Source organism: Neodiprion virginianus, chromosome 5 (genome assembly GCF_021901495.1).
Source record: "Neodiprion virginianus isolate iyNeoVirg1 chromosome 5, iyNeoVirg1.1, whole genome shotgun sequence".
Lineage (NCBI taxonomy): Eukaryota > Metazoa > Arthropoda > Insecta > Hymenoptera > Diprionidae > Neodiprion > Neodiprion virginianus.
Genome location: NC_060881.1, coordinates 27,395,203 through 27,638,423, shown reverse-complemented (window position 1 = coordinate 27,638,423; position 243,221 = coordinate 27,395,203). Strand labels below are relative to the sequence as shown.

At 38.2% G+C, this 243,221-nt stretch overlaps 30 protein-coding genes, 3 long non-coding RNA genes and 1 other non-coding gene across 93 annotated transcripts; 19 read left to right on the top strand and 15 right to left on the bottom strand.

Moving 5' to 3' along the window:
- Window positions 1-3,414: 3,414 nt before the first annotated feature.
- On the top strand, window positions 3,415-24,862 carry LOC124305641 (antichymotrypsin-2-like). 17 transcript variants are annotated; one of them, XM_046765232.1, is made up of 9 exons: window positions 6,640-6,743; window positions 7,846-7,958; window positions 8,106-8,288; window positions 8,591-8,801; window positions 8,874-9,088; window positions 9,390-9,575; window positions 9,718-9,853; window positions 15,498-15,609; window positions 16,304-16,423. In XM_046765232.1, the coding sequence occupies exons 1-9, from the start codon at window positions 6,671-6,673 to the stop codon at window positions 16,335-16,337; spliced, it is 1,263 nt and encodes a 420-aa protein (XP_046621188.1). In that variant the 5' UTR covers window positions 6,640-6,670; the 3' UTR covers window positions 16,338-16,423. The 17 variants fall into 17 exon arrangements, with proteins under 17 accessions (XP_046621195.1, XP_046621188.1, XP_046621194.1 ...); XM_046765235.1 differs by lacking the exons at window positions 15,498-15,609; window positions 16,304-16,423 and adding exons at window positions 22,798-22,939; window positions 23,279-23,539 and having other exon boundaries at window positions 6,643-6,743; XM_046765239.1 differs by lacking the exons at window positions 6,640-6,743; window positions 15,498-15,609; window positions 16,304-16,423 and adding exons at window positions 3,415-3,528; window positions 24,373-24,862.
- An 825-nt stretch (window positions 24,863-25,687) lies between these two features.
- On the top strand, window positions 25,688-31,382 carry LOC124305644 (antichymotrypsin-2-like). Of its 3 annotated transcripts, XM_046765244.1 has the most exons (9): window positions 27,289-27,445; window positions 27,693-27,815; window positions 28,043-28,225; window positions 28,366-28,576; window positions 28,700-28,914; window positions 29,033-29,218; window positions 29,436-29,571; window positions 30,241-30,377; window positions 30,989-31,231. In XM_046765244.1, the coding sequence occupies exons 2-9, from the start codon at window positions 27,747-27,749 to the stop codon at window positions 30,992-30,994; spliced, it is 1,143 nt and encodes a 380-aa protein (XP_046621200.1). In that variant the 5' UTR covers window positions 27,289-27,445; window positions 27,693-27,746; the 3' UTR covers window positions 30,995-31,231. The 3 variants fall into 3 exon arrangements, with proteins under 3 accessions (XP_046621199.1, XP_046621200.1, XP_046621198.1); XM_046765243.1 differs by lacking the exons at window positions 27,289-27,445; window positions 30,241-30,377 and adding an exon at window positions 25,688-25,908 and having other exon boundaries at window positions 30,989-31,382; XM_046765242.1 differs by lacking the exon at window positions 30,241-30,377 and having other exon boundaries at window positions 27,290-27,445; window positions 30,989-31,382.
- A 129-nt stretch (window positions 31,383-31,511) lies between these two features.
- Window positions 31,512-35,714, top strand: LOC124305645 (serpin B6-like). 2 transcript variants are annotated; one of them, XM_046765246.1, is made up of 8 exons: window positions 31,512-32,393; window positions 32,660-32,741; window positions 32,961-33,143; window positions 33,362-33,572; window positions 33,702-33,916; window positions 34,035-34,223; window positions 34,494-34,629; window positions 34,899-35,714. In XM_046765246.1, the coding sequence occupies exons 2-8, from the start codon at window positions 32,661-32,663 to the stop codon at window positions 35,021-35,023; spliced, it is 1,140 nt and encodes a 379-aa protein (XP_046621202.1). In that variant the 5' UTR covers window positions 31,512-32,393; window position 32,660; the 3' UTR covers window positions 35,024-35,714. The 2 variants fall into 2 exon arrangements, with proteins under 2 accessions (XP_046621202.1, XP_046621201.1); XM_046765245.1 differs by having other exon boundaries at window positions 33,350-33,572.
- On the bottom strand, window positions 35,540-41,117 carry LOC124305649 (uncharacterized). The gene is made up of 4 exons (XM_046765249.1): window positions 40,597-41,117; window positions 39,904-40,038; window positions 38,685-39,721; window positions 35,540-38,544 (listed from the first exon to the last, which is right to left on the bottom strand). The coding sequence occupies exons 1-4, from the start codon at window positions 40,931-40,933 to the stop codon at window positions 36,700-36,702; spliced, it is 3,354 nt and encodes a 1,117-aa protein (XP_046621205.1). The 5' UTR covers window positions 40,934-41,117; the 3' UTR covers window positions 35,540-36,699.
- Window positions 41,118-42,012: 895 nt separating this feature from the next.
- On the top strand, window positions 42,013-50,335 carry LOC124304677 (uncharacterized). The gene is made up of 22 exons (XM_046763196.1): window positions 42,013-42,128; window positions 42,512-42,674; window positions 42,754-42,866; window positions 42,991-44,122; window positions 44,359-44,586; window positions 44,699-44,740; window positions 45,814-46,310; window positions 46,746-46,831; window positions 46,965-47,118; window positions 47,317-47,348; window positions 47,443-47,568; window positions 47,682-47,756; window positions 47,843-47,914; window positions 48,082-48,250; window positions 48,330-48,379; window positions 48,721-48,792; window positions 48,981-49,092; window positions 49,172-49,203; window positions 49,315-49,441; window positions 49,582-49,610; window positions 49,739-49,801; window positions 49,903-50,335. Exons 7-22 carry the CDS (start codon window positions 45,823-45,825, stop codon window positions 50,148-50,150), a joined length of 1,935 nt encoding a protein of 644 aa, XP_046619152.1. The 5' UTR covers window positions 42,013-42,128; window positions 42,512-42,674; window positions 42,754-42,866; window positions 42,991-44,122; window positions 44,359-44,586; window positions 44,699-44,740; window positions 45,814-45,822; the 3' UTR covers window positions 50,151-50,335.
- Window positions 50,324-58,807, bottom strand: LOC124304676 (WD repeat-containing protein 81). 2 transcript variants are annotated; one of them, XM_046763195.1, is made up of 15 exons: window positions 58,327-58,807; window positions 57,933-58,092; window positions 57,472-57,727; window positions 57,178-57,340; window positions 56,557-56,970; window positions 55,970-56,170; window positions 55,752-55,897; window positions 55,437-55,624; window positions 54,344-55,361; window positions 53,899-54,195; window positions 52,541-53,806; window positions 51,424-52,459; window positions 50,990-51,139; window positions 50,764-50,870; window positions 50,324-50,690 (listed from the first exon to the last, which is right to left on the bottom strand). In XM_046763195.1, the coding sequence occupies exons 1-15, from the start codon at window positions 58,540-58,542 to the stop codon at window positions 50,459-50,461; spliced, it is 5,850 nt and encodes a 1,949-aa protein (XP_046619151.1). In that variant the 5' UTR covers window positions 58,543-58,807; the 3' UTR covers window positions 50,324-50,458. The 2 variants fall into 2 exon arrangements, with proteins under 2 accessions (XP_046619151.1, XP_046619150.1); XM_046763194.1 differs by having other exon boundaries at window positions 51,424-53,806.
- A 4,058-nt stretch (window positions 58,808-62,865) lies between these two features.
- Window positions 62,866-83,333, bottom strand: LOC124305619 (cubilin-like). The gene is made up of 53 exons (XM_046765199.1): window positions 83,171-83,333; window positions 82,816-82,945; window positions 82,521-82,709; window positions 82,180-82,239; window positions 81,905-82,045; window positions 81,715-81,818; window positions 81,349-81,496; window positions 81,032-81,274; window positions 80,630-80,948; window positions 80,152-80,477; window positions 79,719-80,072; window positions 79,469-79,631; window positions 79,162-79,352; window positions 78,455-78,974; window positions 78,140-78,365; window positions 77,695-78,012; window positions 77,371-77,531; window positions 76,930-77,268; window positions 76,491-76,841; window positions 75,848-76,377; window positions 75,433-75,703; window positions 74,884-75,141; window positions 74,270-74,784; window positions 72,686-72,887; window positions 72,241-72,594; window positions 71,945-72,144; window positions 71,720-71,874; window positions 71,420-71,608; window positions 71,130-71,308; window positions 70,819-71,040; window positions 70,482-70,637; window positions 70,290-70,368; window positions 70,090-70,207; window positions 69,261-69,423; window positions 68,954-69,175; window positions 68,473-68,555; window positions 67,989-68,233; window positions 67,692-67,898; window positions 67,444-67,579; window positions 66,761-67,094; window positions 66,487-66,675; window positions 66,209-66,371; window positions 65,858-66,032; window positions 65,511-65,753; window positions 65,261-65,423; window positions 64,941-65,164; window positions 64,775-64,855; window positions 64,626-64,690; window positions 64,248-64,497; window positions 63,967-64,129; window positions 63,632-63,876; window positions 63,402-63,513; window positions 62,866-63,317 (listed from the first exon to the last, which is right to left on the bottom strand). The coding sequence occupies exons 1-53, from the start codon at window positions 83,263-83,265 to the stop codon at window positions 63,313-63,315; spliced, it is 11,274 nt and encodes a 3,757-aa protein (XP_046621155.1). The 5' UTR covers window positions 83,266-83,333; the 3' UTR covers window positions 62,866-63,312.
- A 1,432-nt stretch (window positions 83,334-84,765) lies between these two features.
- On the top strand, window positions 84,766-90,056 carry LOC124306334 (1,4-alpha-glucan-branching enzyme). The gene is made up of 10 exons (XM_046766910.1): window positions 84,766-85,010; window positions 86,069-86,238; window positions 86,323-86,570; window positions 86,742-86,951; window positions 87,029-87,336; window positions 87,520-87,720; window positions 87,813-88,165; window positions 88,278-88,462; window positions 88,658-88,946; window positions 89,043-90,056. The coding sequence occupies exons 1-10, from the start codon at window positions 84,898-84,900 to the stop codon at window positions 89,048-89,050; spliced, it is 2,085 nt and encodes a 694-aa protein (XP_046622866.1). The 5' UTR covers window positions 84,766-84,897; the 3' UTR covers window positions 89,051-90,056.
- Window positions 89,733-100,381, bottom strand: LOC124306331 (protein MON2 homolog). 3 transcript variants are annotated; one of them, XM_046766903.1, is made up of 25 exons: window positions 99,936-100,381; window positions 99,403-99,534; window positions 98,828-99,010; window positions 98,324-98,560; window positions 98,105-98,230; window positions 97,705-97,902; window positions 97,307-97,559; window positions 97,060-97,213; window positions 96,653-96,895; window positions 96,273-96,565; window positions 95,682-96,052; window positions 95,191-95,403; window positions 94,880-95,055; window positions 94,595-94,757; window positions 94,326-94,473; window positions 93,920-94,173; window positions 93,640-93,774; window positions 93,286-93,536; window positions 93,040-93,202; window positions 92,734-92,877; window positions 92,310-92,623; window positions 92,009-92,193; window positions 91,681-91,924; window positions 91,475-91,557; window positions 89,733-91,343 (listed from the first exon to the last, which is right to left on the bottom strand). In XM_046766903.1, the coding sequence occupies exons 1-25, from the start codon at window positions 100,056-100,058 to the stop codon at window positions 91,174-91,176; spliced, it is 4,956 nt and encodes a 1,651-aa protein (XP_046622859.1). In that variant the 5' UTR covers window positions 100,059-100,381; the 3' UTR covers window positions 89,733-91,173. The 3 variants fall into 3 exon arrangements, with proteins under 3 accessions (XP_046622859.1, XP_046622861.1, XP_046622860.1); XM_046766905.1 differs by having other exon boundaries at window positions 91,475-91,551; XM_046766904.1 differs by having other exon boundaries at window positions 96,273-96,562.
- Window positions 100,382-100,467: 86 nt separating this feature from the next.
- On the top strand, window positions 100,468-105,340 carry LOC124306335 (CCR4-NOT transcription complex subunit 11). The gene has a single exon (XM_046766911.1). The coding sequence runs from the start codon at window positions 101,448-101,450 to the stop codon at window positions 102,813-102,815; it is 1,368 nt and encodes a 455-aa protein (XP_046622867.1). The 5' UTR covers window positions 100,468-101,447; the 3' UTR covers window positions 102,816-105,340.
- An 823-nt stretch (window positions 105,341-106,163) lies between these two features.
- LOC124306332 (transcription initiation factor TFIID subunit 3) lies at window positions 106,164-114,863 on the bottom strand. Of its 7 annotated transcripts, XR_006908580.1 has the most exons (12): window positions 114,553-114,863; window positions 113,904-114,114; window positions 113,544-113,786; window positions 112,237-113,399; window positions 111,586-112,143; window positions 111,272-111,451; window positions 111,002-111,099; window positions 110,700-110,812; window positions 108,022-108,116; window positions 106,996-107,180; window positions 106,607-106,707; window positions 106,446-106,466 (listed from the first exon to the last, which is right to left on the bottom strand). XR_006908580.1 is itself a non-coding variant. In XM_046766908.1 (11 exons), exons 2-11 carry the CDS (start codon window positions 114,067-114,069, stop codon window positions 106,331-106,333), a joined length of 2,853 nt encoding a protein of 950 aa, XP_046622864.1. In that variant the 5' UTR covers window positions 114,070-114,114; window positions 114,553-114,861; the 3' UTR covers window positions 106,164-106,330. The 7 variants fall into 7 exon arrangements, 4 of the variants coding, with proteins under 4 accessions (XP_046622864.1, XP_046622865.1, XP_046622863.1 ...); XM_046766908.1 differs by lacking the exon at window positions 106,996-107,180 and having other exon boundaries at window positions 106,164-106,466; window positions 114,553-114,861; XR_006908581.1 differs by lacking the exon at window positions 108,022-108,116.
- A 419-nt stretch (window positions 114,864-115,282) lies between these two features.
- LOC124304477 (girdin) lies at window positions 115,283-123,179 on the top strand. The gene is made up of 23 exons (XM_046762770.1): window positions 115,283-115,961; window positions 116,088-116,176; window positions 116,280-116,589; window positions 116,810-116,923; window positions 116,997-117,184; window positions 117,270-117,351; window positions 117,601-117,779; window positions 117,886-118,012; window positions 118,095-118,221; window positions 118,326-118,660; window positions 118,736-119,017; window positions 119,096-119,202; window positions 119,291-119,482; window positions 119,600-119,762; window positions 119,970-120,152; window positions 120,261-120,548; window positions 120,636-120,836; window positions 120,917-121,062; window positions 121,221-121,313; window positions 121,401-121,464; window positions 121,564-121,688; window positions 121,812-121,932; window positions 122,026-123,179. The coding sequence occupies exons 1-23, from the start codon at window positions 115,911-115,913 to the stop codon at window positions 122,299-122,301; spliced, it is 3,843 nt and encodes a 1,280-aa protein (XP_046618726.1). The 5' UTR covers window positions 115,283-115,910; the 3' UTR covers window positions 122,302-123,179.
- On the bottom strand, window positions 121,824-135,562 carry LOC124304497 (uncharacterized). Its single transcript, XR_006908201.1, has 3 exons — window positions 135,076-135,562; window positions 134,781-134,934; window positions 121,824-121,951 (listed from the first exon to the last, which is right to left on the bottom strand). It is a non-coding gene; the product is annotated as an uncharacterized LOC124304497 (long non-coding RNA).
- LOC124304480 (phenylalanine--tRNA ligase alpha subunit) lies at window positions 123,351-127,148 on the top strand. Of its 2 annotated transcripts, none has more exons than XM_046762790.1 (8): window positions 123,351-123,668; window positions 123,906-124,246; window positions 124,322-124,543; window positions 124,660-124,775; window positions 124,889-125,073; window positions 125,258-125,619; window positions 125,906-126,007; window positions 126,343-127,148. In XM_046762790.1, exons 1-8 carry the CDS (start codon window positions 123,525-123,527, stop codon window positions 127,001-127,003), a joined length of 2,133 nt encoding a protein of 710 aa, XP_046618746.1. In that variant the 5' UTR covers window positions 123,351-123,524; the 3' UTR covers window positions 127,004-127,148. The 2 variants fall into 2 exon arrangements, with proteins under 2 accessions (XP_046618746.1, XP_046618747.1); XM_046762791.1 differs by having other exon boundaries at window positions 123,560-123,668; window positions 123,916-124,246.
- Window positions 135,563-135,910: 348 nt separating the features above from the next.
- LOC124304476 (E3 ubiquitin-protein ligase HUWE1) lies at window positions 135,911-158,520 on the top strand. Of its 6 annotated transcripts, none has more exons than XM_046762766.1 (50): window positions 135,911-136,129; window positions 136,799-137,030; window positions 138,383-138,461; window positions 138,605-138,823; window positions 139,235-139,474; window positions 139,671-139,733; window positions 139,914-140,210; window positions 140,336-140,607; window positions 140,702-140,978; window positions 141,096-141,776; window positions 141,858-142,127; window positions 142,231-142,740; window positions 142,821-143,264; window positions 143,365-143,514; window positions 143,716-143,850; window positions 143,969-144,255; window positions 144,342-144,579; window positions 144,698-144,820; window positions 144,934-145,197; window positions 145,314-145,634; window positions 145,719-145,850; window positions 145,979-146,233; window positions 146,329-146,696; window positions 146,766-147,006; window positions 147,101-147,254; window positions 147,405-148,644; window positions 148,875-149,010; window positions 149,093-149,198; window positions 149,325-149,603; window positions 149,750-149,903; window positions 150,017-150,158; window positions 150,280-150,406; window positions 150,517-150,666; window positions 150,783-150,917; window positions 151,040-151,252; window positions 151,379-151,568; window positions 151,684-151,860; window positions 151,960-152,188; window positions 152,438-152,618; window positions 152,705-153,074; window positions 153,165-153,341; window positions 153,461-154,775; window positions 154,887-155,127; window positions 155,227-155,502; window positions 155,616-155,804; window positions 155,905-156,092; window positions 156,225-156,358; window positions 156,459-156,624; window positions 156,700-156,890; window positions 157,098-158,520. In XM_046762766.1, exons 3-50 carry the CDS (start codon window positions 138,417-138,419, stop codon window positions 157,198-157,200), a joined length of 12,795 nt encoding a protein of 4,264 aa, XP_046618722.1. In that variant the 5' UTR covers window positions 135,911-136,129; window positions 136,799-137,030; window positions 138,383-138,416; the 3' UTR covers window positions 157,201-158,520. The 6 variants fall into 6 exon arrangements, with proteins under 6 accessions (XP_046618722.1, XP_046618721.1, XP_046618725.1 ...); XM_046762765.1 differs by having other exon boundaries at window positions 135,911-136,231; XM_046762769.1 differs by having other exon boundaries at window positions 135,911-136,247; window positions 143,365-143,481.
- Window positions 158,521-159,057: 537 nt separating this feature from the next.
- On the bottom strand, window positions 159,058-161,425 carry LOC124304496 (uncharacterized). Its single transcript, XR_006908200.1, has 3 exons — window positions 161,292-161,425; window positions 161,084-161,145; window positions 159,058-159,209 (listed from the first exon to the last, which is right to left on the bottom strand). It is a non-coding gene; the product is annotated as an uncharacterized LOC124304496 (long non-coding RNA).
- LOC124304483 (UNC93-like protein) lies at window positions 161,326-164,592 on the top strand. 4 transcript variants are annotated; one of them, XM_046762797.1, is made up of 8 exons: window positions 161,653-161,816; window positions 161,899-162,293; window positions 162,398-162,684; window positions 162,744-162,966; window positions 163,091-163,250; window positions 163,352-163,619; window positions 163,741-163,812; window positions 163,894-164,592. In XM_046762797.1, the coding sequence occupies exons 2-8, from the start codon at window positions 162,031-162,033 to the stop codon at window positions 163,998-164,000; spliced, it is 1,380 nt and encodes a 459-aa protein (XP_046618753.1). In that variant the 5' UTR covers window positions 161,653-161,816; window positions 161,899-162,030; the 3' UTR covers window positions 164,001-164,592. The 4 variants fall into 4 exon arrangements, with proteins under 4 accessions (XP_046618752.1, XP_046618753.1, XP_046618751.1 ...); XM_046762796.1 differs by lacking the exon at window positions 161,653-161,816 and adding an exon at window positions 161,326-161,578 and having other exon boundaries at window positions 163,741-164,592; XM_046762795.1 differs by having other exon boundaries at window positions 163,741-164,592.
- A 334-nt stretch (window positions 164,593-164,926) lies between these two features.
- On the top strand, window positions 164,927-166,304 carry LOC124304494 (protein dj-1beta-like). The gene is made up of 4 exons (XM_046762817.1): window positions 164,927-165,224; window positions 165,485-165,646; window positions 165,792-165,981; window positions 166,077-166,304. The coding sequence occupies exons 1-4, from the start codon at window positions 165,138-165,140 to the stop codon at window positions 166,202-166,204; spliced, it is 567 nt and encodes a 188-aa protein (XP_046618773.1). The 5' UTR covers window positions 164,927-165,137; the 3' UTR covers window positions 166,205-166,304.
- A 138-nt stretch (window positions 166,305-166,442) lies between these two features.
- Window positions 166,443-167,102, bottom strand: LOC124304495 (uncharacterized). The gene is made up of 2 exons (XR_006908199.1): window positions 166,893-167,102; window positions 166,443-166,619 (listed from the first exon to the last, which is right to left on the bottom strand). It is a non-coding gene; the product is annotated as an uncharacterized LOC124304495 (long non-coding RNA).
- Window positions 167,103-167,163: 61 nt separating this feature from the next.
- On the top strand, window positions 167,164-171,700 carry LOC124304484 (proton-coupled folate transporter-like). Of its 3 annotated transcripts, XM_046762800.1 has the most exons (7): window positions 167,164-168,005; window positions 168,852-169,112; window positions 169,284-169,633; window positions 169,716-169,995; window positions 170,351-170,533; window positions 171,304-171,451; window positions 171,528-171,700. In XM_046762800.1, exons 1-7 carry the CDS (start codon window positions 167,909-167,911, stop codon window positions 171,547-171,549), a joined length of 1,341 nt encoding a protein of 446 aa, XP_046618756.1. In that variant the 5' UTR covers window positions 167,164-167,908; the 3' UTR covers window positions 171,550-171,700. The 3 variants fall into 3 exon arrangements, with proteins under 3 accessions (XP_046618756.1, XP_046618757.1, XP_046618755.1); XM_046762801.1 differs by lacking the exon at window positions 171,528-171,700 and having other exon boundaries at window positions 167,164-167,944; window positions 170,634-171,434; XM_046762799.1 differs by lacking the exon at window positions 171,528-171,700 and having other exon boundaries at window positions 170,634-171,434.
- Window positions 167,416-167,488, bottom strand: Trnav-aac (transfer RNA valine (anticodon AAC)). The gene has a single exon. It is a non-coding gene; the product is annotated as a tRNA-Val (tRNA).
- A 321-nt stretch (window positions 171,701-172,021) lies between the features above and the next one.
- LOC124305618 (uncharacterized) lies at window positions 172,022-174,124 on the bottom strand. Its single transcript, XM_046765198.1, has 7 exons — window positions 173,995-174,124; window positions 173,754-173,876; window positions 173,499-173,668; window positions 173,149-173,414; window positions 172,667-172,926; window positions 172,390-172,596; window positions 172,022-172,322 (listed from the first exon to the last, which is right to left on the bottom strand). Exons 1-7 carry the CDS (start codon window positions 174,069-174,071, stop codon window positions 172,160-172,162), a joined length of 1,266 nt encoding a protein of 421 aa, XP_046621154.1. The 5' UTR covers window positions 174,072-174,124; the 3' UTR covers window positions 172,022-172,159.
- A 2,893-nt stretch (window positions 174,125-177,017) lies between these two features.
- LOC124304485 (uncharacterized) lies at window positions 177,018-178,783 on the top strand. Its single transcript, XM_046762803.1, has 3 exons — window positions 177,018-177,046; window positions 177,293-177,400; window positions 177,484-178,783. The coding sequence occupies exons 2-3, from the start codon at window positions 177,302-177,304 to the stop codon at window positions 178,651-178,653; spliced, it is 1,269 nt and encodes a 422-aa protein (XP_046618759.1). The 5' UTR covers window positions 177,018-177,046; window positions 177,293-177,301; the 3' UTR covers window positions 178,654-178,783.
- A 1,185-nt stretch (window positions 178,784-179,968) lies between these two features.
- On the top strand, window positions 179,969-181,773 carry LOC124304493 (ADP-ribosylation factor-related protein 1). Its single transcript, XM_046762816.1, has 5 exons — window positions 179,969-180,159; window positions 180,252-180,422; window positions 180,844-180,925; window positions 181,263-181,434; window positions 181,525-181,773. The coding sequence occupies exons 1-5, from the start codon at window positions 180,067-180,069 to the stop codon at window positions 181,622-181,624; spliced, it is 618 nt and encodes a 205-aa protein (XP_046618772.1). The 5' UTR covers window positions 179,969-180,066; the 3' UTR covers window positions 181,625-181,773.
- Window positions 181,774-182,213: 440 nt separating this feature from the next.
- On the top strand, window positions 182,214-193,108 carry LOC124304478 (AP-1 complex subunit gamma-1). 14 transcript variants are annotated; one of them, XM_046762774.1, is made up of 15 exons: window positions 182,214-182,342; window positions 186,845-186,906; window positions 187,687-187,870; window positions 187,951-188,097; window positions 188,413-188,728; window positions 188,996-189,013; window positions 189,672-190,082; window positions 190,162-190,392; window positions 190,522-190,743; window positions 190,856-190,983; window positions 191,260-191,512; window positions 191,603-191,864; window positions 191,949-192,109; window positions 192,181-192,273; window positions 192,561-193,108. In XM_046762774.1, exons 1-15 carry the CDS (start codon window positions 182,284-182,286, stop codon window positions 192,660-192,662), a joined length of 2,649 nt encoding a protein of 882 aa, XP_046618730.1. In that variant the 5' UTR covers window positions 182,214-182,283; the 3' UTR covers window positions 192,663-193,108. The 14 variants fall into 14 exon arrangements, with proteins under 14 accessions (XP_046618730.1, XP_046618727.1, XP_046618740.1 ...); XM_046762771.1 differs by having other exon boundaries at window positions 191,239-191,512; XM_046762781.1 differs by lacking the exon at window positions 182,214-182,342 and adding an exon at window positions 183,308-183,476 and having other exon boundaries at window positions 187,678-187,870; window positions 191,239-191,512.
- Window positions 193,109-194,812: 1,704 nt separating this feature from the next.
- LOC124304488 (COP9 signalosome complex subunit 5) lies at window positions 194,813-197,472 on the bottom strand. 2 transcript variants are annotated; one of them, XM_046762808.1, is made up of 5 exons: window positions 197,338-197,472; window positions 196,862-197,033; window positions 196,457-196,691; window positions 196,128-196,322; window positions 194,813-196,035 (listed from the first exon to the last, which is right to left on the bottom strand). In XM_046762808.1, exons 2-5 carry the CDS (start codon window positions 197,011-197,013, stop codon window positions 195,589-195,591), a joined length of 1,029 nt encoding a protein of 342 aa, XP_046618764.1. In that variant the 5' UTR covers window positions 197,014-197,033; window positions 197,338-197,472; the 3' UTR covers window positions 194,813-195,588. The 2 variants fall into 2 exon arrangements, with proteins under 2 accessions (XP_046618764.1, XP_046618765.1); XM_046762809.1 differs by having other exon boundaries at window positions 197,400-197,437.
- Window positions 197,473-198,269: 797 nt separating this feature from the next.
- On the top strand, window positions 198,270-208,315 carry LOC124304487 (transmembrane protein 65). Of its 3 annotated transcripts, none has more exons than XM_046762807.1 (7): window positions 198,270-198,403; window positions 198,710-199,005; window positions 203,252-203,377; window positions 206,553-206,594; window positions 207,388-207,455; window positions 207,541-207,744; window positions 207,826-208,315. In XM_046762807.1, the coding sequence occupies exons 2-7, from the start codon at window positions 198,744-198,746 to the stop codon at window positions 207,955-207,957; spliced, it is 834 nt and encodes a 277-aa protein (XP_046618763.1). In that variant the 5' UTR covers window positions 198,270-198,403; window positions 198,710-198,743; the 3' UTR covers window positions 207,958-208,315. The 3 variants fall into 3 exon arrangements, with proteins under 3 accessions (XP_046618763.1, XP_046618762.1, XP_046618761.1); XM_046762806.1 differs by having other exon boundaries at window positions 198,302-198,403; window positions 198,582-199,005; window positions 206,562-206,594; XM_046762805.1 differs by having other exon boundaries at window positions 198,302-198,403; window positions 198,582-199,005.
- Window positions 208,316-208,367: 52 nt separating this feature from the next.
- LOC124304486 (protein CNPPD1) lies at window positions 208,368-210,549 on the bottom strand. The gene is made up of 5 exons (XM_046762804.1): window positions 210,323-210,549; window positions 210,084-210,180; window positions 209,754-209,959; window positions 209,415-209,543; window positions 208,368-209,326 (listed from the first exon to the last, which is right to left on the bottom strand). The coding sequence occupies exons 1-5, from the start codon at window positions 210,365-210,367 to the stop codon at window positions 208,574-208,576; spliced, it is 1,230 nt and encodes a 409-aa protein (XP_046618760.1). The 5' UTR covers window positions 210,368-210,549; the 3' UTR covers window positions 208,368-208,573.
- Window positions 210,550-210,954: 405 nt separating this feature from the next.
- Window positions 210,955-212,841, top strand: LOC124304489 (eukaryotic translation initiation factor 6). The gene is made up of 6 exons (XM_046762810.1): window positions 210,955-211,314; window positions 211,410-211,495; window positions 211,687-211,862; window positions 211,933-212,109; window positions 212,231-212,412; window positions 212,551-212,841. The coding sequence occupies exons 1-6, from the start codon at window positions 211,208-211,210 to the stop codon at window positions 212,558-212,560; spliced, it is 738 nt and encodes a 245-aa protein (XP_046618766.1). The 5' UTR covers window positions 210,955-211,207; the 3' UTR covers window positions 212,561-212,841.
- On the bottom strand, window positions 212,831-218,328 carry LOC124304479 (uncharacterized). Of its 3 annotated transcripts, XM_046762789.1 has the most exons (10): window positions 217,078-218,324; window positions 216,533-216,834; window positions 216,203-216,457; window positions 215,811-216,087; window positions 215,311-215,597; window positions 215,042-215,185; window positions 214,713-214,956; window positions 214,447-214,589; window positions 214,147-214,282; window positions 212,831-214,040 (listed from the first exon to the last, which is right to left on the bottom strand). In XM_046762789.1, the coding sequence occupies exons 1-10, from the start codon at window positions 217,250-217,252 to the stop codon at window positions 213,859-213,861; spliced, it is 2,145 nt and encodes a 714-aa protein (XP_046618745.1). In that variant the 5' UTR covers window positions 217,253-218,324; the 3' UTR covers window positions 212,831-213,858. The 3 variants fall into 3 exon arrangements, with proteins under 3 accessions (XP_046618745.1, XP_046618744.1, XP_046618743.1); XM_046762788.1 differs by having other exon boundaries at window positions 215,407-215,597; window positions 216,533-218,328; XM_046762787.1 differs by having other exon boundaries at window positions 216,533-218,327.
- A 247-nt stretch (window positions 218,329-218,575) lies between these two features.
- LOC124304491 (TM2 domain-containing protein almondex) lies at window positions 218,576-220,238 on the top strand. 2 transcript variants are annotated; one of them, XM_046762812.1, is made up of 5 exons: window positions 218,576-218,949; window positions 219,090-219,283; window positions 219,450-219,571; window positions 219,760-219,858; window positions 219,939-220,238. In XM_046762812.1, the coding sequence occupies exons 1-5, from the start codon at window positions 218,865-218,867 to the stop codon at window positions 220,072-220,074; spliced, it is 636 nt and encodes a 211-aa protein (XP_046618768.1). In that variant the 5' UTR covers window positions 218,576-218,864; the 3' UTR covers window positions 220,075-220,238. The 2 variants fall into 2 exon arrangements, with proteins under 2 accessions (XP_046618768.1, XP_046618767.1); XM_046762811.1 differs by having other exon boundaries at window positions 218,580-218,949; window positions 219,715-219,858.
- On the bottom strand, window positions 220,153-222,292 carry LOC124304481 (uncharacterized). Its single transcript, XM_046762792.1, has 4 exons — window positions 221,045-222,292; window positions 220,587-220,891; window positions 220,405-220,522; window positions 220,153-220,326 (listed from the first exon to the last, which is right to left on the bottom strand). Exons 1-4 carry the CDS (start codon window positions 222,290-222,292, stop codon window positions 220,246-220,248), a joined length of 1,752 nt encoding a protein of 583 aa, XP_046618748.1. The 3' UTR covers window positions 220,153-220,245.
- Window positions 222,293-222,967: 675 nt separating this feature from the next.
- Window positions 222,968-225,099, top strand: LOC124304482 (integrator complex subunit 14). The gene is made up of 6 exons (XM_046762794.1): window positions 222,968-223,144; window positions 223,215-223,539; window positions 223,662-223,873; window positions 223,988-224,242; window positions 224,338-224,673; window positions 224,738-225,099. Exons 1-6 carry the CDS (start codon window positions 222,968-222,970, stop codon window positions 224,957-224,959), a joined length of 1,527 nt encoding a protein of 508 aa, XP_046618750.1. The 3' UTR covers window positions 224,960-225,099.
- Window positions 225,100-225,176: 77 nt separating this feature from the next.
- On the bottom strand, window positions 225,177-227,155 carry LOC124304492 (pyroglutamyl-peptidase 1). 2 transcript variants are annotated; one of them, XM_046762814.1, is made up of 3 exons: window positions 227,092-227,155; window positions 225,915-226,162; window positions 225,177-225,677 (listed from the first exon to the last, which is right to left on the bottom strand). In XM_046762814.1, exons 2-3 carry the CDS (start codon window positions 226,137-226,139, stop codon window positions 225,255-225,257), a joined length of 648 nt encoding a protein of 215 aa, XP_046618770.1. In that variant the 5' UTR covers window positions 226,140-226,162; window positions 227,092-227,155; the 3' UTR covers window positions 225,177-225,254. The 2 variants fall into 2 exon arrangements, with proteins under 2 accessions (XP_046618770.1, XP_046618769.1); XM_046762813.1 differs by lacking the exon at window positions 227,092-227,155 and adding an exon at window positions 226,769-227,085.
- Between the last annotated feature and the right edge of the window lie 16,066 nt (window positions 227,156-243,221).

The window sequence follows — 243,221 nt, the reverse complement described above, 5'->3', positions numbered from 1 at the left end:
CTTGAATGTTTTTCATATTTTGTTCGGACCGGGCACCTCATAAATTCTTACATTACAAATAATTTCGAATCATCTTCTGCAGGAAGGATTTGAGTACTTCAAAGAAAATCCGGGCTGTGATTGCAGTCCCTGTCGGATCAGACGCATCCTCGAAGGTCCGTTGACCAAGGAAAAAGAAACAGCCGAGGGTGCTAAGCACGAGAAAAATAATTCCCACTTGAGGATATGTGATTGTGGACCTTGTCGAGTGCGTCGCACCTTGGAGAAGCCAATTTGTTGATCGGTTTTTACTAATCAATAATAGTTCTATATCGAGTCCCGAGTTGATGCAACGTGTTGCAACTGTTTGTCATTCCTTGGCGGTGATACTTTCCTGATGGAAATTGCGTATATTAGAGCTTAGCATTGCGAAAATTGCCAAGTTTTTTTTTGTGCAGGAGTATGAGAACTTGAGAGAAAAATTTGGAAAATGAATTTGCCGTGTCTTCTGTGGCGCACTGATGAAATAAAGCAATTTTGAGATTAAGGATGTTTATGTGAGATAAAAGTTTTGGTTAAATCGGAGAAAGACGAGTTGCAAGTTGCTAAATTTTTTCACATTGCAGTATAAAAATCAGGTTCTCCAGGCTCTTGGATCTTTGATAGGTTCGATAAACACGTAAGAGAGTTTGAACTTGTGACCGGCAAACATCCAACGGACCTGATGTTATCTATAATGATTAGACTCGGTTTCAAAGTTGAATCACATTTCGCCCGACTAAATAATGTATACCCACCCATCACTGGGGGCCAGGAACTTTGATAATGACGACTCGAAGAGACAACAACAAGCTTATCTTGAAATAAAATTGTCTTATTACATCAGCGAGAAGTTATTTATCTGCAATTGAATATTTCAGGTTATCCACATTCGTTTTAAATCATTCACATTACGCTTTTCCAGAAATCTGAAGTGATTAAACTATGTACTATGTAAAATAATACGATAATTCGCTCCAGCAAATAAAGAGACACTCTATGTACGGTAAACATATTTATTTAAAGGTCATATTTGACGAGCATTCGATGAATCGATGGTAATGCCGTTTCGTTACTATATAAAATATATACTCGTACCTGGAATAATGAAAAATATTGATATTACTGTATTCACAGGAAATGATGTAGTTACGATAAATAAGAAAAGTGGAATAATTGGAAATGATGCTGCAATGATGTTGACGGGTCTTTAGACATTGTTGTACATGTATTTAATATATATTTTTACAAAAAGACAAAAAAATTCATGGCATCACTTTGAATTTTCAACTATTTCGACCTTTTTTAAAGTTCCATCCCTTTCAATAATCTATAAAAATTCCTAGAAATGTTATTTTTTGTTGCGATCATTCCAAGAATGGTTTCATGATGAGGCGTTTTGTTTTCCATTTTTTTAAATATTTCAACATTTTTATTTGACAAGTATTGATATTTAATGTTTTGGAAATATTAAGAAAATTCTAAATCACTTATTTCTCTATAGAAAACACTCAAAAATCTTGTAGGAGGTGAAATTAACGTTTTATAACTGATTCATAATTTTGTAGAGCCATAAATCGCTAAACTTGATTTTAATCGATGAAAATAATCAAGATGCTTCAAACGATAGATTAATGAGTAAAGTAATTTATTACAAGGTTCGTTTTATTTCAAATGAATTTTTTCACATGTTGAATATTGTTTATGCTCGATGGAAATTTTTTATGTTATTCAATTTTTCAAACAGACAAAAACCATTCCATTATGACACCAATCATAAAGTAATTAAAATAAAAAAATTAAATTTTGGAGAACTTTTCAAGCGTTCTAAAAAATTTAGAACTCTGAGACGGTTTAAATATATATTACTTATAGAATTACGAATGCTGTTATCATCCAAAAAGTGTCAACTGTTTAAAAAAATGTTTTTTCAAGATTGTTTAATTTGTCATGAAATTTTATTTTCGATTCAACTGTTTAGGCCTACGAACGGACGATAATTTGCGAAACTCAAAATGTATGTTCCGGGAGCTTTAACCTGCGATTATCTAATTCACACACAACTTAGAGTTATTTTTACGATTGTTATCACACGCAAAGATATCAATGGACCTTTTGACGTCAGGTTATATTAAGATACAACAAAGATACATTCGAAATTCATAGCTGAGAATTTTCGCGGATGCGTCTAGGAATCAATTAGTCGTTGCTCCTAAACAATTCAACTCGCTAAATTTTTTTTTTTTTTTTTTTGAGACCAAGACCAGCTCAAAAAAGGTTTAGGAACATTTCTTAGCCCCAAACATGTCGTTACATTTCTGTCGAATCGGCAATTTGGAATACATTCAGAAGCCCATTATGTACGCGTCGTAAATGCCTTATCGGCTTGTTCTTATCACCCCCAAAGTTTCGGTTCACGATTTTTCGAGGAGTCCGAGGGGGCTGGAGTCGTGGTTATCACTCTTTCACCATCCACAACATGCCATCCGGTGTCTTGTAGTTGCTGATTATTGTCCAACACTTCTCGTCCGTTGACTTGGAGCATGTTACCACAGCTTCCATGATCATTTGCATTTTAATTTTCAGCCTTGCGGTTATAATTATACCAACTGTAACGATGTACGATTGTTATTCAAAAACTTGGGGTCGGCCGTTGTCGTAAAAATGTCAACACCGCATTTTTATCACTCGAAATATCACTGACAGACCATTGACCGAGTTGCATTTAAAGTGGCTCATGTTTGCAGTTGCAAAATTGTAACATCTAATCGCCTGCTGATGGAACACATATTATTACGTATTTCAGTGTCCTTGGAGAAAATGGTCTATTGGTTTTGTGAATAAAACGAGTCATCGTAGAGCGAACTCGAACGAATCTACTAGATTCTTAACAATATTTAAGGCGATATGAAACGAAGTTTCGAGATCCAAGCTTTTTTTTATAATTCTAGTATTTTCTACTATTGAATTTTTAAAGAGAAGTTTGCGGCTTAGGATCATTATAAACATTTGATTCAAATTCTCGATGTACGACTAACTTGTAATGCAATTCAAAAAAAGTATATCGAGTTTTGGCTAACTAGCTACGTGAATTGTAAACTGGCCTATGGAATAAAAACGATCGAATTTCCCTTTCACGCGGCTTGTCAAGCCTGATGTCATTTGACCGGTACAGCCAGTTACACTTCCATGCTCGCATGTTCGAGCGCAAATAAAACGAATAATGGAAGGAGCATTTGGTCACCTTCGTCGAGGGGATTTTCCAAGTGCGTCAAACATGTACAATTTCTTTATTTGAAAAGGAGGAGAGGAAGGCAGAACTTTTCATGGTTACAAAAATGAGACGGGAGGCAAGACAGACGTTGAGGGACGCGGTCGGAACGGCCGGGACTTTGATACTCGTACCGGCGGTAGGAGAGGATGTATAATGAGGCGCATTCACTTTCTGGTGAGCTTCAGTTTACATCTTGTTGCTGAACTGAACCTCAACTCAATTCAAGATGCGGACCCGTAAGTAACATCACGTTATATCTCGCTACGTGTCATTACTTTGCTGTAGGAACACGTGACTGGGTGTGAAGTTTTGTCACATTCGTCCCGATTCGTTGGTTATGGATAATGGTTAATGATCTGTCCGTACACTTGTATATACGTGCGCTCATAACGTCTGCTGCAACGGTGTCAACCATGCGAAGTTGATGATGGGAATGATTTCAAATTGATTTGTATTTTCGTTAACCGAGTTGATAAGACTTGACTCGAAAACATATCCCAATCAATGGTTTGCACTGGTTAAGAGCTTTGAGTTTAAAACTTGTCGATAAACCATCGGAGGCGAATCTGTGATAATTTTAACCATTTTAATTGCATTAGTTGTCACAGGTCTTGTAGGGAAAATTTTACCCTTTTGTTTCTTAAATACGTGTACCACAAATATTGATTCTATTCTTGATCAAAATATGTGATTTGTTCACCTTCATATTACTACGGCAAAAAAGTCTAATTATTATTAATACCACCAGCTGTACGTTTTAAATTTGTGTACGATAATTTCAGGTGTAAAATAATGGAGTATCTTGTTTTATGTAATTGATCTTACTATCGGTGAGGTCTCTCAAAGTTGCGTGTAATATCTGATTTCTCAGTAGAAGATGAATTCACGGAATCCCATCGTTCAATTGCCCCAGGCTGCGACTCTAATCTATACACGATACAAGAAAAAGAATATTCTCTGAAAATCGTCGACTTATCGCGCTCGTCACGTCTATGGTTTGAGATAACATCGTGACCATTCTTGCTTACAATTATTATTACCAGTTTATCATCTGACTTGGTGAATGAATCCATTTCCAAACAACAGTCGATTACTGATGGTACTGGAGTGAAAATTTCCACTGTTTGGTTCGCGGAAAAAATGGACTCTATGAGTTTGACAGATGTCTAATTAGGACATATATGTAACCACCATTTCTTCATCGTTCAACTTGTAGCAAGTTTGTACGATGCCAATCCCTTATCACCATGCATCCCAAATCGATCCGGCAACCTCTGACGTAACTTGTATTGTTTCACTGGGATGTTTTAACTACCATAACGACCTTGTTGACTCGTGTATTGTGCAATCTTTGAACTATTATCAACTGTCGCCTGTTGCTTTGCATGTAGACACATCGTATCGAACCACGTTTACTTGCCTGCGTATAAACAACTAATTCACCGAACAGCCAATGGTTGTGTGGCCTTATTTTTCACTCAGCATTATCAAAGAATCAATATCTTCGCTAAACAGCTGCTTCTTTTCGCGAATACACTTCAACCCTCAAACTTTCTTTCGTCAGTAATGTCGCGATGACTTCACTGCTTTCAGATATGTATGAAATACTGTCTGAAAGCAGTCATACTTTCCACACTGTCTATTGCCCGGTTGACAGTGAGTTCACCTAATAATTTCATTTTTCTACCGATGAACACGCCGCGATGTATAGATGAGTGTTTTCATGATATTCAAGGAGTAAATGCACGTCACGTAATAACCTCGTTAACACGAAATCTTTATTGGTATTCTTCCCAGAATGCAGGCAATATAAACATCACGAAATCGGAGATTTTTTCCTCTCGGTTTTATTAACGATGAGGTGAGACTTTTGCTTGCGTGCGCGGATTAAGCAGAACTCCGTTGACTTTCCGTCGAAAGCCTTGAACGATGTTGCTCCGGTCTGTGAAAATATTCATGGTCGAAGACTTATGAGACTTTTTCGTTGAATATATCGCTTTGAATCCCATCGCGCTGGATCGCCGTAAGTCTTATGATAATTCGATGTCGGTACATATGTGAATCTCAATCATCGGTGATTTCGATCCTACCACACCTCTCGGCTACCACAGTATTCGATGAACTAGTTGAGAAAAAGTTGTTGGATAAAAACGGGTTGGAAGTAAAATCCTGTTTGTAATCCTATTGCAATCTTCCTTCCCAGGCAAGATCGGACCCAATGTACAAGCCATAAAACGTCTTAATATCCTCTTTATGATAGGTAGTGATCAGCACATTTCAAGTGTGCAAAGTGAGATCATTCGTCGTTTTATAAACAACGGGATATTTTTTTCCTCATCTTCATTTTTAATCGAATTCGAATATCGTGACTACTTTCGATTATACTAAAAATGACGAACAACGTCTCTCGGTAACATTTCCGTACATGGCCGTGTTTCGTGGTAAAGTATTAGGTGATTCGCGTCTTCGTCCATCGATGCACGACGGTTACAAACGTATCTCAGGAAATCTAGAAATTTAGAAATAGTAATTTCACGACTAACTCGTTGTGCATTCCTCTCTCCGAGTAATAACATAACGATTACCGGTTAATACAGCCGTTAAAGATGTTTATCAATTAACTTCACAAATTGGCTGTCACCTGAAATAGACGAGTATATAATGGGTGTTTCCATTACTGATTTACATAACGCACGACTGACGTATAATGCTTGGAAGAAGACACGTTGTAACCTCCTAGGAGCGATGAATTAAAAAAAAAACCTGGTTAATAAGAAACCCGTTTAGACTCTCTATGTATGCGTATACATACATGTTCAAGGAAGACAATTTTATTTCGTGACGGTTATAGTCAAGGTTAACTCGTATTGTCCGAACTTGTAGAAGCTCATCGTATAGTATGTACGAAGAGCAACCAATTTCCATACAATCCTTCGGACTCTGGTTGCACGTTCGATAAATGCACCTTCCTTTTCACTTGGCGCATTACAAGATCGCTCTACAGTAACTCGCTGTTGCCGTCATCGATTAACATGCCACAGCTCTGATTTATGAAGAGTGGCGAATGGCTGCGAAACCCGATCATCATTATATCGCGTGCAAACTGATAATGCTGTACAACTTTCATGCACAAACGATGATGAGCTTGTTGTTCTGGTCGTACGGGCTGTGAGTAATCGTCATCGGTTTATCGACATAGATTGCTAGTCGCGTTATCTACGACGACTAATTTCTGAACTACCTGCTGTAGATGCAACCAAGAGTGTTATTTTCAGCCATTAGGTTTACCTCCCATGAAATCACCGCATATACAGCTCGTATAAGTCGATGTGAAAGTGTATTCTCTGTCAGTCAGTTCAGCTTTGCTTCAGTCGCCACATGTTCGAGCGGTTGATATTTACCGGCCGGTTTGTCAAAGGTGTTTCCTCGTTCACACGTCATTCTCGCAAAGGTTAGACTATAAAGCATGTTGTTTAACCAATTTTCATCCAGACTTAATTAAGTTAGCTTTGTAAATCCTTGGACGTCAACACTATAGGTATGTTCCATATTTCTATCACGAACTTGTAACGATATTTTTTCCTCGTTATCGAGGAGCGGCAATGTCACGGTGAAATTTGCACACTATATATTGATTCCCAAGTCCAATGGGTGGGTGAATGCTCCGTATTTATTCTCCTTCACGTCCATTGTAAGGATGAATTTTCGATGCTCTATGCCGCTAGGCGCTGTCTGATCCAGGCATGCGCGATCGCGTAGAGCCACCATCGCATAGACTAAAAGTCTCTAAGTTGTCCGATGTCATTCGGTGTCTAGTGGTCGTAGCCAGGCATAATTCTGAGATCCACACCCAGTTGTGTTGTTGAAAGGTCAGTAAAAGTTCGGTCGGCAACCGGTGTAGTTGAATTTGTAGAGAAAAATTCATTTCACGTTAATCTTTGAAGATATTTCGAAATATTTTGTTATTTCAGTCGTCTTTTCATCTATCAAGGAAGTTGGACCATTCGATAAAACCTTTGACAACTTTGATGTAACGAACTTGATTTGAATTGTTTACATCGTGCTGCGTACCAATGAGATGATATTGAATCCCGCGTGTTTACATACGAAATTTGAAAGTAACTGTGATCAGTTATCCGACATTTTACTTCTGAACAAGTTTGAAGGGAAAAAGAATGAAATAGTCCAATTCTTTTGCGTTTTTTTACTATCCAAAATGAATTTCAAATTTCATGTGCATATTTGAAACTGAGTGATTCAATATTAACACAACAAGTTTTAATGGCTTATACAGAAACAGTTGAGTACTTTGACTCGACAGCCCTTGTCGAAGGGGATTGAAGGGAAACGTCAAAACAGTTTCTTCATCTTTAAGCTGAACCCGATTGACTGCACAAGCCATGTGTTATGCATTGCACTACCCGAAACACGTGATCATCGACAAATTAGTTTTGTGTAATTTAGAAAGTTTCAGAAACTTTTGATGCCGTCGATGAAATCGTGTGAACATTTCTTTACAATATATTTTCTTCACAAATATTCGTATGTTTCAGTACTGTTGTTTTCCGCAGCGGCATTCGCTGTTTGCGCCATGGCTGACCCAAGTAACGATCCACTCCGGATCATTGCCCGGAGTACTGGTGGATTCTCCAACAGATTTTTGAAGGTAAGAGTAAAAAAATTCTAGTATAAAGTGTAAAGGTTTCGTAGTACAAAATAGAAAATCAATGTTTCGCCATGTATTCTTTTCTACGCTCGAATTCAATCTTCTTCATGTCTCATACATTCAGCAAGGTGTATTTTCAAATTGCAGACTGTCGTGGAATCGAATCCGGGCAACTTGATCTCTTCCCCGTTGAGTGCTCAGGTTGTTCTTGCCATGGCTGCCTATGGCGCTGGTGGTTCAACTGCCACTCAAATGCGAACATCTCTCGGCATTCCAGCCAACAACGCATTAGGTCAATCTGGTTACAAATCGCTGATTGAAACGTTGAACGTAAGCTGAGCTGGGGATTCATGTCAATATTTGAGCAAGTTGATGATTATAGGAAGAACTTGCTGTATAATATTCCACGAAAGAAGTATAAAGTGGTAGAATGACGATGCGGTCACTACTCGTAAAGAATATTGTTAGCAGCATTTAGTAAGCGTTAATTGTATATCGATGAGTTTTGAAAAATGTTTTGACCCTCGGTGTATTTAAGTGAAACTGCAACTCACCGCTGCTTGAACTAATCTGTTTTCTTTCAAGTATTGTGTTGGACTCTTTCGGTTAATGAAGGACACTAATCGTTTCAGGCTGTGAAAGGAGTTCAACTAAAGATGGCCAATAAAATCTACACTTCAGACATGGTTCCTATAAAGGCTTCGTACAAGGAAATAACTGCTGTAAAATTCTTGGCGGAAACCGAAAGTCTTGACTTTGGTCGTTCGGCAACTGCCGCCGCTAGCATAAACGCTTGGTGTGACGAGCAGACTAACCATCGTATCAAGGATGTAGTTACTCCAGGTATGTTTGATTACGAGATAAAATCAACTCGTGTTAGATGTTCGCTACTGTTTCTCAATTCTTCCTACACAGACAGCCTCACTCCTGATACCGCGTTGGTTCTCGTAAACGCCGTTTACTTCAAGGGTAACTGGGCCACGAAGTTTGACTCAACCCAGACTGAAGATAGACCTTTCCACGTTGACGCAAAAACTACCATTAACGTCCCTACCATGTACATAAAGAGAAATTACCGATTCGGAAATATTCCGGAAGTCGATGCGAAATTCATCGAAATACCATATGAGGTACGTTCTGCAAACAGCAAAGACAATGATAATGGCAACATTTTTACGAGACAGTTATCTCGTAACCAAAAGTGTCTCGTTTTTCTTTCATTCTTGATTCCGAAATTTTTCAACATGATAGCAGTACGAAGTATTTTTCACAACCGTCGAGAGGATCGTTTAGATTTTCTCTAATCTATTTCTGTAATCGAACTGGATCTGCACAAGTTTGAATTGTGCGCTAATGCGTAAAGCTAGGGAAGATGAAAAATTTTATACATTCTTAAGGCGTGACACTGCAGCATTTCTCTCTCATCTTCAGGGTAAAGAACTCAGCATGATCATCATTCGACCGAATCAAATCGACGGACTGAAGCGAATACAGGATAATCTCCATACTGTAAATTTAACCGACCACTTGAAACGCGCGTATTCAAATGAAGTTATGTTGTACCTTCCGAAATTCAAGATCGAAACAACATTGGACCTTAAGCCATCTTTGGAAAAGGTATGTCTTTAATATATCAACAATTTTTTTTCATATAACAAGGTTGATTGATTTTTTTTTTTGTGGCGTTTCTTACTCATTTCTTTTTCTGTTCTTTATTCACGGTTACACGAGTGCTTTTATATACTGAGTTTCGTTTCAGATGGGTATGTCTGAAATGTTCCAAAACGGCGCCGACTTCTCTGGCATGGCTAACGCACCGCTCAAAATCAGCAAAGTTATTCAGAAGGCGTTCATCGAAGTTAACGAGGAAGGTAGCGAGGCAGCCGCTGTTACTGGTGAGTCAATTGAACCTTTTTTAAAAGTGTGGAGAATCTTGGTCGAGCTGATTACCGTTCGGAAATTTTTAAACTTTTGTTGTTTCCTTTCTTCGTTTTATCGCATGCAACAACATGGGGAGCTTTGATTTTCATTACAAATCCATCATCTCTGGATACACATTTTATAACTATTGGAATTATTTGAAGCTATTTTTGTCTTGCCACGTATACCAGAAATAGACATGTGGTGGAAATGTTATTCCTCTGTTCAACTTGTTGGTAACGAGTTTACCGATTTTCACACGTTTAGGAAATACCTTGTTAAAAAAAAAAAAATATTGGAGGTCGAACCTTTTTCCACTAAATGTAACCAATGATGCATACTTTTAGCAAATTACTCGGGAGAAATTCGTCGTACGAACGGGTTGAACTTGCATCCTTCACAATTTCAGGATTAGATCGCATGTTTCTGTGCATAGTAATCTATTGTTGGAAAGAATTGGCAACAGAAAATCTTATCTATTCATTTTTCATTTCATCAAAAACATCTGATTATTATTATCTGCTTGCTCAACTAAACTCTGTAATTATTGCGATGAAATACTGCAAGTATCTCATGCTACTTACTGAAGGTATTTTACTTGCAAATTTGACGTGTCAATTATTGATGTGGAAGTGTAAATTAAAATTTAATTAACACAACGTCGTGCGAGCAGCATCTTGATCATTTTCTTCCATTTCTATGTGAGTGAATAATATCTATATCACGTATATTGTGACAGAAGATAATGAAGAATTTGCAAAGTAAGTTATACAATTTTCTGATCTTTACCTGCTTATCATAGTTACAAAACGATTCTTTGCTGATAATTTTCCTAGAATTTATACTATATAACTTTCCAGCGCTTCATCAATCCAAGTATCTGCTTATTAATGAGCGAAATAATAATCTCTACTCTGCTATCCGAAAGAAAACTCATTTTGCTATCGGTAACAATTCATAGCTCGATTGTTACGAATAGAGAATAATGACATCGTTTGATGCAGATTCATTCTTCAGACAGAAGACACGCTATTGGGTTTATCGTATTATTTATTTAACCCTCGATCTTATAATCATTAAATGTTATTCATACCAGTAATTTTTTTTGGTATTTCATCGTTTTTGAAACAAAGTAAAAAATCTGCACAATGTTAGGGCGTTGCGTAAACTAAATTTTCAATTATTCAGTATTCAATTTTTAAATCCGTCAGACCCTGTTCGCTTGACATATTTTTTATACCACTATTCCTCACACCGACAAACAAATCTTCCACGAAGCGCTCTCCGTATCTTTTTTATACAGCCATCTAATATCGACAATTTTTTTTATTCCTACTGAAATCGCGCTCGACAATTCTCATTGTCGGTTTTAAGACTGCGTCTAAATATGCATGCTTAATAAAATTGTAAATTACACTGAATTGACACGTTCATATTTTACAGTAGCCATCTCATCAGAACTGACCAATTATTATGTCTTGTATGACATTTCTAACAAGATGTTGGTGTAAATACTTGTATGCCCATATGAATGACTGTTTATGAAATACGATTCGGATTCGTGCAGCGTTCACGTCCGCAGATATATGCAATCAAAGTGGTTCAACCACTCATTTAATTGATCATTCATGTTTCATTGGCAAAGTTTTTAGCCCTACGGTACTGTCATTCGTAGTTTTCAGATATCGCTAATTTTGTTTCGTCATCCAAGACGTGCTCTCAATATCATAGCACATGCGACACACAATACGTGTGTATAATTTTCGTGCAACTGTCGTCAGCTCTGGTTAATTTCCAAAGCATCTGTGAAGTCACACGAAAAACTATACTTGAAAAGACTTATTGATACTATCCAATAACACGGCTGTGGATATATTAAGTCAACAGTGTGAAGGTAGTGCGAGTTTGTTTCTGTTGTAACATGTCTGTAGACGTATGCAGAGTCCATGTTTAGTTTTTTGTTCAGTGTTGGTGATGTTGATCGTTTTGGAATTTATTGCAAGTATTTGGTGTCGAGTAATTGTTTATGTGGCAGAGATCAAAATTACGGGGAGAATCCTTATGCCAATTATGTATACCTTCCTCATCGACTGTAATTAGAGTGTATCGATCATTTCTTTACTCTATCGTACACCGCGTAGTAGGATCTGCGTTGTTGAACGGCCAAATTGTCAGTTCAACTATAGTGTGATTTGTATTCTTGAGACGACAATAATTTTGTGTATTTGTTGAATGGAAACAATATAGCACATCGATATCTGGACCTACCACGCGCATGAATTTCACTGTGCCAAAAAAATCAAGGTGTCGATACTATATTAACTCGTTTAATATATGTTGTGAAAGATAGAAAATGCTAGCCGTTTTAAGAGGTTTCATTGAAATCGGTTCGTATTTAGGGATCGCGGAATTTAGAAGCGTGTGTTTTTGTATGATTTATGTCATTTTCAGACGTAAAAATTTACCGTTTCAATATACACACATTACTACACTTGTTTTCATGGCTACGCAGTAATGACGTTGCTGAAATTCTCACAGAATAGTTCAATTCATCAATTTGCAATTATGGAAATCAAAAACAATATTTGCTGAAAGTAGTTCGAAAACGTTTCCCTGAGACTTCTGTCTACACTAATCCATGAATCGTGGTCCATCTAATTACTAAATAATTAGCAAACTACACAGTTATATCTGAAGTACTTGTGAAGTTACGGGCAGTCTGATACGTCATGATGCTTCTGCATCTTCGGATCACATCGCCAGTATTGATTCAGTAATGATCATGTTGTGCCTTTAAACATCGTAGTTTGAGGTTTAGCGTAGCCGATTTAACAGTCCTATGATCGCGTGATTTCCTCGCGCCCATGTCTGGGACCTGGTACTTTTTTACAAAATTTAGTCAGAATTTTTCTCGCATGCCGTTGCAAACGACCCTTTTTGTCGCAATTCTGAAAAGGAGATTGATTAGCGCACCTCTATGACCGCAGAAATTCAATATAGACTGACCGTGATTTTGCATGGTTGTGAATACGGCACTGGAATCTCCGTTATTCAACAGGGATATCTTCTGTCTTATGATCGCATCGTTTCTTCTCGCCCGTGTCCCGGACCACATTCATGTTGACTTAATGTTCGAGATTCCCTCATCAGAATATCTATAAGAGTTCTGGACAGATCCCTATTACCGACACTTACCGACATCACGACAAATCTTTTTCCAGAACATAGTAAGTCAAGTTCTAGAAAAACGGTTGTGTTGGAGTGATGTCGGTAAATGTCGGTAATAGGGATCTATGCCCAGAACTCTCATAGCTATTCTATTTTCCTTCTACCATTTTATCACATCAGCAGTACGACAAATTTCCCTATATTTTTCATCGATTTCACTAATTTTTATAGTATTGCATCTGTACTGACTCGCGTAACTATGAAACTTTGAGTAACAGTAGCACCGTCATTTTGACACATAAATGAAATTCGTATGTAGCTTACCATTCAATATGGTACCCTGATTATCATATTGTGATTTCGACATGCGTTTCAAGCTGTGATAGAGAAAATCTGCTTCCATTATACGTGTACCATTTCAAATATTGTTTTTTCAATTTTCTCATGTTCTTGCAGAGATGGAGTATGTACTGTTGAGTGCACTTCATTGGCAAACCACAGTAAAAGTGGACCGACCGTATTTCTGTTTGATATTCCATCACGAATTGGAGGCTACATTGTTCGCCGGTCAGGTCCTGAATCCCACCACAGTATAAATGATTTTTTTTTCTTTTTTTTGTATACCTGCATTTTTGTATCATATAAGAAGATTACTTTTGTCATACCCAATGAAATTTATAGTGTATATTGCAATAAAGAAACTGCTTGAACGTGAAAAATCAAATTTCAGTAGTATTCGTGCAAATCTTCTTATGTTTGTTTTGCAAAATTTTCGATACGATCAATCGAGTAGAAAAAACACCCACTGGTTCTCCATTTTTATCCTTTCGACGACATAAAACATGTGGATAATCTGCTCTGGTCATAGTTTGGTATTTGCATGAGTTACGCAGGGAGTTTTCGCTAACTAATTTTTAGAGTCCAGGGAATAAATAAAATCACGATGGACTGTTCATTCCAGTTATCGATAATCCCTCGGAAATCGAATCGCCCACGGTTTATTATAAGACCTCCACATTGGTTCGCGCATGAGCTGATTCTCGTTTTACTGATAGTTTCGCATTTAATTATGTTTGCGGTAGAAATTGATGTCACCCCTCCATTGGCGTCGTGGTCAGAAGAGATCAAAGTGGATCGACCGTTCCTCCACTTGATTCTGCACCGTGAATTGGCTTCTCCGATATTCCATGGAAAACTCTCGACTCCAACGACGACATAATTTATCCAACGTTTCCGTCCGAGACGATGTCAAATTTCAATAATATTGTTATAATGTATACTCTCTGAATGGTTTAAGGTCGTAAGGAATAAAAAGAATTTCTGAACGCATTGCCGATAGAGTAATTCGTTATTATCGATTTCCAATTTCTCTAGGCATTCAAATGCAATGGTTTCCCTGGAATGCAAAAGTGGGAAATATTTGCGAATTAAAAATATGTGTTGGGACGCTTGCTAGTTTCATATCTCGTTCATCATGACATCCGTCACACCGGTGATGTCAGTCGTGTCTGAGAATTTCAATATTTCTGTGACAGAATTGACAATCATGCTCGAGTCTCTATCACCCGAAGAAGAAATGAAAGTGGATCGACCGTTCCTGTTATCGATCGTCCATCGCGAATTGGATTCTCCGTTATTTATTGGCCACATTTCAAGCCCAGCAATACCGTGAATTACTTGTTATCCGTAACTGTTACGTGTTACAAAGTTATCAACACGTGTTTACATGATGTACGTATATAGCCTGTAAATTAATTGCATCAAGCAACCAGTGAGAAATAAACATACAGCTCTCTAAACTCAATTTGTTGTCAGTGAATTTCGACTTTCTTACTTTCTGACTAAAGGCCTGTGGAATGTAAAACCAACGTTTGACTAGCTACGGTATTATATTAAAATACGTTACTACCATTTTTTTCAAAAGTTCAAAATTGAGTGACTGATTTTTTACAGCCATATTCACAATTTCTTACCCACCTTTTCATTACAAGGTTTAACGCGTTGGATACAGAACAACTCTGGCGAGAAACATCTTCATTTCGTCAACAACAGGTTAACAATTTTTTTTTCTCAACATATTGACTATTGGGTCTAATTTTTTCAGTGATTTTACATAAATTGACGATGTCTTATTTTATGGAATAATTAACATTGAACAATTATGCGGTATCCTTTTTGTTTTTCTGTTATATTAATGTAATTAGATGTACATACATAAATTATCTAACCATTTCTATTAGCAAAATCGTGAACATTTCAAGTTCTTTGAATCAAAGCTTATCGGTAATATTTCATAAGGGATGCATTTTTTACGATATTATTGAGCGGTTTCTTTTTTGGGGGGGAAATTTGGGATTTACTTACGGAATCCACACTTTAGGTAATGTTGCAATTCTTAAGATTATTATCTGATGAACCACATACATATATTCTCACGTTTATGTAATACAGGATTGAGCGGACGGCGTTCTTTCGATATCTCAAAAAAGACAACGGTCTTGAACGTGAACCGGCCCTTTATACTTTTCCTTCGTCAGGCAGAGACAGTGCCGATAATCGCAGGGCAAGTACGAGACCCAAGAAATGATTCGCATAAGAATTAAGCCTCGGTGAGATGAATCTGACGAACGTTTTTTGTTTACCAGCTGACGTTTTATCTCTTCTAACAAATTGTTTTTATTCTTTTTTATTTTCAAAACGAAACTTGTCGTTTCTGCGACATTTTTTTAATCCGATATCATATTTCATATTTTTAATTTGGGGGCTTCACGAATTTGTCGTCATTTGTTACCGTAAATTTTAACAGACGAGGAATGCTCCATACACTAAAAAATCACTATAAATCCGACAAAATATTTTTAATCAGCAGTTTTTTGGTTTTCGGATATTGGTTTGAAATGCACGGCTAAAACATGCGTAAACTTTTTAGAATAAGATAATAACATAATATCGTTAAATATATTCGAAGGGGGCCAAAATTTTCCACCAAATTCGTTTTAGGTCCAATTTATTACCCCGATTTTATTCCTAAGGTGTTGAATATACACATTTGTATTCATGAGTGTACGAATATTGCGCTTCTGTTTTCAAATGTCCGCTTGACCTGCGCTTGGATTTGCGATTATCTTTGCCAAATTTTTTCCCGATGTTCATTGAAAATTATTGCAAAATCGACTTTCGCTACAGGGGTATTTCAAAAAATTCAACGTTATGTGCGATGAAACAAAACAGTGTGATATGATGGGTGATTTTTCCAGAGCTCCAAGTTCTTCCTGGCATGGCGTTGCCTAACCCTCAGCAAGTATTCCTCGTCGACAAGCCAGCTTGTTACATGATATACCATCGGAATTTTAACGCAGTCTTATTTATCGGAAATCTGTATCAACCTGTGTCTCAAACCGCATGAATATTTCCACGGTTTAGTTTACGATAAATTTATGTCAAAATTATACATACCTATATTCTAGCAAATACTCAGAGTACGGGGTAATGCAAGATTTTTTTTTTTAATCTCTTGCATATATTCATTCGTAAATCATTGTACTAATAAACCTATCTCACTATTCATTTTCTCTATGCCTTATACATATACGCTTTTCTACGCAATTGTAATCCGAGCATTTATGCTCGTCCAAAGTCTCATCCCGTCCGTGCTTTCGGTCGAATTTCTAGGTACGTTGGATCAATCTTTATCCCAGATATCGAATAGGAATTTAAGATTTTACCATGCCGCTGTTCTCATTCAGAGCGTATAAATTTCATGTCAAAAATCTCTTGACCAATGTTCAGAAACGTATCAAGTCAGTCGAATCGTTCAAAAGCTTTACCCTAGCATCAAACTATTTAGGATTAGTCCAGAATTCTATTACTCACCGTTTATTATTGTACATGTACATATTTGAAAAAAAAAACCTTGATAGCCATGCATTGCATCGTGTAATGAATGAACGCAGCGCTGGGTTATGTATCTTACATAATACATTATTTTTCTTCCAGGATTTATACTCCTGCCAGTAAGCGCCAATTACCAACCCCCACCACCAGAAAGATTTATGGTTGATAGGCCAATCTATTATGCGATACATCATCGCGACTTGGACCTACCCTTGTTCAAAGGCGTTCTTCACTTTCCCATCTCTGCATAAAGCGTTCATTTTCAACGATCACTCCAAAACTAAATCGCCCTACAGATAGTGTGAAATTTTCAGAAACTAGATGCTAATAATTATCTATATAATTTACTGCGTTTTTTCGTGTATACATTCAATAATAACGTTTATTTGTATGCATTTCCATAACACCGAATACTTGGAATAACTTTTAGATTCTTCCATTATCGTTTTCCTTGTCAAACCTTGTAAGCAATCCTTCAGACATCTCTTTTGTATTGTGTAGTATATACAATACTCTGCAAAAGCTCGACCCAGTCTTTCGTACAGCGATGATTTTTTCCCAGCATTTAATCGAAACGCTATTTCTCACAGGACAAGATGCATGAATGTTCCGAGATTTACTTGACAAATTTTTTGTTATATCTGTAATGTGCTTGCTCTTAGTGGAGGGCGTCTTTGAAATCCCCTTCTAATTTATTCTATGTTCGTACGCTTTCGCTCTTTTATATCGATAACCTTCGTATCGCGCAATTAGCTGCGATTCATTCTATGCTTAATTTCAATTTTTTTTTTCTCAAATTTGTAGCAACTTCTACGGGAAGAATTAACCGTCCGCCACAAATATTCGCGGTCAACCGACCGGTGTATTGTGCGATACATCATCGTAAGCTGGACCTGCCACTATTTGTCAGCGTTATTAAAGAAATATCACGAAACGTGGTTTTATTGAAAACGTGAATTGGTTAAAAAAATTCGATCGTCAATTATTTGTTCTATTGAATTAAACAAAATTATTCTTATTTGGAAAGATTTTAAGCCGTCAAATTAAATCGGGTTTCAGAACTGTTTAGCTAAAATTTTGGCATTTATTCTGCGGTGACACGATTTATATTGCGATGAAAGAACTTCTATATATTCCTAATCCATTTTCTCGTTACAAAATTTTAACGACGTCTTTTTCATTACAGCGTAAAAAAGAACTCGAAACTCTTTTCAACTTTGCGTAATACCTCGCATTTAAAGCAATTTCTATTTTGATCAATTCGAATGCTTTAACGTTGCTGAAAACTAATTTACGCTTTTGCTTAGCCATCTAACTAACGAAATTGAAGTCAGTAACGTTAACGCAATGAAATATTGCGGAAGAAACTTCAAACTCATTTTAATTAGCGTTTTACGCATGCACTAATCCACATTATCGCCTATTGTATCGCCGCTTAATTCGCTACAGCGTAATCGCAAATAAATCGCAAATCACTTATAATCATTGGACATCAATTATTTGAAACCTTCCCTAAGCCGTAAAAATGAAAAGAAAAAGAGAAAGGAAAAAAAAATCAGTATATATCTAGGTATATAGAGTCTAGGCACCCGCACTGCGCGCTGAAGAATTAAGACTCGTTTTTCGGATGAGCTTTTCAGAACACAGACTTTCTTTTTCGAATTTACTTTGTGCAGTGATTATTATACTCTCAGTAGCTGCTTGCACCGTCCAAGGTGATGGACAGTATTTTCATACACCGCTCGTGAATATTAATATGTACATACATATTTCTTATTCTAGTGGTGGGCAACAGCGGGCCAGCAAGTGCCGTTTGGCCACCCCCGGAACCACAAAGATTTATCGTCGATCGGTCAGCGCACTTTGCGATTTATCACCGTAGCTTGGACTTTCCCTTATTCACTGTCGCTGTTCACCAGCCCGCCATTGCTTAAGCCGTAATATGCAATCGCGTATACCAATTGTTGCACTCTGTTCGATTCTGCATTCAGATGCATGTACACTTGGTAGCAGTGATTCTGAGACGGATAATTTTCCAAGCGAATCGGTAAGTCGGTTACGTTGGTAATGCCGTATCAGACCGCAGCGCTACCGTCGGCCGGTCTAGAAACAGGCTCGATCTTTGTAAACGTAACATAATCCATGACTGTCGAATTTAACAAAAAAATATAAACAAGTGACAGTTGCGTTGTGTTTACTAAGATTGAGCCTCTTGTGGCCGCCGGTGGCGCTGCGGGTTGATTCAGCATTGCCAACCTAACCCATTTATCGGGAAAATTAACCGTCTTAGAATCACTGCGACCAAGTGTCCGTTACAATTTTGATACATCAGTCGTGAATGTTAATGTGTACATACATGTTTCTTATTCTAGTGGGCTTCGCCGTGCCAGCAAGTGCCGTTTGGCCACCCCCGAAACCACAAAGATTTATCGTCGATCGGCCAGCGCACTTTGCGATTTATTATCGTAACTTGGACGTTCCCTTATTCACTGTCGCTGTTCATCAGCCCGTCATTGCTTAAGCCGTGATATCGAATCGCATATACCAATTATTGCACTTTGTTCGAATCTCGATTCAGATGTATGTACACTTGGTAACAATGATTCTGATATGTATAATTGTGTAAATGAGTCGTTAAGTCGGTTACATTGGTAATGCAGTATCAGATCGCAGCGCTATAGCCGGCTGGCCTAGAAACAAGTTCAATCTTGTCAAACGTAACATAACCAATGACTGTCGAATCTAACACAAAAATACAGACAGGTGACAGTAACGTTATGTTTAAAAAAAAAAATTGAGTCTCTTGTGGCCGGTGGTGGCGCTGCGGACTGATTCAGCATTGCCAACGTAACCGACTCTTCGGAAAAATTAACCGTCTTAGAATTATTGTGACCAAGTATATATCAGATGAAAAATATATGCGTCTCACGGACTTGAGGAGATTTTTCGAAATCGCCTCCCAGCCCATAATACTCCATTATGCTTTGATTAAAATTATGACAACAGCAAATTGTCAATTCTCACGACAAAATGTATGCTTTTTAAAGCAAGAAAAAAGGTCCAAGAATAAAGATCCTAACTTTCTATAACACAACGATGTTGGTTTTTTCACTTGTTAAAACCGTTATTTCGCTATTTTAGAAATGTCTGAAATTCAGTATAAACCGTATAATTAAGCAAAACACACTGCAGCGAGGTTTTGTAAACTCCGCATTATTAAAACAATACTTTTAAAGTTCCAGAAAGGTGATACCATAAAAATTCATTCTATTCACACTAGTGCGTTTCTTCTACGACCCTGCATATTATTTCTTCTCGTTATTGTTAAGTTTTATTTTCTCTCTTTCTCTTACTTCAGCGGTCGTCGTACCTCAAGTGCTGAGCATAAGTTACCCGCCCCGGAAACCAGACAGATTCGTGGTTGATCACCCGGCTTATTACGCAATACAACATAGCGATTTGGGCGCAACCTTGTTCACTGGCGTCATTCATCGGCCCGTCATCGCTTAGGACGCGACATCTCTTCGTGGATCATGCCTTTGAAATTGCCTGGTTAACAATTTTCACCGGTGTCCTCTTACGAACAATTAATACGCAATAATCTGACGATGCTTCCATGCTTACAATGCTTCGCGCAAATATTTCGCTAATCGTTCTACTACATTACATTACACACACATCTATATGACTCCGGATAAGATGCTCCATCAAAGCTTGTCTAGTTATATTCGTTGCACGGAGTGAATTCTTAACGACTGCACGCTTCGTTGTTTATTAAAGGTTAGTGCGCACGCGCTACAATACGAGAGTATTGTATACGAGCTCTTTACCAGGGCGACCAACTGTCGCTAACCTAAAAAATTTTGACAGTTTTCGCTGGCAGTTGTGCTCAATTCACAGTTGTAAAAAACTTTGAGTTGTCACACATTGCGGCGAGCTGTTGTCTAAATTTATGACGGTTGGTCGCCCTGGCAAACAGCCGCTATCGGACTGTACCCCGTGCGCATTGAATTTTAGCAGACGACGGAACGTGCATCGTTAGGAATTCACTCTGTATACCGCACATACTGTTATGCAAGCCATGGAATATTGACTGTGAGGTCTTATGCTTCTCCTTATTGTAAGTGTAACAATTTTTTACTACTACTATTGATATTATTATTATTGTTGTTGTTATTGTTATTGTTATTACAATTAGTTTCATTGTAACGTACCAGGATGATTTTGTTATGATTTGATTTTTTTCCAGTTATGAAAGTTCTTGCATTAAGCGCAATTAGGCATCCTGACCAGGTGGATATATTTACGGTCGACCGACCTTATTATTATGCGATATATCATCGGCCATACAAAACCGACTTGTTCAGTGGCATCGTTCAACTACCGAGCTTAATATAAGTTTCCTATTATTATTATTATTAATACTGCTATTATTATTACATCGATTTTATGCATCGTAGAACGAAGCATGAATTGATTTATTATCAAACCGGTGATGTGAGATAAATTTTTGTACGACCTGTGAAATTTTTGTATATCAATCTTTTTATGATTATCTAATAAATAGCTTTTCTATCAAATTTTACCGACGCACATTTTTATAACTAAAAAACCCTTTTACCATATTGGTATAAAATATCGTAAAATAATACGCGTACAACGAGTAGCGGGTTTTATTTACCCCTTTAATTGTATTATCAATGAAATGATACACCTGTTGAGTGAGTTCGTGCTATAAATTTTGCAGGTATCACTCAATTCCCATTTTGAAACGAGGCGATATCTTATCTCAGAGAAAGAAAACAAAAGAACCGACAACCTGAGTACTTTCTTCCGGAGTGATTATTTGATTTTTTTTTTCTCATCTGATTATAACACAACACATTTGCTTATCATTTCCACGGCTAATTGATGAAATATTTTTTTTCGGTCCGTTTGTGTTTTCGTGTGTTTTTAAAATTATTCTGTGAATTGGAACACGTTCAGATCTATCATTTTTTGTCCTTTACAGCAGCTTTCATCCGACCCATGTCGTTGGTTGCACTTGACTCAAATGCCTTCTCAGTGGACAGGCCATTTATAGTATTCGTAACTCACCTGCGAACAAGAATTGTACTCTTTGAGGCTTCGGTCGCTCGGCCCAATTAATCCGAAGCGGAAACTTCTCGACATCACTCATCACTTTAGAAGTTTTAGAAATTAACGTATTTAAAAATTCATTACTCATTATTGCTAATTCTATACATACTTCACCAGACCAACAATAATTACGCGACGACTTTATTATAACATAATGTTTTATGTGCCTGTTGACATGAAACATAGCTGCATATAGTTATTATTATTATTAGTTTTTTTTTACGTAATAGGTACATCTGTACGTGTGTTATACCTTTAGTTTCATTATGCATAAACGATATCAGCATGAAATATATATAGACGTAATAAATGAATTATAGCATTGTTTGTTTGTTTATTTATGTTTAAACTACCGCTTCGTGTAACTTGCATAAAAATCCCAGATTGGAAAAAATATTTTCTAAAATTGCTTAGGAATTCTTTGCACGAAAATCGCTCGGTACGAATTTCCGCGAGTTTTTTTTCTTCATGAAGCGTTGATTTTTGATTATCAAAAATGCTATGCTTCTCGTGATTTTTTTTTTTTTTTGGTGATATTGAATAGTTTATACTCGCATGTTTCATAGTTTCTACAGAGATGCTGAGTTTAGAAGAATGGAAATAAGAATTCACCAAATCAAAACTCCTCATTGATTGCCCTTTTTATCCTTGTGAGTCTTATCGTCTTCTTCTCCCATATTAATAAATTACAGTAATTTTTTTATCTGCTACTTTGCAGCTGGTTTTGCAGTGGCCTACAGTTCACCCGTACCGTCCGAACCTCCAGAATTCAAGGTCGATCGTCCCTTCTATTACGAAATCAAATCTGTAACCCACAATGTACCAATTTTCGCAGGAGTCCACAAGGGGCTGTAATTAAGGTACGACAATGCGATAATTAGATAAGTTAATATTTATCACTTACTTGAAATGCGTTGCCTCGTCTAAAACCGCGGGTAAATTTTTTCCAATTGTAAGACAATTGGCCTCTTATTATAGTTTTGCTTCAGGAGGAACAATTTTTTGCAATTTCATGGTTCTTATTTTACGAATTTTTATACGTCCATCGGCTTTATTTTCGGTCTACTCAACAATGTCAGCATTCCTTATTCCCTTTTGGAAAAAGTAATTTATACCAAACTCAGTCTATTAATGCGCCGATTGAGCATTGATCGATAAGCTCCTAAGACTGTGATAAACGTGTACTGTATTTGTTTTAGGGGAAACATTGAGCTACAGATCGTTATTCGACGAAAATACTCAACGCCTGAAGATAAATCGTCCATTTTTAACGATCATCACGTGGAGAGGGATTCTGATATTCTTTTCTCACGTCGTCACATTTCCTTTGCGACATCATGGACGCTGAACTGATAAATAAATAATCGTGCCTCTACTCTTAAATTTATACAAATCGATTTTATGTACTACCTCCGGAGAAGCTTATAATTATTCAAATAATAAACTCCTCGAAATAACAAGCTTACGTGATTCAATCATCAACGTTTTCACTCATACGACAAACCTAAAGCTGATTTAGGCTATCGCAAATTATTACATGCCGTCCGGGTGTTAAAAAATGCTTCGAAAATGGGTCTTTGTTATTAATTTTTTTTTCTTATACTTGCAGGTATCACTGCTACCTTCAAGATGGCACGAGTTACAGAAAATCAGCCAGAATCTTTTCATGTTGATCGTTCGGCACTGTTCGCTATTAGGCATACTTCAAGCGGAACAATCATTGTCACTGGCCTGCTCACCAGACCCTAATCACTCGACAAAAGTGCTAAAAGTGTCGTAAACACTTTCAATAGAAATTTTTATACGACATATTTATACACATTTGTTTTCAAGTACATCATTTTTAACAAAATAAGTCAGCCACTGTGATGTATGCTACGCTTTGTGGTATATACATCGTTGAACATACGAATAAAATTCAACCGCATGACTAACTATCGTGTGTGTTAAATCACCTCAATTCCCAGCAAACACGCAATTCGCTATTAAACAATTTTTACATCGAGATATCGCAATTCCAAAAACTGCGAGATCGAACGAAAATTCACGCCATTGGGATTTCTCTACTAATCATCATCATGAATCACGAATGAATGGAAGAAAATAAACACCCGGCTTCCATTATGGTACAGAAAAAAATATATTTCTTGTTCACAAGCATGCATTAATCGTAAGTGGGATAAATCTTTTACTATCAAAAATATTTCCGTTGAGAGAAAAAAAATAATAATAATTATAAAAACAATGATTCACCCATATACTAATTAGACGAATAACGATATTTTTGTTTCAGCAATGTTCATAGAAGATCGGTGTTTGATAATGCCACATGAAATATCAGTTGACCGCCCATTCCTTTATGCGATCGTACTATTGCACAAAACTACCGAGGGCAAGCTAGAAAATATTGTGCCATTGTTCATCGGCCGTGTGACGAATCCAGTGCCATAATTTTCATCGAATATTTACGTAGATTATTAACGCCAAATCAAGTTTGTAGAAATGCAGTAGCTTTATCTTGCAAACCTGAATCGGCAGCTCAACCGTGCCAAACGATAAAACTCTAGAGAATAAATAATCGATACATGCCAAATTGTGTCTCGACTGTAATAGTTGCGAATAAAAGCAACAATTTATGTAGTGTAAAGGGATTTGAAATCCCGAGATACTTATAAGAACAGTCCTAAATTTTACCAGTAAATAGTTGTGTCAATTTAAAGCTAATATTATTAGTATACTATGTGCCGTAAATGAAAAATATATAACTCGTAAGTGGATCGAAATTTTATGCAATTATTTGTGGTTAATAAAACTATAATATATGTATAATAAAAATGCAAACATGTAATTTTCACGAATCATTATACCCTGGAATAATGAATATTTTCATAGATGATCGACAGGTGGAAAAGAATTGAAGAACAGTTTGACTGCAAGTGTTGGAGAAATTGTCAAAATTTTAAATACCTTCTATCAATCTATCGATCAAACAATGCAATTTCGCTAAACTTGAGGAGAAAACCGCAAAGGCGTAGAATAGCAGGAATTTATATTCGGTAGTTTTTAACTCCAACGACATGAAAATCTTGGCACATTTCGCACTAGCATACAGCCAACAGGAAGAAGTGAACTTGAAAAGAGTCGTTCTTTGAAAGAAATATCTAAAAATTTCCATAACGATATCATCGTTACTCGCGAATACTAGCATTGATCGTGAAAAATGTTATTTGCATAGAAGTTAAAACTTCTTGTCCAAGTATTACACGGACGCTCAACGTCCACGCGTGACGGTTTAATTAAAAAGCGTAGTTAGCGCTGACCCGCATCTGATACATGAAATTATTGAGTGAGTTTTAAGCCGGTTAATCTATTGTGTACTGAAAAGAACAGTAACTGGTATAGGTATTTATATTCTCGTACGTAGGTGTTCTATATTACACTCTTACACCTCTACGAATTGTTCTAATCTTCAACTGCAGACGTGTAAGCAATTAATATATGGATCCACTCGGTGTCGTTGCCAAAGTATAGAAGTGTTTCAATGAGAGCGTTCAAGTGTTTTGATGCGTCATACGATCAGTTATCTTCGATCAAAGGTGTGGTAATCTGTAAACGTGTTTATCTTAAACGGTGAAATTGAAACTGACAGTTCTAAACCCGAAATCACCGATTACCTAACGGAGCAGTCCGTTATTTGCTCTCAGTTCAGTTTTGTATTCCGTGCGTTGCGGACGTAGGATTATTATTTGCCAAGCTGTTCTTGTTTCTGATATCTACCTTTCGCAAGTTTCTACACACCTCTGTTTCAACCGCAGAATATCATCTAACGGTAAGCCGTTATGTGTCATTATAACATCCGCTCTGTCAAAAAAAAAAAAAAAAAAAAAAAAAAAAAACGAACTTAAATGACAATTTTTCAATATCGTTATTCTTTTCGTAATCATTTGGCGAAGGAGGGACGGGGGGGGGGGGGGGCATTGGTAGTCTAAATCCAGCACAGAAAATCAGAATTTCAACCAGATTCTGCAGTGGCTTCAGCCGCTATCTTGAATTTACGGTTTGAGTCGGAAAACATCGATTGTAGGCAAAATCTTGTTCATACCAAAGTTGTAGACGATTAAGTTCCTTACAATTACATTTAACAAAAACAATACCTCCGTAATTTCAAGATGGCGGCTGAAGCTTCTACAAAATAAATCTGACCAAAATGCGGAATCTAGACTACCAATGCCCCCCCCCCCAACGAGTACAAAAAGGAAATAGTGGAATCGAAAAACTGCAATTTCAAATGTACATTCCAACTGGATTGTATACTGTAGATGATGAATGATGAATGTAGTGATACGTAATTTCTACGTTTTTGTGATCTAAATGTCGCGGATTGATTCAGAAATCGTTTGATGCTGTTTGCATGCACATGTAATAATAATGCGGGTGCATTAAAATTTTTTTACAATCGTTTGCTTCACTTTTATTTTTATTATTCGGTATAATAGCAACACAATTGGCATCGGCTTATTGCAATTCAGTGAGAATGCTATGCCGGTAAAAATAATTTTCCCAACTGTATAGACTACTGGCATACAGGTGAATTTCAGCACCATAATTTTTTCTTCTTCTATACCTAAATCAGCATTATAGAATACATGCTGTGATGAAACACGATACATTCCAGTACATTTGTGAAACTTTTGAATTTGCATTCCAAATAGCTTTCTTCCTTTCAAATTTGGAACAGATTGTTCTAAGGATAAAAATTTATTGGTTTCAATGACAGGACACAAATGATAAGCGACATTGTTATCTTTTTTAAGACTTGTTTAAGTTAATATTATTTGCGGAAAAATCTTAGTTAAATTATTTCTTCGATTTCAAGTAACGTTACTGCGCTTACGACTTGCGATACGCACGGAAAATACATGAAACGTTGAAAAATTTCACCGGTATGAAGTCAAAGAAGTTTTTTTTAGTGGCGATCATCAGTTGCTCTTATACCACGATCTGTCCGTCCAACGTATTTAGGAACTAGTCTATTTTTATCCTATAAACCCGTTTCGCTCTGATCTGATATCTTCGTCTGGTACGTAAAGAAAGTCCTTCCGCGGTAGAGCAACGAATATAGGTATAAGACAACTAGAATCCGAACGACGCCTTTTCCCCCTCCTATCTCCGTAGCCGTCTAGCCGAAGAGTCGCGTTTTTTCCGGATGACTCACAACCTACTGCGTACGCAGGAATTACAGCGCACAAACATTCCTAGTATGATTGTAGGATTCGTAGGCGTACACCGGTGTCCTATTTATCATCGATAAATGCGCCTATCTTGCACTCGGCCTGAGGCACCGTTCGATAATTAACGCTTGATAAGTGAGAAATGAAAATAATCTCCGTTTTAATCCCGCTTTCATGAATTGCTTAATCAGTCTAATTCGTAATTATGCTTGCCACCGCATGCAGAATCTTGTAACTGTATATATGAAATTTCGTTTTTATCACTCGTCGCAGTCATAACTTTTGGTCGATTTGCAATGCAGGATAAGAAGCGGAAATAATTCATATACAGAATTCGCTTGGCATTTATGTATTTACTGCAAAACTCTGATTCTTGTTTCAGTATTATTACCGCCTGTCGATATTGTTGCTGCGATAGCAGTTTGAGCCAACGATTATGGCTGGAAACGTTGGACTTCATGCCGTAGCTGAAACTACTGGCCAATTTGGTAACAATTTCTTAAAGGTATGTTTAAACGCAATTACTTTACTCAGATTCTTTAATGATCCAGTGAGAAATGATAGTTTATTTTCGGTGACAAAACTTCTCTGATACCCATTTATATGTTACGTGTGCATTACATTTTTTGTGCCTATTTGAACTGCAAAATTTGTAAATGATAGAATTTACAGGGATTTTAATTAGTTTTGTAAGCTTCTATGGACTGTTTCTTCAATATTTTGATATTTCAGACCGTCGGTAATGACAAACCTGGCAACTTGATCATGTCGCCGTTGAGCGCTCAGGTAGTGCTGGCGATGGCTGCCTACGGAGCAGGTGGCAGAACCGCAACTCAAATGCGCTCTTGTTTATTCATTCCCACTGAGAATGAAGTAGGCCAATCGGGTTATCAGTCTCTTATCGAAACATTGAACGTAAGTAATGCAAATAATTTATTCTGGTGTTGGTACTTTCTAAAAGCTGCACGACAGCAGTTCCGCTCTATTTATCCTTGCATGTGAGAATGTGTGCTCCGGATTTACTTTGAAAAAAATTTGACCAGAATTTTTTTCAGGCTGTGAAAGGAGTGGAATTACGTCTTGCTAATAAAATATACACAGCTTCTCAGTTTGAAGTAAAACCTGAGTACAAAGAGTTGACGTCTAAAAAATTTTACTCCTCGAGTGAGGAAGTTGACTTCAACGACCCGACACAAGCTTCTAAAACAATCAATACTTGGTGCGAGGAGAAAACTAACAAACGTATTAAGGATTTAATTACTGAAGGTAAATACTTATGTCTGCAACCGAATCTGGCAAGTTTTGTTGGAATTGTAATCTTCTTCGAGTTGGAAGAACTTGTGGAGTTATAGAACTTTTCAAGACATTTAACTGAGTCCCTGTTCATAGACTGCCTCAACTCAGACACAAAATTGGTACTTGTGAACGCAGTATATTTCAAAGGACAATGGGACAAAAAATTTAATCCCGCTTTGACGAAAGATAGACCTTTCCACATCGATGAACACACTACAAAATGTGTACCTACCATGTTCATAAAACACAAACTGCGATTTGGCGATCTTCCAGAGTTGAGTGCGAGATTCATCGAGATCCCGTACCAGGTATAGAGACTTGAGGATCAATTGGAGATGTGTCATGTACCCGGTCTAGTCATGTACTATCAGAGATTCATAGGATAATCTGCTTCACAAATATTTTAATTTTTTTTCTATTTCTCAGGGAGACGAGCTGAGTATGATAATCATTGTACCGTACGAAGTGGATGGCCTCCAAAAAATTCAGGATAATCTTCATCAAGTGAATCTGAAACAAAGTTTGCAAAAATCGTATCCCAGCGACGTCGAGCTTTTCTTGCCAAAATTCAAGATAGAAAGTACTTTAGATCTCCAAGAGACACTTGAAAAGGTAACATACGAAGTAAATTGCAACTTTTCATTATAAATAGCAACTGATCGAATTTCTCTAAACAACTTGTGTGTATTGCATAACTTCTGGAATTCTTTTGCTACCAAATTTCTGTCCAATTCATGTAATTTCAAAAAAAACCTGTCCTAGAATAACTAACTATAAGAAGTTTGAGTTGCTGATTATTTTTCTATCCACTGTACACGTCTACTTTTAGTTGGGAATGACTGACATGTTTGGAGAAGAGGCTGACTTCTCTGGTATATCTGATACTCCACTCAAAGTTAGCAAAGTCATCCAAAAAGCATTCATCGAAGTAAACGAGGAAGGTAGCGAAGCTGCTGCTGCTACTGGTAAGTCAAAGTTCTGCGAACATCACAGCAGTGCACTGACCCTAATTTAATCCTGTACTTTTGCCTCCATTGAATCGCATATCACCATTTCTCTCTGCCTTCGCGTCATTTAATTTTCTGCAATAGTTTTTGAACATTTTCTCAGACGTTATTTTAATGTCTTACAACAATATTGTATATACCAATCGAGTTTTACGATCCAGCAGTACATTTAGCCTCCTTTTTATTCACCACTGAGGCTGAATTCTAGAAGACAGAAAAGGGAATTTGCACAGTAAGCTATGCAACTTTCTCACCACTACTTTTTGGTTCCGTTCACAATTTCTTATCGCATATTCTTACAATATATTTTAGCGAATAATTTATGTACGTTTTCATACCACGCTAAGAGCTTTGGTAATTTTTACATTTTTTTTATTATACACATCACTATTTATTTTCAATGTATTAAACTTAATTTGCATGTGCCTTCAATTGATTTTCGTAGATATAATTATGTGCAAAAATATCATAATTCACCACTAATCTTCTGGATCTTCGTATTAACAAAATGAGTCATAAAATGTCTTTCAAACTCTAAATTGTACGTATACTGCTTATTTGATTTATAAATAATAATAGTTCCTGATTGAAATGTACTATTTCAAGACAATTTTTTTTTTTGTTTAGGTGTAGCCTTAGTTTTAATGTGCGCATATATCGAGGAACCTCCGCTGAGATTTGAAGTCGATCGACCATATCATTATGCAATATACCATCACAGCACTGGAATATCCTTATTCACCGGAATTATTCGAGAACCTAACGTAATGTGAATTAATCTTATTCCTCAATATTGTGATAGAAATTTAATTTCATTCCAGCTTGTTTCGGAAAAATGATCTTTTTTTCAGCTGCATCGCAAGCTATCACGCGCATTTTTGTGCATATATGCGATTTGAAACTTTTTCTACAGGCATAGTGTTTACTACGATATAAATGACTAGCTTTGGTACAAAATGTATTACAATAAAGTATTATCTGTTATTGAGTGAAATCTTGATATCTTGAGTAACTCACTTACAGATATTATCTACATGGCATTATGAAGTTATATGATAGACTAGAGATATTGTCTTCGTTTATGAGACTACCCGTAACTTCAGATACTGATTTTAATTTTTACTGACCCGTCATCGAAGTAATTATTAGCTACAGACAAAACTGGTTAATTATAGCCAAGTGAGAGGATTTAGAAAAAAAAAATTCGTTCTGTGATAGATAATGTTCAGAAACTATTGTAGTTACGATACATACAGAGTTTGCAAACTGAAATCAAATTATGCTACATTTTATTAATATTCATCAAAATCAATCTCACTATTAAAATTAATTATCCATTATTACAAACTATACGTAAATAACGTTCACGTTTCAGGAATAATGCTGCAGGCTCGGTGCATGATATTTTCAGCTGAACTAGCCGTCGACCACCCGTTCGTTTACATGATTGTATCTTTAACGCAAAGCAGCTCTGATGACGACGGGGACATCGTATCGTTGTTTAGCGGCCATGTGGTAGACCCATCATTGTAGTGTAAATAACCCCATAGATATTTGTACAGATGGCCAAATCACTTTGGTGTAAATAACGCAATACAGATGACCGTCTTCATTTCTATATGAGTGACGAACCGATATTTTTGCTAGAATGCCTCCCACGTGTCATCAAATATAATTTTTAATGTTTGTGCTCGTCGTCGTTAATTAATTTCTGCGAACCAGTGTTGAATTGAATACATTGCTTATAAATAAATTTTACATCTTTTAAATATTCGTTTTTTTTGAATTTAAAATCTGTGGTAATTTTTCGTTTTGTAATCCCCATGTTATTGATAGTCAAAAGCGTTGTCAATTGTCTTCATAGGATTCAACTGTTAGTCAAAAATGTTAAATGTATTTTTACAAAAATTGGTGAGTAGTGGCACTGAAATAATTGGAAAGGAATTGTAATTTTGAAACAAGTATATTTGAATGGATAGTTGTCCCGAGAATTATCACGTACCTAAATAAATTGACAAGGCGATTAATTAAGCTCAGTAAACATAATAAACAATGGTAAGTATAACATCCTTTAATTATATCAGTAAATAATACAATTAGACTTTCGGTGTTTTCACTTCACTTGGTGTTTATACCTATGTACACAAGGGGCAGTGATTCTGACAGTTAATTTTAACAGTTAACGCGCTATACTCGTAAAAAAAAATCCTGAAATATTCAACTCGCTAGCCTCTCAGAGTTTCGGATGCATGACCCTCGTCCTGGCGTTCTCTTTCTATTCCATTTGCATATGTTACCGCGATTTCCCTCATTTTCGGTTCCGTCTAGGATTCCGAGATCCTTCGTTTGTAACGCGCATTTAAAATACTAAGTTACAATTTATATATGGAATAAATAACAGTTGTTTCAGAAATAATACTGCGTGCTTGATGCGTGACATTTTCAGCTGAACTAGCAGTCGAATTGAGAACCAATTGTTTTCAAAAGATCTTATTTTAAGCACCGCACCGTGAATGAGCATGAATCTCGTCTCAGAATTTTATTGTATTCTCATATTCTGAAAATGAACGTCGTCCAGTATTCGCACACGAATCTATTTGTGGGCTGAATCGTTATGCATTACGTATAGTCGTACTTTTAGACCTCTAGCGCAATATTATATACTTCGATCTATCAGTTTCTATAAGTTCGCGAGAATTGTACGTTGAAAGTACAGTGAATTGGCTTTTAGCATTTCCTGAAAAAATCGGCACTTATACGAAGACAAACTTAATACACAGGTGACTGCTTTGTTGTTAATTACATATGATAGATAAAAATATCATCATTACGTACTTGTAAAATTTGGAACAGATCAATTATTGATACTGGTTGAGAAATGATCTTATTGTTAAAAAGTTATTGGAACTTTTCTTCTAAAAATAGCATTGTACTGTAATTTGATCAAAGTGAACGAACTATCTTGTATTTGTTATACAAGCATCGTTTAATATTGTTTCTTTAGGTATATTTCAGTAAAAGCATTTTCATTCGTTCTTTATTACAGTATGGGTGAAGAAATACATGAGAATAACGGCCTTCAGGCCATTACGGAGGCTGCCAATCACTTTGCTACTAGTTTTCTAAAGGTAGACGCATAAATGTAATTTGATTATTACATTCAACACAACTCGTTATTAATTAGAATTATCTATAAATAGACCTTGTTATTTATTGCAGCTGTCAAGAATAAATCAACTGATTATAACACCATGAACCGATCGTCCCACTGTTTGATCTCATTTGTGCATTTGTATAGATATAAATTCTTTTTTATAATTTTTCTCACTGTAATTTCACATTTTCAGGTACTGGTAGGTGATAAATCCAATAACTTGATCATGTCTCCATTGAGTGTTCAAGTGGTACTGGCCATGGCTGCTTATGGGGCCAACGGCAAGACTGCTACTCAAATGCGATCAGCTCTTCTTCTCCCCGATAACGACAGTCTTGGCCAATCGGGCTACCGTTCCCTCATTACACTTCTGAATGTGAGTTGCGAATCAAGACGCCGTACAATAATATCAATTTGTATGTATGAATTGGTACTTGATCTCTCTTCAAGCTCTACACTGGAGATACTGTTGCACCTAATATTTTTAATGTCATAATTACTTTACACAATATTATACTCCATGGTCATAGCTATTCGTTTTCGTTCCACAAACTTCATCCTAAGTTTGGAATATCAAAGAAGTTTATGTTTCAGACTGCAAAAGGAGTTGAACTGCGTCTGGCTAATAAAATATTTACAGCTTCTGGATTCGCAGTAAAATCTACGTACAAGGAATTGATGACTGCAAAATTCTTGTCCTCGAGTCAGGAAGTAGACTTTGGCGATGCATCGACTGCCGCTAAAACTATAAATACTTGGTGCGAAGAGCAAACAAACAATCGCATAAAAGACGTTATTACACCAAGTAATAATTATTGTAGTACCTAGTGTACTAAAGTAAATTATAAGTTGAATATGGATTCCGAAGAAGCCATGAGAAATTTATTTACAGCTACGACTTTACTTGCGTGTTTCTATCCTTGTGTAATTTCAGACAGTATTTGTGCAGACACAAAGTTGGTATTGGTGAACGCAGTGTACTTCAAAGGTCAATGGGAGAGAAAGTTTGATCCTTCTCGAACTCAGGACAGACCGTTCTATGTTGATGAAAAAACTACTAAACATGTTCCTACCATGTGTATCAAACATAAATTCAGAATGCAGGCTCTTCCAGAGCTTGACGCAAGCTTTATTGAATTACCGTACCAGGTATAAAAAGTGAATTTTTATGCAAATTAGCATGTACTGTCGTTGTACATTTCATGTCAGTTGTGGTGCAAAGGGTAAAAAGGTTCACAAGGTCAATATATTATTCCGTATTTCCTAGGGTGGAGAGCTCAGCATGATTATAATTTTACCAAACAAAATTGTAAATGGATTAAAAACGATCGAAGATAATCTTCATGAAGTGAATCTCAAAGAAAGATTGCAACAAATTTCTCTGAGAGATGTAGTTGTATACTTACCAAAATTTAAGATTGAATGCAGTTTAGACCTCCAGAATACTTTGATAAAGGTACAGTTTTAATTATTACAAAATATGCTATCATCCATTTCACTCGTCAAAAGTTGAATTTTAGTTGCATTCAGTATTCTACTCCTTTCAAATAAATTCGAAACTGTCATTTATAAAACAATGTGAATGAAATAAAACTAAAAAAAATTTGTAATGATCTGTTTTATATAGTTTTCAAATTTTTATGCATCTGTAGAATTTGTAGAATTTCTGTTTCTGAGTAAGCTCAAGCACCTGTCCCTTCAAATCTGTTACATATTTTTATTCTAGTTGGGAATGACTGAAATGTTTACAAATGGAGCTGATTTTTCTGGTATAGCTGAGTTTTCGCTCAAAGTTAGTAAAGTCGTTCAAAAGGCATTCATCGAGGTTAATGAAGAAGGTACTGAGGCAGCTGCTTTTACAAGTGAGTGAAGATTCATTGGAATAACTTTATTTTAATTACAAAGATATAAAAGATTTTCGTGCAGTTCAAGCCGTTGATTTTGCAACAGCAAATTAAGGTACATAATAATTCTGAACAATGCCCAGAAAATTATGAGCCATTAAATCCTACACAATCCAGCTTATGTCATACAATTTGGACAGATGTCCATGTACATCGTCGATTTTCTGCTTACCAAAGTTTGAAATAATGGAAGGGATATGGCTTCATTGTTCATGTATAATTTTCAGAAATGCAAATCACAAGGCGTTGTGGACCACGAGAATTCGAAGTTAATCAGCCTTATTACTATGCAATATATCATCGAAACACTGGAATTTCCCTCTTCAATGGCATTGTTCAACAGCCCAACTAGGTACAATATAATCATGAGCATTGTTCGAAAAATCGAACTGAAAATTAACTCTGTTATAGGATTTCACCAGAGTTTTTATGAGTTGGGTGAATTTTCATTAACTGTTCCTTTATACTTGTAAATATGACTAATCGTTTTACCGATTGTGAGTCAACAGCTTTAACTGTCTACATTTGAGACCCAGTATTTTCGCGATAGACACGGTAACTCATGCCAACTTTATCTAAAGTCAAAAAACCAAATATGTTCCGTTAGCAGGTGAGTATAGCTAGTGATTGGACGGAGGATTTTAAAAAAATTGAAATTTCTATTTTCTACAGAGTTTTATGCAAAAAAGTACAATTTTCGGTACAATTTACACCATGTATTTCATTGTCAAATAAGTTGTGATCGAAGAAAAAAAAATCCTTCGTCTAATCACTAGCTAAGTTTGCCTTAAGTTTGAATAAAAAAATTCTGTTATTATATAGAAAAAAAAATAAGAAAAATATGGTTTTTTTTTAACCTTTGAGATCCATGTAACCCCTGAAGCTATAGTCAATGGATGTCATCTATATTGAAAGTACTTATCAACCTTTCTATCCGTAAAAATACCTTTTTAACATACATCTATCATTATCTATTCTTATACAATAATATAATGGATAAATTAATGCCTTTTTGCAATAGATATAATTCCAATATATTTTATTTCAATAAAAATTTAAATGTAATTAACAATGTTGTTAAAATTATGATATATGTATTTCAATGTAATGAGTAATGTATCTCTGATTCAATGAAGTATTGCACTACTCATAATCAATCGAGACGTGGAAGCTTCATTATTATATTCTACTACTCTAAGACGTATTCGTCTTATTTCTATTTTTTTCGTATTCATACAATACTTTTATCGTAATTTAATATTGGAAACTTTTCACTTGAACTCGCATATGTCTGAAAACTCTTGAGATTGTTTGGGTTTCATGAAAATTGAACACCACTGGACAAAAGCGTTGATCACTACATCACGTGAGAATCATTACGTGAGAATCTTCACGAACGAATTAACAATTATTTTTCTCCATATTGTGATTATAACCATTAATACACGTTTTATTAGATGCGTCGATACAACGAAGTCTTGAATAATCATTTCAAAAATTGAAATGAGGACACAAGGCACTAAATGATATTAATAATTTCGATATCTAATTAGGGATATATTTTAACTGTCCAAAATTTAGATGAAAATTCTGAAAACTAAATGTTGCATATACTCTGTGGTAAAGTCTGATTGCGCAAAGCAACAATAAGTACTGCCTGGATTTTCCTAAAGTTTCAAAAATATTTTCTGTGTTTTGTTCTATCTTCAATGTTTACGTGAGATTTGTATTGCAGGTACAAGCATTGAGTCTTCTATTCAATCCTCGGCTTTGATTACCGAGAAAACGAGTAAATAAACATGTTACAATTCTATTAGCCTCAATAGCTGAATGCAAAAATTAACAGTGACCGTATTTCAGGTATCGTATCACGTATAATAATTGATGAATAACCTTCTTAAACTAACGCTATATGTGGAATAAAAACATTTATCATATCTATAAAAAGGAAGAACTGTAAAACCTGGGTTAAAATTGAACCAAGCTTAATTTAAAAAAAAAAAACAATGATTAATGTTATAGATATATCTAGCTAACTATGCAGTTAGCTCCGTCTGCTTTTCCAGACTTCGAAGATATCCCTGAGACCGCAGTTCCCATAGAGGTAAGCGAACTCCGACGAGAGGATGACGGTGGCATGCTCGCTGTGGTGTCAAGAAATACCTCATCATTATCCGAATCGGTATCCTTGTCATCTTTACCTTTCCTGCTATGAATATATTGGCGAATCATGTTTTCAGTTTGAGCCATGACCATATGTCCATTGCTAGTCATGTACGGAGGACCGCTCTGAGTGGTCCGTCTATTATCTGTGAAATTTTTGTTGTAGGCGTGTCGAAGTTGTTGTTGCTGCTGCTGCTGTTCATACACAAACTGATCTTTATCGACATCTGTAAAGAACCGTTTTGGCTGCTTGTAGTTCAATAGAGGATTAACAACAAAACCGACCTGATCACTGTACTGATTCATGGGTATGTTATCGCTATCATCGCTGGCCAATAGATCGGTGGTAAAACCCATCTGTGGTCGAGTTGTCATTACAGGTCCATTGTAAGATAGTCTAACGTTATTGTCCATCGCTTGTCTGACATGCGCAGGCTGACCTCCGTACGAATACCTATCTTTATTCGGTATCAATGGTTTACTGTCCCTGTTTATTGTGCCAGACCTGGATTGGAGATAAGCATTCAAGGTGTTTCCTGCTCCTTGTGCATTCATATTCGTACACGTTTGATTCTTATTGAATCTTGGTCCAACATTTGTTGCAATATTTTGAAAACCAGCGCTTGGAACATCGTTTTTGTCTTGTTGATGTTGATTTGCAGCATTGCGCCACCGCGCGCTATTCATTACAAGCTGAGCCAACTGTTGGATTGTTTGCTTAGTATTATCCTGTTGATTATCATCAAAGTTTACTCGTCGCTCTTGCTCCCTTCTCGTGGTGTATGCATTTCGTGGATTTCCATCATTTACCCTTGATTGAAGTACAGTTTTCGCCGGAGTCGAGCTTTGGATAGGATCATTTTCATACTGCCGCTTGCTATTCAATTGCCGCAGATATTCGTACCCTTCACCTTGTCCTGTGACCAGAATTTCTGCTCTGTCTTTCTGGTCGACATTCAGATTATTAACAGTGGCTGAGCAAGCTAGCGTTGCATTTTCTATCATTTCTTCAACTTGCTTTTCAGTTTCGATAAATGCAGCACTAAGAATCGATCCAGCATAATTTTCGATTTGGTTGGATAATTTTTTTCCCGATGTTGTATCCTGCTCTGTTTCAATTTGACGTCTTGCATTTTCTACCTTCTCATCCACTCTTCTTTCTGCATCAAGAAATGTAACAGTCTCAGAAATAAGCGTTTTGGAATCCATAAATAGACCGCCTTGTTTGGCAATACGTCTTTCAGCAGAAGACTGTGTTCTCACTTCTGTATTTGTAATCGGGTAAAATCCGAGTTGCATTTGTGCCCTTACGAAAGGAGACTGCGAAACTGGACCAAGTTTCGACCATATGGTTCCTGGCTTTCCACTTGGACTTGTAATCGGAGTTACTACCCCAGGTCTGGTCGACAAAGGATTTTGATTGACCAATTCTATTTTAGAATTAGGTAATGTACATGGCACACGACATGGTTTTGGCGGAACTAGATCCAGTTTCGGTGGAACAACTCCTGGTTTAGGCGGCGGGGCTAGACGACTTACCCTCGGCTCCGGAAGCGGAGGAGGTATTTCTGCGTCCTTTTCCGGACTTTGGTTCAAGACTGAGGCATGAACTACATTCAACAGATGATCCAACCGGTTTTCCAATCTGTTTTGACGATCTCTATCTATGTCTAAGAAACGAGTAACCATATCGCTCTGGGCTGCCAGAATCTGAAAACATAAGTCACATGTTATTAGCATAATTGAAATATTTGTAATTTCAGAATGTTCAGGCTACCGAAATAGGTCAATTGCTAAGGAGGACCAGTTTCATTAATAAGCCAAAGTGCAGATGATTTCAGTATGTTCACCTTATTAACAACTTCGTTCTGTGAACTTAGCGCGCTCATCATAAGTTGTTCCAGCTTCTGTGCTTTTTTTTTCCTAAACGGTGCATCAGGGGCTGATTCAGTGTTCACAGCAGAGTCTTTCGATTTACTGAGACCTTTTTCTGAAGGTGTCGGTGATTCTTGCAAGAACTCGATGGATAATGTGTCGTCATTGTAAGTAGCATTTGTTGTTAAAGATGTGGCGTCAAGACTTGGCAAAAAAAGCGGGTTGTACATTGGTAGCGCCTGGTTAAAGGTTTCGTTTAAATTTTGAGGCTTTTCATGTTTGGGAGTTTCACAGAATGCATCATTCAAATTTGGTCCGATATCGCCAAAAATGTTCGGAGACAATTGGCCAGCTGTTTGATTAACATTATGGTTGAAATTTTGAGCTGGGATTGCATCCTGATATTTTTTATATGTAGCCGCTAAGTTTTGTCTAAACGAAGCCTTTCTTGGTTCCTGTGGCATAGCCTGTTTATTCATAGCTGCTGAGCTTTGCTGGAATTGATTTTGCGTGCGTTGGATATTTTGCGGGATACGATTTTGGTTCAAAATAATATTCGGCTGTACTTCAGTTGGTATTCTTACCGAATTCGGCGGCATTTGACTTTGCAAAATTTGATTTGTATTATGTAACAAGTTTTGCTGCAGTGCAGGATTATTTTGCAGCATATTCTGCTGCATCAAGTGATTGTGAGCTGCCTGCAGTAAGTTTTGTTGAAGTAAGGCTTGATTTTGTTGCATATTTTCTTGGATTATATGATTTTGCACGTTTTGCACTGTATTTTGAAAGGGTATTTCGCTGTAGCAATTATTCGGCCCTGAAGCTTGACGAAATGTTTGTTGTATCGGTATTTCTTTAACCGGAACTGCATTTTGCCGCAGTGATTTTTTCATGTTTGGGGCCAAGTGTTGAATAGTATTTGTTGCTGCATCTCTAACTGGCGAAAAAGTACGATACGGTTGCGCTAAAACTGTTTCATTTGATTCTGGTGAATCTGGGTATTCCTCATCATCTGTAAATCATTCAAAAAACAAATATGTTTTATGCTTTTCTATTATCTATTCTATTTTTCACACATTTTGTTCAAATAACGAAACAAAGTTCTGATTAAGGATTATCTTAATGTAGCAAAATATGCATGTTGTAGCTTCTCCACTATCCTATGTTTGTTCAAAAACCTGAGAATCTACGTACGTGCAAGTTCCCACATTGGAGAAAGAGCCTCTGTACGGAGTAGAGTTTCAACAGGATCGCGATACTGATAACGCATTTGCAGGTTTTTATTAGTCTTGACATCCTTCGGCGGTGATTTTATATTAACTCCTACATCTGGCGTGGAAAAATTATTCACAGTTATATATCCATCCAATATAACGTAAAAATACATAAAGCTGAAATTAGTAAAACCAATGTAACGAAACATGAGGGATAAAAATCGTTATTGTGCAATTTTAGAATGACTTTCAAGGAATTGGTTTTTCAAAATATGAGCATATTTTATTTATCATAGTTTCCTAAATTTCAGACTTCCCTAAAGGTGCGAAATAACGATTATTCCTACACTTATTTCTAACTTCAGCCTCGTAAAAATTATCCGAATTAACGAGCAACAAATTAGCTTTTCTCAATCTTTACGAACGTTAGCATTTCTAATGGTAAGCATGCAACAAGTTGATGGTAAAGTACAAAGCGTTCCTACGATCGGGCAAAGAAATAACGAAGGGTCGGAGTGTAGAAAGTAAATAAAAGCAACAAAACATTTCGTGACCCAGCGTGTAACTTACGCCACGGCCCTTTCGAAGTTTAAACTTTCATCGGGAAGGGGTAGGCGTGTGTATATACGTTAGATAACGATAAATAGTGTTAGAGCGACTTGGTGAGGCTTACCAACGGTATCAACACTGTTGATGTTCGATTGAAGCAGTCGTTTGTCTTTCAGGACTTTGTCGATGGATTCGTAATACTGTTCAACGCCAGCGCGAGTCCCGGTTTTTTTTGCTTCCCGGTAGCAAACGAGGACCTGTTTCATTCTCGATCGGCATTGTTTGCCTGAGACGTTGTAGCCTTTCTTCTGCATGTAACGAGCGACGCTATCCCAAATCAATTGCGGCTTCGTCGCGTATTCAAGCTGCTTTTGCACCTGCTTGTCGGTCCAAACCGACACCAACAACGTCGTGCTGTCAGGTGTCCATTTGTACTTTAAAGTCTCACCCGAATCACTCATCTTTTTTATGTTATCGTACGCCAAATATCGACAAAAAAATACAAACACAAAGACGCCACTCTCACTCGCTCTCACTCTCGCGTCACACGCCGTTCGTTTCACGTTCAGCGTTTACTGAACCCAACCGTCGGAGATTTAAACAAGATGAGTCCAAGTTCGACCGTGGGGGAGAGCAACAGGTTGCCCCCTCCCACTGACGCTGGTGTCCCCATATACCCAGTATCTATCCATTGTGACTGTATACTCAGGAGCGAACGTACAATAGTCCGGGCACGCATTTACGCCTCGCGTATTTTTCTTTCCTTTGAACGAGCTCTCGTACCACGGAAATACAAACGAAAGGATACCGTAAACAGGGTTAACTTTGAACTAGGGGTGCAATCTTGGGACAGCGGGAAATTTTCGGATTTCGAATTTTCCGCGAAAATTCAAAAACTTTCGAAACTTGAATTTCCTGCTGAGATCCGGAAATTTCCCGCCAAAATTCAAAAACTTTCGGATCTTGAATTTCACGCTGAAATCCGAAAATTTCCCGCTGTTCCAAAGTTGCATCCGAAAATCTAAACTTACCCAGGCTTACGATAATAAACATTCACCTGATTTTCAATCAATGGAACTGTCGATTTTACTTTGGTACTACACTCGAACAGAATGAAATGACATCTGTACTGCTTTTTCGTAATGACTGAACTTGTCAATTTATAATTTATTTAAAAGTTGTGCAAAGCAAATATTGCTGAAAATTAAAACACACTTTACGTCATGCGGCATCAAAGAGCATACCGACCGCTTGTGATGGGTACAAAAAATTACAAGCTTTTCTTTCATTTTTGCCTGATTTCCACCATTTAAGAAAGTTTCGTACGCTTTGCTTCACCAAGATTAGCTGTTCCCCAATCTTAGTTATAATTCCATTCTAATATTATAAGTGATTTATGTATGAACAGTTGTAGTTGTTTAATGACAACGTTCTTAGCGTTCAAGGACATGCGAAGTGTTTTTCTTTCACGTTAAGTAATGTATGCGAATGAGCTGTGCCGACTCTAAATAATTATTACGTCAATACATGCGTGAATCTCATAATTCTAATGCACGGTATTGTGCTTTGGCTTAAGCTAATTTCGTAGTAAAGTTTTTAGCTTGTGATATAATTTTTCTTCCGACTGATGTAAATATAGATAATAATACTACATCGGTCTGTGATACGTACAAGAAATAAATCTATCACAGAATATTTAGACTCATTTTACGCTGGACTCCATTACATATTGGAAGTTTAAAAAAAAAATTTCTGAGTTCGACTATAAATTCTTTAACTAAAAGCTAAAGGTAGTATTCATTGCATATTTGATTTTATACTTGAAGTCATAGAAAAGAAAATGCGAGCAAAATGTTGTTGCACTGAATTCGCGCGTTTCTTTGTTTCCCGTGGAAACAACTTGAGAGGCTGCTCTCGTGGCCCGTGTTTCACAATGTCAAGAGTCATATGATTTTAAAATATTAAATGAATTTTTGAAAGTCCATTAAATCCTCTTTGTCCAAAAATGCACGCAGGAAATAACGGCTGTTCGTATGCAGGTTGCGATGACTACATCGAAGAGGATGAATTCGACAACAATGACGAATATATTGCTTTGAATTATAATGATTTTCACGATCACAGAAATAAATCTTGTCTCTCACCGCCTCTAGACGAATCTGAATCTGAAAACTATGACTTCGATGAACAACACTGCGAAGGGTCTGTTTTGTTTCATTTTTATAAAAAATTACATTTTATTAATTAGTGCAAAATGATCACTATCGAACTGATTTCCCAGTCAAGGCAATTACGAACAATACTTCATTCCCGATTCCAGTGGGAAATCAGTAGCTGCTGGTCAACATTCGTGTTTGAAATTGAAAGATAATTATTGCTATCTGGATCGGAATGGTATGTTAAATTTTGTCTCCCAAATTAAACTGCACTCCTTTACGTCTACTTTACGTTGATATCGGTATTCTAATTAATCTTCGATTACTCAAAATACCTAGGCTAATGCTTTGTTCACTTGCAGCATATGATACAAGAGTTATGAGGAATTTGGCATCGACGGAAGATTACGAACATCCTCGTGGAAGTTATTCCCCGAGGTTCATTCAGGCCGCTCTTGAAAGAACCAAATCGTCGAGTTTTTGGGGCGATGGTTTGTCCAAAAAAGTCGTCATAAATGTATTACCAGGGCAGACGTTCTTCTCTGGTAACATCTTCGAAACCACTTGGAACTGTTTCAAACTTTTCACTCTTCCTTACAATTAGACGATGAGTTTCATGATTTCGCGGGATATGACGATCAGGAAATAGAAAATATCAGTGTGTCATTAGACGATCAGAATTATTGCTCTGATTATCATTCGCAGCAAATGCAACCATCGAGACAAGTCCCCCAAGCATCGCGATACGGAGGTATATTAAAAAATCTTCATTATCACTCTAACATGAAAACCTTATACTGATTCATGATAGTCATTACGGCAGTGAATATTTTTGTCGCAAAATTCATGTAACATAAACTGCAATGGAAATTTAGAGATTTGGACGTCTTCAGAAAAGAACTCCATAATCTGATTCAATTTAGTGCACTCTGCTGCGGGCTTTTCCAGTGAAAAGTCTACCGTTTATTGTAATATGCATGAAAACCATTTACAGGGTAAACTTTGTGATTTAAGTAATTAAGTTGTTGCGAGAATGACAATGAGTAATGACTGTAAAAAGTGTTTTGAACGCAACACAAAAACCCAAAAGCAAACTGTCTGACATTTGCAACATAGGATTGAGGTCGATGGTGGAGAACTTGATCTACAATACACAGGTGATAATCTTCTCCAAGACTTACTGCCCGTACTGTGAGACTGCTAAAAATATTTTTGATGATCTCGACCAACCGTATACCGTTTTGGAATTGGATAAGCGAGCCGACGGTGAAGATATTCAGGAAATCATGGGGACCATAACCGGGGGAACATCTGTCCCGAGGGTTTTCGTCAATGGCGTGTTTATCGGTGGTGGCGATGATGTCAAGAGATTATACGAAAGTGGCGAACTTGAGGAAATGCTTGGCTGCGAATAAAATTCTATAACGAATTACTTGAAATTATTTCGCTGTGCCAAGGAAATTGTATCCTCTTGCAGAGTGTACAATTCTTTTGGTATTGAGCTCTCCTTAAATTAAAGAAAAAAAACCGACTGGTTCTTACTTGAAAAGTTTTTGATTTACCAACTTTTTCAAACTCTGCTGTAAATTTTTTGAAAGAATTTAAAAGCAATGTCGAAATAAATATTCAGAAGCAGAATCGCGAATTCTTGAACAAATTAAACAAAAATTTGGTCTTGCTGTAATTCACGCGTAGTCTCACACATATTTGTTGTAATTGTTGCGGACCAGGCTGTGGAGACTCACAATCAGATAGCAACGAGGATACTGCGGATTTGGTGAAACTTGGCAAAGTCATTTATCATATGTACGAACCAAACGATGCCTTCTCGGACGTTTCTGATGCAACTGTCATTTTAGAAGCTCTCGAGGAGACGTTTGCTTTTCAAAAGCTGTCGAAAGGGCATCTGTTGAAGTCAGTTACATCCTCTCCGAAACGTGGCTCTCCATTTCGCAAAGGTAAAATATAGCTTATCTATTAGGATTAACTTATCCGCTTGCATCGATAATAAACGTAAAGCAAAAAACAAAAAAAGAAAAAACACCTAAGTATCTGAAAATGCTGTTACAGCTATAAGGAAGGTCAAGACGACGTTGGACCTGTCCAAAAAAGGTATGAAGCTTTGTTTTAGGGGTAGGCAGAACATTTAAACTAATATTGTGACTCATCGTAGGACGTCATAGTTTTCGTTAATGATCGATGGACCTTACAAGTAGTAATTCGGTATTAGAGCCGAGAAGAAAAGAAGAGTCTTCCGCTTTAGTGTAATCTTGCACTCGTTTACAAAGCACTTTAATCAAAATTTCTACATATATGACACATTGTAAGCGTCTCGGTATTATAGCTTGGTATGAATAAATAATTATAAAAATATGATAAATACGTCTGTTAAATATCATGCGCGTACGAATCTTTTGACTGCACGATCGAGAGCGAACAAGGTAGAATATCAAAGCTGTTTTCTATTGTTAATTTTTCACCCGTCTGTTTCATTAACTTTTGCGCTTTATAACCATACAATATTTCATGGGAACTGTTTTTCAAAAGTAAACTATCGTGTGTAGAGGTATCCTCTTTTAAATTGAGCGTAGCAGATGGCCGTTGCACTGCACAGCAATAATTAGAGACATGGACGACTTTAATTTTTATTTAAAATTCGCCAAACCTTTGGTACTTAACCTGCCAGATGCAAAAGGTAAAATACAATTGCCACCTGACTTTTACAAAGTAAAATATTTTGAAAATACGTGTATGCAATACCCACGCGTGATAACTTGAAATTGCAAGTGGCGTTGGTTCTGTTCGATATTAGACCGAACCATCGCCGCGCTATGGGTGAAAAAACTTCGCGACATGGAATCTGACGGACCAGAAGCCAACATGCGGACCGAGTACCTTAAGCTTCTTCTCTTCGTCATGCAGCGCAACAAACTCGCTGGGATATTTGAAAAAGCTCCACCCGATGGACCGCTGCAGGCTTTTCCTCCAAATTACAAGGTCCCCAGGTCAATTGTAGTTAAATGCGATAATTTGTGAGGAATATCGAGATACTTCACTGAGTCCATTTAGCTCTTAGTTTTCGTTATTTAAAAATTAGCAATATCCATTAAAAAAATGCGAAATGAAAAAAGGAAAAATGCTTCGAGTTGAAATCAGTATATACATTTTATTGCCAACTTCGTCAGGCTACGGAAATGCTGTCTTTAGTCAAGCCGAGAAAAATAGCGGCGCTGGCTTATCCTCCGGTATTCACATCCGTCGGAGGTGATCTTTGTCAGTTTGTGGCTGTTCAGGAAATTCCAAATTTCGGGCTTCACGGCTACTACGCTATTTCAATCGAGCCACTGCCCAAGTGGTCACACGCCAGTACGAATTCGGCGAAGAAGGCGAAACTGAAGCCCAAGCATTTCGCTGATTGTTTTAAAGACACGTGCAAACTTGCCGAGGAGGCTTATCATTCAAAGAATAAGCCTGACAAACCGGCTTCTTCGTCGTTATCATCATCCCAACAACCGGCGTCCCAGCAGCAGCTACTGGAATCTGCTGATAAAAATTCCCAAGAACTTGTCGATCCTAAAAATGCGGAAGCTGGTTCTGGAAATAAGAAAAAACAACCGAATGACTGCGAGAGGATTTCAAGGCCAACACCTAAGTTTGTACCATTCCCGCCAATCCCATACCAGTAAGTAAATGTTCGATACAGTTTACAAGATTCTCTAGTAACGTTTGCTTTTGAAATAGGGTGCAGTCCTCTGTTCGTTTAATCTAGACCGCCGTATGTATAGAAATGCATTCAATTGTTATTTCAGAAGTATAAACACGTCTTTAGATCAGGGAATCATTAGTCTAATGTTTCACATATCACACAACTATAAGCAAATTAATAGTTTATTGAACGTAAAATGATGAAAAGTTTCGTTTAAATTACTTTTTCAACTTCCATTAACTAGTTGTGAATCTTTTAAACACGAAAATTGCAATGGAGTTCAGTATTCAAAGCCAATGATGTACAGGCTGCCTTCTATCTACGAACTATTGCATACTATTTCTTTATGTTTCGGTAGGCTGTAACGACGTGATATGAGTTGGAATTTTTATTTTCCATCAAATATTCTAGGTCATATCGGAAGGAGATCGCGGGTTTCGAGTCCCGACCAACATGGGGCAGAAGTCGCTACTTTGAAAGACTGATTGACGAGTCTCGTTAGTATTTCCAATTTATAAACATTTGAAAAGAGTTTCTTCGAAAGCTGAAAAGTTCATAAACACAGAGTATTTCGTATGATAAAGTGAGAATATCCTAAGACGCTGTACACACATGGACTCTGATTTTCAGCTCACCTGCCAACCGATCTTGACGTGTCTCAGGCAGATGCATTGCTACATGGGATAAGTGACAAGACTTTCAAGAAAGCCGAAAATCACGGACCATGCGCTATCTCGGAAACTAGACGGCGTGTTGAACGGATGATGGACCTTCCTCCTTGTGCGTAAGTACGTCTATAATATACCCTTACGTTCATAGAAAAAGTTTCAAATGCTCAAGACTGGTTTTATTTTCACGGTGAAAAACTATCGCAGATGTATGAATAGTTCATCTATCTACTGGTCTGGTAGGATGAATTTTGTGACAGATTTATTTCGCATTCAAATTACTGACAATAATCTTTCGATTTGTAAATTTTCAGACTCGATCCAGGGGAAGCAATGCCACCTCCAGGTACATCAATGACATCATGTCGCTGGCAAATAGTACTTCTAATATTTGATTCCCAAATTTCTTTAAATTTTCCTTACTTCTATTTTCTGTGAAGGTTCACCGTACACCTGTTGTCCAAAAAGGGAACCAGTCATAGACACACACTGTGTCGACATGTGTCTAAGCGAACAGGATTTTTATCCTTGTGAAGAAAGGTCAAGCGTGTCCCTACGAGGAGGTAGTAAGTAATATTTTTCTATAAACATTAACAATGTCCGTGAGTGTATTTAAATTGATGTACAAACAAAAACATAGTACCGCAAACGTCAGTTTCCTCATTTCGTGCTATTTCAGGTGACAGCGGAAGTTGTTGCAATTCTCAAAATCGGAGATCCAGATCGCGCACATCAAGCAATAGTAGGATCAATGGTAAGACAGACTACTAACCGTAGTCGACACTGTAGGCTTGACAAAACAAACCTTGACTTATGTGGTAAAATGTATTTTATTTTCAGACATTAACTCTCGTCAATATTATGCAGCGCAATTTCCACGACAGCAACGAAACGAACATACCACTCGTTATGGTAAATTTTTTTTGTAATAGACAAGAATCCGCTTATTTTTAATTCCGTAGTTAGTGATATGAGTACCAGCTTCTAATTGCCTACTTGTGTAAAATTAAATATTCGCGTGATTCAGGAATGATGCAAATGCTGATAGTCATGCATGAATGTGTCAGATTTTTTTTAAGGGTCCATCAACGATGACACCGATGGTACGTTGGACGTTGATACATCGATACAAAATATCACAACGACAAGCAGATACTTGGATCCAGAAAAATCTGGCAATTTCAAATGGCTTGAGGACATGGAACACGTTACTTTCTCTGATCCTACAGAAATGTCCTTCACAGGGTCGTAAGTCAAATTTTTGAACCAGCAATATTGTTTAGTGACCGCCAATCATAGCTTCTATAATTTTTTTTTACTTCAACAGTGATTCGAGAGCACGGATGAGGTCATTTTCTTCAAACACGACGATGAACGGTTGGTTGAAATTTGTGATTTCTAATATATTGACTATACCTTTGTCGGCCATGAATGAAACGAGTTACGCAAGAAACTATATTTAAAGGGTATCCTTGGTTAAGAGGGGCCAAATGCCTCCGTCTCGTGATTTTCAAACTATCCGTTTAGAAATGTTTCTTTCTCTCTCTCTACTCTCCCATATAACTACTACTAGGGGCCGCACTAGCTTCGCAATGGCGAGGAGTATGAATTGCTATTCCGGTCGTGTCACAATCCCAACAGCGAGATTATAATGCCACTCCGCTGTAAATTTTGTTTATCTCAGATTTGTATAATCTTGATAGTTCATTTATAAATAGGGGGAAGTCCAGATTTTGATGAAGAGCCACCGATAAACGAGGAACTACACCCTGAAGAACTGATGCCTCGAGGTAAGGAAAATTCTAAGTTACGATAGAATGAATCCCCCTGTGTGTAGACAGGTTTTATCCTGATAAATATACTAGTTGCCTATGTACAAGATGCATTTTTGAATCTTTCAGCATTTAAAATATGAAATTTTTTGATTAAAGATATTTTTTAAAGACTCGAATTGGTGTACTAATAAAATTCCCGATAGCTGCAGAGCGAATGCATTCCTCCAAATTACATCATTCGCAAAGATCCTCATCACCTCCGGGTCGATCCTCATCTTGTTACCCTAACAACAGATCCTACACTCACGATAGTTGGTAAATACAGAATATAAATTGCCATTGAAGAAGCAGTTATGATACCTCTTTATTATTGCATATTTCGTCTGTTGGACAGGGAACAGCAGACGGGGTTGAGCCACATTAATGGCAAGTGAATTTTAATGATGGTATTAGCTCAGTAGAGAATTTAAGAAGAATTTGGAGAACTGAGTACAGAACTTTCTGACCGTATTCTGACTTGCTAATATTTTCGAACAGAGGACATTGAACCGTCAATCGCAGTCGTGAGACGAAGATACGCCAAATCTCGAGAAGCGTCAAATCGCCGTCCCGAAATACACGAAAAGACGTACCGGTGGAAAGAAATAGTTGATGAAACTGAACCGTAATTATAAAGATTCCTGGAATAATGATGATTAATTCATCTGCCACGCAGATATTTTATTTCGAATTATATACCACGAAATATTAATAAGACTTTTCGTAAAAATTTGACGATTAGTATTAAGAATTTCTCATTTACAGAAGCAGAAATGAGTCTCTATGTTCAAAAGGTATTTATTAAGCGCTATTCGTTGCATGATATTTCAGATAATTGCGTATCATGGATTCGATTGTTTCTAAATGTTAATACATATAAGTTTACCAACATCCTATCCAACACCTAAATCGTATTTTCTAGATGTCAACAGAATGTCAAGCTTTGATCCCGAGTATTTGGATTACATAGAAGCTGTAAGATCAGGTCAGCCTTCAACTGGATCCTAGATGTAGTCTATAAAAAAATCGAACGTCTATTTGCTTGTTCTAAATGTTCGAAGAACTGTACCCAATCGCAAATTATAGATCACGACTATTGCTGCGAAGATGAAGATGAAGAAATAGAAAAACCACGTTATTCTAATCGTATTAGTGGACCAGCAATGGACAGGGATATGTTGCAATATTCAAAAAAATTAATGAGGCCGCCAAAACCACCACCGTCATCCGGAAGAGTGATCATGCCGCTCTCCAAACAGAGTCAACGGAAACAGAGGATCCTAGAAATGGAAGAGACTAATTCTCCTGATGTGAATGTTAACGAAGATGAATAAAAATTAACACCTAACTAATAATTTGCATGTTACAATTTTCCACATTAAATTTACCTGATACACGCATTCAAGTTTCCGTGAAAAGTTATTCATCACAAATCGTTGTGTGTATGGAACTATAAATGTTAAAATACTGAGAGTAATAGCGTGAACATACAAAGAAAATGTGTAAATAAGTCCGTACTTCTTTTTTATTTGCCAATTATCACATGAATATTGGATAGTATGAAAACTTCGTAGTAACGAATGACAATACTGATGAATGCCGATGGATAATAGTAGATTTATCTAATTGTTACTATCCTATTTTAACATAGTAGGGAAATTCCACCGTTGTCAGCACCTAGCAGAAGAAGTCTATTCAGAGGAAGTACAGACATGGCTGTAAGATCACCTTTAAACGTATCTGATCGTAATTTAGTCGAAGAAAATGAAGCTGTTGCCTCTACAGAGGTGTGAACTCCGATGCGATTTGCAGTTGTAGCTGATATCAACTCTTGATCGTAGATGGACAAACAGTGTACCGGTTCTGTTGTCCCTCTGGAACGTCAATCAAAATACAAATTGAGATGGTTCTGAGTCAGATGTTGATTCTGTAATACTGGGTACTTACTTCAAATGAAATTTCAATTTTCCGTCAACTGCACTCCATACTGCGATAGACTGGTCTAAGGAAGAGCTAATGATAGTTGTGTCGTTTAATGCTTCCAACTGCAACACCTGGAATAAGTAGTTAAAATTTGATCACGTATTGCTACATTCATGTTCACAAGGTGATTAGTCGTTAAAATAACTACATGATAGCATAAAGTAACAGTAAGGTAGAGAGAAATACATACTTCACATTCGTGACCTTTCCATGATGCTATAATTAGTCCAGTACGAATGTCTAAAATTGCAAGAAATCCAGATGCCTGACCCATGGCAATCCAATGCCCACTAGGAGCTACCGCTATACATCGTATTAAACCAGTTGGATTCATAGAGACCTGAAATTAAAGAAGTAGCTACCTATTAAAACTCATCTGAAATAGATATTATGAAGGTAAAGACCTCGGAACAATTGAGATTATTCTGTAGTGTTACAATTCTTCTAACCTGCAGCAATCAAGGGACTTGATAGTACATAATTTGTTCTTAAAGGAAATAATACAGAAATTCCTTCCACAGTTTGTATTTAATTAAACATTATCGGAATGCTTTTATTAGAGGCATCTGTATTTGCGTTACAACATCTATTACTAAATACGTCATGCGTCTTTTAGTTGCTCACCTTCATTTCATTAACATACTGAAATGTTCTGCAGTCAATAACTCTTAATGTCATATCTGTAGTAGCAGCAAGCAGCATTGTAGACGGAATAGGACAAGCTGCCAGAGTATTTACAGGTGCAGGACGGACGCATTCCGGAGACCCTAACAGTGAACCCATGAACGGATCCCAGCAGTGAATGGACCCATCGCAAGTGACCGCATACCTCAGAGATTCCAGAAACGTTAAGGCAAGTATTGACTTTTTGTGTCCTGTGTAAGTGTATTGACATTGTGATACCGCACTACCATCTCCCTGACTTCTCAGGCTCCAAAGTTTCACACTTTTGTCTCGCCCTCCGCTCATAAAGCTATTCTCATTGTCAAGGACATGAAGACATCTGACGCTACTAGTGTGACCGACGAATGTTTGAAGTTTTATTTGCTTAATGTTAAATCTGGTATCTTTATCGGGTCTGCCGATTTCGTGCTCCCAATATGCCAACCAATTTCCTCTAAGGTGCCGACTGGTAGACATCATCTCTCTGCTTACTGATAACCCGTTATCACTTGAAGACTGTGTTTGCGGGGATGGACTCTTTCTTTGAACTTCAATGCGATTTCCAACAACAGATATTTTTCCAAAACTCTCTGCATCCCTTGTATCAGAGTTGAAATCTACAGGTGCAAAATCAACGTTAGAACAAGAAGGTCGAGTTTCTTGTTCATATTCGTAACAAAGATCTCTGATTAGTTGATGATTTTTCAGAATTTGCTCCATAGCATCATCCCCGATGTAACGATAAAATGTTACATACGATTTGTGTGCTAACTCCATAGTGAAGACTGCTCTGAGTTCATCGAGTGCTTTGTTTCGTTTGGAATCCGTCAAACAACTATCTTCGATTACAGGGGGTGAGAAAGATTCGGTGATTTCGTCGCTTGTGCTGTACTGGACTTGTTGCATACATGGAGACAATTCTCTGACAGCCCATTCCTGAGTGGAACCATCTGATAACACTTCGAAGTAGCTGCTCTCATTGCAAGATGCAGCTAGACTGTTGGTTGTAGAATTTTTTTTGTTAGGATTGATCTTCTTTGCAGAATTGACGATTTTTCGCTCTATATCTCCAACGTACACGTTTTTACTAATTTGACCATGCGCTTTGTCAAAAGCTAGAAAAAAACGCTGAATAGAAACTGCTATCTGCGTTTTACTCATCTCCGATCCTAGTCTTTGGCTCAAGCAGAATGTCACTGCAATATATTTGTCAGCCAATGCGCTGCGTGCCACTACACCATTTGGAAAGGTATAACGGGTTGTCGAAAGTATCCTCACAGCCGGATGCAGAACTGATCTTAATATAGTTTCGTGAAGGGCATCCATGAGCGCAGAATCACTGAGGAATCCTATAATGTGTGTCAAGAGTGCCAGGCAAGAAACTAAACCACCCTCCAGATTTGGGGTCAGCTTCCGTTTACACAAAGCCAGTAATTCCACCATGTGACCCAAGTATTGCAGTAAAATTATTTGCTCACCATACAAGCCTGCAATAGCAGTGAGGCATTCTAAAACTTTGGATGCATTTCGATCCCCGACAAGCATTGTGTTTGGCCATTTACTCTGGTCATCCGGTCTTGCTGTCTCATTCTTGGATATAGGGGTCAAGTTTTCTGTTCCAGCGTAGCAGAGCGTTAACATCCTGAGAAGATTCCGTGACAGATAACGAGCAGTTAGAACTGGTCCTAGACGATGAGACAACCAAATGACAGACTCTGCGCTCATTTCAGACACTTTGCAATCAATAGGAACTAACTTCTGTAGCGGTAGATCCATGCAAACTGTTTCATCATTGACGTCAACGTTTTCAGGATGATCATCATTTTCACAATGCAAAGTAACTTCCTTCAAAGTTTCAACATTTGTTGTGCTTGTACTGTCCGTAGCTTTGTTACTTCCAGTGGTGACATTCCCGACGTATGAATTGCTGAACGGTATGTCTTCACTGGATGTTTTACTACCAACGTGACAACCGATGCTGTTGAAACCAGTGACTAGTTTACCACCTTCGACTCTTTTTGGTATCGGAATAGTCGGCGATTTCATACTGCTTGGTGGTGAGGTTTTATTTGCTTCATCAGAGAGATCGTTCAAACTCAAGTTCAGCTCCAAATGAACATCTATGTTATAAGGTACACTAGCATTGGAAGGTGGAGAATTTTCCTCTGTTTCAAGAACGAAAACGTCTTCTATTTCGTTATCAGTTGAAAGTAATACTTTGGAATCGCTGGCTGATTGGCCTAAAGAAGTAGAACCGTTTCGATCAGAATCACCAGAAGAATCCTCGTCTAAGGGTGATAGCATTGCTTCGGCATCGCTACAGCTACCGCCAAGATCACATGTCCTTGATCAAAAATTTTTTAAACTATATGAGTATTGAAACTTTGATTGATGACATGATTACAGTTTATGAAATGTGAAAATGATTGTACGTACTTGAGGTTTCCATTCCTACAGTAATTCACGTTAGAGGGGTTTTGTAAATTGTCTCTGTAGCCGCCAACCGCCTCTACTAACGGTGTAATAAAGTTGTCTAAAAATTTGCGCAGTCCAAGTCTAACCATAAGCTTTAAAAGAAAACTACGGTGGTAAAGTCTCACTGTCCTGTGCTTTGCAGGTGACATGGAAGACAAAACGTCTATTTCAGATTCACTATCCATTATGGAACCATTTTCATACAACTTTACAATTGGTTCCAGTAGAGCCATTGCGGAATGTTTTGGTCCTATAACTCTGTAAATAAACAATAAACAATTTTTATTACAGATTTCAGATGCCTTATCGGAAACTCTTCTCAAATGCAGATATCAGAGCTCGTTCATAAAATGAAATCAACAGGTTTCAAGAGGTCAGAACTGAGTAAAATTTAACGAAGACTTACTTGGCAATAGGATCAAATAAGTACCAAGCAGCTAAAACAGCACAGTAAGGTTCCTCCATTATTTGACGAATATGGGGTACTATTAATTCGAGATAAGCTTCTGAAGTATCACCCATTTCAGGGAGAAGTCGTTCAAGGTCTCTTGCTGCAGCTTTGACTTTACACTCGCTGATCTTGCAGAGGTATTGAGTTTGTGTAACAGACATTGATTCACTTTCCTGAGCCCTATGTGTAACTAGATTCAAACTTTGAACAAGGCTATTGTATTCTTGCAGCATTTCGACCACCCCGAACAAACGTTTGAAGTATTTAGGAAAGGGAAACAAGCTTCCAGACAAAATCGACTGTAGCAATTGATGGGCAGAGGGCGGAGGTAGACCAACGTTAGTTACTGTCAGATAACGAAACTGTACATTGTTCGAACTTGAAGCAGGGTCATTATTATCCACACTTTCGAAATTGTAGCTCTTTGGTATCACGTCAGCCTGAAGCAGCAAGGCTACTGCGCTTCTCACACATCTTGGTAGGGCATCCGGTGATGCCTTTAACAAATTGACACAGGCACTGAATCTCTCATTAAATGTCATGTATGCAGCTTTCGTTGACGCTCTCAATCTTGCAGAAAGGAATATTTCGGCTATCAAACACCCAAGTATTTGCTGTTCCTTGATTCTACTAGAGGCTACAATTTGCTTGTAGTTAGTCAAGCTGTCATGGGCTATTGGATTTGACTTATAAGTCTGGTGAGTCGCTTTGTTTAGAAAAGCATATGTAGTTTCAACCTGCACAAGTGCCGCCACTGGGTTGTAGTCTTTGGGAAGAATAATTTGCATCGACGATTTATCAGTTTTTGGAATATCGTCAGGAGCGAGTAAGGAGCTCCGAGATCGACTGAGTAAACGACTCAAAGCTAGTGGCGATGACCTTGAAGGATTAGAATTGGCCGCAGATTCGTCTTCTTCAAAGCCTGAACTGTGACCTTCATCTTCACTGATTCTTTCACCAGAACGATCACTTTCTATGGGATAAATAAGCTGTTATAACTCCACGAATATACGTGAGGTAAAAAAGTTTTTTTTTTCATCTTACATACTTATTCTCTCCCTCAAGTTTGGTTTCTGTAAACGAGGTGGACTTTTACTCCAGTAAGGTGAAGGCACTAGCTTTTGCGGATGTGGCAATGTAAACACCTGCACTATCCCAGAATTTGTTAACCCTTTGTGATTATCGACTAACTGCAAGCACACATTTTTTGATTTCACTGCTGCTGAGCCTGATAATCTGTCGAGAAGAGGAATGTAAATTATACCGAACGCATGTGAATATCACTATATATTCAGTTTTAAGGGAAACATAGATTGATAGTAATGTTACGATGTTAATTAGTAAATACGTTTCATAAATTTACTTGTAACCAAAAGTGAGATCGATCCAGTGATGTAGTCTTTCAGAAACGTATATACTTTCCAAAGCCTCGCGATGCTTTTCTATAAAATCTTCGGGAGACGTTGCCCATGCTGGAATTTCCAGATCTTGTAGGTCTTCATGAATGGACTAGAAAGAAAGAGGAAAAAAGAGTTTGACAAGTCATAAGAACATGAGTTATATCATCAATTATTTCATCACCTTAAAGACGTTTGGATCGGTGAAGAATTGTGGAATACATTCATCAGGACTCCAATGATGCAGCCTTTGAATAGACGCGGGATACTCCCATGGAACCCACTGCGGTCTCACATGCTTGCATAGCACAGAACGAGCATAGCGACGAGAAAGGTACACGTAGTAAGTGATTTCTGAAAGGACATCCGAAACATGATGACCAACCTGCATTAAAAAAAAATATTTGTAAAGGATATATCATTTTGAAAGAATGAGCGTAGCTTCCAAATTGCAAATTACTCAATTACTTTGGAGTGTTATAAGTTATTGATCAGAGCGAAATTGAAGACGTTTGTAGACAAAAATCACACTTTTTAATACGAAGTAATATACAAAATCAAGAACCGATCAAATACAAAGCTGCGTACATCTTATTTAGTTCCAAAAAAAATATTATGCACGTTATAGACAATGCAAATATTATTTGGCTGGAAAGTTTGGAAAGATTGAAACTGGCTTAATTCTAAATTATGATTTATTCTTTACGAATACGGGGTTCTAGACAATAACGAGCAGAATTGATGCATGATTTATTCATAGCTTCAACGAACCTCAGTTACATGGGAGTCAAACGTAAGATCCAATTGCCGGTCGCCTTTATTAAGTCGAAATTTTGATTTTGTAAGGTCTCTCCAATTTCCTCCGCAACGTGATGTGAAATCTGTCACCCAAGGCATAACATGATGGCAGGATGGATCCCCGTATCTTCTGCCAGCTACGTTATTCAGTGCAGTCAAATAATCGAAATTACTTATTTGCCCCTGAATCCACATTTCACAGAGTTTATCAATGTTTTCGTTAATTCCAAACAAAGGGCTACCAGAATTTTTACTATACTCGTAATTCAAGCTGATATCCTTGTTGTAATCGTGACACTTTAATTTTCTGTGACCGTGAATACTAGCTGAACTTCCACACTCGTGTTGTGGTTTCAAGTGTATATTGTCAGTTATTTTTGGTAAGACCTAGGTTAAATTAAAAATATTATTAGTATATTTCGATGTTTGTCGGTTTCAAATAAATAATATGTATCCATATCAACGATATATTGCCCATATGTGTCTAAATTGAAAATTGAGTGCATACAATTTTATGAAGTGATTTACTCTTCAGCTTGAGATTAAGCTGTATACAGATTTATTTAAAAAATAAACCAAACTACACCAAGTTACCTGAATAGTGAAAGTATCAGTGAGTAATATATCCCCGAGAGTTATTTCTCCAAGAACTAAACCTCTATCATGCATATCTCTTAATAGACGGAGTAGCTGATAAATGAGGAACAAAGGTTTGCTATGGCTCGAAGATAGGGCTGCTGGACTGTACGTCACAGAACTGAAATTGATGATTAAAAGCACATAAATAAAGAACAATTAAAATTAAAAAAAATAAAAATTAGAATTGTTTACATCACGCTGCTTATTTTACTGCTAAGATTTCATTGTGTTACAAATAGCATAGCTTACTCTTGGAGGGAATATTTGGCAGTTTGTTCATGAATTGTGATGAAACAAGATTCTGTTTCAATGGTGAGTAACGCTGGTAATAAATTACAGTGCAGCTCTCGTGTGGATCCTGGGGTAACAGTTACTACATTGCCATCCTGCAGCTGTACCATCGGACAGCCATACATGCGAGTAATAATATCTTTCATTACAGCCACATCGTTGCTGCTTGCCGTTATATTCGACTGTTCTCTTTGCTCGGCTGGATTCCATCTACCTGCCCATGATTCATCATTCAATGTAATCAGAAATCTGTTTATCTTAGACTTGGTCCAGAAAGTTATGGAACTTCAATAGCTTTTCTGAGATTATTTCAAAACTATTATTCCTAATTTGTAGAATAATGATATTTTCAAATAAATGTACTTGATCTAATATTAAAAATGTAGAAGTAATTGTGCCCATTGGATGGCTCGACATACTGTAGTATTTTTTATAAGCTTCTTTCCATAAATTGTGGTGATTAGTTTCCATAACATAATGCAATAGCTGTGGAAATGTTAATTCTGATTCTGTCTTTCCATGCCCCAGGTTTCTCGCTCTTGGTAAGGGAATTGCATTTCTGTGTTGTTTTTGATATACCTATAGGATATAAAATTAAGGATGATTAAGTCTTCAGATGATAGCTGCATTCTTATTTTATGAACGCAATTGTTATTCTGTGATTTATCGCATATGAGTTACAAGTCGTTTTGTAATTCACATAAAATACTAAACTACAAGAGCTTGAACGATACATAGCGCATGACAAGAATTTCAAAAGTATGAATCTCGGAAGTGAACTAGTAAATTATGAAAGTGAATATTGTCTTTTGCCTGAGCGTAGATTCGGAGCCAGTTAGATCCCAATTCATCAAGTGAAGGTTGTGCTGCAATTACGTCTGCAGACAGCTGATCATGAGTGATAAAAGTGACTGACCCAACACTGAGTAAATTAGCTAACCAACTTCGGTGAACCGTAATTGAAATTCGCCCATTTAAAAGGCGAATGTATTTTTTTGGTATGCCAAGCTGCTCGTGGAGTATGTCCATATTTATTTATGCGTAATCTCAATGAACAATTTTTATTCATAAACGTAACCTGACGCTACTCAATAGAACGTGCAGGTTAATGGTTTCAGTAATTTCTTATTAATGTGTCGAGATCGACGATTTCTGTTTTCTCCGTTCATTGCGAATTTTAGCATCACTGTTTATGGTTTCAGACAATATTTTGAGTACGCGACACGCTGACTGCCTGTGTCAATGTGTCAAACACAGCTGTCAATTGCTGTAAAAAGGACGGCACAAAATTCGTTATGCCACGCGTAAATTGTGTTGCTTCCTGCGCCGATAAAGAAGGCATCTGTATAATAATTCGTCTGACCGCAATAGATAAGAGTAATAGCTGTAGTACCGACAATTGTCAAAATGTAACATCATTTGCCGGTAAGGTGAAAGTTCGCACTGTTCGCAAACTAACTATGTTTTTATACACTGTATCGTCAACATTCCAAGCTTATCGACGGATTGCGATTCTTGATAAATCAAAACCTCCACATAAATTGATAATACGCATTAATTCGATCTATGTGATAGTTTATATCGACTTGTTGACATTTCCTAGTTTAAAATACTGCGTGGTGTCTACATAAATGGCTGATCTTTGTCCTTCTAAATGAAGTATTTCTGACATGGTGAAATCATCAACAACTAATGTTAACAGTCGTCAGAATCATACAAAACCGTACCAAATACAAATAAGTATGATCGAGTGATTTGACTTTAATTTTTGATATTTTCGGTGTGAATGGAAGTCACCTATAGTCCAGATTTAATTAATACCTACTCAGTGATTTGAGATATAAAGAACGTTCAAGAACTAAAGTAATGAATATAGATGTGAATCAATGTAAACGAAAAGAAGATCAAAAATAAATAACATAAGCAAAGAGTACTTTGGCACATTCCTCATTTGGTGATATCCATCAGGAAGAAGACGAAGGGGTGTTCGGTTGGTCAAGAATTGGACCTAGAAATCAACTGAGTCCAAAGATTACAGGCTCCAAAAAAAAGTAAAAAGTAAAGCTAACCCCTTTGTATTTTTGGCGAAAATTTTCGCGTTTTTGAAAAGAGCTGGAATAAATTATTTCGTGCACTATTCTGACGTAATTTTGCGAGAGAAATCGATTGGGTGCAGTCCCAATACGCTGCGAGCAACGGATCAAAAGTTACAGGCAGAAAACCAGAACCTGAGTTTTTCACATTTTTCAGCTGGTGATCTTTTCGTCGTCGTTTCTCTCCCGTTAATCCCACGCTCTTTTTGCTGCGTTTTCTGAGTTCCTGGGAGTCTAATTAGTCAAGAGAAGGTCATGCAAATCGAATCTGAGACCAAAAATTTTTCGGCCCAAAAATAAGTGAGGCTGACCCCTTTGTATTTTTGGCGAAAATTTTCGCGTTTTTGAAAAGAGCTGGAATAAATTCTTTCGTGCACTATTCTGACGTAATTTTGCGAGAGAAATCGATTGGGTGCAGTCTCAATACGCTGCGAGCAACGGATCAAAAGTTACAGGCAGAAAACCAGAACCTTAGTTTTTCACATTTTTAGCTGGTGATCTTTTCGTCGTCATTTCTCTCCCGTTAATCCCACGCTCTTTTTGCTGCGTTTTCTGAGTTCCTGGGAGTCTAATTAGTCAAGAGAAGGTCATGCAAATCGAATCTGAGACCAAAAATTTTTCGGCCCAAAAATAAGTGAGGCAACGGATCAAAAGTTACAGGCAGAAAACCAGAACCTGAGTTTTTCACATTTTTCAGCTGGTGATCTTTTCGTCGTCATTTCTCTCCCGTTATTCCCACGCTCTTTTTGCTGCGTTTTCTGAGTTCCTGGGAGTCTAATTAGGCAAGAAAAGGTCATGCAAATCGAATCTGGGACCAAAAATTTTTCGGCCCAAAAATAAGTAAGGCTAACCCCTTTGTATTTTTGGCGAAAATTTTCGCGATTTTGAAATGTGCTGGAATAAATTCCTTCGTGCACTATTCTGACGTAATTTTGCGAGAGAAATCGATTGAGTGCAGTCTCAATACGCTGCGAGCAACGGATCAAAAGTTACAGGCAGAAAACCAGAACCTGAGTTTTCCACATTTTTCAGCTGGTCATCTTTTCGTCGTCATTTCTCTCCCGTTAATCCTACGCTATTTTCGCTGCGTTTTTTGAGTCCCTGGGAGTCTAATTAGGCAAGAAAAGGTCATGCAAATCGAATCTGAGACCATAAATTTTCGGCTCCAAAAATGAAGAAATAAGTAAGGCTAACCCCTTTGTATTTTTGGCGAAAATTTTCGCGATTTTGAAAAGAGCTGGAATGAATTCTTTCGTGGACTATTCTGACGTAATTTTGCGAGAGAAATCGATTGGGTGCAGTCTCAATACGCTGCGAGCAACGGATCAAAAGTCACAGGCAGAAAACCAGAACCTGAGTTTTCCACATTTTTCAGCTGGTCATCTTTTCGTCGTCATTTCTCTCCCGTTAATCCCACGCTCTTTTTGCTGCGTTTTCTGAGTTCCTGGGAGTCTAATAAGTCAAGAGAAGGTCGTGCAAATCGAATCTGAGACCAAAAATTTTTCGGCCCAAAAATAAGTAAGGCTAACCTTTGTATTTTTGGCGAAAATTTACGCGATTTTGAAAAGTGCTGGAATAAACTCTTTGGTGCACTATATCGATGTAATTTTGCCAAAGGAATCGATTGGGCGTAGTCCCAATACGCTGCGAGCAACGGATGAAAAGTTACAGCCGAAATACACGAACCTGTGTTTTTGACTTTTTTTGGCTGACGCTTTTTACATCGTCATTCGTCTGCTGTTGGTCCTACACTGTTTTCGCTGCGTTTTTTGAGTCCCTGGGAGTCTAATTAGGCAAGAAAAGGTCATGCAAATCGAATCTGAGACCATAAATTTTCGGCTCCAAAAATGAAGAAATAAGTAAGGCTAACCCCTTTGTATTTTTGGCGAAAATTTTCGCGATTTTGAAAAGTGCTGGAATAAACTCTTTGGTGCACTATAACGATGTAATTTTGCCAAAGGAATCGATTGGGCGCAGTCCCAATACGCTGCGAGCAACGAATCAAAAGTTACAGGCAGAAAACCAGAACCTTAGTTTTTCACATTTTTCAGCTGTTGATCTTTTTGTCGTCATTTCTCACCCGTTAATCCCACGCTCTTTTTGCTGCGTTTTCTGAGTTCCTGGGAGTCTAGTTAGTCAAGAAAAGGTCATGCAAATCGAATCTGAGACCAAAAATTTTTCGGCCCAAAAATAAGTAAGGCTAACCCCTTTGTATTTTTGGCGAAAATTTTCGCGATTTTGAAATGTGCTGGAATAAATTCCTTCGTGCACTATTCTGACGTAATTTTGCGAGAGAAATCGATTGGGTGCAGTCCCAATACGCTGCGAGCAACGGATCAAAAGTTACAGGCAGAAAACCAGAACCTGAGTTTTTCACATTTTTCAGCTGGTCATCTTTTCGTCGTCATTTCTCTCCCGTTAATCCCACGCTCTTTTTGCTGCGTTTTCTGACTTCCTGGGAGTCTAATAAGTCAAGAGAAGGTCGTGCAAATAGAATCTGAGACCAAAAATTTTTCGGCCCAAAAATAAGTAAGGCTAACCCCTTTGTATTTTTGGCGAAAATTTACGCGATTTTGAAAAGTGCTGGAATAAACTCTTTGGTGCACTATATCGATGTAATTTTGCCAAAGGAATCGATTGGGCGCAGTCCCAATACGCTGCGAGCAACGGATTAAAAGTTAAAGCCGAACAACGATAGATTTCCGTCGTAACTTTTCTACTGTTGGTCCCACGCTCATATTGGTGCATTTTCTGAGTTCCCAGGGGTTCAGTTAGTCAGGCAAATCTTCTCACTATCGATTGTGAGACTTCGAGTTTGAGGATGCAGTTATCTGTGAAAAGTGTAGAGTCAGCCGTTCTTTTTTTCCTTGTAGAATAATACGAACTAATTTGTATCAAAGTCAGAACAAGGTCTCGCTCTATTGACTTCTTTTTGGAATGAACACTATGATACCTAGTCCCATGTCGCTGCTATTACTGTTGTGAATTGCACCTCTAAAAAAGAGAGAAACGCCGGAGTATTCTCTGAGCCGTTGATTCCCTCCCTAATCTCTCATTTCAAGTTATAGTCTCATTGACTGTTATAAATATAGAAATATAGACTGCTGGTTTCGTTGCTGCTACCAAATAGCTTCTCTCTCTTGACGTCGTATACCCCGACCATACTTTTTCCCCAAGAACTTATCGTGTAGCTTGGAAAACATGAAAAGTTCATAGTACTAGAGACTCAATCAAAATACACATTTGCTTTTTTACCAATTGCAATTTATTTAAGACTCACCTCTATAAATACAAACATGATACAATTAGACGTGATGTATAGTACCCACACATGAAAATTATATCGAAGAATGGGTATAATGATTGAAGAAATTATCATAATACAAGATGACATGGAATGATTGTTCAATGTCGAAGCAATAAAACCTCACAGGCTGAATGACATAATTCAAAAAGAAGAAAAATCATTTTCATATCGTAAAATATCGCAGTAATGTAAATAAATATACAGATGGGATTGTCCCAACTCTATTAACAACATCACAGCTGTGACACTAAAAGTACTTTAGGTAAACTTCAATTTTAAGAATCCGTGTGCAATTGGCAATTTCATTTATTGTAAATCTGGTCCTTTTCTTTCAAGCCCGTTGTAGCACAAATTGTCGAATGGTTGTTCAATGTGCACGGACGGTTCAGCGCCAGTTCGTTATTCTGCAATTTATTCACATAATTTGAAAAACTACGCGTTAAGATAGAAGTGTAAATCATAATTCAAAATTTTCCATTACTACTGACCATGACGACGTGCTTTGAATTCAATAATCCAGCCCATACCCCCGTTATTCATCGATGTCATGTACTTTATCAATATCTTGTAATTTGAGGAACGGTACGGAGTTGGAAGATCCTGCAACAAAACGCGAAGATTCGTTAAAGCTCGCTAATAAGTGGTAAAATAGAAAGATTTGCAATTAAAGAATTTGCAATTTTTTTCAAAGTTTAATTTTTACGTTTGCAATACTGACCTCGCCACAGTAACTCTTCACGAATAATTCCTGCCCATCGGGCTGTACATTATAAATTTTCAATACATCTGTCGGGCAGGTTTCCTTCACTCCAATGTCAAACACTTTGAAGTCCAGATCCACAACAAAACCCGATGGCACAGTCACTTCCCAAGTGCATTCGCTTACGTTACGGAACGGTCCCGGATATAGCGGGGATGTGAAGCGACCTTCGCTATTGTAAAGCTTTCCTCCGCAGCCTCTTCCTGCAACAAAATCAAATAGAATATAGATTAGAAAATCAATGGAACAGAAGTACAACGTAATAATAAACACAATCTCCAAAAACCTAGTACCTTTGTCAGTCGTCGTATACGTTATATCGTAATTTTGAAAGGATGAAATAACTTGAGACCACGAATGCAAGCTCAGTTTGTTCCCAGAACTAAAGATAGGCTCTGGTATGCTGTAACCACACAATTGAGCCAAGGTGGTATTGCTGAAACTCCCATCATATATCTGCAATAAAATTTGTTACAAATTTACACTGTACCATCGTAAACACTGAAAACTTCCACAGTCTATCCGCATAGCGTGACACTGAAGGTCACATCGTATACATTCTTAACACACCAACCTGTAACGCTTGTCTAGAACAATTTCGACTGGATGACAGGGAAAAGCTGTTAAAGTAAAGTGAAATCGTGGAATTCACTGGAGCTGTTATCGTGAAGAAACACTCGTCCGAACCTTGGTGAAAAATGCGCCCTTGAGGACGAGTGAAATTCCTATTACACACGCTCTCACTGTATTCGAGCTCAAATCCAGTGTGCCTTTCTTTTGGATTTGGGGACGATTCAAAAATGATTTCAATACCCTGTCCATAGCTGTGAAAAAACGGTTGATTAACGGTATATTCATACTCGATGCGTTCACGCCTTCACAGGTAAGACGTCCTCAAAATTACAAAACAACACAAGATTAATCGAAATATAATGTACGTATACATTTATACCTGTGAAAATCGAATGGTAGATTACTACCACAGTATGAATAAGTTTCTTGTGTCAGACGGCTATTCTGAAAAATTAATTAACAGCTTATGTATAAATCAGCATAGACATTTATTGTGTAAAATATGAATATTCTATAATGTCTGATTACCATCCAGAAGTATCTATTTGGCCTTCCTGCACCACCGTAAACCAAGTTTTCCCCGAAACCTTCACTGATGTGGGTATCAGCCTGATAAAGAACATATCACAATACAGTAATGAAATTTCCTACAAGTATATCTGGAAACTCAAATCACAGTACAAAAACTACAAACATTTTTATCGTAGATAGTCAACTTGTCGTTATTACAATTCTCAGAACTCTCTAAGTCAAAGTGGTTGAAGTGTATGGTCAAACTCTTCCAATAGTTTAACCTTTCATCGGGGTAAGAGAGGAACCAGCGACATCTCAATCCAGCATCGTACACGCCCGGAAAGTTTGGTGATTTCAATTTTTGAGTATGATTTTCAATCAACAGACTTCTATTACCGCAAGGAGCTGTAACGTAGAAGAATTGCGTATACTTGTAAGTAGCCGGTAATATTTTGATTATTTTTATGCGGAAATTACGCAAAAAATATATACAATTCTTACAATGAAGTGCTTCAAGTGTTGCCGTCACTCCATTGCCATTTAGTGTACCATCGGTCACAAATCTGATCCACATTCTATTTGTTGTTGACGATATAGGTGGTGGAATAATATTTCCACAGTATATGCCGATCAGTTCGGAAAACGGACCCAATCCATCACGTATCTTTGGGAAGGAGGCAAAGAAAATATTTAACGACTGTCTAAAATTTTCAAATCAGATCATTGTCTGAGATTCGTGAATGCTTTTTACCTCCAAATAGTCACCAGAGCATGACACGCTTGCTGTCCGATTTGCACCCGCTAGAGACGTTGCATTTTTCAAGTCCATGCTATTCATCGTCAGTCTAATGTAATGATCGCTCGCCGCTTGGACGGACCAGTGACAATCTTCCAAAGAATTGTAGATCGCATTAGTTTGTGTTCGGAAAGTTTGTGATCCTGAAAGATCGATATCACCCCCACATCCATTCGCGATACCGGTAGTGAATAAAACCTATGGATTGAGAAAATCACATGTCATCCCCTTCTAGGTACATTTGTCACTCTCACTTTATTGTCGGTGATATAAAGGGCGAATATAGACACTCATCAACTCGCCTTTGCTTTGAAGCCACGTCCGTGAACGGAATTGTCCGTAACGAAGTTTATGTTCATGATACCAGTTGTTGATCTGATCGCGGGGTTTCCAATCGACGTACCACACAGTAAAATTAACCTATTTTCTTTCTCCGTAGTCCGGGTGGAGTACACGGCTACGTAGTCGAACCGGCACCTAAAATTACATCGCGGTACAGGAAGTTGGTGATTTCAATCATTTTACACGAAAACCAAATTCCACCATATTTCGAACATAATTTACGTTTTTAAGATAGGTATGTTACCAGTTCCTCCTCTTCATTTGTTTTGAAGATGATATTTCAAATTTAAAGGGTGAACATAACTACTAACCTTCTACTGGTTTCAAGATCGAAGCTTTCAATTCTGAGAACAATAGTTTTTCCAGGTGGGGCCTCTACGATCCAAGTACAATTAATTCTTCCGTAATAAGTATCACTAGCGTCTAACGCAGGTGAAGTTATGTCCGCAGGGCTAGTTATCACGCCGCCGCATTCTGTAAAATTTGTTTATAGTATTGCGTTGAAAAGGTGCGGGTGTTTTGATGAAACGTTAACAAATGATTGGAAAATTAGAAAAAGGAATCGCACTGCAGTATCTCAGAAACTTACCGTCGACGTAGTACTCTAATTTGAATCCCCTACGTTGAAAATATGAGTTCGTTGCAAAGTGCATTTCCAATCGTGAATCAACTCTTTGTGTAGGTGGACCATCATCACCACACCAAGTAGTAGTGTCCCTCATATACCTATTGGTCTCTATTATAGTAAGGTTGTCATACTGACAGTTGCTGATCGTGTCTGCAGAAGAAATTGTGAGTACTTTAGGTGTGGGTCATCAAACGTAATTATTCGCACGCAATTCATACTTAACAAACCAATTTACCTGAACTTTCCAACTCGAATTCAATAAACCGTACAATGAAGCTCATTCCCGGCGCTAAAAACGTATAGTTACAGAACAGATTCCCGTCGTATTCTAGGGGCCATCCAGGCGAAGTGAGATACTTCCTTTGCTTCGTTACTACTATGGTCCCACCACAGTTGGTGCCCCACTTCGCATGGAATCCATCCGCTTGAATTTTGTCATTTGACCGGAACAGAACTCTCATACGATTTGAAGTTGAGTTCAGCGGCTGGGGTATTGTTCTACCGCATAGTTTTGGGTAAGGATACCACGAAGTAACCCCGGTTGTAGGATCTTCGCGCCAATCGAACACCTGTAATCAGAGTTGCACTTGTTCGTGATAATAAATGGTAACTGATCTCAGTGTGTTGCTGGTGAAGAAACCACAAAATTTAATTAATTATGGTAGTAAAGTCAGTAACGTTATACTGACGATAATGCATATAAAGGAAAAATTGTCATTTCGCACATCTAGGCTTATTTAAATTTACTCAAATTCTAAAAACTTGACTCCTTCAAAGTCGCTTAAGCATTGCAAAACAGTAATTATCTTCTCATTGTTGCATTACGTTAATGTTACTTGCTTCAACCTCGTCATTACTTGTTGGTGCACAGTATTTGATTCGAATCCGTTAGTCTAAGGTAAGACCATTAATAGATACCTGGACGAAGTCCTTGGCACAGTCGGCACTTTCTTCCAGCTGGAACCGGTCTACAAACTCTAATCCAATGTGATATCCGTTGTCTACTGTTAAGTTCCATGAGCACTCAGCATTATTCGGATACTGTGTTGGGAACCTGTCAAAATATAGTACATAACAGATACGGTGCTAAAGTGGTCGAAAATAAAACAATTGATTGAACGTTAATGAACTGTCAAAGAACTTGGAATAATTTGAATAATGCACACTTAGGACTGGAAATCTCTCCACGGTTTCTCGTGCGCACTATACCGCAAGCGGAATCATGTGAATTATGTGAATCCAACTGTAGTTCAAAATCACTCGGGTCTTCGGCGTGATACTCAATCCACAATTTGTTAGATCCTGATGTTGTAGCATTCGGTGCAATAGATCCGCAATATTTGGGCAACATTGGCGAGTAGAAGCCGCCATTTCTGATTGAAAGGGGTAAATAGTTGTAGAATACAGAGAAACAAAAATTTTATATATAATACTATATTTATGAAGCTAAGCGTACATTTTACCTTATAGTAAGGTAGTTTCGTTCGCATCCTGTAAGATTCAATCTCTTAAAAGTCATTAGAAATTTCCCTCGTGCATCCGGATACTCTATTTTCCAGACGCAATCTATCGGGTACGTCTGATTTTTTGGTGCAGTAATTGTTTGAGAAGGGCCGCCCAGTAATCCACCGCACAGATTCCAGCGGTAGCTAATCGTGGCAATTATCTTAGCTACTGTACTTCCTAGATGATAAATTCGTTTATCTAACTGCCGACAGATTAATGCATAATCATTGTTATTATTGATTCATTCGGTGCACTGTAATTAGTATAACGAGAAACAGAATGCACGGGTACGTTATTCAGCTAGTATAAGAATTTTTTAGTAAATTTATTTTCATGAGTCATTGATCGCTTTCTCGACCATAATATCACTCGAAGTATCAGACGTCAAAATTCATCAATCTTTATCTGTTGTACAATACGTTCCAGTCAATATTTACTCACTATAATTACATTATTTGGCGACGGACTTCGTAAGGTAATACCATCTACATGTCCACAAATGTCACCGACTTGATCTCCAACACCTTGAATAAAAATGAAAGTTCTTCTCTTTAGGAAAAACAAGAAAACTGAAATAGATTTCACTGTCCCTGCTTAAAATGTCGGATACATAAAATGCTGGTCCTATTCGATCTGCGTCTGTAACTATTCCGAACTTATCTATACGGTTGGATCTCTATACGTCAACACAAAAACAAGATTAAAAAGACTATAAAATTTCAGATAAGAACCTGATTCATTTGTTCAAAACCTTAAGTAGAGTAAAAAATTCAACACCCTGTATGAAAAGTAAGCTCTATTTCGCATATTATCACGTTCATCGTATAGTTCATAGAAACTGAATAAAACATGGATTGCAAAACAATAGCTATGTCGCTTGATTAACCTGGGCCTCAAGTTTGTGTTAACTGTCGTAACTTACCATCAGTTACCGTAAGTCTCGGGTCGAAAAATCTACACAAGCCTCTTTCATCAGTGGGTACTCCACCAAGCACTAGTGACGCATTCAATGCAAGGGTTTGTTCTGTTGAATTGACGAAAGGCGAACGAAGTGTCCATTTACACCAAAACTTCGTCAGATTGTGGATAGAATCGTCATGGGAAATCAAAGTACCCTGACCGCTTGTTAGTTTACCACCACACACTGCGATAATGATATAAATTTGTGAATAATGCTTATGTAGTTTAAATGTGACAACGAGCGATATTGATGGCATTGCCTAACTCACGTGCAGGAGCGATGCTACTGTAACGAGCTTTGAAACTGACGGTGGACCGAAAGTTCATCCAGTACTGAACAAGCATCGTGTTGCCGCTACTGAGAAATTGCTTCTGCGTGCCGGTGTTCGTCGCGATTTCAATCGCACCGCCATAATCGAAAGAATTGTAAACCTGAAAGAAATACCTGTATGAATTGTCGAGTTATATAAGTATGAAGTACTCAGCTGTTGAGCTTGGCAAGAACAACACAGTTAATACAAATATTTAAATTCAAAGTATCGTAGAATGGTAACCGAGGGTTTAATCACTTATCGATTTCACGTACATCTGATTTCAAGATTACAAAGGTTTCAAAAGATTTCACGGATTACAAATCATCTCAGACGATTTGAGGATATTTCTAAGGATCTCAAAGGATTGCAAGTGGTTTCACAAGACTTCTAATGATTTTAGGAGATTTCAGAAGATTTCAAAATTTATACAAAATTTCGAGGATTTCAAAGGATTTCATATGATTTCAAGAGACTCCTGAGGATTTCTAAGAATTTTAAAAGGTTGTGTACGAATTCAAGAGATTTTTAAAGGTTTCAGAAAATTTTAAAAATTACAGAAGAGTTCAGCGGAGTTGAGTGGATTTTAAGAGAATTCAGAAAATTTCAGGTGATTTCAAGCGATTTCATCGACTATAAAATGTTTCAGACGGTTTCAAAGATTTTAACAGACTTCGCAAAATTCACGGAAAGGTGTACAACAGATTTCAGGAGTGATTAACCCGTCCGTTGAACCGAACGTTGTAAAAATATGATACACAGGGTAGCTTGCATTGATATCACGTACATGAATGTCGTCTGATAACAAGAATGATATGTCTTCAAGCGATGCAGATGGGTTAAAATCAATTAGATCGAATTGAACACGATATCCTTCTGGCACTGTTATTCTCCACACACAAATCCTGTAAGAGACAAACACTAATATATATTAGTTGAACAAAGAAAATGTAGTCAATGATTCGTTTATATTCAGAATGAAATTACCTCATTCTCGTAAACGTAGCACGAGGGTAATCGGGTGATGTGAATTCACCAGCTTCGCCGACGAGGTCACCGCCACATGCTGCAAAGTTTCGTTTAATGGCAATATATACTGACGTGATACCATGTTCGCAGTGAATCTAAATCTTCCCACTCATTCTCAGCAGATCCTGTAGTACAAAAGAACTCACTTACTTTCTTCAGACGTAGTAAATCTGATTTTGAATCCTTTAAACCTAGTGGACAGACTTTGATTGCTTGTGAAAACAATCTCTGCTTTATTTCCCACTGCTTGAATCACTCCAGGCTTCGAATATCCACAATATTTACCAATGCTGTTCTTCACCCAAGCTAAATGGAAAGACAAGAATTTATTTGTTTTTTTCCTAAGCCAAAATATACGCGTGGTTATTAGTATTAGTAATTTTAACACGACATGAGAGAGTTGATATTGTATTCTTATGAAATGCAGAAAATTTTCGATACTCTCCTCCTGTATATTGATAAATTGGAATGAGGCTTAACTACTTACGCTCGTACCAGCCAAGTCTTACATAATCACTAATTTCGACATAGTCAGTATGGCTGCAATTCATTCTGCTTGGTAAATCGAGGTCTAAAAATTGCAGCTTTACTGTGTGAGTAGAAGTGCCGATGATAGTCCAGTTACAATGATACCCAGTTGGATAAGGGTCTGGATAATTAGGTGATTGTATCACTCCTTGTGTGCCTCGTACAACTCTGTTACAGTGATCTACGCACCATAGAATCGATTGAATTATTCAAAAATCGAGTAAAAATAATGTAATCAACTAGCTTCAACATCTTCAAAAACTCGCTCACTGCCAGTGTTGACTATAGCCTTGAAACCATTTTTAGGGTCGGATACATCAGTATAAAAATGAAGATACATGACATTTCCGCTCGTGGTCAAACTGGGTGGATTCGCGTTACAATATCGTCCTAAGGACGTCGATAACTCAGTTCCTCCATCTCTGATTTCAAGATATTCTTTATTGCAACTGAAACGTAATAGCATTACTTGTGACATCATCAAATCTTTCACATTGTCAAATAAACTACGCATCCAGTAATTGAGAATCATCGACGGAGTTGTTATAAAAGTTACTTACTCGGGATCGAAGGTAAAATCGAATCTCTCAGGGAAATGAATCGAGATCAGTTCTCCACCCGGTGCCATTACTGTCCAGGTACACTCGGTATATGGGTCTGGCATGTTTGGATAGTTTGGACTGCTTATGTTCCAACTTTGGTTTTCCTGCGTTAGAAGGATTTCACCACCACAATTCATTCCCACCTCCCTAAAGAATATTAATTTCGGTTAGAGGATCGATAAATGCCATTATCTTCCATAACGCAACACGAAAGAATGGAAACGAGCAAAGAACGGAGCAATGTAATGACAATTTTACCTGTACGTGAGTTTGAAGAGATTATGCATCTTCGAGCCAGTGAACTTGACATAGAGTAAATTCCCAGTTGTTTGCAAACTCTGAGCTGGAAGTGTGCTACCGCAATATTTGCCATCACCGAGGAGAGGGGACGAGACTGCGTGGCCGTTTTTCAACTGCAATCAGTAATCATTGTGAATAATCAGAGTGGAAGACATTATTGGGATGCGAATAATTAGAAATTACCATAACATAGTTTTCCGCACATGAAACATCAGTGCTACTCTGTATGTTCAACTCGGTAAACTTGACTTCTATAGTTCTCCCCGGCCTTACGGTAACCTTCCATTCACACACATGATGCCACCATCTACTATCAGGGTCAGAATCCGTTGTTCGATTAACTTCTATAACTCCGTTCGGTCCGTACAGCTCACCACCACATACTGGTGACACAAAATAATTAGATGTTGCCATGATTTGGTAGGGTAGTTGAATATTTCCACAACGATATTAATCGATGAAGAATTTTGAAACGGTACCTCTCCGAACTACAGCCTTGAATCCGGTTTTATTTCCATACGAGTCGGTGTTAAATTCGATTTTCATTAAATTTGATGCTTCTATAGTCGTGCCAGTAGTGTTGCGATAGCAGAAGTTTCCTATCTGTGTCCACTGTTGCTGAGATGTCAAAGAATTTCCCGTATAAATTTTAACTTGATCAGCAATGCAACCTTCGGTTTCTTCCAGGTCAAAATTGATAAATTTTATTGCTAAGTGTGTTCCAGGAAGTGACTCGATGGCCCAGGTGCTTTTGAGTTCGGATTCGTAACCATTTGGCCAGCCAGGTGACATGAGAGTGTAGGTGCTGTTCCTCAGAGCAGTCAACACGATTACTGTATCATATAATGCACGTTTTTAATAAAAATAATTTACGCATGTGTAACGCGCATGCCGGTAGTCAAATTTTACTTATCAAGCACTTACCTTCATCCGAAACAGGATCTTCAGGACCAATGGTACTTCTGGGAACTTCCAACCAGCTTAAGAAAAATTTGCTACCTTCTTGTAATATTATCGAATTGAACTTGATGTACACTACATTACTGGAAGTTCGTACCATACTCGGTAATATCATACCACACTCTCTCATCAAAACCGGAGCATCCGCGTCATATCCATCATAAATCTACGACGTAAAGAACAAAAATTAATCACCAAGTACAAAAATCGTACTGAATTGCTATTGTAAGATTTTTCCCGACTTCCCCCCGTGTAAATAATTTAACCCTAGATTGCTACACCAGGGTCCCCGAGACCAGACAGTAATTTTCATAGGCTAGCTCTTGAATAATGGGAAGGACCATAATAGAGCTTCGGACCATGTGGTGAAAAAAAGTTTGGGGTCTCCTCAGTAGTGATACAAGTCGGTGAGATCAATTACCGTCGAACCGCTGAGTAGCGAGTGTCTGAAGTGAATCCAGGGTCTCCGAGACCTCAGTGTGGTAACAACGTACCTTTTTTGAGGACAAATACTTCTTCTAATTCAATTTATTTTATGTTTATAACATTATATATTTGTCCCACGTTTTTATGATTTCTTGTTTTATTTAATTGAAAACATCGTAAAAATCGAGATTGATGCGTCGTGGTTAGAGCTCTGTACTGATCAATTTGTCTATTGCTAGATTCGAGCTGAAGATTTACAGAGTAAATATTTGTACACAATAACTCATGCAAATATCACTAACGTATTTTGCAGTCTAAAATATGCAAACCCGGAGTAAATCGTGTAGCTGCGAAGAGGTAGAAGCGCTACCTTATTCTCGGCTACAACGAGAGCGCTTTGATACTTCAAACTTATACCAGTAATAACGTAAATGGATTATCATTGTATTGAATGAAAAATGAAACTAATAAATACTCCACATCACACATGGATATTTGTAATATCGCCTTTTCCTTCCAGCCTGTGTTTAATTTATGAAATTCTTGAATGTTTTTACGTATGCACGTGTAAATGAATTTTTCAGAGAACCGGTAGTGAATGTCATACAAGCGAAAACATTGGTGAAAGCGAAAGTTTTAGGTACAGATATAAAGTTTTCTAGACTATCGTGTAAGTCACCCGAATGGTGAGAATGAAAAAATTTGTTATGTTGACAACATGCAGTTTCGTTGATACTATTGAAATATCAAGTCGCCAAATTTTCCTTCCATGCTTTAGAATGTTCCTTTTAAAATGCTAAAAGAAGTTTCAAAATCGTGCTACTGGGACAGAAGATATGAATTTTAAAAAAAAAAGTGTAAAATCGATATTTTTCTCGCGTATCTGGATGTTCTTTCCGTTTTAAACTCGTATCAATTTTTTTTTTCATTATAGAGCTGTTCCTTGATAGATTCTCAATCAATTTGAAAAAAAGACTTAAATATGTCAATTTTAACTGTAGTTATGGAGAAAAATCTAAATGATCGAGACTCTGGTATGATAACGACGTAGACAAAAAATAGGTGTGGCAATCCAGGGTTAATACGAAAATTACTTTCTATCTTCTATTATGAGGTACTCACAACAAGTGCTATGTAACATTCGCTTCCGTATTTTTCGATATAGAAATCTTTGAAGGTGATTTGTATCGTAAATCCGATGTCAACGGTAATACGCCAGAAATATTCTCCGTCCAGTATGCATACATTTGGATATAACGGAGACGCAATGTCTCCACTGGGTCCTGACAGCTCCAGATTTCCATGTACAATGCTATAATCAGCTACGAATCCTTTTTTTGTATCTTCCGCGCTACTTTTGAACTTGACCCACAAATTTTTCTGCGAAATTATCGTGCTTGCGTTTTTGCCGCAATACACATCGAGTAGTCTTCCAGCCCCATTCACTTCCCGTACCTCGACGTAATCCAAATTACAGTTCTCACTTTCAGTCACATCGAACTCCCTGAATGACAAGCTTATCGCGTTCCCCGGCGATATTTGAAGGTTCCAAACACACTCCACATTTCGGGGGTAATTGCTTGGATATCCAGGTGTGGCAATCGCTCCCTGTTCCGATGTGTAAGTACCTCCGCAAGCTGTCATTATGTTTTAACAGTCAGTATTATCACTTTAGAGAAACATTGCCCTACCTATCTACTTCACCAAACATTGGGTCTTAGATATTTGGACGATACCTGAGTTCAGGACAGAGTAAGCCCCTGTAAACTTTCCCACGTACAATATGCCGTACTGAGATGTGGCATGGATGGATAAAACATTTCCTTGACTTGTTATTGGCGGTGGAACTTTAGTTCCACACCAGGTACCCAGCGATAGTCCACCTGTTTCTTCGCCCTCAAAAACCTTTATAGAAAATGCATCGCACTCATCGCTACCCACAACAAGCGATGACGGTAGTCTCATGTCCGTCAACGTTAAAGTGACATGATCCGCTGCATGAAACACGGGTTAACATGATAATTATAACGCGTCTGATTTACCGATTTCCGCGTCATTTAATGCTCAACAATCAAAAATTTTATTTGTCTCCTGACCAGGATTTTCATCAGTTGGAATAACTTACCCTTGGATCAAAAGATATTAGTCTGAAGATTTAACTTTACTCGTGAAATTTTAAAGTTACGAATCCTTTCTGGCCGATTCATGCTGGCCGCATGAATCATTTGAGTAAACACGTTGTGCTTGATATGTTGGAATAATATGCAATTAGTGAAAACTTTCACCTGGATCTTCGGCTATAATGGTCCATGTGCAGTTCTCTATATCTGTATGTAAGCCGATTGCAGAATTCATCGTTATAGTTCCGGCACTACGGGTGACAATGCGTGCTCCGCATGCCATATCGTACCTTGCCTTAAAACCCTTCGCCGTGATGTGGCTGTCTGTTCTCATGACTACTAAAAGGCTGTTGCTCGAGGAAATGTAAGACGGAGGGAGTACATTGTCGCAATGAGTTCCCAGTAGGCGCGCATCTTGCGTTGAACCATCGTAAATCTGTTACGAAATGCAGACATTGTTAATCTAACATGGTCGTAGCAAATGGTGCATTTTCATACAGCCCCATAATATTTAGCCATCAGGGCTATCTTCTTTCATAACAATCAGAACGGAAAATAACTAGGAGAACTTAGTACATACCTTGACATAATCGTCTTTACAGTTTCTTGTCCTCTCAACATCAAAGTCCAGGAATGTCAGATTGACGAGGTGGTTTTCAGCAATTTGAATGAGCCACTCGCAGTTCTGATTTTCCTGATAGTTCAACGGGTAGTTTGTGGAATGTATGACCCCCGTAGCTGTGGTGAATTTACCACCGCATTCGATAGGAACGCTTCTATAAGTAGCTTTGAATCCCGAACGTTCGATAGAGGAGTCGGCGTGAAATTTGATGAACATTTGCCTTCCTGTACTGGTAAGTGTCACCGGGCTGGACACGTGGCATGTTTCTATTAGCTGTATCGCATTATCATCGGCTCCATTGTACACGCTCAATTTATCAAATCCGCATTTCGACGTCTTTTCTATGTCGACTTCAACCAACTGAATTTCTATACTGTGAGAATAGTCCACCTCGATGTTCCAATTGCATTCAATATTTGCTGGGTACGGCCTGGGCCATCCTGGAGATGTGATCGTACCTTGTGGTCTAGTTAAGAGACCACCGCAACCTATGAATTCATCAACATTTCAGCATTTATTGTTACCCTAAAACTTCGATTAAATTCCGTACATGCGGAATTGATTTCATAAAACAAATATATGCTTGACTTCATAAACTAACCGTTTACAACCCATTCAAGCCGGAAGCCATTACTTGCAATGTAGCTGTCGGAATAGAATTGAAGAAAGACCTGACGTTGAGTAGATACTATCTTTGGTGGAAGTTCCATGCCACAGTATTTGTTGATAAATTTCTTCGACACATTGTAATCCCCTTCGCTTACTGTTAGGTAATCGTAATCGCAAGAGTAGTCGAGCCCTGCTTCTAGGTCGAAGTGAGAAAAGGTCGCATTTATCTTGTTACCCAGGGGCGCCTCGATCACCCAGCTACAGTTTTCTCGGTGTGGGTAATTGTTCGGGAAATTTGGCGATTCAATCACTCCTCGGAAACCCTTAAGTATGCGGTGGCATACTGTAAAAATTAAAAGTCTCTCCTTCAATAATTTTTTTGAATTTATAATCTGACTTTAATAGTATTCATTGAAGCCAATACCACTCACTAGTTTGGTAATTTATGTGAAAACCACGACCGGCGTTGCTGTAATCGCTATGGAAACGAATGCTGGCTACATTCGTTGTCGTCTGTACGTAGACCGGATGGTTGCTGCTGCAGTATTTTCCCAAGCTTTTGCTGTGTCCAGGAACCCCTTCAGTAATCTTGACAAAATCGAATCGACATTGGTCATGTTCTTCGAGCTGGAGGTCCACTATGATAAATTGAATAATGCTGCCGGGAGCAACCGTAATTTTCCAGTTGCATTCAGCGTGGTGATAATACGGCTGAGGATAATTAGGAGAAGTGAACGACCCACTTGAGGTTGTTGATACACCCCCGCAACCTGTTGAGTTTTAAAAAATATTGTAAAGTGGATATATGTATTCAATCATGAAGTATATCCTCCTTGTTTTCGATGACCCGACATGAGGCAATAATTACAAACCAACTACGTTGCTGTCCCATTCTATATTGAAACCGGCGCCACTTCTTGAGTAATCAGATGTAAATTTCAGGTACATTTGATTGCCGAAGCTGGAAATTTGCCTCGGTATTTCTGTTCCACAGTATCTTCCAATCAGAGGAGATGAATCCGAGCCCCCGTTTCTGAGGACAGTGGGATTTCGTGTAACATGTAAACACGCAACTATATCTCCATGGCTCCGAAAGTAGAATTTTGTGGCAGGGTACTATTATACTTTGTGGCGCTCGAGCACCGCTAATTGCGTTACATGCATACGAAAATATGAGCAGGGGATATGGACTTTACCTAACTTCCAAACTGTCAGATATGCATGATGGGTGCCCCTCGATGCTGAAATTCCTAACATTCAATACGACTTGGTGCTTGCTAGGAGCATAGATGAACCATTCGCATACTCTGTTTGTCGGGTAGGGCTGGGGGTAACCTGGCGACTTAATGACGCCTGTCAGCGTGGATAAGTGCCCGCCACAGAATCTTGAAGCATCGATAAATGTATACGCAGCCATAAATCCGTCCCTCGCTACGGAATGATCTGTATGAAAGTTGATCGACATCTTTTGCGATTGCGTCGTCATCACGTGAGGTATCGCCGTTCCGCAGAACCTGAAACGAGGTAGAGAATTACCACACACTGACACATACGGTTGGCACAATCTTGGAAAGCTTTTTTTCTGCAGAATTTGGAAATACACACAAAAAAGTGGTGAATTCGTCAACGGATATAACTTACGTTCCCATTTCCTGTTTCACGTCCATCTCAGTATAATCGTATACTTTGACATAATCGTGGTGGCAGGCTGGATGTGACTCTAGATTAAACGAGTGCCAACTAAGCCGCACAATAAATCCTGAGGGTGCCTGAATGTTCCAGGTGCATTCCTCGTTATGACCGTATTTCCCGTCGTCAGAGGGGGACTGAATTATACCCGTTGTTGCTATAAAGTTACCTCCACATCCTAGTTGGGAAGAATGATGAGGTAATAGTCGTGGGTTACGACTTTGATTTAATCTAAGGATAATTGAGAATTAGGAAAATTCTGCTTACTTATATCGATAACGTCGTAGGTAGCCATGAACCCTCGTGTCTCATTACGGGCGTCTGTATTAAACTTGATCCACATATTGTTGTGCGTTGACATAATGGGGTAATTGGGAATCGATACGTTAGTGCCACAGTAGGTTCCAAGCATTGTCGCCTTCTCACTTTGACCATCGTGGATTTCCAAGTAATCGTAGTTGCAATAGGATCGCCCTGAACCCTGAATATCCATATCATTGATCGTCAATCTTATAGCTTTCCCAGGTGGCTGTATTATTTCGTAGATGCATGTCCTCGACGCTGGATAAGGATTTGGATAGTAAGGGGATTTCAAAACGCCCGTGGATTCTACAAATTCTCCGCCGCATTCGACCTCGTAATTTAGTTTAAAGCCTTTCCCATGAAAAGACTGATCACTTTTGAATCTTATCAGTACAACATTTGAGTCAGATCGTATAGACTGCGGCAGCGTGGAGCCGCAATACCTCCCAATCAATGGACTTCTTACGTCCATACCTTCCCGTACCTGTAGCAAAGAAATATATACATTCGGTATTTTGTAGCCCAAACACGAGTAAAATGTAGCGCACCATCAATTCAATAACTTCAAATTAATACAAAGGCTAGTAGAACATCTGTAAAATATGTACTGCCATTTAAATTTACTGTACGTGGCGACAGTGTGAAAAATGTGTACAGAAAAGTTTACGCACCTCAACAAAATCCCACCTGCAACTATAGGAACCCTCGAGGTCGAAGCTGACCCATGTTAGCTTGATTCGTTCTCCAACCGGTATTTGAATTCTCCACTCACAATCCAAGTTTGGATCGTACCGAGTTTCGAAATTGGGTGAAGTGATGGTGCCAGAAGACGCAGTATAAATGCCTCCGCATCCCGGTGATCCTGAAGAAATCATTTTTCAAGTAACACTAAAAACAACTCTCACAAGACCAGTGACCCGCGTTTCTATTGTTTTAAACACGCAAAAAGCACTGATACAGTTAAAATATTTTTGACACCTTCAATGGCCGAGAAACCGATCTCAAAACCGAGGTCTTGTCCCGAATCGTCAGAGTGAAAATGAAGCCAAGCTTCCGATCCAGATGTAACAAGTTGTGGTAGATGGGTGTGGTTACAGAAAAGTCCCAACTGATGGCTTCTGTCGCTTGGCCCATCCGTGATCTGTTACAATGAATAAGACGTTCATTTACTGACTGCAGTACCGCAGCGTACTTGATAAACTGATGGAACGAAACAGAATAACTGTACCTTCAGATAATCTTTCTGGCAAGTAGGATTCTCCTCCAGCATCATTGTGTAGAAGTGGAATTGAATTCGCTTTCCAGGGTTGACGATAACGTGCCACCGGCAGTCTCTGTTGGGCGGATATCTACGCGACCATCCCGGAGACTTTATCATACCAATACCTGCGCTCACCTCACCTCCACATTGAGGCTCTATCGACGTCCAGTTGATGCTGAATCCGTCATGAGATTTGCTTGTGTCCGAGTGGAACCAGAGGTACACATACCTATCAGATGAGATTATACTTCCATTTCCGGGTAAGTTCGTGCCACAGTATCTTCCGATGAAGTGTTCTGCAGCTGTGCGGCCGTCATGAATCTGTGGATTGTTTAGGTACAATGAGACCGATGTACTACGGACATGGTGTTAGTCTTTTAAGTAGTCTTCCATGACTCACCTGAAGGAAATCGTTCTGACAGTTCGTGGAAGATTCCAAGCCGAAAGCCGTGAAGGTAATATTCAAAACTTTGTTTTCATTGGCCTTAAGAACCCAGGCGCAGCTCAAGCGATGTGGATACTGACTACCGTCACTGGGGAATTGCAAAATCCCTGCTGGTTCCTCAATATTTCCTCCACAGGCCTCTCTGGGAGTTTCACACCGGGGTCCAGTAAAGCTTGTGGTGCACTTGCAAGTTGGTCGTTGTCTTGCAGAAACGGTACATATACCCTGATTTTGACAAGGATTAGGATTGCAAGGATTCGCTTGGGTATCGCAGTTTCTTCCTAAACATTGAAAAATGCACGACTTGCTCGCTGAGTGTCCTTTTGATCCACTAGCTCTTTTCCAAAGATGAATATAATACACGCAGTTTCGTTAGCTTTCAACGCCAACCTTTTGAATCATCAAGGTCAATATACATATCAGAATATCTCACCGGTATATCCAGATTGACATCGACACGTGTAATCATGAAGCTCATTTGGAATACAAGTTCCGTGGCTGCAGGGGTTGCTGGTGCAAGCCGAAGGACCCAAAACATCGGATCCCACCTCGCAGCCGTTTGGTCCCATTCCATCACCATGATAACCGGCCGGACAGCGACATTGAACGGACCAGTCGCCCATGCCTGGGCTATTGATGCATATGGCTAACGGATGACAACCGCCGTTGTTTATTCTACAACGCCCGACGTAGTTGCAGGTCACGCCATCGCCCTCATAACCAGTTGGACACGATGCGCACATCCTTGACCCCTACAAAAAGGATGCAGTTTCACTGTCAACCATTCATAACGCCCATAAATCAATGTTTCCGATGATTTTGTTTCTTGCAATACCATTGTATTGAAGCATTGCACTAAGGGTGAAAGACTGCAGCCACCGTTGTTAGTCAGACACTCGTCGATATCCGCGCAGTAGTATCCGTTTCCTGTAAAACCCTGAGGACAAGATCCGCAGTGAAAGCTCCCAGGCAGGTTGATGCACGGTACCATGGGACTGACGGAGCATGGAGGATGCTTGGCAGCACACTCGTCGACGTCTTCGACACAAGCCGGATTTGCACTGGTACTAGTCCAACCCTACACAATGAACAATTAAAAAACCTTCGCGCAAAGAAAACCGGTACCGACAACGATCGATTTTAGATTTTTACCTCGTCGCACGAGCAAGAGTAGCCAAGTAATGTATTCTTATTATCAACGCAGACACCGTGCCCACACAGTTCGTTTGAGTTTTCTCTGTTGCATACTTTTGTCTGTTTAGTGCAGTGTATACCGTACCATCCTGATGTACAGTCGCATCTGTTGTTTAACAAATAAAAGCTTCGTCAGTTGCATCATGTTTCAATTGCCCAGAACAATTGTTTCCAGTATATGTACAAGTTTTGTGTTAGGAGCATCTGGTGAAACCAGTTTTTCCGTAAATGGTGCTCCTCTGCACCACCGCGGTGATACATAATAAATTATGGTAAAACCGAACAAAATGTCTACTAAGAGATGGTTTTCTCCTTGAAACCCACCGATAACTTCCAGCGAGATTTCTACAGACAGCATTGTTCTGACATCCTAAGTCAGTTCCGAGGTACCTGGCACATTCATCAACATCCTTAGTGCACTGCGGCCCCTGGAATAACAATAAATGCATTTCATTTTTTTAAATACATCATCAATGCACCTCGATCGCTGCAGCGAAGGATAAAAAGAAATTACCTCCCAGCCTTCTATGCAGCGGCATTTATACCCGTCTATCAAATCCTCGCAAGTACCGCCATTCTGGCAAGGATTACTTGCACATTCATCGGTTTGTAACTTATTCAGGATATCTCTGATCTGGCGTTCCGTTCGACGTACCTGGGTTATGGAAGTATTCATATCAATGCTAGTCAGCCGTACGTGATAAGATAGAAACTATTGAAGCGAGACAATCGTTGAAACTTGCTGAAAATAATTATTGTATCGAACAGCAAATAGGTAATAATACTTACTCGTACGGTGAGCCGCTGAATTCGAGTTCGTGCAAAATTTTCAAGACTATCACTTCCATCCTAGAACATGAGAGGTGAGCTTAGATTTATCATAAGAAAGTCAATGAGAAGCGGGTGAAATGATCGAATGAAAGACGAATAAAAGAAGAAATAGTCGACGAATGAAAAATGCGTAAAATTTTGGCAGTGCTCAAAATATTTCATTGCAAACCGAGACCCCGACGAAAGTGTGGGACTCATACTAGTTCCCTTTACCCTGGATGAGCAATTACTTCAAACGATTAAGTTGGAGTTTCTTCTGCCGAATAGACGAAGAGCATAATGATTTCGTTTATTCTTACGGTACGTTGATTTCCAGAAGGAATACTATTGGTATCGTTCTGTCCAGCGCCAACTTCAATCGCGCTAATTCTGCTCACTAGACCAACGCGATCGTCGTATATCGTTCCTTTTATCTCCCTTAGACTGGACTCAACATCTGCGAGAATTCCATATTTCCATCTTTCCACCAATTGCGAAGCGTTGTACGCCTGTGATCGAAATTTAATTTTCAAATGACGTTTTGATAAAATGAGTAAAATCATACTCATCACGTTCCTACATGGGAAAGTGAAAATTTGCAAGTCATTGACTCACCGATGACGCGACCTGTACCAGATTGAGTCCGTTTACGGTGACGTAGCTCGTACCACGAGTCTGTAAAGTGATGTTCTTATCTTGGGCACTAGTGATGAAGAGATTTCCGTCGCGAACTTCCAGCACCGGCCTGTTAAATTTTGAAATTATAGCGATGTATTTTTACGTAAGGCACGTGAATACAAGTCTGTAAACTGAATAAAGTTTGTATCAATACAATACATCAATCATTCTGGTACGGGGTGAATTCAAGCGAACTGTAAACATTTAAATTTGTTTCAAAGTGAATTTCTTTTGATCCAAAATTTGCGAATTAATTAGTTCGCTTTCTCTTACTGCAGGATAAAAACCTCACCTATCATTCATCCACGTTTCGGAAAAGCTTACAAAGGTAGTAAGCAAAGCAAAAGCCACGACCCATCGGGACTGCAAGAGGGTCCTTGCAGTCATTTCGTACGAAATCCCTTTCAACACTCGACCACTCTTAATAAATATTCAAAATAGGTAGCATTACAGAATAAATAGATTTCTCCCCAGGCACTGTTGCTAGCTAACTGAGGCGAGAGAGGCGTCAGTGTCTCGATATCATACAATTTAGTGGGCGTTTTCAATAACACCCAATATTAAATTACAACCATAAAATGTCCGAATGATTCTCAGAATCTCCAAATGAATTGCCAAAACCGTATTCCCACTCATGCAGAATGTGAGATATTTGGATAATCGTTTTTGCCTCTTTTTTTTTTTTGCAATGTTCAACATGCTCCTCGACTATCGGTTCGACTACATAGTAGGTTCATTCTGTGTACAAGGCATATATTCATCTCAAAATAATTAAAACCTACATTTTTGTAACACCTTTTTTCAATAATCACAAGTACAGTGCGTTACGACGTACGTGATTAAAACCGAGCGAAAAATGGCTTGGAGTTTGTAGCGTAATGCATTAAATAGTAATACTGATAACAGGTACAACGTTAGTGGGCAGTAACAGATCACACATTGCCTGCACCTTCCAGCCTGAGTGCCCAGTAACAAGAAATGAAATTCTTAGCTAGTTCAATTAATACAAAATGTATTCTAAATGAAGTTCGATATAAATAAATATATGCTGTATATGCAGCCATATATTTACTTATATCAGTATTATATTAATAACATGTGAATTTTAGTTACTTGTCTCTGTTCACTATATGTATCGATCATAAAATACGAGAGTGGATATAAATTCACATTATCGATTCGGCTTATGTTGTTGGAACGTTAGAAATCCAGAAAGTGAAATTATTCTAAACTTGGGCCGAATAGTCGAGACCTAAATTGTAACATGAATTGCCTGCAAGGTGGGTCACGGTAAGTTTAGTTGTCTACAAGTTTCACAAGGGATTAACTCTGGAATATTATGTATTCCGATATAAATCCTTGAAAAAATGATCAACAGATTCCACAAGGGATTCTGGATTTTATACAAAATTTAAATTCTCATTTCTGATATCGCAGTTTTATCTTATGAGAAGAGGGATAAATTATAAACGAACAAATAAAGGCTGTTTGATCTTGTCGTAAATAATTGTGATTCTACGTATTACTTCGAATATTCTCAAGATTTATGGTGATTTCTAAAATTATTCTTATTACAGCATACTTACGATCAGGGGTAAATTTTGTTTCACTCGAATGTCATCAATAATGTAAATACTTTCATTATCGATCCAGTACGTGACAATCACGTCGGTAATGAAAACACCGCCACTACTATCAAACAACGGGAAGTAGAACTTACTTTCCATCAACGACGTACCATCAGACGATAACTACTGTCTATTTATAACTATCGTAATAACTATTTATAATGAATGGAACTCGGTATAAAACTAAACATCCCACAATTTAGGGACATTTTTATCGTGACAGATGGTGAAAGTGTATTCTGATTTCGGTCTGAGGGGATGCGGGGGGAATCACCTTGACATGTCATTCGTATTTGAGCCGGCATTACAGCTACGCGCGATTGTTGAAGCAGTGATTTCCGCGATCTTGAATCTGTGTGAATTTATAATACAATAAACAAATTTCATAACAATGGGTGGAAAATGGTCCTCAATGGATCCAATGCACATCGAAGTACCTGAACTGAAAACTCTACTAGAAAGGGATCCGTACTTGGCGCCGTACGAAAAGGAGATTCGGAAGAGGTTCTATCAACATTTTTACTTTTATTTCTCTCGAAAATACTGAGTGATTTTTTGCCCATTTACCGGCCGTTTGCTCTTGAAAAACTCAACTTCCTGCTCGACGAAAATTGCCACTTTCCTTCATTGTTTTCGACCCGTGACCCGTGAATGTTTTCGTCTAGTTCCCTTCTTATTTTACATCACAGACATTCATTCGATACTGCATATTTGTATACTTATGCAATGCACGTGCAGGATCATCTTATTCTGGATTTCGGATTAGATGGTGATTGGTTACTGAAATTTCTTTACGACATTATGATTAGATCGACAGTAACAAATAAACTGTAAATTGAGATAAGGTATCCGACGAATCTATCCCAAACATTACGAAAACTCAGTGACTTAAGTTTCATTCAAACAATTTCAAATCAGCATGCTGAACTTTTATTCTCCATTCTGTCTACCATATTCTTCGTTTGTTTATAAATGTATTATTTTTATATTATATTGCAATTTTTAAGCAAATCAAAAATTAAAAAAAGGAAAGAAAGAAATTGGATTTCTTTTCGTTGCTTTTGAACAATGTTTAAACTGCATTGGGAAATCATCGATTTAAGATGTTAGAGCAAATAAAAAGACCAACTAAAATGGCTGGAATAAATGATTTCAAAACAGACTACTCCTACACTTTCTTGGCATTAAAATAAAACTTGGTAAAGTCTTATATAACTGTTCTTATAATAGATGAATTTTACACAAAAAAAAAAAAGAAATAGTCAAATTAAAATGAACTACATCATCTGTTTTCACTAAGTAATTCTCTATCCATTTGCGTTTTCTGCAAACTAACAGATATAATTTGGATAATGAATGAAAATCAGATCGCTATTAACGCAATTCAATGTGAAGGTCAAAGGTTCTTTGATAAAGCTAATCACAATTACTGATATTTTGTCAATTAATATCAACCTTGACATTAGCCTCTTCTTTAAAGTACTGAAATACAGATTTATCTGGATGTGTTTGCTGAAATTCTTCAAATATATCACTAAGAATTCAATCTCGCTTATTTACAGGTATGCGATATTCAAAGATTACGTGGAAAAAATTGAGGTGGCGGAAAAGGATTTTGATCAATTTTCCCTGGCATATAAACACTTTGGAGTGCATATTAACCCAGACAACAGCGTAACAGCTTTGGAATGGGCGCCGGGAGCTAGAGAACTTTTTCTTACCGGGGACTTTAGTAAGAAATTTCATTACTAATTAAATATCAGTTCTGAGTATAAGTTTTGTACAGGTTCATAATTTAGTCTGTTTCGATACACAGATGGTTGGGATCGCACTAAAACTCCATACAAGAAACTCGATTATGGAAAATGGGAGCTGAAACTGGAGCCAAATCTTGACGGTTCCAGCCCCATTCAACATTTGTCAGAAGTTAAAGTTATTGTGAGAAATAATAATGGCGAATTATTGGAAAGACTGAGCCCTTGGGCATCTTACGTTACTCAACCGCCAAACCGCTCTGAAGGGACAACTTTCAAGCAAAGAATATGGCATCCAACTGATGACAAGGTAAAACTGCTCCAAAAGATAGTTACGCTTACCTGAAAATATAAAAAGAGCCTCAGTTAATTTGTTCGAAAGTAAATTATTTGCATATGTCCTTTTTTCAACTGAAAAAATAATTCTGCACAACATTTCCATTCTAGGTTGAATTTAAAACTATAAACGATGTTTTTGCAGATCTACAAGTTTAAATATCCAAAACCAAAACGACCCAAGAGTCTAAGGATATACGAATGCCACGTGGGAATTGCGACTCAGGAATTGCGAGTCGGGACATACTTAGAGTTTGCAAAAAATATCATACCCAGAATTGTTAAGCAGGGTTATAACTCCATCCAATTAATGGCGGTCATGGAACATGCTTATTACGCCAGTTTTGGATATCAGGTAACTTGACAAAACTTATGTTTATGCAAACGATGATTAAAATTTTGTTACACCTCTTCACTTTTTGCATCTCCAAGGTGACTTCATTTTTCGCAACCTCTTCACGTTATGGAACACCTGAAGAGTTAAAGGAGTTGATAGATGAAGCTCACAAGCACGGATTGGTAGTTCTTTTAGACATAGTCCATTCTCACGCTTCAAAGAACACCTTGGATGGATTGAATGAGTTCGATGGAACAGATTCTTGCTTCTTTCACTCAGGCTTCAGAGGCGAACATCCTCTGTGGGGTAGTCGCTTATTCAATTACGCGGAATTCGAGGTTGTCAGATTCCTACTATCAAATTTACGTTGGTATGCTGAAGAGTTTGCATTCGATGGATTCAGGTAACGATTTTCTAGCATTGCATTATCTTTGATAATATTTGAAAAAAAAAACAACAAAAATTAGATGATGCTTTACTACCTTTCAAGGTTATAGAAATTAACAAGGATGATATACTTAGAAACTCAAAACTTACAATATTAAAAACTGGATTGTTAATTCTTTGTGGAACCAATGTTATACAGGTTTGACGGTGTCACGTCCATGTTGTACCATTCTAGAGGGATGGGAGAAGGATTCAGTGGTCATTACGACGAATATTACGGTCTCAATGTAGACGTTGAAGGAGTAGTTTATCTAATGATGGCTAATCATATGCTGCATAAACTTTATCCTGAAATGATAACCATTGCCGAGGACGTTAGTGGAATGCCGGCAATTTGCAGGTACTATCTTGGTGAAAATATACATACAACATTCTTCAAGAAACCTTTCCTCCAGAGCGGTATAATTCACGGTGATTTTTCGTTCCATTCAGGCCAGTTGCAGAGGGAGGAGTAGGCTTTGATTACCGCCTAGGAATGGCGCTTCCTGACAAGTGGATTAAATTGTTGAAGGAGTGTAAAGATGAGGATTGGAATATGGGGGACATCTGTTGGACATTGAGCAATCGTCGCTGGATGGAGAAAACTGTGGCTTATTCCGAATCCCATGACCAGGCGCTAGTCGGTGACAAAACAATCGCCTTTTGGTTGATGGACAAAGAAATGTACACGCACATGAGCGAGCTAAGCCCCCCCAACAACCTCGTCTCGCGTGGAATTGCTCTCCACAATCTTATTACTTTGATTACTCACGGACTTGGCGGTGAAGCTTATCTCAATTTCATTGGTTGGTATATGCGTTTCAATTCATGGAAAGAGCAAAGGGACTTCATCCCCCATTCATAAGAGATAATCGCATATTGAAGAAAAAAAATTAATTTTTACGCATTTTCTCTCAGGTAACGAGTTTGGGCATCCTGAGTGGCTAGATTTTCCTCGGGCAGGAAATGGAGACAGTTACCACTATGCAAGGCGGCAATGGAACCTTGTAGATGACCCAATCCTTAAATATAAGTACATGAATAATTGGGACCGAGAAATTAATCTTTTGGAAGAAAAATATGGCTGGCTGCATGCTAACCCTGTAAGCAATGTGAATCAGTTTAATACTTTCGTTGTTATAATATCTAACAATTTTACATTGAATGTTGAGTGGATAATTCAACATGTATCGAAATGTGAAACAAAGTTTACACGAAATGTATTTCTTTATTCTAAACCAAAAATTATGTTTTTTCACCTGAAAGTAAAAGGTATTGTTTTTTTTTTTTTTCTTTAGGGCTACGTAAGCTGGAAACACGAAGATGACAAAGTGATAGTATTTGACCGAGCAGGACTTGTGTTTGTCTTTAATTTTCATCCGACGAAGTCATTCCCTGATTACGCTATAGGCGTGAACGAACCTGGAGTTTATCAGATATTACTGAGCAGTGATGACGCTCAATTTGGCGGCGAAAATCGCATCGATACCAGCATCAAGCATTTCAGTAAACCAGAACCATTTGCTAACCGTCCGCACAGACTTTATGCCTATGTTCCCTGTCGTACAGCTATAATTTTAAATCGAGGTAAGTGATCAATTTTTCAGAGATTTGACTTGACTTCAAAAGATAAGAGCAAACTTCGCATTCGAGATATTGATCAATTTAACTTGTATGTTTCAGAATCCTGATTATAGTTACGTGAATTAGATACTTTCGTATTTTGAGAGTAGCATTACAGAACTGTTGTAACGCTTGTTTGAATAATCAAAATAATGATGTGCATAAATTTCATTTTTCATCTTACTTTTGTAAGTATTTGACAATCGCACATACATGCATGAAGAGTCTGTAATATATAATAGAGACAATACACAAAGAATTTGGTACAAAACCGTGGAATTTCTTAGTTTTCTTTTTTGCTATTGTAAAGAAATCTTGAACGAAGTTTTCAAAACTTACGTTTTTTACAACATCATGTCTTATGGTAAAATCGATGTATATGTACAAAGAATTATTGTACAAAAATTAATTGCGAACGATTTTTTAAAACTTGTATAATACGAGAAGTTACTGTTAAGAGGATAATAAATTTTTGGGAAATAATATGCATGAAATGATCTATACTATATCCTTCAATACAAAAATTACTATAATGAAGAAAAAAAAAAATGTTGCCGAGTTCGCAAGTATGATAACTTGACATAAATACCGCCCAAAATTGCATTGAAAGTTTGCTACTTTATTTACATCATTCCAATTTTATGCTCCCGTAAGTATTATGTATGAATATTTGACGATTGCAGGATAATCCAATGTTATTAAGTATACAAAACTGTCTACTTATATTAGTATACTAAATTCTTTAGCAAATCATTATCATCAATGTAATATTTACATCAGACTTTACAAAGCCATACTACTTCTATTTTTATAAACCTGCACTGCAATTAATTATTTACAGTTCAAATACTTAATATTAATCGTTTATTGCACACTGTCTATTATCTAGAAACTCGTGTAACATGCTAATAGCGCCGGTATTATGTAGTAATATATAATTAACTGTGTAATTGTTAATTACTACACTTTGAAATTAAATAATTGATATCTACACTGGGTGGGGGGGGTTAATCTTTCGCAAAAGACCAGATAATTGCAATATGTATAGAATTGGTGTTTCTCTCGTTTGTCAGTTAAAAAAAGATCGTTTTTGTACGGAAATACCTGGATAATTCACCCGCTCGGGAAAAATAGTTAATTGATGTGCACGGCGATGTTAAAAATTTAAATACCGCCAGTGAAAACTGAACATTACAAACATTGCAGTTAGTTAATGAAAGATATTTTCCAAATGATTCAAGTTGTAGTCTAATGAAAGATTTAACACGACTAATTACGTTACTTTGCACGTTGATTATGTAATAAAAAAAAAAAAACAAGACAGAAAAACAAACTATGACATAATATTAATTTTTACTGATATTCTTATCTTCCTGGCTAAAATTTTTACACCAGTCCATATAATTTTTATTAATCTGTTTACCCTATATCTTGGTATGGTTTTTGAAATCTGACTTCATTGAACGGTTATAAAAAATTGTATCCAACCTATTGGACAGTTATAAAAATTCAGTACCGTTCGAAATCAATTTCTTCTAAAATATCTTCCATTATAATATTGACCTCTTTGTTTAATGTTTACTGTACTACTCGATTCTACCAGCATTTTAACATTGCATATTCTCATTAAATATAGTTATAATTATAAAATATGTTTTCTTTTTTCATCAACTTGTCATTAGTGATAACAGATCTCAAGTGAAAAGATTTTTTTTCACCTCACCTATTGTGGTTGATAAATGAAAATTCAAGACCAATGTAATTTAGGTATGTTAAATAAGGAATACTATTTCAGTCAAGATTATTACAGCCAGATAACCTGATAATTTTCCGTAAGAATATAACTAAATAAAAGGACGAAAAAAAACAGTAAAAATTGCTAATAACAATCAGAGAAAATAGTTTTGGTAGCGGAATTAAAAATTCACTCTACTAAATTATGTCTGAAGAAAAATCAATTATATTATAATCGATTTTGTACCGTCTCTGTTTCTTTAAGTTTAAGGGAAAGGAAATACTCACTGATCAGGAATACCAAACACATCACCCGCATGGGTATGCATAGTGGATATATTGTTGAGCAGTTCAGCCAAGGAAGTGAGCTGCGTAGGGTAGGAGATACAGTTTAGCCACGACTCAGACGTGTCGTCTTAAAATGGTTAGTAGTCTTCTCGGAAATTGTTTGCATAGGTCAAACGCCGTTGGAAGTTGCTAAACTACTTGTCGGTGATCTGAGCAAATCGTGATACTGGAGGAGAGCTTCGCGCAGCGATCGTGAAACCTGGCCAGAGGCAGTGGCCACTGTACATTCGACTAGGTATGGATACAAGCCTATTAACTGCTCCCAAACCGATCGGTCAACTGCGATAAAAGATAAAATGTGAAATTGTAGATGAAAAGGAACGTTTATAATATTTCATCAGCTGTAAAAATTCGAAATCTTAATCGAATACACAGGTGAAAATAGAATTTTTCAAAATAATTTAACTTACCTTTGTTAGCAGGTGCTTTCTTCAAAGATACAACTAGAGTCGCTACAGCCTTTAATACAAAGGATATCTCCGACAATCTGTATCTAGAACATGGATTCATATTCAACACTTATTTACAACGCTTTAACGAGTCAATTCTGCCAGTCACACACAAGGACAAGGTTTTTTAAATTTTCATTGACTCGTGACGAACGTGTTTACATTACCTTGGCAGAGGGCATTTTCCGCTGCGTCTTTCATCTTCTATGTAGCGACGCAATACTTCTTGAAACCTGTGAAGCAGGGCTGTAACAGCTAGTCGGCCAGCGACCTCTCCTTCATCAGATTCCGAGGCTTCAGTCGTTGTCGTTTCAATTTCGTTGCTCAAGCCATCGAGCAACGAAAACTGAAGAAGCGTCTCGAAACAAGTCTTTGCAAATTCTTCCCTCAATTTAATCTCGTTACTATTTTCTATTATGCAAAACATCGAAAAAGTTTCGTTTCTGTGCCACGCTCAAACTGTAGCAAAAATTTTAATAATAATGTGCGCCTTACCAATACTTGTAGTTGTTGCTGAATGAATGGAACCTTTATTTAGCAGCATGACGACTCGAAGTATAAATTGATGAGGTACGTGCTGTGAGTGCGGCAGTACTTCATCTCTCAGTAGTTCCATTACTTGGCAATCAACCGCTTCATCCGCTTGCACTTCTTCGGCGCCACGTTCCGTAGTTATCACGCTATTTAATTAAAAAATACAACAAATACTTATACGATAGATAAATTAACTTCTATCTGAAATTCTTCAGTGCTACTCGCGTCGCGGAAATTATAGGACTACTTATTATTAATTTACCTCTTAGGGAATAAAAAATCGTCCAAAGTATCCGCTAGTTCTGTCCACATGCTGGAGAACTGCTCAGGATACGTTCTTGCCAGTGGTAAACCTGTGTGTAGGACAGCCAAGAGACTGGTGACTGCTAGTTTCCAAGTTGTAGGTGATGGGCAATTGTATTTCATGGATAACGGAACGTGAAGAGCTTCTATTATGTGCTCGAGCACTTTTCCGTCTATTACCGATTCCTCGTGAGCAGTTTTTTGATAGAGACTTACGACCATTGACAATGCCTTCTCCCCAAAGGGTACGTAGTTCATGGTAACCCAGTCAGCCTATTGTGTTTACATGCAATGGATTAATCAATTGGATAATTGATCACGAAAAATTATTTCAGTCATTCAACAAAGTTTTACAAAAGGCAAGAGAGAAAATGGACACTCACAGACACTCCTCTGACTTGGGATATATGCTTTGTGGGTATTTTTCCGTAAGTGGGTGCTTGACAAGCTAGCTTTGAAAAACTTAACAGCTGCAGGAATATCGAACCAATCATCGTTCTCAGATTGTCTGTTCCGTTGAGTACTTCCTATCAAGATGATAACCAAAAATAAGAATTTGCTAATGAATCATTCATCAGTAAACAATGATTAATTTGGCTCGCTAAGGTTTCGAGAAGAATTCATTAGTCTTTCAAATCCTCCGTAGAATTTCATCACAATTTTTCATACTTCAAAAATTTACAACAAACCTTTTGCAGTAGTTCCATGGAGTGAAGAACCCCATCTTGCAACTGGGTCAGAACAATATCCGGCAACGTTGGTAAGATGTAAGGAGTTGATTCTCCGTGTACAGGAACAGCGACTGCGTTTTTTAGGACAATACATAATTTTTGAAGGTCCGTACCCGTAAACCTGGAGCATAAAATAGATCATCAGTCATCGATATTGATTACGGGACAAATGAATAGGAAAAGAAGCAAAGAAATGCTACTAACTTATTTCTAATGTGCTGAAATACTGCTGGAAAAATATGAACCAATGCCGTCAAAAAGGCTTGCGAAGGTACGTAGGGTTCAGTGTCTCCTTCTCTCGGTGGTGTCGTACTTTCCATACCGATGCTAAGCCAAACTCGCCATGCAACCAACCACAATGCTTCCGAATCACTAGATCGACCAGCTTCCTCACTATCTCCACCTTTTTGAAGATAAAGTATTTCTTGGAAAGACTTTAGAGCTGCCAGTGAGACCTGAACATTGAATTAAATGTAAGTTTGTAGAATTAATTTTTACTTAGTACATATTTGTATTTGATAAAAAGAAACCTCACAATATTTTCAGACCCATACTCACTTCGTTATTTTTACTCAATGCAGAGTTTTCAATGAATTCTAAGAGCAGAGACCACGCCCGCGGAAAGTCTCCCAATAATTGTAACAGCTGCCTTTTTGTGTTGAAGACTCGAGCCACTCCGCTCAGTGTTAAAACCTGCAAAAGTTCAGATTCGAGTTTTTCGTTTCAAATGAGTTTCATTTATTTTCAGTTTTCAGTTCAATTTTAATTTTATCTCAAATACTAGAACATTTTTGGAGTGGAAAATCTGAGTGGTACACGATATTTTATGTAAACTGACCTGGGTTTCAGCCCACTGCTTTTGAGCAGTATTACGGCTGTGATGGATAAGAATATTTCCACTGGTATCGACCTTTTCACTACTTGCAGAACTGGATAAACTTCTAACTTTATCCAGCAAAGGGAACAACACCTGCCAAAGCACCGCTTGCCAGGTTGGTTGATGAAGCAATCCTCCGTGCGCAGATATTGTTGAAAATAATGTTTGGCTTGCAGATTTTCGAACTGCAGGCCTTGAATCCACGCACAAATCTCCTAGAAAATAACAATTTTCTATGTATGAATACCATTTAGCATTTTATTACAAAATAAACCGGAAAGCAGAATCTAATAAAGAATGAAGGAAGTTAAACATGTGGAACAAGGAGTAATTTTCTTGAATAGCGCTTAAAAATGACAAATCTTACCTAGTCTCGCGTAGAGACACATCCATAGTTTGTCAAACGGTGGCATATTTGTGGTACCAGGAAAATCGGGAAAGACGGAAGTAGCATCGCCTTGTAAAGAGCTGCACAATTTTTCTTGATTTTGGTAGAAGTAATCGCTGATGTTCCACTATAACAGACGGAATTAATTTATAAAAGCAGAGATAGACCATTTATTATAGCGCAATAGGTGAATAAATATCCCCAAACCAAAGAAAAGCATTTTATTTATATTTTTATTTTCGAGTTACCATGAGTCCCACTGCAGTGAGGGAAATGTTCAGTTCCTGAGTTTGCGAACCAAATTTAGCAGCAGTATCGACGCACAGCGGAAGGCATCTCCATGGCATTACAGGTAAAAAATCCGTCACCACCAATTGTAGGCATTGAAAAGCTATGCGAACCAGAGCTTCCCTGGTGATCAGAGAATAAAAAAGTAATTGCAACTTGATATTTATAAGCCTGTCATAATGCAATACTACTTTAAAATACATGTAGAGAAGTACTGTGTGCAGTTTTTAAATAGTCAAATTTACCCATGATGATTGGAAACAGCTCCTATAATACCAAGAACTAAGGGCCATCCATGGGACAAAGTTTCTCCAGCTCCGTGTAAAACTTGTAGAACACATTCCAACTGGCGCTGCCTCACATCTCCGTGACGCACCGATGACAACTCGGACAATGGTCCCAGTAACAGAGTTTGTAATTTCTACAAATGGACGAAAACGCACGTATTTATAAAAAGCATATAAATGGCAAGGCTGAGCAGCATAAACATCAAAAAGCTTCTAGATATGTTATTTTTAGTTTTGCAGGTAAGCTGTTTATTGATACCGATTGATACCTGATTATCCCGGAGTGGCTGGGGGTATTTATGTTGAAGGGCAGCTTTGACGAGGTACGTTATTGCCTCGACTCCCCATTCTCGCATTCTAATGTGTGGATGTTGACACACTTCCAAAAGATGGTTGGTCAATGGCCTCCAAAGAACCTCTACACGTGGTAAATTGACAAGCCCAGTTTCTAGCAGTTTTGCTACAGCGAACAATGACGGTTCCTGAAACAGAAATCAGTTCATTTCTTACCTATATCAACGTGCAAGGAAAAAATCAGTTGTTTTAGTTGATGAAACGAAGTAGAAAAATGAATGTTAAAAACTAACAGCTAAGATTAGTGATTAGTTCACATGAAATTGAACAAAGCCAACGAATAATCGTCGTTGCCATTCAGAATGATTTTTAAATCGTAACACCCAGAATTTCCAAGAATCATTTTCAAATTTGGCATTGTAGAACGAATGAAATAATTAATTAACATAGGCTTTTTCAATCTTACCCTATTAGAATAAGCCAGCTCCATAGCCTCGTGGCTCAATTTGCATAAAGCATCGATTAAGTGATGTAACGCAACGTCATCAAGATACTGACTGCTCTCAAAAAGCCTACTAAGCATAGCGCTAAGAACAGGCAAATCCGCCATCACAGCAGTAGTTATAACTGCGTTTGAATCAGCGGTAGTTCTACCAGCCTTCAAAGACCCTCCTGTGGATGGCTTAAGACCCAAGATCCAAACAAGGTGCTGCAAAGTTGTTAACACAAGATGCCAGGCACTGCCCAGGATGCTGCCGTGACAGTGAGCAAGTGACAGTAGCGCCCGCATACACTGCAGATTTTTTGCCGTCAGCATAACTGGTCCTTGCTGAGCCCCTGTAAACAATAAAAATTATCATACAACAAAAGCTAAATTGTTTGGTCGCCAAGTCATCGAAAAAAATCTGTTACATTTGAGCTGTTTTTAGCTCCATTTAAGTAATGCATTGTTCGAAACTCTGTTACAATATTTGTTTTCCGACATTAGTCAATGTGATGTGAGAAAAACTATCAAAGTTTCATTGCAATATCAGAGTAAACGAAGTTGCCAACTTACCAATCGGTAGCGACGCAGTCGGCAACGGAGTACCAACAGCTACGACTTGCTGCCTGTAGTCAGGTTCGCTGATATTAGCCGGATTATATTGTACAGGATCCTGAGGTCTGGCACTCGGTATTCCTTGTGGAGCACTGTATAATACAGTCAAGGCATAATGGGGTGGTAAAGAGGCCTTGCAAATTGCCGTAATGAAAGCATCCCTCGGTGTCTGTAGATCAAGGGAGCCACAGAGCGAGGCAAAAGTCTGTATGGCTTTAAGGACATTTTCAGAGGCTGACTCGTCGGTACTGCTGACAAAAATTTTTCACTTTACATGTGACGTCTTCATTCCTCAATAACTTTTAAACATTTCGTTCACCAAATTTAGATGCAGTTACCTGGCATCGACCAATGGACTGAGAGCTGCGAGTAAACCACACCAACTCGAGATAATTAATTGAGTGTGCAACTTGCGCTCAATTTCTGTTGGTTTATAGCGGTTCTGTTCTCTCCCTTCCTCACGGGGACCCTCGATAGCTAGTGCCACAGACCGAATGATGTCCAACAAACAAGCGTAAGCAATGCTGATTCCATAGCCATCAGGTATTTGGGGCGGTTCAATCTTGTCCAGCATTTCTAAACTGTAATAGATTTATTTCTTTTAATTTCCTTAAAGTTTTCGTCGAGACTCAAAGGAATTTTCCAAGAACTTTCCAAGAAACATGCAAAATTGTGAAATCTAACAAGTTCCCGGAGCAGAACAAAGAAATATTCGCGTCTTGTTAAAAGTTTCCAGTTAACTTACTACGTTGATTTAGCTTGACCACTGGTGAAAGTGGCAACAACAGGCAACCATATCCCTCGAGAATAGAAACCAGGCTGTGGAGATACGCCAGGACCGACAGGCATTCCAGCCAATAATGCAGGTGGTTGTCCTTGAGCAACAGGTACTCCAGTACCTAAATGATGAGAAAGCAATCATCGGTGATTCGTTCACAGAAAAAGTGCCGAGCAAAATACGCCCGTTCAAGTGAGGAGAAAGCTGAATTTACCTCCTCCAGCTTGTCCTATCATTTGGGGATTTACGAACAGACTTTGCACGTAAGCTCCCAGACTGTTAACTATGTCTTGAAATATGTTTGTTGCGTGAGGTTTTAGGTCGTAGCATTCGCAAAAGCTTGTTAGCAGATCGGCTTGAACAGTCATTTTGTGTAATACTTCCAATGCCAAGGCACGCTGCCACGCAGGCTTGTCAGGATCCAGGAATTTAACGATCAGAGACAAAAATATCTCACATTCAGTTACCTAATATGCAAAAATTAAATGGAATTACGAACTCAATGGGCTCTTTTATTACAATTGATCGTTCAGAATATGTAAATTCGTGGTGAAACAATTTGGGTTAAAAAAATAAAAGTAAAAAATGATAGAAAGAGATAATGTAACTCACCAAAAGACAATGGTATTTTTGAACTAATATCGAAACAACTCGGAGTAGTCTCATGCTGATCGGAAAATATGGCTTGTCCAGTGGAGTTGCTTGCTGTACCGATGCTGGCACAGAGTTCCGATATTTGATGTTTGGGGAGAACAGTTTTATTACCAAGGCACATACTCGTTCTTTCAGTAGGAAACTGAACTCTGGATGCTGCAAAAAGCGAAAATTTAAAATATTAACTAATTTGAAGGCGTGACGGTAATCTGACATGTAATAAGTTTTGCATTTCATAATATCGTCATTGTTTTCCACACTTTGCCAAACATTTCACATTTCCGCACATCTATTTTCACTAAGAATTTTTCCCTTTCCTTGATAAGAGATCGGATTCTGATATAAAGACATTGGGTACCTTGAAGAATACTGATGAAAAGTTTGTTAAAACAGACTCTAGAAGTTCCAGACCAAAAGTTCTGGTCATTTCCGTTATCCCTATCAGCCAATAAGGTTGATCAGCATTTACCAACTGTACTAAGTCCTGAAAAAATAAGCAAAAAGAGTCATTTTATTATTGTTACTGAAATTTCATTCGAAGGAAAAGACCACAGAGAATACCAAACAGATTTGGTACCTGGAACATGAGGTAGGCATCTGCTGCGCATGGTCTTAGACCTTTGGGTGCTTGATTTGTAGGTACTTTTAATTCTTCTAAATTAACATCCTCTGGTTCGGCACGGCCGGCAAACTCTTCATCTTCAACTACTACACGCTCAAATACAAGCGATACTAATTGCCTCACAGTCGCTCCGGCAGTATTAATCGTTGTGGAATCTTTAGTAAAATGAAGCCGAAAACAGAGAACTAAATTCTGAAAAAACAAACAATATCAAAATCATTTTTGTTGTATCTATTGTTCTAATTACTTGATTGACGACAAGTACACTAGCACTTATGTATCATGTATGCTGAATAATAAATACATATTAACCAAATAAATATTAATTGATCACATCATAACGAAAAGCCAGAAATTTAGGAATATTATTATCCCTGGTTTGCTTTGAGCAGCAACTCATAACTGATTGCAGCTGATTGAGAGTTTAGAAGATTTCTTCAAATGAAACTGAGTAATTACCCTGGCCAGAGTCTCTCCGTGAACGACAGTGTTACTTGTTAGTAGCAGGGTAACACTTTGAAGAATTTTCACTTCCTCTGTACCAGATTCCATCAGCATCCATAGAGCATCTGTAATGTATCGGGCTCCTTTTGTGTCCACCGCTTGCTGTGTTATGAGCCTTTGCATCATGCCTAAGCAAAACTGAAATAAAAACAGGATAAATTAAAAGTTAACTTCATAACCTATAAGTTGGATAATTGGTTTTCAGTGAATTTTTCAGTACATATTCTTCCATAATTCTACGATTTTGTGCCAAAGTTTATCTAATTTTTGAGATTTCTAGTACACCCATTATTATTGTTCCTTGTCCGTTGATTCATACTTTAGGTCAACTTGATAAGAATTGATAAAGTAGATAGTCTAAGTCATATTGAACAATATGTTAAAATTAAAAAACCTCTGTTCATGCTGCTGAAACGAAATCACAAAAGACTAATCACAAACTAACAATTTGAATAAACGTTTCAACTTATAAGCTAGCCATTACATTTTTTCCTGTGAAGACTAACACCAGCAGTAATGCTTTTTGATACCTTTATAATCTTTACATCTCGACTTTCGCATCCTTGTACCAAAGGATATAATATTTGATTGACAATGTAGTATATTGGTGTTCCAGGACTATTGGCAGCTGTCCGTAACTTAGATATTCCTTCTTCGCAGGACTGTGAAACAAAAGAAATATTTAAAAATTTCACATCAAGGCAGATGGAATTGTACAATCGTCAATTATTCGATAAGGTAGGCAAACAGAAATAATTTCAGAAGCGAGCTTTTCGTGGTTAACAAAGTTTGAAAACAAATTACTGAGACCGTATTAGAACGTTTTGACAGCTGTCAAAATGTTCCGAGTCAAGACTTGTTTGTTCTTCAGCAACAGTAAAGCAAGAAGACATGATGCGCGAACAATAATTGTTGTAAGTTATGTTGAAGTCGCAAACAGGCTATAGGTCATTATCAAAAGAATGCTTATGATCGAGCAGATAATAACATCCTGACCTAACCTAAAATGAGAATAATCAATTAAATGGTGAATAATTGATGGCGTATGGATAAGATACGATACCTCTCTAATCTGTGGATACTTTTTTTTAGTTTCCGATGACAGAACCTTTAAATCAGATTGCAAAGACTCAAGGAATTTGGCAACGTTCTCCTGGCCGCCTCCGACGGCTGTATTTACCATCATCTTGTTGATTACAGTAATTTGTGATAAAATCGAGGTGGAGCCTTCGGTGAGGCGGATATTATTCTTTCATGACAGTTAAACTTCAATGAATTTCACTCGCACTTAACAGTTTCCTTGCAGCGAACGTCAGAAAGCGTAATCACAGATGCCGCATTAACAGATGAGCTGGCATTCTGATCGCTCCGTTTATCAGAAATGACAACCACGAAGTTATTGCTAGTTCGTGATGACAACCAGTCAGCTAACCAACCATCAGCCAACCACCGTTTCGTATAGGCTCGCCCTTTTCGTATCACCCCCACTCTACACCATCTCGGCCGAGTTCGAATAACACCAAGTCCGCAATTTGCGATCTAATCCTAAAATTCTACGAGCGACCTCGAGAAATTTTCAAATTCAGGTGGCAATAAAAAAAAAAAAAACTACACGAAATCTACTGTACCCATTTTTACCAATTTTACCCAACATCCCGAAGTGATTCTACACTACGATGGCCCCTAATAAAATTCACTCAACTGCAGAGAGGCTGAGTATAATGACCTAAAAATACCTACTTTTGGCGTGACGATTATAATCCAAGTAACTCTACAGACCACGATGATGAAAACAATTATCTTCTATGCTGGTCCACAGGAGTTAAAATTCAATTAAGTAAATGATGAAGTATCGCTTTCGATTTACCGTCAAAATTGATGAATAATGAATGAATTTTGTTAACTCCGTCTTGATACGAATACTCAAAGTAGCAAAACATTGGCGATTGATCAGTTTTCGAGCTTTTCAAGTATAGTCTACAAAATTTGAAAACACTTTTGATCATTTGAAGTAAAATATGATGGATTTTATGAAATAATAAATGCAAAAACGAAAAATGATCGAAGCCAAAATGCAACTTTGCAAAGCTTCTCGATTTATCCGCCAAACATTGGATGACATCACGTGGTACAGGATCCGTAAAATATTGACGCTTCATCTTTCTTCCCAATTACTTTGTCCGTGACAACTTGAAAAAAAATGTTTTGATGAGAGGTTAAGAAACATTGAAGTGACTTCAAGTAATTGAATAAATATGTAAATATTGTAGATTTAAAGTGCATAATCCTTCTAATATCTAATATGTGTAAAATTCTAGGGCTCACTCATTTCCATCAGTAGGAATCTTCGGCAAAGAAAATTTTTTCCCACCGCAACTGAAGGTTACCGTAATAACAACAACATAGTCATTCAAATTGAATTTGCCTAGAAGTGTGTTTCGAAACCCTTCGAAGCTGTACGAAACCTTTGGCGATAAGTATTGTAATTGATTGGTGGATGAAATCTCGACGCTTTCACCGAATATTGACTCCAAAAAACTCTGTACAAACTCATCGATAAAGTCCGCAATTCGTCATGTCTGCAACACCAAAGCAATTATCAAACCTGCTTGATATTCTGGACGAGGAGAACCTGGATACCAGTTTAGAATCACTATCTAATCAGTTACACCAGGCGTTTGCAAAGGAGGATCTCTTCAAAGTCGGAACAACCTTGTTGCTGCTTCTTCAGCACATCGATCTCCTGCCAAACAATGTTCAGCGAATAATGGCGCTCGCTCTTCTCTACGACCTTTATCGAGGCGAGCAACTGGCGTCCACGCCGTTTGCCACAGTGTTCATCCAGGTATTGAAGCCCTCGGATGAGAGTGCTTCAGGTTCGGTGTCTCGGCCAAACTTCTCTGGACACATCCCGGCGCTCTCCAGATGCGAGAAGAACCTGCTTAGCCACCTACTCGGCTATGGAGCCAAAGAGACGATGAAAAAAACAGCGAGACAAATCATAGAAGAGATGTCTCACTCGGCTACTCCTCTCGTCGATCTCACTAGTCTGCAGCTTCAACTAGCCGAAAGGCTGTCGGAACTACCAAGTGTAAGCAAATGTGGAAATCCAGTAATCCTCCCGGATATGGACCGCTCGAAAGCTGGCGAGATAGACAAGAAAGTTGGCAGAGCTATAGCGGAGAGTCTTGTGATCGGCGAGCCACCTCTTTGTAGCCAAAGCTATCGGCCAGAATTCCTGAGGCTCACACCACCGTTGTATCACTCCGCAGATGAACTTGCATGGATGAACGTTGAGGAGCCGAGCCAGTTCACGGTTGAGTACGATTCTTCCATGTGTGTGTCTAATTGTGCAGGGGCCGAGGCACGCAGGCTGATGGGCAGAGCGTATAAGAGCGCCTTGACGCTCCAGCAGCAACAGCACTTGCTTATGGAGCTAGACGCTGACCCAAAACTCGTTTATCACATCGGTTTGACCCCCGTAAAGCTTCCGGACTTGGTTGAAAACAATCCGCTAATAGCTATTGAAGTCCTGCTGAAGCTTATGCAGTCCAGCCAAATAACAGAGTACTTCAGCGTGCTGGTTAATATGGAGATGTCCTTGCATTCGATGGAAGTTGTGAATAGATTGACAACCACAGTCGATCTACCAACAGAGTTTGTTCACCTTTACATCAGTAATTGCATATCGACTTGCGAAACCATCAAAGATCGATATATGCAAAATCGTTTAGTCCGTCTGGTTTGCGTGTTCCTTCAGTCTCTGATCAGAAACAAGATAATCAATGTTCAAGAACTTTTCATCGAAGTACAAGCCTTTTGCATCGAATTTAGCAGGATTAGAGAAGCTGCTGCGCTCTTCCGGCTGCTTAAACAACTTGAATCTGGTGATATCGGTGGGCTCAATACCCCGCCGGCTAAGAGTAAGATCGATCCTTGCTGAAAAGAGTTATTGCAAGTAATGGAAAACTTGGATTGTAATCAATAGTTAAGAAATGGATCATCGTGGTATTGCGCTTGGAAAGTTGAGATGCTTCAGTTGGTATACTCTTCATGGAAATATTGAACCAAATCTTCTGGGCCGCATGGATTCGAATTTTTTTTTAACATTCAATAATAATAAGTATTGACTGATCAGGAAATATTCTGTTACTCAATCGATTTTTTAGCAGAAGAACTAGGTAATGAGTTTTTTTTTTTTCAAGTCAATTTTGTTTAAATTTGACAATATTATTATTTTTTTTCTTTTTTTTTTACAAGTATACGTATAATAAGTTCTGTTTTATACAAATTCATGAAATCAATAATTTTGAACTCTTTGTTCCATAATTAATATTTCTGTAAAACGTTTACTTACGTTAATACACAATCTTAGAATTGGGCAAGGACTTCATTCGAAAGTGTAATATCAATAAAATATATACTTTACAGTTAACTAGTTTCTCCTGGCTGTTATTACCCGTGCAGATATATTTATATACGTATATGATAGATGAAATGTTATGGTTAAACAGTTTTAGGAAATAATTTCCAATGATAAATTGACTCTTTAAATTATCGCAAACAACGAATCACCTATAAAGTGATTAGAACAAGTCCTGCAATAAATTTAAAACTTATATAAATCCCGTATTTATTCATAGGTAGAAACGAAAATTTAGTCTACAAAATTCAGTTTTTGCAAAAAAAGTAATACGTCAATGTTATATTTCAACAATTCAAGAAACCATCATATGTTAATCACCAATGATAGTCTGAACATATTGCGAATAATGATTTTATCAGTAGTTGATCGACTATTGATTTCTCAAGTGAATTCATAAATAATTGAATATAAATATTCGTGCCGTCAATTTTCTGTATTGTTATATTAAATATATTTATATGACATAGGCATAACTGAAGCCATAAATGTGTCTTTTTACGGGCAATACACATAAAGTACGGATCGTATGGCTACAGAAAATACAGGTCTTGTTTCAAGCTGGTCGATTTTCTAATAAGCTTACGACACTGCTTTATATTTCATATACTTTCTATACCTATACTATACTTTCAACCTATAGTATGATATTTTATGATATATGATTCGAGTCGTCCTCAGACGTGTATCTTTTAAATAAAGATTGTTATTATTATACACAACATTTTTAAAAATTATCTTCCAATTCCAATCATTTATATTAGCTCAGTGTTATTTTAATTACTATTGTTACAATCATTGTCAACGTCATCATCATCATCATCATGATTATTATTATTATTGTTATTATTACTGCTACTACTACTACTATATTATATACACGTAGAATATAATTTGACTTTTAAAGAGAAAATTAGTTGTACTCTAATTCATGTATAGGTATAACATTACATTAAGTGTTACGAGACCGCAAATGGACTTTAAAATTTTTATTAGAAACCAAACTTGGTCAGACTGGATTTGATCCATTTTATTCATGTGACATATCTGTTGTTTTCTATGACCGTAAACTTAAAACCGTTACACCTTTAAATTGTTATGCGAATTTGTACAATATTCTATACTTTATCCTGATGCAATCTCAAGCGGACGCAAAAGCTTGTGTAAATAGATCGTGTGAAAAGAAATCAAAAAGAGAATAATCGTATTCACGTATGAAGAGGAGAATTAAAAAAAGCTGTCGGTGCCATTTATTTATTCCATTTTATTTTTAATATTTTTTTTAATTTAAAAATTTTACTTTTAAATTCCCAATGATAAATAACTATGCAGTAATTTTACAGTTGCAGGCACTTGCACATTTTTTGATTTCTCCTCTTCGTAAGTGCAACTAACAACAATTTCGGAATTTTTCATCGCTCTGGTTAGGTGTAAATCAATCAAATTTCGATTGAACATCTAACACAACAATATCTCACAATCTTCAACTAATTTTCAATCATTCAATCAACGAAAGGTATCAACAAGTACCTTTAATTTATGTACAAAAATCCTTAATCACTATGATGATATCTTGAGAAGTATTTGATCACTTCATCGATTCAATTTATCTCAGATGCAATAATGCGGGTCAGTCGGAACCTCTTAGCCGTTACCTCGCACATTATAAAATTGCGAAAGTACAACTATGGATGAGATTTTAAATCTTATGGTCCCCGATCACTCAGCAAAGATGCCTCTATCAGGTTAATATAAATGGTTCTACTCGTAAATTTTGAGTTAAAAAAACGGAGAACTAAACATATGGAATTCATAATTTATTGTTAGTCTTTTCAAAAATATCAAATTAAAAAAAAAAAAAAAATCAACTCCAATTACAACGCCTACCGATATATGAGGTTAAAGTTAGTACGTTGCCTTGATAAAACGTTAGGAAGAAAAATCATCACTTTGCAATTTTAGAATGATTTTGAAAGAGTTGAGTTTTAAAAATATGAAAACGTTTCTGCCTCGTTACGATTTACTCAATTTCGGACCAAATTAAAGTTGCGAAAAAACTATTCTTCTTAAACATTTATTATAAAATTAAGGTAGTACCGTGATAAATCACTTTTCTTACAATATCTTTCGATTTTTGAATACACATAATTTTAAGTGTGCTTTATACGTAAGAATTTTTTTTAATAGTCCTTGCGGTACTAAATTTTGAAATATTAGCAATCGAAAGTCGTACATTTAACATGTATTCCCTATCCTGACCGTAGTTAGAGTGAGCATTTTATTTAATAACAGCCATATTTTTCTTAGGATTGTTTTCAAAAACAGAATTATTAATTCAGGATATAACAAGTAATTTTTTTCAAAAAAAACATAAGCAAGCGGTATTCATTTTTTTGTAAAGAACTTTTAAAGTTGGTGACTTGCGATGATTCACGTGAGTGGAAGTAAGTGAGCGATAGTCGGTAAAGAAAGACAGCACTAGTGAGTGAGAAAGAAAACAATAGCCATTGACTATTGGTGTCCTTTACATGTCACGGTACTACCTTAACGTTACTGATTTCAACCTCATCACAATATTAAGAAATTATAGGCTGGTGATAGAACAAACTTTTCTGAATAACTAGAGACCAAAGATGCCAAAGTTGTGCAGCTACGATCTATTTCCTAACGACTGAACAACGGAACCCAACAATAACGTTCAATCCTTCTGAAATTTAAGCTAACTATGTCTAATATTCAACACCATTATTTTTCTTCTTCGTCTTTGTACTTTTCTACAATGCGGCAATGTCTTTAAGTCGTTTTCCTTTCTTGACTGTTGTTTGCATTTTCAATCCGCTCTTTTTACCCTTTGTTTTAGGCTTTGCAGTTTTTGTTTTAAACCCTTTCATCTGTACTTTGAGTTCCTTCTTGGACACCTTTTTTCCCTTCATACCAACCCCTTTCATGCTAATTTTGTTGCCACCCTTTAGCTTCACCTTAGCTGTAGATTGGCTGGGTAAACCGGGCCTTGCACCAGGCCCGGTTAGCTTATACTAGGCAGTCACCTTCACCTTTTTCTTACGCTTCTTTTTCTTCTTGTCATGATGAAGCTCTTGCTTTTTAGCTATGCACAAACGGCAATACCAATCCTCGTTCTTTGCAGGCGGTACTTGCATACCTACGCAAACCCTGAAATTTTTATAAAGAAATTAAATGGTGATGCAATCTTTACGCAAAATCTCAGTTTCACGAGTTTTTAGATTGATGAAAATTGTCCTAGTTTTTTTTCTACGTTTCTCAATGACTTATTCATATCGATAAATTCTTACCAATGATACCAAGCGTCGCAATCGTCGCATCCAATCATAGGAGTACCATCGTCCTGGTTTCCACAAGCAGGACATATCCATACTTGTCTTCCCTCTTGATCCTGTAAAACTCGTAGAGTAATGGAATCCGTACGTTTTGAAAAACTAGAGAACAACCCAACCCATTTAGCAAGAAATTATTCCTGTGTACCTTTTTTTTTCTTTACTGACTCGAATCGCATCAACGAATGTAACAATATTTTATCAAAACTTTGAATATCCAAGATCGAGCATTGATTAAATCATTTGTAAGTCACATTAGATTATTTGGGCTCGCCCTAACACGGATTTTTATGAATGACTAGGTTGTCGAAATAGGCAAAAAAATTTTAATGGTTTTCATGACTGACTGTAGTAGCGTAGCGTGCGAGCCCAGCCTCTTGAGGAGGACCGAAGTGGCAATTTACAAAAAATTGTAAGACAGGTCCTCTCGTTCAGACGCCGAATCAGCGAGTTACAATTTGAACTTGGTCCGGCTGCACCTGGACAAGGTTTTCTGCAGTTTTCCTTGTGCACTGTGCAAATGCGGGTCTTTCTATTGACATACCCAAAAAGGTATGGCGTGTTTCGAAGTTATTATAATTATTGTCGTGTGACTGAATTAATTTAAGTGTTTTCTTTTTTTTTAAATTTTTTGAAATAAGCAGTGATGATTGTAGGAATGAGGGTCGAATTGTAAAGTAGCGCAGCACATGATAATATGATGAATAAAGATTGGTCTCTGATACTTGTCTCTTCTTTAGATTAAAAAACTGCCTTGACATTCCAACGTAGGTATATCGCATCAGAATACAAAGTTAACAGCCAACAATGCTCTTTTTTTTAAAGGAGTTTTGTTTGTAAAGGAGGCAGAATGCATCACACAGTATTATCGATTTTCCAGCTTTAACTTTGTAATAATAAAGTAATACTAAAGCCTAACAATTAAAACACTATTGAGCGTTTTCTAACTTTTATAAAACTAAAAGTACCAGGCACCTTTAATCCTGCCTTTTAAACAATCCCTGTATTGAACCACGCTCGCAAATAACTCGCAAACCGTGAGTTTAAAAATCGCGCAAGTCTCAACAGAATCAGAATACGTGGATTTCAAATCTCTCCTCGCAAAAATAAACCTTTGTTAGATAATAGCCGCAAGAGGAGACAGGGATTAATTGTTTGAGCGAACATCTTTGCTAGATTTTACTTTTCATCAAACCTATCAGTATTTCAAACATTTCGTAGCGCTGCCTAAAGCTTTATATTTGTATCGAACGATATTATATCGGAACGCAATGTACCTTATCTATGGTCGTTTGTTCCCATTAAAAACGGAGTGATAATCGCCGCGTACTCCTCTCTCATTCAAGTAGGGAGTGAATTACTCGTTTACTCACCACGGTGGTGGCGGTTGTTGGTGTCGCAGTGTTCACCCCATTTTCTTTATCTTCCTTGATGTCCTCTTTCTTCGTAATCCCATCTGCTTTCACCTCTGTGCCGGCAAAACCTTTGGTTATATTGCTGACTCTTCGCGCATGCTAAACACATTACACTATGCAAGCAGCATGCAGCTTAATTTGAACTACAAAAAACCGTTTCGCCAGTACCTTGTAAACGCTATTGCTAACATCAATGTATTAAATATTTTTCTCTAAATTTCAATGCGTTTAGAATTATTCTGAAATAGTTTTTAATTTAAGACGATAGAAAGTACGTCGCTTTTTTTTAAACCATGCTTTCACGGTATCTGTGATAAAAATGTGATGTTTGTTTCGTTATAGCTATTTTACTTCTACAAGCTAGAATTGAGTGGTAAAAAGAAACTTTAATACAGAAATGAAAAACTCTAAGGAGGCATGAAAGAAAAACACAAAACCAAAAGGGATACGAAATAAGTCGTAGTTCGCGCATCTTCTGTTACTTTGACTGTTATTTTGCGCCATCATATCAGTCAAGTTAAAATCATATTTCGCAAATGTAGTGGAACGTATTTGATATATGATTAAAAGCGTGCAATTTTACTTACATAGATATAAATACTTTTAGTTCAGAGTAATTACAGGGAAATTTTCAATTTCTATATTCATGCTTATATAGGACCTAAATTGGCTCAGTTATTAAGAAATATATTAATTCTAGGAAAGAATCTTTTACCTAGCATTAGCTTAAAAAATATTCGAATCTTGAAAAAATGCACATTGATAGTCAAGTGATTGAGTAATAAATAGATAGATAGAGAAATAAATAAATAATTAAATAAATAAATAAATATACACACTGTGCAGTAGAGAAACGTGCTACGTTTTAAATTACAGAGTGCGCACTAACAGAGTTTAACGATAAATGGTTATAATCATAATTCATCATAGCGCTGAGGTGTACAGAAGAAACTGCAAAGAAGCCGAAAGAAGTTCACATAAAGTCACAGCCATTTAAAAGTGTCCACGAAATTAGTTTTTTTTTTTTTTTCTTTCTGTGTCAAATATGATTTTATGAACTAAATTTCATTAAACAGCGTAGTCATATAACTGAAGACGGGTTAAGTACTTCGTCTTAGACAAAGCTGCATCGATAGAGACAAAGTTACGGATTCACATAAGTGCAGTTGACTTTTTACTTTCGGCTAGTAAATTAACGTTCGCTTTCAGGGATGCTGCCTATATTTCAGAATAAGAAGAGACAAGTACAACCGACGTTATTAAAACATTACGTGGATGAATGAATGAATGATTGAATGATCGAATGAATTAGTAAATAAATCACCAATGAAACGCTGAAAATTGGCGAGAATATAAGAGTGAAAAACAAAGTTAAGATGTCATTCAAAATAAATATGCAAATACTTTCAGCGGGAGACGAGATACAGATTTTTTAACAATGATTCCTTTTGAAAACATTTGCAAAGACTTTCCGTTGATAACTGGTAATTTTTCAAGGATAGAAAATACGCTGATGGAAGCTAGCACAAAGAATTTCAGTGTGAGAATAAAAGAACTGTGTAAAATAACAATTAGAAGAAAAACAATAATTTTTACTTGGCAAACTCTAAATACGTATAAAAATATTTTGGCCAATGTCATCTACGTAATTATATGTACAAAATTGTATATAGTAACGTTTTGTAAAGCGTCAACTAAAATTGTATATAGTAACGTTTTTTAAAGCGTTAACTAAAACTGAAAACTATACCGCCACCATAAGTTCTAGATGCATAGAAAACGTAGAGCAAACGAAGACGAGACATAATAAAGTGAGGTTTTGAAACCTGTGTTTTTGTTATATTGGATGGGTTGGGCCGTTACTCATTAACTGTAATACTTCTGCAACCTCACGTGAAAGATCAAACTAATTTCTGATTCACCGACAAATAAGCGTGATACGATTTTATTTTTAGAGAAAATTTGGAAAAAAAATAAACAGATATTCGTACTACGATCAGACGACAAATTCTGAGTTCGATGCAAATATTTACATATGAGGTTGCAGAAGAAAATTAAAAGATTGCGAGATCACAACAAGTAAATGTTCAGAGGTGCCCACCAGAATGAATAAATTGTAATTTTATCAAAATGTAAAAATGATCTGCTTTCCTGGATCCATTTACATCGTGGACTAATATCAAAAAATCACGACTGATCTGAGTGTAAAAAAATGCAGATGAAGGAATAAATATGATCTCGCAATCTCTGAAGCAGTGACAAAGTTTTTCAACCGCTCTGTCCGTATTATTTTATATTTAACACACGTGTCAGTAATTTTTTGCAAAACAGAGAACTTGGGCTTGGAATTGAAGTTTAATATACTAAGTAAAAGTGAATAATAAAACTTTTGTCACTGCTAAAATAATAAGCGAACGTACTTACGAAGTAAAACGATGCTTGCTGCTGAAGTAACATAGGGCTTGGAATATCGGGTGTTTTGGAATAGGATAAAACTGAAGATTCTCTGGGCGGAAGTGTTTTGAATAGGGATTTTTTAGCCCGAGGTGTTGGAGTTGAGGAAATATGGGCCGTAACATTGATATCAGAAGAAAAGGTAGGGCTGACGTCTAAAAGCCCATCCTCCATTCTCTTACTTGTTGACTTCTGCTTCGGTGGCCTAGTTATTAACGCTGATATCTTAGCCAATTCAGGACTCGGCTCGCGTTTAACTTCGTCGTCAGGTTTCTTAAGCAGTGGTTTTATCGTTCTGTAAAAATTGAAAATGTTTCATTATATTTGTCACGGTCAACTTCCATTACTGTAAACTTGATGACATCATTTTGAAAAGAAAATTCTGCACCACTGAATCGCAATGCCTGGAGGGTTTCTAGGACACTTAGAAAAACAAGATGGTAAGTAAGGAAGTAAGTGTATCTTATGGATTCAGGATACTCACATTTTCGTCAAAGGTGTCGTATCAGGTGTTGGTGGTCTAGGAGACGCTGGACCAAGTTTCAACGTGATTTTAGGCACACCTTCGGCTTTATCCTCTTTCTGAAATATCAGATACCAAATTATTAGTTCACTGTTTGAAATAACAAACCTGACCGAGATTCTTTGAAACGCCAATAACTTGTTCGTAAAATTGATTTATGCGTATTTTTTTTATTCAGAGTGAAGATGCGAACCGGGATCTAGAATTCAAATGTGTAAGCAAATTATTTACGTCTTTGTCTTTGCGTTTTTCTTTCTTTTCTCGCTTTTCCTTAATCTTCTCAGCTTTTTCCTTTTTCTCGCCCTTTTCTTTTTTCTCCTTATTTTTCTCTCCCTTCTCTTTATGTTTTTCCTTCTTCTCTTTCTTCTTTTTCAGCTTATCTTTCTTCTCTTTTTTGTGCTCTTTCAATTTCTGCAACAGGTAATTGTTAGCAATAGTTTAAATATGTGTAAAAATTGATTGCCAGCAAATAACAACAGTTCATTTTCTATTCAAACTACAAACTTTCTCTCAATACGACTCCATAGCACAAAAAACAACATTACCTTGTCAATTTTATCAACTTTCGGGCTCTTTGGTGTGAGCAAAGAGGAATTGGTCACAAAATTATTATTTATTACTGGTAAAACTAAATTCGAAGGTTGCAGGGTTGGGGTGATGGGTTGCGCCACAAACTCCTTGTCATGTTTAGAGATTTTCGGGATCTTCTCGGGTTTCTCTTTTTCCACTTTTTCGGGTTTTGCTGGTGGGATAGGTAAGCTGGGCACCGCTGGTATAGGAAGCGGTTTCTCCCGTTCAGAAGGCTTAGATTTTGGAGGTGGAAAGTCGTCTACTTTAGTGTTCAGTCCAACGAATCTTGGGGGCAATGGTAAATTAGGCATTGCAGGATGCGGCACCCCTCTGCTCAGTGGAAGAGGAAACCTTGGAAACAATGGGTGACCAATGGGAGGCGGAATGAGACCAGGAGCTGGTGGAAAAGTTGGAAAGAATGGAAACGGCATTGTCGGAGGCAGTCCTAATTCTCTAAGTGGCGGTTCTGGTGCCTGCGGAGTCTTTGGCCTCTCCGGTGTATCTGGCTCCACCAAATCGTTTGACATTTTGATCTAAAGAAACATGAAACCAAAGTGTCATTATGGGTTGATGAGATACCGGTGGTAATTTGTAAAAACTACTTGACATCATTGACAATTTTTTACCTTTTTGGGACTAATGCATTGCTTGGGACTTTTTAATTTGGTTTCCTTCTTTTTTCCTTTCTCTTTCCGTTTCTTTTTCTGATCTATAACCACAGGTACGTTAAGTTCTGGAGTTTTAGGCGTACTAGGAGTGCCTGGTGGCGACATATCATCGAACATGTAGATGTCAGAGGATGGGCTTTGAAGACCAGTTGGATCCCCGGAATCAGGTTGTACATGTACATCGGGTGTATGGGGTGTCTTCTTCTCCTCAGTTTTCACCTCTGCGTCAATTTTTCTGTTCAGCTTCTCGATATTCTCGTCGATTATCAAACCTGGCGAACTTTCACGCGAGTCCAAATCCTTGTGTTTATTCTCCGGAGTATCCTTTTCTTTATCGTCCCGGGGCTTTGAGATTTTCTTGAAAATATTGAGCTTCTGTTTGTCGGGCTCGGACGGTAACTTGTCTACCTTCTCTTCTTTCCTTTCTTGCACCAAACTACTGTTCGTTGGTTCAGATTTTTCTAGCTTCATTTTTGGCTGCACTACTTTAGGAGGCTTCGGACTCCCGGCAGGTTTTGGAGGTGAAAGTTTAGGTGTTGAAGGCCTTGCTGAAGGACCAGCTATCCCTGTTTGGCTCTTGCCACCACCTGGCTTTAGGGCTTTCAATTTGGCAAGTTCCTTCATGCCAGCTAATTTTTTAACTTTACTATCATCAATTTTATCTGGTTTAAAGAGCTCCTTCGCTCTGTCCTTCTTCTTATTTTCTTTATCAAGTTTCCTATCTTCTCCATTCTTTTTATTCACAATTTTCTTTGGCTTTTTGTCGGAATTCAATTCAGGGGGAACCATTGGATACGAGCTTGGCGACGGAGAGTCTGATCGAGCTTGTTGAGGTGTTCGAGCTTCGGGAAGTTTCCCCTCCCTGGCAGGGGACAAAAACCCTGAAGTAGTCATCATCACACTATGAATCTCACGCAGTGGTCTACCTTCCTCGACTACTCTTGGTCGCTTAGCTATTGGACTTTCAAGAGACACTGGATCTCCAGGGCGTTTGAAAACCACTTGTGGCGATGTACTTTGTGGCGATATGTTCGCCGATCCGTCAGGTGGAGAGCCGTTTAAAGGCGTTACTTCTGGAGTTGTTTCAGATGGGTTTTCAGATTTAGTTGGAGGATATTCATCTACAATATGAAATATTGATTCCCAGTTTTAATTGGAACAAAATCATCAAGGTTTTCGTGTTAGGGAATATTAATTTTTTTAAACTTATCCAATGATCAGTTTTTGTGCATTTCGTAACTCGCATATTTCTCATCAACTCATACCTTCTGTGTCAGGGTACATAGCTGGCAAGTGTTCGTGAACATGAACAGGCCTAGTAACGACCTCTCTGCTTCCTGGCTTCAAAAAATTCATATGACTTTCGCGAGGTACAGGAAATTTAGGTACCTCGATGGCACATGGGACTGAATCAACATTTTTAACGTATTCTGCTAGTTCTTGAATGTCTATATTCATGTGCTGAAAGGCTAATCCAAGATCATCGAGGTTCGGTTCCGTTTTTCCCACTGAAATTAATCATACATGCTTCAATTCACTTGCGGTACAATTAAATGTTTGGTTTTATTTATGAAACCTTATGTTTCTGAATTTAGGATTCTTATAGTTCAAAAGTGGCTACTCACAGACTTCGGCATATTGGTGAGTCAATTTAGATGTCCTCGTTAGGTACTCTTGCATGAGATCGACCAAGAATTCCAGCGGCGTAGAATTTATTGAGTGCCATCCGATCGTTTGGCATATTTGAGCCACCACTACTCTTAATACGTTTCTACTGTATTCTGCTGCCATTTTTACAATATTCAAAAATTTTACTCATAGGACAACACTGATGACCTGAAAAACAATAATCAACCCTCTCTTATTTCTACAAAGATAAATCTAGGTGACTCACTCAGACTAGATCATTGTGAGTGAGGATAAAATTTTACGGAGGTATCCCACCTTCAGTTTGGTATATTCTCATTCAGATAAACTAGCACGATAATACAGAACTAACCTAGCAAAAAAGTCAGTACATTTTTTTAGGAAATTTCTCGATAATTCAAAGGAACTGTGTAAATGAAGTGTATGGAAATTAACTTGTTCACAACATTGCAGCAGTGACCCGATGTACAGAAATATACTCCTGCGAAATGCTGAGGAGTAATCGAATACTAATATCTTTTTTCAAAATAATTATTTCACAGGTGAAAAACTTCCGTATCTTTGCATAGTAGACAAGTTGGAAAGTTCACCTACCCCAGAAAGTGAACGCGAGAAATTACTTCTTACCTGATAAAACTTTATCCGCCGTTGAGGGACTTGGATTTTTACGTTGACATCACAGAAATTCGCCTAGACTTAGTTCTCGGCATTGTTTTGCACAATTATTCACAAACGTAATACATTAACCTGCCAAAAATACGACAAAAAGAACAGCGTAACGCACTCCGGAACACTCGCCTCGCCACCATTTCTAGTCTTGGCAAGCAGTCAACCATAGACTTCTACTATTCCTGGTGGCTATTGCCAAGCCATAGACTATCTATTATATATGAAATCATTCCCAGTCGTTCCTCTTTCCGCGAAACTTACAGGACTAACGACAAACCAGAGAGGACAAACAGCCACGGAACAACGGAATACCAATACCGTACACACGAACTTAATCGTACGGAATACGGAATTCCAGCCAATGGAACCATTAGGATCTCTGGCAGAGGCGTGGCTTAGAAATTGCACCTAGCGGTGAAAATATGGACTAGTTTGAGTAAGTCACGTTGTGCATAAACAAATGTAGATAAGGGTAATTTTATAAGAATACATTTTGTTTTTGTAATTTCAAAATATAATATGAAACTTTCATTGCAAGAAATTTTTTAAATTTGCACATAAACCAATAGTCAGCTGTGCGATTCGACCTACTCGCTCAGATGTTAAATATCGCCACCAGATGGCGTATCCGAGTGCTTTCCATCCACTCCACACGGGAAAAAAATTATTCAAAAGTGATAAAATTTCGCTACATTTTCAGGCAAAAATACCACATTTCTTGAGAAAAAAATTTCCTCTTGTTTCATCGGCGGACATCAAAATTCTTGAACCGAAAGAAATTTTTTTACGGTTGGCAACGCCGGACAGATACCCCATACTCGTGTCTCTACTCCATGCCACTGATATCTGACAAATCCGTGAAGCGAAAAAAAAGAAAACCGAGTGAGTCATGATGATCTCACGGAGTTACACACATACAAAACTGCTCCCCTAGCGAAACTATCGCGAAACTATCGGCTCTCTTTCTCTCTCAGGGACCTAGCACAACAAAATAACTTCCGTCGATTGTATTCGGCGACGCAACGAACTGTCAGTGCCGTCGGGAGGCATTTCTCCGTTTTGATAACGGCATCTTCTACCCCATTCACGATTAATATATTTAGAATATGTGTATATTCATTATGATAGACCGACACTATTTTTTTTACACATACCTCGAGCTATTTTAAGGCTATCGGAGCCGATCAAGGATCTTCCGAACTTTTTTACAAGAGTACCCTTTACTCGTTTACCATTCGCCAAAAAATCCGACGACTTGTTGAATAGACGTCCAAGATCGTTCACTATCTGGTTGATCAAGAAAACAAACAACGATTATGGCAACATCAAGTGTTGAAGACTTTTTATCCGGCCCTCTCGTCACTTGGGTAATTATTGTTTTTCTAACTTCAACACAAAGTATGGCTTCAGCCTCAGATTAGATAAATTCTATTACAATAGTCTCATTCCAAATATTTGGTAAGTTTTTCTTCACATGTTATTACTCATTATAGTTCACAAGCTGCCTTAAGGAACCTGACGCCCTTGTCAACTATGAAGATTTGGTTGACGGAGTTGCACTGCACGATGTCTTCCTACAAATGTAAACACAAACGTAGAATTTCTTCTCTTTTGTTTTGTCATGCGTTAGATTCTCGACTTCTAAAAATGATTTTCATCGAATGTTCTCTTTCAATCCTTTATAGAAACCCAGAGCCTATGCATGACGGGGTCGTACCGAGTGTTAGAAATCCAGCGATGAGAACAAAGAATTTAAACGCTATCATTGGAAACATTAAGCAATTTTACGAAGAGGAATTGGGTCACCTTGTTTTAGTGTTACCTGACACTGTCAAGTTGGGAAAAGAGCCCGAAACTGCTATTGGAGAAATCAAGTTACTTCTGTTACTTCTACTGGGATGCGCAGTTCAATGCCCCAACAAAGAAAAATTCATCACTAAAATCAAAGACATGGCTGTAGACGTTCAACTCGCCATTGTCGACTGCATAAAACAGGTTCACCACTAACTTTTTTCTGAAAACCAAACAATCGTACAAATGACACAAATCTATGAATTACTAAATAATTTATCATATGAATAATGGTTTTTCATTTAATTTGTAAACCCAAAACCTGATACTCACGTTACGTCCTAGTTTCGTAATGCATTTACAGTGGAAATATTATTTTCCCTGGTACTTACGAATGACTTCACTGATTGTTATACTTTCACAGGTCACAGATGATCAGAATATCGTGATCACTCAAGAGTCGATGGAGAATGTTAACATGGGTGTTTTGTTTAATCAAATTAAGAGGTTGGTTCACGATCGAGATCTATATTACGAGGTGAGTTATTTATTTATAACTCTGCCGATCATGATTGTACTGATTTACTTATGCTTTTTTGCATGTTTCATAGAAATGGAAAACCTCAACAACAACTGAAAGTGCAGACAACAGTGAATCAGCCATAAGCATTGAAATTGAAGAAATGAACAAACTGCATCAAGTAAACAGTATCGTAAAATCTGAGAGAAGCAACAACCATCATCACGCTGTTGAATTGGCCGATTGGAAATCAAAAGTTAGAAAGCAGCGACAAGAATTGTGAGCAAACACGAATTAAAGTACCCAAACATTTACCTTTTCAGGAAAGATAAATAAATATATGATTTATCTTCTTTATTTACAGGGAAGAAAAGACAGAGGGCTTGCTTGAGTGTAGAGAAGAATTAGAACACACAAAAGCTGCACTAGCAAAACTCAGGCAAGAGGTAAACTACATATTTATTTATCCATCCTAATGTATTTGAAACAATATATGATTTACATAAGCTTTTTATCTTACCAATACAGGTAAAGAATCTCGTGGTGAACTGCTATAAAGAATTTTCTGTCGCTACCAGATAATAATCGAAACAAAAAACCAGTTTGCAATACAACTAGAACAGAGCTTTATTTGCAGAGTTTTTACAATATCCCAATAAAGAAAGTTAGATTGATACATTAACATTTTCTTCCAGAATCAAGAACTCATGCATGAGGCACGAACTGCAAAATCATACAGAGACGAGTTAGATGCAGTTATCGAACGGGCTGAGCGAGCTGATCGGCTTGAAATTGAGGTAGCCAGATACAAGGAGAAATTAGCAGACATTGAATTTTACAAAACTAGAATCGAAGAGATACGTGAAGATAATAGGTAATAAACGTGTCTAATTCTGTTGTAATATTACAATATTGATTAAAAGTTCAATATTTACGTTCTTCTTCTACTTTACATGTCGAAAAAATTTTTTATTCTTCAGGGTATTAATGGAGACCAGAGAAATGCTGGAGGAGCAGTTGATGACGACACGAAGGCGTTCAGACAAAGTCCCGGAGTTAGAATCAGAAATATTAAAGTACAAACAGCTTCTCAATGATGCTTCTTTGGTAAATACTCATTTCTCATCTCTCTAAGAAATTTCCGTTACAATTTGCCTCCTTATCATATGCTAAAGAATGGATATTGCAGGAACGAGAGGCCGACAAGGAGAGGTACCTAGAAATTTGCGATGAAAACGCACAGCTACGCTGTATAACAAAAGGAAATCTGGCGGAAACTTCACTATCACCATCTATGAGTGACTCGGAGGAGCCAGGTAAGATTGTTCAAGTATCAAATTGTATTTGAGTCACATACATAACTATATGCCACGGAAATTTTTACAATCGGATAACTAATTCTTGTACCTTATTTTTTCAGCAACAGCAGACAACAGCCTCTCTGAGCAACTAACAAACAATGCCCAAACTCGAGCCTTGAAATTAGAGTTGGAAAATCGGCGTTTGGTAACACTGATTGACTCGCTTCAAGAGAATTCATTCCACGAGAGTTCTACGAGGGTTTTAGAGTTGGAAAAAGACAAGAAAAAATTGACTCTGAAAATAAATTCGTTAAACGATAACTGCGAACGACTAACCCAACAGAATGCGGACCTTGAAAGAATATGCAGAGATGCTCTGGAGGAGAATAAAAAACTCCAAGACTCTTTAAATAACAAACGTGCGCTGTTCGACAAACAGCAACTTGAAAATCAGGTACGTTATTCCCGTTTCATCCATTTTACTTGTAAAGCCTTTAAACGGTGTTAAAAAAAGGATCCTTCTCAACAGTCCCTGTCTACGAAAATCTCGGATTTAGAAAGGAATTATGAGTCGGTGGTGAAAGAAAAACAGCGTATTCAATCACTCCAAGAAAGCGCACAAAGGCGAGCTGAAGACTTAGAGCGATCTCTGGATTTAGTAAATCAAAAATTGGAGGAGCTGAAGAAAACTGAGAGCAAATTATCAGATATGGTGCTAAGATGTTCCGAACTTGAAACTAAGCTTCTAAACTTGGAAAGAGAAAAAGAAAATGCTCAGCGTGACGTCAACAAGTTCCGCCTAACCATAGAAGTAAGCAACTGATAGAGAAAACAGTTATTGTTTGAAACAATTTCAGAAAAATTGTATAATCGTGCTCATTTCTTGCAGGACAAAGACATCGCACTCGACAAAGCTGCGAATGAGATTGAAATTGCGAACAAAACAATCGACGAATTAAAGCAAGAAGTTGACGATTATAATTCTCAAATTTCCAGGTATGATGATATACATTCATTTTTTAATTTTTCATATTGCACATGAAAATTTGTCATTTAATTTTCACACTTGTGTTATTCGACACAGGCTACGGGATATCGAAAGATCCAGCAAAGAATTAGATTCCAGAGCTGCAATTGATAGGGAAACTCTGGAAGCATTGCAATCTGACTTGGTTGCAGAAAAATTAAACACCCAGCATCTATCAACTGTCTTAGAAAAGTTCGGAGTTAGCATCAACATGCTATTATCTCTGCCTACAGACACTATAATAGAAACGTATGTATACAGTGTTGCAAAAACTTGCCTTGAAGTGAGCTAATGCCGTCGCTTTAAAAATAAGTAATAGGCAAACGAGAACGAGTCCTGAAATTATTATCACCACATTCATTCCAGAATCGCACAAGTTCCAGAAGTTATAAACAGTGTTAAAAAATTCGTCACTATCGAAATTCCACCGCTTGATAATAACTCAGTCAGTAATAAGTCTTCCAATTCAACTGATATCAACACAATCACTGAACAAAATCGGTTGCAAAATACAGTGGAGACATTAAAGGTATTAATATATTCTTTTTTCATTTAATTCTCTAAAAGCCCCGCAATAATTTTTTTCATATTAAAGAGAGCGATTGAAGAACAAGGGGAAAACCGGACAGTACTAAAATAATCCATATTATAATTGTTTAACACCATTTGTTGAGAAACTTGCGTAGTCAGGTTGTTTTCATTTTTCAACACCATAAATTCACCTTAATTACTTTAGATCGAGAGTAAAAAACTACGTGCTGAGTTGACAGCCTCGCACGCAATGTCGGATAATCTTTTAGCAGAGAAGGCTAAGCTTCAAGTAAATATAACGACACTACAGTCTCAGAACACTTCACTGACGACTCAGCATACGGCTTTGCAATTAGCTAACTCACAACTTGTCGCTGAGAAAGAAGAGGTTTGTTTATTTGATCGATTTTTTTTTTTTGCTGTGAAATATTGAGTAGTTAAAAATAACTAACATTCACATATTTACGAGTCTATTGATTGAATGGTTACTTGACAGCTATTGAAAGAACGTGCATCCCAGGAGAGCATTCACTCTCAATTGGTCAATGATCAAATAGCTCTGCAGATCCTCCACGAAGGGCTCAACAATGAGTACGAGAAGCTGCTAGTTGAGCGTGAAGTGGTGAAGTCAACGCTTCGGGATGTTAAAAATGAGGCCAGGGCATTAAGAGAGACCTGCCAAAGTCTTGAAGCGAAGAATAAAGCCTTGCAAGCAGAAAGGGAAACGCTTATTGGTAATACTAAGAGCTTAAGCAATCTTCGAGGAGAACATTCGAAACTTAAGGTAATTGACAACCTCGATCAAATCTTAGCCTCCCACCGTTTTTAATCTAGAAACTATCTATACGAAATAAATTCCTTTTGTCCACAGGATGACTTCAGAAATCTTTTCACCGCTACGGAAAAGCTTAAATCCGAATACAGGAATTTGCAGGAGGATTACAAGAATAACAAGATGGAAACTAATCGGCTGAGTCTTAAGCAAACGGAAACCAATGGAGAGTTAGTCCTTAAAGACGAGAGGTGTGCTTATCTAGAGTTTGAACTGAGCAAGTTGAACCAGCGCTGCGAAGTGTGTATTAATGATTATTATGAGCTAGTGGTTCGTTTTTAAAACAAATTTGACCACTGTTTCTTCTATCTTTTCTTTAGATGCTGTTGCAAATGAATTCAGGATTAGATAATGACAGGCGTTCACTCATGGATCATGTCAGTTTGCTTCTGAGCCAATATCACGAGCTGCTGACCCATTCTTTGGATGATAAGGAACATTATCATATGGAAGAAAAATTGTTCACGTTAGTATATACCCATGATCACTCTTACTCACAATCAATCAAAATTGTCTTGACTTAATTATTTGATCTCTACAATTAAGGTTTTAACCGTGTTATATCTGTTATTGTTGCTGTAGTTATTTGATTTAATTGAAAAAGTACAATTTTGTTATTCACAGGGACAAAGTAAACAATCTTTGCCGACAGAAAGAGAAACTGGAAGAAAAAATAATGGAGCATTACCGCAAACTTGAAAGTTGTTCGATGAAAAAGTATGAACAGACTGTGATTCCCAAAATTGATATTGTACCCTATTCTGCTTATGCATGTATTCATTTATTCATTCATTTCTGCTTTAGAAAAGGATTCGGTGCTAGTTTTGTCAGGAGAGTGAGAAAGGCCGGCTCTGAGCTCTTGAACAAGGTAAGAAAAATCGAAATATGCAAATGTAAGATGCCGAAGTTACTACCCCCAGTGAATCCTACAATTCAGGTTTCTAAAACTTTAATTTCCGATTAACAGAATCGTAGATCCTGGGCCGAGGACACCAAACAGTTGGATGGCAAAACATACGAGTCCGAATCTGGTGGAAACGATTCCGACGCCAGTGCAGAAGATATTAGACCGATAAGAGGTAAAAAAGGTACATAACTTTAGTTACTGTTTGGATCCTTAGTAAAGAGCTGAAGAAATGAGTGAACGAGTGGTGAAGGTTTAGTGCGAAACTGTTCCATATATTTACATTTAGTGTTTTTTCTCTTCTTTCTCATCAATTCAGAACAGCCAGATACCACGGAGCTGAGAAGCGATCCCTTATCGCTAGGCTACCCAGGCACTCGGAGAACAGTTTACTATACAGACGAAATTCCATCGAGCAAAACGACTCTGGATGTAAGTCTGTGTCATGAATCTGAAATAGGAAACTTCTTTTACTCCAATGAAAAATTACATTATTCTTAAGGATAGTGATTTTCCATTAAACAGGATCAACGAGTAGCTGATCCAGCAAAGATGTTAGAAGGAGATGAGAGAAACAGAAACGGCCAAATCGATTCGAACACAAATCCAGATTTAGACGCGCAGAACAGTAAACATCCAGTATTGATTTACAACAAAGTATCAGCGGTGATAAACGAATCGAAAAATATCTCTACAACGGAGAAAGATATTCCAGCCAATATTCCTGAAACCGTCGGTGAAAGATCATCCGAAAAAGATGCCAAAGCGGCTTCCGTTTGGTACGAATACGGATGTGTATAATTTAATCAACGAATAGTTACTAATTAATCAAGTTATACCGATCGCGTTACAAGTACAAATTGTAAATATTAGCGCTTACCTAATTTTGTTCTCTTTACAAGATATTTGTAATTTAGATTTGGTCAAGATTTGAGGTAACCGTTCTGGTTGTTTGTTTTTCTTTCAGTTGAGAAAAAAAAGTAGAGGATTCCTACCTTATTGATTTTAGTTACCGAATATAGAATTAACTGAAATACTATTAATATGTGGATAGTTAGTAAACAGGGGTAAAAGGTATGCGGTTTTTACATAATGCGACAAAATGACTGTTTAATGAATGAGTGTAGAAATTATTATTTATTTCTATTGCTGCTTTTTAAAAAATTCTCTTCCATGCGTAGTTTTACCAATGTAGTATTTTCCAAAAGACTGGTGTTTTAACGAATTTACTTGCCTCGCAAATAATTGGGGCAATAATAACAGTGCACCTTTCATAGTATTACTCAGCTTATTTTTGATGAATGTTCTTTTTTTTTAAGTGTGAGAATCAAAGACTTGATCAGCTGTACAGCTGTATCAATTGAATGCTGTTTTATGCAACTAGGATAAGGCTAAAAAACACCAATTATGTTATCATTAGAGCCTAAGACCGATTTATCGAGATCGTAACAGAGTCTATTCCATCAATCTTCTCACCTTGAAGTCATCAGACACTCTCAAGAGGTCACACGTTGTTAAATTCCATCGGCAGCTTTGGTAGAAATAGAATTTGTTACGTTCTAGAATTCGGGCATAGTCGCAATATGAATGGTGTAATTAAAACTTTCCTACACAATATTGTTATTTAACAATAAAAATCGGCGGAATTTTTATTTAAACAACTGCCACCAATTTTTTATGTTTTCCATTGTTCCTTATATTTAACAAACAAAAAACTATGAGAAGAGAAGAATTGAGGAATGTGGTCCCGTTTTCCTGTTTGATGAGTTTGGTTTGAATCACTGGCATTCGATAAACAAAAGCCAATCAGCAGCTATCCTTTGAATGTAAATTTCGACATTGATTGTCGATAATGAAGGGATCGATTCAGCGTAATTTTCTAAAATTCTAGGTTAGGTTTGAGCCGTGGCATGACACGCAGTGCGGTTCATCACAATTAACGGCGGTTAGCAAAGGTTGAAAAGAATTACTATTGAAAAAAGATTTATCATCGGATGTGAGACAGTTAATAAAATCTTGTCAACATGGCTAGCGAGTTAGCGGAGAAAATACTTGAACATTTATCAAAGCGTGGCGACGGAGTGAGCACTCTGGATCTGGCTGAGCTATTCGTTGAAGATCATCAGAAAGTGATCGGCGCTGTCAAGAGTCTTCAAACCCTCGAAAATGTAACTTTTGCAATCTATCGTTTCCTTCCAATAATACTCAGAGCCGTATTCAATTGTTCATCACTTTTTTGCATGTAAACTTGACATAAACAAAGTAAGAATGACGCAACAGCTGTAACTATTTTCGAATATTATTCACAATGTTCTACACTGTCAGATCGTGATCGAATTATTATGAATGTACTGCTACGATTAAAATTGATTATTTACTCTAAACCAGAGTCTGATTCACCACAGGTTATTTCAGTTGAACAATTGAATAAGAAGAGTTGGGCACTGACGCAAGAGGGTCAGCAAGTCGCTGAAAATGGGAGCCACGAGGCTGCGGTCTTTAAAGCTGTGCCAGACGGTGGTGTGGCGCAAACAGAGATTATGAAGACTGTACCAAACGCTAAGGTGGGATTTTCCAAGGCATTGGTAGCTGGCTGGATCGAGCTGGACAAGAGCAGCGGGACTCCGATCGTTAGGAGAAAAGTACCCTCTATAACGGACACAATTCAGTTACATTTGAAAAATGTTGCCAACATCCCGGACAATGTTAAAAATGATTACAAGAAGAGAAAACTCCTGCAGGAAGTGTAAGCTGCAATGATAGAATTTTTGGTACTTGTTATTTTGATAGTTTTTCATTAGTTAATTACTTGTCTTTGCAGGGTAACAAAGGTACTGGTGTTGTCAAAAGGACTACAATTTGTGACTAAAATTGAGAAACTAGAAACAGATCTTACGGCAGATTTATTGACAAACGACTCTTGGAAGCAAAAGAAGTTCAAGCCTTATAATTTCGATGCTCTCGGTGTCGCGCTTGACATCGGCCATCTGCACCCTCTTCTTAAAGTCAGAGCTGAATTCAGAAAGATTTTCCTTGAAATGGGGTAAGATACATTTTTTGAGCATATGCCAATTTTTAACCATTGACAACAGGCGATGCAATTCTTTGACTTTGAAAAGAAACTCATCTTTCTTTTGTCCTCTTCACTCATTCTTATAGATTCTCCGAAATGCCTACAAACAATTTTGTTGAGAGTTCATTCTGGAATTTCGATGCGTTGTTTCAGCCACAACAACACCCTGCGCGAGATGCGCATGATACTTTTTTCATATCTGGTAAGGAAATATTACTATTTTCAAATCATCAGATCCCCTTTTGTATGCTTTTCACATTCGACATTAATCGTCCAAACTCAGCGATCCTCACTTAATTTTGGTAAATTCTTCAGAACCAAGAACTAGCTCAAATTTTCCTAAGGATTACTTGGAGAAGGTAAAGAAAGTGCACAGCGAAGGCGGCTATGGATCGCAAGGATATCGTTACGAGTGGAAAATTGAGGAAGCTCAGAAAAATTTACTCAGGACTCACACAACAGCTGTTAGCGCCAGAATGCTCTACAATCTTATGCAGCAGGTAAGCTGCATGTGTTCAGTATTGACTACAAAGAAAATAAATGGTTCATGAGCTGCCACGCTATATGCATTTAAAAAATTTTGCATTGATCTTGTGATAAAATACGAAACCAAGGATTTTTTCTAGTAAATCCTGTTGAAATCTAGCTGAGAAGCATCTTAATCTGCAGCTTTGTGAATTTTAGGGTGAATTTAAGCCTGTGCGATACTTTAGTATCGACAGAGTATTCAGGAACGAGACACTCGATGCCACACACTTGGCTGAGTTTCATCAGGTCGAAGGCGTAGTTGCAGACTACAATCTCACACTGGGCGATCTGATAGGAACACTCTATGAATTCTTCAAAAAACTCGGCATCATTCAGCTGGAATTCAAGCCAGCATACAATCCATACACCGAACCGAGCATGGAGATATTTTGCTTCCATAATGGCTTGGGAAAGTGGATAGAGATCGGAAACAGTGGAATTTTCAGACCTGAGATGCTGCTACCGATGGGGTTGCCCGAAAATGTTAATGTTATTGCATGGGGTCTGTCTTTGGAAAGGTAAAAACCATTTTTCAAGTGTTGGAGCAATTTTCTCGCGACTAAGGCAAGGGAAGAAGGAAGTTGCGCCATCAGAACTACTGGTTTCCTAGTAATGTCAGTCATTAGTCATATTGATCAGAATTCAGATTGGTTCAGACTCAGGATTTCAATTAACTTATTAAGCAATTCTTACGCATCATTCACATCAAATATTACAATTATTTAATCCAGTAGTTGGTAGATCATTCATAAAAGAGGATAGAAAGTAGGTATTGATCTGTATGATATTTTGTTTTCCCTACAGGCCTACGATGATCAAGTATGGATTGAATAATATCCGTGATCTAGTTGGACCAAAAGTGGACCTGCAAATGGTACATAACAATCCCATATGTCGTCTTGAGAAGTAATTATCAATTTCATTTATTCATTCTACATTATTTAACGCATGTTTAAAATAAATCGTCTATTGAGCGTAGATTGTTTCATTTATTATCCTGTCCATTTTAAAATATCCGTTGTGTTTTTTCAGTCCCGCAAATAACGTATATCTCCTACAACGTATTTCCTCGCCTTTGTAGTTTTTGTATTACAGGAATTATGTTCAGAGAAAAGTGTCTATCCTTAGCTTCATTCAGAATCATTTGTGCATCACATGGATGTTTCTACATGCATAAGTTATAAGCTTGATAAGAAATGGTCACAAATGCAGATAAAATAGTGTGTGGCTTGTTTTCCTAGGAATGGACCGAGGATATTGAAGTCAAAATATACGGCAGAACAGTTGGAGGAACGTTTGGATAAAATTCTCTTGGAACTAGAACAGTTACAGAAGGAATTGCCGAGAGTTGGGCGCTCAACAACAACGTTTGAAAAAAAAAATTTAGTCATATTCTGCGATCCTAGTCGACCAATGTATTCTTTAGAAACTCTACTGAGTTTGATCAATGAATTTCATGGCGTATTCGTTTCTACGTATACCCATTCTAACGTTGCGGTATTTCCTCAAGAGTTGAGAGATTTCTGTTCAAAGTTTAAGAAATCTACGAATGCTGATACCGCTGACATCACTGTAACGATCGTTTGGAAGATCGTTGGTGTCGACCCAATTTTAAAACTTAGTCAGAATCATGAAATTGTTGGCGAAGTCAACATAGCTCGGTATTTGAATCGGTCCATTGAAGCTGAATGCAGAAACATCTTGGAATACGAAAGTACCTCGGCTGCTTACGCTGATAAAATAGACTCGGCATTAGACAAAATACATGGCATCATACACGGTGCTACAAGGCACAAACTAGACACTATGCAAATTAAATCAAAAACCGGATATATAATTGGTAGCAAACTTTCAATTGTTGACATCGTTTGGAACTCTGTAAAAAAACATCACACTAAATAGTTTTATATGTAAATATTTCTGGATTCTATAAAACGAAACAAAAAAATATTTTATTACTATTGATAATTATAAATGATTATTTCTTTTCTACAGCATTTTATTGTGATTTATCAAATTGAACATATGAATTATTTCACCATTTTAATATTCCTATTTTTTCTTTTCCCTTCTAAACAAACCCTAACTGATACTCCACGTTCGAATTTCGAATATAAGAAGCCTGGAGCAAAGACCGCGACTCGTGCGAGTATTAAGGTGGTAGTGTATGTACAATTTCTACTAAGCCCGTACTTTCAATGAATCACATTGCTAGATCATCGATTAGTCAGTCGATCTTGTGCATCCCTGCAACCGTTGACCGAAGACTTATAAAGATAGTTACCCGTGGGTAAATTTTTGTGTATTTGTATTTTCTAATTTAATTCAAAACTCCTATTAATTTACAGAATTCCATTTTCTAATTTAATTCAAAACTCCTATAAGTTGACTGAATTCAGATATAAAATCGCGAATATCTCGGTATCCTAAAGGGGAAATAGAATCGGGCAGGTAATTAGCCCATCGTAAGAACTCCCCTGGATCCCTCAAGTTTATTTCGATTTTAATTTTAATTTTCAAACCTTAAATCGCGAATATCTCGAGAACGGTGATAGATAGCGCAAAAATAGCAATAATTCAGGATCCGCTGGTCTGATAGCATCTAATTTTAACAACAACTCCGATTAATTCACAGAATTTCGATGACAGAAATCTAAAATCGCGAATATCTCGAGAACGGTGATAGATACGGCAAAACTAACGAAATTTTGGAGGTATCCTAAAGGGGAAATAGAATCGGGCAGGTAATTAGCCCATCGTAAGAACTCCCCTGGATCCCTCAATTTTATTTCGATTTTAATTTTAATTTTCAAACCTTAAATCGCGAATATCTCGAGAACGGTGATAGATAGCGCAAAAATAGCAATAATTCGGGATCTGCGGGTTCGATATCATCTAAATCCATCAGCAACTCCGATTAATCAACAGAATTCCGATGACAGAAATCTAAAATCGCGAATATCTCGAGAACGGTGATAGATACGGCAAAACTAACGAAATTTTGGAGGTATCCTAAAGGGGAAATAGAATCGGGCAGGTAATTAGCCCATCGTAAGAACTCCCCTGGATCCCTCAATTTTATTTCGATTTTAATTTTAATTTTCAAACCTTAAATCGCGAATATCTCGAGAACGGTGATAGATAGCGCAAAAATAGCAATAATTCGGGATCTGCGGGTTCGATATCATCTAAATCCATCAGCAACTCCGATTAATCAACAGAATTCCGATGACAGAAATCTAAAATCGCGAATATCTCGAGAACGGTGATAGATACGGCAAAACTAACGAAATTTTGGAGGTGTCCTAAAGGGGAAATAGAATCGGGCAGGTAATTAGCCCATCGTAAGAACTCCCCTGGATCCCTCAATTTTATTTCGATTTTAATTTTAATTTTCGAACCTTAAATCGCGAATATCTCGAGAACGGTGATAAATAGCGCAAAAATAGCAATAATTCGGGATCTGAGGGTTCGATATCATCTAAATCCATCAGCAACTCCGATTAATCAACAGAATTCCGATGACAGAAATCTAAAATCGCGAATATCTCGAGAACGGTGATAGATACGGCAAAACTAACGAAATTTTGGAGGTATCCTAAAGGGGAAATAGAATCGGGCAGGTAATTAGCCCATCGTAAGAACTCCCCTGGGTCCCTCAATTTTATTTCGATTTTAATTTTAATTTTCGAACCTTAAATCGCGAATATCTCGAGAACGGTGATAAATAGCGCAAAAATTGCAATAATTCGGGATCCGCTGGTCTGATAGCATCTAATTTTAACAACAACTCCGATTAATTCACAGAATTTCGATGACAGAAATCTAAAATCGCGAATATCTCGAGAACGGTGATAGATACGGCAAAACTAACGAAATTTTGGAGGTATCCTAAAGGGGAAATAGAATCGGGCAGGTAATTAGCCCATCGTAAGAACTCCCCTGGATCCCTCAATTTTATTTCGATTTTAATTTTAATTTTCAAACCTTAAATCGCGAATATCTCGAGAACGGTGATAGATAGCGCAAAAATAGCAATAATTCGGGATCTGCGGGTTCGATATCATCTAAATCCATCAGCAACTCCGATTAATCAACAGAATTCCGATGACAGAAATCTAAAATCGCGAATATCTCGAGAACGGTGATAGATACGGCAAAACTAACGAAATTTTGGAGGTGTCCTAAAGGGGAAATAGAATCGGGCAGGTAATTAGCCCATCGTAAGAACTCCCCTGGGTCCCTCAATTTTATTTCGATTTTAATTTTAATTTTCGAACCTTAAATCGCGAATATCTCGAGAACGGTGATAAATAGCGCAAAAATTGCAATAATTCGGGATCCGCTGGTCTGATAGCATCTAATTTTAACAACAACTCCGATTAATTCACAGAATTTCGATGACAGAAATCTAAAATCGCGAATATCTCGAGAACGGTGATAGATACGGCAAAACTAACGAAATTTTGGAGGTATCCTAAAGGGGAAATAGAATCGGGCAGGTAATTAGCCCATCGTAAGAACTCCCCTGGGTCCCTCAATTTTATTTCGATTTTAATTTTAATTTTCGAACCTTAAATCGCGAATATCTCGAGAACGGTGATAAATAGCGCAAAAATTGCAATAATTCGGGATCCGCTGGTCTGATAGCATCTAATTTTAACAACAACTCCGATTAATTCACAGAATTTCGATGACAGAAATCTAAAATCGCGAATATCTCGAGAACGGTGATAGATACGGCAAAACTAACGAAATTTTGGAGGTATCCTAAAGGGGAAATAGAATCGGGCAGGTAATTAGCCCATCGTAAGAACTCCCCTGGATCCCTCAATTTTATTTCGATTTTAATTTTAATTTTCAAACCTTAAATCGCGAATATCTCGAGAACGGTGATAGATAGCGCAAAAATAGCAATAATTCGGGATCTGCGGGTTCGATATCATCTAAATCCATCAGCAACTCCGATTAATCAACAGAATTCCGATGACAGAAATCTAAAATCGCGAATATCTCGAGAACGGTGATAGATACGGCAAAACTAACGAAATTTTGGAGGTGTCCTAAAGGGGAAATAGAATCGGGCAGGTAATTAGCCCATCGTAAGAACTCCCCTGGGTCCCTCAATTTTATTTCGATTTTAATTTTAATTTTCGAACCTTAAATCGCGAATATCTCGAGAACGGTGATAAATAGCGCAAAAATTGCAATAATTCGGGATCCGCTGGTCTGATAGCATCTAATTTTAACAACAACTCCGATTAATTCACAGAATTTCGATGACAGAAATCTAAAATCGCGAATATCTCGAGAACGGTGATAGATACGGCAAAACTAACGAAATTTTGGAGGTATCCTAAAGGGGAAATAGAATCGGGCAGGTAATTAGCCCATCGTAAGAACTCCCCTGGGTCCCTCAATTTTATTTCGATTTTAATTTTAATTTTCGAACCTTAAATCGCGAATATCTCGAGAACGGTGATAAATAGCGCAAAAATTGCAATAATTCGGGATCCGCTGGTCTGATAGCATCTAATTTTAACAACAACTCCGATTAATTCACAGAATTTCGATGACAGAAATCTAAAATCGCGAATATCTCGAGAACGGTGATAGATACGGCAAAACTAACGAAATTTTGGAGGTATCCTAAAGGGGAAATAGAATCGGGCAGGTAATTAGCCCATCGTAAGAACTCCCCTGGATCCCTCAATTTTATTTCGATTTTAATTTTAATTTTCAAACCTTAAATCGCGAATATCTCGAGAACGGTGATAGATAGCGCAAAAATAGCAATAATTCGGGATCTGCGGGTTCGATATCATCTAAATCCATCAGCAACTCCGATTAATCAACAGAATTCCGATGACAGAAATCTAAAATCGCGAATATCTCGAGAACGGTGATAGATACGGCAAAACTAACGAAATTTTGGAGGTGTCCTAAAGGGGAAATAGAATCGGGCAGGTAATTAGCCCATCGTAAGAACTCCCCTGGATCCCTCAATTTTATTTCGATTTTAATTTTAATTTTCGAACCTTAAATCGCGAATATCTCGAGAACGGTGATAAATAGCGCAAAAATAGCAATAATTCGGGATCTGAGGGTTCGATATCATCTAAATCCATCAGCAACTCCGATTAATCAACAGAATTCCGATGACAGAAATCTAAAATCGCGAATATCTCGAGAACGGTGATAGATACGGCAAAACTAACGAAATTTTGGAGGTGTCCTAAAGGGGAAATAGAATCGGGCAGGTAATTAGCCCATCGTAAGAACTCCCCTGGGTCCCTCAATTTTATTTCGATTTTAATTTTAATTTTCGAACCTTAAATCGCGAATATCTCGAGAACGGTGATAAATAGCGCAAAAATTGCAATAATTCGGGATCCGCTGGTCTGATAGCATCTAATTTTAACAACAACTCCGATTAATTCACAGAATTTCGATGACAGAAATCTAAAATCGCGAATATCTCGAGAACGGTGATAGATACGGCAAAACTAACGAAATTTTGGAGGTATCCTAAAGGGGAAATAGAATCGGGCAGGTAATTAGCCCATCGTAAGAACTCCCCTGGATCCCTCAATTTTATTTCGATTTTAATTTTAATTTTCGAACCTTAAATCGCGAATATCTCGAGAACGGTGATAAATAGCGCAAAAATTGCAATAATTCGGGATCCGCTGGTCTGATAGCATCTAATTTTAACAACAACTCCGATTAATTCACAGAATTTCGATGACAGAAATCTAAAATCGCGAATATCTCGAGAACGGTGATAGATACGGCAAAACTAACGAAATTTTGGAGGTATCCTAAAGGGGAAATAGAATCGGGCAGGTAATTAGCCCATCGTAAGAACTCCCCTGGATCCCTCAATTTTATTTCGATTTTAATTTTAATTTTCGAACCTTAAATCGCGAATATCTCGAGAACGGTGATAAATAGCGCAAAAATTGCAATAATTCGGGATCCGCTGGTCTGATAGCATCTAATTTTAACAACAACTCCGATTAATTCACAGAATTTCGATGACAGAAATCTAAAATCGCGAATATCTCGAGAACGGTGATAGATACGGCAAAACTAACGAAATTTTGGAGGTATCCTAAAGGGGAAATAGAATCGGGCAGGTAATTAGCCCATCGTAAGAACTCCCCTGGATCCCTCAATTTTATTTCGATTTTAATTTTAATTTTCAAACCTTAAATCGCGAATATCTCGAGAACGGTGATAGATAGCGCAAAAATAGCAATAATTCGGGATCTGCGGGTTCGATATCATCTAAATCCATCAGCAACTCCGATTAATCAACAGAATTCCGATGACAGAAATCTAAAATCGCGAATATCTCGAGAACGGTGATAGATACGGCAAAACTAACGAAATTTTGGAGGTATCCTAAAGGGGAAATAGAATCGGGCAGGTAATTAGCCCATCGTAAGAACTCCCCTGGGTCCCTCAATTTTATTTCGATTTTAATTTTAATTTTCGAACCTTAAATCGCGAATATCTCGAGAACGGTGATAAATAGCGCAAAAATTGCAATAATTCGGGATCCGCTGGTCTGATAGCATCTAATTTTAACAACAACTCCGATTAATTCACAGAATTTCGATGACAGAAATCTAAAATCGCGAATATCTCGAGAACGGTGATAGATACGGCAAAACTAACGAAATTTTGGAGGTATCCTAAAGGGGAAATAGAATCGGGCAGGTAATTAGCCCATCGTAAGAACTCCCCTGGATCCCTCAATTTTATTTCGATTTTAATTTTAATTTTCGAACCTTAAATCGCGAATATCTCGAGAACGGTGATAAATAGCGCAAAAATTGCAATAATTCGGGATCCGCTGGTCTGATAACATCTAATTTTATCAACAACTCCGATTAATTAACAGAATTTCGATGACAGAAATCTAAAATCGCGAATATCTCGAGAACGGTGATAGATACGGCAAAACTAACGAAATTTTGGAGGTATCCTGAAGGGGAAATTACATCAGGCAGGTAATCAGCCCATCGTAAGAACTCCCCTGGGTCCCTCAATTTTATTTCGATTTTAATTTTAATTTTCGAACCTTAAATCGCGAATATCTCGAGAACGGTGATAAGATAGCGCAAAAATAGCAATAATTCGGGATCTGCGGGTTCGATAATATCTAAATCCATCAGCGACTCCGATTAATTAACAGAATTTCGATGACAGAAATCTAAAATCGCGAATATCTCGAGAACGGTGAAGGATACGGCAAAACTAACGAAATTTTGGAGGTGTCCTAAAGGGGAAATAGAATCGGGCATGTAATTAGCCTGTTTTGTCGGAAATTGACCACCAGGATTAATTCCCGTACTTCCCTTTCATCTTGAAATTATTACTTATAACAATTGTTGATATGGGCAAGGTTAGGTATTTTAAATAAATCCACTCGGTTTGGGGATCAATCAAGGATGGTTTATTACCCCAGAGGAGGAAAACCTCAGCAGGAACTGAGTAAAAACCTCCTCGAAATCGTGTACAATGTATGTGAATGAATGTTAGATTTATGAGTGGATGTGTGCACTGGATGTATCTAGAGAGAGAATTGTGACGCTTCGAGTGAAGACACAATAGGGGTGAGCTCAACCGCCTTACAAGATGCTAGTGTGGAAGCTAGTTACACGATAATTATCAAGGCGATAATCAACTCCCCAGTGGGAATACAAGAGAGAGATGGAACGGCCGAGAGGCGCTATTTTAATGGCCGAGAGGCGCTATTTGAATGGCCGAGAGGCGCTATGTCATGGAGTGACGACGAGTGTCGACCCTCTTATGCCGCAGTGGCGTTGTCTCAGTTATGTATCAACACAACCATCGTGACAAATACTACTTAGGGTCAGTTCAAATCATAGATTCGAATTATAGGCTCACCAAATTGGAGAGGAGCCTGAGTGCTGTCTGGCTCACGCGTATAAGCAACTGGTTGTGCCAGCACGTGTTGACCCGGCGTTTCTCCGACTTACCGTACTGCGCATGTCAGGTAGCCATTGTTTTCGAGTTCTGCACAGATTTGAAGGTGTGTGTCACACGTAATCACATAAGCGTATCCCAATACAAGTAACTCTGCCGTGTAGGCACGATACATAGCCCATCGTAAGAACTCCCCTGGGTCCCTCAATTTTATTTCGATTTTAATTTTAATTTTCAAACCTTAAATCGCGAATATCTCGAGAACGGTGATAGATACGCCAAAACTAACGAAGTTAGACAATTACGATTATTAATGCCATGGAATAGATCGAGCGTGTGTCGAAAAAAATCCCATTTCGAAATGAAAAATTGATCTAATTTCTTATTATAAACGTATTATTGTAGATAATCTAGTTTGTCTCCTGGAAAATTATAAACTTTATAGTATGCATCACGTATGGATCACATATATCAATATCGTACATGGACCGCATATACATATATACTTTTTGATCTCTGCATCATTATGACATCTGATCCATCATTATTCATCATCCATGTATACACACTTTTCCCGGGTACCTATACATTAATTAAATCACGTTTTTGCTACGAATTTTGGAAGAAATTGATTCTCATTAATAATTTCTTGAATCGCTGACGATTCGGTAACGTTATAACTTGGTAAGTACGCACAAGCTAAATATTGACTTGAGCTTACCGTTACGACGACTGTGTTACTCGGAAGGTTATTGCAACCGACATCTTGTCGTGACCGGTAACCCTCTGATGCTCTGCAATAAGTTCCCAACTCTGCCGCTGAAACACCGCAGAGGGTACAGGCGCGCGACGAATTTCGGTTGTCACACGGAAGCCTGTAAGGGTAACTGTCTTTATAGTCTTCAGTCAACGGTGCAACCAATGACACTTCGGTGCGCAAAGAACACTAATGACGTTAATGGTACAAAAAATAAACCTAATTTGTACGATTACTGTGAAAAGTTATGTCAATTCACCCATTTGAGTTCGTGCTCCTCGTATAGTCTCCATGAAAAGAAGTTGCCCTGATTTTTTAGCGCCTCATTGCGCTTTCGAAGCCACTACCGACGTTAAACACACCGGTTAAATGAGTCGGTACTGTGGGAAGCTGCAGCAATACCCAGAGAATCGTAAATTTGGTACCAATGTTGGCAGTCTTTATATTTTTCAGCTCAATGTCGTGGTGGGTGTAAAAAAATTAGGAACAAAGATTTGAATCACGAAGTAATTTGAATCATCATCCTATCGTCATGCAATCGATGAAAAAATATACTTAAATACACAAGGAGCATCAAGCAACTACCAGCAACGATTGTCCTATTTTTGTTGGCCCAATATTTATTATTATCATGTACAGTTCAGTTTGTTATCCGTTGTTTGATTGGCCGCCGCCGCGAGAGCAAGCAGTGACTCATTCGCCAGTACCGCGCCACAATTCCTCCCTACTCCCGCTGTCAAAGTAATTTCTTATAAAATAAATTTACCGTAAAAAGCAACGGTTTATTCTGATCAATCGCTGGATAAGTCTGTCGATATGGCAACCGTAATTTTTTTAGAAATCTAAGACGAAAAGAAGGATTGACAATCACCGTACAGACACAAGGTCGACATAAATCGAAACAATCCGTATTTCACGTACCGCGTGTAAATTGCTTTTTAGAACGGTCGGAAAGGTCGAAATTTCAACTGTTTGCAATCGTGTGCGTGACTTGCAGCGGCTGCTATTGCGTATCTATATATCTGGCTTTATACTCCGTGGCGTTCGAGGATTTCGGCGCGACGTGTCGTCGTATATGTAATGTGTGTTTCGTGAATCGCAGTGGTGGTGGCGTAGATTTCAACGCAATGATGTCGCGTAGGTGATCTTCCGTAAAAAGTATATAAAAAAAATAAACAAGTAATAATAAAAGAAAAACAAAATACAACGAAGAAGAACCAGTGCAGTGAATGTATACCTGGGTGCACTTACTTCGCCCAGGTGATACCGTAATAATCGCATACCCTGACGGTATACTGAATAATAAAAGAAAAGTAAATACCAAGAGCATTACGAGGCTAAATCTACAGAAATATATAACAAACAAATAATAATCTCTTTGTAATACAGAGATTGAAGTCACAGAGAGTCAAATAGTAATCAATCCGCGAGGTTGTACATACATACTACCTGCTTTTCTTCCCTCCTTTCTTTTCTTCCCTCGTTCCTTTCATTATTATTATTTTTTTTTCTCATCCACGTCGTTCTCTCTCTCTCTTTGGCTCCAGTTCGTAACCAAAATGGCGGCGACTGGCGCTAGTGGTACGATTGGCGCTGAGCAACACATCCGCGGACTAGTAGCAGAGCGAACAATCGAATAACTACAATAAACTCGCCTGCTATTTCGCGCACTAAAAATATATTTGTTTTCATTCGTTTTTAATCCATGGAGAGTTCGTTCAAGGATTAATAGACAATCCTTGCGTGATTTTGTGTTGGTAACATTTGTTTATAATAAACGATCTGTGGAGAGAAACACAGAGAGAGAGAGAGGGAGAGAAGGCGAGAGAGTGAGAGAGTAAAAAATGCGGAGGGAATAGAAGAGGACGGAAAAAAAAAAAATTTATTCCCTACAAAGAGGCGAAGTCGCCTGTTACTTCGTCCGTACCAACAATTTGATATTAATCGACGATATATAACTGGTATTTACCGATTATTTTCAGAAGGAAGGAAAAGACAGAGATAAAAGAAAAGTGATTTTCACATTTAATACACACAAACCTACGTTATAACCAATGCGGTAGCGGCGCGATGCCTGCTGCACCGTATCGTCAACCTATTCTCGACAAGTGCAGCACTGCCATCGGTGAAAACATTTCGAAGAAGATCGTTAAACACCATCGTTCCAAAACTTTGAACATACTGATTCAGAATTCGCACGATAATCTACAATAAGTAAGTAAATGCGACGATTATCCGCTACCTGCCTCACTGCCTTTGCCTTGCGTATATTTCTTGTACTCCGTTCTGAACGCTGATCATTCCATATTACGATTACATCTTTGCCCCCTTTATTCTCTTTCTCTTCACTCTACTATTCTTTTCTTTGTTTTTTTAGTAAATCGAAAACGAACTTTCCTTCTACAACATTTGTTTGTCGTTTCTTCGTTGCTCACTTCATTCTCGTCCGTTATCTGCGTTCTATGTGTGAGTGTGTATTTTTGCGTGCATGTGTGCTATCGTGTCGCGTACATATGTGCATTTTTTAGCCTGCTGCATGTGCCCCGCGTCTTTATTTATCGCCTATATTTTCAATGCAGTGGACAATGAGTTAGTTTTCGTTATCGATGCTCGTAACTTGAGACTATTACTTTCAAATTTTTGATACTGGGTGATGAAGCTTTCAAATTTTGGCTATTCTTATACCTTTGTTGTTGTACGTGTCCTTATGTATGCTATCTATCTTGACTGTGAACAGCTCACTTTCCTGATAGGTTATGATTCGATAATCAATGACTGTGCAGAATCAAGTACCGTAAATTAGGCTCACTGCCATTTCAACCCCCTTGCAACCATTTTTCAACCATTTTTTTTAATCAAACTCTTTTCTTTCGACGCCTCTCAAGACGGAACACCGATTCAGCGTAACCGCAACGTCAAACTTTTCGGTCAGTGACGGTGATCGGTTTGTGTGATTACTTTTGTAGCTTTTGTCATTCTTATTACATGTTATTTTAAGTATTTATACAAAGACGAACGGCCTTGAGGGGTGCTCTAGGTTACACTAAAGAATTGTGCTTTGTTTGAATTTTATCCGGCTTGTAGAATGTTCAGGAACTTTCTTTTTCATCTTTAGTCTGTGGCAATGAATAAGAGTTCAAACATGCTACTGGAAGTCATAGTAAATTGCAAAAGTCTGTTTCTTAAGTTTTTCTGATTACTGCGCAACGGTTTGTTTCATCATCTTATGATTTAAAAATAATCTTAACCTTTGATGACAATGAAACATGGAAGCAAGAGTGCAGTGATATCAACTCTGATTATCGAAAAGAAAGTTTGTTTAGACGAAAATTTTTTGTTGTAGTGTGAATATTTGTTACAAATTTATGCAGGATAGCATTCTTGAGCAAAAAGCTGGATACAATTCTTTAGCTACTAATAAAGTCGTAATTTTTAAAGTAAGGCTTTGCTGCATTTAGACAGCTATTTTTACATCGGAGAAATAAAGTGAGGATGATTTGGGAGTGGATTTATTTTTTGTCAACGACGCGCTGGGTTTTTAATAAGCTGCTTGTCTTTATTTCCAGATAAATAACATTCACACGGAAAACATCTTTCAAAATGAAGATTGATCGTTGTAGATTGAAAAAATGCACTTCCGAAGTGGTAAGCAATGGATTAATTATGAAATAAACTTGAAAAACTCTGACGACCTCTAATTCTTTTGTACAAAGGAATTTTGACTTACTTAGGCGACTGATCAATGTAACCTTTTTTGAAATCATGTGAATATTCTTGGATATTTTCAGCCTGCCGAATGTCAGGCGCTGATAAGCAAGTTGCGTTCGTGTTCGCACGCCGAATTGCTAGAAGAACTGAAGCAAATAGATGCCTGGACATTCGGAAAGTGCGAATTGTTCCATTGGATCGATGTATTAGACCTGAGTGACAGTATTCTTGAAGAAGCCGCAGCTAGATCACCCGATAACCAATGGGAACTCGCATGCGATCTTCCTCAAAACAGAGAGGTATGAAGAACAGAAACAATAAAATCTACTAATACAGATCGAATATTGATACGGTCAGCGGGTTTTCATAAAAAATTAAATAGATGAGTAAGTGAATAAATACATGCACTGCAAAAGGAACGTCTTGATAACTTACAGATTTTAGTATTTATTCATGTCTGATTTGAAACAAAATTTGGAATAATTTGCCTGAAGCTTGATATAGATTTAAATTATTTGGTTCGAATTTAAATCCTTCAAGTATAAGAAATTGTTTTATTTTTTTTTACAAGTTATAATCCGAATTAAGGCGTGGTTTTCCTACGAGTTTGAAATCTGCATAATTATTACTCACATATAATAAAAGGCATGTACGGTTTTCATGCTATTTTTAAGTAACATGTAAAATTACAAATTGCTCTTCTTTTACAGGCAAAAGAACTGCTTCTCTGGGTACTACACTTCACCACCCTCCTGATCGAGCACTCTTTTTCACGACATTTGTACAATAGTATGGAACATCTAGTTACATTATTGTCGAGTTGCGACATGCATGTTGTCCTCGGCGTGTTAAATCTTCTCTACATGTTTAGTAAACGTAGTAATTTTATTACTCGTTTAAATAGCGACAAACGTCAAGCTTTACTCAGCCGTTTGAATCACTTGGCTGAGGTAAGAAACATTACTTTTTCTATTTTTATTTGCTGCGAAATTCAAGTTTGTTTTATAAATATGTAATTCATGTAAGGTATGGATTTATACAAATTGGTTCTGTAGGTTTTGAGTAATTTTTTAACATTCTTTCTAGCATTTTAACACGTATGTATTGAACTGGTTCGTTATTTAGTGTTATATTATAACCTTTCAGAGCTGGGGTGGAAAAGAGAATGGATTTGGCCTTGCTGACTGCTGCAAAGAACAGCCGGAGAAGGTAAAACAGTTTTTCATTTGAATTTGCATTTGGATTTTTTTCATTCATAGTTGTAGAAAATAACATTTATGAGAGAAATTCAAATATCACGAATTCCAAATTTAATCGAATTATCTCAAACTCCAATTCAACTTGCTATTTACAAAGCTGATATAATAATATTTTCAAATTGAAAAACAGCCATTTCCTGCTAGTGCGACTACTCTGCACTTTGAGTTTTACGCCGAAAATCCAATCGTATTTACAACAACGTCAGCAACAACGACAGCAACGACAACAACAACAACAACAACGATGGCAACAGAACCAGCCATGTCAAGTAGCGGAAGTGCCAGCGGAGGATCAAGTAACAAGAAGAGTGGTCAGACAAATTTGGTCACTTATATCCATATCGAGGGTGTCGACAAACTCCGTAAAACTCCGGCACAAATAATGAACGATTTATTAAAATCGTACAATGTTCCTCAAGAACGACAGGTTGGTATTTACTTAAACTACTCGTATCATTTTAACTTATCGATCACTTATATACTTCTTCAATAATTTTGTGCTCGCTTTTTATGTCAATAAAGTTTCACAAAATTCATGTGTTCACTTTTCAGATGGCCTTGTTAACTCATATCAGATTGGCGCACAGTTTCTCAGATTATCGAAGACGTCTGCAATGTGTTCAGGCAAGATTACAAGCGCTCTCTGTACTTGTATATAGTAACGCTCTCCAAGAAAATGCTCACAGTTTATTGCACGCTGGCTTGTTAGAAGAGCTGGTCGAACTTCTGGAGCTCCCTCATGCTCACCTTGTAGAAATTCGTGCCGCAGCCCTACGGACATTAACTAGCATTATACATCTAGATCGTAATCCACATTTCCCAAAGTGAGTACCTTTGTGTCTTTTGGTTTGTTATCTTTTACGAATTATCCACTGTGGTACTAAACATCGTTTTTTTTTTTGTTTTTCTTGAATGAAGGAAACCAGGTTCTCGTTTGAACATGATAATAGATGTTACTGGTGCAAGTTCGTATCACGGTTTTCTACCTGTGCTCGTGCGAACTTGTATTTCTACTTTGACATCGCCACAACCCGATGGACAACCCTTTCCACTTCCCCTAGCCACAGCTTTGTTCAGCTTTCTTTATCATCTTGCCAGTTATGAAGCTGGTGGAGAAGCTTTGGTCAGTTGCGGAATGATGGAAAGTCTTCTGAAAGTTATCAACTGGCCGGGAAGCGAGCTTGAACACATTACAGTGAGTGTTAAAGCAAAAGGTTTAACGAATTTAATGGCACGGAAAGCTTCTCTCTACTTTTCTACCCAAATAAAAGCCTTTAATGATTTACTGTTCCATTATTTTCTCTATTTACAGTTCGTCACACGAGCTGTGCGAGTTATAGATTTGATAACAAACATCGACATGCAAGGGTTCCAAGCCCACGGAGGCCTGGTTAGTTTTATAAATCGATTGGATATGGAAGTGAACGTCTGCAGAAAGGAACAGCCTTTCGAAATTGAACCTCAGCAGCAATCGAATCAAGAAAATCAACAGCAACAACAGCAGCAACAGCAGCAATCGCCTGCCGATAGGCCTGCAGAGGTGGACGATGACTCAAACCCTCCCACAGCCCCCCAAATGAACGAGACCTTTGATGACCGTGAGGAATCGTTGAACCTGATGGAATTTTCCGAGGATGAAAATGCTGCCTCGAAAGTAGAGGACAAACGTGAACCTTTGCCCGATTACTCGGGAGCTAAGACAGGGAAAACCTGCCTTCCACAAAGGGCAGCACTTCTCAAGTCTATGCTCAATTTTCTGAAGAAAGCTATTCAAGATCCAGCATTCACCGACAGTATACGTCACGTAATGGAAGGGACTTTGCCAGCCTCATTGAAACACATTATTAGCAACTCCGACTACTACGGACCTTCCCTATTTTTACTTGCTACGGATGTTGTTACAGTTTACGTTTTTCAAGAACCTTCGCTACTGTCTTCCCTGCAGGACAACGGCCTTACTGATGTCGTTCTGCATGCTCTGCTAATCAAAGATGTAAGTGAATTTATTGTTCGATATACTTCATACTTTCCCTTGTCTTTGAATTTCGCTCTTACATTTTACTTGTATCAACAGGTACCTGCAACCAGAGAAGTATTGGGATCTTTGCCCAATGTGTTTAGTGCATTATGTTTAAATCAACGAGGATTAGAGTCTTTCGTAAAGTGTCGGCCGTTTGAACGTCTGTTCAAAGTCCTTCTTTCCCCTGTTTATCTCTCTGCAATGCGACGTAGACGAAGCGCCGATCCCCTCGGTGACACAGCTTCCAATCTCGGTAATGCTATGGATGAATTGATGAGGCATCAGCCTAGTCTCAAAGTCGACGCTACGGCTGCGATTATCAAGGTATTACACACGTAATTTCAAATACTTTTCATCACGAAATGTAACACTTTGGATCGAGCATAACTTTCTAACTCATGTATCTATGTCCCTTAAAAATCACCAGCTTCTAGAAGAACTTTGCCTTTTGGGTTGTGATCCTCGCTACGTTTGTTGGCGTGCGGCAAGCAAGTCCGAAAACTCACCGTCAAGCTCGAGTTCGAGCAATCGTCAGTCCTCAGGACAATCTGTCGGTGTTGGTGTCGGCGATGGAAGTGGCGGCGCCGGAGGAGGGGGTGGAAGTAGCAGCGACGAAGAAGACGAAGATGAGGAAGAAGCAAGCACTAGTTCGCATCCTCAACGCGAAGAGCAGCCATCTCCGTCTCCCGCTCAGCCTGGACCACCACCTCAACCACGGGAAAAAACACCGATAGCTTTAGTCGACTATATTCACAATGTAATGAAATTCGTCGATGCCATACTGAGCAACAACTCGACTGACGATCACTGCCGAGAATTCGTAGCCCAAAAAGGACTGGTCCCACTTCTGTCTATCCTGGGATTGCCAAATCTTCCAGTCGACTATCCAGTTGCTCAGGCGGCACAGGCTGTGGCTTCAGTTTGCAAAAGCATTCTGGTTAGTTCCAAGATTTGGTAAATTCTTTTACAGTGACGTTAAAAACTTAGAACTATGTTCAATTGATTTTTGTTTTACAGAATTTGGCACACGAGCCTTTGGTACTCAAAACAGGATTGTCCCAACTCAATGAAGTCTTGAATCTTCTAAAACCGCTTCATTGTCACATGGAATCCCCTGGAGGGTCGGTTCTTCTACACGAATTAGCTTCAGCTCCTAATTTAGAGACTGCTTTTACCAGCGATCAGGCTACGCCTCTACTTCACGCCATGAACGCGGCTCACGGCTACGTTGTCATGTTTGTTCACGTCTGCCGAACCGGCCAAAGTGAAATACGTAACCTTTCAATGAATCATTGGGGATCTGATCTTGGCTTGACTGTCCTCAAAGGCCTGTCCGAATTATACACCTCACTTGTATGGGAAAGTACACTCCTATTGGCGCTCTGCAGTGACGACATCATTCCTGCAGGTTGTGATTTTGGGAAAGAAGATATGGACAAATTAGTACCCCTGGAACTTAGGGTGAGATATTTTGAATCTAGGAGTATAAAATTTGGTCAAGTTACACATCGTTCATTCAATACATGTTATTGATGTAATTTTCCATTCACTTGTTAAACAGACTGAGGGCGAACCATCGTCCTCATGGGCTGCCACTACCTCGTCTGATATGGGTAGCAACGGAATGACGACCGCTATGGAAGCATTGAGTACAGATCCACCGCCAGTATCGATGGAGGTAATCAAAACTCAGGAATTAATTGCGCTAAGGGTTCGTTGATTGATAATAGGTTCTGAATTTTTATCCTTGAGCTGTTTTTTTGCTCGTTATTCGATTACTAGAATAATTGTGAAATAATAATTACTTCATTAAAATTAAGAAAAAAATCAAGGATTTCAATAATTTTACGAAGCATTTGCATTGAAATAAAGTAATCTATATCTGTATTCTCTTGTTCTAAAAATCTAACAGGTCGACGACAAGCCAAGCAGCGTAACTGGCAGAACGTCACCAAGTACTCATCAATTAAAGTACATCAAACCTTTGCTCGGGGCTTCATCACGTCTTGGAAGAGCCTTAGCCGAGTTATTTGGCCTTCTTGTAAAGGTGCGACAGTGTTCAATTAGACGATTATTCTTTACTTGAGAGCTGAATTCTATTTTTAATTTTAGTTCCTGAAATTTTCTGTGTTTTTAATTTACAACATCGTGGAATTAATTTCTAGCTGTGCGTTGGATCACCGATAAGACAACGAAGGGGTCAGCAGCTTCCCATGACTCCATCTCTGCCGTCTCAAGCAGCTCGCAGTGTCGCTAAAGCGCTGAATGGCTTGCTGACTCGTGGATTATCATGGGACAAGCTTCCACCTTCTCCAATTCCCAAATTTCGGCTTACATTTCTCATTTGTTCCGTCGGATTTACTTCGCCGATGTTATTCGATGAAAAAAGACATCCATATCATTTGATGCTTCAAACGTTTGTTCACTCTGGAGGCCAGGCAGCGTTCTTTGCGTACGTTATGGAATTTTATACGATACTTGAATGTATTAGTTTTTTCGTCGATATTGTATTGTTTTGTAATTTTCATCCACTCACAGTACATTTCATTGGGCATTGTCGGGCGGAGGGCAATTTCCCTTGTCTGATGGATTGGAGCATCCCAATCTCCCTGATGGAACTGGCGAATTTTTAGACGCCTGGCTGATGCTCCTAGAAAAAATGGTCAACCCAAAAGCCATACTAGATTCACCACATGCAGTTTCCTCCAAAAATATTGGAGTTTACAGAGTTTACGAAACGTTCGATCCTATAAAATATCTCACCGACATCCACAAGGTACTATTATAATACTATCAGACTATTTTATTTGGTATTTCACTTAACGTGACTAGCACCTGTTCGTTTCATTCCAACGAGTATCTAATTCCATCGTTTTTTCTACCTCCATTTACAGAAAGCATTCGAAGCTGTAATGCTTATGTGGGGTAAAAAACCATTGAAAAATTATGGAGCACGCATGACCGAATCGATTCTTTCTATTCTTCGTCACATTCTTCGTGGCGAAAAAATCATCAAGGTAAGTTCTTTTGCAACTGTATTGATCAGTTCTCTGTAATATTGGTTGCCAAAAGGAAAAAATTGTTAAATATCTGGTTTTCGAATTCATATCATTCTCAACATCTCGCACAGGAACGTGCTGAAAAAGAAGAAGGTGTAGAGAGTACCTCGACTGCAGCAGGCACCACTGGAGCCAGTAGTTCTGTAAACACTGTAACAGCTTCAACAACGGAGCGTCGAGAAGAGCCTGAAGCAGATGTTAATCCTCAACACTTGCGTCAACTGATGGATATGGGATTCAGCAGAGCTCACTGCATCGAGGCCTTGTTGCATACTCTTAATGTCGAACAAGCCACAGATTACCTTCTCACAAATCCGGCGACTTTGCGTAGAACGGTGAGTTGATTTCACGTAATTAAATTAACAATTATAAGTAGAAAACTAGAAGGATTCTGCTTTTGCCTTTTCACGATTATACGACTATCGCCTTAACTGATATCCTATATTTTCAGGACGCTCCTGCTGGAGATGCTAGTGGACAAGGTTTGATAATGGATCTAGAATTAGTGGATGACGACCAAATAATGCACGCTATAGCAATGTCTCTCGGGGATACAGATCCTCGAAAATATGTCGGCCCAGAAGAACCTCTGAAAGAATCATCACCGAGTAAAAGTATCGACGAATTTACTCACAGCACACTGGAACAGTGCTTAAACTTACTGGATCTCATGCCAGACACTGTCTATCGGATCTGTGATCTCCTGGTTACCATTACGAAACGAAACGGTGATGAATGGCGCGATGGCACTCTACGTCAACTGATTAGAGAAGTAAGTTTAATAAAGATCAAATTTCTAACAAATATAACTTGCATAATTTTGGATACATTTTTTTACGGTTTATGTTCTCTCTAGATCGCAGATTTGGTTGACTTCCTGATCGATATCGCCGAAAATGGTGGGGAAAATAATGGAACGCGACTAATTGAGTGCGAGGAAGCTAGCAAGGTTGCCGGTCGCATATACCTGTATACTTTATTCTTTGAGGTAGGTTTGAAACGACAGATCACTTTATTAATCAAGATAGAAACAGAGAAAAATTCTCTACACTTTTTCTGCTTTTGTTTTTGCAAATTATCTTCTAGATCATTTTGATTGAATTCCATTTCTTGTAGGGACCGTTCCAAGAGATGCGCGTACCTTGCGCACAAATAGTGGCAGAATGTGGCATCACAGAGAAACTTGTGAAGCTATTGGTAGTCAGCGAAGGACCGCTTACCGAATCAAAATCAAATAAAAATTCCAAAGAAAACAAGGACGCTGCTGCAGCAAATATAAAGACACCAAAATGGCTGGCGCCGCTACTTCTACTCATAGATCGTCTTGAAAAAGTCGCTGTTCTTACACAGAGAAAACAACTCATGCACAAGGTAAGCAATACACTTGCTTTTGTAACGCTTTTCATATACCTCAGCTACTTCGAAATAGACTTCATGATGTTTGACCGCATCACCTCACTTGTTAGGTGACAAACCGAACGTGGAAATGGTTCGACCTGAGTACCGGAAAGTGGACACCGTACTCATCCATCAATAACCGTGCTATTAACGATGCTTATCGGGCAGGAGAATCCAACGTTAGAATAACTTGCGGCAGGCGTCGTTATCTCATCACTTTTTCATGCATGACACAAGTGAACGAAGACAGCGACAACAGAAGACCCATAACGATGGAATTCAAACTGAAAAATTCCAGTGGAGAAGATGGCAATCCCACTACCGAATCAAACATGGATACCGAGGGTTGTCCAAGTCCCGCTATCAGTCCTGAAGAAGATAAACGTAACGCCGTCGTTCAGGGACTAGACCCTGCAGTTGCGCCAAACATTGTTCGGTATGTGCCAGTTTCTTTTGTTCAAAACAAACCGGAAGACAAATAATAACTAATTGAACTCATTTACAGCGCGTGTGTTAAACTTCTGGCAATACCGGTCGATCGAGACGCTTTGCACGCCTTGATGAAAGTCTGCCTACGTTTAACTAGAGATTATAGAAATGCTGAGGTATTCGCCCGAGAAGGTGGCGTGAAACTGTTACTCGACATGACACAAGGAAGCAGTTTTATCGGCTGTATTAGCCTTAGTACTCTACTGATTAGACACACTTTGGAAGAACCGCGAACGCTCTGTCTTGCAATGGAAAAGGTGAGGAAAAATTGCATCACGATAATTTGAAAATCTGTGAATTTTCAAAGAATAAATCCTTTGCCTTAACGAGTGGTAAATCTTATTGTTTCAGGTTGTTCGAGCTCGTACTTTAACCAACATTCCACCTGCTTATAAAGAAATATTATACATGACGAGGCAAATCAGCAGTGCCGTCTGTCGTAATCCAGAAGTCTACAGAGAAGTATGCGAGAATATTCTCAGAGTCGATATCAATGTCTTGAAACGTAAGTTCGGTAATGCCGTTTGAAAAAAAAAATTAATTTTCAACCACACCAATAATAAGTTAACCACAATTGAATTAGGAATATTTGATCAACTTAATTGCATGTTCAAAGGGATAAAAAAATTATGATGAATCTGCGTTTCCTCGCCAGGTGACGATGTCGATAACAGATTACTCGTCAAAGCGCTCCCACCTACTCATTCACCAGCTATGCCAATGGTTGAAGAAGTTTCGGTCGGCGTTATCCAAGACCTTTTGAACGCGCTGATCAAACCAATGCCTGTGCTAGCGGACGAGGCTATGTCGTCGACACCAATCGGAAGTCCGGAGAAAAAAACAACCCCTCATTCGACCTCATCGTCAACGAGTGTAGCCTCGACATCCCGTCGAGACATACTTCGCAACAGCAGTGCTACACCGGCTAACTGTGATGCTCTGGACGACGACGACCAAGTGTCGCAATTAACACCATTGAAAATATACGCGGATATCAGTAACAACGGTAAAGTTGAGCCTGAGGAAGCGAAAAAACCACTACTGCCAAAATCCGCAATACTGAAAATGCTCGCTGAAGCTGTACGCTCATACGGTGCGGTTGCAAATCTCATCACCGAGCACACGTATCGCGCGGGACAAAGCGAACTCGTCGTCGAGGATACGACAGCCCTCGCTTTTCTTCTCGACAAACTGCTACCAATGCTCCCGGAAAATACTTGTGACAGACAGTGCAGCAGCATGGCACGAATGCTCATCGCTGCTCTAGCTTCATGTAATCATTCGCCAGATGCGCAAACCACGCTTGTAACAGAGGTGAAGGCCGCCCTTACGCGATCTCTGGCGCTTCCTGAGAGCTCCGAGAAACATGCTCAGCTTCAGCTTTTGATAGGGCTTATATCGACTATGATCGATAACTGTCCACCTACAGCTCACACTCATCTTAGAGCATCATTGAAACTTAGTCAGTACAGCAACGTCAACAACATCGTTAGAATTATGCTGAAGAAGGGCATAGTCACTGATTTGGCAAAAATACCTCACAGTCTCGATCTTTCTAGTCCGAATATGGCTGGGACTATTAACGCCGCCTTAAAGCCGCTTGAAACTCTATCCAGAATTATAAATCAGCCCATGCCTGGCGCTGTTAGTTCAAAATTCAGCAAACCAAAGAACAATAGAAATGCTCAAGAGGAAACTGGAATCGGTGAACAAACTGGGACCACAAATTCTGAGGCTACTCATGCCGTTGGCGAAGAGCCGAACGAAGACGCCGAAAACACAGAACACGATATCTCTGTAACTGCCGAGAGCCTGGAACCCACTTCTGAAAGTCATGTTCACGAAGAAGGTGACGAAGCTGCGTTGGATGATATTATGGACCAACTTTTGGAGAGGTAAAATTGTGTCTCGACGATTATAATTTCCTAATTTCAATGCCTCAGTTGTTTCCATTCATTTTAGGCCTATTGATGTCGTGTTTATTGTTTTAAAAGCACTTATCAATCCAACCATTGTTTTTATCCTATATGAAATACAACTTTGAATCGATGTTCAGAATTTTTACACATTCGTTTGTTTAAAAATATATTCTCTTTGCTTTAGTACAGTATTTATAATCAAGTAGTGTACTTTTCCCTAGGGACGGCTCGGCCATCACGGAGGAGCCGCCCTCTCGGCCTCACAGACCAATGGATATTGATGAGGAAAGTTTAGCGATGCGAGAAGCAGAAGGTGAATTCGATCCTGCACGTGACACAACAGTAAGATTAACATCCTTTCTGTAATGTTGGTCTATTCCCTCAATGTTTAGCCTTGATGTTAAATAATGTTTTAAAACCATAGGAGGACCTGATGAGCTCCGATTCCGACTCTGACAGCAATCCATCCGACGATAACGAGGATGAAGTTCAAGACGATGATGACGATGAAGAGGAAGAAGAAGACGACGGTAAATATTTCAAAAAGCTAATTTGAATTCAGCATTTCAGGATTTCAGCATTTCAGGATTTCAGCATTTCAGCATTTTTACTTAGCAATCTCCTGTCTGTACTGTAATTTTAATTCGACTTAACAGCTGAAGAGAACGAAGAGGAGGAAGAGGAAGAGGAAGAAGGTTCCTCAAATTACGAAGAAGATGGCATGGAGTTTTACGACGACGTCGGAGAAGGCGTTTTCCGCATGCTGCCATCAGCTGATCGGGACAGCGGGAATGTAGTCATGATTCAACACAGTTACGATAATTACGACAATGGATCATCAACTCCGGCATCGACGGGTCCAAGTCTTCCTTGGAATACCAATTTTCCATTACCTTTTGGAATCTTTGACGATCCGACCGCAGTTGAAAGTAACGGTAATAAAAATGGCTGAATTTACTTTTCATTTATGTTTTAATATTTCTCCCAATTTTAATGCTGAATATTCTGTTTCGTAAATTTAAGTCGTTCAGATCCGTTATTTGTACTCATCGATACTCATATGTAATATTGTCTTGAATAGGAATCAATTCACATCCTTTACTGATGGCACGAAATAATTTGGAGGCTGCATCGTTGCCAGCTTCCAGAGCTCAACGTACCCTTCGTCAACGTCGTTATCAGTACCTCCAGTTGGCGAATCCTCGCAATACCAATCCGCCTGTAATTCTACAGAGGTATGTTGTTTGTGTTGTGTTTTTCTATTCTTACAAAATTATTAAGTAGGTTTTTAATGAATTCTGTTAGGCTTAAAACGAAACAAAATTTTTCTATCGCTTGAACCTTTCAGACTTCTTGGACCAACAGCTCAAACATTGCCGTTAGCCACGAGTCAAGTATTAGCATCGAATTTTAGAGATACCCGAGTTGTTGTTATGGACAATGGGCTTGGAATATTCACAAATCAGGAAGAAGAACAAATCGATTTCGTTGTGAGTACATTTATAACATTGTCTCCTAGCTAAATGGTGAGAAATAGAACTCAAGCGTTCTAATAGAATGCAAAACGAATCGATCTAAAACATTATCTGTATTATTTACTAATTCTGTCAGGATCAAGCCGGATATTTGTTCGGCCCAGGTCTCGCCGCAACTCTAAACAATATTCCTACGGCCTTACACTGGTGGATAGAAGAGAGTAAACTACTCGATGGAGATTCACAGCCTGATTGTTGCGTTGGTAAGCATATTTTATATCATTACCTCGATGCTCACGGCATCAAACCTTTGCATTGTTTTCTCTCCAAGTTTTATCACGAAATCTATTACATGAATTATTTTTTGATGCAGGAGTTGTACAGAAGCTTATACCCGGGCTTGAGAAGTACAGAAATATAGAATTAGCAGAAAGGAAAGAAAAGCGTAAAAAGCACAACACTGGCGACAAGGAGCCAGAAAAAGAGGAAAAATCAGAAAAGGAACAACCAAGTAATACCGAATGTACGTACATCATTTTAATTAATGTTTATTATCAATCTTTCATGGTCCTTTAAAACTTTTTCACACCTAATATTTTTCTCTTTCTTGTTTGACAATCACTATAATTCTTTCCGCAGCCGAGGGAGCTACTACTACTACTGTGGCCACCGATGAACAAATAACATCAGCCAGTACCAGCACACTGAGAGAAGATACAAGGCAATTAGTTGCGGCTGTTGAAGCTGCAGTAGAAGCAGTAGACGATATTATCGGTAAGATTTGAAGCTGTTTCATTTCATTTCCTTTCCGTAAAAATCTACAAAAATATGATTGAAATAATATTGAAATAATAAGTATAATATAATGTAAAATTATATTTGTATAATTTGAAAAGAAAACTCCTTGCCCTACTCAGAAGTAACAGGAGAAATGGAAGTCACTGTTCAAGAAGACGAGGATCGTGCCCCACCTACTCCTCAAGCCGAACAACGTTCTTCCGAAGTAAGAGATCCTAGGACAGTAACTCGTAATGCAACTCTTGAACTCGCTGAAAGTATTGTGGACTCGGTTCTACGACCAAGCGCATCTGAAGCTACTAGACTGCAACGTGAGTTGAAATTTTCTGTTTCGTACACCACAACTTGATATCTCAAAAGCTGTTTACCTCAATCAACTTGATCTATTGATTGTAAAATTTCAAATCGTAAAAGTTTATACGCGATTTTTGATACAGGGCAAAACATAAGAAACCCCGAAGACTTGTCGCCCATAAATCTAAGAAATCGTGGTGCAACACCGATACTTGTTGACTTCAATCAAGAGGTCTACCATGATCTTCCAACAGACATCGAGAGCAGCGGTAATCCCACAGATTGGATTAGAAGACTGCTGACTGATGACACTCAATTAAACGTTGAGCGAAAGTAAGTCGCAGTAATCAACTTGTGAGATCTTTCTTGTCTCACTTGGTTCGTTGCTTTGTTAATTCATATATTTTTTTTCATCAACTTTCTAACATATTTCTTATTACTATGTTAGTGCTAATGTCGTCAGCCAAGGCCCAAGTTCGTCTTCTGCTGAAAACAATCCACAAGAGTCTGAAAATCAACAACCACCTCAACAGCAAGAGCAACAACTACCTGACGGGGTCGATCCATCTTTCCTTGCTGCCTTACCTGAAGATATGCGCGAAGAAGTCATAGCAGAACAGCTCAGGTACGTTTATTTTTTTCATTTTTAGATTAATATTTTGGCAACGACGTTAATCATTGGACTTGATATTTTTCTTACCGATCATCTTTTATCCATGCATAGGCTTCAGCGTATCAGACAACGTGCGCAAGCTACGGTCGTCGAAGAGCCAACTGGTCCAGTGGAAGTAAACCCAGAATTTTTAGCTGCATTGCCACCTGCTATACAAGAAGAGGTTCTTGCTCAACAACGGCTTGAACAGCAGCGCCATGCTGCTGCATCTGCAAACCCAGAGGATCCTGTCGACGCTGCAGCGTTCTTCCAGAACTTGCAACCTTCCCTGCGACAAGCTGTAAGATAATCGAAAGATTAATCTTGTTAAAAGTAACTTAGGTCAATGAATACGAAGTTTTCGACCAGTTTTATGACGGTTCAGAATGTTGAGTCTGATGAGATTATATCAGCAAATTGTACACTCAGAATTGCAACTTTGTCTTGTTGTTGAACTCTGACAGATTATTATACTGATTTGTTTGTTATTAGACGACTTGTTTTGGTTTTGAATACTGATTTAACCAATTGTTTTCAATGTTTATAACAGATACTCACCGATATGGAGGAATCACAAATATCTGTACTACCCCCAGATCTTGCTCAAGAAGCGCAAAGTCTAAGAAGAGATTGGGAAGCTCGTAATCGACGAATGATGCAAGAGAGAATCCTGAGTCATGTTACTCAGAGCAATCCTGCGTTGTCTAGCATATTGAGGAATTCTGGACGAGGTCGGTTTCTAATGACATCATTTATTTTTTCCACTCATTTCCAAAATTCGAGGCATTACTTTGATTAATTGATTAATAATGTGTAGGCAGAGGAGGAGGCGCTCGTTATGCAATTCATACGGTGCCTCAGCGAGCGCAGTGGAGTTCTTGGAACCCTAGAGGCGAAGGTGGAATCAACCACCAGGGCGCTGGATTACGACTGAGGGGACGTCAACTTCTAGATCATGAATCTATGGCTTGTCTCTTGGTATTGTTGTTTGTCGATGAGCCAAAAATCAACACGTTACGGCTTCACAGGGTTATAAGAAACTTGTGCTACCACGGCAGTACCAGAGAATGGGTCGTTAGGGCCCTACTTTCAATTATGGAACGAAGCAACGATGAAAACAAAGATGCTGCTGCTGATTTTGGTGGGAAATTTAAAAGAAAAGGATTGTATCCGATGATAGACTTTGGGTAGGCGTTAATCATCGCATTCTATTCGCAATTTTTGCGATTAATAATCTCTTTTTCTCACTTTGATGTTTGTATATCTTGTCCGTACAGGTTGCCGAAGGTCGCTGAAACACGTAACAGTGCTCAGTCTTGGCTTAATATCAGCATGGATGCTGCGCTCGGTTGCAGAGCAAATGTTTTTCATATAACAAGACATGGCGGTAAGAGATCGGAACGACAGTGCAACGTTATCGCAATACATCCACAAGCAGCGCCAACCGTATGCAGGTCAGTTATTCAGTTGATAATTCTTCAGTTTCGTGGCAATATTAATGGCGGAGAATTACTGCGATAAAATTACCATAAAATATCGTTGTACTGATTTCGTAAAACTTCCTTTTCAACAGACATACCCTAGAGCTGTTGATATCGTTGGCGAAAAGTTTCCCGGGATATTTTGTACCCCTGAAATCCAAAGAGGCTGAAGAAAAAGAAAAGGAGAAAGAATCAAAAGAGAACAAAGAAAAAGAGAAAGAGACAAATATAGTGAAAGACGAAACTGGAACAAAAGCAAAGTCTACTTCTAAACCTGGAAAGAGTGATTTGCCAGATTTCTGGGACATGCTGTTGCGACTAGACTCTTGCGCTTCCAAGAAGGGAAAATCTGTTGCTCGTACTCACTCTTATTCAAACCTAGGATCAGAACCTGAACAGAGTACGACATCATTCGAGGTTTCCGCATTCGGACAATTGATCTCAATGCTGAATTGGTCAGTGGTTAAAAGAAGTAGCCAACTCACTGATAAATTGCTCAGACTTCTGTCCCTTATATCCATCGGTCTCACAGAAGTTAATCCGTACCGTCGACAAGAAGGAGCCAAGAATAAAAAAGTTGACGTAGGCAAGGAACAGAGCGTCGCGGCCCCTGAAGGACACCTTCGACTGGCGGTCCAAGTTCTGACAAGCAAAAGCTGCTCGGAAGAAGGATTGGAGGATGCTACTGCACTGCTTCTCAATCTTTCCCACTGCCCAGATCCTACCAGACAATTGATATTAAAACTGCTTCTGGAAGGTGCCATGGAACTGGCAAACATGGTTTGCGAACATATCAACGATCTCATGATGGAGCTAAAGGTATTGAATAGGGAAATAAACCGACGATATTCCATTGAAGAACAACCATCAACTAGCTCGGGAAGCGGTGGTCGTGGCATTCTGCACGATCGATTCACTAATGACAACGTCATTGTGACGGCACCTAGCAAAGTTAAAGCAGGCAGCGATCTCCAGCTTCCGTCGATGGGTGCACTTGTCAGCAAAACATCTAGTCAAGCATTCTTTTTACGTATACTAAAAGTTATCGTGCAGATAAGGGAAGCGGTTCGTTTGGCTCATAAGAAAAAAACCGAAGTTAGTCAAACCGCCGAAACTGCTATGGACACTGGTACCACGAGTCAACAACCACCTGTCGCAGTAGCGGAGGAATATGTCGAGGCTGTTGCTATGGATACAACGCAGCCTAACGTTTCTAATACAGAAACTCCTAAAGCTTCGATCGGCAGTACTGAACCTTCGGCTTCGACCGCACGCGACGAGGAAGACAAATCGATATTACCATTGTTGAGCGAGAGCTTGGTGCTTGACAACCTTTGGGAAACTTTGAGCGCTTGTCTACTCGAACTTGAACATACACCTGATCATCACGCCGTCCTAGTCTTACAAGTAAGGACAATCATTTTTATCGAATGACTATTAAGGGGGGTCGTTGAAACGTTGTATTTCAAATTTGAATTTCCCTCGACTAACATGATCTTTATTTCTTTGTCACTATAGCCTGCCGTTGAAGCCTTCTTCCTAGTTCATTCATCATCCAGCACACCGACTCGCGAACGTAACAATGATACAACAACTGAGGCACGAGACGTTGTTCCAGATTTGGCACCTGTCTCACCCATATATTCAGATAACGAAGGTACTTCACAGCCCGAGGCTGTTATCAGTAGTTCCTGGGATATGGCTCCGGCACCACAAGTCACATTGCCGTCGGATCAATTGAAATTCTTGAAATTTGCCGGTACGTTTTTGATGTTTTGTGTTTCATCGCTATAGATTCCCGATTATTCTTGGCATATGTAAGTTTTGAATTATTCATTTGCAATCTTTGTTTTTGCAGAAACACATAGGACAGTTCTGAATCAAATTCTTAGACAAACCACAACCCACCTAGCTGACGGACCTTTCTCAGTCCTTGTAGATCACACTAGGGTTTTAGATTTCGATGTAAAGAGGCGTTACTTTAGAACAGAGCTCGAACGAATGGACGAAGGCATACGAAGAGAAGAACTAGCTGTTCATGTACGCAGAAGTCACATATTTGAAGATTCTTTTAGAGAGTTACACCGTAGAAATGCGGACGAATGGAAAAATCGCTTCTACATTGTCTTTGAAGGTATGCAGTGATATTCCTGTGCTTTATTTATTTGAATAATTTGATCTGATTTTTTTTTTATATATATATTTTTTTTATTCACGTATATCGCAATTGAACTTTGGCTAATTTAGGCGAGGAGGGCCAAGATGCCGGAGGACTGCTCAGAGAATGGTACGTGATTATATCGCGAGAGATCTTCAATCCAATGTATGCCTTATTTACCGTGAGTCCCGGTGATCGAGTAACTTACATGATTAATTCGTCTTCGCACTGCAATCCAAATCATCTTTGCTACTACAAATTTGTTGGCAGAGTAATTGGTGAGTAATTATTTTTCGGTTAGTCATACTTGCGAAAAACCATTGTGTAACGATATTCGTTTTATTATTTACTTAATCACTTATTACTTTGTCTTTACAGCTAAGGCTATTTATGACAACAAACTATTGGAATGCTACTTTACACGTAGCTTTTATAAACACATTTTGGGTATTCTTGTTAAACATACCGATATGGAAAGCGAAGATTATAGCTTTTACAAAGGACTGGTATACCTCACCGAACATAACGTTTCCGATCTTGGATACGAACTCACGTTTTCCGCAGAGGTAACTGAAACACCAATTCCATTCAGCTGTTTGTCTCAAATTTTCTCCTTCGGGAATCACGAACAAGTGCAATTAGATTTAAGAAGAAGAGATATCTCAAGTCGTTAAATTTTTCCTTAATGCTCTTCATAGGTCAATGAATTTGGGGTCAATGACGTACGAGACTTGATTCCAAACGGTCGAAATATCGTTGTTACAGAGGAAACTAAACTAGAATACATTCGTTTGGTCTGTCAGATGAAAATGACTGGAGCGATTCGTAAACAGTGAGTGTTTTTGTGCACCTTCTTTTTATGACCGTGTCAAAATGCACATCAAGAAACTTAATTCAAGTGTTCTACTACATTTTTATTGTTTTTTCTTCAGATTGAACGCGTTTTTGGAGGGATTTTATGACATAATTCCCAAACGACTCATATCTATCTTTAACGAACAGGAACTTGAGCTGTTAATTAGTGGTTTACCTAACGTGGACATCGAAGATCTCAAATCGAACACTGAATATCATAAATACAGTCCAACTTCGTTACAGGTAAGTTTTGCCTTCTGTTCACTAATAATTTACAACGAATGTTCTATAAACGACTATTCTTCATACTTTGTACAGATTCAATGGTTCTGGCGTGCTTTACGCGGTTTCGATCAAGCTGACAGAGCGAAATTCCTTCAATTTGTTACTGGGACTTCGAAAGTACCGTTACAAGGCTTCGGTGCTTTAGAAGGTATGAATGGCGTGCAAAAGTTCCAAATTCATCGAGACGACAGATCAACGGACAGATTACCTTCAGCGCACACATGGTAATTATTGGTTTCATTTAGTTCATTTACAAATATTATTACTGAAAAAGATTCATTGAAATAGGAAAGTGATCAAATATCTGACACTTACTAACTGAGAACGCGCAATTTGTGAAACGAAATTGAATTGAATGGTGTCATGAATATACATATAACTCGACAGTAGTGACCTTGAAACTAATTTTCCTATATTCGTTTAATCTACAGCTTCAATCAACTCGATCTACCGGTTTACGAAACGTACGACAAGCTGCGCAGTAATCTGCTGAAAGCTATTCACGAGTGTAGCGAAGGTTTTGGATTCGCTTAGATTTGTTAATATCGAGTAACTGACGGCGCATAACGTAAGTTTTCTGTGTAAACACGCTCGTGTCTGTTTGCCTTTTGTTGTCGCAAAAAAATATCTCGATTCGAGACTATATGTGATTTTGTCTCTGGATTCTCTATTTGCACCTATGCATAACGTAACTATAACGGAATAAAATCGTATGAGTATGTACAACAAATCAAGACGTGTAATAAAACCGGAAATACGCGCTTGATCTTCAATCAAGATCTATATACTATAAATAAATGCATTAACAAAACAGAATATATACATATATGTATAAACATTTCGTATATGTATATATTATATTATACCATAATTATAAAATGATAACTTGTAATTATTAAGGTAAATATTTTGATTGCTACCAACGTTAGAGTTTATTTTGTTGAGAAAGATCTTGGAAGAAGATACAGAGCTTAACGATAATTCCCAGCAAAGCGAGATACGGGGAAAGTTAATGAAAATAATTAAGTAACTGATTTAAAAGAAGAAGAAAACGATTCGAATAAAATAAATGAAAAAGAAATATGTTATGTAAGTTTACCTATAAGCGTAGCCATTAAGATTGATATGTAAGTGTATTAGATAGGACACTAAGTACGTTGTAAGGGTCAAATAGAATGGAAATTGTATTATAATATACTGTAATTAATTGGATGCATTCTGTAACCGACTCGATAACCGAAAAAAGATAAAGAAAGAACCGGAAAAAATGTGAGAAAAAAAAACGAAATTGAGGGAACGAAAAAAATGAATAAAAGGTAGAAAAAAAATCGTGCGAGGTATTAAAAGTGGTAAAAGTTGAGGAAGTGGAAAATACGAGCAAGAGCCTAATAACGATTGAATTATTGATTATTTAATTTGCGATGATGCAGTCAAAGAAGTTTTATGGTTGTACACTATTATTAAAAATAATAAAAAACAAAAATGGAAAGAAAAAAAACATCAATAACTTTTAATTCATTCTATCGTTCTGAAGATTATTTTAAACTAGCAAAATCATTCGAAATCAAATGTGATGTTGAGATAATTTATATTTGTTCTTTTGTATTTTTTAGTTTTGTTGTTTCCTTTTTTTTCTTGCTTGAATTTGAGTAGCAACGAGGAACTCGAAGAAGCTTGCGACTGAAACTAATATGTTTTTGTAACGCGTATGTCTATAAATACACAAAATTCATACGTTATATCATTAGTGCACATACCAACAATAATTAAATCAACTATATCAGGCTCCTTTTCAAATTGTTAGGGAATTATTGCTTAGGATTTGCTGAAATAAACGTGTTGTATTTCTTATAATATCGTTGTGTCTATTTATTAATTAATCCGACTATAAACCCCTTTAATTTGAATTTACGGGGTTCTGTGTTTTTTCATACGCAAATACCGGACTAAGAAAAAAAAACTTGTATCATAATGTAAGGAACACTGTAGCTTTAAAATTGTGAAAAATGAGGTAAGCCCAACTTCTGCGAATAAATGTCGCTTTTGAAAACAAAGTACTGGAAACTGTGTTTTGGACAACTTTCTCGGCATTCTTTTCACCATGCGTTTAGGTAGTGGGGCATTACTTTCGAGTTCGACCGCATGGTCAAACGCATTTTTCGAACAAGTGGCAGTTCATTGACTGTGACTAGTAGGCAAGGTAGTAGCTGCTACTGAACACATGAGACTCTGCGTTATCTTATTGAATTAAGATACATTGAAAGTAATATAGTGCGGATCGCACCGTGGATTTTGCAATTTTAAATTCGTAATGTGACACCGGGATTGAATGACAAAATAATAAAAATTCGTAAATAAATAAAGAAACGAAAAACAGTGAGTTGGAACATCTGTATTAAACATGCTTGTTTAGATTAAACATAATTGCATTGATTTAATTTTCATGTATAAGTTTATTTATTGCATGTATCTGTGATCCAATTATTCCTCCGTTCCATGTTGACGATGAATGAGCAAAAGTTGTATCACTGTGAAGTGCAGTTCTGCAATAATTTGTAAATAAAATTAATTTGCGTATGAGAATTGAGCTGGCAAAATCTGGGAAATATAATCTCGCTACCGACAATGAACGGAACAACGAATCGATCAATTCGAAGTTTTATAAATGTTTCAGATTAAAACCAGTTGGAATTAATCAAAAGTTATTTATTTCGCACCCAATTCCATTCTTTTTTATTTTCAGTCTCAAAAACTTTGAATCGACCGGTACAGTTCAATTTACTGCGGGAAGCGAAATGTATAGTGAACCACGGCGAAAAATTCGTCAAAGGCAATAATACGCAACTTTTTAGATAATTTTGCGCCTGTTTACGTGAGTTAAGACTGTAAGAACCAGTCAGTAATATGCTCAAGTAAACATGTAACCGAATCTACCGAATCGTCCGGAATATTTCACGTACTGTACGATGATAGGTTTCAATAACTCTGCAGGATGTCATGTGCGATTAAATATAGTGGGGAACAAGTGCTTAATTCCGCTGTACAATTTTGAAGCTGTTCACGCTTGACGAGCAAGCCGTTTGGTATTTATATAAATTCATGGACACAAGCGAAGAAGCGGCATTTTTTCTCCTCACGAACACGAAAATTAATTACGTGTCCGACCATGACGATTTTGGATGGTCTCGACCTTTTCTTTAGCAAGTGTATTGAAAACATCGTCGATTGTCAGTCTGAGAATGCAGCCTCTCACTTTAGCTTTGTTTATCGGTATTTCTGCCTCTCAGGCAAAAGTAATGATGTGGAGGGCACCCACGACAGGTTCCCATATTAGCCGTTTACGATGTTGAAATTCATAATCTGATGGCTGTATAAAGAGGCATGTAAAGCATCGGCCTCGGCCTCGAACTGCCGGTGATACGTTTTCTTTCTGATCGTGAGTAACTCTCCTTTCACAATGCATCGACACACATGGGGAACCGTTTTTCGAATAAACGATTCCAGCGTATCAAATTCAGTATCCCTAATTCTTCTCCTTATCGACCTTATCAAATCACCGCGAAATCCGGGCAGTTTTGGTTTATCGCTAGAGTTTATAAGCGATGCTCTCGCTTTGTTTCGCATGTATGGTTTGATGCTGATGCTTGCGGCAAAGTCGTTTATCGATGTTCGCTATATTGCAGGTATAATCTACATCCAGCTAAGAGAAGCGTTTCTAGTGTACACGAATCGTATAGGACTTACGTTAAAGAAGTTATTTACCTCCGCGCTTTGCCACGTACCATTTACGTGACTCAAATCTAAATTTTGGGCGTGTATTCTACAATTCTGATGTTATGTACATAAGGACGTCTCAAGTTGTACGTCCAATTTTTCTAAACCTATCACGCCTCCACTTTAACTATCCGATAGATGAACGTTGTAGCTGTTGCTCAGACTTTCCCTTTTTTGGTAACATACACATTTGCATAGGTATACATTCAATACGAAATGTTTATTAATGAATGAAGATCTTATGACAGAGATGGTTTAACATAATTCTCTTTAGAACGCGTTAAGTTTCGCGTTGTTTATTTCACCGTCTTATAATATCCATAATTATTATAGCACACTTGAATCGCCGAGTGGAATGAAAGTCACACAATTTAGCACGATACAGTGATTATTATAGTTTGATTACAGTATAGTTATTCATCATTCATGTCATATTCCAATAACAGCGTAGAGTGATTCAAGAATTGAATTCTAATCCGATCGTCGGTTAGACACAATTTAGAATTTCATCTCTAAACTTTGGTATCCCTCCATAGCATCCAGCCTATCTCACGTCAATGACCATACGACTTTTCTCGATTGCCCAGCAATTAATCAAATCGATAATTAGTAAATGTCCATGCCAAATTCAAGGTCATCTTACACATATTATTCGGCTGTCGAGAAGTGCCTTGAGCCATTCCAAATTCCTTAGCTTGGCGATCCCTTTAAACCATTAGCGATTCTATTATACATGTATTACGTGATGCTGACGTTTCAGGAATTGATGCGTGAAGAAAAAAATGAATGATCTTGAGTACAGAATAATATGAAATCATGCCGGAACGGATTTACAGATCAGGTTTTCGTACCTTCTAGTTAGTCTGATCACGAGTCTTGAAGTAGTCGAATCGTGCTAGTCGATTAATTGCCCTGTGTCTGAAATTTCACACAACACAAACCGTGATTCTTCTATTTTTAGATACATTAATCGCGTAATCTCGTTATTTAAAACTAACTGCAATATCTTAAACTTTCGCGAATCTTGGTACCCAGTTAGCATTCTTATCCAGAGGCCAACTATCATTCGACTAGAAAAAGTCGACGTTTTGTCCAATAAAAAAAATTTCAACACATTCTTGGCAAAAAATAGACAAAGGTGGGCTATTTTTGAATGGCGATAGATCGTCAAAAATCTGGCCTTAAAGTTGATATGCAGTATTGCAAATTATTGGTCCTTTTGTCTTGATTGCTCATAGTCAACTGAAAATTTAATAGTAGTTGACGTCGAGTGTTGCCTTCACGATGACATTTCAGAGAACATTCGCGCACTCTTAACCAGTGTACAGTTAACAAAGGGCTCATAATATGCCTAATTCCAGTTGACTTGAAATATAGTGAGAATTTCTGTCCATATTAATAATATATTCCAATAAACATGTCAAATCTCGACGTGAATCACTCTTTGTACAATTTCAGAGAGACAATCAACACTGGCGATTAAATAAACAAAATTTTATGATATGTGATGAATTTTGGAAACCTGGGAAGCTGTGGATAGAAAAGGTTGCCGTGTCCTGTAAATAAAAGAAGAAAAAACCCACCTACAGCATGCCATCCAAGGAAAATGTGGGAGGAAATTTCATTGAAGTCAAAGATGGAAGGTCAAATTTCCTGCCATCGGAAAGATGGCGAATCATGAAAAACATATTGATGATCAGCTTCGCTTTTATGGTACATTTCACGGCTTTCATGGGCGCCAGCAATCTGCAAAGTTCCGTTAACGCGGACAAATCTCTGGGCACGTTTACCTTGGCTTCAATATACGGCAGTTTGATCCTGAGCAACATTTTTCTACCCGTACTCATGATAAGGTAACATCGACAGTGATAATTGACGGTTAAAAAACCACGCGTAATACAATTTCCTCAACTATAGGCCCGATCAATGACCGATCACCCACTGCTTTATCTCACAGCTGGCTTGGATGCAAGTGGACCATATCCCTGACGTTTATCTCGTACATGCCTTTCATCGCAGCCCAGTTCTACCCCAAGTTTTTCACCATGATTCCAGCGGGACTTGCCGTTGGCTTGGGTGGCGGACCACTTTGGTGTGCAAAATGTACTTATCTCACGGTTGTGTCCGAAGCTTATGCCTCTGTATCGGAACTGAGCGCGGACGTTTTGGTCACAAGGTTCTTCGGCCTCTTCTTCATGTTTTACCAAATGGCGCAGGTTTGGGGGAACCTGATCTCGTCGGCAGGTAAGAAAAATATTTAGGAACATGTGAGATTTAATGCTAAATTTAAAAACCTGTTGCAGTATTGTCCTACGGATTGGATGCCACGCCAGTAAACAACACTATAAACAGCACCCTCGTCGCTGAAATTTGTGGGGCAAATTTCTGCGCAGCACAGACCGATGAAGAAAATCCAAATCTGAAACCACCCCCTGCTGAACGAATTCAACTGATCTCCGGTATTTACCTAGGATGCATGGTCTTCGCTATTCTCGTTGTTGCTTTCGGAGTAGACTCTCTGACTAGGTAATACGGATCTCACGCTATGTCCGGACCGTGTGAAAGGACAAACCACTACCGATCTTTTCGCCATGGAAATGACGGTGATCTTCCAACTGTCACTACAACGTGACGTGAATTTTTATTTCAGGTACGACAGGGGCCGTTCCGGATCAACTACTGGGAAGTCTGGTCTTAAATTACTCGCTGTTACTTTGAAGTTACTGAAAGAAAAGAGACAGCTGCTCATTTTACCGATAACACTGTTCATCGGGGCTGAGCAAGCTTTCCTTTTTGCCGATTTCAACGCCGTAAGTAATCCAAGGAATGAGTCGAGAACATGATCAATGAAATTTGCTTGTTTCCTGCCACTTCTAGCAACTCACAACCGCTTATTATTTACTAATCGCAGGCGTTCGTCTCCTGCGCATGGGGTATTAGTAATATCGGTTACGTGATGATTTGCTACGGAGTGGCAAATGCGATTGCTGCTATAAGCACGGGGTCCGTGGTAAAACTCACTGGACGAACTCCGGTAATGGTTTTCGCATTCATTCTTCATGTTGCAATAATAGTAGCACTATTGCTCTGGAAGCCGACACCGGAACAGGGAATCATATTTTTTGTGATGTCGGGATTGTGGGGAGTCTGCGATGCTATTTGGCTTGTTCAAGTTAATGGTGAGTGACAATTGTAGTTGACTTGTTAAATTTAGAATCAGTTAACTTGCTATCCGGATCTTATTATTTTTACGCATCTTAATTTATGGATGAAGAAATACCGCTTATTATTCTTTTTCAGCATTGAGTGGCATTCTTTTCCCTGGCAAGGAAGAAGCTGCTTATTCAAACTTCCGACTTTGGGAAGCAACCGGTTCAGTGTTAGCCTATGCTTACAGCCCCTACTTATGCACAAACATAAAGTTGTACATTTTGTTGGCTATTCTTTGTATAGGAGTTACTGGATACGTGATTATCATTCGGAAGGGTAGAGCCAGTCGGACCATTACAGATGAAAGAAAGATCTTCGAGCTCGTTGCAACTAGAGAAGCTTCTAGCTGATTAACTCCGTACTAGCAGTGTAGGATCGGTACGACTTGCACGTGATAAATTGAATATGATATTAAATGCATGGCGAGACTAAGGGTGGAAGCATATCCAGGAAAGTATAATGTTTTAATAGTTAAGAGAGTGTCGATCTTAAAGTAATATTAATTGGTTACGGACACTAGTTATATGGCTCTAAAAAGCGGTACGCCACAGGTGAAAAATGATTTGAAAACACTTGGCGATATTTTAGCTAGAACCAATATATCATGAACCCGTATCATCATGAAGTAATTGTAGAAATAATTCAATTTTTTCATCAGTTGTATTGTGTATGTAAAGAAAATTGTATTCTGGTAAAATTGTGGAAGGTGTAAGTGTATTCAATGGTGCCATTTGAAACCGGCTGAAAAAAAACCAGAAGCATTTTTCAAAATATTGTTACGGTTTCCCCTTTCGAATATGCATGTATTTATTTAATTAGTCAAAAATCAACGAACGTCTTTTGGAATCAACGAGTATCTTTCTGGATTCCTGGAACGAACTTCAAACGTCACGCGTCTCCTTGTACTTTTGTCCTAAAATAAATCGCCCCAGTCTTTTTGAATTCTCCTGATTATTTATGAAGCGTGTTTATTTAGCATTTCAGAGCAGCAGCGCTGCGGCGCGCAACACGGGGAGTATTTCAAATCGCTTCTCGAATCCTCGCTCGAATCGTTGCGCGCCTGTTTCTACTGGAAATTGTCCACATGACGTCAGAGCCTGGTTATCAGCGCCATTTCATCACCACATAACCAAAATTTTTAATTTTAATGGAGGCAAATCGTAATTCTTGGGGTTTGAAATTACTCATAGCACATAAATTAATTAAACACGACCAGTAATAAATGTGTTCTACTATCCACACGTGAAAAAACACGGTCAACGATCAGCAGTATGTCTCAGCTACCTGGTTGCATTAGTTTGATTTTTTTCTACTAGATGACGCATTGCAAAGTGACAATCTCAATTATATTCACACTGTACGTTCGTCAAGCGATCAGCTGTTGCGGTGCGGCGCGTAGATGACCTTGGCTTAGAATTCTATTAAAGATTAAAGCCGAGTGAAGAATACAAGTACACGGAGAAGAGGAATCAAAAATCTATTTTAAAATGCCAAAAACAGCGATTTTACTCCTGGCCGAAGGCGCGGAGGAAATGGAAGCGGTTATCACCATCGATGTTCTTCGACGTGCTGGGGTACGAATGCACATTTATTTTGACAGTATGCAACAAGATTCTACGTCGATATACCGGTATTGTTATTTTTTTTAACTTTGATATTTCGTCCTCTTAATGATCTACCTCAATCCTTAAATTCCAAGATTAAAATGGGACAAGTATGATATAAAAAGAAACCAATGTGATGAGTGCCTGAGCTACGTTTTTAAGCTTCTATAGTGCTAGAAAAAACGAGAAAATAGCTGCATGGATATTACTACGTCTCCATTTTTTTTCAGATTGCAGTAACTGTAGCCAGTCTCGACGGCAGCAATGTCGTTACATGTAGCAGAGGTGTGAAAATTTGCCCCGATGAACAACTGACGGATGAACACAAGGATAAAGCTTATGACGTTGTTATAATGCCCGGTGGACTTGCTGGCTCTCAAGCCTTGGCTAAAGTAAGGTCATGTATACATTCCGTTTACCTACAGGTATACATGGATAGTTTCAGCCTAAAACGGAAGAAAAAAAACCCTCTAAATCTTGCCTACCTGAATTGAAGTTTCTGTCTGCTATCTGAACACAATGTACTTTTTATCACAGTCGGACAAAGTTGGCGCCATCCTCCAAAAACAAGCGAGTGAAAATCGACTAGTGGCAGCTATTTGTGCAGCGCCAACTGCATTGAAAGCCCACGGACTTGCCAAGGGCAAGAAAATCACTGCCTACCCATCGATGAAGGATCAGTTACAAGATGACTATACGTATATAGATGAGAAGGTGGTGATTGATGGTGAGAAACTGCACAATGAACATCAAACTTATTTATTACCTACTGCTAACTTGATGCATAAAGAGTAAATTGATGCATTTTTACTTATGATTTAGGCAATTTCATCACAAGCCAGGGACCTTCGACTGCATACTTGTTTGGATTGGCAATCGTTGAAGCCTTGATAGGAAAACCAGAAGCAACTACAGTTGCCCGAGGCATGCTTTGTGATGAGTACAAGTAATTTGGTACTACAAGACGAAGCGAAGTAAGAGAAAGTTTTCCGGAAGGCTGGCCAGGATGACGAATGACAGTTTTTAATAAATAACATTACTTCTATAAGATTTACGTGTACTTCTTTTATTATTATTAAGATTAGATTCTCTCCTATACTTAAGAATTGCAATAGTGACAGAGAAACAAGAAAGTAACGTTTTCAGAAAACTCTTAAACAAGATCAATTGTATTTTTCACATATTACATTATTTCACCCTACTGCAGCACGGCTTAAAATCTAATTGGAGGAAGCTTGACTTTGTCTTTTGGGTTGAATGGTGGAATGTGAAAATCGAACCTCTGTGCTTCACATCCCGCCAGTGCCAGCACCAAAGCTGCCGCCAACACAAATACAATGTTGAGGAACTTCATTTTTGTAAATTCTGAAATCAGAATAAATATCTATGACTGGTGAAATTCACATCAATAACAACTTTTGAGTAGAAAAAATATTATCAAAACTTCTTGAACCAGGCAATTCTAAATACGTGCGTGTATGTTATATTCACAGAAATTAGGAGCACTAGAACACTGTACTGAAGAATTATTTGTTTCTAATTCGAATCTTACAAAATTTCAAACTGTTCTATCACTTAACTACAGACATGATATCAAAAATTGGGTAAATCGTTTAAAATGTATTATTCTTTACAGACTTTGACTGTGAATTGCGTACCTTATCGTTCAGATGCTTGTTGACCGCAGTGCTCAGAATGTTGAATGCAGCGTATTGGGGTCCGTTTATATATGGATTCGTGACCATAGATGTGCTATTGCACGGGTTATCACAGTCTTTAAGGACATTGAATAAAAGAAAATTCAGCATTCACAGCTGACACATGCGGGTTCGATATTTGCAAGAGTAAATACCAGCGCGTGGATCCCCGTCGCTTTGCATTCGCGGAAATTCATACCCGCGACGTGCGTAATGCAATAATAAACAAAAGATAATTGCGTCTGCGATAATGGAAATAGAATTTTACAGATTGTGAAAATTTTTGCATTATTATCTTGCAGCAGATATTCCAACTGTATAAGGTATATAAATAATCTACCCTAATCCAAGGAAGTTACGGTAACACGGCACGATAAATAGATTTTAACTATCTTCTGAAATTGATATCGGATTAATTTAGCTTTTTAGAAACCGTGAATGGTCAACGCCATTTAAAAAAATAATGTTTCCGCCCGGGATCGAACCGGGGACCTTCCGCGTGTTAGGCGGATGTGATAACCACTACACCACGGAAACTATATACTTGTAAAGTTTTGGTTAAATAAATCACTTCAGTTTCGCAACTCGAACAGTTAAATTTGACCCAGAATTTTCTCCCGTATATCATTTTATTGAATTTTATTATACGTTTCAATGATAGCAGAATCGAGGGGACGAGAAATCTACAGTTTCTCATCGCGATAGTCAGTTCGAAAATGTGATATTTATACCTAGATGAAACATATCTATACTGCTTATTTTATAATTGCCGGATGTATAGATAAGAAACAAACCGCAGAGTTGTATGCGCATCAACTACACGAATTTCATGTCCTTTGTGTTTGCAGAGAATTTTTTTGCTCATTTATTGTTCAGTCGTTCAGCGGTTGCAGTACATTCTCTAGGCTCGTATTTAAGTCTTTGTTTCAAACGGTCCGTCGGGAGATGAAATAAAAAATGACGGATACAGAAATCGCACCGAAACCATTCAATGTACGTTTTTTTATCCTGGCTCCTCCAGTGACGTTACTACTGTTTGGACAAGCGTTGACAGGTTCGAAAATATAATTTTATTATTTTTTATTTGTCATATACATATAATGTTCCTTTTTTAACACTGTCGAAGCTGCGATGAGTTTCTCTGTAAATGGAGTTTATTGTTTCGTATACTATTACATTACATTACTTTTCTTTACATTACGTACTTATATTCTATGTTTAATAAAAATAATATTACCTGTAAATGGAGAAACGACATTTACAGCTTATTTTTCTCTCGTTCTGACGTTTCCACGTGCGATTCGGCTGATAATAGCTTATGTACTAATCTGTCATAATGCCCTCGGCATTCTATTGTTTCTATTCGCTCATATTTACACGTATGTACTATTGACCGTGAAACTGCCAAAGGCGCTTATTGTTGTGCGGTGAAATTTCAAATTTGGGAGTGAGGAAGAAATATGATGAGGTGAATATAGGCCTCGTCATATTTGTTTACATACATACGATGATTCATCAGTTTCGAGTTCACAGTTTTACAGCTGTGATTGAGCGGCCCTGTAAACTGTCACTTATTTTGACTATTCTCAAAGTTTAAGTATTAATGATCCAAAGAAGTCACAGTTGGCTTAATTCTCCCTGCATAATGCCGAGGACCAATATTCGGCAAAAATGTTTTTATTGCAACGTTAACAACAATGGCAGACAATGTATATCTGTAATTGATTACCACCAATTGTAAGAAAAAGATTTTCTCGTCTTACTCTCGCGTAAAACGAAAAAATTTGTCGATACTTTTGACTGGCATCGCATTAGAATGACACTTTTCCTCGATCGTTAAAGACTAATACACACTGTATTATGTAAAATTTAAAAAAAAAAACAGTACTCGAATTTGCAGGAACGGTCCTGACTGACTTAATTTTGTACCGCACCTGTCTATTCTCACTGAATATCAATCGCACCGAGTGCAATATCCTTCGAACCAATGCCAGTAGCCCGGAAGCAATCAAGTTGGAGGCGGAAGTTCAGCCGTACGCAAGTATGATCCTGTTGGCGAAGTCGTTGACAGAAAATTTTTTGCCAGCAGTCGCTTCTCTGTTTCTTGGTTCTTGGAGCGATCGAGCTGGAAGAAGACCGCTTTTTTTATTATCGTTAGCAGGCGAGTTTTGTCTTTTTCTCTAAGCTTTGTCTAATTGTAGGTGCATTATTGCCTCGGCTACTATTTAAACAGCGAACAGTACCGAACAACGCATCGTCTCGCCTTATATTCCCTTAATAATAATAACCAATAGTAATGCAGCGTGTGATTGTCAATCTTGCACCTTCACAGGTTTTACCATACTGCACGTATCACACACTCTGATTTCAATTTGGGACACGAATCCTTGGTACTTGGTGATCCCTTCGGTCCCAGCATTTAGCTTCGGTGGAGTTTGTGCCGTGATGATAGCAGCGATGTGTCATATCTCTGATATTACTGCGGAAAAGGAGAGAACGATGCTCATGACTTGGCTTCAGGCATCGGTGTTTCTCGGAATTATACTCGGCAGATTTATCACGCCTTGGATTTTCGAACACTATGGTTATACAGCTGTATTCGGCGCATCGGCGGTATGCTGCATATTGGCGTTAACTTACACTTACTTCATTGTCCCAGAAACAGTGAGAGATGCCTCTAAGGTGAATATCCGATACGCCGTTAAACGGTGATACGTGTTATCTATACATAATTCATCATTGAATGTCGACGATATTTCAACAGGAATCGATACGTGAAGTATTTAGGATCTCTTCCATTCGAGAACTTCTTCTCAGCTCCTTGCAGAAGCGAAATGGTTTTCATCGACCGGTTGTCTGGTTCGCCATTTTCGCCCTTACTCTGACTGGATTGGTTTTCCAAGGAGAAATCAGCATTGAATTTTTATTTACAAGAGCGCGGCTGGGCTGGGATGTCCAACATTATTCTTATTGCAGCGGCATTGGTTACATGCTGAGTATGCCATGCATAGTCATTGGAGTCACATTATTCAGTCGCGTTTTAGGTAAAGTCCAAGATTAAGGGTACGTAGTAGTCCTACCTTTATCGCCCGAGCAAACTGACGTATCGTCGGACGAAAATTCGTCACAGCTGAAGCAACACGCATCCAGACGTCTAGCAAAGTACGATCGAATGTGATTCTCTAGGCTTCAAAACATGGAGATTTAGTGAAAACTCAACTTTCAACTTTCACGTTTATTTGTAATTATTAGTTTCCTTATTTTCTTTTCTTTGTTTATTTTTTTTTTTCTAAGCAAGCAGCAGGAGTTGAAAAAAAGAAACCTATGCGAAAAAAATCCAAATATATTTTACGACTTTTTGGATTACCTGCAATGAATTTAATTTCATCTCAATTTTAGGCTTCTCAGATACTCTTATAAGTGGCATAGCATTCGCAGCGTGTCTGGGCGGTTCGCTCACAGAAGCTCTCGCGACGAAAAGTTGGCACATTTATCTCGCGGCTAGTATCGGATTTTTTGGTGGAGCTGTGGAACCTGTCATGCGATCTGTAATATCAAAGTCCGTACCTGCAGAAGACATTGGTGAGTTTACGCATCGCTTGAATATTATTAATTAACGCGACGAATTTAACGAAAAATGAAATCTTACGTTTTAGAGAAAAATAAATTTCTAAATTTTCAGGCAAAGTTTTATCCCTCACCAAATCACTCGAAACGTTAAGTCCGTTGGCCGGAGCTCCACTCTACACATTAATTTATTCCCATTATTTACCACCGATATATCCATCGCCCGTTTACCTCCTTTCGACAAGTTTCTTCGCCGTGTTGATACTTGTCACAGTGGGCATAGGAATACTAATCCGAAAGTCTCGCGATATAAGCTACGTTCCTGTCATTGCAGAGGATAATTAAAGTTCACGGTGGTAGTTAAGATTCAACCATGTCTATGGTTTCATTCCTGTAAAACAATAGCGAGATTCGATGTTTAAACAAGCCATTCTATAATTTAAATAATTTTTTATCATAACGCAAAATAAAGTTAAACAGCCGCTTTAAACTCTCATTTCGCCGTAATTCCACTTGGGGCAATCTGCAAAGTTGATATACTTGCATGTATGATTATTAAAAATATCATTACACCAACTAACTGCGTATTACATGTATGTCCTATATAATATGTATTTAGATTGCTGATTTGTCATAATATTTTATTAATGATTGAGCACCCACGTGTCGGTAAATCACGCAATACGATATTGGTAAGTCCCCGAGACCGAAATACGCGGAATAAACGGGTTATCTGTAAAGTGCAAATGTATACCAGTACCTCACATATCCATAATCCCTGGTAGCTGCGAAGAGCTACATTGTGACCCGGGGATTTCCCTTCTACCTCGAGGAATACATAATAAATCTCTTCGCTATCGGCGTCCATAAAAGCTGTCGGAGAGTCGAGAATCGTCACTCGCAGTTCCAGATCAGACGTGGCAATAACTGCAGGTAATAATTATCGTACCGATTTGCATACTTACTATATATTGCTATAGTTTATACAGAGGTTTTCCCTTCTAAATAGATCTGTAATAAATTCGAGATGAAAACAGCGCTAGTGCTATTTTTGCTGATCCTCGGCTCAGTCATGCTGACCCAGGCCTATATCCATAAACCCAGTATTGGACGGCCAAGACCAGGTGGAACCTTTCCCACGTTTCCTGGAACAGGACCCTTCAATCCAAAACCAAGATGGCCGGACGCTTATGTAAGTAATTCAGTGATCGAATTTATGCATAAAAATTTAATTCAACCCGACTCGTCCGTTCTAAAATTATTCTTCGTTTTTTCAGCACCGTGGACGACGTTCCGCCGAATACTTTAAAAATGAAGATTGAATGGAGACCCGACGTTGAATGATCAGAAATTTTTGATTTTTAAAAGAACTACGACCGACCCACTGCTGAAAACCGAAATACTGTCTCATCATATCTTATATCTATCGTAATGCATTGCAATAAAATATCGTTTTACTCTCAACTTTTCCGCCTGATCTGTTATTCTTTATTTCGCATACAAATAAATCCAGATATAGCGTACTATTATCCTGATTACATCGATTATTCGAAACACTTACTTACAAGTATTATATATTATACCTACTTTTGTTCAATATTTGTCCGACAATAAAGCAAACACGATGTTTGCTTTTTGTAATCAGCACATTGTTCGAGCTCGATTTTGCAGATCTATGATATCTTCAGCACTTTCTTCTGCTGGAGGGGTCATCCAGAGTATAGCATCTCTTAACCGCAACCATCCATCCGGACTCGATTGAGATTTTGGAAAGCCCATTCGTCTTCTCCTGAACCACTTAGAACTAATGGAAAATTCATTATCAAAATGCTTAGGCCAATTGTATTACATCAGAAGCGCATTGCGATCACCATTGGAAGAATAGTAGCTCGATCGACAGAAGTGTAAGTGAAAGTCCGACTCCTGCGCCGAGTAGGTAAAATGCTGGATAAACGTCGTCCAGGTAGATGCTGATAGCCTCGCTGCAACAAGCTCCGTGGGACTCGCATAAGGGCCACGTCTTGAAGAGAAACCTTCTGGTCCGTTCGAGTAGTCCGAATTCCCGAAGGCGCAAGAGGCTGAACCGCGAACAAAGAGAATTGAACGAAAACAAGGAGAAACAGTACCTAAAAAGCGATTCCCCCTTACCTGCGATTAATAATTCTTTTGTACTTGTCGTGACTTAGGTTCAGGACTCTGTGATAAGTACCCGCAGCGAATGGCGCCTCTTTAACTTTGCACAGTCTTTTCATCGACCGACAACGTCGATGGAAAATGTCTCTGGTCGATGTTCGGTCGGCCAGTAAAACGGCTGAACCATCGAGAACATTGAGCAGTACTTGAGATGGAACGATTCGCGTTATCTCAAGTCTTGCTGCGCCGTAAAGAGGTTTCAGTTTTTCCGTGTCCTGCGCATCAAAGACTCGTTAGGCGACCGTTAAAGTAAGGACCGGAGTAAGGAGTACTCCTACCTTTACCGACCGAGCGAACTCGTCCTTTTTCTACCCATATGAAATACATGAACGAACGGAAAGGATTCAAATTTCGACGATGCAGCGAAGTTCAGGAATGTTATTTTCTGAGTTTGCTCGGTCGGTAAGGGTAGGAATACTGCATAATTATAAACTCACTTGCTTGTCGAGTACAAAATAGGGCGAATCACTGGCGTAAAGCGAAGGTGCGGAGACGACTGTCCCTGAATTGACGAACGATTCCGTGATGGCGATGATACTCGCGTTGTAAGCCGTGTAGACGAGGGCTGCCATTACGAATATCGCGAGGAAGAGGGTCCTGGACGAGGGAGCTTGCGGGTTCAGCGTTGTGCCTTGCTGGCAAAGTGCACCGACCGAAACGAGGAGAACTTCGCTCAGCTCCCATCGAACCTTCCGCCGACATCCTAGAAACGGAAGTAACCGTTATCACAGCCGTGACGCTTCGGCCAATCACTGATATGAGCTCAATTTTTCTCAGCGTTAAATACCAGCCGTCTCAGAATCGCTCAGTCGGACTTCCCTTGCCAGGACATAAGTCAGGGCGACGGTGACTCCCAGGAGAAGAAGTGCCAGCACGAACCAAACGTCATTTGCAAATGGCGCCAGGAAGATTATCTTCGACCGTTTGACGATGTTGATTTTGTGATAAATTGTTGGCCTGAAATATTACAGACCATGCAATTTTACCTACCATTGGCCTAATAATGTCGAGTCTTAATTAACTACTGGTGGACTATGCTGACTGGTGAATGAAAATTGGAAACGTTCGGTGTTCGCCGGTGCCGATTAAACCGGGTCCCGTAACTTCCACAGTTCCGTTACCGTTCGCCAGTCCCAGTATCGAGGAATTTACTCGCAGGTCATAGCTGGAAATTGAAATGATTTCCGGTGATAATTAATCCCCGGGTTTTAAATACAAAAATACGTTTATAATCCATATTATTATACACAATATATGTGACCGAAACTATTCCGCACACTAACTTTGATTCCAATACGTGGAGAAGAAGTTTCACAACCTCCTTGTCGTAGGTGGAGTAAGCAGAACTCTTAAAGTGCATGATAGCGATGCTTATGCAAGTGGAGAAGATCCTTCGGGTACTCGTTGGGAAGTTTTTCAGCTATCCAGTCTTTATACGAATCGATACCTCGAACATCAGGTTGGAGTGGGCGTCTATAATCTCTACGGATAGGGCTTGAGTCAACTTTAAGTTCGTTTACCCATCTATTCAACGTCTCATTCAAGCCAAGTGTATTTGGCAAATTAAAAACAGGGTTGGGATTCTGATGACGAGACCCGTTAATTTACTAATTGTCAGTCTTCCCTGCAATTACTGGTGATGAATTCAATCAGGCACGCAATTAATCGAGGTGATATAATTATTTGTCAAAAACGTAAGTACGTGGAATGACCTATGAAACTCATGTATTGCCATATGACATCTGAAACAACTTACGAAATGAAATAACATTCCACATTGGAAGTTTACCGCATTACGCGTTGTTTGTAATAAATCTTGGGGCAGTTGTGTATTTTTTATTACGACTTCTTCTGAGCACAAAGAATCTTGCAAGCTTGAAATTGATGACATTTGGTACAAAGAGTCGAAGGATGCGAGAATTTTTTTCATCATTATAATCAAATATATCCTTTGTTGGATTGCCGCCGCCTCTTTTTTCTCATTAACAATGCAATAATGACTCTGAGAAAGTGAATAAAAAAAAACGTGGCTGGTATTGCGTGACAAATATAGTGGAGTGTGAAATTCCTAAAAATGCGACTGCACTCGTTATTCATTAGTATTTATTTATGCGTCAGGGTATTGCAGATGCGGGGAAGAACTCCCAGCAAGTACGTGTAGTTCGTGTTACACGTATACGTCAAACTATCGGTTATAAATCGCGTCTCTGACTTACTACATGTGCCAAATTATATGCTACCAAAAAAAGGAACGCCTACAGATCATTACAAGCTGCTGGTTATAGGGTCACTGCTGTTATCGGCTAGCTGACACGTGCGTATAAATAACATATCGCAATATGAGTTTAAAAATAATATAGTCCGAATGATTGGTAAGAAATTATCGTTATATCATTTCACATAATTTATCAGCATTGAAATATCGGGGCTATTTTGGCTACACCGGATAATCGGATGAATGCTAATGATGTTAGAAGTGAAGTCGCGAACAAAGAGAATTGAATGAAAACAAGGAAAAGTAGTAACTACAACGGATTTGCTCTGGAAAAAGAATTGAATGTACAAAGTGATTCTTCCTCACCTGCGATTGATGATTCGATAGTATTTGGCATGACTGATTGTGAGGTTCAAGACTCTGTGGTATAAGGTACTCACAGTGAATGATACCTCTTTCATTTTGCATAGTTTTTTCATCGATTAACAATGTCAACAGAAAATGTCTCTGGTCTAGATTTGAGTCCGTTTACCTTTGCTTCACAGGTTCAATTCATGCAGCATCTGCTCAGTATTATTCGTGCCAAGTCTACTCTGAAAATGGAAAACGGTTTCACGATTCTGATTGTGACACTTATGAATTTACTTGCCACTCCCTACGGCAGTGACGGCTGATGAATTGATTGTCAGCTAAGCTATATTCAATCGAGACAACATGAATTTTCAGAAACAATTTGAGGAGGACTCGTAATACGAATGTCCGAATTCGTTGTGAAATTTCACCGTATGAAACGAAATAACATTCTCGAATGAAAGTCTACCGAACTACGAGTTGTTTGAGGACTTGTATATTTTTTCTCAAGACTTTCCCTCAGTACAAAGGATCTCGCAAGCCTCAAATTGATGACATCAAAGGGTTCAAAGGATCTATGTTTCGAAAAATTTTCCCAGTGACATTAATCGATTACGTGCTTCGCCCTTTGTGTATGGTCTTGGACCCTCTCTCCTCATTAATAATGCAAAAATGACTCTGACAAAATCGGAGTGAATAACGAAGAATCTGATTGGTATAGAGCATGACAAATAGAGTTGAGTGCGAAATGCCTGGAAATACTCGTCGTTTCTTAGTATTTATTTTTGTCGAGGGAAATCCAAGACGCGGGGAAGAACTGCCAGCAGGCAGTTATATACGTTACGATATCGGTAATCAACCGCGCGTGTATCTGACTTCTGCATGTGCCAATTCTCAATACATGTAAGCGAAAAAATAACGCCCGATCTTTGCACTGCGTAAGCCAGGGTCACAGCCGTATTCGACTACGACAGCTAAAGCACTATACATGTGCTTGTATAACATAATATATCAATTTTAATAGTTGAATAAAAAATCTGAAAAAATTCAGCGTTGGGACAATTAGAGAAAAAATTTGAATCAAAATCAAAAATGATAAGGTTCAAATGTTAGTTGGGTTGGCATGGAATTCCCCATATGCTTGACATCTGGAGATTTTATCATCATGATGCAACTGTGGTCGTAGAATTTTGTATTCTAAAACTGTCCGATAAAAAATCATTGCATATTCCTTAGAGTAATTCGTGATTATTGAAATAATGTCAAATATTTTCTGGCAACATCCGATAATCTTACGAATAATAATGACGTTCAATTGGAAATTCTTTTTTTTTTGCGCTTATGAAAGTAGCTTCTGATTAATAATAGTACCTTTTATATTTTTCAAAAATAGTGTTGAATATCCTGCGCTTAATTTAAAATTTAAACAGTTTCAGCATTTTTTAATAACTGAGGAAAAAATATGATCCCAGATCGATTATAACGAATACGATAACATGCTCCAAATAGCGTACAATTTCGCATGGAGTAACCCTTGGGCACATATTTTAATCTTGATTATAATAATAAGAAGTAAACAACAACGCACGATTGCACGGAGCTATCAAGCTACCGAAGGGGAATCCGCGGAAGTTTCAACCGTGTGAGTGATTGTAGAGATGGAAGTTTTTCCCAGAGTTTATCATATATGCATTTGGCTACCTATAAAAGCGAATAACTTACAACCAGCCAGCACAGTTGCAGTCCAGAGACATACTCAGTTGGAACAGGTAAGATGAACATTTCTTTACGATTCTCTACTATTTTGTGTGCTTTTTGGTGTTGAAGACTTTGTTGTCGATGTAACAGCTATTCAATTATCAAGTAACACGTTTGCTCTTGAATATCAATATCATGAGGATTAAATTCTTTAAGTCGTATTTAAATTCAAATCCGTTGAAAATTTTGATTAATAGATAATGCTACACGACATGTCATAAACAGAATTTTGACTGATTGTAATTCGTTTCAGATAGTTGATCAAAATGAGGGCTGCCGTTTTAATCATTTTAGCAATCGCCTTAACGGCACTAGTAGAATCGTCTCCAGGTATAGGAGACACGAGGCGACCCGCCCCTTATGTCGTGAGTATAATTATCATTAGAATCATGATGTTCATGGAACAATTACCAACTGTTTGTATAATGGCCGCGTTTTATTACTTCAGAATCGTCTGCCACCACCAAAACCACGGTTTCGAAGATCAGCTGATCCGGAACCCCAAGGATCCGTAAGGGCCACTTGGCAGAAGAATCTCGATGGTCCAGAACGTCGACCTTCTTACAACGTCGATTATCAGCAGAAGCTCTTCGAGAACAAACATGGTTCGATAAGCGCAACAGGGGGAGCTCAGAAGTACCCAGGTCAAAGGTGGGAACCAACTGTCGGACTACAAGGATCCTTCCGATTTCGTAGATCGCCGGAACCGCAGCCGGAACCTCAAGGATCTGTGAGCGTTACAGCGCAAAAGAATCTCAGTGGTCCAGAACGCCGACCTTCTTACAACGTCGACTACCAGCACAAGCTTTTTGAGAATAAGCATGGTTCGATCAGCGCCACAGCAGGAGCTCAGAAGAATCCAGGACAGAGAGTGCAACCTACTGTTGGAGTACAAGGGTCCTTCCGATTCCGTAGATCGCCGGAACCACAGCCGGAACCTCAAGGATCTGTGAGCGTTACAGCGCAAAAGAATCTCAGTGGTCCAGAACGCCGACCTTCTTACAACGTCGATTACCAGCACAAGCTTTTTGAGAATAAACATGGTTCGATCAGCGCGACAGGCGGAGCTCAGAAGTACCCGGGCCAAAGGTGGGAACCAACTGTTGGAGTACAAGGATCTTTCCGATTCCGTAGATCGCCGGAACCACAGCCGGAACCCCAAGGATCCGTACGTGCCACTTGGCAGAAGAATCTCAGTGGTCCAGAACGCCGACCTTCTTACAACGTCGATTACCAGCACAAGCTTTTTGAGAATAAACATGGTTCGATCAGCGCGACAGGCGGAGCTCAGAAGTACCCGGGCCAAAGGTGGGAACCAACTGTTGGAGTACAAGGATCTTTCCGATTCCGTAGATCGCCGGAACCACAGCCGGAACCCCAAGGATCCGTACGTGCCACTTGGCAGAAGAATCTCAGTGGTCCAGAACGCCGACCTTCTTACAACGTCGATTACCAGCACAAGCTTTTTGAGAATAAACATGGTTCGATCAGCGCGACAGGCGGAGCTCAGAAGTACCCGGGCCAAAGGTGGGAACCAACTGTTGGAATACAAGGATCATTCCGGTTCCGGAGAGCAGCGGAGTCAGAATCCGAAGAAAAGATCGTTCAACAAAATTAAAATTGAGTCGTTTATGTCCAATTGACTTATACTTGTCTTATGTATATTTGCCACTTTACCACCAAATTTCATTCAAATTACCTAATATATGTTTGAATAAATAATACTTGATTTCTTCTCTATAAAATAACCTTTTATATCATTTTAATATCAACAGTATTACCACCCTACTGTAAATGTTCATTTGTTAAATCATAAAGTGTTTTGAAAGAATTCAGCATGTAATTTATTACATGATTCATCTTCTAAATTCGATAAAATGTATGAGAAATCACGTAATGAAAAACAAAAGCACGAATTATCAGATATACTGGATCAAATATCATATAGTCATCTATACAGAGCAAGCAAAATCATAATATCAACTGTATAATTGTATTAACTGTATTGTATAACTGTAATTGTATAACTGTATAACTGTATAATAATATAGTCAACTGTTACGTGATTTCTTGGACACCATCCTATAGGACATCAGCGTTATTGGACAGCAAAAATAATCGGAAGCTATATGGAGCGCTAGATTAATTGGACACCGACTGATTCGACATAGCGATTTATTGGACAGAGCCCTTGTCTTCCGTTACTTTCCTGATTGCGGATCTGCGGATGTATGGACTAGTTACGATGCTTACTACAAGACGCGTTCGTGGAATTTGATCTATTCGATAGGTACATCGAAAAGTGAATCAGGATCAACTGCATATACAATGCCAGTGCTAATCCTATCGGCGGCTGTATAAATGCGATAAGGTGCGCAACTATATTGTAAGTGTTGATTTGTGTAAAGCGAGTGCCCGGTTAGAGCATTCAGGCTCTCACTTGCTGCGACGTATGTTGGGTTGCCTTTCCAAGGCGCGTTAAACGCATCACAAGATTGACAGAATTAACGACAATAAAATAAACAAAAAAACTATTTGAAAATAGTGAACAGTGGTTGAAGACGAATTTAGAATACATTATTGAATTATGTCACCAACGAACAGTGTATTCCGACGGAAAATTGGAAAATGATTAACCTCATCGTCGCGGCGTCGCCTGGAACGGCGGTAATTTTTTTCGTTTCGTTAGTAATTATCTTCGACTGCCATAGTTTTAGCACAGATATAACATTCATGGGACATTCTATTTCAGTGTACGATAGTTACCGTGTATCATGTTTCTTATGTCCTATAACTCCGCAATCTGGTAAGTAAAATTTGCGTCCCGAATATATCATCGGTCGTTCGTTATTCCACAATACCGACGGGATGTTACACGTATTTCCAGATATATCAAGTTGTTACCGATAATGTCGAGTTCGTGCAATACCGATTTACAAATCGTCGTCATTGGTAAATACCCAACCACTTGGCTCATATTGAATTTACTATGTCACGGAAGTAAACTTGTCAAAGAGTGAACAATATTGAAATGTATACATTATTAAACGGTCTTTATAAGTACCTCATGCAAAAAGACGAATATTACATACTGATACTGGGCTTAGACAATGCAGGGAAGACGGTAAGAGTATCATTACACATTGTTGTCTTAGGTTATGTTCTGTACGAAGAGACATTGTGAGTTTTCTAAACGGTAGTTTAACTATTTCACAGACTTACTTAGAGGCAGCTAAAACGAAGTTCACGAAAAACTACAAAGGCATGAATCCCAGCAAAATTACTACAACAGTCGGCCTTAATATTGGAAAAATTGATCACGCGGGCGTGCGGTTAAACTTCTGGGATCTCGGAGGACAGGAGGAACTTCAGTCTCTCTGGGATAAGGTTTTATGTCGAACCTGATTTCATCTTTCACTCACTTCAGTCGACCTAGAATATCTCACATTTTTTTTAAAAAAATCCCAAGTCATAATTCTTATTTCAAATTTTAAAAACCAAGATTCGCTTGACAATCTGACGTTCATTATACAACAATGGCAATATTCTGTTTAACCTTAGAGGGCTGGCATTTTTCCCTTGAAATTGGATATTTTTTTAGAGGTATGATTTATGTATGTAAATAGTCAACGCGCATGGTGGAGTTTCCGAATTATCTGCTGACCCCTAAAAGAGCCAGGCTGTCCCTCTAAAGGTTACTAAGGCGAGCCTGAAGCCTGATCACAATCATTGATCTCATTATAAATAAAGTTGAATCATTTGCAATGAAAACTCTATTACATTTTGTAAAACATAACATATTTTGCAGTACTACGCAGAGTCGCACGCAGTCATTTACATTGTTGATTCTTCGGACAGAGACAGAATACCAGATTCCAAAGAGACTTTTGGTAAGACAGTACCATTGGCCTAAGTGCAGGATGTTCTATTGTTACATCAACCTGTCAATGTGCATTTTACTTTTCGAAATCCAACAATAGTCTTAAAATAAAGTTTTGCAATGCGAGTTTAAAAGTATCTTGAGCTACCTGAAACACATGTATTACTTGAAGGGTGCCTCAAGATCCTCAGAAAGTAGTAAATTTGTCTAAAACGCTTCAAGTTTTACCATGGTCGAAATTATCGATTTCTTTAGAACGAAAAATATGCTTATTCAAAGTATGTTCGCATGGAACAGCCTGTCAAATTTCAAAAATGAATAAGTGCGCTTATAACAGATGTATGTAGACAGGATGATATCTTCGGAGCATTTGATGGGAGTACCTCTGCTGGTTCTCGCTAATAAACAAGATATACCAGACTGTATGGGAGTCAGAGATGTGAAGCCGATTTTCAATCAGAATGCCCATCTCATTGGAAGGAGAGATTGCATGGTGATGCCGGTTTCCGCGTTAAATGGGTAAAAAGAATAATTTCGCAGGGGTTACTCAGGGATAAACTCATTGAATTTGATCGCTCAATACGGCGTAATAATTGTTGTTATTTATAGCGACGGTGTAGACGAAGGAATTCACTGGCTGGTCGATTGCATCAAAAGAAATAACGACATCCGTCCGCCTCGTAATCAGGACGATAATTGTCTGTCGTAGCAAATACATTCCTGTCTTCAATAACGGTAAAACATAAGTTAAATTTTAAGAATAGATATTTTGTACATTTTCCAATACGACAATTCGTTGTTAATATTATTATTAATATTGTTATTATTATTTATATAAATAAATTATTTTTATTTCAATATTAATCGCATTTCTGAACTATTACGGTAATAAAAGGAAATACATTCCACTGTATCGATAATCTTCGAGGAGAAATATCGATTGATCAATATTTGTAAGACAGGTGAAATAATAACGATAATATTAGCAGAACAATATCGAAGTCACTGATATTGTGTAAAATCTGTATCCGTAAATATCCTCAAATTAATCACGATTAATTATTCTTCGCGGCCAACCGGTAAATGTGTTTTTAATGCAATGAAAAAGCGTCGGAAAATAGATAGTAAAATTGAATCTGATGGTTGATTAGAATGGTAGCTCTTGCTCAGTGTCAGCTGATAGCGGAGTCACAGAGTGAGATAAGAGATAAAGGCAACACCTCACACCTTCTGGCGCTCTATAATGCTAGTGATAAATATCGTTCGCCATACTAGCTGCTAGCCACCATAGCACATGATATACCGCCAATGAATTAACGGTGCTTCGTTTAAATTGCAAAATCCTACTGTTTGGTGAGATTACGCATCATGTGGCCCTATTATGAGACCGAAGATTGGAGTGTTCTCCCGCCCGAGCTGAACAGAAGGTAATCTTAACTACATATAACAGCTTAACATTGTATGCGACCTCTAAAAGCTCCTTATTTCGCTATTCACTCCGTTACCGATTTTCTATTCCTAAAATATCCGTAAATAAAGTAGAATAATGTAAATTCAAAACTGTCCGTTCTTATAGTTGATTCGATAGGTGATGGTCCATAATTTATTTTCGAAGGTTTAAGGCGCGTTTCTTTTTTGGTTCTTTTTTTCATTCTTTTTTCACAATTGTTGGTAAAGAAAAAACGAAGTGGGTATACAATATAAGATTACATCAGCTGCAGATAGTATTTAGTGCTAAGCGTACGGTGCATCATGCATAATGCAGTGATCGAATTAATATATTCTTGTGTAAAATATTGTCGGCGCGGTGATAAGCGTCCACGTTGCAGATTTAAGTTGCTGCCGGTCGCAAATTCACAGTGTTGATAAGCCTGTGGTGTGAAGCTGTTATTTGCGAGTATAATTACGATCGGCAAATACGCATTTTTTATGTACATGTATATATATGTATGTACGATATGTGTCGTTCGTATAAATTACATTGTATGCACACACACGGAGATGTGCTTGTGTAATATGTATCTCGTTATAACTCGGGTAGGGAAAATTTCAAACGAGTTATAGTATTGTAACGTGACGCGAACCCGCAATCAGGTAAGCCGATATGGGGAGAAGGGAAAAAAATTCAGGGAGGAGAAAAAAAGAAGCAATGATAAAATACACGCGTCGAGATAAATGGGAGAGAAGTATGAATGCAAAGGTGTGACGCGTCTGCATGAATCACAGATGCTCGATACATCCAATCGTTGGTGATACGGTACAAGATAACGAAAAATATCGCGTATTGATGAAGCTGATTGATGAAATGAAATATGCAAAACATGCATTGCGTTGCAATGTACCAACTTACAGTCTAGTTTTTACTTATACGAACATATTGATGATCGGTTCGTAGCGTGATCGGTTTTTAATAGTTTCTACGATCGTTTCGTTAGAGATACCATTGTACACAATTAGTACATGCAATTACCCCGGGAGCAAAATTTATTAACAAAACTACAGGAATTCATTAAGTGATCGTTTCAGTTTTTTCATAGCCCTCAAACGACAACCGCATATAGGTATGAAATACCAGAGCAAGTCAACTACGTTGTGCAATGACACCTTTATTACCCTCCAGCGATGTATCAAGGGTCGAATGATAGGGAAGATTTATTAAAAAAATGCAGTATCAAGTGAAGCGTGTCGCTTTAATAACGGTGCGAACGTATAACCTGTAAAGCATGTGCCCAATTTTGTTAAATAAGCGATGTACCGCCGACCACCAACGTTAATTGAGGCCGTCCCGCCATCTTAGTTTTCGTGTATGCAGTGTTGCCAGATGACTGTTGCAGAAATCTCCTAGGGTAACTTTGAAATTCTCCTAGAATCTCCTAACCCACAAAGAAAATCTTCCCAAATTTCCTCCTAAAATTTTTAAATGACAGAATGACCTTGAATCAAGTTTGCACGATATCATGCATATGATTGACACGTAGAAATAATATTCACCTTTCAGAATAAGCTGTTCCTATAATATTTGAAATTCAGCTTAGACCCTACCAGCAATTCTGGAATTTGCTTTACCGATAGAATCTCATCCCCCCCGCAAGTGGTCGCCTTTCGCTCACCGTACTTGTCGCATAGAAAAATAACAAATAAAGTCAGTAAAAATTGTAACAGTCGACGAGCGAAGCATAAATCTGAAAATTCTTGAAATTCGTCCTGAAAAAACTCCTAGATATTTTTTCTCCGGAAGCTTCCAATTCCTCATAAATTTAGTAGGATTCTGCTAATCTGGCAACACTGCACGTATGGCTGACGGCGGAGATTAGTTCGTTGGTTTAGTGTAGATTGGTGAATTGCAGACAAGCGAGTGTTTTGTCGTACGTTCGGGGTGGGTCGGCGGCGTAATTTAACATATGCGCGATTAATAATGATCGCCTTGATGCCCCGATAATCGATTCGTGATAAATACCCCTGTTCCACTATTGTTTGCCATTTTTTTCTTTTCGTCAAATTTTCTCTTTCCTTTATCGTCCCTTTCTTTCCTCCTCTAATGATTTAAAACAACACACCACCCTTCGCCCACAACAATACGATTCTGGTCTCGAACTCTGTGGTAGGCGGTAGGTATCAACGTTAGAAAACCTCGATCGAATACATTATCCAGTGATCAAAGTTGACTAGTGAGCTGGAAAGTGGAACAGAGTTTCGGCAGGGCAGGTGCGGCATTGTTCGACGAGTGGTTCACTAAACTCGCGTTTGTACCTACTCGCAGTTCCAATTCCAAGTTATACACGGCTCGAGAGTCGAGAGGAGTTGCCGATCAGTGCCTTTCCGTCCTCCCGTGTTTCTCTTTGAGTGGTGTGTCTTTCATTCGGATCCGTGCATCGGTTTGTTCCTGTCTTTTTTCTCACCTCAAAATCTCATTCGTCAGGTGAAGTTAGGTGACACGGTGGCGATTGACACGTTTCCGTCGTTTGACACCACCGTGTGCATCTGGACAAAAACTCTTCTCACCTGCCTGCTTATAACTGCCGTATGTATGTATTTTACATGCTCAACCTCGCTTTTCAACGATCTTGTACACCTGCAACCTTCGGTTTCGCCCGATTCTTTTTCCACCGTAGTTTATTCGATGTGATTTACCAATTCTACGCACACATTTGACAGCTTACCAAAAGCTAACCTTCGCATCTAACGCCCACTACTCTTTACATGCCACACTCGCATTATTCAACATCGATTAGCGTCAAAGTTAGTCAATTCTTTTCTTCTATTATCTTTCACTCTTCTCGGCGGTATCTTTTCTTTTTTATTTTTTCATTTTTTTTTCCTACAATACAAGATTAGTTTCACACAGTTTGAGTTTGTTTTTAGCCACTCTTATTTTCCGACATTTTATACCTGCAAATCATAAAACATAGTAAACTCGAGTAACTCATCAGCATCTTACATTAAACATAATTTTCAAGCCTTTCAAAACATTGCCAATTTCTTGCGTAGAATGAAAAATCTAAAACTGACAAGTATTTAATGTAAACAAATAATATTATGTTGACAGAAATAGCAGAGTAAATGGTGTGATATATTTGTCGGGAAATTAATCTTGGAAGATGCGAATGTTTCTGTTATGTAATACAGACACGTACGCATATAAACTCACACATGCTTCCTAAATGTATGTCGACTCTGTTTATTGTTATAGAGACATGTGAATAGGTACATACAAAGCTTGCGTTTAACGTACAATTAAGATTGTAACCCCCATGCCCTGTCCCTGAGTTTGATATCAAAAGGAATAACGCCGATGTAACCATAAAAAAAACAAATACGATATGTCTAACAGGAGCATAGCGGCGATACAAAGGAGTAAAGAGTGTGTGTGTCGAGTGGTTAACAGCCTGCTGCAGTAATCCAGTTTGTTGCTATAGCTGCCAGCCGAAAACAAAAAAAAAAAACACAATTTCTAAACGGTGTTGAGAAATCATGAATGCCTCAGAACATGGGTAATTTTATTTATTTTTTTGTTCATTTCAGTATTTCGTTCCGTACAAATGTTTGTTTGATTCGAATTTTATTGTATTCAGCCCTTGCGTACAGTCCTTCCTTTAATCTCTGTTGAAAAATTTTTAACATAGTCTGTAATAAGACTACTACTATTTTCTTATTGAAATAACGTATATTTACTTTCTAAAAGTTTTTTCAATGGTATAAAATAAGTAGAGCAAATTATATGCCAATTTATTTTTACAATAGTCAACATTTTTCTATCTTTAATTGATTTTATTTATTTAAAAAGTTTTGGAAAGAGTAGATTTCTTTTCAAATTTGTTGGTTGATTTGAAAATGATTCTTTTAATTTTCTTCTCGTGTTTTTTTGTTCTTAATCCTATTGTATTCAATTCGGACAGTTTTCTCCACTCGATTGCAAAAAAAGAGTTCTACAGATAATTACTGAAATAAATTTTTCGGAAGAAGCTGTGACTTTATTTTATTGATCTTGTTTATAATTGCAAAAATTTGTTACAGTCGACATATTTTTTGAATTTCAAGAACTATTGAACCATTCTTCTATAAGAGAATCTAAAAATAGAGAGCAGTGGGGATTAAATAGGACAACCTGAATACGTTATCATATTATTATAACAGATGAAATACTGTGTTATAGATAAAATCTCAACTCGTTGACATTGATTTTAAACTTGGTTAATTTATCTAACAATCGATTATTTCTTATCACTACTTGGAGGTTTTCATTTTGCATCGGATTGTTATCTTCCTTTTCCAATTCCTCGAATTAAAAAAAAAAACTGTGTCAAGTTCTAATGCGATCAAAAAACGATTGGGTACTAAAGGTGTCAATGCATGTAGATAGATATTACTAAGTTGAACTAAAAGACATTTATAGTGTGCTTTCTAAACCAGCATGGTGTGACTTTTTCAGGTTTAACCCAGCCTTCAATATGGCCTCCATAAAGCAGGCTATCAACGAGGCTGTTGAGCGAGGTGGGTATCCCGGATTGTGCGATTGATCATCCTTCCCTAGCTTTTTACACACGTCCCCAGGTTGCAATTAGAATAGAGAAAAAAGCAAAAGAACCTAAAGATGAGCTTCGGCGTCACACTCGCTAACTAGATTTATAATTCCCATCAATTTCTTTTACATCTGCGTAATGTATGATCTATTTTCTCTTCCTCAATGTCATCAGCTTCTGTACTATGAGCTTATATTTATAGTGATTGTGAAATTGGAATTCAGAGTGTGGTATTTGATTTTTTATATCCTGCTTATTCTGAGCTTACAGAGAACTTCTTTCAAGCTTTTTTACTCCGTTCAATATTTGCTTCGGTTTGTAGCTCTTTTACAAATTTTAAAGTGCCAGAGGATTTCTTTTAGTAAATCGAATGCAGAGCTTTGTCAAGGCTTGTACCAGATATTTTCAATGAAATATGCAGGTACTTTCTTTTCGAAAAATGATTCATCCTTTGAATCTTCAATTACTGCCACACGCCTGATTCATTCAGGCTTTTGTATCTCTGGAACTTGGCAAAGCTCTGAATAAAGTCAACGATCGTTTCAGAAGTTTATGACTCTTATTCGCACAGTCCTATAGTCGCCACTATTTTAAAATTGAATATATCGCACAGATTTTATGTGTCCAATCACGTCCCTGTAATGCAGCGATTAGTTCGTCCAGTGCAGTGCTTAGCTTTTTACACTAACGCACCGCCGCCCAGCTAACACAGTGCACTGATAACATAATGTTAATTTAAAAGTTTCGACAGTGAGAATGCCAGCTCCTACACGCCTCCGCGATTTGATCAGACAAATACGAGCGGCAAGAACTGCCGCTGAAGAACGTACAGTTGTCAACAAAGAATGCGCATACATTCGATCGACGTTCAGGGAGGAGGACAGCGTCTGGAGGTGTCGCAACATTGCCAAACTGCTTTACATTCACATGTTGGGGTCTGTAAAAATTTATTCTTCGTTATAAGAAGATCGGAATAACTTCTGAAGCTGAAAATTTGCTTCAATCAAATTCACAGATATCCGGCGCATTTTGGACAGCTCGAATGTTTGAAGCTGATAGCGTCGCCGAGGTTTACAGACAAAAGAATCGGCTATCTTGGGGCTATGCTGCTGCTCGACGAGCGACAAGATGTTCACCTTTTGATTACCAACTGTCTGAAAAAGCAAGTATAAGAAGTGATCATTAGGGCAGAAAATATATTTTACCAGATTTTGATTGTGCGTTGAGAGGATGAAATATCATTCTCTCAACTCTTGAATGAGTTTTTATTTATAACATTCGTCTTTTTCTTTCTTTCATTATTGAGGAAGCTGCATTTCATTCTATAAACATCATAGAACTTGTTGCTTTAATAGCAAACTTGAAATGAAAACCAGAATCTAACAAACACCTGTCGCACCTGAGCAATACAACATTTTTCACTCTCTTAGCATTACGAGATGCGAACGATGAAAATAATATCTCGACGTTCTTACAGCGATTTGAACAGTTCTACACAGTTCGTAATTGGGCTTGCCCTGTGCACTCTAGGTGCAATCGCATCACCAGAGATGGCAAGAGATCTGGCAGCTGAAGTCGAGAGGCTTATGAAATCGCCCAATGCATATATTAGAAAAAAAGCAGCCCTGTGCGCGTTCAGAATAATCAGACGTGTCCCCGAGTTGATGGAAATGTTTTTGCCAGCCACTCGCAGTCTACTTACGGAAAAGAATCACGGCGTTTTAATCACCGGAGTTACTCTGATTACGGAAATGTGTGAAAACAGCATTGACACTTTGAATCATTTCAAAAAGGTGAGGAAAATGTGATTTTTGCTGATCGAATAGTAGAATTCTCGGCGTGAAAAAGACTACCCTACAAAGTATTTTTGCATTGACAATACACGATTTCTGTCCGACGTCATTTTTCTGTAATTCCTGATTTCTAATGTTATCTGAACCAATCAAGCATGCATTGAATGTTGTGTTACCTATCATTATCGTCAGCTGTGAGTATAGTAATGAATAACTCACTAGTTTCACTACTTCAATGATCCTTAAATTAAGTTTTGTCCTATTTAGGAATGCGGCCATCGAGAGGTAAATTATTTTGAAATATACTGTGTTAGTGCATGTTAGGCATGGCACAGTTTCTCTCTTGGTTTATCCTCGTACATAGTTTGAATTTTATGTTATCTTGCTATGATCCTGAACCGAAGTTCTTACTTTACTGTAAGAATTATTTTCATACTTTAAATACAAATAGTGTATACTAACGATCAACAGTTAACTGTCGTGAGCCAGTTGCTTTCCATTTTGATCCGCAACCGAGAATTCAAAGTGATCTAATCAAAGCAGACTCTTTATAACTTCCTGGTATTCGGCGGTTGTACACTGCGAAAACTTCCGGTTATATGTTTTTATATGCATTGCAAAACGCTGCTATAAGTAATCAAATAGTAAAACATTACTAGTTAATATTGAACAGCGAATGAACTTGATTGAACGGTTGATTGATCGTCTCATTTAATCAATTATAGCAAAATTTTGTTATAAATTTAAATATGATCTGTTAAAGCAAAGATCATCTGCTTCAATTACCTTTCATTTCTATTGCTGTTTACTTTTTAGGTATGTAAAATATATGTCAATATGTGTCGCAAATAATGTTAAAAAATAGTGTTTTACATTATATATTACTGTTTTAATACACATTTATGTATACAAATTGTGAGGAAAAAAAATCTGTTTATTTCAGATTGTTCCCAACCTCGTACGGATTTTAAAGAATTTAATACTTGCTGGATATTCTCCAGAGCACGACGTATCTGGAGTATCAGATCCTTTCCTTCAAGTGAAAATTCTGCGACTTTTACGAATTTTGGGAAGAAACGATGTCGATGCATCGGAAGCTATGAATGATATCCTGGCACAAGTGGCAACAAACACGGAAACCAGTAAGAACGTTGGAAATACGATATTGTATGAAACGGTTCTGTCTATTATGGATATAAAGTCAGAGAGCGGCTTGAGAGTTCTGGCCGTCAATATTCTCGGTAGATTTTTATTGAATAACGATAAAAATATTCGTTACGTCGCGTTAAACACCCTTTTGAAGACTGTGTATGTTGATACGAGTGCTGTGCAGAGACACCGTTCCACAATTTTGGTATGTCGATTTTCGTTCCTTTATCCTAAATATCCATACGACACATGCTTTTATTTCACAACATAAAATAAATTTGCAGGAGTGCCTAAAGGATCCTGATGTTTCGATAAGGCGGCGTGCAATGGAGCTTAGCTTCGCTCTAGTGAACTCAAACAACATAAGAACTATGATGAAAGAATTATTGCTCTTTCTAGAACGAGCCGATCCTGAATTCAAAGCTCAATGTAGTAGCAACATCGTCATGTCGGCGGAAAGATTTGCTCCTAACAAACGTTGGCACCTTGAAACGCTCTTCAAAGTTTTAGTCGCAGTGAGTGAATAGTGTTCCAAAGAAATGAGTGGACGTGAAGTTACTATGAGATTTGAAAGATTTTTAACTCGTCAGAACTGTTTTTTAATAAATTATCGATGCTCTATTATAGAACTCGTTTGTTCTCAGGCCGGCAATTACGTGAGAGATGACGTCGTCGCTTGTACAATTCAGTTGATATCGGAGGCACAGGCACAGCAAGGATATGCGGTTTGTGCACTTTGGCGCGCTTTGGAAAGGGATACTGCCGATAAGCAGCCATTGGCTCAAGTGGCGACTTGGTGCATCGGGGAGTACGGTGATTTGTTACTTTATGGTCCGCCAAGTGAAGACGTCGAGGCACCTGTAAATGTGAGTTAAATTTAGAGGGAATTAAGATCAGGTTAATGGTCATACTTATTGATTTGACCCAGAAGGCGTGGAATTCATGGCTAACCTTTATACCTGTCTACGTGTTTGCCAGCTTACTGAAGATGAAGTCATTGATGTCTATCAAAGGTTACTGTGGAGCCCACAAAATACCGTAGTCACGAAACAGTACACTTTACTGTCACTCACGAAACTCAGCACTCGTTTCCAACAAGGCAACGAGTAAGTATAGTTGCTTATTCTTTTGTATTCAGCCACTTTGAAAGTGCTCAAGGCAAGAGTAAATTTAATCTCAGACACACGATTTTTAACACATTAGAACAGAGTAATCTCGCGAGTTATTACAGCTGGTGTGGCGAACTATGGTTGTTTCTTTTCTTTTCTTATTTTTATTTTTTTTCTCTTAAAAATCTAATTTTATCGTTATGTATGTCCCAGTTATGTTTTTTATTTTACTACCAAAGTAACACGATGCAGTATGCCACTTTCATTTTACAGAAAAATTCGACAAATTATTGATACGTTTGGGAGCAATTTACACATTGAGCTTCAGCAACGCGGAGTTGAATTCTCGCAGTTATTTAGAAAATATGAACACTTGAGGACCGCATTACTGGAAAGAATGCCTCCTATGGAGACTGCCAAACCACAGGCAAATGGAATCATCGGATTAGTTAACGGAGAGTCTGAAATCGAGGAAGATAAAACTATGATTTTGGAACAGCTACCTGTTGCTGCTCCATCAGACTCGGTAAGTTGAATTATTCCTACTGTAGACATCAATGAACCTTATTCAGGATGAAGATTGTAATTATGTATTCATTTTGCATTTCTTTTACAGAGCGCTCTGCTGGATTTGCTTGGAAGTTCGGAATTTGATACTGAAATCCCAGCTGTGGTGGATAACAATACTCCAGTTACTGCGGCGCCAGTCATTAATAACAATGACCTTCTCGATCTACTTGGAGGGTTAGATCTGAGCACACCTATTTCAGCTCCGCCTTCTTTTCCACAGGTCCAATCGACTCCACAAATCTTTAGCCCAACCAATACGTCCAATTTCCTTGTCGATGGCCTTCTCAACTCGTCCCCGGTTCAAAATGGTTCGTAACTTGCAGCATGAGTATATTTTTTTAAATTAAGACTTTTTATTATCGATGGAAAATAAGTAATTTTTTTCTTTACAGAAATACCAAGTCTGGTTGCCTTTGATAAATTAGGCCTTAAAATCGTACTCAAATTAGAGCGACCATCAGAGACTCCAGACTTGTTGGTGATCAACATGTTGGCTCAAAATGTTGGTTCTATGGAACTGACCGAATTCTTATTCCAAGCCGCAGTTCCCAAGGTATGAATTCATTGTAAACCTTATTTAGATTCTGAAAGAAATGGTAAATCAATTCCCTAAAACTTTTTTAGACATTCCAATTACAAATGCTGTCACCTTCAGGCACCGTCATACCTCCATTGGGTCAAGTAACTCAAGTTATGAAAGTAACAAACATCAACAAAGTAAGTCTACAGTATCGTTCAGAGAAATTTATTGCTTCAAACGAGTCTCATAAAAAGTAATCTATTTTTCCAAGACGCATTGCTGTTCCAATCAGAATAATTCACGAACATGATAATCTAGTAATTATTTAACTGTTGAGTAAATGAAAATCACATCTGAAATACATTTCCGTGTATTTTAATGCGTGACAGAAGAAACTGTACTTTTTAGTGACTCGTGTGGTAATTCTAATCGATACTAGGACTATCTGATAAACGTTTTTTCCTTCAACTATGTCAAACTACAGGCAGCGCTTAGGATGCGATTGCGTATTTCGTATACGGGAGATTCGGGGCCCGTATTGGAACAAACGGAGGTGAACAACTTTCCGCCGCTGGCATGGCAGTGACAAGACACTATAGAAAAACCAATTGTACATATGTCTGCCTAATCATACAAGTCTGATCAGACTGAAGAACCCCTCCCCACACCGTCTCACCTCCACGATCACCTAACAATCAAATTGAACTGGACGAGTGTAACAAAAGGCTCATGGTATATAGATATACATATAAGAAATTTATATTCTCAAATTATACCTGATCGTTGGTTATAAAACAATGAAAGGAAAAAAAGCAACAAAAAACAAATGATAATAATAAGAAAAATCTGTGAAATGTGATACGAGTGAATCTGACAACAAAGCCTGCGGAGAAAGAAGATTCAAAATAATATTTGTAAAAAAAATTTCAAGAATTTTTACAGGATTGGTCGCTCTAACTCGCCACGTGTACGCAAGAAGAACCGTTGTGTATGTACTATAAAAATCAATATAAGATACCACTATATTAATAATAACGTGTAAAATTATTATTATTATTATCATTAGTATTATTACTGTGATACCGGATTTATTCCCTTATGAATTTTTTGAAAGCAATACAAAACATGGATTATGTTACGCTATGCAAGCATGTATTTATAAGATGAAACATCAAAAATCAAAATAACGCAGTAAATTCATTACAATGAAATTTTTGAATATTTACCTCATGACTTGCATTAGCTATTTATTATTGACGATACAAAACAAAATTGCAAAAAGAAAACGTAAAAATTGAATTTTTATATTTGGACATCGATTACTTTCATATACGATTTGACCATTGAAATTAAGTGTATTGTCGCCATGATTAATGATAACACGTACAGGTGCACAGAGTTCAATCACTGCAAATTATAGTAGTTTAACTATGAACTTCGGTGACGATTAAACTCGCAGAGGAATCGTCGATACGATTCGCTTTAAGTTGCCACATCAAGTAAGGGAATCAAAATGGTGAAACATTTAGAGAAGAAGAGAAAAAAATATTATTATCTGCGAAGACGAGTCGATTGGAAAGTGCGGGTGAAGGGTGCTTGTTTTTATAATATCTTTTACTACTCTCACAACCATCCACAATATATTGCCCCGCTCTGTTGATTTGATACTTGACTCGGTTTTCCCTTCTTCGTTTTGATTGAAAATGAACTCAATTACTTTGTACATATTAGATAGAAATTGTCATGCCAAACGTGACTATATTATATACAATAAATAATTGGGGCTCATGAACATTGTTTTTTTTTTTTTTTTTTTTTTTTTTGTTTATTTTTAATTTTTGGCAGGGGGCCAGGGGGGAGGGATATTTGTAGTACTACGTGTATGATAATTTTGTTAATTATCGTAAATAACATTGCTACAATCGTTTTATGTACAATTATAACTATCTATCAAGTTATGTTGGATAAAATGATTTAATGCGATTCACCCTACTAATAGGAATGAGTTGCTAGAATCCTTGTTAGACGTAGAATCCTTGATTAATTATTATCATTGGAGGGCTGAGGACTGAATATTAAAACATTTGCTACTCATGTCATAATTTTACATCCCAAATTATACGTATGTACGTAACAAATGCGGGAACTATTAAGGTCTTGAAGACCGAGGATTCCCTTTATAAATTACAGCATTGTATTGTACCGAATCCCCCTGACAATCCCAAGTTTTTCCTCTCTCTGGATTCTGCTACATTTAAATTCTATCATACCTCGTCTCCACTATTACTGTATTTGGACTATAATTTTTAATATTTGTTATTATATATTCATTTAGCTGCACCAATGAATCGCTAATTCACGCGTTCAATATAATGTATGAATACGTATAATATTTATTTTATCGCTGTTGTATGCTTACATCGTTGCGTTAGGCACTTTTGCAAATTCAAAAAAAAAAAGAAGATTTTGCTTCAATATTTGCTTAAGTGTTGTTTATCGAAAGGCAGAGAGAGGTAATTATGATGTCAGTTGAGCTGTAGTTGAAAGAAATCATATATGTGCCTGGAAATTGGCAATTAAATATTAATGGCAAGGTTGTACTTAAAGTATTGTAAAGATAAATTTACAAAAAAAAAACATAATCTTGTAACTTTAAGTTACTGCTTGGTTACAAAGGATTATGGACATGCACTATTGCACCGATTTTATCGGTAGTTAGGATTTTTCGTATATTAGGTCCGTCCCTTGTGAATTGTGTTCGTAACGGGTGATTGCAGTTAATCTGCAGGATACGTGTAACTGAGTGTATGCATGATTATGTTGACAAAGAAGTTTCAGCCCTCCAATAGGGATGAACCCTGCCTACTTGTTCTCATAATTATTTGAGTTTTATATAAATATATACGCATTTATAAATATATGTATGTACATACCTATGTGTAAATGTGTGTATATTTATCGGTTACAATAATAATGGATAATGATAAAGATGCTGTATATACTTTTTAGTGAGTCAAGGTGTGAAAATAAAACGTATTTTTATTCCACAATAATTGAATACTGTTACTTTGTATTACATAAAACTTTGACTTGTTACTGTAATTACTGTTTAAAAGCACTGCGCTGAAAGACAAAATGAATTTATTGGGAAGTTTGTGCCTGTGTGTGAATTCATGAATATACTACTGCAACTCAGCAGCTTCAACTGTACAAGTCATAATTCATTGGAATATATGTGGAGTAGGATACTACAAAGTCATAACAGATTCTTATAAAAATTTTGACATCTAGTAAACTTTGCATTTTTAAATAAAATAATGTATAGGGACAGAAGTAGTTACGATTTGGTAACCAGTTACATTATCACCTCTGATTTGTAATATTCTCATTATGATTGGAATGATTTTCGTATTGAACATAGTAAATTTGTTGCAAATCACAATATTATTATTTATTTATCTTTTTAATAATAGATATACAATAGAAAAACTGCACTGTAAGAGAAAATAAGCTTAAGAGTCTTTTTTACCGGTTCCAAATTGATTGAAAAGTCTATCTTTGATAACTTGAGCCATAAGACCATGTATAACTTCAATTGTAGTTTTACAGCTATCTCTTGTCGTCTTGACGAGTTTGTCCTCGCTCCGACGGTCGTAAGGATCATTAGTTGCGGCGAGCATGTTTCCTCGACCAAGTGCTGCTTCAGACTGTTCCAGTTTGTCGGAAAGATCAAATATCTGTCCAGTCGTGTAGTCGGCATTCGTCAACAAACTGGATGAGCTCAACGTGTTAACCCAGTACTTATTCCAGAGAGAATCAAGCAGTCGACGATCAAGGGAGGATTTGAAATACGTTACTTCCAAGGAATAGTACTGCTTGCAGTGTACTCCAAAGTCTTCGATTTTATTCAACGGTATTGTTTGGTACTCTGATGGCTCGTCGTTGGGTGGTTTATAACCCTGTGGGAATTAAACGGCACGAAAATGATTAAATCAAACAAATTCAGGTATAATTTCCTAGTAATTGTGTTCAAATCATTTATTATATTAACCTTGGGATATGTTCTGAAAGCTCCAAGGCATACTTTTCCAGCTGAAATAGTTCTAACAGGGTCAATTACAATCGCTACGAATGGTTCTTGAAAATTTTGATTCAACATCTGAGTGGAGACGTCAATTCCTGATAACCAGCATCCGTAACCCGGGTGACTGTGATACCAACCGATGGCATTTTCGTGACGGGCAACCTGTAAAAATGTCGTCAGTCCCATTTTTTTGTCTACTCTGTAAGACAGTTGTAGAATGTATCAGTATTGATTCAGCCAATGGAGGTGAAAGTCTTGGCACATTTTACAACCCAAAAATATTGATTCACCGTTACCTGTTTAGCAGCCTCGATGTAAGCGGTCATATATTCGTATGCTTGGGCCTGGGCATTGACTCGAGTTTCAGTACCCTCAACGGGAAGAGCGAACGAATCCATAACGAGCATAGTATTCGCCGTTACTTTTCCCAAGAGTAATCCCATGACCTCAAGAGTTCCGCCGGATCGGGCATGCATAACCATCTTCAGCAAAGCTAGCGCCGATATTTTGATGTCTTTGAAGAAGTGAGGACTGAAAAGATCAAATTTTAGTCAATAATAGATCAGTTACTTGATAGTTATTACTAAATTAGAGACGGATATGGTAAAAACACGAAAAAAAAATTGCAGACGTGTTCAGTATAGATTGATGAGTGGATTTTCTCTCGGATATTGAAATAACTGAGCAGGCATAGTTCATACTCTTTTTCCCATGGTTTGGCAGCGAGTATATCAAGCTGCTCCTGACGATCGTATCGATAGATTTCATCTGCTGTGCTTATGGTCTCAACGTTATTTGTCATTTCCCATGTTTTCTGTGCCGTGGACGACTGATCGCTCGACGTGCTTGCCATTATTAACGATCTTCTTTATCCTGGAAACAGAAATTGACATTTGATGAACATGAACGGATTTTTCTATCTGCCTAATACCGCTGGATAAATGGATGGATGGATGGATGGATGGATGACTATAAATTGATCGCTTTTATTATTTGTGGAGAACTTAACGGAAAATAATTCGCAAAAACGTGAAATGTGAATATCGAACAGAAATACGGTGCGGCAGTTGAGTTTATGTAAAGTAAACTTATTATAAAAATTCGTATCAAATATCGACAGAGTAGTTAGCCAAACTGTAGAAAACTATGGATCAGAACAGTTGACTAAAATCCATACCCGTATATACTTCTTGAAAATAATCTTTTCGAAAAGAAACTCTTCGACGGTCGTAAACAAACCTAACTTAAATATCTTCTCGAATTCGCATATCCACTAGTTTTGCAGTAGGGGTCACTGGTGTCGATGTTTAGTTCAAAAAAAATCCGTCACGAATTGCTCGCTCTGAGGGCGCTGTAAATTAAATTGAAAAACAAATGAGACTCATCATGAAATTAGTCATCTCATTGTGTATTTTCTGTGCAGAGATTACTGATCAGTGTTGTACTTATATTGCGTACTCTAAATTTTATTACTCCCTTTTACAATTCATTTCTTTAACGGAATCATGAATGAAATTTTATCATTGCGCGATTTGCTTTTGCGTGAATCATTCGTGACTGAGAATTAATTAAAAAGGTTTTAATTCGTTGTATCAGTTATCGCAGTTGTAATTAAAATTCGTTTGAACGATATCACTGCAGATTGGATATTTCATACACGTTAATTTTTTTATTGCCATTTCGTCAAATACGGCAAATATGGAAGCATAGCCGGAGTTGTGTTATCCCAGTAAACTAAATCGAATTGCACACGGTAAAATAGGAATTAACATGAATTATAACAAATTCAAAAGAATTAGCCCATAAAACATTTCAATTTGGATTAATTCTAATTAACTGCGTTTTTGGACGTACTCAATTCTATTTAATTCATTTTGGTTTACTTGGATCCCGCCTTACGGCATTAAACTACGAAGAATAGGGAAAACACCGAAGACAGAAATTTATAATATACTAATAATACATAAGGAAGAATCGAAAATCCCACGTACTCATCCGAGAAATGAAGGGATCGCAGAACAGGGAATTGGATCAACTCCGTGGACATACATCCAGGAAATTTGAATATGTATACATCAACCGACGAATCAGAATGGGTAGGGCAGGGGTGGGGGGAGGGGGAGGGGGAGGAGTCGTCGCATCGACGCGAGCGGCTGATGCCGGTAGAGAGCGTAGGTCACCGCAGGGGATCTAGACTCCGGTCAGTCAGTCAGTCAGTCAGTGAGCCCAGATTCGCAGAGTCGGTGAGTTGTGTTCGAGCGTGCTACGTAAATGTTCAGTCGATAAAGAGTGCCATAGATATAAATAGGTGCCGCATAGATAGTATTGAAAAGCGAATGAATATATTATTGGTTGTAAAATCAAAAGGGTAGAGTAAAAAGTTTCGAAACGAGAATGAGTGGACCTGTGACGTCATTGCAGTGTTTGGCGAAGTTTGGGCCCGGAATCGGTGCATCAACGTTGAGAAAACTGTCGATATATGACAGTTATTCCCATACCATGTGCTGTGGCAGTGAATTATATTTAATGTCTAAAAAATCCTCGAGCAGCTCGTCGTCGTGCTGCAGGACTCCGAATAAGCGCATGTTACCGACGTCACGGGGGTCAACGGACCTCCGATTGCGGGCATCTATGACAACGGGGGTTTCCCCCTCGGCTACTACAGCTACCACAAGTACTGCTACTGCTGGTGCTCCACGGAACGTCGAGACCCCCGAGACCCCGCCGATTTTATCTAAGCAACAGGCGAGGGATCTCGCTGTACGCCTGACACCCGAGGAGAGGGACGTGCTCATATCGGCACTGCAGGAAACTCAGTCTCAAAAAGTAAAAGCAGAGTATGAAGGTACGAATGATACCGATTCGACGATGTCACTGGATGTATTTGCCCCCTGTGATAATTGTAGTGCGTAGCTTGCCAAGACGAATCGGGGAGAAAGAGAGGCGACCTCGTTATACATAAAACATGCGTTTCTTTCATTTTCTTTCTTTCTTTCTTTCTTTCTAATGTCGAAGCGATTTACCCGTTCCGTGTTTACTGATTTACGATAATATGTCTGGATTGTTGTTCTAAATCCTATAAATTGATACCCTGAGTAATTTGGTATTGTTAATGACACCGCAGATGTAAAAAAAAATTCACAACAAAGATACGTAATAGTAGATCAGTATTATGGATATTCCTAATTTTCTCACGTGTCGAAAAATCACCGTTGCTACGTTACGCGCGGCTTTAACACGTGCGTGCGTGTGTACTCAGGCATATAGAAAAGTCATGTCAGGTCCGAAGCGAGGTGTAATTCCCGGATGGGTAGCCAGGTGGATATGACGTCACTGACGCGTCATTGACGCCAATACCGCCCGGACTTTCGTAATTTTACTGTACAGTTTGTCTATCTTCAATTTAGTCACAACATACGTCACGGAAAGTGACATCGTAATGAAAATAAACTGGCGTCTAGAAAGATTGGAGTTGCCGCTAATTATTTGAGTGTATCCAAAGTCGAGCCAAATGTTTGCAGTCTGACATAGAGAATTTCAAAGTATACCTAAGAACCCTTGCGGAGGGTGAAAGTCAACCAAACATCTATAGACAGTCGATGTCGTCATTGATTGGCGGTAAATCGCTGTTAGTTTCTCGGAATGTGCAAAAGATCGAAATTATTGAATTAAACTTGATAATATTTAATTTTATTTCTCTTTGAAGGGAAAAAATGTGTGTCAAGTTAACCATTTACCTAAGGAGGTGTAGTTAGCTTGTCATACTTGAGAGTTAGTCAGTTCACTTAACGTTTATCGCATTTATGACATCATAAACACACCTGCCGCTTTCGTTAGACTTGTAACTGTTTGTACAACACAAATTGGTAGAATTGTAGTTTAAAAATTTGTTATACACGATGCAGCGTGTTTGATTTAATTACACGTTACACGTATTAATTATCTTTTATGAACCGAAATCGCGGGTAATTATGAGCTGGCTGGCTTGTACGGGTTGAAACACACTCCCCTGCGTAATCGGATTAAAGGCTGTACTGGGGAAAAAATTGGTTAATACAAAGCGTACAAATGAAATAATTCACGCGTCCATAGCATTATGCGTTACTCGTATATATAATAATTATACTTGGCACTGTGACAGTAACCTCAGTCCAATACCGTGACCGTGATGGGTTAAATATTTGTCCTTGGCATTCTTTTCGTCACAGTTTCTATAATTAATAGCTTTCCTTGCCATGCTGGCTGATTTACGTACACATATTATACATACGTGTCATACACGTGACTAGTCGTTCATAGCGTATTGACTACGTTCGTCGGACTGATGATTATAGATCGGTCGATGCCTGTTTCGATAATGATGAACTTCCGTCTGAATCAGGTCCGAACCTTTATTGATATTGGATAATGGAAATCCTCTCAGAATCAGCGATAAAGTCGAGTTACCGATGTAACATATAATAAATAATGCCTATTCATCGAGGTTCTTAAGAACTGAATCGATACGCGTGTACGTTGATTCAAAGCTAAGATTGCGTGTATACGTTTTTGATTAACAGTCGGATTATATCGGCTTCTCAGCTTTTATTACAACTATAAAATCCATTCGCCACAAGATTTAATGGAAAACACGGTTTCATGTCAAATTTCGTTCAATGATCTATCTACGCGTAAATTGCGAATTTACTTCAATCAATGCATTTATACTTTCATTCATGGTTGAGAATATTTTTCTTAGCCGAGAAAATTATCTTAAGATAACGTTAATTTGACGAAGAGATGATGAATATTACTCGAACAATCGTTACCGCGTGTAATTATACGATCATTCGAATATTTATACCTGTAAGAGGATTTCCCGTGTATAGTAGTATTGCAAATTAATTCTCCGACGTTGTGTGTCAAGAGACATTGCACTTGTTTCTATAATAAAGAAACCGTTGGTCCAGCCGTTGTCTTCACAAATAAGATGATGCAATACCTGCGCGACGCGATGATGACAATGCGGTAGGTCGTGTCGTTTCGTTTCGTCGAGAAATCTTGTGTATATTTTACGAACGTGTGAATTTCGTACAAGGACGGACACACTCGAAGGTATCTCTCCGTACATCTGCACGCTTGTTGCAGCGTAACTGCGTAGCCTTAAAGTAAAACCCCAATTTACCAGAACTGTACTCCGAAGGGTTCAATGGCGCAACGGTTTTACTGCGGCCATGAAACCATTCGCAGTATTTAAAAAGCCCTTTCTAACCTAAAGCAACGTGACGTTGGGCACGTAGGACTTGGGACGATCGTAAAGCTGCAACTCGCTCCCCGGCAGAATCCCCTGGAATAATGTAATCGTAACACGTGAATGTAGTATACATTTATCTGTTTATACCTATCTAATACCTTATACGAGAGAATTCATTAGCTTCCGAAGAAGAAGAAGTAAGATTTCTGTAACACGGATAATTTAGACGATTATCAGATCCTCTGTAAATATATTATTTTTCTTATAATCGTTTGTGAAATCATGTTCTGGATAATATGCTTTTACGTATCAAAATTTTAACATTATTAGATCGAGTGGGAGAAAAAAATATGAGGTTCCATCGCATTGAAGTTAGTCACGTTAACGTGCCGATTCGTACTGAGGAAAAACCGTTATTCCGCCATTTTAGAATTGTTGGAAATTCAGTGAAACGTGATGCAACGCAAAATAGTCATATTTCGAAATCTTAGTTCCTTAAAAATCATTGTAAAATTAAGAAAATAGTGATTTTTTTCCTCAATGTTTCGTTACGATAACGTTACTAACTTCAAACCCCTGCAATTTCAACCGTGTGCACGTATAATACAGTGTAAATATTTAAAGATTCTTATCTCGACACGACGCTGAAGTTAGTGACGTAACGAAACGTTGGGGGAAAAATCACTAAATTCTTATTTTTACAATGATTTTGAAGGAACTAAGATTGTAAAATTTGAGTATCTTTTGTTTTGTTACGGTAACAGTTCCAAAATCGCGAAATAACGATTTTTCCTCAGCATGGATCGTTAAGATAACGTTACTAACTTCAACATGATATTCCGATGCCATTTTGTGTTTTTTTTTCTTCTCTTATTCTTTATAAGATCAAATGCCTGGATATCACGAGGTTGAAGTTAGTAACGTTATTATCGGACAAAAAAAATCGTTGTTTTCCAATTTTATAATGACCGAAGGAACGGAATTTACAAAATATGAGCGTGACTTGCTTTATTATACGAATTACTGAATTTCAGACAGTTAAAAATTCCCGAAATAACGGTTTTCCTCAAAACGCACCGTTTACAATAACGTCACTAACTTCAAAGTGATTCGATATCCGTGAAATATTTCACAATACACGCCGCAGCTTGCAGGATTCATTTATTCTCTGAGCGCGAAAGTAGTCTAGAAACTCTCTACGGCATTGTTTGAGTTACGAGTGATATATTTAGAGAGATATTTTTACCAGATTAGGATCACTACCGTACATTTTGTACTAATTCTGCCGACGTTCTTAGATTTGATTTTCCTGAACCATTTTTTATTTAAAAAGTTTTTTTTTGTTTTATCACGAAGATTAATTAAAATTAGCGCACGTTTTCAAGCTTGGAAAATTTGTCAATTATCAATAACATTAGGTAATAATGATGTGAAAAAAACACGTGAATTGAAATGTCGTTTAACAACGTACATGGATACTTGGTAGGCCATGAATTTCATGAATATTCAAGCCCATTTTGCGGAGCCTTTGGGTCAATACCAGGAACGTTCATCCAAGTCTTATATATCCTGTTAAATCGGTGCCATTATGCAATATCTATATGTACACATATGGATTAAACAAGACGGAAATGGAATGTGTGGACATGAGCGATAATCAGACTTGCAGATTTAGGTTTATTATAGCTGTGTATTCAACGTATTCTACAAATACAATAACACGAAAAATCGTCATCATTATACGTTCGTTTTACGTCATATGCCTGTATATTAATTATTATCGTCATATTGCATGTTTGTTATATACGATCGTTTCAATGTCGAGCATTTTTATTGCTCTTTTTGTCACACGGCACAGGTCAACTGGCGGCGTTTCGTTGGAGGAGCAAATTTGGACGACCCAGCCGAGTACCCAGCCTGGGAGACGTCGATCCCACAGGAACTTACTGCGCTGTGCCAGAGGATTGGTTACTGCGAAAGTATGGTACGCGCATGACTTCAGATACTGAAACCAGATATATACATGTTATATAACATACTGAATTTTACAGAGCCCAGCAAAGGTTGCTTGTTTTTTTTTCCGCTTGTCTGCCAGTTCGTGTTCTTCGATCCATAAATCCAATTTCCCCGCTTCCACATTTCGGCAGCTGATAATTATTTTGCTCGATGGTGAAAATTTCTTTTTTTTTTTTTTTCGATTTATGTTCCTATATTTATATCGGAAATCATATTTTAACGGTTGTAAATTTGGATATTTGGGGAATTTTTTAAAATTGAAAAACTTTTCACTAGAGTGAAATAAATGAGGGATTGTTGGCAAAAAAAATTTTACAATTACACGTATCGTGCGATTTTCATCTTGTATGCGTTATACAGTACAGCTTCTTGTTGAGGTGATTGAATTATATCGCGTTGCTTGTTATACCCGTTTAATTGATCGATTCCGCAGCTTAACACAAGATTAACAGAATTAACAGCATGACAAGGAGATCGGGATTTAATGCTGTGAATGGAAATGAAAATTGGGTGACGGTGAAAAGAAGAAGATTATGAAGTTTAATGTTGTTCTGTCTAGCTTTTTGTACATCTATACTTTAACGCATAGAAAACGCATAGTGTTCAAGTGATGTTTGAGACCAGGATTTGAAAAATGATTGAAGAATATTGATTACGAAAAAAATCATTTCATCAAATTTAGGTATTAATTAACTGTAAATTTAATAAAAGTTTGCCGTCGTCTCAAAAACTTGAAAGATAAAAAGTTGTACCGTTGCGGGAAATTGTGTCTCACTTTGTTTAGTTGCTTGTATGTTATTTTTTTTTTTTTTTTTGTTCATTCAGTCATTCATTAATAGTCGCCTGTCATATTCAAACATTGGCTAATTTTTAATAATTCTCTGAATGTCTGTTATAGCAGCTAGAATGTAGAGTAATTGTTCAATTAAATGCGCGTAGATAATATAGTAAGGAATTAACTTGCGTCGAATCTATAAAAAAAATCTGAGAAAGTGGGAAATTCTTTTTTAAATTGTAATCAACCGTCTTTCAATTCGGCGCAGATCGATCATTTTCATTCGGTCAGTTTGAGAATAATTTAAATTACGTTTCGTTTTAACGTATTACTTATTACTGATTTATTTTTTATCACGCTCTACTGCACAGTGGAACTTCAGATGAAAGCATTACGTAAGAATATTATGGGCATATAATAAACGAAATGCATGGGGTAGACTGTGAAAATTTTATAAATATATATATATATATATACCTATATACTTGATACCATGCATTATGTATAGTCATTTGATAATGCGCATTCGTGACTGTTAGCCTGTTAGGTAAAATAGCGAACTAATCGGGAATTGGCTCTGTTATAGAGTAAAATTAGAGTAGTAATTGTTTTTATAAAAGCTGCCGTTTCTAAATACAAATAAACGAATATTAAAACGTGGCATTAGGCATAAAAACGTAATTGGTATATGTTTATATTACTTGAAAAAGAAAAAATAATTATAATAATTTTTATAGAATCATTTCAGCTGGCTTTCTCGCAATTATTTCAATACAATTATTATTTGTATTCTCTGTAAGTAATTCGATATTTCGTCATTCTTTAAATCATATGTAATAATTACTTGTAATGATTTTTTTTTCTCTTACTGGCTTTCTCTTTCCCTGGAAAATTTCGATATCCTGTAAGTTTTCTAACCATTATTAAGCAACGAATATACGAACTATCGCATGATTATAATTGAGTAATTTCTTCTTACTTTATTTTATTGTTTTGTGAAAGACGAATATGATTTTTTTTTCAAGAAAATTTTACCCTGGCATGCAATTTTATTACGTTAATATATTATCATTTATTTATCGCTACTAACGCGACACTTCGATTTCTATTATTATACGCATCTAAACAATCACCGTTATCGTTTGTTTCTTTTCCCGCAGGGAAAAGATTGTTTTCGTAAATTGGCCTTTTCATCACCTACTAACAATACTTAATAATGTTGCGTAAATATTAATCTTGGATATAAAGGTCAGAACAAAACAGTTTTTTGTGTTAACGTTTCAGCCCGGATGGGGGCCCCTCCTCAGAACAAATATATTTAGGAACATCTGTCACGAACAGAAAATTATGTAATACAAGTTAGTTATTACAAAATTAATATGTAAGAGGCTTATAAATTCTACCCTTTGTTTATTACTTCCACGTGTTGTTTTTTCTTCGAAATTGCAAGTTCCATGTCATCATCAGGTAATTCTCATTTAATTATATCAGCTTAATTAGCCTTGCTTATCACATAAGCCTCTTACATATTAATTTTGTAATAACTAATTTGTATTACATAATTTTCTGTTCGTGAAAGATGTTCCTAAATATATTTGGTCTGAGGAGGGCCCCCATCCGGGCTCTGAAACGTTAACACAGAAAACCGTTTTGTTCTGATCTTCATCTCCAAGAATAATATTTACGCAACAAATACCGAGTTCAATCAATCATTTTCACAATACTCAATAATACCATGAAATAAGGATTTATTTAATAATTTTGTTATGGGTATGCAAAGAAGAATGAATCTATGGTGAATAATGCATGCGAATTGTATTTGCCGTATTTAATTACTCTTTCTAAATATTTCGGATCCAACGTCACGAGAATAATAAAAATAAAAATTTATGCATTTATGATTTTATATAGTTTTTAAAAATTTGCATGGTTGGTCTCTCTTTCGGTATCATTGAAAAACTGATTGAACAATTGACTTTCCGACTGTCGGAAAGTGGGTAATTGATTATCTTGCGGCCACCCACAATGCTATTTGCGTTTGAGGTCGAAGCTAATTCTACAAGGGTTATCTTTGTTGTACACTTACCCTCGTGCTATGATTTTGCTTGCGACTGTTCGTTAGATAATATAAACATGTATACTTAGTGAAAATAACTTTAACTCTACAGCACGGAGCTACCGTATATCTGAAAATTTGCAAAACACACTCGTCAACTTGCATGGAAATGTTTGCACGATACTAATTGCTCTGAGAATTAAGCAGTAAGTAATTAGAAATATTTTAAACACATGGGTGATTTAGCGTAGAGACTTGTAGAGATTGATTAAAAAATTGGAAATTTTTTATTTGAATAATCTTATTTTACAGCTGAAACAGTACCGCAACCGACCAGAAAGGACTTGATTCGAGGTATGTAACTTGCAAAACAGCGAGGCGCTTTGGATATTTTGGTATATACTGTTTAATTTAAGCGTCTCGAACGACTATCTAATCTTCTAATCCACTGTATTCATTCGTTCGTTTATTTATCTATTTACTTAATTAATAATCGAACGCTCATGATCTACAATTTTCAAATCACTCTTCGCAGCGACAAGAATATTTCCAATCATTAAAGGTTCTGCGTTTCTTGATCCCCGAAAACGATTTTACTGACTATACAAAATTGGCTGAAATAATAAAATACAAAGTGCATATGTACATTGTACAAGCAATATCGGGATAAACGAATCAATATTTTAACTCTGGATAAATCTTTTCAACAAATCATTCCTTGCGAATGTTTTACGAACTCTATTAATTCGTGCGAATAAATTTTACGATCATTACAGCAATTGATTCGTTTACTCCGATCTTCGCTTCTATCATCTAGAATACGTTATATTAGTGCTATGCGATTAATCAACGATTTCGGATATTTGTTTTTCCCAATTAATCGATTAATCGACGGTCTCGATTAATCGATTGATCGATCGCCTCGTAATAATTCGGCCGGTCAATCGGTATATGAATCGAAACCGTCGATTAATCGATTAATTGGAAAAAACTGTAAATTCAAAGGGTCGATTAATCGAAAGAACGATTAATCGAAACTGCCGATTAATCGCCCAGCACTACTTTGTGTGTATTATTTGAACGATTTAAGAGATGACTAGCTACAGAGCAATTGCTGGTAGGTGTTTAAAAATGTGAATAATTTCAGTGTCGATAACGAACGCTATTCCGTTCATCGGATTTGGTTTCCTCGACAACTTCTTCATGATCATAGCCGTATGTATAGATTCAATCAATACGCGTATTTTGACGTATATTGTAATTTCCCAATGAATTCTGTAAATCAACATCGAAATTACAGGGCGATCAAATTGAGACGAGTCTCGGAGCCTTTATATCACTTTCGACCATGGCAGCGGCGGCATTCGGAAACACAATTTCCGATATCCTTGGAATAGGTTCGGCATTCTACGTCGAACGTCTCGTCCAGAAGATCGGCTTCAAGGCGCCGAAATTGACGCCAATTCAAATGGACATGCCCAAGTCGAGGAGAGCCGCAAACTTGGTGAATTGATCCGAAATAAAAAATGAATAAACAAAACGTCGTCCGAGTCCTTTGGATAATTGATTTTGATCTCTTTTTCAGGGTCGTGTTCTCGGAGTGACGATCGGTTGCCTGCTGGGGATGTCGCCTTTGCTCATACTTCACAAGGGAGGAAAAGATAAGGAGGCCAAAACGTCGATAGCCGGGAAAGAGCCGGTAGTGGCGGTAGCTTAGAAGATTCACCCGATTCCCGGGTTTTCGGTATTTTTTTTTTCTTCTCTTCTTTCAAATTAGCGCAGCACTACTTTGTAATATGATTATTGTACAAAAAGAGATCGCGTGACGAAAGAAAGCAACGATTTTAGCGATCAACTGGTGATTCAAGTATGTGTAGATTATTATTTATGAAGAAATTACGATAATTCGAAATAATTGTATTATATACAATTTTGGTATCGCTATCAACCACTTAAAAACAGCACAGGTTTTCTTTTTAAATTATTACAACCTATGCATATATGTATGTATTTAATGTATGTATGTATATAGAGATGTGAAACGATATTAAACCGAATTAGCGGATCTTAAAGTATTACGGGTATATTTTGTCATTGAAGGGTAAGTGAATTTTGCGAGCACCTCGATAACGGCGTGGATATGGTTAATTTTATTGTATAAAATTACTCTGTTGATGATTAGCAGTGAAATACTAAGGTTTACACGTTAAGGAGTTAGTACAAAAAATATATTTGACAAATTTTCTACTATATATTAATTAATAAAGATATCGATGGACTAAATCTTCGCCGTTTCGATTGGGTAGACAAATCGTCAGTCATTATACTCCTTATCAGTGTCTGTGACCGAGTGTTACTTTAGCGATGTATCCCGCGTAACGTCTCCAATCTTGCAATTCAAATTCCAAATCTAGACTCAACGTTTCCTTCCAGTTAATTTCAGTCACTTGGTGGCGATTGGTTTGAGGATGTGAGCCGATATCGAATACTGATTTTGTGTTTGTCACGAAATTCCTGGTCTGCTCCTCCATGTTTTGCTCGCCGATTGGACTTAACTTTGACTTTAAACCTGAGTAATCGGGGAGCCAAGTCATGAGCGAGCTCAGCCACCATTCCCACCCTGCGATATCGTTGCTCGTTCTGTTTCTATTTTCAGTTTGCTCAAAATTTAAATAGGACCGATTGCAGCTCAAAGAATCTATTACAAATTCGCTCGTGAGAACATTGACTGACGATATGTCGTCTGGAATGGGTCCAGGATCAGGTACGAGAAGTTGGCTTGTCTCTAATGTATTTTTAGACGAAACGACCGGTTGTCTAGGTGTCAGAGACGTTCCTGGTATCTGACTCGCTACTAAGGCTGATCCCAAAAGCGTTGCTATCCCTGCAGCGTAAGTTGCAAGGCAGATGGAAGACACACTCATCACTGTCTGAATCACTGCCATCAGCTGTGTCGAGTCCATGAGAAAATTAAGGTCTGTATAGGAGAACCAACCTCTCTTCTGACCTTCTTTGTAAGCTATGTCTCTCTCTAATCTCTGTAAACGGTCCCAGAAATCGTTGTTGCAAACGAATATAGTCCAATCCTGTTGGAGTAAGAAAAAAGAATATATAAGGACTCATTTTGGTTCTCATTGATATTATTGCTGTGAACTGTAACGATGATGAACTTACAATTGCGACAAGAAAATCCATTTCCAAACTATTTATTTCAGATAATGTTAAGCCTGCTGACTCTGCCCATTCTGTGTTGAACACTTCATCCTCTTCCCCGTCATCGTGTAAAAATTTACTGGCAACCATCTGAAAGTAGGGCAGTCATTATCATATGCTGTTAAGTGATTAATTGTCAATTTTGATTGTTTGCACAGCTAGATAAAAGACCAGTATGAATTTATCACAGCAAAGATTTATTTAATTGGGACCAGGCTATGATATACTTTATCATCGTTATATATCAGTACAATAATTACATCATTTTTATAAAATTTTAATAGAATAATATTTACTGACCAGAGAAACAAGGAATAATTCAGATGGGGCCACACGTTGCAAGTACTCTGGATTGCAATCTTTGAGACGTTCCAAGTAGAGCAGTGCCAAGACAAGAGAACAAGGAGAGACACAAGCATTCCGAGATATGCGGCTTGCTTCCTCAACGTCGAGGCGTTCCAGTGTCTGACCACTTTTCACTTCCGTGAAAAGTTCGGCAGCTAATTCTATAATTTATCAAAAACTCTCATGTAATAAATTTGAAAATAGCTCCAGTACTAAATTTTCTGAAACTTAGTCATGGGCGGAAATGTACCGCTTCTTGGAATGGGTACAATTGGTGTAACTCACCTGTCACAGGGAGGCTGAGGCAGTCGGTCATTGGCAATTTCGAATAGTAAAGTGATTTCGTTATTCGACTAAGGAACTCGTCGTGATCGCCCATAGTCTGTAAATATCAATAATTTATTAATGATACGAATGTCGTTTGAAGAAGATGTGAGAGGTGATAAAAATTGTCCTTGGAATGCCCGTAATTGCTCATCTTATACCGTGAATAATGCATAGCAATTAATTAACAGATGGCTCACCTTCAACTTTGCAGATGATTTTCTACGCTTTGAGATATTAGTCATGGTTGACCGATTATTGCAACAAGTCAACCGAACCAATATCAGCAGTCAAGTTGCCAAGTCAAATAATGAAAACTTTTCGAATCTTTGAAATATAAGTTTAAAAAAAAGTAACCTAATTTTACAAGAGATCAACGTGCCTGACCGAGACACGAAATGACCCCTTTTTAGCATAGAGTAGCAAACGTAAATAGAAGGATGTAGGGAAGATGAAGAGAGGGCGAAAGGCGTTGCCTCCAAGATGTAGGACCGATAAGGTGTTACTGCGCAGGCGTATTTACGAACCAATCGCCTGTCCGGACCATGGAAGGCCGTCTTGGATTTTAAACCAATCGCATTCGAGATAATTTACCGCACATTTTAAAATGTGAAAATCCACATGTTTCATCCATGTCGTTGTCTAGTCGCGCATGCCAGATAAGAACGAAGGGGTTATATTTTGATTCTAATTAATAAAATATGTCTACGACTTATATGGGATGCGCAGAATGAGATGAAAATGCATCCGCCAGAAAAGCACGCCTTATTTATTTTCATACAATATGGTTGCCTCGAACAGTTTCGATTTCTTCTCACCGACGCGTCGGTAATCTAAACATCTGCATTCCCTTGCGACGTCCATTTTTCACTGACCAGAATCCCTCCAAACTTCTCTTTTCGTGTATCTCGAGTCTGTTATTCGCCCGTTCGTGTTGAGTACCTCGTGGCTCGTGCATTGAAGTTTGGTTAGCTTCCGTGCAATCGACAATCGTACATTAAGAAGAATATCATCTAATAAACGAGAAGTTGATATTTAATTGAGGCTCGCTCTTTATTGTCTTATGTGATTATAAAGTGTCAAAAATGGCGGTACGCGTGCAATTTGAAAACAACAATGAGGTCGGTGTATTTTCAAAATTGACAAATTCATACTGTCTCGTCGCTATCGGCGGTTCCGAGAATTTCTATAGGTATGTTGCTTCCTTCAATTTCCTTTTTCCGCTCGTTTTAATTCTTCCTTATTCTTGAAACGACTAACAACCTCAATACATCCTCGTGTCAACAGCGTATTCGAAGCTGAATTGGCCGAAACAATACCGGTCGTCCACACGTCGATCGCGGGGTGTCGAATCATCGGACGATTGTGTGTCGGTAAGTTGTTACGTTCATATGTGCAATTCGAATGGACTAGTCGAAACGCTTTGCATACTACTTACAACTGTACAACTGTGATAATACGTCCAGGTTGATAGTACAAGTTGGCTTCTTGTAGTCGTACACTTTGACAGGGCCATAAAAGGTAAATCTGTCAAAACTGTTACTTGTTTTTCCCCATTGACCAGGTAACAAGAATGGAATGCTGGTGCCAAGCAGTACGACAGACACGGAATTGCAACACATACGTAACTCGTTACCCGACAATGTGAAGCTCCAGCGAGTTGAGGAGAGGCTTTCTGCCCTGGGCAACGTTATAGCATGCAATGATTATGTGGCTCTGGTTCACCCAGATTTGGACAGAGTAATATTTTTCACCCTATATCCAAAAGATATTGTCAAATGAACCTTGTCTTATTGAATTTATTACATAGGAAACTGAAGAGATCTTAGCTGACACCTTGAATGTCGAAGTATTCAGGCAGACAGTTGCAAGTAATGTACTTGTTGGATCTTACTGCGTTCTCTCCAATCAAGGTGGCCTTGTACATCCACAAACTTCGATCCAGGACCAAGACGAGCTCTCATCGCTGCTACAAGTACCGTTAGTTGTAAGTCTTGTTAAAAGAGTACTTTCGTGGTGTTTTAGTTTAAAATGAAACACGTAAAAGGCAATATTTGAAAAAGCTACACTGTATGCATTGCACCAACAGCTTTTCATCTGTATTTCAGGCAGGTACGATAAACAGAGGAAGCGAAGTTATTGCTGCAGGAATGGTTGTCAATGATTGGGCATCTTTTTGTGGCACAGACACAACCTCGACCGAACTCTCGGTGATAGAGAGCGTTTTTAAGCTGAATGAATCTACACCAGCTGCAATTGCATCCACAATGCGTGCCTCATTGATAGAAAGGTTTACAATTACTGATAATTATATTGGATTCTTCTTGTCTAAATTTAGTTATTTGTTTTTTTTTTTTTTATTACAAAGAGCACAATTTTTTGAGATTCAAGAAAATATGAGATTGAACATCATTTTCAACTGTTTCAGTATGTCCTAAATGACATTGTGATGAAGAGAAGCGAGTTGCGTAAGTGACTGTACGGTGCATACGTTCCGTACTGTTTCGGATACGTGGACCGTGGGAATTGATCAACAAGGATACTAAAACTTCTCGTTCAAAATAGACTTATCATTCTAATTCTGTTGGGCACGATGACTATAGCAGTTTATAGTTTTCATATGAAAAATTGCATGGTGCTCGTCTCTCAGAATTGTGAAGTATAATTCGGTATATTGAAAATTTATATAACTAAATGAAGAAAGACACTTTGGTTCCCAGTTGGTTTTTATTTTTACCCAGACTAAAAAATAGTCTTATTATTTTTTATGTATAGCTATTGTTGGTCTGTACAGGATACATGAAAATAGAAATATAATTGAAAGGGAACAAGTACAACTTGGAAGATAATGAAAACATAAAAGAAAAAAAAAAGAAATACATCTTCAAATTATCGTTATTTTCACTTGATTTTCGTAGATTATTATTATTATTATTCTATTCAAATAAATACAATGTGCGAGACTAACGGAGATTGATTAATTCTTAGAGCATTTTTATTCCTGTAGTAATGCAAGGCACAACAGTCCAATGATATAATAAATCAGACCAATGCACCCGAGTGAATTTTATACTCTGGCTGTACAATATGTATCGTGCATATGCATGCCTGAGAAGCCTGAATTGCATGAAAGTTAGGGGGTGACTCTTCTGTACAAAGCAGTCTAGGTATGTACGCAACACAATTAATATTTTTTACGCACCTTTGAGACAATTGCGATTCTAGTCGTTACATAAATTGGTATGCTCTATCTGTTTCTCAAAAATATAATGCAAAATTTTCGAAAAAAAAAAAATAATTATATATTCGAATAAGAAACAAGAAGGTATAATAAAATTCAAATCATTATTATATTTTTAATTGTCGTGAAATATCTCAAGATATGTACTCATATGTATATACCTAATACGCAATTATTAAGCCTTCTTCAATCACCATTCAACGAGCAGAGCAACGTTAGCCATACTTAAACTGAAGTTTTTGCACAGTAACTGAATAAAGAATAATTCTTTATTCTTGTGATCAAATGTTAGAATTATAGCTATATTTTATTACAAATCCCACTCGAGGTATGCTGCGTGCTGCAAGTAGGCAGTTTGAAGTATTTTCGCGGATAAACCTGCCTTTCTTTCCGAACAGGAGTTTGTCAAAATGTGACAAAAGTTTGAGTAAAGTTGATATATCTTGTCGCAGTTCGCTCATTGCTCTTCTGTTTTCATAATTTTGATTATTTAGACTAGAGAACAGGTAACTGTTCTGTTTGCAGCAACTCTGCTGCTCCAGCGGCGTCTGATCGCATAACCAGAGTTATTCCAGCTCTGTATGAAGCTGGGATACGGATGTGCGTTATGCTCGTTGTTATTCCAGAACTCTGCCTCCTTTGGCCCATCGTTTCTCTTACCAGGTTCACTATTTGTCCTGTCGAAAAAAAGACATTTCTTGAAAAACCAGACAATTTCAACGGTTTATCAAAACTACTTCCAAAAGTTCAATTATCTTTAGTTAGTTGCTTCAAGAATCTTACCCAGGACGTTCAATTTTCGCCAACGCTGTCCTAATTGGCTAAGTGGCCTTAGATCTGTGTTTGTACTCCAGTGTGCCAAGACGTCTTGTCTTCTTATTAACAAAATACTCGGACTGACCAGTTGATGCCAGACTGCCTGTAGTTAATATTTGGTAATATTGAATTCTTTAATGAAATTTGTTTTCACGGAAAAATATTGAAATGTGAAGAAAGTAGAATTGAAAATTTGCAATGAGGCGGGTATGCTTTGGCAGAATGCTAATGTATGTTTTTACAGAAGGTAAGAGTACTGGGACCAACCTGTTCAGATAAACACTGCAAGGGATTGGACAAATATATTCCAGCGGGTCCGACGCCGAAAATCATTTGATGATGCCACGCATCAGGGATATTTGCTCCTTCCCCACAGTGTTGGAGATTCAGAGTGGCAATCGGCACTGCTCCTGAAACATTTATAGCACAAATGTACCCAATTCTCGTGCATATCCGAGTTTATTGGTGGATATCGAGGACAGGCAGTGGTTTCACTGAAAATTCTAGTGTGATTTTGTCGGCCAACTTCTCACCCTTAGATATCCAGTAGTGCAACCAGTGCGAAAACGAGATCTTCCTTTCTGGGTATAACGCAAAGAATTTCGTCACCACTGCCCCACTGGTAGCCAAAGACATTCCTCGGGCTAGATCTTTGTGAGTTGCTCCAGCCATTGAACGGCTCATTAAATACATTGGTAAAGGTGTGCCTGGCTCTCTGAGCCTGGTGGCTACGCCACGAACCAATACTTCGAGGGAAAATGCTACATCCAAAGCGAGCTATGGGAAAAAGAAGGTTTCAGTTTTGTAACTTGTAAGTTTCATGTCAGAGTTCTTCTTGTTGATGTTTATTCTGTACACTTACGAGCGCGTTGATAGCTGCGGTTGCTCCGCAAGCCGATGTTGCAATTTGAGTAACTTGCTTCACTGTAGCTTCCTGTTCGCTCCAAAGCATAATTTTCTCTACAGGCAATAGATCTTGAGATCTCTCCGAGCCAAGTTCACTTTCCTGTGGATGAGGGGCAATTTAGTGAAAACGAAAATCTCATATCGGTAAAAATTCTTTACTCACTTTGTATCATTCTCTAAAAGTTTCCTTGCGATTGTATTGAGTTAGCGCAATGGAATACTTACGAGATTTGAGTCGCCACTTTGATTAAAAGCAGTTTGTTTGTTGAGCATTAGTTTCTTAGCCATCATGCGGTGGTAAAGGGTAGAACTGAGATTTACTTTTCTAGAATCCAAATTAGAACTCTCAGGTATTGAACCTCCGATCCCTGTTGTGTCTTGAGACCATAACTCAGCATCCGTATCTCTGCTATCTCCAGGCGATATCAAATCACCGTTTGTATTGTGATGTCCATAAGACTCCTGCAATGGACATAGCGTTGCGCGATGCAGTCCTGTTGCCTCCCACTTATCTGCAAAATTGGGAGAATACACTTTGTCATAATTTACTTTTTTGAAATTTAGTCTCACGTGATTTCTCATGGTAAACATTCTGTCGATCAGAACTTTTCGTTTAACTATGTATAAGTTTTTGTCAAAAACCTCAATCAAATACTCGATTACTGGTTTTCTGGTACAACTTGGATAACAATGAAGAGCCATTTTTAGCATGGAAAACATTGTACCTATTCTACTGCTGGTACTCGGCATCCAGTGTGATGAACTAGGCTGGTTTGGAATTTGATTGAAGGAACATTCTTGATTAGAACAGGACTGAGTAGCTCTCTGGTTCAATATTTCAGAATTCTGAGTAGGTTGTTGATTTGATGGTACATTGTCAAGCCTGGAGGCGACTCTTCCACTGCTAAGATCATTCAGTGGCACAGGATCAGGCTCAACGCTATCTAACGCGATATTCTGAATATCCTCGTTAATCGATGCCATATCGCTGTCTCCAGTATCCTGTGGGAGAAAATCAGATTAGAATTAAGAATTTGCTATGTATGTAAAAAAATTGTTATTGCTAGGAAGAAAAGACGTATAAACCATATCAGAAAGACGAATAGCCCTGCAGTACCTGCTCACAAGAAGGACCAGGATCGAAATCCATTTCCAAAAAGTCCATTTCTGGACTTGAACTCCCACTGTGATATTGGGGTTCAGCCTCTCTCTCCTCTCTCTGTCCTTCTATAGGCCCCAACTGCTGTCTGAAATCCAATTGCGTAGGATCATCCATTCCTTTGTAAGTATAAAAGCAGCAATCCTCGCCATCCGACATGTCCCCCTCATTTCCAGAACTGGAATCTCGTCTGTCGCCTTCCCTTGGAGACATCTATTAAAAGAGCAATATAAATAAGTGAATAAATGCATTGACACAGAGCACAGAACTATCAGCAGGAGAGCTTACTCTCTGCAATCCGCTGGGTCCGGCGGCTTCTCTGCTGCCGTTGATATTGGGCCTTAAAAAGCAGCACGTTCCTTGGCTGGTCGAACCGATGCTGCTTCCAAAGTTGTTCATGCCTCGATTAGGCACGAAAGAGGTAGTGTTCCAAATGGGATTGCCGTCGGCACTAGACTCTGCACTGCAGGCAACTTTAGGTGGGCATTTCTCAATCCCAGATCCATAATCAACATTGTTTCTGATGTCGGTGTCTTCCTTGGATCCGTTTTCAGCCATGCTTGTCGACGCATTGGCGACGTTGGTTTGGGCTGACGGAAAGACCGAGTTCGAGTAGATAGGGGTCGACTTAGGATAGACGAGGATGTATGGACTGGTCATATTAGTATGTGCGTTACTTTGAGAGGTATCTAAATAAGCAGTGCAGGTCGAATTTGTGTTTAAATGATCGGGACCCATATTGCTGCTTGAATTATTGGTCTGTGGGTTCTGGGGACCGTTGGCAAAGGTGCAGGATGATTGTGGGGAGAGATGCAAGTCCTCATTTTCCTCACCTATGTTATTATTCATTTTAAACTGATCATTGGTCAGTCTGTTCGGGATCTTTGCTGCCTGATGTGAGCCCCCCTCACACTGCGAAGATCTGTTCTCGTTCGCCTCCTGTTGACCCTCGATTCTTGTGTCGCCGTTAGGGCAACTTTGCCCGTTGCTGTCTTCCTTCGAGTTCATTTTGTCAACGTGTGATTCAGGCTCCTAAAGTTTGTCACGCTGGTGTGAATGTTACAATTTTGATCATAGTCATCGTCGTTGTGATTTGATGACCGATGTCTTCTAATCCTCTAGGTGATTTTGAAACTCTCCCAAATCTGAGTAAATATATCGCGAATCTCGTCGTTGGCCGTCGCAATAGTGACAGACGAGTATTGTATTTTTATTTTCAGATTACCAAAAGGAGAGAAGACAAAACTAGGAGTTCAAAAAAGCGATCTTGACGGGCTTAAAACAGTCAACAAATCTCCAATTCCTCATACGGACGAAATAACAAGGGGATAAATAAATGCCGTAGCAAAGTGATGTGTTATAAAATCTTGGCTAAGGTTAAACTGGGGTTGAAGAAGGAAACACTGCGAGAGGTCTTCCGACCTTTCTTTCTTTTTCCGTTTCGCCTGTCCGTTTCATCCGCAAGATTAATATCGTCCCGATTATCACCTGATTTCTGTGTCCAATTGCTTTTGTATGTACCGAAAATCCGATCACAGTTATCAATACAGATCGAACTACTGCTGCTGTTACTGATTATACTTTTTTATATTACCAACTGTACCGCATCCACGGTACTTACGATTAGATGCATGGCATCGTGTACTGTACGCATGTACGTTGTTATATATATACATAAGAGAGACTGATACACACACCGTGATCGTGGTTCGTGACACACACACCGTGTGATGTGTGGCTTCGAGTTAACCGTGTTTCGTTGTTTCTTACCGCCTTCTATTCTATCCCTTTCTTTTCATCTTCTTTTTCGATCCGCAACGCATCCCGGGACCTTGACGTTATTTTAACACCGCCACGAAATTATCGCGGGGTTGTTAAATAGCCGATCCGACGAGAGGAATTCCCTTTTATATAACCACTGCAAACTGGTTAAATTGCTGTTCCTCCTTTTTATTCTTTCTTTCTTCTTTCTTTCTTTCTCTCTTTTTCAATCATAACACATACCCTACTCTACTGTCACAAAACTCAACATCGAAACAACGTATAGCTCGTTCAAATAACATCAAGCCTCATTCGAATCAGCTGATTATACTCACTGCTTACATGACCACCTGGTGGTTGAATTTTCAATGATTTTCAACTGTATTGTACGTCTGTACGCAGGTGATGCGGAACTAATCGTTCATGCCTGAGGCATGTTATTGTGAAGTTAGAAAAAATGCGCCTAAACTATTATCTGAATAAAGCTGAAGTCTGTATGATAATGGATAGGAACAAGTATTTTTTTTTTTATAATTGGAATATTTTTTTGCAGGTGTCCTGTACTCGGGGGTATTTTATATCTGCAGCTTCATTACTGTGATTTTTAACTCATGAGAATAAATAGTCAGTGGCGCCATCTAGTAGAGATCTAGAAAATAATCGGTACCAAACCATGTTAAGCACGTGACCTGACAAATTCAATGCTTCTATAATTGAAACGTGGTACATGACCTACATGACGTTTGTGAAACAAACTGGGTGTCAAGTGTCAACTCCCAGTAAATCACAATAAACAATTTGGTTGGAATTTTTCGTGTCTTCCGAAGGCCGATAAGTGGTGAAATTTTGTCGAGCAGGCATGAATATCGTTAGGATAAATAAGAAAAATGTATTTTACATAATATTTGCACTGCTACTGAGTACTGTCAAAGAGGCACAAATGGGTGGGTGAATTGTTTACTCACATTTGTTTAACTTAACCCAGTCTAACTCGTAACCGAATAAGCGGCATTGCTTTGACAATGTACTTGCTACAATTATTGCACTGGACTTATTGTCAGAGTTCCGATTACAAACATTTCAGGTGGAATGGCAGACTTCGTGAAGCATGAAAGAGAAAAGAGGAACACAAATTCTACCCTCCAGGAAGATTGCCCGGCTGATAAACAATGCTCAGAATTAAGCGTGGAATGCCTCAACTGTACCACAGATCCGGGGTGCATCTATGGCAAGACTATTACATCGACGTGTACAGTTCGCAACGAGGTCAAATGTGTGGTATGTTGATTTGTGATTAAAATTAAAAATCAAGTCAGTAGGAGAGATGACAACAACTTATGATATTATGGTTTTTTTTTGTCACTTATTTTCTTCACTTTTTTACAGCATCACGATAACTTACTATAGAATTACTCGTCACTTTATTCAATTTCTTGTCCATCAGGGTGAACAAACTTTTAAAAAAGACTACATTTGCCGCTACTGTTATCAGACTGAGCACTGGGAGCATAAATGCCATCAAAAAGCTACTTGCAGCTCAGTTGCCTCTCCTCAACAGTTTTATCGGTACGTATTAAAGCACCTCTTAGTTACTGTTATTCTTAATTAATTCGGATTAAGTAAAAGGTTGAACTGGGAATATGAAAATCTGCAGTTATGATAGTATTGACACTACTACAGTACATCTGATTAATTATTTCATGTTTAAGTACAAATTGCACAGTCAATGGCGACATTGTCTGTTTGGGTCACAGAAGATTCATGAAAAACTTGCCTTGCAATTGGATAGGCGGATATAGATGGTCAACCGCGCTCATACTGAGTATTACTTTGGGAGGATTTGGAGCTGATAGGTAAGTTGGATTTCTCACTTGCTCACATTTCTGATTAGTTGTCTTTCTATTATTAATAATGTTGGGGTAAATATTCGCAGGTTTTATTTGGGTCACTGGCAGGAAGGAACGGGAAAACTGTTCAGCTTTGGGGGTCTTGGAGTTTGGACATTAATTGACGTAGTACTTATTTCCATGCGTTATTTGGGTCCTGCCGATGGTTCGTTGTACATTTGAATCACGAATAGATTCCATGAATTTCAAGAACTCATGCTTAAATTCATCATCGCCATGTGGAATAATGTTTAAGGAAGATTTGATTGTTAATTTTTAACTAAGCCATTTCATTATACACTGTATTGACATTATTATTTATTATTAGCAATATATGATCACAATTCGTTTGTGTTATTTTCTCATAAGTTCATCAATAGCTTCCCCGATAGTTGTGACCACTTTTTCCACCTTCAACGGTCCGATATTGTTAACCTGGCAAAATAAATATACGGGATACATGTAGAGCAGAAATTTGATAACTACTCGTGAAAAGACATAATGTATACTTACTAGTATAGAAGTGTATCCCAGTGTCTTGATTAGCCTAAGTTTCAAGTTCATTAATCCATGTGGTTTCCGAGGTTTACACAAACACGTGTAATTGTTCAACAAATCGACGTGAAGCCATCTAGAAACAAAAAGTCATCTGTTCTTAACGGAACCGTAGATCTATAACAACTTGTTATCCCTACCCTAGTGTTTCGTGCTTTGCGCTGATCCCATATATTCGTATCTCATTAACTGGGCAGTCAACATTAATCTCGCTCAATTCCAATTGACTTTCCAAACACTTCAATATGCTACTGATGCATTCAAGCTCGCTGTATTCATTTAACAATGGTTTCTTGTTTGGGTCCCAGATGAGGTTGGATGGAATTACCACTGTGGGTGCCTCAATTTTTATGCATGCCAATAGCACGACCAGTCTCCCAGAATCTTCTAAAGAGTTCTGGAGTAGTGGGTGGAAAATTTGAACGCGAAAGCAGTATTCTATGATCTGTAACAAAATGGTTGCATCGAATTTGAATATGTAGTCATCCATGAAACACGCCTAAAAGTTATTGCGCAATTATTATATTCTCTCTATGTTCTGAAAGCATTTTGATTTTCATTTATGATTCTGGCTTTCATACTAACTCAGTATACACACCTGACGACATTTGGATCCCAGTATCCAGAGGGCCAAAAGTGAGCCACAGAATGCTTTGGGATACCTGGAAAATGCGTCTAAATTATCTGACAAAAATTTCTCCACATATAAGAGTTGACTGTGGGTTAATTTATGGTTCAGGGTGCTGACGGCCCACAGTAATCTATCAATATCTTTTACTCTGATCGCATCTTCGGCTGCGATATTATCTTCTGATATTGATCCGCTTTTACGCATTTGCAAGAAAGCGTCTCCGACTAGTCGGTTTATCACCTTGGAGTCAGCCTGCAGGATTTCTGCGTATAGCGCCAAAATTGGTACTGCGAGTGACATTTTGTATTTTTCCTTATGCTCGAGGATTCTTTTACTCAAATGATCCAACGAAAATTCACGCGATGGACCGGCATGCCGCATAGCCTTTAATAGGGGTACAAACAGCTTTTGATTCTTTAGCAATTTCTCAACATTTCTTTGCACCGTTCCTTCTATGATGTGAATTATTTGTCGGTCAAGTTTGACTCCGCATTTAAAGGCAGCTATTGATACGATACATTGTTCGATTATAGAGAGTTTTTCAAAGTCTGAGAGATACTTCAGCGTGTATCTAACGTCCAACAATGCCTCCGTCTTTCTTAGGCTCATGAGAAACAACAAGTTCATGATTTGAAGGGAGCTTTGTTTGTTTTCAGACAGGCGTAAGCGCAGTGTTTTAATCGATTCCAAGTAAAAGCCCAGCCACATCACTTTAGTTGGTGCTGTTCGGGCGAGTTCATTCAAAAGAATTAGAGTTTCATCAAAAGACAAATCGCACAACATGCGACTACATGTTTCATCCACTCTCTTAAGCAGGAACAGGAATTGCGCATTATTAGGTTCCTTATCCAGTATGTCTATGATGATTAGTATGGGAAGCAATTTTGACGCAGTTTGTGTAACTGAGGTACTATTTGGGCTTTGTTTGATGTCATCAAGCGGTGTAAGTTGATTCTTTCTCAATTCACTGGCTATGAAACTTTCTCGTTCTGGTGTTTTTATGTTCAAACTCATCATATACTTTTTCAAATTTGATTTCGACATAATGTTTACTTGAAGATAATTCAAAAATGTGTTGTGCAAGTTTTCTACTCTTTGACCATGTTCTTTGTATTCGTCAATCGATCGTTCCTTCGCATGATACAAACTGGCTGTAATTCTATTATTTCTATTTACAAAATAGCAGAATAATTTCCTGTATAAACAAGACTGCATTTCGAATTCTGGAAATGAAATATACGATGTATATCTGAAATATGTATATAGGTATGAATTTAAGTTGGTGGGGAAAGAAATTGTCTCAAAAAACTAAAACAAATCGCCAAACGGTTTCAGGAATCGATTGATCCAAAAATATAGAAAATTAAATGATTCAATCATGAGACTGCCAATAATTGTGACAACTATTCGACTGCATTCTGTGATCGTTTGGAAGGAAAGTTGACTTGTATAGAAGTATTCATTGTAAAATCAGGTGCAACTTCCAGTCAGCGAAACAATCATTTGTTCAATGTGTGATGTTTGGTCTGGGTTTCATCCTCTCTCATCATCTTCTCCGGATGTAATCATCGCCTATAACCTATAAAATCGAAAACAAACGTCAACCTTCTAACCGTTGTCTCATTGGCAAGTAACGAAACGCGTAGTTTCGGTTGAAAACTGCTCACCCATCGCAGACAAATATCAGTGAGGTGAATCTTTGTCAAGAGAAAACGTTGCGACTTAAAAAAACACACTCGTCAATTTGGTGAGCGTGATAACCACGAGATCGTTGAGTTACTTGAAACCTAACCTAACTGTCTAACTGTCTATTCCCCTGCTTGGTAAACAGAATTCGACAGGGCCATTTAGTCGATCTACTAAAACTATGAGCTAGACAGGAAGCCAAAGATGCCAACTGTAATAGCCCTCGATGTTTCCCTGTCTATGCGACGCCCTGTCGTTGGTTCGGTCACACCAGATGGAACGCAGAGCGAACAACTCACCCGGCATCACCTTGCCATTGCTGGAATAAACGCTCTCATCGATTATCTACAAGTTAACTCTAAATTGGAGTTTGTTGCACTGGTGAGTATCTCTGTTCATTGACACTATTGAGATGGAAAAGTAAAGAGAATAACACCGCTTATTCCACAAGGTTGTATTCTCCTCGCTGTACGAGGTCATCTGTCCGTTCACCAGAGACTATGATAGCATCAGAGCAAAGCTGCAGAATATCGAAGAGTGCGATAAGACCTGTGTCGAGACTGCGTTGCATGGCGTTAATACCGTAGTTATGGCAGAATGGGGCAATACAACGGCTTGTCAGGTAGTTCTTGTCACTGACGGCAACCCTGGAGTTGGCCCAATGTCACTGGGAGACTCTCTGAACTCGCTGACCGTTAAACGGGACTCGAATCTGTTTCCTCTACCGTTTCCTTACCCTGGGAAATTGACCGTTGTTTGCATTTCGTCACAACAAGGTATATATAGTTCAAAAAATTCCTTTGTAAAACGATGTATTAACTCTTCTGACTTTTATGCGGCCGCTTTTACATTTATGTAATTTTTCCTCTAGTTATTTTCGATTTAATTTGTGCTCTAGATCCGGGACTAGCTATTGGAATGCCGCTGTATCAGCGACTAGTCGAGTTGGCGGGAGGCAACAGCATAGTCTTAGTTCCTGAGGGACCATTGACGAGGAACTCAGTGACAAACTGTTTTCAAAAGTTGGCTGAGGTTAATTACGTCTCTTTTCAAGGGTACTTGAAATGTGGACAATTGGGTTCTCGCATTCTCCTGTCTCCACCACCTCTGGTATCTATATACCTTTCACCTTAAAGAGTTTTAAAAAGAGCCCCATAATATTTGGCAGAAATCTTTATAAGTTGTTATATTAAAAAAACTTTAAGCTTCTTAACAATTTTGCAGCCCTACACGAAAAAGACTGATTTTGAGATACTGACTGGTCAAACGATATCAAAAACTCTTGAAATTTGCGGCTTCATATCCGTGGTCGATGTCGGAAGCCCAAACGCGATATCGAGGCATTTGGTCCTGCCGCTTCCTACAGAAAGAACAACAAGTATGCAGGGAATAAACCTCGAGGAAGACTCTGACACAGACGACAACGGGGATGAGGGAAAAACACCTTCGTTCTGTGTCCTGCTGCATGGCGCGCTAAAGGTAAACGAATCGAATGATCTTACATATTCCGGAAACACTCTGGACACAGAGCGAACACTGCATCTCGTTCTCTCTTCTTTCCGTTGTGGTCGAAGGTCGAAAACATGGCAGCTCTGTGTTTGCTGAATAGCGACTGGTATGGTTTCATCTACTCCTGGGCAGACACCAAGAAGAAGTCTAACTTAATGCTGACTGTGCTAGAGCCGGGTTCGGACGTTATACCTTGGCTAGGAAATTTGAATAATTTGGGACCAGTCGATGCGAGTATCTTGAAAGACGGAGAAAGCGGATTTCCTGTAAAACCGACTGAGAAAAGGAGCTACTCCCAGAACGCGCCCTCTTGGATACGCCAGGTCGGACTACAGTCGGATATTCAAAAGATCTTGAGGCATGCCAGAAAGTTGCCTGAGAAGACACAGAATTTTTACAAGGTGGGTATTCGACTGTGGATTGGGATTAGAATGTATCTACTAGTTATGTTCTTTCTTTATCTAGGAATTGAACAGATTAAGAAGAGCTGCGTTGTCGATGGGATTTGTCGAACTTTTGGATGGCCTGGCGTCTATATTCGAAAGAGAGTGCACACTTCTTCCCGCCAACTTGAATCCGGACTGCACGATACAGATGGGACACGTTGCCGAGATGCTGAAAAAGCCGTATTCTCGAGAACTGAAGAACAATATAACTCCTGTTCGAACAAAATTTCATCCCGACTAGATCATACGTTCAAAGAAACCTATATCCAGTTTATCATTTCTTTTGTTCTATATAAAGAATGCACGAGTAACTTGGTGAATTTTAATTTAATTATAATCATTAAACATTTTTATAAAAAATATTTTATTACATGCCAGAGGATAATACTTGAAATCTTTTTATCAACGTGATGCACGTTGGGTTTACTCGATTATTTCTACTATCTCCTTCTTTCGCCGATTATTTTAAATTCAATGCGAAACAAATTTTTCCCTTTGTCTCGATCGTTTTTTTTTTTTTTTTTACTAAGATTAGATCAATTTTTAGCAGCGTCAAGCTCTTCGAGAGCCAGTCGTATCACGTGGTACAATCCCTTGGCGCTTTTAGTTGCGGGGTAGACATTTAGGTCGGGTACATGAACGAAAATCGTATTGTCAGATCGTATCTCAAGAGACTTGCGAAATATGTATTCGCAGAGATACAAGCCTGCGTCTTTTGACAAAACGGCTCTGCAGCCCTCGTCGTTGGAAGATATCGAATCATCGCGGCAATTCAGCTCGTCGCAAATTCTCTTTACGTTTATACCGGTCTCTATAACTTCACCGGGATCCTCTAGTAATTCGTTTTCCGCAATCGGAAGGCTTTGAAATACGTCCAATTTATTGTAGCCACTTCCGTGCGCTCGGCATTCCAACTCCAGACAATTCGCCATGCCGGAAACACCAATGTGCACCACAAGCTGCGGAAAAGAAATAGGGAAAAATAGATAAGATAGATTAATCAGTGAAACGAAGAAAAGGATTGAAAACCAAAAATCAAATAAGTTTCCGCTCGGTAACTTTTGTCTCTTGAAAGGAATGAAAAAAGAAGATTCGGTTTATCTACTTTCTTGAATAAAATTTGGTCAAAGTTCAGAAATTTCCATGCAAATAACTCCGCAGAGATTAGATTACACGGTGTTTGATCATGTGATTACCATGGGTTTGTGCTCCAACCATAGTTTCGGTATCAGATGTGAGACACTCTCATAAGCTACCGGAACTTCCATTGTGACCATGGTCACGTTGCAGACATCCTCAAGATCCGAATTTTTGAGTTCCTTAACCGCTTCCCAGCTCGCATTTTTCGGATGCCCTGCGAACGGGCCAAATCCCGTTACCAAAACAACGCGATTTCCCTTATTATTCTCATTGTCAGTCATGATTTTCTCCTGATGATTATTCCCTGAAACATATATTTCAATGTTTTTGATACTTCATTCGATATCTTCTCTCCTTTGATTCTACCGTTATTAAATCTTCAGGCGACTTGCAGTCGATTCGATGGACGCAACGATCGTTTACTTCGTGACATTTTGTTTATTAATTTTCGAAAATCATAACAGTTATAATGATTTTGGATCAATCTCGATCGCTTGCTATTCCCGTACGTTTTTCCCGAAACTAAGATACCGCGATCAAAATCCAAAACCGCGAAATAAACTTTAATTGTATTTCAACAAATCAGAAGCACTCCTTAGCTACGTTAGACTGGATACAGGAGTTGTGACACGAATAGAAAGAATTGCAACATTTGAAAAGTATACTAAGCAGCGTTTATCCGTTCCATCATTCCTCTCATATTTTTGGCGGGAGTTATTCTCTGCAACTCCATTAAAACATTCTCCAAATACTTCCTCTAACAAATTCGATCCAATTTCGCGAATCGTATCTCTTTGCGGAAGGTTAACGAAGAAATTCGATAAATTTTGAAATTTTGCACTAAAATTTTTACCCTGCAAGAATCTTCACTTATCGATGACGGAAAATATCTGAATCTTCGACTACCCACCTTTTTGCTTCGACGGTAATTCAGTTTATTGTTGGGAAGCAGCGCCGAAAAAGACAAGCTTTAAAAAAATCCGATTACGACCGACAACGTATGCATATATTACAATTATATCAGATACTGAGAAACACCCGCGTCCGATTATCCTGTTACGTTCAACGGGGCGTGTGATCAGACGAGTTCCACGATCTACGAGGAAATTCCACTACATGATCGCTGATTAACTCGCGATTCGCTGCAGCTTGCGCCACGTGGCCATTCGCCTAATGCAACGTTTCGGCGCGTGCTCGAAAACTAAGGTCCGTCTATCAACAACCGATACTTACTACTTATTATCTGCCCCTCAGTGGTCTGACCATCGCGGCAAGTAGTAGCGGACTTAACGCGTCCTGTTCGTCCAATCAACTTCCCTTTTATTCCGTATGAGCGCTTCTGACGTTCCGAGGTATGTCTGACCTATACATAATTTTCTACGCCTAGCGCTCGATTCGATTTTCCAGACTCTGGGGCCGCCTCTTTCAATGAAATGGCAAACTTTAGAGATGCATGGACACTAGAGTCTGAATGAAAAATTGGAAAAAAAGAAACTCTTAAAATTATTTAGCATTAATATTTGCGCCAATGAATTGCGCGTATTTGAATGAGCAAAGCTGAGATATCGACAATTGCAGATAAAGTGTTTAAGTTAGGACGTTTCCAATTATTATACTTTGGTGATTTTGGTTCGGTTTAATCGTTTTTCGGCTCATTTTCTTTACAAATAGTTAATTCCCAGAGTGGATAAAAATAGATTCGTGTAAACATTGTGCAACAGAGTTGGTTACAATTATATTTGCGCGTTATAACTATACTATACTGTAAGACGTCTGGGATGCTTTTCAAAGTATCTGTGGGAATCTAATCAGCGGTCAAACTGTTGGCAAACTCATTGAGATTGGATTAAAAAACACTAGCGTATAATTATTTTGAACGTTCTAATTATGAAAAACATTCTTAAATTGTTAATATTTTAACTTCTGCTATTCAAAGCTGCTGAAATTCATTTCTGTTACGTAGTAGGATGTCGATTAATAGATCTTGACTATCGTTGGTGCCAATGATTTGGCAAGACATTTTTCAAAAGGTGATTTTTTTCGTTTCCTATCTATTGATTCAGACTGTGGAACCCATTCAGTATTAAAATGAGATAGTCAAGTTTGGAACCCGAGTATACTTATAAAAAAAAAGCATTTTAGTGGTTCGTCAGCTGTATAATGGAATGTTATTTTAATCCAAGTTCTACTACTTCGGATTAATCGTATTTTCATAACGTTACTGGTGTATCCTGGAATCATACGATTGCAGAATTATATTCTTACGCCAAATTTAAGTCGGTAATAATTTTCACTCGTTCTTGCTCTTACTATATGAAAGGAAATGTCGCTCGAATCTGAAATTTTGTTCAGTTTCAGTTTGAAGTATGAGTAATCGCGGCTGTCCACTGTGGTGGAAATTTTCTTTAAAATCCTTTCAAAAACGATGAGAAAAAAGGAGAAGAGTTTTTTATATCAAATCTAAGAGGTGAATAAAAATGTCTAGGCACTGAGTCGGAGGAGTTTGATTTTTTTTTACATTATATTAAATCGATGCTGCAGACGACTTGGGAATGTTGGGAGCAGACAGCAGTCGCCACTTTGGTAGAATGTATAGAGGCAGCAGCGGCACGTTCGATTCCTTTGTCGGGCACGTTTCCAATAGTCACAATTGAGAATATTTTTCAACTCTGATTTAATTTCATGAATTTAATAATTTCCATTCCTATGTGAAAACTGAGCTCTTTGATGTTTCCGTTTGAATGAGGCATTTTATTCCGCCTGTATACATACGTTCTATCTATACGGAGATATAGACCCTGAATTTCATGAATTTCTCTACACATATTATCTGCCTTATTCTGGGTGAGTCAAATCACGATATGTCGGAGAACGGTTATTGCCTGCAAATCTGTTTCAGACGAACCCACGAAACATTCTTTGCATAAACGCTGTTCCTTCACCAACATTAAAAAATTTGCAATTTATATGTAGGTACAAACTAGATACATTTTTATCAGTAATCCAGTCACGCATTACGTGAAAGACAAAACTTCTGGACATTCATTCGAAGGATGTGTTGAAATCTGAATAATAAATGTTGAGAGATAATCTTCGAAATGGTTTTAACGAGGCCGCGTTCATTTGTTTCACGATAAGCTCAAACACTTCTGGCAAACAATTAGTGGAATCCGCTCATACCGATGGTATAAGTTAGTAGGACTTAAAATCGCTGCAGCGGATTATTAGTCTTTTGGGTGATTATCGAGCTATTAGGACTGTATTCAACCGTCCACAGGAGTCTTCAATTGTTTTATTGCACGACCATAAAATAGTTGCGTTATTAAAAAGCCCTGGACAATGTTCAAATTCACCACAATCGTGGTTATTGTAAATTTACCTTTGAGCCGTTTATGGACTTCTTATTGTGAGTACAAGAGTAATGTACGCTTGAATGTTTAAATGAATAATTAATTTAAACAGTCTGCATCCGTACACTTTCTAGCAAAAATTTCGCGAGATAAATATTGGCGATTTATGCCGTGGTCAAAGTTGGAACCATAATCGACCTATTCTTGCCATTTTTATGTGCGAAGTGAAGTAGCGCTAGGTATCTAGCGAGTGCTAAAAACGATTTTATAAGGTAAAAGAAATCTGAAGCGTGTCAACGTCCGCCATTTTGCTCTTTATTGTCTTTGGAGTACGCTCATCGACTACTTACAAAGAACATCATCCTGGTGCATTAAACGAAACATTACGCGGTTGCCCTGCCATCTGTCCCATAAAAAATATCTATTACGTAGTATATTATTACAGTTAGTTGTAACGGATGTGAAACAAATAAAACAATCTTTCTGAGGTGGGTCGAAACGTGAGCTTAAAAAATTGTTCGCCTCACGGACTTTCATATCTTAATCGAGGTCAAGAAACAATTCTAAATTATTACAGTAACACTAAAAGTTGAGGCGTGGGTGAGGCATAGAGTACGTAACGTCCGTGTGTATGCAGTCTACGTAGCCGCATAGCTACAGAAACTCAATATAGTCCGGATCAGTGAAATCAGCGCCCTCAATTCACCGTTTGAAAACCTTGCTCTTTTACGCAATTTTAGCGTTTATTAAAGTTTGCTCGCAAATGAAACGAAACCCATATATAACCCACCTAATTTAGCGAGTAGCATTTTCGAGTGCGCGGACCACTCCAAGCGGCAGCCAGCCTCTGCTCCTCATCCTCCCTCCTCGCCTCTCGCCTTCATCCCTCTTCGCTCGTCGCTCTTCTCGGTCCCGCCGCCGCTTTACCGTTCCGCGGGGTTCCTCCTTTATTGACAGCGGTTATTGCCTAACTGCGTACCTACCTAATACGCGAGCTCGAAATCTGCATTCAGGGACGAACTAAACGAAACACCAAAAATCCCAAATTCCAACTTTTCCTCCGTTATTCGAGTCCTGATTTTTCAGCCCCTCTACCTGGCTTCTTCCTCGTCGTAATCACGTCTTTGTTTACGTAATCTTTCGATCATTGGTAATAACAGTACCGCCGTAATAGTCATGGGATTTAATACGTTTTTCATTATTTCAGTTGACATGTTATACTTTTTTTTTCCAAATCCTCAATTGTGTCCCACGTAGAAATCCAGCAAGTAGCCGGAGTTGCGAAGGAACATGCGTTACATTCGCGTTTTCACCGGGTACGCGGGAGAAGGGGGAGAGGGGGAGGGGGGCTTATAGTTCCGAGTGTGGGACGTACGGCCCTGTCTGGATTTGAAACTCTGTTAACTCACCGAATATTAACCCGTCCTAGCGAGATTAACCCTATTGTGCCCGTTGGAAATGATGACGTCACTATTAAACTCTCGACGGGTCGTGGTGGAAATTGATTAAACCATCAAATTAGTTGAGCTAATACTTATACCGCATGCACGGCTGTTGCAAGTGCAGCTGCTGCCGCTATACAGTCGCTACGAATGAATAATTGCAGACGCGTGACGGGGGAACATGATTTTGTAAAACAGTGTCATTATTGGTAAAAAAATTGTAAGTAAAGATTTTTACTGTCGAAACCGTTTCTTGGTCCCTTATCTATCGAAACTCATACGTGCACGGAGTTATATATTTACTCCACGGTCAAGGGTTACGGGGTTGTATTTTTGAAGGACCCGTACCACGCCACGGTGTGCCTGAAATGAATTTTTTAATAACGTAGCTTCATTACAGCCGAACTCGGGTGCGGAAAAAAAATCCTCTAACAGACACCGGCGTCCGTGAAAAACTTTTTTTTTTCTTTTCAACTTGACGAATTTTCCGCTGTAACACCTCTCATTCGTCGATGTACGCCTATAATTTCAGACATAAAAGTTCTTCTTGTTTTCACTCTAATTGGGTATGCGTTAATACGCTGTAAAATTGGTAAGAAATTATATTATTCCAAACAACTAGGTAAACTCAACATACATATACATATATATATATATATTATATATATGTATATATATATATATAGATACGCAAAGCAAAAAACTGCAAGCCGATGAATAAATGGTTTGTTATTGCATACAGAATTTATTAGCGAATCTAATACCTAAACTGTCGATCATTTACCAATATTTGTTTTTTCGTTAGGCTGAAGGTTGTATCATTGAGAATCAATATTCTTTCGATTATCTCGTTACAACGAAAATTTGATAGACTCGTCCGATTTCACTGTCACGGTGACTAATTATTTTGTTCGGAAAAGTTTTTTCAGAAAATTCTCAGTGATAGAAGTTTTTTGTTTTTTTTTTCCTATCAATTAGTGAAATGGAATGAATGCACCAGGATTTTCACCGTTCACCAAAGGTTAGTTCAAGGTGAACAATAGTAGATTCGTAATCCTATTATTGGTTTCGACAAAACTGTGATAAAATTGTAAACAAAAAAAATTGATCGGCGACTTCAGAACCCCCTCAGCCACATAACGAGTAAGTACTGAAATAAGTAACAAGTAACCACCCGAAATAAATCTCTTTATTCTCGTCAGGATTAAGTGCAAGACAATCAAGAAGGTATATTAATCCATTCCGTGAGAGATTTATAACCCAAAGTTGCGCGGTGATTAGCTTGAGCTAATCGTTGTGGCCCCGAAAGAGGGAAGTGTGAACAATTTGTCGCATTGTCAGAGGTTGTAGGTACCCTGTTGCAGCGGGGTGAGATGTCAGGGGGTATTTGAGGGGTGGAAGAACGGGCACGAGAATAATTATCGAAGAGCTCGTTTGAATCTAACTGTTTCCTTTATTAGGAGTCTACTCGGTGCTCGGTTCGTACGTACGGGTACCCACCCCCCCCACCCCCATTCCCACCCCCAATCCCAATTCCCATGTCCCCGTTCTTCCCTTCTTCGCCCGTGAAGTGGTGATTCCGCACAGGACGAATTTCGCAGGGAATTACCCCCCATTATCATAATTGCCACCATTTACCGATAATATCTCACCGATCATCATACCGGCTTTGAGAACTTCCCCGCGCGGATACGCCGCTACGCGTCCCTTCCTTTTGACTCGACCCTCTCCATCTATAAGTACGACATGTAGCGAAATGTCTATACACGTTAACGCTCGCAGCAACGCGCTTTGTGCAATTCGAGTGCATCGTTGCAGGCTCTCTTCTATTTTCTCATTTCCAAAACCGGGTTTAACGGTGTTACTATCCTTGTAGGTATATATATTTATAAATCGATCTAGGGAAGGATGTAAAGTTAACAGAAAATTTATTTTCAATAATATACCCGACTGATAATTTAAAATAAACGTCCAACGCAAGAAATATCAGTATAAATTTTTTTTTTTTGTTTTTTTCTTTTTTCACTTACAGTAGTCTAATTTAGAATTCAACCCGTAGTTTCTATCCAGACAATTTTAGAGACTTTCACGTGCAATGTAACCTCGGTAAATGGCTGAGAAGTTTTGATAAGTCAAATCTGTAGTGACTTTTGTTGAGTTTCCTTGGTCGTGATTTATTCATTTACTGTTTCATCCTTTGTTAAATAGATATTGCAGAGTTTCGAAGTAAGAAAGGGCATTGGAAGTAGCGTTCGCTAGTGAAAAGAACTTTCTATTACAGAATTAATCTGACTGCAGTGAAAATAACTTGCGCGATATATCTGTGATTGTTATCGGTATAAATATTTTTGCTGTATTCCATGTTTAGACGGTAATTATGTAATTATACATGAAACACGAAACCAGTGTCCGTTGAACTTTGCATGCTGTTCCTGACAGATTTTAGCTGCAGGGGGTGACCGTAGTCTAAAAGGTGGCATGGTTGCATAGGAACTATTCGTACGAACGAATAAATTTATCCACTGACACATTGCGAATGGACAGTGAAATATTAAAGAATGATTGAAAAACCTCTAGGCGTATTTTTTATTATCGCGAAAGCAATCTGTATGATAGGTTTCTTAAAAACGTGTGGTGTACAAGTAGCAGGGTGTTTCACATCCAACAAAAATTCGATTTTTCTATAGGCGTATGCAAAAATTGCTTGATTCTAGCCTACAAAGAAGCTTCAGAAAGACCATACACTGAAAATAAAAATTGATATTAGCGCTCCTTTAACGCGTAATATTTTTTTTATACCGCATTGAAAACTGTACTATGTCCCAAAAAAATTATCGAAAGCGCATTACAGAGAAATGTTGATACAGATGGGTCGCAAAAAATGCCATAATGCATTTCTTCATGAAATATAAAAGAAATAATGTTATAAAAATGAATATAAAATTTTTTTGACGATCCTTCGATATCAGCGTTTCTCTGCAATGCGTTTTAGATAATCTTTTCTATCCAATTACCGGACTTCTTTGTATAGTACAAAAGAGACGATAGGTGTTAAAGGGGTGTTAATATCGATTTCTCTCCTTCTTCAAAAATCGTTTTCATCGCACCCTAAAATTGGTGCTATACATTGCTCAGTATTTTTGAGACTTCCTTTTAGATCAGGAAGCAAGGATTTTCTTTAACCGACTGTAAAATTGTGAAAATAAAAAAAAATTCGAAACACCCTAATACATACTAACTGTATAACTATTACGATCATGAAAGAGCCGTTGCTGTATAATAAAAGTAAGTTTTTTTTCCTCATTAAATGTGGATCTTCGAGCAAGGTCGGGAATGGCGTAATTACGAATATTAATTGCGTTTCCTCTCAGCGGGGGTCCGAGTGCAGATGTCAAGTCATTATCATCCCGAGATGCGGCGCGGTGTCGCGGAGGCTTGGCGGCTGTGGCCGAGCCTCGATCACCCGTCGTCCTCCATTTTGCATCTCGCTTTAGCTTCCTTTCACCTCTTCGCCACCCCGGTGCTTAACCGCCCTTCTCTTTCCGCTCTCTCTCTCTCTCTCTCTCTCCATCTCACCACTCTTCGCCCCCTTTATTAGCAAGTTAACAATGTTACTCGCCGATGAATAGCTGCGGGGATGTATCATTACCAATGTGTCATCAGCAGCAAAAGCTACGCTGCTGTGTCGCTCTTGCAGACCTCCAAGTTCTAAATAGGTACCCGTCCTTATTCCAACAAGTATCGTGCGGCGCGAGGCGGTATTCGATCATAGATCGGCTGACAAGCGATTGAAATTAAACTAATTGATACATGAATAAAATTAATGATTTCGAACGATTTCAAACAATGTCAAGGGATTTCAAGTGATTTCAAGCGATTTTGAAGCGACTGCTTTTCAAAGTAGTTTGCGATTTTAACAAGTAAATGTAATTGCGATTTCATGCAATTTCAAGTGATTTATTACGATTTCATGAGATTTTAAGTAATTTTAACCGATTTCACATCATTTCGAGTGATCTAAAAGTTACTGACTGCTTTTCAAAGTGGTTTGCGATTTTAACAAGTAGATATACGTGCGATTTCATGCAATTTCACGTGATTTCATGCGATTTCATGCGATGTTAAGTGATTTTACTTGATTTCACATGATTTTACGCGATTAAACGTCATTTCAACTGATATCAAGTAATTTCAAGCGTTTTAAAACTGACTGGTTTCTAAAGTCGTGTACGATTTCAACAAGCGATTACTCCCTTGGCGCGGTGTTATTGAATCTTCTTTCTCGTGCTTCTTACCCTTTCAGCTCTCCTATACGGCGTCATCAAGTTTTCAAAAACAGCGATAAAGATTGCAAGTGAATTTGGCCCACTTTGAATTCTCAAAGTGATATGATAAAACTGATTCTCGTAGTCATTCTGTTCTTACAGGTGAAGTTTGTACAGCTTTCGGTACATCATTTGTGCTGACAACGATTCTTTAACCGAAGTATTACGAATCCGCGTATGATAAATTAATTTCAAGAATAGAATACACAATGAGAATCAATACTCCGTATTGACCCGATAATAAAAAGGTTTTTCAATCACGCATTTTCCTCATTTTTTCCATTAAGCGCAGGTGTATATGCATAAGTCGTCGCCGATATGCGTTAACGGGTGCTTATCGGTGTGCGAGACGAGGCTAAAACGAGGAATAAAACTTTAAAAGGCGCAACGATTGGAGTGCCTTTTGTTGCTAAGTAACACTCGTGCAGAGCGCGCACCCCCAATCGAGGGAGCTAGTACATAGGCTCCATTACACTCAACTTGAAAACTTTCAAGCACAGTCGAACTTAAGTCACCCCGCGCATCGACTTCTTCGCCATTTTCAACGGTGCCTGAAAACTTAGCCGCACGTCGCCGTTTCTTTCGACGTATGCAAGAAAACTAACATTCGTGAAGAAAATTTGTACAATCATTATTCACCTGGCGAATAGGAATTGAGGAGAAGTCCAATTGAGTGACGTCATTAATGACATCGTGATGTAGTCGTACAATGGTTTGATGGTTTGTGGCGAATGATCGTGAAACAGGAGGATGTGAACGCGTAAACAATGGCTATGGGCTAATTGCGCGTGAAATGGTTTCGGGATCCGGTTGAAACGTAAGCTTTTTTTTGGTTCACTGCTTACAGAAGTTATTGAAAGTATCGGTATCAGCGATAACGTGCGGACATCGAAGCTTTCCGCGTCGTGCAAGTTTCCACACCACTTTTCTCGAGTATCGACAATCCACTCTCTTTCCACAAGGAGACGGTCGGACCTTTTCATCTCACTCTTATATCGTTCAGCAGGTAATTCTCATTCTATACAGGGAAATAACTACGTTTTGTGACGGAAGCTCTTTATTATCTGATATTGGTCAATTATGTGTATACCGTACAAACTGTTGGCACCACAGTGTCTCAGTCCACCTCACGTTTTCACGAAACTTTTTTTTATCCATCGCTGTTCTTACCATCATCCCCGATTATTCGTTCGCTCTGGCCATTTAAGTAGGGTTAGGAGTGTTGCATATTTTTGAATACATAAGTGATGCTGAATCAGTCTTGAGAACGTTGTAACTTATATGTTACGAATGACAGTTTCTTATTGGATTCTGTGAATCAGTTCGGCTGGATAGGAATAAATGGATGAAACTATTTAATACGTTGACAGGGCATATTGGAGTGTAAGATGGCTGTTGAGAAGTAATTGGCAAAAATCTGGCTGGGAGAAAAGGGGTATTAAAAATTGATTTCCGCTACACTGGCTTGGAGATATTTGAGCAGATTAGAAATAGCTAGAATCGATTCTTTGTAATACGTTTAATTTTCAGAAACTTGAACCCGTTACGTAACAAACAAAACTTATTGTTCGGTAAGCCGTGTCGACGTCGCTCTGGGACTCTAAATGCTTGCGTGTAGGCTTAGATCGCTATGATGAACGGTTCCAAACTTTAGGGCACAAAACAAAGGAATTTGTGATATTATTGGGGTCATTGATCCTATGACGTTCCTGATGAGTCCTTCTGCGCTCCCAGACGTTCAAGTATTGTGGGAGCAAAGCCCAAGTTGATTCAGTGACGAAAAGTTTCCGAGCTCTGAGAATCGAAGTGAAAGCGAGGCATGTTTTCAGTCGAAATTAGCCGATTTTCGAGATGGTGTCTATAAATTTCTTAATACGCTGTTCATGAGTGATTTTGCAAGAGAAATCGATTGCTCGCAGTCCCAACACGCTGCGATCAACGCATCAAAAGTTGGGGCCAAAAAACGAGAACCTGTATTTTTGACATTTTTCAGCAGGTGCAGTTTCCTCCCTAGGTTCTCTCCTGTTGATCCTACGCTCTTTCGCTGCGTTTTGTGAGTTCCTGGAGGTCTAATTAGTCAGGTAAGGGTCATACAAATCGAATCTGAGACCAAAAATTTTTTGGTCGAAACATGAAGAAGAAATAAGGCTAACCCCTTTGCATTTTTAGCGAAAATTTTCGCAATTTTGATAAGTGCTGGAATAAATCGATTGATGCGCTGTATCGACGTAATCGTGGGAGATAAATCTTTTGCGCCGAAACTGCAGTCGGTGCGAGCTATGGACCAAAACCTCCGGCTGGAAAACACAGAATCTACGTCGGGTTCTCGAAGAGTTAGGCTAGGAGAATCACAAAACTCAAAAGTAGAAAATTTCACATCTAGTTTATTCAATATGACCTAAATATAGTACAAGTGTTCAAGTGTCAGTGTATACTACCTCAAGAAGTGTTCAAATAGTACTGAACTAAACGTCAAAAAATACTATAGAAAAATGAACGAATTATATACAATAATTGTCTGTGTCATACATACAAAACACAAGCGCAATCAACACTACGTTAAGTAGAATATGAACAATGTTGCGTGAGGTATTATTATTGTAGTTAGTCAGCGGTATTTAAGTCGCGGCTCGCGTCCCAATGGAAAGCACCTCTGCAGAATACTACGCATATAATATTGTATTATACAATATAATATTAATACTTTATGTTAAATGGAATAAAATAAAGGATAAATAAATTCCACTGTATTTTTATCGCATTTCCTTCGCTGTTAGTTTTACCACACACCAAATACCCTTTTCGTACTGTTAGGGGTCCGATTAGTGTATGAAGGGTTGAATTATTGTGAATTGATCCTGAGACGAGAACGAGAAAAAAAAGAGAACCTGTACTTTCGGCATTTTTCAGCAGGTGCTTTTTCCTCCGTAGTTTCTCTCCTGTTGGTCCCACGCTCTTTTCGCTGCGTTTTCTGAGTTCCTGGGGGTCCAATTGGTCGGGAAAGGGTCATACGAATCAATTCTGAGACGAAAAATTTTTCGGTCAAAAAAAAAGGAAGGTGAACCCCTTTGTATTTTTGGCGAAAATTTTCGCGATTTTGAAAAGTGCTGGAATAATTTCTTTCTGACACTAATCCGACGTAATTTTGCGAGAGAAATCGATTGGGCGCAGTCCCAGGACGCTGCGATCAACGCATCAGAAGTTGCAGCCAAAAAACGAGAACCTGTATTTTTGACACTTTTCAGCAGGTGCTTTTTCCTCCGTAGTTTCTCTCCTGTTGGTCCTACGCTCTTTTCGCTGCGTTTTCTGAGTTCCTGGGGGTACAATTGGTCGGGAAAGATTCATACGAATCAATTCTGAGACGAAAAATTTTTCGGTCAAAAAAAAAGGAAGGTTAACCCCTTTGTATTTTTGGCGAAAATTTTCGCGATTTTGAAAAGTGCTGGAATAAATTCTTTCTGACACTAATCCGACGTAATTTTGCGAGAGAAATCGATTGGGCGCAGTCCCAGGACGCTGCGATCAACGCATCAGAAGTTACAGCCAAAAAACGAGAACCTGTATTTTTGACACTTTTGAGCAGGTGCTTTTTCCTCCGTAGTTTCTCTCCTGTTGGTCCTACGCTCTTTTCGCTGCGTTTTCTGAGTTCCTGGGGGTACAATTGGTCGGGAAAGGGTCATACGAATCAATTCTGAGACGAAAAATTTTTTGGTCAAAAAAAAAGGAAGGTTAACCCCTTTGTATTTTTGGCGAAAATTTTCGCGATTTTGAAAAAAGGTGGAATAAATTCTTTCTGACACTAATCCGAAGTAATTTTGCGAGAGAAATCGATTGGGCGCAGTCCCAGGACGCTGCGATCAACGCATCAGAAGTTGCAGCCAAAAAACGAGAACCTGTATTTTTGACACTTTTCAGCAGGTGCTTTTTCCTCCGTAGAGTCTCTCCTGTTGGTCCTACGCTCTTTTCGCTGCGTTTTCTGAGTTCCTGGGGGTACAATTGGTCGTGACAGAGTCATACGAATCAATTCTGAGACGAAAAATTTTTTGGTCAAAAAAAAAGGAAGGTTAACCCCTTTGTATTTTTGGCGAAAATTTTCGCGATTTTGAAAAGTGCTGGAATAAATTCTTTCTGACACTAATCCGACGTAATTTTGCGAGAGAAATCGATTGGGCGCAGTCCCAGGACGCTGCGATCAACGCATCAGAAGTTGCAGCCAAAAAACGAGAACCTGTATTTTTGACACTTTTCAGCAGGTGCTTTTTCCTCCGTAGTTTCTCTCCTGTTGGTCCTACGCTCTTTTCGCTGCGTTTTCTGAGTTCCTGGGGGTACAATTGGTCGGGAAAGGGTCATACGAATCAATTCTGAGACGAAAAATTTTTTGGTCAAAAAAAAATGAAGGTTAACCCCTTTGTATTTTTGGCGAAAATTTTCGCGATTTTGAAAAGTGCTGGAATAAATTCTTTCTGACACTAATCCGACGTAATTTTGCGAGAGAAATCGATTGGGCGCAGTCCCAGGACGCTGCGATCAACGCATCAGAAGTTGCAGCCAAAAAACGAGAACCTGTATTTTTGACACTTTTCAGCAGGTGCTTTTTCCTCCGTAGTTTCTCTCCTGTTGGTCCTACGCTCTTTTCGCTGCGTTTTCTGAGTTCCTGGGGGTACAATTGGTCGGGAAAGGGTCATACGAATCAATTCTGAGACGAAAAATTTTTTGGTCAAAAAAAAATGAAGGTTAACCCCTTTGTATTTTTGGCGAAAATTTTCGCGATTTTGAAAAGTGCTGGAATAAATTCTTTCTGACACTAATCCGACGTAATTTTGCGAGAGAAATCGATTGGGCGCAGTCCCAGGACGCTGCGATCAACGCATCAGAAGTTGCAGCCAAAAAACGAGAACCTGTATTTTTGACACTTTTCAGCAGGTGCTTTTTCCTCCGTAGTTTCTCTCCTGTTGGTCCTACGCTCTTTTCGCTGCGTTTTCTGAGTTCCTGGGGGTACAATTGGTCGGGAAAGGGTCATACGAATCAATTCTGAGACGAAAAATTTTTCGGTCAAAAAAAAAGGAAGGTTAACCCCTTTGTATTTTTGGCGAAAATTTTGGCGATTTTGAAAAGTGCTGGAATAAATTCTTTCTGACACTAATCCGACGTAATTTTGCGAGGGAAATCGACTGGGCGCAGTCCCAGGACGCTGCGATCAACGCATCAGAAGTTACAGCCAAAAAACGAGAACCCGTACTTTTGACACTTTTCAGCAGGTGCTTTTTCCTCCGTAGTTCCTCTCCTGTTGGTCCCACGCTCTTTTCGCTGCGTTTTCTGAGTTCCTGGGGGTACAATTGGTCGTGACAGAGTCATACGAATCAATTCTGAGACGAAAAATTTTTTGGTCAAAAAAAAAGGAAGGTTAACCCCTTTGTATTTTTGGCGAAAATTTTCGCGATTTTGAAAAGTGCTGGAATAAATTCTTTCTGACACTAATCCGACGTAATTTTGCGAGAGAAATCGATTGGGCGCAGTCCCAGGACGCTGCGATCAACGCATCAGAAGTTGCAGCCAAAAAACGAGAACCTGTATTTTTGACACTTTTCAGCAGGTGCTTTTTCCTCCGTAGTTTCTCTCCTGTTGGTCCTACGCTCTTTTCGCTGCGTTTTCTGAGTTCCTGGGGGTACAATTGGTCGGGAAAGGGTCATACGAATCAATTCTGAGACGAAAAATTTTTCGGTCAAAAAAAAAGGAAGGTTAACCCCTTTGTATTTTTGGCGAAAATTTTCGCGATTTTGAAAAGTGCTGGAATAAATTCTTTCTGACACTAATCCGACGTAATTTTGCGAGAGAAATCGATTGGGCGCAGTGCCAGGACGCTGCGATCAACGCATCAGAAGTTGCAGCCAAAAAACGAGAACCTGTATTTTTGACACTTTTCAGCAGGTGCTTTTTCCTCCGTAGTTTCTCTCCTGTTGGTCCTACGCTCTTTTCGCTGCGTTTTCTGAGTTCCTGGGGGTACAATTGGTCGGGAAAGGGTCATACGAATCAATTCTGAGACGAAAAATTTTTCGGTCAAAAAAAAAGGAAGGTTAACCCCTTTGTATTTTTGGCGAAAATTTTCGCGATTTTGAAAAGTGCTGGAATAAATTCTTTCTGACACTAATCCGACGTAATTTTGCGAGAGAAATCGATTGGGCGCAGTCCCAGGACGCTGCGATCAACGCATCAGAAGTTGCAGCCAAAAAACGAGAACCTGTATTTTTGACACTTTTCAGCAGGTGCTTTTTCCTCCGTAGAGTCTCTCCTGTTGGTCCTACGCTCTTTTCGCTGCGTTTTCTGAGTTCCTGGGGGTACAATTGGTCGTGACAGAGTCATACGAATCAATTCTGAGACGAAAAATTTTTTGGTCAAAAAAAAAGGAAGGTTAACCCCTTTGTATTTTTGGCGAAAATTTTCGCGATTTTGAAAAGTGCTGGAATAAATTCTTTCTGACACTAATCCGACGTAATTTTGCGAGAGAAATCGATTGGGCGCAGTCCCAGGACGCTGCGATCAACGCATCAGAAGTTGCAGCCAAAAAACGAGAACCTGTATTTTTGACACTTTTCAGCAGGTGCTTTTTCCTCCGTAGTTTCTCTCCTGTTGGTCATACGCTCTTTTCGCTGCGTTTTCTGAGTTCCTGGGGGTACAATTGGTCGGGAAAGGGTCATACGAATCAATTCTGAGACGAAAAATTTTTTGGTCAAAAAAAAATGAAGGTTAACCCCTTTGTATTTTTGGCGAAAATTTTCGCGATTTTGAAAAGTGCTGGAATAAATTCTTTCTGACACTAATCCGACGTAATTTTGCGAGAGAAATCGATTGGGCGCAGTCCCAGGACGCTGCGATCAACGCATCAGAAGTTGCAGCCAAAAAACGAGAACCTGTATTTTTGACACTTTTCAGCAGGTGCTTTTTCCTCCGTAGTTTCTCTCCTGTTGGTCCTACGCTCTTTTCGCTGCGTTTTCTGAGTTCCTGGGGGTACAATTGGTCGGGAAAGGGTCATACGAATCAATTCTGAGACGAAAAATTTTTTGGTCAAAAAAAAAGGAAGGTTAACCCCTTTGTATTTTTGGCGAAAATTTTCGCGATTTTGAAAAGTGCTGGAATAAATTCTTTCTGACACTAATCCGACGTAATTTTGCGAGAGAAATCGATTGGGCGCAGTCCCAGGACGCTGCGATCAACGCATCAGAAGTTGCAGCCAAAAAACGAGAACCTGTATTTTTGACACTTTTCAGCAGGTGCTTTTTCCTCCGTAGTTTCTCTCCTGTTGGTCCTACGCTCTTTTCGCTGCGTTTTCTGAGTTCCTGGGGGTACAATTGGTCGGGAAAGGGTCATACGAATCAATTCTGAGACGAAAAATTTTTCGGTCAAAAAAAAAGGAAGGTTAACCCCTTTGTATTTTTGGCGAAAATTTTCGCGATTTTGAAAAGTGCTGGAATAAATTCTTTCTGACACTAATCCGACGTAATTTTGCGAGAGAAATCGATTGGGCGCAGTCCCAGGACGCTGCGATCAACGCATCAGAAGTTGCAGCCAAAAAACGAGAACCTGTATTTTTTACACTTTTCAGCAGGTGCTTTTTCCTCCGTAGAGTCTCTCCTGTTGGTCCTACGCTCTTTTCGCTGCGTTTTCTGAGTTCCTGGGGGTACAATTGGTCGTGACAGAGTCATACGAATCAATTCTGAGACGAAAAATTTTTTGGTCAAAAAAAAAGGAAGGTTAACCCCTTTGTATTTTTGGCGAAAATTTTCGCGATTTTGAAAACTGCTGGAATAAATTCTTTCTGACACTAATCCGACGTAATTTTGCGAGAGAAATCGATTGGGCGCAGTCCCAGGACGCTGCGATCAACGCATCAGAAGTTGCAGCCAAAAAACGAGAACCTGTATTTTTGACACTTTTCAGCAGGTGCTTTTTCCTCCGTAGTTTCTCTCCTGTTGGTCCTACGCTCTTTTCGCTGCGTTTTCTGAGTTCCTGGGGGTACAATTGGTCGGGAAAGGGTCATACGAATCAATTCTGAGACGAAAAATTTTTTGGTCAAAAAAAAATGAAGGTTAACCCCTTTGTATTTTTGGCGAAAATTTTCGCGATTTTGAAAAGTGCTGGAATAAATTCTTTCTGACACTAATCCGACGTAATTTTGCGAGAGAAATCGATTGGGCGCAGTCCCAGGACGCTGCGATCAACGCATCAGAAGTTGCAGCCAAAAAACGAGA

Excerpts from the sequence above, each read along its gene's own strand:
- LOC124304483 (XM_046762796.1), top strand. The coding sequence starts at position 162,031 with ATGCCATCCAAGGAAAATGTGGGAGGAAATTTCATTGAAGTCAAAGAT. Across the intron at positions 162,294-162,397 it reads CTACCCGTACTCATGATAAG|CTGGCTTGGATGCAAGTGGA; the intron begins GTAACATCGACA and ends TTTATCTCACAG. Across the intron at positions 163,620-163,740 it reads TTGGCTTGTTCAAGTTAATG|CATTGAGTGGCATTCTTTTC; the intron begins GTGAGTGACAAT and ends ATTCTTTTTCAG.
- LOC124304477 (XM_046762770.1), top strand. The coding sequence starts at position 115,911 with ATGGCAACATCAAGTGTTGAAGACTTTTTATCCGGCCCTCTCGTCACT. Across the intron at positions 117,780-117,885 it reads GAGATACGTGAAGATAATAG|GGTATTAATGGAGACCAGAG; the intron begins GTAATAAACGTG and ends TTTATTCTTCAG. Across the intron at positions 119,483-119,599 it reads ACAGACACTATAATAGAAAC|AATCGCACAAGTTCCAGAAG; the intron begins GTATGTATACAG and ends CATTCATTCCAG.
- LOC124305619 (XM_046765199.1), bottom strand. The coding sequence starts at position 83,265 with ATGACTGCAAGGACCCTCTTGCAGTCCCGATGGGTCGTGGCTTTTGCT. Across the intron at positions 77,269-77,370 it reads ATGGGACAGCAACGTAGTTG|GTTGCGGGGGTGTATCAACA; the intron begins GTTTGTAATTAT and ends AAAACTCAACAG. Across the intron at positions 69,424-70,089 it reads TGTTATCAGACGACATTCAT|GTTTACAATTCTTTCGATTA; the intron begins GTACGTGATATC and ends TATTTCTTTCAG.
- LOC124304480 (XM_046762790.1), top strand. The coding sequence starts at position 123,525 with ATGGCTAGCGAGTTAGCGGAGAAAATACTTGAACATTTATCAAAGCGT. Across the intron at positions 124,776-124,888 it reads TGATACTTTTTTCATATCTG|AACCAAGAACTAGCTCAAAT; the intron begins GTAAGGAAATAT and ends TAAATTCTTCAG. Across the intron at positions 125,620-125,905 it reads TGGGGTCTGTCTTTGGAAAG|GCCTACGATGATCAAGTATG; the intron begins GTAAAAACCATT and ends TTTTCCCTACAG.
- LOC124304492 (XM_046762814.1), bottom strand. The coding sequence starts at position 226,139 with ATGACTGACAATGAGAATAATAAGGGAAATCGCGTTGTTTTGGTAACG. Across the intron at positions 225,678-225,914 it reads GGTTGGAGCACAAACCCATG|CTTGTGGTGCACATTGGTGT; the intron begins GTAATCACATGA and ends TCTTTTCCGCAG.
- LOC124306332 (XM_046766906.1), bottom strand. The coding sequence starts at position 114,069 with ATGGCAGCAGAATACAGTAGAAACGTATTAAGAGTAGTGGTGGCTCAA. Across the intron at positions 113,787-113,903 it reads TCACCAATATGCCGAAGTCT|TGGGAAAAACGGAACCGAAC; the intron begins GTGAGTAGCCAC and ends GATTAATTTCAG. Across the intron at positions 106,467-106,606 it reads TGCGACGCTTGGTATCATTG|GGTTTGCGTAGGTATGCAAG; the intron begins GTAAGAATTTAT and ends TAAAAATTTCAG.
- LOC124305641 (XM_046765222.1), top strand. The coding sequence starts at position 6,671 with ATGTTCGAGCGGTTGATATTTACCGGCCGGTTTGTCAAAGGTGTTTCC. Across the intron at positions 6,744-7,845 it reads CACACGTCATTCTCGCAAAG|TACTGTTGTTTTCCGCAGCG; the intron begins GTTAGACTATAA and ends CGTATGTTTCAG. Across the intron at positions 7,959-8,105 it reads TCTCCAACAGATTTTTGAAG|ACTGTCGTGGAATCGAATCC; the intron begins GTAAGAGTAAAA and ends TTCAAATTGCAG.
- LOC124304485 (XM_046762803.1), top strand. The coding sequence starts at position 177,302 with ATGAGGGCTGCCGTTTTAATCATTTTAGCAATCGCCTTAACGGCACTA. Across the intron at positions 177,401-177,483 it reads GGCGACCCGCCCCTTATGTC|AATCGTCTGCCACCACCAAA; the intron begins GTGAGTATAATT and ends TTATTACTTCAG.
- LOC124305644 (XM_046765243.1), top strand. The coding sequence starts at position 27,747 with ATGGCTGGAAACGTTGGACTTCATGCCGTAGCTGAAACTACTGGCCAA. Across the intron at positions 27,816-28,042 it reads TTGGTAACAATTTCTTAAAG|ACCGTCGGTAATGACAAACC; the intron begins GTATGTTTAAAC and ends TTGATATTTCAG. Across the intron at positions 28,226-28,365 it reads CTCTTATCGAAACATTGAAC|GCTGTGAAAGGAGTGGAATT; the intron begins GTAAGTAATGCA and ends AATTTTTTTCAG.
- LOC124305618 (XM_046765198.1), bottom strand. The coding sequence starts at position 174,071 with ATGCACTTTAAGAGTTCTGCTTACTCCACCTACGACAAGGAGGTTGTG. Across the intron at positions 173,415-173,498 it reads GAGCGATTCTGAGACGGCTG|GATGTCGGCGGAAGGTTCGA; the intron begins GTATTTAACGCT and ends TTCCGTTTCTAG. Across the intron at positions 172,323-172,389 it reads GAGCTACTATTCTTCCAATG|TTCTAAGTGGTTCAGGAGAA; the intron begins GTGATCGCAATG and ends ATTTTCCATTAG.
- LOC124304478 (XM_046762771.1), top strand. The coding sequence starts at position 182,284 with ATGTGGCCCTATTATGAGACCGAAGATTGGAGTGTTCTCCCGCCCGAG. Across the intron at positions 191,865-191,948 it reads CTCGTCCCCGGTTCAAAATG|AAATACCAAGTCTGGTTGCC; the intron begins GTTCGTAACTTG and ends TTTTCTTTACAG. Across the intron at positions 192,110-192,180 it reads TCCAAGCCGCAGTTCCCAAG|ACATTCCAATTACAAATGCT; the intron begins GTATGAATTCAT and ends AAACTTTTTTAG.
- LOC124304489 (XM_046762810.1), top strand. The coding sequence starts at position 211,208 with ATGGCGGTACGCGTGCAATTTGAAAACAACAATGAGGTCGGTGTATTT. Across the intron at positions 211,315-211,409 it reads GGTTCCGAGAATTTCTATAG|CGTATTCGAAGCTGAATTGG; the intron begins GTATGTTGCTTC and ends TCGTGTCAACAG. Across the intron at positions 211,863-211,932 it reads TTCACCCAGATTTGGACAGA|GAAACTGAAGAGATCTTAGC; the intron begins GTAATATTTTTC and ends TTTATTACATAG.
- LOC124304486 (XM_046762804.1), bottom strand. The coding sequence starts at position 210,367 with ATGACTAATATCTCAAAGCGTAGAAAATCATCTGCAAAGTTGAAG. Across the intron at positions 209,544-209,753 it reads AATTATTCCTTGTTTCTCTG|ATGGTTGCCAGTAAATTTTT; the intron begins GTCAGTAAATAT and ends CCCTACTTTCAG. Across the intron at positions 209,327-209,414 it reads TGGATTTTCTTGTCGCAATT|GATTGGACTATATTCGTTTG; the intron begins GTAAGTTCATCA and ends TTACTCCAACAG.
- LOC124304481 (XM_046762792.1), bottom strand. The coding sequence starts at position 222,292 with ATGCAGTCTTGTTTATACAGGAAATTATTCTGCTATTTTGTAAATAGA. Across the intron at positions 220,892-221,044 it reads TGGGATCCAAATGTCGTCAG|ATCATAGAATACTGCTTTCG; the intron begins GTGTGTATACTG and ends ATTTTGTTACAG. Across the intron at positions 220,523-220,586 it reads GCAAAGCACGAAACACTAGG|ATGGCTTCACGTCGATTTGT; the intron begins GTAGGGATAACA and ends TTTTGTTTCTAG.
- LOC124304476 (XM_046762766.1), top strand. The coding sequence starts at position 138,417 with ATGAAGATTGATCGTTGTAGATTGAAAAAATGCACTTCCGAAGTG. Across the intron at positions 147,007-147,100 it reads TCTGTCTTGCAATGGAAAAG|GTTGTTCGAGCTCGTACTTT; the intron begins GTGAGGAAAAAT and ends TTATTGTTTCAG. Across the intron at positions 150,918-151,039 it reads AGCAGTAGACGATATTATCG|AAAACTCCTTGCCCTACTCA; the intron begins GTAAGATTTGAA and ends TAATTTGAAAAG.
- LOC124304482 (XM_046762794.1), top strand. The coding sequence starts at position 222,968 with ATGCCAACTGTAATAGCCCTCGATGTTTCCCTGTCTATGCGACGCCCT. Across the intron at positions 223,540-223,661 it reads TTGCATTTCGTCACAACAAG|ATCCGGGACTAGCTATTGGA; the intron begins GTATATATAGTT and ends TTTGTGCTCTAG. Across the intron at positions 223,874-223,987 it reads TCCTGTCTCCACCACCTCTG|CCCTACACGAAAAAGACTGA; the intron begins GTATCTATATAC and ends ACAATTTTGCAG.
- LOC124304491 (XM_046762811.1), top strand. The coding sequence starts at position 218,865 with ATGAATATCGTTAGGATAAATAAGAAAAATGTATTTTACATAATATTT. Across the intron at positions 219,572-219,714 it reads TCTCCTCAACAGTTTTATCG|TACAAATTGCACAGTCAATG; the intron begins GTACGTATTAAA and ends TTCATGTTTAAG. Across the intron at positions 219,859-219,938 it reads GGAGGATTTGGAGCTGATAG|GTTTTATTTGGGTCACTGGC; the intron begins GTAAGTTGGATT and ends AAATATTCGCAG.
- LOC124304494 (XM_046762817.1), top strand. The coding sequence starts at position 165,138 with ATGCCAAAAACAGCGATTTTACTCCTGGCCGAAGGCGCGGAGGAAATG. Across the intron at positions 165,647-165,791 it reads GCTCTCAAGCCTTGGCTAAA|TCGGACAAAGTTGGCGCCAT; the intron begins GTAAGGTCATGT and ends TTTTTATCACAG. Across the intron at positions 165,982-166,076 it reads TGAGAAGGTGGTGATTGATG|GCAATTTCATCACAAGCCAG; the intron begins GTGAGAAACTGC and ends CTTATGATTTAG.
- LOC124306335 (XM_046766911.1), top strand. The coding sequence starts at position 101,448 with ATGTCTGCAACACCAAAGCAATTATCAAACCTGCTTGATATTCTGGAC.
- LOC124305649 (XM_046765249.1), bottom strand. The coding sequence starts at position 40,933 with ATGAGTGATTCGGGTGAGACTTTAAAGTACAAATGGACACCTGACAGC. Across the intron at positions 40,039-40,596 it reads CAACAGTGTTGATACCGTTG|ATGTAGGAGTTAATATAAAA; the intron begins GTAAGCCTCACC and ends TTTCCACGCCAG. Across the intron at positions 39,722-39,903 it reads TCCAATGTGGGAACTTGCAC|ATGATGAGGAATACCCAGAT; the intron begins GTACGTAGATTC and ends AATGATTTACAG.
- LOC124304493 (XM_046762816.1), top strand. The coding sequence starts at position 180,067 with ATGTATACATTATTAAACGGTCTTTATAAGTACCTCATGCAAAAAGAC. Across the intron at positions 180,423-180,843 it reads TTCAGTCTCTCTGGGATAAG|TACTACGCAGAGTCGCACGC; the intron begins GTTTTATGTCGA and ends CATATTTTGCAG. Across the intron at positions 181,435-181,524 it reads CCGGTTTCCGCGTTAAATGG|CGACGGTGTAGACGAAGGAA; the intron begins GTAAAAAGAATA and ends TGTTATTTATAG.
- LOC124304677 (XM_046763196.1), top strand. The coding sequence starts at position 45,823 with ATGCTGTCTTTAGTCAAGCCGAGAAAAATAGCGGCGCTGGCTTATCCT. Across the intron at positions 48,380-48,720 it reads TTCAAACACGACGATGAACG|GGGGAAGTCCAGATTTTGAT; the intron begins GTTGGTTGAAAT and ends ATTTATAAATAG. Across the intron at positions 49,611-49,738 it reads TGAGTCTCTATGTTCAAAAG|ATGTCAACAGAATGTCAAGC; the intron begins GTATTTATTAAG and ends CGTATTTTCTAG.
- LOC124304487 (XM_046762805.1), top strand. The coding sequence starts at position 198,317 with ATGCCGGTAGAGAGCGTAGGTCACCGCAGGGGATCTAGACTCCGGTCA. Across the intron at positions 206,595-207,387 it reads CAGAAAGGACTTGATTCGAG|TGTCGATAACGAACGCTATT; the intron begins GTATGTAACTTG and ends GAATAATTTCAG. Across the intron at positions 207,456-207,540 it reads ACTTCTTCATGATCATAGCC|GGCGATCAAATTGAGACGAG; the intron begins GTATGTATAGAT and ends TCGAAATTACAG.
- LOC124306331 (XM_046766903.1), bottom strand. The coding sequence starts at position 100,058 with ATGATGGTAAATACAGCCGTCGGAGGCGGCCAGGAGAACGTTGCCAAA. Across the intron at positions 98,231-98,323 it reads ATGCCTACCTCATGTTCCAG|GACTTAGTACAGTTGGTAAA; the intron begins GTACCAAATCTG and ends TTATTTTTTCAG. Across the intron at positions 96,896-97,059 it reads GGTCAAGCTAAATCAACGTA|TTTAGAAATGCTGGACAAGA; the intron begins GTAAGTTAACTG and ends AATCTATTACAG.
- LOC124305645 (XM_046765245.1), top strand. The coding sequence starts at position 32,661 with ATGGGTGAAGAAATACATGAGAATAACGGCCTTCAGGCCATTACGGAG. Across the intron at positions 33,573-33,701 it reads AAAAGACGTTATTACACCAA|ACAGTATTTGTGCAGACACA; the intron begins GTAATAATTATT and ends GTGTAATTTCAG. Across the intron at positions 34,630-34,898 it reads TGAGGCAGCTGCTTTTACAA|AAATGCAAATCACAAGGCGT; the intron begins GTGAGTGAAGAT and ends TATAATTTTCAG.
- LOC124306334 (XM_046766910.1), top strand. The coding sequence starts at position 84,898 with ATGGGTGGAAAATGGTCCTCAATGGATCCAATGCACATCGAAGTACCT. Across the intron at positions 86,239-86,322 it reads TTTTCTTACCGGGGACTTTA|ATGGTTGGGATCGCACTAAA; the intron begins GTAAGAAATTTC and ends TTCGATACACAG. Across the intron at positions 87,721-87,812 it reads GGAATGCCGGCAATTTGCAG|GCCAGTTGCAGAGGGAGGAG; the intron begins GTACTATCTTGG and ends CGTTCCATTCAG.
- LOC124304479 (XM_046762787.1), bottom strand. The coding sequence starts at position 217,252 with ATGAACTCGAAGGAAGACAGCAACGGGCAAAGTTGCCCTAACGGCGAC. Across the intron at positions 215,186-215,310 it reads AAAGTGGCGACTCAAATCTC|GAAAGTGAACTTGGCTCGGA; the intron begins GTAAGTATTCCA and ends CCTCATCCACAG. Across the intron at positions 214,590-214,712 it reads GCACTACTGGATATCTAAGG|GAGCAGTGCCGATTGCCACT; the intron begins GTGAGAAGTTGG and ends TAAATGTTTCAG.
- LOC124304488 (XM_046762808.1), bottom strand. The coding sequence starts at position 197,013 with ATGGCAAGCACGTCGAGCGATCAGTCGTCCACGGCACAGAAAACATGG. Across the intron at positions 196,692-196,861 it reads GCCAAACCATGGGAAAAAGA|TCCTCACTTCTTCAAAGACA; the intron begins GTATGAACTATG and ends TGATCTTTTCAG. Across the intron at positions 196,036-196,127 it reads CTTTCAGAACATATCCCAAG|GGTTATAAACCACCCAACGA; the intron begins GTTAATATAATA and ends TAATTCCCACAG.
- LOC124304676 (XM_046763194.1), bottom strand. The coding sequence starts at position 58,542 with ATGGACATACTCCACGAGCAGCTTGGCATACCAAAAAAATACATTCGC. Across the intron at positions 57,341-57,471 it reads GCCAAATATTCCCTCCAAGA|TTCTGTGACGTACAGTCCAG; the intron begins GTAAGCTATGCT and ends CATCAATTTCAG. Across the intron at positions 55,625-55,751 it reads GATCTCACTTTTGGTTACAA|ATTATCAGGCTCAGCAGCAG; the intron begins GTAAATTTATGA and ends TCTTCTCGACAG.
- LOC124304484 (XM_046762799.1), top strand. The coding sequence starts at position 167,909 with ATGACGGATACAGAAATCGCACCGAAACCATTCAATGTACGTTTTTTT. Across the intron at positions 168,006-168,851 it reads GTTTGGACAAGCGTTGACAG|GAACGGTCCTGACTGACTTA; the intron begins GTTCGAAAATAT and ends TCGAATTTGCAG. Across the intron at positions 169,634-169,715 it reads CAGTGAGAGATGCCTCTAAG|GAATCGATACGTGAAGTATT; the intron begins GTGAATATCCGA and ends ATATTTCAACAG.